The sequence below is a fragment of the Meles meles genome, chromosome 10, assembly GCF_922984935.1.
Source record: "Meles meles chromosome 10, mMelMel3.1 paternal haplotype, whole genome shotgun sequence".
In the NCBI taxonomy this organism is placed as follows: Eukaryota; Metazoa; Chordata; class Mammalia; order Carnivora; family Mustelidae; genus Meles; species Meles meles.
In genome coordinates, this window is record NC_060075.1 from 67361201 (window position 1) to 67627217 (window position 266017).

General features: G+C 39.3%; 2 protein-coding genes across 8 annotated transcripts; one reads left to right on the top strand and one right to left on the bottom strand.

Moving 5' to 3' along the window:
• Positions 1–6481: 6481 nt before the first annotated feature.
• Positions 6482–44607, bottom strand: MIOS (meiosis regulator for oocyte development). Of its 7 annotated transcripts, none has more exons than XM_046021313.1 (12): positions 44400–44606; positions 43209–43317; positions 37000–38341; positions 36572–36670; positions 27941–28195; positions 25581–25750; positions 22884–22949; positions 21916–22074; positions 16269–16421; positions 14865–15069; positions 7984–8113; positions 6482–7145 (listed from the first exon to the last, which is right to left on the bottom strand). In XM_046021313.1, exons 3-12 carry the CDS (start codon positions 38291–38293, stop codon positions 7049–7051), a joined length of 2628 nt encoding a protein of 875 aa, XP_045877269.1. In that variant the 5' UTR covers positions 38294–38341; positions 43209–43317; positions 44400–44606; the 3' UTR covers positions 6482–7048. The 7 variants fall into 7 exon arrangements, with proteins under 7 accessions (XP_045877269.1, XP_045877271.1, XP_045877270.1 ...); XM_046021315.1 differs by having other exon boundaries at positions 43209–43321; XM_046021314.1 differs by lacking the exon at positions 44400–44606 and adding an exon at positions 44043–44367.
• Positions 44608–60913: 16306 nt separating this feature from the next.
• On the top strand, positions 60914–220786 carry COL28A1 (collagen type XXVIII alpha 1 chain). The gene is made up of 36 exons (XM_046020788.1): positions 60914–61038; positions 64163–64323; positions 65476–66032; positions 72107–72127; positions 73842–73898; positions 76376–76429; positions 78275–78316; positions 83140–83166; positions 87258–87302; positions 89901–89945; positions 91045–91098; positions 105748–105816; positions 106961–107029; positions 113096–113164; positions 115555–115623; positions 119189–119257; positions 123077–123145; positions 124480–124548; positions 134930–135001; positions 135740–135808; positions 138716–138787; positions 142064–142132; positions 142785–142853; positions 147300–147368; positions 147590–147658; positions 161716–161784; positions 166148–166216; positions 196683–196751; positions 197311–197391; positions 197483–197518; positions 202668–202704; positions 204327–204881; positions 206637–206794; positions 216792–216987; positions 218403–218575; positions 219917–220786. Exons 2-35 carry the CDS (start codon positions 64200–64202, stop codon positions 218573–218575), a joined length of 3441 nt encoding a protein of 1146 aa, XP_045876744.1. The 5' UTR covers positions 60914–61038; positions 64163–64199; the 3' UTR covers positions 219917–220786.
• Positions 220787–266017: the final 45231 nt, after the last annotated feature.

Below are 266017 nucleotides of genomic sequence, written 5' to 3' on the forward strand. Positions count from 1 at the left end.
TATCTTAGCATTTGCTGAGAGAGTCATGCTCACTTTTCCAAGAGGAATTTCACATATTTCAGAACTCTATCCATCTTTAAAAAAAAAATGGCAATTTGTTCGAAGAGTCCCAACTGACCCTATATTCCATTTTTGAAGACTGGGAGGGAAAGATAAGATTTAAGATGAAAAAATGTATTGCGTTTAAGAGAGACACTTTTCTCACACCTATCAGGTTGCTGAACATTTTGCTCCATTAATTATACATCTTCATCTATTTGGGGAACATTTATTTATCATAAAGATACATATCCCTAGTTTAGCTAACAAATATTAAGTGTACCTGCTTAATACATAAAACAAATTTCCAAACTGATAGAGAAAATAATATATGTAGTACAAGAACTCTGTACCATTCAAATTTTTACTATGAGATAGTTATCAAATTACTTGCTGCTAAAAAGGACAATACTAAAAAGGAGAGTTTCACATTTGACAGTGGAACTTCTTAAACTGTCATCTGCAAAATATGTGGCTGCAATGTGATATAATCTGAATAAGCATGATTTTTGACATTAGCTATTTCCAACTCCAGACTTTCTTGCATATATACCCATGCAATCCCCACCTCACAGCTATGTTTGTATATGTAAATGAAATAAAAAGATATACGTCTAAATAAAAAGATGTAAGACCAACAGAGTTCTTGAGTTCTTACACAAATGTCTTTTCAAGTTTCTGAGACATTAATTTCTTCAAATGTTCCAGACTGCCCTGTCTTTATGACTTCATATTTTAAGAGCCCAACTAGTTAGTTTCCTACATCTGAACTTCCAGCTTTGAAATTATGTCAAAGCCACGTGCTCTTCATAAATTGTACTGAATTACTATTATTGTTGTTACCTCTGAACATCACAAAATTACGTACATTATCAAACTATAAGAACTTAGAAAAGATGCCAAGTGTGTTTCCTTTCTATGTGCGGAAACAGCAGTTACAGTATCCTTGTTTTATTCCTGTTTATAACTTTAATCCTAAAGTTATGTTTTTAGCAAGGCATTTCAGAACTTTGAACTATTAACAGATCAGTAAGAAAATTATGTTTTAAAAAAATGTTATATAGACAAACTCTACTTCATTAAATTATTTCTAATTAGACAACAGTTTTTGAAAGTCCAAAATTGGAAAACTAAGTAAACTTTTTTTTTTCTGTCTTGTAGTAAGAGATATTAAAACGATAGTTTCCAGCAGTGATAAATATTAACCTGAACAGATTTGCATCTGTTGAAAACTATGTTTATGTCTATCTCTTTCATGAGACATACAGCTCCTCCAAGGCAAATTATGGTGTCCATCAATCCTTTGAAATCATAACCTTTCACAATGTCTGGTACACTGAGGCACACAAATTCTTGCTGGTTAGAAGCATGGACAAGCAGGTGGTTCAGAATTATCACTTAAATATAGGTTATTTGTTAAATTACTGGAAATGAGTAAAATGTACTCTACACTGAATTGGACAATCAATAACCAACTAAGTTCTAAACATAGAGGATAGGTTTCCTGCCACAGGCCCAGAGCCAAAACAAAGGAGTTAGGAAATCTCATGAGATAGATCTAGTAGGGAAAATACTGAAATAGTTATTATGTATCACTACCTCAGGGAAATCAGAATTAATTTAAGGGTCTATTTCCCCATGTGCTAAATGGAGGGCAAAATGCACTATTTTCAAATATTATGAGAGAAATTAAGAGAAATGTCCACATCTTATTATTCCTAAATAATTACTATAAAATAGGAAATCTAGAAAAATGCTTTCCAACTAGATTTCAGTGCTAATTTTCCTAATATCTCGTACCAAGTTTTTTTACTTCACAGAATAATTCCCAATATTTGATTGTTCATTATCATAACAAGATACCACAGTATGGGTAACTTTTATAAAAGTCAGTAATGTGCGATATGCACATCCATTTATTTGTACATTAATCATTATTACAGAAAAACTAGGGGATACAGATGTCACTTAAAATCTCACTCTTGAATGATGACCACTGTTAACATATTTGTAAATATTCCAGTGTTCCATGCAAATATGTTTATATGCTATACATAACCTGCTTTTTCCTCCATTCATTAATACATCATGAATCTTCCTTTGTCAATAACAATATCTATACTTTCTGAAGAGTTTGTTAGTATTCCACTGGAAATAACCATTTCTTTACTCTTATTTACTAGTATTTAGGTTTCCAAGTTTTCATTATAAACAATGCTGTGATGAACTACTTCCTAGAAACCTGCATTTTTGTGCACTCATCTGTCTCTCAGAAAATACTCCCAATATTCTGTGTCAAAAGGTGTGAACTTTTTTAAGGCTTTTGATACGTATTGCTCACAAGTCCTCAAGGACTCCGGTACTGATATATACTCTCACAAGTCGTTATTTCAGCAAGCTCCTTTCCAACATCCATGAAAATGCGTATTATTCTTTAATCTACACAGGCAGGTGAACAGTATCCTATTGTTTTAATCAGCATTAGTTACCGATTTAACATTTATTCTAATTGGCCATTTTAATTTATTTTCCCTCTACAATTCCTGATCAATATTATCTATTGGTTGTGACTTTTCTTTATGGATTTGAGAATGCTCTTTATGAGTTAAGGGTATTTGTCATGCATGTTGTACGTCATCAGTTTATTTGCCTTTAATTGTTGATGGCATTTTTGCCACATGAAACTTGAAGGACTTGGAAAAGCAGCAAGGTGTGTCTCCTGCTTTCCTCTTCTGCATTGCTGTGTGTAAAACTAGTGCTAACAAAGGATCCTTGTTTTATTCCTGCCCGTAAATAAGAAGGATTTTACTATTTCTGCACTAGGCACCATGCCAACTGTTTGAGAGTGATAGTGAAATAGGAGCGAGATGATGAAGGAACACTTCCTTTGCATAGTAACTGAATCTAAAAAACAAATTCAAACACCTTTTACATCCAGTGAGCTATTAACATAGTTTTTCTCTTTTGATGTATTAGTACTAAATACAGTAAACCTTACTTTGTCATAGTGGATTTTCTAATATACAGCCCATAAACTAGTACACTGAAGTATAAAATAGTAATTTAAAGTACAGACTGTGAAGTCAGATGACTGGTAGCTCAATCTTTGTTCTGGTATTAACTAGCTATGTAACATAGCACAGTGATGTCATGTCCCTACACCTCGACTGCCTCATGTACAGAATGGGAATGGTAATAGCATACCTGCCCCACAGGGCTACTGTGGGGATCAAATGGGATACTGCGCATGGTACTTGGCACACAATAAGCACCAACAGTAACTATTATTAAACACTGCTGGGCTTGATATTCATTTTACTTATGAATTTACCATGTATATTCCCAAATGAAATCAGTTCTTTGTTTTGGCAATCCATGTTATTTGGTATTCGGTTTACATTAGCTTTTAAGAACTTTTGGGTGGCTTGCTTTCTCTCCAGATACCTGGAAAAATTAGTATTTTATAGAAACTAATATTTTTGTAAAGTGCTGCTTTTTATAATCAGCCAAAAGATCTACAAAATTTTCAGGCAAGAGGGAGAACAAGCAGGTGATGTGATGGGAGAAGTTAGAGGGGTAGACAGGTCAGCTGTACAGGGAGCCCCATCTCTGCTACAGCCATGTGGATCACAAGCACTTAATGTGAGGATGCTGAACTAAAACTAACATATCTCTCCCAACTCTATGATGCCTCTGAGTGATGTTTGACATGTAGAACTAATTTGTGTCCAAGTTGTTTTACTTACAGCTATGCCAAGGGAGAAAAAAACTCACAGGATGCTTCCTTTCTATTATTACTACTACCACTCCAACATTTTAACTGAAATGAACAGCTAGTGTAATGACATTTAAAAAAAGGATTACATAGCAATAATGTTGGATATGTTCTCCTAGAAAAAGTAATGAAATGGATTTAAGAGTTGAGTATGCATACGAAAACCTCAAGTTTTCAAGAGTTACTATTCAACCGTCCAGATGCGCTGAATATTTAATTTTAATCCTTGTGTTCACTCCTCTATCACATCAAACTCCTAAATGGTTGTTTGGAGGATTTCAACATAAAGCAAAAAGTAAGTATTATTCTAAAATTAGGATAAACAAGGTAGTTAAGTCCTACCTCAAAAAAAAAAAAAAAAAAAAGCCATAATTTATCCAGATTTCGGAAAATAAGCTCTTAGGAAATTTTCACTCCTTGGACAAATGTAAATCCTTTAAATTATAAGATATTCAATTAGAAAGTACAGACAGATAAGCACCAACAAAGATTAAGGTAACAACTAATAACCACTACATTACTTATTATGTGATAGGGATATAGTACTTCCTGTTTATTTCATCACTTAACACTTCTTACCACCCTCTGAGGTATTTCTGTACCTTTTAACATCTGAGGAAATTGGAGCCCACAAAGGTCAGATCACTTGGCCACTGTACTGGGGCTAAGATTTAAAATTAAAATTTAAATTTAAACAATTTAAATTTCAAAGCCTATACTTTTAATATGTGCAGTCAAATGAGTAGCTGAAAGTAAATGTGGCCATATAATTACCTTCAGAACTTTATCCCTTCTAACTCTAATACCACTGACAATGGAAAATTACTTTTAAAATATACCATTTTAAAGAATAACCATTCTGGAAAGCATATTAAACTGAAAAAGAGCCTTTAAAATGTTACTTAGATGTCAAATTTGTCATCAAAATAAGTAATAACATTATTTTATTGGATTATTTGTAGAGGAGTCAAAGATAATTTCTAAATTAGACATGCGACTGCAACCCAAATTTATTCAATTTTTTAAAAAGTAATAAAAACACTTTTATCAAACACTTCTGTTGAACATGTTTCGGTAAAACATCTTGAGTTTATAATCCCAAATATCAGACTAGTAATAGAAATGGAAAAATAATTTGAATCTATTTCCATGGTCCACATACACTGAAATGTGAAACAAATAAAACAGACATCTTATAGGACTATTTGGGCTTCAGAGAAAATATCAGGAGGCTAACACACAGGCATAAACAATCTTAAAAATGTCACCCTTTATGAATACAAACAAGTAGATTATATTCTAGACTTTGTTTTTATTATTTCCCAAATTATAAATATTTTAGATATAACCCTATTATAAATATAAATTCAATAATTTTATCAAAACTTTAGCTAAGGAGAAATGAAAATGTATTATGATAGTCTGACGTTATTTAAAGCTGAGTTTTCATATTTAGGACATAGAAAATTTTAAAGGAACACTTTAACTGAAGCAATTTTCAAGGTAAAGATAAAGGTTCTATTTTAGTAAAATGAAGTCAGGAAGATTCACTTAAAAGAAAACTGGAAAAAAGTCCCCTTTATAGCAACCTTTGTTAAAAAAAAAAAATTCTAACTATTCCAAATTCTTTCAACTTAAAAGAAGACTGCCATCTAGGTGAGATGTTTACAGTAGATATGCAATAGATAGATACACAATGTTCTCCCTAAAGAGTGCTTTTTGCATCAGATCTCAGAGTAAAAATAAATTGAATCCACTTTTCCATTTAGGTCACACCACAAACTAATGTAACTGATATTAATTCCACTGAGTAAAACTGCTACACAAAATCTCTTAAAATTATTTAGCTTAAGATATTTCTTTCTCCAAAATCTATACAATAATTTTTATGCTTCCTTTTATTTTATCTATAAATACAACTTCAACTATGAAATTCAGTTCAATACTCTATATATGTCAGGCAGAGAAGCCTACCACAAATCCTTTGTATTTCTCTCCTACTTAGCTGTGAAAAAGGAAAAGAATAAAATTTTTAAACAAAGTTCCTGAATTGGCTCAAATATACTTACTTTTAGAAACTCACATTTAAAGCATAACAACTGTCTCCAAAGTGACCCTGTTCTCCCCAACAGCTCCCAGGTTACCTTCGAAAACAGAGTATTCCATACTATGAGGAAATCTGAGAGTAGGACACACTGACGCAGGTTCGGCTGAATGGTTAGTCCCCTATAATCTTGCATAGGCTTTCAGGAAGATGCTCTGAGATGATGAGTGTAAGATGATAAATTAATGGGGAGAAAGCTTTGAAGACAAATGAAGACACTGGAAAACAAAAGGCTGAAAAACTGAAAATTTTATAGCATGTTCTGCTGAAATGATACATAGTTTTCTCCTCAGAAAAGAAGAAGTATTAAAATACATTCTCCCCAATGGACATTGGGGAGGGGAGGCGAACCATAAGAGACTATGGACTCTGAAAAACAACCTGAGGGTTTTGAAGGGTCAGGGGTGGGAGGTTGGGGGAACAGGTGGTGGGTGATGGGGAGGGCACGTTTTGCATGGAGCACTGGGTGTTGTGCAAAAAGAATGAATACTGTTACGCTGAAAAAATTAATAAAAAGGGGAAAAAAAATTAAAAAAAAAAAATAAAATAAAATACATTCTCAATTTTGGTTTTTCTCAGGAAGACAATAATGATCTGTGCCAAAAGATTTCTCATCTTGAAATGAAAGTGTATGAAGGAAAAGACTCCTTAAGAAATATATACCAACCATACCTTGATGAAATTTATTCCAGTGTGGGGTAGAGCTTCTCCAATTCTAAAGGTAAAAAATTGGTCATTTTATTCTACTTTAAAAGGCATACAGATTTTACTGAAATGATAGCCAATTTCAGCTTAGAAGATACAGGTTCAAGGTCTGTTCTTGGTTATTCCAGAAACTCTGCTTGCATAGTGTTCATAATTTCAACAAGCCCTATAAAACTCTTCCAAAATGAACTTTTCAACCTACTGAACAGAATTCATGCCCACACGCTGATGTTCACTTCAGCAGCATTTGTCTCTGTGAAGCACATCAAAATCACTCAAACATCAAATTGCTGATTTGATAGAATGATTTATTTTCCCATTACAGGAAAGTCATGAGTGACTTGCTCTGAGGTACGTTTTTGAGCTATGAAGGACATCTATTAGAAAGCTCCACACTTGAAGGTTTCTCTTTAGATGATAACATTTTATGGCTGGACAGTCTCTGCAGGTACCAGATTTCCTGTCGTATCCAACTGCATACATTTACAAGTGCATGCAGAAACGGGACACTCTGCATGGTCCCTAAAAAAAATAGGTCAAGTGACAGTTAAAAATCTAAATTAAGCATATACATACACATACATTTACCTATATACCTATCTCTATGCAGAATGCAATGTTCAAAATGGTATTTGGAAAAATACAGGAATTAAAACCCAAAGACAAAAAGCATGAAAAGAATTAAATAAAAAATGACTGACAAACTGAATTGGGGAGAAAGTTACTGAAAAGTGAATTGCTTTACCTTTTAAATACATAACAAGATACCTGATTTATAGTTAGGAAAGTGACAGGGATGTGCTTGGAGTTTTAATTAAAACCAACATCACAAACTGGGCATAAGTTATAGCAACAAGGAGTAAAGGACCACCAGCACTACTTAAAATAGAACTAAATATGGCTTGAGTCTCTATTGCATGAAGTGCTTACTTACTATAGAAGAAGTTTATTTAGATGATAACTGATACAGTTGTTTGATAATATTTAGATGATAACTGATACAGTTGTTTGATAAGTATACTCCATCATTTAATTTCTAATTTCAATTACATACTATGATAGAATATTAGGCTAGTTGTAAAAAAACAAAACTATAAACATATCCTCTCTTCAAATAATGCTATTCAAACATTTAACCCATACATAATATTTAAACTATTTCTTCTATGTAAGTGTTAATTCTATACTTTAAGATTACATAGGATATTTCATGACAGAAATGGTGACACCACCTTTGTTAACTCAAGTGACATCAAAAAAGAAATTTATTCTTTGGCTATATACACCTGAACTATTTAAAAGACCATCTGCTCTACCTCCTCCAACTCCAAGCCTATTAAAGAAGAAATGTACTGATTACCTGAACCAACTAAGCATATGACCAGCATGTCCACCATGCCTGCAATTGTGACACCATGTGAACCAGTTGTTAAATTGAGCTAATTTTTTATCCTTGCTCAAGTCTACTTTTTCATCTGATTTGGATCCTCCTATGGGTTAAAGAAAATTATCTTCATTAACTGTCAAAATATTTTATTCAAAGTTTCTTAAAAGGTATTTCTAAAACTACATCAAAATACAAATCACACATCATACTGAAATAGCAATGTTAATGCCACGATCTAGTTTAGTTTGAAAAACTACTGGATAACAGGAGTTTCCTTACATTTTTAATAGTCAATAAAAAATGGAAAAATCTCAGTTATCAAATCCAGTAAGAAGCAATCTGAATTAATAACCTTGGAAAAACAATCAGTTTAAAATCTTCCCACAGAGAAAATACCACATCCAGTTTATAGCTGAGTTCTACCAAACCCTGAAGGAACAGGTAATTTTCATCTATACAAACTTTTCCAAAAAACATTGGGGAAAATGCTGCAATGCACTTCCTAAGGCTGGCATAACTTGAATAACAAAAGCAGACAAAGATAACATGAGAAAGGCAGATTATAGGCCAATCTTTCTCCTTGAACAGACATAAAAATCCAAAGGAAAACATGAGCAAACAGTATTGTTTAGTAATTTTACTTCTAGGTACATACACTAGAGAAACTTCTATACATGCCAAAAGGATTCATATGCAGAAATGTTCACAACAATATTGTTCGTAACATTAAAAATCTGTAAACAACCGAAGTGTCCACAACCATAGCAGAGTGGAAAAAACCGTGTTACAGTCCTGAATGGAATACCAAATACTGGGGTGCCTGAGTGGCTCAGTCGTTAAGCATCTGCATCTGCCTTTGGCTCAGTTCACGATCCCAGGGTCCTGGGATCAAGTCCCACATTGGACTCCCTGCTCAGTGGGAAGCCTGCTTCTCCCTCTCCCACTCCCCCAGCTTGTGTTCCCTCTCTCCGTGTCTGTCAAATGAATAAATAAATAAAATCTTTTAAAAGGGAGGGATACCAAATACTAATGAAATATGAATAAACTACAGCTACATTCATCAGCATCATTAAAAGAACCCAAAATCAATGTTGAACAAAATAAAGTAAGCCAAAGGATATATTCTGTAAGATTCATTCATATGAAACTTAAAACACAGACAAAACTAAATATGTGATAGAACTATACAGATAATCAAGGAACCAAATAACACACAACTTAGAGCAGTAATTACCTCTGGGAAAGAGGAAAGAGGTAGTAGTAGGCAGGGAATAATGAGAAAAGGCACTGGTACAGTCAATGTTATCTTAACCAGGACAGAGGCTTCATTGATGTTTGATTTATCATAGTACCTGATATATTTTTCCTATCTGTATTACAGTTAACCAAAAAGTTAAAGAAAAATGTATTATTACACATTCATGTTTATATGTGTGTATCTTCACATATATATTTACATAACTTTTAGTGCTCAAAAAATGCTCATTCTATTAATTGTGGCTATCTTAATGTTTTCTTTTGTTCTAAAACAGATCAAATTAAAATATTTTAAGATCATATATAATTAGGGACAGGAATAGAAAAATGAGTTAAGTAAAAATATTAAGTTTAATTAAGCAATTGTATACCTATTAACACATGATGCTGTGTTCAAAATTTTACCTAGACCATTCCTGGTCATAATTTAAGACTACAAAGATAGTCTTACAAACAGTTTTTTTAAAAATACCCATCTGTTTTTGCTAATGATAGTAAAGGATTTATGGGTGATTGAAGATATAATATGTATAGGTGGTTAAGATGTAAATACACTGAAATTCTTACAAAAACTTCATAAAAATGATTCACAATGAAAGGGAAGAGGAAGAAAACAAACAGAAAGAAAATAGACCTTTTAAAGATGAACTATTTTATATTGTATAGAACTCATTAAGTGAGTTTCACTTTGTTTTTTAAACTTCTAACACACGGAAAACAGACTGGATCCAGGACAGTTTACTCCTTATGTTTCTCTGATGAAGCTGAAAATATTAAGGTCTACCTCACTGCCACATGAAAAAGGCTTTTTAAAGACCAAGGAGCTTTAGCAAATGATATATCTGATAGGGAGTTAATAACCAAAATATTATATAAAGAACTTACATAACTCAACACAAGAAAACACACAATCCTATTAAAAAATGGACAGAGAATCTGAGATGTTTTTCTAAAGACATACACACGAAAAGATATACATCACTAATCATCACGAAAATACAAGTCAAAACCATAATGAGATATCACCTGACCCCTGTGAGATGGGTAGAATCAAAAAGATAAGAAACAACACGTGTTGGCAAGGATATGGAGAAAAAGGAACTCTTATGAAGTGTGGGGAATGCAAACAGAGCAGCCACTGTGGAAAACAGTATGAAGGTTCCTCAAGAAATTAAAAACAGAATTACTATATGATTCATTAATTCCAATATTGGGTATTTACTCAGAGAAAATGAAAACACTAACTCAAAAAGGTATATGCACCCCTATGTTTATTGCAGCATTATTTACAATAGCCACGACATGGAAGCAACCTAAGTCTTCATCAATAGACAAATGGATAAGGAAAATGTGGTATACATATACAAGTAATATTACAAAGCCATAAAAAGGATGACATCGTGTCATTTGAGACAACATGAATGGACCTAGAGGGTATCATGCTAAATGAAATTAGTCAGACTAAAAAGGACAAATACCATACAATTCCATACGTAAATGGAATAAAAAAAATAGACAAAAAGCAGATCAGACCCATAAATACAAAGAACAAAGTGATTGATGGTTGGCAGAGGAAAGATGTTGGGGGTTAAGCAAAATGGGTTAAGGGGAGAGGGAAATACAGGCCTCCAATTATGGAATGAGTAAGTAACAAAAAGCAGAGCATAAGGAATACAGTCAATGATACTATAATAGTGATGTAATAGGACAAATGGTAGGTACACTTGTGGTGAAAAAGGCACAGTGTATCAACTTGTCAAATTACTAAGATGTACACCTCAAACTTATGAAACATTGTGTGTCAACTATACTCAAAAAAGATTAAATAGTTTTAACTTTCATTTTTTAAATTTTAGATAGTTTTAACTTTTAAAAGATTCATACTGAATTACAAAGGTAAGTGCTATAGAACAGTTGAAGAAACTAGGGTTTCATGTAGTCATTACCTACTACTATACTACTACTACTATTACTGCTACTACTACTACTACTACTACTACTACAAGTAAGAAGGAAACCAGTACATTATCTAACTCTAAAAAAGGCATCACTCCTTTATATTAAGCTCTATAAGGGCAGGGATTTTTGTCTTTTTTGGTTCACTGTAACATTCCTGGTACTTAGAACAATAGGTGTTAGATACTTGTTGAATAAATAATGTATAAAATGCTAAATCTGTTGGGCGCCTGGGTGGCTCAGTTGGTTAAGCAACTGCCTTCGGCTCAGGTCATGACCCCAGAGTCCTGGGATTGAGTTCCACATCCAGCTCCCTGCTCAGCAGGGAGATTGCTTCTCCCACTGACCTCTCCCCTCTCATGCTCTCTCTCATCCTCTCTCTCTCATAAATAAATAAAATCTTTAAAAAAACAAAAACGAACAAAGATTTAAAATGCTAAATATTTATAACAAACATCATAGTTATAATTATTTATAAATAATTACAAACAATAATTATAAACATTATTTTCAATAGAATTCCAATCTTTAAAGCACAATTGAGTATAAAAATATGCAACCCTCAGTTAAATAAGCTTATGGAAATCCTGGCCATTTGGATCATGAACCATGATGGATGGATGACATCTCTAACTGCAGACAAAGAATCAGGGGGGTTTGTACACCCCAATCTTTAAACTGCTTCAAGCTAGCATTTTATTTCTATTAGGTCCTGTCTTATTTTGGAACTCAGAACCTTCTGATTTTATATATTAAAAAAGAATACATTTATTACAGCTAACCGTTGAAAAATGAGTTTGAACTGTGTGGATCTGCTTGCGTGTGGATTTTCTGCAGTATGGTACTGTAAATATATTTTCTTTTCCTTATGATTTTCTTAACATTTTATTTTTCCTAGCTTACTTTACCATAAGAATACAGTATATAAATACACAAAGTATACAATACATGTTAATCAACTGTTTATGTTATTAGTAAGGCTTCCAGTAAACAGCAAACTAGTAGTAGTTAAATTTTGGAGGAGTCAAGACTTATACCTAGATTTTTGACTATTCAGAGGTTGGTGCCACTAACCCTCATGTTATTCAAGGGTAACTGTATTTCACAATTAACTCAGCTCAGCAATCCTTTAAAGATTATACATTGTTTCCCTAATTTTCCTAGCAAATTTATTTCTTGATTTACTTTCCTAGGCCCTTGTCACACAGATGCACCTGTTAGTTCCCATATACTCTCTGTACTTACATTCACCAATCTCTACCCTAGTTCATGCCTTTCATTCCTGTCCACACCTAGAAAGGCTTCTCTAAAATCTTCACTCCCAAACTTTTTTAAAGGACCTGCTTAAACAGCATCTTCTTTCTGAAGTTTTCCAGATATCCTTCAAAAAGAAGTAATGTTTCCCTCTTTCAAGTTTCCTGCTACTTTTTTTATACAATGTTCCTTATTCACCTCAGGGAGCTAAACATGTTTCAGAATACAGAATGTTTGGGATTTTAGAGAAATAATGAGCAAACACGGCAATTCCAGGAAAGTCTGAGGCAGCATTCTGTAATCAAAGGCCTTAATAGCCTCATGTCAATTCTGAACAGGTTTTTTGTTTGTTTTTGATCATAGGATTTTCAGATCTTTTTAGAGATTTTGGAATGGCAGGTTAAGGGATTCCAGACCACTATTTATTTTCTTAAACATATCATTTCTTATTTTATCCATGCTCATTTTATACTATAAGCTTCACAAGGATCTTTGATTTATCTCAGCATTTCAGTCTTATCTTAATAAGCATTCATATACACAAAAAATTATTACTGAAGCAAATTTCTGAAGCAAATATGAAAAAATGTTAACTTTATAAACCTGAGTATTGAATATTCATTCATTAACAGTCTCTATAACAGAGAGGTTGAAATGCTTTGCTTTTCCTTCAAATTTTAGAAAACTGATTTTCTTTTTTTTAACCTATTTCAAAAATAAAAAAGATTGAAAAGTTAATATCTAGCACAGAAAGAATAGTACTCATGCCACTATAGCTTCCTGGGGCTTATGGTCTGAAAGATGTATTGAATCCAACAATTTTTATGTACCCCAGTTCATATATGACTTATTTATGCAATATTTTGTCTTGTTCTTTTCCTGTAGAGGATTTTTATTCCAAATTATTTTCTATTTACTAGTATCAGGACCATAAAAGTGATCAACAATATATAATATATATATTATATACAATATATAATATATATATAATATATATAACAATATATAAAATACAAATGAAAATCCTTGATTAAAATTTAAATGAAAACTAATATATAAATTTGAAAACATTACAAATTGCCTTTGTTAAAAAAGGGCATCAAACTTGAAAAATAATTATTCAGGTGTAATTATATAATTATATATAATACATAATACAGTATTATATTATAGTGTATAATATATATTATATAACAAATATTCAGGTGTAATTATTCAGGTATCCAATGATACCAGCAAACCTCCTTCACAGATGTTAATATAAAACAAACTATTGATATGAACCAACTGCAGAACAGAATTACAAAATTTCATAATTAAAAAGAATCTCCCTCTAACACCTTATATAAACGAGGGCTAAAGTAACTCAGTGTTACAGACTGAATGTCACAGAGCTAGAACTAATACAATAGGCATTCTCACACCATATCCAGTTCTTGATTATACCAGTATGCTAAATTCTTAAATGTTTTCAATTAAAATTTCTGCCACAGTGTAATTTTCAAGTTAAATAAATAACTATTTCTAGCCACTGGATACATTATATTCAACTATCTACTGTTCTCAGAATTTTTTTTCTATATGTACCATAAGCAGTAAACAATAATCATAATACTTCTAACCATTAAAAAAATACACATATTCACTACATAACTGACAAATATAGCAAAAGCATCACCAAAACTTGAAAGTAAAGGGATGTGATTTCTAGACTTACACTTTCTCTACATATTCACAGGTAGATTTTGAAGATTAAAAAAGAGAATATGGGGGCACCTGGATGGCTCAGATGGCTCAGGATGGCCTTCGGCTCAGGTCATGATCCCGGGGTCCTGGGATCGAGCCCCTCATTTGGCTCTAGCCCCTCATTGGGCTCTCTGCTCAGCAGGGAGCCTGCTTCCCTTCCTCTCTCTCTGCCTGCCTCTCTATCTACTTGTGATCTCTGTCAGTCAAATAAATAAATAAAATCTTAAAAAAAAAAAAAAAGGATATGAAAGTGCTTTGAGAACCAAAAGGTCCTTATGCGTACAAGGTATTTGTTAATAAATGAGGGTGCATTGACTTTTAAACAAAAAATCTGAGGGATCTCCTCTTAGAAAAAGTGGTAAGAAAATAGTGTAGTATAGGATTACTTCATATTTAAGATCTTTTCACAAACTTTAAATGGACTATCATTGTGAGGTTACTTGTGATATCATGAATACAGATTTTACTTTTAATGTATAGATTTTTACAAATTCAGGAAATACAAAATCTCTGAGCCAGCAAAGTGGCTTATTCCTAGAAATAATATAAATCCAACCTTGTAAGTCTTCTATTGACAACATTAAATCAGTTATGTAGAAACAATTTCAGCCCAGAAAATATATTATAGAATTATGTCATACCGGGACAGCTAGAAACAGGTGTTCCCATATTAATGAGGCAAAGTGCACATCGAGGAAGGGGTTTTCGACAGCCAGGGCAACTTGTGACTTTAGATTTTGTTGGTGACCCACTGACACCATACTGACTAAAACCTCTGCCCTGATGAGGCACAGTTGAACAGCTGTAGGAGATCGACTTGCCACAAAAATTGCAACTCACAAACACCTATACAACGAATAAAAGGAGGAGTAAGAATAACGCAAACTTTATAAATAAAATTCAAAGTCTGATCCTAACAAACTATTCTTAAATAATTTTTAAGGTTTACTTTATATTATAAAATAATTTGTTATCTGCTAAATTTGACTAGCTTTCATCTAGGATTTCCACTTAGCAGTGACATTGAGTACTTCTTCTCTGTTACCTTTGTTTAGTTATATCCTTTCTAACACCACTGACATCTGCAGAAAAACTTGGAAACATTAGATAACAACATTTTAGAAATAACAAAGACTTCAGAATTCACATTGGAATATTACAAAATAACCCAGTGTAAGTTCTGATCCAAAGTTCAATGATTATATCTCCTCGACCAAATTTTCTTATAAAGCAAGCATTCATTTCCTAAGACAAAAAGGAGTTAAGGACCCTATAATGTCAAACAGCTAAAATTTTAGAATAATAGTAATATAAAATGTTCATTTTGCTTTTATATTAATTCCTGGGCTCTTAAACACATACAGATTAATAACAAATATTATCATGTAACGCTATTTTACGAAAACTCAGGTTGTTTTAAAATAATCACTAATTCCTCAACTTTCTAAAACAAGAAAACAGCACCATCCAGTGCTCACATTGAGGATATACTCAGTATTTAACGTCCAAATTTAGATACAGTGATCTCATGTTGTGTTTCATGTGATAACTGAGCTCATGTTTTTTAAAATAGTAAAACAATTTCCATATTAAATTAGACAATAGAGAAAAAAAGCCAAATCCTGCCTTATTACACCTAAATAATGCAGAAAAATTTAATATATAAATGGAATTTATAAGACAGTATAATAGTTGGGATTTGGAAAGGGCTTGGAATAAACTAGAAAAGAACTCTAGGATTGATTTAGGTTTGCCGAAGACCCTCTAGGCCTGCTGTTGTTTGCTCTAGCTCAGACTCAAGCACAAGCCACTGAGCTGATCGTTAGGAAGTGGCAGGACCGAAAAAACAAGATGGTCAAGGATGGAGTGACGTCTGGGATAAATAAAGCATTAATAGCTACTCATAACCAAAAGGATGAGCTAATAATAATTTATTAAATTGAGCTCTAAATTTACCCAATATCACATGCTGTGAACACTTCTCTTTGAGCTACATTAAGCATATGTTACAATTTGATTCTCCCCAAAATAATGTACTTACTTACCTGTGCTAAAGGCTTAGAACTGGGATCCAACTTACTCCTATGAATATCAAACTCAGCTCGTTTGTGCCAAAACCTCCAGGCATCTAAAAGATTTCTATAATTCTCAATCCAGTACTGAACTCTTTCATCTTTAAGAACATCTAAAGGAGAACCCTAAAAAAGAAAATATGAGTTAATACAGTTGTCTAAAATTTTTCTGGCTAAGCCACACAAGTCCAAGTAACATATGAGTATGAGTCACACAGAAGAAATAGGCTCCCTTTTTGCCAAAAGCTGATGAGGGTAAAGACAAAATAATGAGGATAAAAAGATAAAATAATGAGGGTAAAGATAAAATAATTGACGGAAACTTCTTTAATTTCTTTAAGCTGGCCTCTACTAATGACATAAGTACGTACTATATACATTATCATTAATCCTGGCCAGGAAAGTGTAATTCTCTATCCCTTATTTAAATTAAGGACCCAAGAGTAAACAATTCACTTTCCTACTTGAATACAACAAAAAGTGATGTGAATACTTTGTCCCCAAAATTAAAACCCCTGCATTCATAAAATCTGGTTACTATTTAATCCAAATGCATACCAAAATTACTTCATCACATTTAAAATAATACTGAACCTCATCCTTTGTATCTAGCATGTACTGTGCATGGAGATGCTCCTTTTGTACACATATTTATCTGAAAGTTAAACCTGTTTATCCTCTCTTTTGCCCTCAATTAAAACATATATTTATTACTTTAAAAATTAAAACAAAAACAAAAGCAAAAAACAACCCCAAAACCAAACCAAAAATCTTCTTTCATTTTTCTATCCCAGGCCATAATGAAAAGCAACAATTTCTTTACCTTAAGCTTACTTTAGATTTCTTCTCAATAAGAACTTCAATTTCTTGCCAGTAAGGCTCTTCCTAGAGGTGTATTTTCCCTGGCAGCTGTGACATTTCACATTTCACCTGCACTTGCTTTGGGTTTTCATAGAATGCTTTTAGCCCTGTCCAAGATATCTTCCTTAAGTTCACATGATAAAGAAAGTAGAGAAAGTCTCAACTCCCAATGATGCCACGGGCATCAATCTGAAGCCCAGTTTTGGGGTACCAGACAGAAAGGTAAAATGTTAGAGAGAACTTAATGTATATCACTTACGGAAAAAGGGAAGAAACCTGTAATAGCTAACAGACAATCTATCTTTAGACATTCTATCAAAACAGAAGGAGCTTATCTTTCCCCTATTAATTAGGTATTCATTTCTGTTATCAGAGGTAAATCCAGCTAAAAGAACATGTGGAAAACTCATAGCTGATAATTTCACCCCTTAAAAAAGTAAACATCCGGGGCGCCTGGGTGGCTCAGTGGTTTAAGCCGCTGCCTTCGGCTCGGGTCATGATCTCAGGGTCCTGGGATCCAGTCCCACGTCCGGCTCTCTGCTCTGAAGGGAGCCTGCTTCCCTCTCACTCTCTCTGCCTGCCTCTCTGCCTACTTGTGATCTCTCTCTGTCAAATAAATAAACAAAATCTTAAAAAAAAAAAAAAAAAAGTAAACATCCTCCTAGTTCTGATAATGACCAACTAGCCAGAACTAAGCACTGAAGTAGAATATAACTCCTAGTTTAAAAAGAAAATTCAGGGTGCCTGGGTGGCTCAGTGGATTAAAGCCTCTGTCTTCGGCTCAGGTCATGATCTCAGGGTCCTGGGATTGAGCCCCGCATTGGGCTCTCTGCTCAATGGGGAGCCTGCTTCCCTTCCTCTCTCTCTCTGCCTACTTGTGATCTCTGTCAAATAAATAAAATCTTTAAAAAATAAAATAAAATAAAAAAGAAAATTCACAGAAAAAGGGAGAAATCTTCATACCCCACTCTTTCTCCTTCCATGGCAGTAAGGATAAACTCAGAAAGAATTTGGACAATTCATATTTGATAAATCTTCTCTAGATCTATATAAATCAATAAACCTAAAATTAAGCTGCAACAAAATCTACAGAGGAAAACAGTTCAGAGATTAAGATTGGAAAGGCTTGGGAAATAACTTGAGCTGCCCATAGATCCACAGTAACAAAACTTTAAGACCAAAGTGAGCAGCAAGTAACTGAACTCCAAAAGCATTAATCAACATTCTTCAGAAAAAGGTAAAAGAACCCAGATCTCTATAATGTACTATACATAACATCCAATATTCAAATGAAAAACTATGAGACACAAGCAGGTAAATATAGTTGAAAGTCAAGGAAAAAAGGCAGTCAACAGAAACTAAGCCTAAAATAGCCCATGTTAGAGTTAGCAGGTAAAATCCTGAATGCAGCTATTGACATATGCTCAATTAGTGTGCACATAGGGATCGGAGTGAAAAATGTAAACTATTAAAAAAAAACAGATTCTAACACTAAATTATACAAGAGCTGAAATTAAGAATGTGCTGAGGGGCACATGGGTGGCTCAGTGGGTTAAAGCCTCTCTCTGCCTTTGGCTCAGGTCATGATCTCAGGGTCCTGGGATTGAGCCCCACATCCAGTTCTCTGCTCAGCAGGGAGCCTGCTTCCCTCTCACTCTCTGCTACCTGTGATCTCTGTCTGTCAAATAAATAAATAAACTCTTAAAAAAAAAAAAAGAATGTGCTGAAAAACTTAACGTCATATGACATAAGAGTCAATGAACAAATCAACAGCATTTAACCAATTTGAAGAAGTGAGGAAAAAAGGATGGAAAGAAAATGAACAAAGCCTCAGATATCTATGAACACTATGAAATGGTTTAATATATACATAATATGAGCCCAAAAAAGAGAAGAGAATGAGATTGAAACAGAAAATACATATATAAAGAAATAATACACCCAAACTTTGCAAAACTAATGAAAAACACTGACTTGCAGATCCAAGAAGCTCTGTGAACCACATACAGGGCAGAAAGACGTACAACTAGGCATTGAGGGTAAACTGCTGAAAATCAAAAGCAGCCGAAGGGAAAATGAAACATTACATAGGGAGACAATAATTATAATAGCTGACTTCTCTCCATAAACAATATAAGGCTATTTGCACTCTGTAGCCACATATCCACAGTTTGATTTAATAGATGCAAACTCATTTCAGTAAGAAAAAAATTATATACTTTATTATAGAATGGGCAGTGGCCTGGTAAGTTGCTAGGTTTATACTGTGGCTCATAGGTCAGGATCTATATTTATTCATAAGAAGGCAGGGTTGGAGGGGGCATTTTACTACGTTTACCCAGTACAGAGCATGCTATTAAGTGTCTGAAAGGAAGGGGATAGGAAAAAGGATACCATGAAAGGATAAGATTAGCTGGAAGGCTATAGGAAATCTCAGGGAAATGTTCTAAATTTTCACCATATTTCTATCAAAAATAAAGAAGGGAACCTTTGACAGAAATCTCTTCTTAACTGCTGGACAGTAAGAACTAAGAGTAAATTGATGAACTGGTTACCCCAATTCAGAAAAAGGGAAAATGAGAGTGAAGAGAATTGTGGTATAACTTGCTTTCTGCACTTCAAGCGAGACTTAGTTCAGATCAGGGAAAGGTAATCTCTTTTGTAGAAGGTAAAGTTTTGTGAACTGGGCAAATTAGAGAGAGGTTCCTCTGCTCTGTTTGAACTTTATATAAGTTTAAAATAACAATTCCCAAAATGAAAGGAAAAACTGGATAACCCGTGCAGGAGGCTGATGGACAGTAAGAGAATGTAGAAGTCTGCTACAGCTCAACTGATAAGGTTGAAGTTAAATGCTTTCTAATCCAAAGCAATCTACACATTTAATGCATTCCCTATCAAAATACCATCAACATTTTTCACAGAGCTAGAACAGACAATCCTAAAATTTGTATGGAACCACAAAAGACTCTTAATAGACAAAACAATTCTGAAAAAGAAAAACAAAACTGGAAGCATTACGATTCTAGATTTCAAACTATATTACAAAGCGATAATCATCAAGACAGTATGGTACTGGCACAAAAACAGACACATAGATCAATGGAACAGAAAAGAAAATCCAAAATTGAACCCACAATTATATGGTCAACTAATCTTCAATAAAGCGGGAAAGAATATCCAATGGGAAAAAGACAATTTCTTTAACAAATCGTGTCTGGATAGCAATATAGAAAAGAATGAAACTGGATAACTTTCTTATACGATACACAAAAAACAATTCAAAATGGATAAAAGACCTAAATGTAAGGCAGGAAACCATCAAAGGAAAACACAGGCAGAAACCTCTGACCTCAGCGACAGCAACTTCTTACCAGACATGTCTCCTGAGGCAAGGGAAACAAAACCAAAAATACACTGGGACTTCATCAAGATAAAAAGTTTCTGCACAGCAAATGAAACAATCAACAAAACTAAAAGGCAGCCTACAGAATGGGAGAAGCTATTTGCAAATGCCTTATCAGATAAAAGGTTGGTATCCAAAATCTACAAAGAACTTAACAAACTCGGGGCACCTCGGTGGCTCAGTGGGTTAAAACCTCTGCCTGTGGCTCAGGTCAGGATCCCAAGGTGCTGGGATCAAGCCCCACATCAGGCTCTCTCTGCTCAGCAGGGAGCCTGCTTCCCTTCTTCTCTCTCTCTCTGCCTAACTGTGATCTCTGTCTGTCAAATAAATAAAATCTTAATTTAAAAAAAAAAGAACTTAACAAACTCGATCCCCAAAAAAACAAATAATCCAGTTAAGAAATAGGCAGAAAACATGAATAGACACTTTTCAAAAAAAAAAAAAAAAAAATCCAAATGGCTAAAAGACCCACGAAAAGATGCTCAACGTCACTCAGCATCACATAAATACAAATCAAAACCACAATGAAATACCATCTCATACTTGTCAGGATGGCTAAAATTAACAGGAGAAATCAGAGGTGTTAGTGAGGATGAGGAGAAAGGGGAACTCTCTTGCACTGCTGGTGGAACACAAACTGATACAACCACTCTGGAGAACAGTATGGAGGTTCCTCTGAAAGTTAAAAATAGAACTACCTTATGATTCAGCAATTGCACTTCTAGGTATTTACCCAAAGAATACAAAAATACAGATTCAAAGGGACACATGCACCCCAATGTCTATAGCAGCAATTCCACAATGGCTCAGCTATGGAAGAGAGCCCAAATGTCCATCGACTGATGAATGAAGATGTGGTCTTTACAATGGAACATTAACTCAACCATCGAAAGAATGAAATTGTGTCACTTGCCATGACAAGGATGTAGCTAGAGAGTGAAATAAGTCAGCCAGAGAAAGACAAATGCCATATGATCTCACTTATATGGGGAATTTATGAAAGAAAACAGATGAACAAGTGGGAATGGAGAAAAGAAAAAAAGGAGAGAGGGAAACAAGCTGTAAGAGACTCTTAAAGGTAGAGAAATGAGGGTTGATGGAGGGAGGTGGGTGGGGGATAGGTATTAAGGAGGGCACTTGTTATGATGAGCACTGGGTGTCGTATGTAAGTGATGAATCACTGAATTCTGCCCTAGAAAACAATATTGCACTGTATGTTAATTACCTAAAATTTAAATTAAAAAAATTAAATTAAATACTTTCTAGAGATCCTAAGGAAGCAAAAGGCATACCCACTCAATGAAGGAAGATGGTTAACCACTGTTTTTCTTTAAGCTGCTGCCACACTGCACTAACCTGCAACATGCAGTAACTTGCTGTTTGGACATCTCCAGTTCTATCGACATAACTCTCCATTAAGTCCACTCCATCTTTAGTAAGGCCTGTAAGCAGTATTCCTTCCAAATTTCCAGCCTCTTTCATTTCATTGGTCAACTTTTCAATATATCTATTTAACTGGAAAATTCAAAGTGATTTTTCTGAAGCAAACTGTTTCACTATATACTCTGTGCTTCAAAATGTATACTTTAGGAATAATTTCATTTTTATAGAAAACATTTTAAAACACAGCCCTTGCAGAAAAGATCTCTTAAGAAGTCTGTATCTATCATAAATTACAATGCAGTATCTGTGATTATTTAAAAATTTTTTTAAAAAGGCATTTATTATGTTTTATTATTCTATAAAATAAGTATAGAGGGTGATTATTTAAAGAGAACTGTCCCTCAGTATTCGCAAAGTTCTTGCTATTAAAAGAATCACAAAATCTGAGATGAATGGGAACTTGAAGATTATCAAAAACAATCACTTCTTGGTAAGGTCTCTGACTTCATCGGACCCCAACCTCTAGCCAAGAGTCCTCAGTGTTCCCCCACACTTCCTCATTATTACAGCACTTAGCACCTTGTATTACTGGTTGTTCCTGGGCATTCCTTTCTCACTATACACACAGAATATGCATTCAATACTTTTACTGAATTAAGAAATGAAGGAATTCTTTTATAGCATTGCAAAGACGTGAGTTCCATGCCTTTATCTATACACCACAAACAGAAATAAACTAAAATATTAAGTCAGGATTCTTAAACAAATAATTCTGGTTATGATACACAAGTCTACAGTACCTTGATCTAACAATTACTTTACTTTTTAAGAAGAATTTAGATATAAATGTTACACATACATATTTGTACATAAAGTTAGTTTCTTAATCAAGTAAGAGGAACTATTAATTACTTCAAATACAAAATTAAATTAGTTTTTACCTGACTATCACTAAGGAATTTACAAGCAAATGCCACTCTGTCACGTACGGCAACTTTATTTTCATACTGAAAAGAAGAGCAAGAAATTACTTGTAGATGCTATGAGTTTTAAATTCTTGCATACTATTTTACATACTTAATACACAATTTTATTTTCAAAAGTATTAGTAACATTATTGTGTATATACTGGCAGAGCCACTGGTTGCCTAAGATGTATCCCTCTAAATGTATCCCTCTAAATGTATCCCTCTAAAAACTCAGTGCTCAGGTTATTCTTGCAAAGTAAAAATCTACATCTTAAATACTGACCAATTCAGTTTAAAAACACTCCAGTTCAGTCTTATGTAACTGCAACATTAAAATATAAGCAGTGATTTATGTATTTATGTATCAACAGATTTAGATGTCATGAAATCCTTCCATCACAGAAATTAATTGTGAGGAAACTGAGAAAATCTTTTCTGGGATGCTAAGTTAATCAGCAAATCTAAGAAATCTGTGAATTATCAGTAAATATACCACTGTGAACATACCAATACAGAATTTGGAAAAACTGTCAACACATATCTCTAAATGGAAAGTTTAAGTCTTAAAATATACCCTTATAGACAAAACTTTTGTGGCCACAGTAAAATACAGTTATATAGGTGGTTTGCAACAAAATTTTCAGAGGTATTGTGATTAAATTTTTGTAGACCTTTCAATATTGTAAAACAGTATTTTGAATTTCTAAGAAATGTAGAAAAGTAATTAATTTTGTGGTAAGTAATCTACAGTCTTAAGGTGGAAAAAAGATCGTATTTCCATTGAAGTCATTCTATGAAATATAGTCTCCCTACTTAGAATGTAAGATCACTTCAGTTAGTAAATATCCTAGCATGTTTTCTCAATTACAAAATATGGTTCTGCCCTTAAGAGGAAACATGTTTGGTACAAATTAGATTTAACTCTTTAGGTTCAGGCAGAGGTGTTACTATTTTGATGGGGAAAGGGTTATAAGTATTAGCTTAGAAAATATTAGCTGTATAGAAAATATTAGAAATAATAGCTGTAAAAATACAGCTCAGAAAACTAAAACCCAAAAAAGTTAACTAGCCAGCTGAAGTAACTAAACTGGAGCAAGGACTCAGACCTTCAAACTTCTGATTTCCCAAATGGGTACTTTTCATTAGATTACTACAACTTAACAATTTTTAACAAAGGATATGTTAATTATAATTATTTACATAACGTATAATTAGATACACTCTCAGGCAGTTTAAAAATATGAACTTCCTACTCAAGGTAAGATATACTTTACCCAATAATCCAAATTTAGATATAAGAAAATGAGGGTATTTATAGTAGGTCATTTAATTTAAAATGCAGAAATTTAATATTTAAAGAATACTTCTCTATCAATTTAAAATTTGAACAATCCACTTCTTTTTCTAGTCTTCGCCATACTTTACTACTTCCTGAAAATAATATTTTATTCCTTCAAAATGCAACACTTAAAGTCTTCCATTTAACAAAAGAGTAATTAACAGTAAAAACAAAAACACAACATACTCTTGGATATTAATTTGAAGCGGTTAGAAAGTTCAATAGTTCATTTACTAAAAGACAAAATAAACAAACTAAGGAATTGTTAAAATGGACACTTAATAACATTTATTAAAATCTTCATTAAGATATCTCAATAAAATACATTTTTTATAAATTCTTAGGGACTGACACTTAAATCCATTATTCAAGCAATGTGTCTTTTATATTAAGTGCTATAATGGCAAACACAAATAAATTTCATGTTAGAAAGCTCTTCTCAGGGGCGCCTGGGTGGCTCAGTTGGTTAAGTGACTGCCTTCAGCTCAGGTCATGATCCCGAGTCCTGGGATCGAGTCCCACATTGGGCTCCCTGCTCCTTGGAAAGTCTGCTTCTCCCTCTGACTTTCTCCCCTCTCATGCTCTCTCTCACTGTCTCTCTCTCAAATAAATAAATAAAATCTTTAAAAAAAAAAAAGAAAGAAAGCTATTCTCAGTGGTAGAAAGAGTTCCAACAATGCAAAGAAAGTTGTAGTACTACAACTTTAAGTTGAAGCTTAAAACCCAGTAACTGAAACTTACATCTCATTTTATTCTTCCTTACCCCACTTTGTGATAAAGAACCTATCTGGTGATGTGCTTACAGGCAGTTAAAGCAGGAGAGATAAAGCAATGAAAGACCAAATGAAAAAAAAAAATGAAATAGTTCACTGTAAGTAGCATGATCATACATCTTCCAAACTGGTACATGTCTGAGAATACAAGTACTAACTTGGACAAAATATATAGTCATTCTGATCATAACTGATCATGTATTTGTTTACTTAACTAAAATCCAAATATTTACTTTTAAAAAATTACAGTTCAATATAAAACTTATGCTTATATAGTTGTAGAATTCTAGAGCTGCTCTTAAGCTAAAGGATAAATCCTATGCTGTTTATATCTGTAAATTATATTGTTCAAACTATTTAAAAAATCAAGTTTATTATCAGCTAACTGTAAAATGACATTCAAGAAGAGCTGCTCAAAAATACTTAAGATACCTTCTTTTAATGCAAAATACATAAAAATATAACAATATTTTATGCAACAGACACTTGAAAATTTTAACAAGGTTAGGTAAAAACTCCTAACTTAAAAGGAGTCTTCTCAAACAGAAATTAGCTTACCAATACTCCATCATAAGATCCTGTCTCACTTGTCAGAAATGCAAACATGACACACAGATATGGGTTATTTAATTGTAGTCGTAGAGTGCTGCACATTTCTCTCCAAAGGGAGTTTTTCTCATCTGTATATCCCGATAAAGCCATTGCCACAACATTGAGATTCAGATCACCTGCACATTAAAAACAGTCAGCTAGTCAAAGTGAGCAAAAGCTCAGCACCTCCTCTTCCAGTTCTAAACCATAAACAAAGATCAGAGGGTGACATTTACCTACAGAAAAATAAGCGCACTAGAATTAAGGGTTTTGATCCAGATTGGAAAATTTGGCAAGGACCACAAGCAAAAATTTCCATTCTTATGAAACTTTTGTCCATATTGCTAACCCTGTGCAAGACAAGCACATCTTTAAATTTTCAAGTTCTCATTCCAGGCAGTTCCTATACAGTGTTACTGTTTAGGGCTTAAATGAAGAGAAGTGAAGCCATACCACCAGAATTACTGTCAGCCTTATTAAGTTCATTTATGTTGACATATTTCAAAGCAACGGCAGTAAATAATACAGTACTCCAGTGCTATAACTTTCAAAATTATTTTGTTTTCCTATTCCTAAGTATATAATGCTCATACTTAAGTATATGTTCTGAAAACCAGTATATCAGCATTCTTTTAATAGTTTAACACTTCTAATTTTTCTAGGAAAAAATTAACTATCAGCATTACCAGAGAATTGTATTTGGACACATTTGCAACTAAGTATTATCAATACTTGTTATTAATAGTTTTTTTTAAAAAAATCAATAGTTTTTAAACATTGGTTCTTAGCAGTTTATATAGTCACTGATAACGTGCTAACCTGACAGCCCTATGGACTGGCTAGCCTCCTAACATAAGTTCACTTCAAGAAAAAACTAATTTCACTTTTAAGTTTTACTCTTTAGTATTTTGTACATTTATTATAACAGTTTTCTTATTCTGTTCCTGGATCCTAATCATTTTCTTTCTTTCCCAAATAAAAACAGCATCTCCCACTTCGTTATTAAATAGCCTTGTTCTTCATTTCTATAAACACAAGGCCCAAGTTGCTTTGTGCTTGCTTCCTCTGCTTATTCTATTAAATTGAACTAAAGTCTGTAAGATTAACAACCACCACCACCACCACAAAACAGTATCTTCCCAATTCCTGCTCAAAACAATTTATGTCCAAGTGGAAGGAACACTGGATTCAGGGAAATCTTCTCTTTAATCCTTAAAGTTATTGAAATCACTGGAAAGATAGTTTTCCCCTACTGATAGTATAGGTGTTCAAATCTAACACTGAATTTTCCAGGTATACATGACAGGGAAGTATCATGTCCCCAGGTCGTAGCAAAATTATAATTAGAAATGGCTTTAAATATCAAACTCTTTTTTCATCACCACGTTATCTTTTATTATATTCTCAAGTGGGGAAGACTTACATTAGAGCAAAAGTGAAAGAAAAAAGGCCATCTGGGCAAAACATTAGCTTTTTCAATTTTTTTACTGCAAGTAAATACATTACAGTTAATTTCATGTTTTTCTGTATGGTACAACAGAAGTGTAATGGTTTCAAAATAAACCAGCAAGTAAGAATTAAGTATTCTGAATACAAGAAATCATTTGCTAGGTGCATTAAAAATCAATAGCTACATACATCTTAGTTATTTTTAAGTGAAATATTCCTGATGAGAAAAAAAAACCAAACCTGAATTTCTGGATTGAATTCATTTGCCTGAGTGTTTTCTTGCAAAAAATGTCAGAGTAAAAACCTTATTACATTTCACTGTTTCTTTCTTTTAAAAAAATATCAAATGGAAACTATGTTTAAATCACCAGACTCAAGTAGAAGCATTTTTGCAGCTCAAAATATGATTTTTATAAAACTCTGTATTAGTCTAACTAAAAGTGTCATTTAGAGTTTCCTAAAAGCCAACCAATAACCATCCAAAAGACGAAGTAAAAATACTCTCAAATATTTGCCATAAGAATGCTTGCAAATTGAAGTAGTCCTATCTTCAAGAAAATATATTTTTAAAAAAATGTGAATGTCTTTTAAAGAAAAAGCATTAAAACAGATGCATTTGAACATTCACTGTAATATTAGATTCAATACAGATTGAATACAATCTAATATTAATACAATATTAGATTCAATACAGAATGGTATTGAAGACACATTTTGTCTTTAGACACATTATTGGGCTAATACTTTAATAGATACAGTTATATGTTCTCTTTCAAAAGAATTTACACAAATATACTGACTAAATATTTGAAAGTTATCAGTGTCTTCTCTTCAAAGAATTCTATGAACTATGATTATCCTTGACTATAACCTAATACCTTTTTCTGAAGACGCCCCTTCATTCAGGATTTGGATAGCTCGTCGAATATCCAAGTTGAACAATGCCACAGCAGCAGCTCTCTCCCACTCCCCTTCTTGCACAAGGGAATTCAAAAATGGCCCTACGTCTACATCCGTTCCTTTCTTTATCCACCCGCAAAGCTGTAAAGCTAAGATTCTCTCTTCATTTAAATTCTGAATATCACTTTGCTTATCCAAACTGTTCCAATTATGTCTGCTGCTTTCCACCATTCCTAAAAAGAGAAGTATTTTTATATCAGTTGCTTTATTATTATTTTTTGAAATATATTTAGAAAATAAGTCCATTTTACACAGATTATCTCAACGTCGTATTTTGGATATGTGACTTCTTAACTACAAATTTATGACAGCATAAACGTAAAATATGCCACAAACAAAACATACTTTACAAGTTGTGAAGTTAAACAGTTCCTTGAGTATCAAAAAGAGCTACAGGAAGAAAGATTAATGTTTGATAGCAATAAGTTTGACTCCCTGCTTCAGAGCACCTCCCTGACCACCAAATCTAAGAGTGCCACTTGTTACTATCTGATGTGAAACCATTTCCTCCATATCTAATGTAAGCTCCCATATTTCATTAATTTTCAGACTTATCTCTTCTCCTGCTAGAACATATGCTCCAAAAGGGCAAGCATCTTGTTTCTATTTGAGAGGTTATCCCCAGTGCTTAAGACCCAACACACTCTCTCTCCATCTTCTGTTTTTTCTTTGTATGCATATATATGAAAAAATGAGATAAATATAAAAGTACTTCAAAAGTTTAAATACTAAAGCTAATACACAATGGCAATGATTTTAAGGTTTCTTCCTCTTCACTAAGTCAGAAGACATTATATTCTCATTCTCTTTGTGTAAGGAATCTAATTCATCCAGCATTAGATTGCAATCAAGGTGGATGATCCTAATGGTACTAAATTTAGGTAAAACATAAATGAAACTTGACTCAATTACAACTCAAATTCTTAAATGTTCTACAAAGTTTTACCATCAAAACTGTCATTGTAGAATTATGCGTTGTTATTTTAACAAAAAGGATTTTCAGAATAACCTAAATTATGAATTAGGCAGCAACAATGTCCAACATTACAAACATCTTTTATTCGGAGTAACTTATAGTAATTCTATGTTTATCTACTTACATGTAATATAGTAAGTATACCTTTATAAATAACTAGATCAATAATAAATAGGTTTTAAGAAATAATTCAACTTGGGCGCCTGGGTGGCTCAGTGGGTTAAATCGCTGCTTTCGGCTCAGGTCATGATCTCAGAGTCCTGGGATCAAGCCCCACATCGGGCTCTCTGCTCAGCAGGGAGCCTGCTTCCCTCTCTCTCTCTCCCTGCCTCTCTGCCTGCTTGTGATCTCTCTCTGTCAAATAAATAAATAAAATCTTCAAAAAAAAAAAAAAGAAATAATTCAACTTGTCTATGGTAGGTAGGATTGTATAATGGGCTCCATGATTCTTGCCCTCTAGTAACCACACCCTTCATAATCCTCTTCCCTTGAGTACAGGTGAAATCTGTGACTTGCTTCTAAATAATACAAGATCGTACAAGTGAAAGCATTTTGGAGATACAACTAAGGTTGTTATTCCATTGACTCTTACTTAATCAAAGGGAAATTATACTGTGTGGACCTGCCATAACCAGGTGACACCTTTAAAAGAGTCTGGAGGAATGAGAGAGTCTCCAGCTGAACTGGAAGTAAAAGCTTTGTTTTGAGATGGCTATGTGGCAAGGAAGCATGCAGCCTCTACGAGGGCAGCCCCTGTAACAGGCAGCAAGGACACTTCTGTCCCACAACTCAAAGAACCGATTCTGTCAACAACCATATGAGTACTCATTTTCATTTTAGCAATGTGAGACCCCGAGCAAAGGATCCAGTGAAGGTAGGCCAAGACTCCAGACCATGGAAATGATAATAAATGCATTAATATAAAACTAATATACTACCCAAAGTTGACTTTAACTATACTCATCTGATCGAGGTATTAAATAAATGAACACAAGCAAAATTGAGAAAGTATTAAAAACTGAATCGGGCACCTAGGTAGCTCAGTCAGTTAAGCATCCAACTCTTGATTTCAGCTCAGGCCACGATCTCAGGGTTGTGAGATCCAGCCTGGTTTGGGCTCCATGCATAGCATGGAGTCTACTTAAGCTTCTTTCTCTCCCTCTGCTCACCGCTCCCCCACATGCATGAGCTCTCTCTCCCTCTCTAAATAAAATCTTTTAAGGGGCACCTGGTGGCTCAGTAGGTTAAAGTCTCCGCTTCCGGCTCAGGTCATGATCCCAGGGTCCTGGGATCGAGCCCCACATCGGGCTCTCTGCTCAGTGGGGAGCCTGCTTCCCTTCCTCTCTCTGCCTGCCTGTCTACTTATAATCTCTGTCTGTCAAAAAAATAAATAAAATCTTTAAAAAAAAAAACAATTGAATAGTTGTCATTTACAAATCAAATATACACATATAAATAATGCAAGACATTATTTCTCTTTTTTTTAAGATTTTTTATCTATTTATTTGTCGAGAGAGAGAGAGAGAGAGAGAACAGGCAGACAGAATGCCAGGCAGAGGCAGAAGCAGGCTCCCTGCTGAGCAAGGAGCCGGATGTGGGACTTGATCTCAGGACGCCAGGATCATGACCTGAGCAAAAGGCAGCCACGCAATCCACTGAGCCACCCAGGCTTCCCAAGACATTATTTCTTAAAGTCCATTTATTCTAAATATATGGGTAGAGTAAAATTAGTACATAACCAAAGTCTAAACTCACCAAACCTAATTCACACTTTCATTTATTTTTTTATTTAAAGATTTTTATTTATTTATTTGACAGAGAGAGAGATCACAAGTAGGCAGAGAGGCAGGCAGAGAAAGAGGGGGAAGCAGGCTCCCTGCTGAGCAGAGAGCCCGATGAGGGGCTCAATCCCAGGACCCTGAGATCGTGACCTGAGCTAAAGGCAGAGGCTTTAACCCACTGAGTCACCCAGAAGCCCCTATTTCACACTTTTAAATAACTTGTTTCATTGTATGATGTTAGGCTACAGCAAAGGCCTACAATATTATTCATGTTAGGACATATTTTAAGCTATATATCACTGCTTTATGAAAAGTTTCAAGATGAGTTATTTGTAAAATTCTGGAAATTTAATAAACAGTTAAATAATTACACTTGAAAGTACTTATTTTTAACCCTACTGTTGGAAACTGTTGCCATTTAGGTCAAGGGCTCGGGAGGAGACTTCTGAAGTTTTCTTTCCTTAAGAGAACCACCTGCCCTTTGAAAAGAGGAAGCAAGTTGCTCTGTTTGCAACCATGAGGAAAGTTAGTCATGACAAATGATTTTTAGCTTATGAAAGTGAAATTTTAAGAACTATTAGAAAATTCTGAATAATGATTAAGTTAAAACATGTATGTTAAAAAATAAATACAACATTACTTTTCTGAATAACAAATTTAAATTTAGATAGAATGTACATATTACATTTCAAGTAGAACAGACTGTCAATGTATCATAAAGTATTTATTTTCATATCTCCCCTATAAATTTTGGATTCAATGCTGAGGACACTAAAAGGTAAAAATAACAATTTTAAACAGCTGAACAAAAAGTAGCATTTTCAAACAATTCCTCTTAATAAGATTCCAGTTTCTTAAGAGTTTTTATTTTACAGAAAGTGTGTCATGGAATAAAGATCAATACCTATGACTCCAAAGAGTTCATTACTAAGAGGGGGAAAATTATCCCCTAAGTGAAATGCCTGGATATTGTGTCATGTATTTTGGTTGTCTAGAGGCCTTCTTACAGCTTGATGACCGTATGACAGGTTAATTAGGGTTATCAAATAAGCAATATGATATTGTGCATTTCTAAGTGTATAGTAATTATTTTTAACATGTGGGAATTTAAAAATACACGAATTTAACTACCTCTGAAAAAAATTAAAATCTACGCATGTTATGCAATACTAAAGTGAAAAACTGTATCCTTTAAATTTGAGATTGCACTACATATAAATAATAGAATTGACATTTTATTGACAGGTTTGAGAGAAACAAGTTCATATGGAAATTAAAGAACATTTTTTTAAAAATTGGTTTCAAATACTACACCAAGCAATGAGACACTATGCTATCTGTAGATATTAATTTGTTGCATTTTTACATACATGTAACAAAGCAGTACAATTATCCAGTGTATATAAGAACATTTTGTTGTTAAAAACATTAAGTCCACCTATTCGGTCTATTAAAGTAGTTCTGAATAGTCAAGTTCTCTAGATAAGAATTTATCCCTGAAGTATAAAAATATTTTCATCATACTGGATGGAAGGCTGACCAACATTTATTATGCAATATTTTGCCATCCTAAAAGGAAAGAACTATACTAACAACATTATGAACACTTTTCCACAAGATTGTACTAGACATTCCCTTAGAGCATGCATTCTCATCCTGGTTTACTTTAATACTTGGTCCACCCAATAAACTAGTGTCTCTGTTCCTTTGCTTCCTTATCTCCAGTGGTTCACACCTCCAAGATTTGATCCACTCCTTTCATAGACATATTCCAAACTGGTCCTCCTTCAAAAGAACCACTTTCTTGGGGCGCCTGGGTGGCTCAGTGGGTTAAGCCGCTGCCTTCGGCTCAGGTCATGATCTCAGGGTCCTGGGATCGAGCCCCGCATCGGGCTCTCTGCTCGGCAGGGAGCCTGCTTCCCTCTCACTCTCTCTGCCTACTTATGATCTCTCTCTGTCAAATAAATAGATAAAATCTTTAAAAAAAAAAAAAAAAAAAAAAAAGAACCACTTTCTTACCACAACCGCATAGCCTTCCAGAAATCTCACTTCTAAGTTTTTCAAACTCACAATCTCTTGGTCCCTCATATTTTTATCTATCAGTCTTCTGTCATTTCTCTCCCAAAGATCAGCAAATGAATCATTCTCTTCCCAGTGTCCTAATTTTCTCAGCCCACTGTCCTTTATTTTATCTCTGGTAAAACAACATTGCCCCACAATCCTCCCATATTTCTCAAGCCAACTCTGGCTCCTCTTCTCAGTGTCTTCTCCCTAATAGCCTTCCTGGTCCTTCTCAATAAGCAAACCCACTACATTGAAAAAGAGGAGCCATCAGGGGGAAGCTCCTCAGCCTCCGTCATTGAACCTTATACAACCTGCATACCTTTCCCCTTCCCCTCTGGCTAGTATGGAGAAACTGTACATCCTCCTATTTAATGCTAGTCTTTTCACCTGTGCTCTGGATCCCATTCTTTCATATTCCTAGGAATTTTGCTCTTCACTACTCCCTTTTTTCTGCATCTCGACCTCTTTGTATGGGCTTCCTCACATCAGCATTTAAGCTTGCTTAAATCAATCCTATGTTAATAACAAAAACAAAGAAACACAAAAACCTTCTTATGACTCCAGATCCACTTGCTGCTTTTACTATATATCCTTTGTCCTCCTTCATTTAGTCAAATTTCTTGGAAGAATTATTTAAAATGGATGACTTTACTTCTTCAACCTACTCTAAACTTCTTGCCTACTGCACATCTCCACCTAACTATCTCAAACTCAACTTTCACCAAAACAAACTTTTTTTCTTCTTAAAAGCCCTCTTCCGGGGCGCCTGGGTGGCTCAGTGGTTTAGGCCACTGCCTTCGGCTCAGGTCATGATCTCAGGGTCCTGGGATCGAGTCCCGCATCGGGCTCTCTGCTCGGCAGGGAGCCTGCTTCCCTCTCACTCTCTCTGCTTGCCTCTGCCTACTTGTGATCTCTCTCTGTCAAATAAATAAATAAAATCTTTAAGAAAAAAAAAAAACCCTCTTCCTATGTTAACCCTACGTAATTAACTGGTACTGGTATTAACCCACTTTCTTAAGCTATATATATGCGTGTGTGCTGTTTTTCACTCTTCCTTCCCCTCCATCTCCTGTATTCAATCTTTACATTTTGTCACACTCTAATTATCCACATTTTTCTAGCTCCTCTGCCACTAACCTTGATAGGAACACTTTCAGGTCTTGCCTAATTACTGCAGCTTTTATTTTAAAAATATTTTATTTATTCATTTGAGACAGAGAAAGATGTTCAAGTGCACAAGCAGGGGGAGAGGGGCAAAGAGAGGAGGAGAAGCAGACTCACCACTGAACGGGGAGTGTAGGGACTAGGGGCTCGATCCCAGGACCCCGAGATCACTACCTGAGCCGAAAGCAGACACTTAACTGACTAAGCAACCCAGGTGCCCTTAATTACTGTGGCTTTATCTGAGGTCCCTGTTTGAGTCTCTCCAATTCATTCCATACCATACCATTACCATTCCAATACCATTCCATTACCATACCATAGAGCAACAGCTCTAAAACACAAATCTAATTCTGTCAATACTCTTCAAAATCTTTCCTTGGTTTCCCTTTGCCACAGGATAAATCTCCCTAAATTCTTACCATGATTTCTAAGTCCTGAGTTACTTACCCGACTGCTTACCTTTCTAGTCTCCATTCTTCCCTCATTTCCTTTCTCACACTCTGTTCCAGCAATACTAAAATGTGCTATGCTCCCTCTCCTCTGGGTTAATTGCATATGCTGCTCCCTGTCTGGACCTTCTTTGCCTTTGTTTTTACCTCCTCCAGGCAACCCTCTCTAATCCTTACACCCAGATTAGGATTCTTCTATACATAATTGTTAGTTCTTCCTCATGGTAAATTGCCTAGTTACTTGTCCATATTCTGAACTAGAATGTAAACCTCCCAAGAACATGGGTAATATCCACCTTCTTCATTCTCTATGAGGGAAGAGACTTAGATTGTTGACAGTTATACCTTATTATTCCAAGGACAATTCTTAGCACATAATAAGCACATAATAAATATTGGTTGAATAAATAAATTTACCTCATATTGTAAGAATTCAATAATGTAACATGGGGAAAGCAACTAGCATGACATCTAATACACAGTATGCACTCAGCATATATTATTTATCACCAAAGTTAAAATTTCACTGTGTGCTACATAATACAGTGAGCAAGATAACTCAATGAGTTGACTATTTGTTGAATCATAAGAGAGACAATTAAAGAAGTATGGCCAGATAAAAAACTGAATGACACGTGTGCCATCTTTGACAGTTATTTCTCTACTTTTCACTTTGGGACTGTAGAGACAAAAGTATCAAAACCAAAACAAGCAAAAAGCTGAAAGTCTAGCAATGAGGAAATCTTTCTAATGTAGTTTTTTAATCTGGGTAAAGACTACTCTTAAGTCAAAACATTCAGTTTCTCTCTACTACAGCAGAAATATATTCTATTTGTCCTCTTGCTTTTCCTCAGAGGCAGTTTGTAGGTTTACCCCTAAAATATATCAAAATACAACAAAAACAATAATACACCTCGGAATAACTGAGAACATAATGTGGCCAGACCTGCTATATAGCAAAAATACTAAAATTTCTATAAATTGTTTAAATTTTTGCAGTGGCAATTTTAAAGTCATGAGCAGACTCATATATAGGGATATTACAGTGTATCTGCCCTTTTACTCACATTAATAAAAATGGAAGTTTCTAATTGGACTCATGTATTTTATTTCTAATAAATTTATTTATAATAAAATTTACTTTTTTGGTGGAGAGCTAGTGAGAAAATACCAAAATGAAATCTATCAAATAGTGTCTACTGTAGCAATGTGGAACAAGGTAATAATGCGAAAGTCCTTTAAATTTTTTAAAAATATTAACAGTTTAATTGAAATACTTAACCTATTCTTATTAAATTAGTATTTTTTACATGTTGTATTATTTGTATAGTATCTACGAAAATCCAATTAAAGACCAAGTTGAATTTATTACTTGAACTGCCACTCTTTGACTAAATATAAACTACTTTTCTAGCAGTTTGACTTGGGCCCAAATTTGATTGCTTTCAAAAGCTAGATACTGAATCCTAGGTTGGGGAAAGGATTATAGTAAAATGCACAATTCCATTTCAATAAAAAACAGTTAAGAATAACTGCTCAGTAAAAAACCAAGTTTGGCTCTTTTGTCATATTTATTCTTAAATAGTTGGTCAATTTCAACCCTGCATTAACTCATACATTCATTTAATCATCAAGGACTCTTTCAGGTAAGGCTCCTTCAGATAAGGTCATACTTCATGACATAGTTACCCAGACCCTGCCATTAAATAGCTAAGTGAAAGCATTTAGGAAGCACAATAAAGAGAGATCTCCTTCAATTATGTCATTTTATTTAGCTTTTATAAAAGCAAAATACTGTGATATAACCCAAACAACCAGGATCCTGTAAATCATCTAATGTAAAACCTCTCAAAGTGGGTCTTCAAAAAAAATAGCAGTGAATAAATGAATAGATTAGAAAGACTGTATCACTTCAATGAATCAAGACTCCCCCTGAAAAAGAATTTTGGATATAAAATACACATTTAACAATTCACTAAAGTATCTAACCAGAAACCTTCCAAAACAACAAAAAAAATTTAGGCACATTTATTCTGAAGTAATTAAATGATGGGGATAAAGGGAGAAAAATAAGAGTACAAAAAGTATACTTTAGAAAATATAGAATTTTCTTACCCAAAGATGATTTTACAATTGATTTAATTCCTGCATAAACCAATGATCCTTTGTTTCCTGGAGATTTCTGATCCATATCTTCTGTATACTGCTTCATAAGTATTTAAATGCATAGGAAATATTAATGATGATGCATAATAACATATTTCAAAGCTAAATTTATTTTGATTTGGAGTGAATTCATAATAGGTATTAGCGAAAGTGAGATGGTCCTACTTTATTGCAGATAAACTTTTCTTCCTTCTACACAATCTGTAAAGCAGTATTTCAAGTTCAACAGTTTTAAATAATTTTACTTTGCAATTTTAGCATTATGTAACTTGCTTTTGCATATAAAACATTCAGAATAAAATTCAGACTGATCTTTCAGCAAACTTTAAGAACAGTTTTACCTGATTCCTCTCATGAAATTCATAATAAAAGGATATAGTGCAGGGTATACCAGAGGGACTTGAGCTGTGGGTCTTCATTTCCAGCTAAAATATGGTTTCTCCACACCTGTTCCGTATCAAGTCCGTACCTGGATAAAGCCCGAAGGCGCATCTTTGTTGCTATATCTTTTTCTAAAGAATTATCATTTTCTTCTTCTGCACATTCATACAAATGACGACCACAAGCCCACATTAAAGATGTAATTGGGCTCCAGGCAAGAGATATCCTTTCAAAAACAGTGAAGTCAGACATTGTTCGGTTGGGAGTTACAACTATCATTCTATTTTGACTTGTTGGATGCCAAGCAAAGGAAGCAATGTAATTATCGCAAGGTTGCACACTTCTTTCAATTATTGTGGGTTCAGTTTCATCTCCAATGGGAGTGGGTGTGTGCTGCATATCATATAATCTAATAATGTTACTATCCCTTGTCAAAGTGGCCAGCAAACCAGTCCTAGTTGGACACCATGCTACTTTTGTTAAGGGCTTTGGTTGCTCAGTCAAAGTCAAAACTGGCTTCTCAAATTTCCTTAGATCCCATATTGCAACCTGACCTTCATAGAAGGAAGCAACACGATCATGGAAGTAGGGGTCTACTGTCACCCCCTGAACAGCTTTTGTATTTACAAACATCTTTTGGCTTGTATTCCGAAGATCAAATATGGCTAAGTTACGATGCATACCAGCAAGGAGAAGTTTCTGGTCTCGTGGAAGCCAACAAAGAGAGAGACAAGCATCATTTTGTCCTAATTCATAAAGAGGTTTTGTTACTAATAATGTTGTTTCAGTTTCACCTGCTGAAAGTCTCACTTTCTCCATGGGAACTATATCAGGAGTATATTTGCTGCAAATATCCCAAATCAGCACTGAAAAATCAGCTCTGTGTTTATCTAGCCCAGCAGCAAGCCAGTTACTATCCAGTGGATTCCACGCAAGGGTATTACATTGTCGTGCATGTTTTGGAACAAATTCTTTTCCTATCAAATCTTTGAATTTTGAGTTATGATCCTGACCAAGACTTGTAAGTACAACTCGACCATTTGCTTGTCCAACTGCTAGAAGACATTCAGGATCATAATTGAGATACCAGGCAACACATTTCATATACGGTGTATCTGAATTTATTGATAGTAATGTAGCCGCAGAGTCTTCAGATAAACGTAAAGATCCAGCTTTGAGTTCTGAATTCACAGTAGATTCCACATGATAAAGGCTCAGTTCAGAGTCACATACAACAAATCTATCAACCTGGTGTGGTGCCCACAATATATCAGGTTTGGTACCGCTCATGTTTATTGACGTGCTCAAAGAGTCCAGTCAGGTCCATTCATTGAAAATCTGTTTAAAAATAAAGTTTTAAAATCTTAACAAAATACAACTGTAAGATGAATAAACTATTCAGAAAATCAGGAAATCCTCTATTTGAGACTCTCTTTCAATGTATTTCTTCTAACTGCTATAAATTCATGACAATATTTATTGATTAAAAAGGGAAAAAGAACTTCCCCCAATAAGATGAGGTGGTTAGATTCTGAGAAATACATTTTGGCCTTACTTCCCATTATCAATTATTTTAATTGCACTCTTATTAGTAATTTCATTAACCTTACAGCTAACAGAACTTCAGTACAGCGAGCAAATTAATAAGCATCATCTCTTTGAAGGCGGTAAAACTTTAAAGGGTTATGAATCATGTTTTTTTGGTGTTTTTTTTTTTTAAGATTTATTTATTTATTTATTTGACAGACAGAGCTAGCACAAGTTGAGGAGTGGCAGGCAGAATGAGCAGCAGACCCTCTGCTGAGCAGGAGCCCAATGTGGGACTCGATCCCAGGATCCTGGGATCATGATTTGAGCTGAAGACAGACACTTAACCAACTGAGCCACGCAGGCGTCCCATGAATCATGTTCTTAAGCAACAGTTTACACCAAAACTATTCAATAGAACTTTCAGCAGTGATAGAAATGTTTTCTGGCTGTACTGTCTAGTAGGGTAGCTACTAGCCACATGTGGCTAACCAAGCACAAGAAATGTAACTAGAACAAATTTTAAATCTTACTTACTTTTCATTTATTTTTAATATAAATAGCCACATGTGGCCACCAAAACAGACAATGAAGATTTAAAGTACAATGCCGCTATTAAAACAGGTCTCTTCCTCAAGTTTCAAGAATAAGCAGCTGCCCTGTATGGCAGAATAAACAATAACATGGACTGAACAGAGTTAACTTCTATTCCTAGCTCTGACACATATTAGCTATACACCACAGAAGGGCCTTTGTGATCAGGGGTCCTTTGTTTTCTCACCTACATAACTGAAGAGTTGGTTTAGAGTACTGCTTCTCAAACTTCATGTACCGCCTATTTTTATTCAATATTTTTATTTAAAGTGACTATTTTTAAAATCAGAAAACTGATCTTAATTTCATCATGAAGTCCATGAATCATAGGTAAGGTATGCTTAATATTTTTTCTAAGACACATTAAAATAAATGTGTAACTATTAGAATGCTTAGAATGTTTTTTAGAAGGTTTTATTTTTTTGTGAGAGAGAGAGAGGTGGGGAGGGGCAGACGGAGAGGGAGAAGCAGGCTCCCCACTGAGCAGGGAGCCCAACATGGTGCTCCATCCCAGGACCCCGGGGATCATGATCTGAGCCAAAGGCAGACACTTAACTTACTGAGCCACCCAGGTGCCCCTAAAATGCTTGATATGTTACTTATATTGGAATTTTTAAAAAATGCTTGATTACGTTTTACCTAAAATCATCCTGTTTACGACCAGTAGTACACACACTGCATTTGGGAAACTGAATTAAGTGATCATTCAAGGCTCTTCCAGTTTTCAATTCTATGAACTTTGATTAATACTGACATGGAATTTTGGAAAGATGATAGTTGTTTAAACACAAACTAAAAATAGCTATGTTAAAAATGGTACTTTTGGGGCACCTGGGTGGCTCTTTTGGTTAAAGTGACTAACTCTTGGTTTTGGCTCAGGCCATGATCTCATGGGTCATGAGATCAAGCCCCTCTTCAGGCTCCACACTCGGGGAGATTCTCTCCCTCTGCCCCTCACCATACTCACACGTGTGCCCATGCACATACTGTCTCTCAAATAAATACATTTTTTTAAAAAATTAAAAGAAATGCTATTTTAAGAGCAAAAGCTACTTAACAAAAATTTAAATGTCTGTTTCTAACCAATTCTGGCTAGAGGTTAAAGTCTGGATTAAAAAAGGAAAAAAGTATTTGGAATCTTCATGGCAATCAGAATCTGTACAGCCATGCTTTCAGTTCTTAAAAGGTGAAGCTATGATTCATTCACCCCCTGATCCCCTATACCAGATGTAGAGCCAGGCACAGACTCTTAATACAGATACACTAAATAAAATCAGCTCAAATATATTTGCTTTACCTCTTGTCCTTGTAAAACTTTCAGTCAGGAATTGTCAGGAATTATCAGTCTAGAATTCAATATACTCATACAATTTTGCAGTCAAATGCTCTACCACTGAACTATAACCCCGACTCATACAATTTTGTTGACTGGGAAAGACCTCTAAGAATTCTTACACTGGTTTATTTCCTTCCTTAAGAGGTCTGATGCACAAGATCATCATTTCTATTACATTTCTACTAGACCCTCAATTTCTTCACTTCTTTGCTGTTGTAAGCTTGCCTTCCCCAAGCCTAGATCAACCCAATTATTTACTCTTCTTTCCTCCACTCAGGCTGCCAAGTCTCACAGCTCTGAGGACTGATTCTGTAAGAAATTAAGATACGCAACATGCTTAGCCTATGGTGTTGATTTAGCAATTCTTTTACTCATCTGTATATTCAGGCCTTTATGAAATTCATCTTTTTGTAATACAACTTGTACATACAGGGACCTTTCTAAAACGCAAAATTAGCCAGGTTATACAATGCCTACTTAAAACCCTCTAATGGTTTCCAAGTGCTCGTAGTAGAGAGTTCCAAATATCCAATATAACCTATAAAATCCTAAATGCTTTGGTCTCTACCAACCGCTTTGGCATCAAGGCACACCATTTTCCTCCCTGCTGTATTCTAGCTACACTGTTCTTCTTTTTGGTTCCTAGAATGTAATCTTCCTCTGCCCCCTTCCATCACCTCTACTTCGCAAATGCTGTTTTCTCTCAATGGAGTATTCCTCCCTCCCTTCCAGGCCATGCTTGACCATCTCTCAACCATCATGGTCTGAAGCTGACATCAAATATCCTCTATCCCCTTCCTGGTCTGTCAGTTTATTTAGATAGTACTCTCAGTGAACAGTATTCCTTCCTTTGAACACCCTGTCTCTTCTACTAAATTATAAAAGCTGTAAGAGCAAGAAAAGTATCTTTGCTTTCCATTTATACCTCCAGTACCCAGCCTAAGGCTAAGCACTTAGTAGATACTTAATAATTATTTATTAAATGCTCCATCTGACATTTCTTACACAGCTCTATCCAAGTTTTACCAATTTCCTCATTATTCCATGCCTTATCCTTCCTAGTAGAGAATGGCTCCAGCCAAGAATGAAGTACCCACTGTCAGGGTTCCAATGATGGGCAAGAGCCCACAGTGAGCCACCCTAACGGAGGATCACTCTAATACCTGTCTTTCATTTATTCTGTAAATATTTACTGAGCATAGTGTATGTGGTAGAAACTGTTCTAAATGCTAAGAACATGGTAGTGAACAGAGAAAAACAAGCCCCCTGGTTGCTATAATCTAAATTGTACCCCCAAATTCATGTTGAAGTCCTAATCCCCAATGTGACAGTATTAAAGACCCTTTAAGGGGGTGATTAGAGTTAAATGAGGTGATGAGGTTAGAGTGCTAATCTGACAGAAATGGTGCCCTTACAAAAAGAGGAAGAGACAATAGAGTTCTCTCCTCACCATGAGAACCCAGTGAGAAGGCAGCTATGTACAAGCCAAGAAAAGAACTTTCACCAGAACCAGACTACACTGGAACCCTGATTTTGGACTTCCAACCCTTGAGAACTGTGAGAAAATAAATTTCTGTTATTTAAGCCACCTACTCTGTGGTCTTTCATTAAGGCAGCCCAAGCAGACTAGTACACTAATCTAATAAAGACTGCATTCTAATGCTGATATTCAATTTTAAAGAGAATTTAAAAATTCATGAATGAGAAGAGGCACCTCATGCAATAGGACATAGCTAAGACAACAAAAAGAAGGAACAGATACTGCCAAGTGAGGGTGCACACTCATGTCTTCACAGAGGAAACCTCCTAAATGGAGGTATCTGGAGATCTGGCCTATCTTATCATCTTATCAAAAGATAAAACACTCAAATAATCACACATTCGATATAGGCCTCCATCCTATTATCACATTCTTTACATGGATGATCTATAAGAAAATTGGTGGTATGTGGAAAAATCCACCATAAAAAAAATAAAGTGTTACTATAGTTTAAAAAAATCTTTGATTTGCATGACTCTCAATGGAGGACTATCAGCATTTCTCCTGATTGTAATTACGTTTGTACAATATTTGTATCACCAGCCACAAAAATCTGATTACGGTAATTCATATAGAATCACAAAACTGGAGAGAGACTGGCATGCCCCTCACATTTCATAAAAGAGTAAAGTGAAGACTAGGTGATTTAGTTCTTATCCAACACCTCCCAACTCCCATCCTAGATTACTGCAGAAAAATCAACTACATGATTTGCAAGGTCCAGTACAAAATGAAACTACAGGGCCCCCTGCCCCCTGTATTTGGGCCTTATATGATGGCATAGGTTGCATAACACAAAGCTGGCCCTGAATAGAGAGGTACATCCATAAACCCCCTTTTAAGAAATGTCTTTCTTTATAGTCCAACACACAATACAGATGGATCTTGGCTCATGAACACAGATGACTAAGAAAATGGTGAAGAGCAAAGAAAACAACCTGGAGTCAGAGGACCTCCAACCACTCACTGGCTAGACTCAACTAAATCTGTTAATACACCACGACTATAAAATAAGAATAAGAACCCACCCTACCTCCATCTCACAAAGTTGTGAAAAACTGAGTTATTCGCATCACACAGCTATTGGTATCACTATGATTTCCTTAAGAAGCCCTGAAGTTAATGTTTTCAAATGCTGGAGACATTGGAAAGTGGGAGGAGTAGGGGTGAAATCTGCAATAATTACAGCTTACATTTTACATCCTCACCTTCAAGTGTAACAAGAGTTCACTTCCCATCAAAGTTCACTTCCCATCCTTCTGAGCAAAGGAAAGCCATGTTGATTCCGTATTCTTCACCAGAATATCTGTGACAGCACTGTCTGACAGAAATACTGTGTTAGCCATGATTTAAAAGTTTCTAGTCGCCACATTGAAAAAGAGATGAAATCAAACAATGTTATTTTATTCAACCGAACATATAAAAAAAATACCCTTTCCACATGTAATCGATGTAAAAAAAAAATATTGAGAATTTTTTTTTCTTTGGTGGCAAGTCTTATAAATTCAATGTGTATTTTACATTTACAGCACATCTCAACCCCGCGGGGCTACTGGGCAGTGAAGATCCATAATACTAAGTATATAAGGTACCTGACTGCTCAACTTTCACATCCTTTTGTTGTTGTCTTCTACTTTTCTATGAGAGTAACAACAGTACTTTAAAGAAATTTTCAGCCTCACCATCTTCAAGGAGAGCCACTGCATAAATTTCCATTAAAATTATAGATATACTTGCCCGCCCCCCCCGTCTCGTGATCTCTGTCAAATAAATAAAATCTTTTCAAAAGATAAAATAAAAATATAGCTATACAAAAGGCCTGCAAATGCAGTCATTTGCTAAGCAATTTAGCAATGCTCGTGGCACACGGGAAAGGCTTTATTCATCCTTACACGGAATTTGCATTGGCCCTACAAAGCAGAAAGCACAGTTAACTCGGTGACAGGCCCTTCAGGAAATATTTAACAGAGTACAGCTAGAGAGCGTGGCTCTTTGCTATTGCTCGAAGTCAGGAACCTGAGGACCACCCCCACGCTCGACACCTGGGTGAGCCTCCCGTGCAACGCCAGTACACCGGGTTCCGCACGAAGTCTCCCGGCGTGTAGCTGCAGCGCGGACCCAGCGCCCCCGAGAGGGTCGGCCCGCAGCTCCAAGGCTCCCTAGCAGGCCCGGCCCGCGGCCCGACGCGGTTGGCCCGCGGCCCGACGCGGTTATCCCGCAGCGCTCAACGCGAATACCCGCGCCACCGCTCTGAGGAAGCCCTCGCGTCGGCCCTCCCCCGGGCCTTTTAACTGGGCTTCCCCGGGCCCCTTACGGCGGCCCACGCACTCCCGAGTCCGCGCATAAGGGCCCTCCGCGTCGGGAATGCTTGGACGCTACCGGAGCCACAACTCACTGACCTGAAGAGGCAGCGCGGCTGTCGCACAGCCACTTCCGGCCTGGTCACCGCCCCTCCCTCCGTGGGAGTCCGCACGCGGGCAAGATGGCGACCGCGGCGGCGGGGCCGGCAACCTGGGCCACCGGGCCGGGACCCAACACCCCAACACCGCACGCCTCCGGGACGCGCAGACGCGTCTCGGCCTTGGAAGAGGAGTTCCCCACCCGTGAGCCCCGCCTTTCGGTCGCCCGGGAGTAGCACCGCCCCGGGGCGGGGCCACTGCCCTGGAGGCCCCGCCTTCCGCCCCAGCGCCCCCGGCACCCCCGGAGGCCCCGCCCCTGCAGCCTGCGGGAGGTATCCCGGGCACGCGCACCTGCGGGAGGTATCCCGGGCAAGGCCCGTCGGAAATGCGTTATCTCTGGCACTGCAGACGCTTTACCTCATTCTATCACTTTAAATTTCCATTAACAATTTATTGCAGGCCATCGATGTAGTAGAAATTCCAAGGGTATGTGGTTCACGATTTATTCATCCTTTGCTCATTCCACAAACACATCTTGAGTGCCTGTTGTGTACCTAGCGCTGGAATTGCTGGAATACTGGGGACACTGGAGTGAACAATAAAGACGCGGTACCGGCAGAAACAGTGATGCCTTGTTGGGACTAATCCAGTGCTCCACCGGAGGGGCGCCCCCTTAGTGTTGGGAGGTCAGGAGTGCTTTCTTGTGAACCCCTAGGCTGACCCAAGAAGGATGAATACGGGATTAGATGGGAAAGGAAACAGAGGAGGAGGCTGGGAGAGAAGAGCCTTCCAAGGCAGAGGAAGATCAAGGACAGGTTGAGGAGGGATTGCATCTCAGAGGGGCAGCTGTGAAGTATGGATGGATGAGCAGGGGAAGTGGGGAGTGATCAAGATGCTCTATCAGAAAGGCATTTGGAAAAGAGGCTGGTGAGTTTGGGTGGACTTTTTCCTAAAGGCAATGGTGCAGTCATGGAAGGTTTTTTAACTAGGCAGGTAGTGTGATTAGTTTTTCAGGAAGAAAAGGGAAGGGCAGGGTAAGTATGCCAATGAGAGGTCATGGTAATCCAATACCATTTGGTATTGGTATGGAGAGTGGGGGGTGGGGGGTGGTGTGTGTGGAGAATATTTAGAAGATGGAATAAACAGAGCTTGACGATTGACTTAAGAGAGTGAAGGAGAAAGATGATTCTAGGGTTCTGGTTCCCATAATTCATTCCACCTTTGGAAAAGTGGAGCCCGAAGAAAGTGCTGTACTGCAGGGAGATACCAGAAGATTCATCACTTCATATACTATCTTCCCCAACTTCTCAATGGTTCAGGCCCTGGCCCGAAATTTCCAGATCAATACAAGTCTCTTCCTTATCTGTTCTACCATATACATAGTCTGTCCTCAGGAGATGACATTGCTTCCTACTTCAAAAAGAATTTAAGTTATTAGGTAGGAATTCCCCAGAGCCTCCTCTTATTTTCTCTTTCCTGTCCCCAACATCATCATTCATTCCCATTCTCACTTTCTTCTACTTGACACAGAGGAAGAGGATGTTTCTATATGTTTCTCATCTTCTGGGACCTTGCAGGGTCTGTGTGTCTTAAACCTCTCTGTTTCTACTTGTTTACCTTCAATGTATGTTCAAGTCACTCTCATTTTCCTTCTCTAAGGAGAAGGCCATGCTGGCTCTCTCTCATCCTCCATCCTCCTATTTTCCCCTGAATTTACTCTTCTCAGGCCTTCATGCCACCTCTTCTCCGAAACTGCTCTTTACTTGCCTGTCATTGTCTTCCCCTTCTCGAATATATGCTCCACATCACCAGTTTTCATTCCATTATACCTCTACCCCTCAATGTTAGCGAGGCACTTGGTGACCCAGTTAGAGAGGACAATTCCTTGAAAGGCCTCCCTTTCAGCTAGGTGTGGCTATATCAAAAAGTGTGAGCAATGAGATATGAACAGAAACGGATCCTGTCCCTTAAAAGAGAAGCTCCTTGTCATCTACTTCCTCTTCCTCCTACCAGCTGTCTGGAAAATGGCAAAAAGAAACATGGAAATGGAGGCCATGTATTATGGGAGACAAAACTGCCCCATCAGTCTAAGCCCCTGTCTAATTCAGAAAGCTGAACTGCCTCCTCCCCTGGATCAACCAACCATAGACTTCTGGGCCATTACACAAGAGAAGATAAACTGTGTTCTTTTAAAAAAATTGCTCTACATTAGGACCTGTTATTACACCTTGGCCTATTCTCTAATACACAGGGACTCTGTTTTATTCTCTACTTAATCTCCGGAACCTAAAACAGTGCATAGCACAGGTATGCGCTCAATAAAAATTTGTTGGATGAATCCTAAAACAATTGTCTTTCTTGACACTCTCCTCCAGTAAATATATTCTCTTCTCCTTCCTTTTTCATCTAAGCTTTTGTGCAAGTGTATTCTTCTCATGGCATCACAAGTTCCTTGCACTCTAGAGTCCCTAGAGCAATAAGTGACACTTCTCAGTCTCCTTGAAATTCCATTCCCCTTCTGCACTAAACAGTGTTCCTTGTTAGTGAACCTAGATTACATAGAAGAGAAGCTCCTTGCCATTCACTTCCTCTTCTCCCTTCCCCCTGTCTGGAAAATGGCAGACAGCATTTTTCTTGTGAGTAACGAGCTTTTAGTATAGAACTGTGGATTTCCTATAGCTCCTGTTGCATGATATGTATTCAAAAATAGTTACTGAGTGGGAGAGTGTATCCTACTTTTTAGAAGATTAAACTGTGTCAAAGAACTTAACACACTGCTCTGAGGTTACACTACTTGTCTTTATCAAACATGCATTTTGTAATGGATGCCAGAGTTGTATAGTTCAGTCTCATGGTTTTTTGTTTTGTTTTGTTTTTAAATTTAAACTTTTGTGTCATTAACAAGATATTGTTCTTTCTAAGTTCCTTCACGTATGTTGTAGTGATCCAGGATATGATGTTTGTTGTGGTTTAAAACCAATAAAGGACAACAGCTGAAGAACTGCTATTTCCTTCTTATTTACTGCTGCCTTTAGCAGTAGCTTAGTTTCTATTAGAACATTCTGTAGAGTCTGACTGGCTGATCCGAACTCCCTTTATTTCCACAAAATCAGTCTGCACAAAATCAGTGTGGACATGAGAGCAAGTTTTGCTTTTAAGCATCAAGGGGAAATTAGGGCCCTGGAAAAATGTTTTATGGCTTAGGTAATCTTTTTACAAAGGTTGAGGTGAGAAGATCTGATATATCTTAAGATAGTGGTCTTCAAAAAGTACTCAAGCATACTTCCAAATTAGTTTTGTAAATCAGTATACTTATTCATAAAATTTTGGGGGAATACATCTAACATTGTCATAATAAATTTACATAGTTCCAAGGATATGATTTTTAATAATTTTAAATACTCAAATTGTAAACAAAGTTATTGCATCACACTTTAAATGTAGTTCTTGAAATTTAGATACTTTAGCAAGAGTTTCTTACAATCATTCATTTAAAATTTTTGTGACTAAGCTATTCTTTAATTGTAGGAAATTTTATGTTATTCTATTTTTCTTCTTGATCTTGTATTTCCACTTTACTTTCTCCCAGAAGTATCTATTTGTTTGATAATAAACAATTACATAGCATTTGCTATTGCCAGATGCTTTACAACATTGGCTCATTTAATACTGTCTCAGGTTGGGTGCCCTGGAAACATATTTCAAGATGGAGATTGAGAGCAGGATACTTATGAGGGAGGGTTGGAATCAACACCAGTGAGAGGAAGGAAGAAGATGCAGGACAGGGCAGAGGGAGGAGCTGAGGTGTGATTCATCACCAACACAGGCCTCAGCCAATCCATGAGAAACTTTGAAACTGGATTGGCCCTCCCGAGTTGTCTTGGGTTGGGATAAGGGATTCAGGACTTCATACTACCCCACTGATGTGGCTAGGTCACTAATGTGACCTGTCCCTCGAAAAACAAGTGGCTTTGAGTGGGGCAGTTTTCTCTGTCAAGACAGTCCCCAAAGATGGCTGCCAGCTACAGGCCATCTGCTGACAACTTTCCCAGCAGCTGAAGGATTAAACCATTCATGACTGAAGGGGGACACTGGGGAGGTACATCATGGACTTCACGTCTTCATCAATTTTATGAGGATGATACTGTTATTTTTCCTCTTTTACAAATGAGAAAATTGAGGCACAGAAGTGTAAAATAAATTGCCCAGATCTTGCTTTTTTTTTTTTTCTTTTTAGAGAGGGAGTGGGGCAGGGGCATAGGGAGGAATGAGGGGACAGGCAAAGAGAGTGGGAGAGAGACTCTCTCTCTCTCTTTTTTTAAAATTTTATTTATTTGCTAGAGAGAGAGAGAGAGAGAGCAAGCAAAGCAGGGGGGGAAGCAGATGGAGGAAGGGGAGGAGCACAATCCAGGCTGAGTAGAGAGCTCAGTGGGGGCCTCAGTCCCAGGATCCCAGGATCCTGAGCCAAAGACAGCTGCTTAACTGACGGAGTCACCAGGTGGCCCAGAGAGAGAGTATCTTAAGCAGGCTCCTCAGCCAACATGGAGTCCGATGCTGGGCTCTGTCTCCCAATCCTGAGATCATGACCTGAGCCAAAATCAAAAGTCGGATTAAGCAACTGCTTAACCTGCTGAACCACCCAGGCGCCCCGCCCAAGAAACCTCTTAAGTGGTGGAGCGAGGTTAGGAGCGCAGACAACATGACCCCGGCATTGTGCTTCTAACTATCGAATGGTAGCCACTTGATGTACTTGTAAGTGTTATTAAAATGATCTTTTAGGGCATCTGGGTGGGTCATTGGGTTAAGCTGCTGCCTTCGGCTCAGGTCATGATCTCAGGGTCCTGGGATCGAGTCCCGCATCGGGCTCTCTGCTCCGCAGGGAGCCTGCTTCCCTCTCTCTCTCTCTCTGCCTGCCTCTCTATCTACTTGTGATCTCTCTCTGTCAAATAAATAAATAAAATATTTTTTTAAAAAATGATCTTTTAAACAGGAGTTGGCGAACTTGTTTTGTGAAGGGCCAGATGGTAAATATTCCCAGCCTTTCAGGTTTTACTGCCTTGATCACCACTCCTCCCTTCTGCTGTTGTATTGCAAAACCAGTCGTCGATAGGACAAACGCAAAGGGATGTGGCTGTGGTACAGGAAAACTTTGTTTCTAGAAACAGGTGGCAGGTAGAATTATTGGCTAAACTCTGTTTTAGAAAAAAGCATTTAAAGATACAGGAAACACTCATGTTTTATGTTATAGGAATAAAATGGTACCAAAAGGAATAAACAATCATAATCCTAACCTTATTTTTCAAAGATGGGAAGGAATAATGGTGATATTTTCTTAGTAGTTTCCTATGTGTGGTAGGTTTAAAAGTGATCATTATTTTCTTCCTTACACTCTATGTTTTCTAAAATAAAAATGTAAAAAAATTTTAATGAGGAAAAAAGCCCAATGAGTATTATTTTAAAGAGTATAGTTGGAGGAATTGGGATGCTTAATTCCGGAATGATAGACAGACACATCATAATCCTGTACCTACAGAGTTAAGGCAGAAATAATAGGGTTTAAGCAGCATCCTAAATGCTTCAGTAACTGGAAACATTCTAGGATGCTAACATTTCCTGTTTTGCTCATTCCTTCTTCACAGGGTCTCTTTCATTTGTGGGTAAGTTGGTGTTATGGATGAATGTGTGTGTTCCCCCCTCCCAAATTAATATGTTGAAATCCTACCATCCTATGTGATGATATGAAGAGCCGGGGCCTCATAACTTATCATGTGATAAGAGCACATGAATGTGACCTCCGCCCTCATGAGTGGCAGTAATGTCCTCAGAAAAGGGACCCCAGAGAGCTCTTGCAACCCTTTCCTGCCATGCATGTGGACATAATGAAGTTGGCGCTCTGAAATCCAGAAGAGGGTCCTCATCAGGACTCCACTGTGCTGGCACCCTGATCTCAGACTTCCAGCCTCCAGAACTACGAGAAATAAATGTCTGTTGTTTACAAGCCGTGCCGTCTATGGTAATTTGTTATAGCAGCCTGAACTGACTACGAACCTTGGCTCATCCTTTCTGATGAGTGCTGAAGAAGTAAATCAGCAGCCATCAAAATACTATCAGATCAGCACTGTTAATTGTAGTGAAACACAGGCTGTCTTGCTGCCTGGTCTCTTCTTCTCCGTGGAGGGGATTTGAAAAAAACACATTTGGGCTTTTGAAACAGACGATGTGGCTAAATTCTGCTAATCTCTCCATTCCCACAGCCATTGCCCCAGTTTCGGTCTTAATTACTGCTCACCCACAGGGCAGTCTCCCAACTGGCCTCTGTTTCCTCCGTTCCTACCTTTTCCCTCTAAACCATCTCCTCTGTGTGACCAGATTGATCTTCCAGGGCGCATCTCAAGTGACCCTCTTAGGTACGACTCTTCCTTGGTTCATGGTCCCTACAGACCAACAATCAAACTCCTCAGCCTGCAGTTAAGATGTCAAAACTGTTAAGTCTTAACAGTCAATGAGAAAGAAAACTTATGTTTTCAATGGATCAAATTAATTTTGGAATTACCTAAACCAGACAAAGCCCAAAGCAATTGTAAAGGCAGGCTTCTCTTGGTAATAAGATGAGAAAAGGATTCCTAGAACCATTGCTGAAACTTAGACAGATATCTAACTATGAAGGTGATACATTCAGTATCGGTGCTATTTTGAGCCAAAGGTCCCAGAAAAACAAAAGCATATCTGATTGGCCCGGTCAATAAGTTGGAAAGTTTCTAAAGTAATGTGCAATATGTGACTACAAAATCTTCACATGGATAATGGATTTGATTCTCATGTTCAAGATCTTGGGCCATCAGCAGTTTATTTGAGAAGCTAAGCCTGACTTTGTTAGTAAGTATAATTGCAACCCCAGGAAGACATTCAAGAGGTAAGAAATCAGAAGCAGAAAGAGAATCAGAGTTAGAATCAGGATAGAAGTGATAAGGAAACAAATTTACTTCCTAAGGTCTAACCCTTTTGGAACTTTTGAATCAGTCAGTTCTACAATTGTACCATGGAGTGTATTTTATCTAAAAACATTTTTTTTTAGATTTTATTTATTTATTTGACAGAGAGATCACAAGTAGGCAGAGAGGCAGGCAGAGAGAGAGGGGGAAGCAGGCTCCCCGCTGAGCAGAGTGCCCTATGCGGGGCTTGATCCCACAGCTCCCGGGTCATGACCCGAGCCAAAGGCCGAGGCTTTCACCCACTGAGCCACCTAGGCGCCCCAACTGAAAAACATTTAAAGGAATCTGCTACTCTAAACTTGAGAAGAAGTATTCAGTTTGCAACAATGTTTATGAGTTTGAGGAAATCTACCTTTTAAAATTAACACATTTTCAAAGTACTCATTGTATAAATGAAGTAAAATATATATTAATGATTTAAAGATTAATGAATTACATACAATGGTGGATATTCCTCTCCATGTAACATGCACAAAACTTTTGGAATATAAAAAAGAAAGTTATCAACATGAGGATATCCTCATTCTGGTCCAATATGTTTTCCCACTTGATCCCTTAACCCATGCACAATAATATACTGAAATAATGTTATTACCTATTATATTGCAATATACTTATATGGTTTGTGAATTCCTGAGGCTGGGATACGTGTTACAGTCATCGTTGTTCTCCTCATTAGTTGTTGAATCAAAGTAAGGAATGCACAATAAAAAATTACACAAATATATGAATGCTTCCGTTCCAACTCAAAATTTCAAATATTATTGTGAGAACAACATTGAAGGAAATGTTTTAAAACACAGGTACTCCTACCATGCACAACTCTTTTCATTTCTCTGTTCCTCGTTCAGGATTTATCCATGCTCCTATAAGATATTTGTTTGAGTAATAAGAGATTAAAAATAGAACTGGCCATGTCTAACAATGGGCCAAAGCCCCACTAGACTGGAACAGGACAATAGGTGATGAATATTCCCATGTTCCAAAGTGAGAAGCTACCATCTGCAGAGCTGGAACAGACTTTGTAGCCTGAAGACCCCAAGAGCTCCTGGAGGGTGTTCTGAACTGAAGTATCTGAGAGGGATTTCTTTGGAGAAATTCGTTTCCAGAGAGTCTTTTTTTTTCCTTTCTTCATTTCTAGAGAATCTTACTCCTAATCGCCTAGGAGAGATCTAAGGGCATGCTGTCCTGAAGAGCTTGATCTGTGCAAATGCGAACAGAGACGTGGGCAGAGAACTTGTTGGTTTGCTGTCTGAGCCGTGCCTGAAAACTTGAAAGGCCAGCTGGTTGTTTGAAGGTCAAGAGGTGAGAGGTGCATGTGTTGGGAAAACCTTCACTCCTGGGGTTTGTCGGGATAAACAATGTCTGGGCATGCCCTGTAGACAGGATGAGGGCCACAAGGGTGAGAGGCAGCACAGCATAGTCAAATAAGAAGATTTTCTGGCAGACTTCACTTGACTGAGCTGAGAGACCCTGGTGGTGTTCCATTGGTAAGAGGCTGGGGTCAGAGAAGGTGGAGTTGGACATCCGCCAGAGAAGAGACGTGGCTGGCTTTAAAAAAAAACATGGGATGAGAGCTCCCCAGGAACGCAGTCTCCAAAGAACGAGGGAGAGCTCCAAGATGGAGAAAGAGATCACTTTAATTCATTCCAAAACCAGAACAAGGCAGTTTACTTAAGTCGTTCTCTCCTGCTGGTCTATCTGGAAGAGTCAGACAACTCTTCATGAGTGTGCAAAAGGCAGAGTGGCCCTTTCCCCACTGTAGGAAATCCCAGCCTGAAGCAAGCCCCAGCTGCGGAGGGGAGAATCTTCAAGCTCACATTCCTGGCTGCTACATGGGAATAGACATTTTGATGGTAGGAAACATATAGTTTTTATGATTAAATGTGAAAAAAGTGATTTTTATGCAGAAGATTGATCCAAAGACTCATGGCACCTGCCTGGGATATCATCCAAGTGGAAAAAAAAAAAATCCTGCCCTCAAAAATCGAAACAAAAGGACAGTGGGAAGTGAAATAAAGTTTTATAATGCGTCCTATGGGGTCCTGTGTTTTCAATGGATTGATGACATTCACATGAAATCAGAATGAGCAAAATATTGTATGTAACTGAAATTTCTAGCCGTTAATAAGTTAATGTGAATAATAAAGTGTAATAATGAATTACAAAAAGGATTTTGCAACTTTATACCAAAATGTTAATTGCACGAACAGTGTGATGTTACACAGGGCTGAAGCCGACAGTTCTGCGGGTTGTGCATTAAAGGCCTGCAGAAGAGTCATCTGCATTGTGATTATTCTAACAGTTGTCAGGCAGTAAGAGCCTTGAGAACAAGGCACTTTTATAATATGGGGTATGATAGTGTATGTTACATGTGTAATACTGTAAGGGAATGACGGTATATGTCAGGAGAAGCATGCATGTATAACATGGTGTATAAATTAAGTAAATGCTCAGACTTAAAATATTATTTTGTGGGGCGCCTGGGTGGCTCAGTGGATTAAGCCGCTGCCTTCGGCTCAGGTCATGATCTCAGGGTCCTGGGATCGAGCCCCGCATCAGGCTCTCTGCTCCACAGGGAGCCTGCTTCCTCCTCTCTCTCTGCCTGCCTCTCTGCCTGCTTGTGATCTCTCTCTCCATCAAATAAATAAGTAGAATCTTTAAAAAAAAAAATATTATTTTGTGATGATGGATGTTGAGACAGGAAACATGGACCAATGGTTATTACACTTTCATCCCCATCATTCAGGATAAATCCAATTCCTCCTCCTATGGGGATGTGTGAATTATGGGAGGAAAGAGATACCAAAAGTTATGCACTTACATAAGTACCATAGAGACATGAAAACAAGGGCATACTTGCTTGTTAAAGAAAATGGAAATATCAGTCAGCATTCCTGTCAGAACTCCAGTCACGTATCAACTGCAACCAGAGACTGAGTAAGGATACAAGGATTTGGCAAAAATAAATGAAAACATTCTGTGAGAATCAACTTGCTATGTGGAATTTATAATACAGAAAATTGTATGTGTTGTTTTATCTGTAAATTGCATACCACACACTCTATCGGCGCATTTGTAATAAACTTATATAAACCTGTGAACACACACACCTTCTTGCAGAGAACCAATTGTTAAATACTCTTCAGCAAACCGCTGGATACTGGGCTTCTTCATTTCCTTCCCTTTCCTAGGCCAGTTAGGTCCTAAGCTCTTTGAATCTGCTTCCTCAGTATTTTTCAGAATTGTTCACTTCTTTCCATCCCCACTGCTGGTACAGGAGAACCTTATCTCTCACTGGTATTTTGCTACATTCGCTAATAGGTCTCTCAGTCTCCAGGCTTGCTTCTCTGCAATTAATTCTCCACACAGCCACAGAGTGATTTTCCTAAAATAAAAACGTGATCACATGACTCCTCTGCTTAAAACTGTTCAGTGGCTCCTTGTTTTTTTTTTTTTCAAGATAAAGTCTACACCCTTTAACATGGCCTCAGAGAATGCCTACTTGTCTTGTGCTCCCTGCATTTCCAGCCTCCATGTCACCGTCTGGACTGGGTACCCTCTTCACAGATCTCTTTTACAGATACTATCGCGTGCTCGCTTCGGCAGCACATATACAGATACTATCGCACTAGATTGTCATTACCTGGTGTTTTTTTGTTTTTGGTTTTTTTTGCCAATATTTTGTCATGAAAAGTTTCAAACATACAAAAAAATTGACAGAATTATAAACTTACTACCTACCAACTAAATTCCACAGCTAACATTTGATCTATAACTGACATATTTGTTTTCTCATATATCTATCCGTCTACCCAGGACTTTACCCATCTTTTTTTATATATATGTGTTTCTTTCTTTTTTTTTTTTAAACAAAAAAAAGGAGTTTTATTTATTTATTTATCTGAGAGAGAGAGAGAGAGATAGCAAGAGAGCATGAGCAGGGAGAAGGGAGAAGCAGGCTTCCTGCTGAGCAGGGCGCCCTACAAAGGGCTGGATGCCAGGACCCCAGGACCATGACCCAAGCTGAAGGCAGACACTTAACCAGCTGAGCCACCCAGGTGTCCCTCATATGATGCATTTCAAAGTAAGCTTCAGGTAACTACACTTTTCTTCCAAACACAACAGCACGGTATCATTAATTAGCGTTTGTCATTTGATTACTTAAAAAATTATTTTTGGTAAAGTCTGCCATTGTCTTTTACTTACTTATCTTTTTCACTGGGCTGAAGTGACTGGATCTCATTTGTTTTCTTTTTTGTTTTGTTTTGTTTTGTTTGTTTCCTCATTTGTTTTCTATCCAATGCCTCACGCATAATAGGAGATATATGTGCATTAATAATGCTTGTTAAATAAATACATTTGAGATTTTATCAGATGTTAGTTTCTTGATTCGTATATAAGAGTAATTTTGCCATACCCTTTGGCTTATCCTCTTATTCCCCTAGCCAGAAAATTTTGTAGAAAGAAATTTACTTTCTACTTGTTCAGAATCATAGGCAGTTAAGAATTTTAAACTGTTAACGATAGTAGACAAGCTCTCACACTGTGTCTTTCCACAAAGATCCACAAGGTGGTGCCAAAATATCTTTTTCAACCAATAGTTCCTGAGGACCCAGGGTCAGTCCTAATTTGTTTACTCGGCATTTCTGAATTTGGTCAATTAACATAACGGAAATTATATAATTAAGTAAAAATTACTTACATTAAAAATTGTATGCATGTAATTTCAGAAGCTATAGTTCTGGATATAAACAATAAATAATGATTATAATAAGTACCTTATATTTGTGTAGAGTTTTATATTATTAAAATATTTTTCATATAGATATGAAAAGATAGAAAAAATATTAATTCACCTCAGGTCTCTTTCACTGTAAACTTTGTCCATGAATAGTTCACTTTTAGTAAAGAATTTGTAAAAGGGCAGAAGAAACAAACTATTGCCCAGGAGAAACTATATAATTTAGATGTAACTCAAAAAGCAGATGACTCTCTTACCTCAATTAGGGACAATGTTGTATAAACCAGAGTTGTAATGGGTTGATATAATGTGGGATAATAAGTTACTTAATGTTCTTAAAAACATTTTAGTTCCAGAAATTTGATAGTTATTTTAAAAATTTCCTTTTTTGGATATTCTTATTAAATCTCAAATGGACTGACTAGAACATTCAAATGGGTGTTGAGTTTCTGAAACTTATTCACACAGATGATGATATCTTCTTATATTACCGGCTATATTTTGATCAGTTATCAATAATATGCACCATCGGCCACAGATATCTGTGTAATAATCCCCAGCTACCCAGGCAAACCAATTCAAACCTGGAGGAGAAATTTCTTCAACTCAGGGTTCTAGCAATTGGTGTGCATTGCCTTTGATGGCCCAGGCATTACAGTGAGATGTGAGACCCTTGACGTGTAGGAATTTAGCCCGTGATAATCTTCCTGAGCCATTTGCCCCTAAAGTAAATCCATTTTTTTCAAGCATAAATTGTTGGCCATAGACCAGCCTCCTTTTTCTCTTGATGTGCCACAAGCCCAGATGATGTAAAGGCCAAGAATCCTCTGGGGGCTTCAGGGTTAAGGAAAGATGCCCAGCTGCCTCACGAAGATAAAATTTATTCCCTCAGAGACTCACGGCCCGGCCTTTGGGTGGGCCTCAACACTGGCCTTCTAGTTTTTCATCTGCGAAATGGGAAGGATCAAATGAAAGTATTGTCTAAGTTTTTTTTTTTTTTTTCAGTTCTGAGATTCCATTCTTTGCCCCCGATATAAGAAAAGCTTAAATACCATCTGGTGGGGAAATCAATTCACCCAAATACAGTACAACACTTTCTAATACCTGAAAGTAAATTCAACTGAATGAAAAATAGAAAATATTTTCCCTATTAAAACAAGAGTTTGGTCAAGGCTCACATAGATCCAACCTTTCCTTTCTGGAGGACTCTGCATGAAAAGGTTAAGACTGCCCTATCCACTAACTAAAAGGAATAATTTTAAATAGAAAAAGTCTGAGCATTCAAATTTCTTTGAAGAAATGTTTTAGTGATCCTAAGATCGGTACAGTGAGCTGTCACCGTGGTGCAGGCCACTGTGTGTTGCATTTGGGATACGATTATTCAAGCTGGGGACCAAACGACAAACAATGAAGCAAGACAGGCAGTAAACAATAGAAACACAAGTGAGTAGAGGGAAGTGGAAGAATCAGCTCAATCAGAATTTGGCTAGCGGAGGTGCCCTGTAGTCACGCTGCTTCAGACTGAAGCAACGCCACAGTGCCTACCTTTTATGACCAATGATGATTTTCACTCCCTCTTGTCTTTGAATGTTTTCAGTCCTTCCCTTAGTTGATAAATAGGGCCAAATCCATTTTGGCGCTCTTCTCATTTTCTGATGAATGACGAGAGAGAAGGTCCAAGTCATCCTTTTGGAGCCAAGAAGGGTGGTAAATATAGAACTTTGGAGCTTTGGGGAAGATGTTAGAAATTCTTTTCAAAAAAATCTACTATATTAAGATTTTGTACTGAAAAAATATGTAAGGGGACTTTTTTTTCAAGATTTTATTTATTTATTTGACACAGAGAGAGAGATCACAAGCAGGCAGAGAGGCAGGCAGAGGGGGTGGAGGAAGCAGGCTCCCCGCTGAGTAGAGAGCCCAATGCGGGGCTTGATCCCAAGACCCTGAGATCATGACCTGAGCCAAAGGCAGAGGCTTAACCCACTGAGCCACCCAGGTGCCCCAAAGGGGACTTTTAATGACAGATATTTTCCAAGTTGGGTAAAAAAGGTCTTTGACTTCTTTCACAGTTGATAATGTTCTTTTCTACTCGGGTTGGCAGTGAGAAAGGAGGCCAAAATTGGGAGGGGAGTGTGAAACATTGCCTTCTACCTTGGTCTTAATCCAGGTGTATAACTTCCATTCAAGTTCGAGCTGATATGTTACTAGCATTTTAGTATTAAATGCTAGTATTTTTATAGTATTATTCCTATAGTATAGAAATTATTTAGTATTTCTATACTAGTATTTAGTATTTCTATAACCTCATGCAGATAAAACCTTGTGGTATATACAAATCATCCCAGACTTAGATTCCTTTTAAATGTCTCTAGACCCCCAAATACCTTCACTATTGAAATGAAGATTTTGGCACTGGTACCAAAACAAATAAAGCCAACATAGACTCTACTATGGTAGAGTAAAATTTTTGAAAAAGTCGAAAAACAGATTTCTTGTCTAGCGGTGCTTTGGAAGAGAGCAACCTAATGTATCACGGTTCTCAAGTGATTGATGAATACTAAAAAATTACTTTGAATAATCACTCATTCATAAATATCTATTGAGTGCTCCCTCTAGGCCATTACAATAATAATAGAAAAATAGTGTGCTTCTTTCTTCTATAAAGACCGTGCTACAGCCAGCACTGTGTACTGCAAGTAATAGAAACATTAGAGATATTAAGGTAGATATTGTCGAGGGTGTATAAAAGAAGTAGGGCCCCTATAAGCAATAATAAAGACTTAGTGAAAACTCTAAGCAAAAAAACAAGACTTTGCTACAGAACAACTGTCAGAGGGCATGGACTCCAAGTTGACTTTTCTAGCCATCACTGTTCTCCATGCACTCTAATTCGGACTGTGTATGTCCAGCTGCACACTAATTCAAGACCATCCATTAGGATTAAGACTGCAGTCTTCACCCGTGGCATCCTGTTTCTCTGGGGGCAAAGCAAATTGCCTTATATAAATGGAGAGGACACAAGATTTTCTTTGGAGTCATCTATCCAATCAACTTAGTGCTGATGGCCACATCTGGGAATGAAAGGCAGCAAACCTGTGTTCGGGTTACTCTGTTTGATTTTGGGGGATGGAGGGACAGGGATGAACAGGCAGGACTCCAACCTGTCCCTGACTTCAGTCAGAACAGTTCTGAAGCAAGAGGGCTTTAGTCCCTATCTACTCGAGAAGTTATGTTTGCTGCTTATAGGTATATTATTCTGCAAGTAGGTTCTCTACCCCAGAAAAAAGGGAGGCGACCTTCTGAAAAAAATGCCACTTCCTTGTCCCCTGAGTCTCATCTCATAAAAGTGACAAGCGTGCTGACATCCACAGACTATTTAAAGTATATTTGTGGTTGCATCCTGGGAAATTCCATTTGTCCTTCTGCACGGTGCCCCCTGTTTCTTCTGTTACCAAAGCCTCACAAAATTTTTTCAGTTCTTCAAAAACTGCTTTGTGGTGCAGAGACAATGAAAACACGAACATTCACACGGGTGTGTAATTTAATGATGCAGTAGTTGGTATAAGTGAGGCTCTGGGGTCAGCTACATCTGAGTTGAGATATCATTCGGGCATTCTCTAGCACTGGTAAGACAACCTCTGCCCCCAACGTCCTCATCCTCAAATGTGTAAAAAACATGTAAACGTGTAAAAATGTGTAAAAAAGTGTAAATGTGTAAAACCGTATAAACGTGTAAAAACACGTCAGCGCGTAAAATCTCCACATGTGCTGTCCCTCAGCGGTGGCTCCGTGGCAGGGGTAAGTGCTGCAAGGTGTATGAAGCGCATAGCACAGGGCCCTGAACCTGGTAAAGTGTTCGTGAAAGGAAAGCTATTATTGTTACAATAAGCAGATCTGTAAACCTCAAAACACCTTTCTAAGAAAGCTAGCTGATTTGAAATTATTGGGACGTGAATATTTATATTGCCATCTCTGGTCATCGTGATACTCTCTATCTCTGTGGCAGTTTGTTGAGAAGCCTGTCTGTAAATTGTCTAGGAGTCGAGTGGCTTCTTGGCAGTAGGTTTTGCACTTAAAATGCGTTGTAACCACAAGGTAAAAACCAGGAAAAAAGAGAATGGACCCACTTGAGTAACTTACCTTTTCTGGGACAGAGTGCTCAGAATATTGACCACTGTAAACCTAGCTCTTGTGTTTCGGTTTGGATGGATGTCGACCGCTAATTAAATTTACTCCCGCATTTCATAAATGGGAAGCTGAGGTCCCCATATGAGAGGCAGAACCAGGACAAAATTCAGATCACTTTTCCACTGAAGATTATATTGACATTGTATTATGAAAATTTTCAAAAATCACAGATGTAGAAAAGCTACTGTAATGAACGTCTCTCTACTCTTCATTCAGCTTCAATAATTGTCGATCCACTGCCTCTCCTGAAAAGCCAGTTTTGGGTCTGAGTGTGTTGTCACTTACGCTGCCTGAGAGAACTGTTCAGAACCAATAACACACAGAGCACACCCCGGGCAGAGAAAGTAGAAACAGAAGGAGGACATGGTATGAGAAACAGCAGGCTGTCCCTAAATGCCTAAAATGTAGAAAATCTTCTCAAGTGATTTTTGTTAACAGTCTGGAGAACACAGGCTTGTTCTGAGAGGACACTGTTCCTTTAAATTACTTACTGATCCCACCCAGATCTTGTACCCTGGCCAAATGCCTGACCACTCTTGCTTTAACTTAGGCTAATAAACACGAATAAAAGATTGCAAAACTTCCAAGACCAAAGACAATTTTTATTCCCACAGAACAGAACAATATCAAATAGCCAACTCCATCCCCAACTATGGTCCTTGCTGTTGGCATTTGCTTAATCAGTCTTTAATTCCTGTTTGACAAACATTATAAGGTAAGACATAACTGTTTTATTTTAATCACTTGAAATCAGATGGGACCATCTAGGCACTGTGGAAGACTAAGGAGTTTGCCTATTTATTATGTGAAGAAAGCTTATCAAAATTTTCTATCCTCTGCCATGATTTTAAATTAATTATTAGAAAAATAAAAATAATTGTTAAAATGTCAACATTTAAAATTTATTTCAAAGTTTAAAATTGATTTTTAATTTGCAGTCTACTACCTAGCATTGCAATGATGTTAATACCTTTTGGGACCTCTTTTTCTTAACTTGGAACATATTTTTATAACTCAGTATTAGTTACAGAATATTTTATAATTCAGCTGGTTTGACCATTTGAATAAAGTCTTCTCTTGGTATTTTATCTTTCTGTGCAAAAAAGGAGCTGCAAACACTCTGGATACAATTGGCAAACTGTGCTGAAAGTATTCATTTTTGAAATATCACAAAATATAAGGTCTCTTGGATTTATTGATTCTGATATTTATCCAAAATAAATTTTAGGCAAAGAAGGCAAATGTATAGCATTTGGCTAAAGATAATCATTGTTTCTGCATTTATAAAATACAAATTATAGTGAACATACAGGTTAATGTTTCTTTTATTTAGTTAATGGTATTTCACCCCTGAAACCTATTTTGCTTGGATATGGTATTTAAATGAGAGAAAAATAAAAATTATTTTTAAAAATGAGACAGAATAAAACATGGCAAAAATGGTTAGAAATGGGTGTACTCTTAAGATGCCAAAGTAATAAAAAAGAGAGATTTTGGAAGGCAGTGGCACTAAAAAACCAAAGGTAGAAGTGTGTGCTCTGGTTAATGTCAGTAAAGAGAAGGGACTAGCAAGACTGCTTTGGGAGTGCTGGATAAAAAATACCAGCGCAAACAGTAATGAAATATGAGACATACTGATGAGTGGTAAGGAGTAAGTGTGATAGTGAACATTGGATATACAAAGCTTCAGGTAAGCATTCATGATTATATCCCCCCCCAAAAAACCTTAGGAGCCAGTGCTTAGTTTTAGGAAAGACAAGTGTTTATTTTTAAAATTTCTTATAAAGGTTTTGTTTTGTTTTTTGTTTTTAAAGATTTTATTTATTTATTTGACAGACAGATGACAAGCAGGCAGAGAGGCAGGCAGAGAGAGAGGGGGAAGCAGGTTCCCTGCTGAGCAGAGGGCCCGATGCGGGGCTGGATCCCAGGACGCTGGGATCATGACCTGAACCGAAGGCAGAGGCTTTAACCCACTGAGCCACCCAGGCGCTCCAACAAGTGTTTATTTAAAGACAGCATTTCTAAAGCCCAAAATGTGGCCTACAAATGAGGGGAATGTGGTTTTCTGCTCAGGATCCTGCAGGAGAATCACCTTCTTTAGATTTTTGAAGAGTTGATCATGGGGCTTGTAAAATCTCTCATATTTTCAATGAAATTAAATTCTCAGCGTCTTATTTCCAGAACTGCTGAGACACTTTTTGTAGTATGGGCTCAACAGAAGAGATAGGTTATATGTAATATCAGGGACACGGTGGTATTCCGCCTGCCTCCCCTCACCTCCCAACCCCGAGAATGCTATATAGCAGCTGTGTTTTGCTACATAGCCTTATTCTTACACTAGTCTTCAGAGTTAAAAGTGTACGTCCTTCTGTATTCTCTTCGGTTAACAAGGAATTACTTTGGGAAGGGATGTCCTTGATGCATTTTATTTGCTCAGCAAACACCTCGTTCTTTTGTAACACCCGGGTGTCATCATGTCTTAGCACACCTGGTCTGAAGAACAGTTGACATTGGTCAATTGCCCTTGATGCCCTTGCCTTGCCCAGAGGTGCTTGGCCCTACTGATACAGAGTCAGCTTCATAAATTTCCTGCTAGACGATGTCAGCTGAGGAGCAGATGACGGCGTGGAGCCATCCTTTGGTTCATCCTCAACCCAACAGATTTGATTCCTTTTTGGTTTTCTCCATCTGGCATGTATGAAAGGAGCCAGTCATCCATTCCCTTTCTTACTGCCTGTGCATATATTTCTACCCCCTACTTGAGCCTGGAAAAATCATGCTCATGATTTCCCAGTTCCCATTCCCTGAAGGCAAAGTGAAGGAAAATGTGATTTCCTTTTCCAGAACTTTTGAAGTCAGTATGGTTTAAGAAAGAAAGCATTTCCAAACCATGCAGAACATTGGTTCAGAAAAAGCTTTCTTGTTCCTTCTCAAGTATACTCGGCTAGCCCCACATGATTCTTCTCTTGCCAGGGAGGCCCGTGGGTTTAAAAGTCATTTAGTGTAGAGCTGGGCATATTGAGACATGAAAATGGCTGTAGATTTTAAGACAGGATTAGATTTTTCATTGTTAATCTACCCAGAAAGATAGTTTCACAGGAATGGTCAGAGGAAGTGCTTCCTGATTTCAAGTCTTATTTCTGTCCATCAGTTTTTCACTAGAAGAACAGTGTTGCTGAGCAAATCTATTATTTTTGCTCTCATACTCTCTTGATTCACTGGATATGTATGCAGCCATAGTCCAGCTTGGATCTCGGTTGTAGATGAAGTTTCCAAGTAAGAGTACAAAAAAGAAATGGTGTTCTATGGGAATTGGAAGGACGATTTCATTTTTGACTTGGCTTTTGAGCTAACTGAAGTTGTGCATGTATTATTAAGACTGAAATGATGGTGGTTCTCTACTATCCTGTAAAAATATTGAGATTATCAGGAATTAGTTACAATGAAACAACCAAGTAGCAATCTGATATCACCTTGAAGAATGTGACAATGTGGAAACAGACCCTGTATTTGAGCCATTGTCATCATACAGAGTAGGACTGAAGTGTTTTTAAATGGTTTTCCCTACTCTCTGCTCCCCGTAATAAAATGGGAAATTCAGATCACTTGGATGTAATTCTTTGACTATATAGAAACATTCACTAATAAATGTTTGGTTGTGGTACCATGATTTACTTGGATTTGAATCTTTTAAAATCTCGATATAGATTTTTTCTGTAAATATGAATGAAAATCCTTTGCTCCTGTCACAAGCCAGGTTTCAATTCTGCTGGCTTAAAATTAGAAATAGCAAACACTGTATTTTATGGAAGTATTTACAACTGATTTTTCTATTAAAGGTGTTACAAGACAGATGACTTTCCACCATCTACCATAATGTGGAACAGAAATTTTGTCTTCTATCTCCTGCTTTTGCTGGCTTTTATGAGTCAAACAATGTATGGACAAAGAAAGAAAGGATCAAAGTCCAACTCACTTGCAAGGAAAAATAACCTCCAGGGTAAAAAAAAAAAAAATTTGGTTTTGTTTTTAATAATTAGTTTTAGCTTGTTAAAACACTAATATGAATTTTTCCAAATAGCAGTTGATGTAAATAACAAACCACATATATAAACATATATGTATCATCCTATTTTAATATACCTATATTATGATAATAATGTACCCCCTATACTTATAGAGCGTACTTACAAAAACATCAGGTGTTTCAGAGCCCTCGTACATTTATTATCTCATTTGAGACTCACAGTAGCTTTTTAAAACGGGAATGACAGAGACCGCCACTGTCATAGACACAGAAATTGAGGCCCAGAGACGTTAAGCGGTGCATCCAAGGCCATTGGCAAATTAACTAGTAAGAGCTAGAATTCAAACTTAAGTTCTCTGCTTTTGTGTTTCTTTCTCCCTCATTGCTACAATGTGATGTGTATAGTCATTTTCTCCCTTGATTTTAAAAGAACCTACAAACAAACAAAAAAAAACACCCACCCAAAACAAGATAGGACCTCACCAATGTGACACAGAACCCAAGAATCAGGCAGAGCATTATTTACTTCTAGAAACTTTGCCCAATATTTGTTGAATTTTGGGGGTGCCTGGGTGACTCAATTGGTTAAGTGTCTGACCCTTGATTTTGGTTCAGGTCATGATCTCAGGGTCGTGAGACTGGGCCCCATGCTGTAAGATCAAGCCCCATGTCTGGCTTCAGGTTCAGTGTGGAATCTGCTTGAGATTCTCTCTCTCCCTCTGCCTCTACCCCTTCCCCCCACATCTCTCTCTCTCTAAATAAATTAAATTTTGAAAGTATATATTTGTTGAATTTTTAAACAATTGGAAATTATTCAAAATAGAATTTTGCTTATTTGTTTGCTTCTGACTTGCATGGTTTTACAAGAGGCAAAGAATTTATAGATTTGGAAAGAGATTTAGTACTTTACAACTTAAGCCCTACCTGCAAAATGCCTCTTTTTCACTCCCCTCTCCTGTCAAAACAAAACAAAACAAAACCAAAAAACCCCAAACCCCAAAACCCCCCAAAACAAAAAAACAACAGCAAACACATACACATCACACTACCCCAGGGCTTTCCTGATGCTAAGTCATTTCATGAGGAGGAACAAATATTTTGCCTAACTTCTTTGTTCTATTTCAGACTCCACTTGCTTCATAGATGTTGTCTTCATTGTGGACAGCTCTGAAAGTTCTAAAATTATTCTCTTTGATAAACAGAAAGATTTTGTGGCTAGCTTGAGTGATGAGGTTTTCCAGTTGACCCCGGTTGGTGCCTTGAAATACGACATCAAACTGGCAGCGCTTCAGTTTAGCAGCTCTGTCCAAATCGATCCACCTTTTTCTTCTTGGAAGGATCTGCAGACATTCAAACAGAAGGTCAAGTCTATGAATTTCATTGGGCAAGGCACCTTCTCTTACTATGCCATCTCCAATGCCACTGGGCTACTTAAGAGAGAAGGGCGTAAAGATGGTGTGAAGGTGGCTTTGCTGATGACCGATGGCATTGACCATCCAAAGAATCCAGATGTTCAGAGTCTTTCTGAAGATGCCAGAACTGCAGGAATATTATTTATCACGATTGGACTTTCTGCTGTAGTCAATGAAGCCAAACTTCGTTTGATATCTGGGGATTCATCCCGTGAACCCATTCCACTGTTAAGTGATCCAACCCTTGTAGATAAAATTCGAGATCGCCTGGTAGGTACCAAATGAATTGGTTATATGTATATATTCCTGATCATAATATTGATACCTTAATTACAAATTCCGTAAGGATAGATACTGGGTCAGAAGGATGAAGGAAAAAGAATCCACCTGGGAAATAGGTAGGAGAATCTTTCCAAAGTCTCTCTTCACTTCCTTGATAGTTTAAACCAGATAAACTGGGAAAGTACAAGGCTCATGCTCTGGAATTGCATTCCTAACTTCATTGCTAGCCAATGCTGAGGATTTTGGAAGAATTACTTTCCAGTCGTACACTTCAGGCTCCTGTTTATACATCCTGGGATCATGAACACTGCTGACTTATATTCAATTTGTGGTCAACTTGTGGTCTGCTATATTTGTACTAAGTTGGTTTTTTTCCCATTTAACATCTGCAGAAATATTTTGACTTGATGTCTTATACTGCTATATTATTCTACTCAAGCAAAGTTCATAGACTTCCAATTTTTTTTTATTATGTCCTTGTTCTTAGGTGTTAGCAAGCCCACCCATTAAAATCACCTGCGACTTGCAGTCGCCCAATGCTTTCTCCCTGCAGATCAATGAGTACCATTTGATTGGTCTGATTAGTCGTGTCAATGCTTTTCTTTGTTGATCAGCTGTGTGTGAGATATTTTCCTTTCTGCTTGGGAAAACACAAGGCAAAGCCATCAAAATAAAATCCCTCTTCACAGCGTTTCTCAAGAAAACTCTTGGAGAAAAAGTGGTTAATTTGTTGCGTGTTAAAAATTGATTCTTTAAGAAAATATTTTTTTTTCCTTAGAAGAGAGCAGGGCAAATTTGCCCTTTATGGACTGAACATTTCATGTGGCTGTTTTCTATAGGCTGCAAAAAACCCTCAGCCTTGTTTTAGAGATGGTTTTGGCCCTTTTGTCCCTTCCCACAATCCTTTTCCTAACATTATTCTTTTAACTTACAAGTCAATATAAACTATAAGATAATAACTAATAAGTTATTATTATAACTGTTGTTTTCAGCATAAGACATTGACTTTTTAAAAAAGTCTAAATAATAGTTACCACAACTTGAATGCTCTGTGTATTGGGCATTTTTCTAAGCACTTTACAGATTTTATTTTATTCAATGTTTACAACAATCTTATGATGTAGGTAATATTTTCCTCATTTTAGAGGTGAAAATGTAAGAACAGGCAAAGGCCCTGGGGTCTTCCTGCTTAATCCTGTGAAGTTATATTGGAAGGGGGAAATAGTCACTGTGTTTTAAGGTTTTCTCAGCCAGAGCTGCCTTGAAACACTTAAGCAACAACTTTCTTCCAAAGTTCTATTGTTTTTAGCCTCATTGGGGGTAGATAGGGAGAGCTCTGCCCAGGCTTGAAATGAAGAATTCAGCCCCCTGGGGACATAGAATGAAGGTTCATCCTGAGCATCTCTCTCTCTCTCCCTCTCTCTCTTTTTTTTTTTTAAGACTTTATTTATTTATTTGACAGGAGAGCGACAGCTAGAGAGGGAACACAAGCAGGGGGAATGGGAGAGGGAGAAGCAGGCTTCACACCAAGTAGGGAGCCCGATGCGGGCCTCGATCCCAGAACTCTGGGATCATGACCCGAGCTGAAGGCAGATGCTTAATGACTGAGCCACCCAGGTATCCCCTGAACATCACTTTTGCATAGAAGGGAAATGTGCAGGGGTGCCTGGTTACCTGCCTACCGCGGCCTATGCCGCAATTTAAGCAGTCCTGACCACTGAACCCAAAACAGAAGATTCCAGATGTGTAGGAGAGAACCTTGGAGTTGAAATAAGGAGTTGCCAGTTGCTGACTGTGGAAGATACAGGACAGGCAGCTCCTTGTTTGGCCAGTGGTGTAGGCTGAGGAGGTTCCTACTGCTTCCCGACACATCCTCTTCACAGAGAGCTCCTGCCCAACCCAGAACACAGGATCTTGGCAGTACACATGAAGCAGGACTATTTGTTCGTTTCTGAGGAAACCAGAGAATGACCAAGTGTCCCCACGACCCTGCTCTTCCTTAGCATCCTGTGATTTCAGCTTGTTTGTTCAGATGGAAGCTCTATGAACAAGCCACTTCTTAGGAGAGCCTGATTTCTAAACACTTTCAACATCCAAAGGGCTTATTAGCCCTTCAGAGAACAATATACTGTTTCAATGTTTCAAATCGTCTCTGTGTAGGAGACAGAACTTGATTCCTGATCAGGCCATTGGAAAAATTCCTCATCTCGTCTATTTCTAGTATATCTTTAGGTGAATTGCTAAACTTTTCATTTTGAAATAATTATGTAGTTGACTTTTAACAATAAGTTCATTAGGTATAATTTAAGGACAAAACTGCATCTTCTTAAGGTACGCAGTTCTCTGAGTTTTGATAGACATATACATTCATGAACCCACCAACACGGGTGGGATACGGAACCTGTCCATCACCTGCAAACTTCTTCATGCCTCTGTCTTTGCACGACATCCTTCCCTGGCCTCTTAGCTCCTGATCTGATTTTGGCCACTTCAGATTAGTATACACATTCTAGGCCTGTATACAAATAAGCTTATGCAGTGTGTACTCTGTTTCTGTTGCTTCTTACTCCCGGCATAATGATTTTTGGAATTCAGCTGGGCTGTTTTTTGCATCAGCAGTTTATTTTTTGTTGTTGTGGAGTAGACTTTAGTAGAATTTTAATGGACATGAGTGCCTGCAATGAATAGATCTTGCGGGATCCAAGACAAATCAAGAAATCATTCCCAGCTCCTTGGCATCTCTAGGAAAAAGGATCATGTAAGAACCCCATGAAAACACTTCAGTTCTGAATAGCCTCAGAGAGACTTGATGACTCCACACTGAAGAGGATATAGACAATGTTTTAATACTATGTTATTATGATTTCCATAACACTATTGAAACCAAAGAAACAGTTTCAACCCAATGTCCCTATATGTTAGGTGGTCTTTTAGAGGAGATTTTATGGAAGCTATGTGGCTACTACACTAAGCTGCAAATATCTTTTTGTCAAAGAGTTTGTCATCCTTACCTGTTAAATTCTTTATTCTCATCCCATTTGCTATTGTACCAATGACTTTGACACCTTCCTTATGTTTCCTCTGTCCCTTTCTCATAGCATCGACCTCATACTCATTCACAAAATCGGCAGTTCCACTCTAGCCTTCTGCTTTAACATATACACCATATATGTGTATATGTTAAACATATACACCATATATGTGTATATGTTAAACATATACACCATATATGTGTATATGTTAAACATATACACCATAAAACTCTTCCTCCATTAATAACATGCACCTTCTTTCGCTTTGGGGAGGTCTTGTCTATTTGTCCTTTCCATTTAGATTGTGGTATCCACCTAGGTCCTCACTGAACGTGCCCTTCCCTATGCCTTTGACCATGTTCTCCCAGCTGCCCTCCACATAACCTGCCTCTCTGCTTAAGTGAAAGCACTCCCTTCATCCCAAGGTGTCTGACTCTGTCCACCCGGGCCCTTTTTGTCCATTCTTTTTAAATATCGCTCCTCACTGCTTCCTTTGTCTTCCTGCTCACACTGACCTTTGCGATTTTTTCCCTCATAAACTTTGATATATAGAACTGCATTCCATCAATGAGTTGGTCCTTTGCATTCTGCTCTCGGAAACTATCCAGAAACCCCACCTATTTCAAGAAAATGTCTTGTTACCAACCTCCCCACCCAGTCTGGGATCTCCTTCCCACGCTGCTTGCTGTGTGCTGTTTTCTGTCACCGGGGCTTATAGACTATAAGTGCCCTTAGGGATAGAGCTCTGTTTTTTGTTTGAAACAATCTTATCTATTGTGAGTCTTGGGTCCATTTTTGTTTCCATAGGAATACAAATTCCAGCAAACACAAAATCAAATGAGTTCCAAAATTAGTTAGTTATGTTGTTATGTTTTAAAGCCCCATGACGCATGTTTTTAAAGAGTTAATATGGCAAAGCCGAAATTAAATTTTCAAAAGAAAGGCTGAAAAAAGTATCAAATTATACATCAGGCAAAATAGCTAAATTCATGAGTTTAAAAATTGATATTGGATAATAGAAAAATGTTTATTATAAAAGGTTGTAAGGTAACAAAACTTTGGATTTTTATTTCAGCAGTTTTTTTCAAATATTACAATTTGACTTGAATTATTAGTTGTTTATTGTCTCTCGAACTCTTTTCAAATTCCTTTCTCTCTCTCTCCCTCCTAGAGAAACTAAATGTGTTTAAAATATTTTAAAAATTTGGATCATATTCTATATATCCATCTGCAACTAGCTTTTTCACTCAGTATCTTTGGAAAATTTTTTGTGTTGAAATATGTAGATCCAATGCATTCACCAGAACCACTGAATAATATTTCATTTATTGATCCATTCTAATATTGATGGATATTATTTCCAAATTCCAAAATTATTTCCAAATTTTCACTATTAAAAATAATGAATGCTGAAATATACAGGATCCTCAAGAATTTCCCTAAGACTTGTCTTCAAGGAATGTCAGAATAACAGGTGGGAGCAAGAACATGTCTTGAGCAGCCTAGAAGTAAAGCAAACACATCTTCAGGTTTCTAGGCACGGCCAAATGTTCTGGAGAGAGTAAATGACATTTTATACCCAAACTGTCAGTATATCTGAATTCCCACTTCTTCCCATGACCTGCTAGTTCATAAAGATACAAGTATCTCAACTGCTTTCTGCTGGGTTTACATTGGCTGAAACTTTTAAATCACTGGGGTGGGGAGTAGCTGGGAGGGATGGGAGAAAAGGGCCAGAGATAAGACTCTGAATTTTGTGGATAGGCTCTGTAGCCAGAGTTTTACAACTCCTGAGACCACATAGTCAAACTTTCTTGTTTTTCATGTACGTGGAAAATGACCTTCATGGATTATGGGACTTGCCCGAAGCCACACATCTAGGTAACAGTGGACACAGGATGAAAACCCTGGATGACACTTAATTCCCAGACTAATTTTTCCTCCCATTGCATCACAAGGACGGCTTAAAGCATTTTGTTAAATCTTCTTTCTGTATTATTAGTTTGTATGGAAATAAAGGTAAAGTAAAAATAAAACTAAAGGGATGTGAGGTCCTCCCTAAGGTACAATTCTGACTTATCTTTAACTTCCTCATTACAACTTTCATTCTTAGTATCTTGCAACAAATATTCTAGTGCTTTTCCCTCCCACTTTTATCATATGCAAATGAACCCTTCGGATTCCATCATAAGGCATCAATCTGATCCACAGGTTTTACGTTATGGACGCAATAATTCTATCTGTAAGCCTAGGTTAATTTCTTTCCTATGTTTGGCTTCAGACACAGCCCTCAGGACACTTGTCAGAAAATGCCCCACTAAGCTGAGATAGGGTAGGGAGGCTGGCATGTTAGATAAAAACCAGATTGTGAGTTTCTAATTTAAAGGAGTTTTGAAAAAAAAATTCTGCTTAATTCATTTCTGTGTAAGTATAAAGTAGCACTTGATCTTGGTTAGGTGGTTCAGCCAAGTGTATGACCTTGGGCAAGTCAGAGCCCTGCAGACCCTCATTTCCCTAGGGCAAGATGAGAGGTTGGACCTAATTGACTTCAAAGCTTTATTGATATTTCATAAAATGATCACTCTAAAATTAATGTTTTAATGCTGAAAAACAAATGCATGCATGTATAGAGATGGAAAAGCAAAAGAAGAGAAAACACAATTTTGTATCCTGGCTAAGTCTTTGCAAGTAAAAGTAAGAAATTTTTATTATGGCTGATTAAGCTGATAGCCAAATTATGGAGTTTAGAGAGCTGATAGATAGAAAGATAGAACATAGGATGCAACAGGATGAAATTCCTAGAAAACAGAATAATTTTTAATGTCAGTGCCCTTCATGTCTCTTATTATATGGCTCAGAGTGTTCCTTGGGTGCTTGGCAGGTAGGCGCTATTGCTTTTACAAGGTTAAAAAGCTGAATTGCTATCCTTCTTGGAAATTGCATATCCCATAGGGAATAACTAAGACTAATAAGAAGCTGGAAGCAGAACTATAAATCGAGTTAATGTTTTACTCTTTTTTTCTCTCCTAGGATATCTTATTTGAAGAGAAGGTAAGCACCACATGCTTTGATTACTATGAATTAACTCTCAAAGTCTGCATAATCAAATCAGCATTATAATTCACATTAGAGGATAAGGTTTGTCTACATAGAAATGCTTAATTCCTTTAAAAATGAACCACTCTATTCTGAGGCAGCCATCTGATTTCTTTATGTTGCTATGTCTACTACAGGTTTCAAAATCTGGAAAAAGTAGGAAATATTTTAATACGATTTCAAAGAGTAATTTTAGAAATCATTGATAACCAAATAGCATAGTTGTTTTGTTTTTTCAAGATTTTATATTTAAGTGACCTCTACACCCAAGCAGGGCTCTAACTCACAACTCCGAGATCAAGAGCTGCACGCTCCACTGACTGAGTCAGCCAGGCACCCCGCAGAAGGCGTAGTTTCTGCTTATTTTGATATGACTTCCTTTGTTCTAAGCATGTCTCTGACACCAGCTCCTGATAGGGGTCCTCCACTTCGGGAGGTGTGCCTGGGTTTGGCCAGGATCCCTGGCCAAGAGAGACAGCTCAGAGTCTCTCACTGCTGCCTGGTGATCGATTTGAAGCTCATTCTCCTTGTCAGTGGCAAGCAAACCAAGTAGCAGAGGAAGCTGGCCAGTATCTGCTGGATGATGCTTAGCACAATAGATGACCAGCAGGTTACCAAGGACTTCTATACTGGACTTGTGTTTCTTAAAACAGAGTTTGGAACATGTGAACGTTGTTGGATCAGCTGCTGATTAAACACCAGGAAATTCACAAGGAGTATTGCATAAAATAATAGGAGACAACCAAACCCTGCAGAGCACCATGCTTCCTCGAATGGTCAGATGCAACATTACTTTATGTATCATTGAGACAGGAAAGGATACTGCCAATTAAACTATGATATAGCACCTTCTTATAAGTGACAATTCTTGATTTTATACTTATGGTAAGAGTCCCTTTCGGTTTATTTAGATATAGATTGTTAAACCCTCTATCACTTCTGTGAATACATATACGGGACAACTAGGCAAACTAAATTGGTCATTTCTAAAACGTCTTCGCATTCAGAGTCTGAATCTTCTGAATCACTTTTTGGCTCTGATGCCCTTCCTCCCTCCCCCTCTCCAGGCCACCAATATTGGCTTCTTGGCCATCAAAAACACTGGTGCTACAGCTTTTCTTGAGTGTGCTCCAGGAGTATCTCTGGAGTTTTCTTCCATTTCATTCTGTGAGTTTTGAAGTACATGGGCAGAAAATAACAACTTCATTATGATCAGGCCTGATTCAAAAAAAAGACTCATTCTTGATTTTAGACATGTTAAAATAAGGACAAATATATGTCCTGGAATTGATAAGATGTGGTGTGTCACAATGTTTTCCTTTAGGATTGAAGGAGTAGTTGATATTCATATATTATTGAGCTTTGATGTGCCATACAGAAGAAAAAAAGCAGAAGTTCCCCAAATCCACTGAAAATAGTTATTTTCTTTTTTCACTGGCAACTAGATGTCATACATATATTTTCGATGGGAGGTCTATTTTATCTAACCATGGCAATGTTGACTAGCTTAGATCTGAGGTAGCCTAGAAGAATTGAAAAGGGAGAACAAAATCTCCGTAATTTGAAGGTAAAATTTTGTCAAGGGAGTGTTCTATCTAGTTACGTACTGAATAAGATCTGAAATGCTGCATTTTGTTGTGTGTTAATATTGATTTCATTCTTCATGCAGTGCGAACACAAGATTTGTGAATGTGAGAAGGGGGATCCAGGCGACCCAGGGCCTCCTGTGAGTACACTTCCACTTTGAATGGAGGATCAAGTCAGGAACCCTAGTCACGATTGTTCTACTTGCCTTGGAAATGCCAGGGCTGGTTTGCGCAGCTCAAAGCAGTCGTGTGCAAACAGCAGCAAACAGGGAAATACTGTTTCTTTCTTTTATTCCTAAAGGGATACACTCTGTCCTTAGAAATAAGCCTGGGATTTTGCTGACTGAACAGAGGGCAGATTTGGTTTAAAATGATGAAATTGTTCTCACAAAGGATGTTCCAGCATCCCTTCTGATGTGACAATTGGGGCCAGAATTTCTCAACGCTGGAGCGAAAATATAGGAAAAGAGATCATACAAACCCTCGGTGCTGTAGGGAAAGCTTTAGCCTACTCCACCTAGAAACCAGTGACACAGACCTCCTCGCTGGAAGTGTGTGTGTCTTCACGTGTCTCCAAGAACAACACCAGGCGGCCTCTCGGGGAGGAAGCTGGTGAGAAAGCTTTGGGGATTAGAGTGAATTCTGTAAAATGGAACTTGGCAACTAAAGGTTAAAGGCAGGATTTATTATGAGGACTCAACTCTTGATAAAATAATCCCAAAAGAAGTGCTTCCTTTATATTCTGGTCTAACATCTGGGAGGGGCCATGTATGCACCGGGAAGGTATTTGCAACAGCATTGCCATGACTGGAGATACTGTGTATTTCTCTAACACATATCATCAAAGGTATCCATGCTGCTTAGTCAGTATTTCGTTTACTTATGTAGTTTCAAACCCTATAGGTCAAAAGCCCAGTGGATATATTTCTCAAAAATTGTGGATACAGTTTTTGAACAAATGCTTGTATTTGGGCACAGGGAGAAATGTACTGTGAATTTCTTAGACAATGCCACATTTTCTCTTGAGACTCAGGTCCAAAGACTATACTTTTCAAATCATTCTACCAATTAGGGCATTAGAAAGTGGGGATTTTGTCTTTTTTTTCTTTTTCCTAAAATGTTAAGTTAGATACATTACAGGACAGTCTGGCAGCCAGTTGAAGCTGATTTTGGCTAAATTAAAGTTTTAACGTTCCCTTCTTATAAAGTCTTAGTTTATATTTCTTACACCAAGAAATTGCTGGGCGGGAAGGTTTACTTGGGATATTCAATTGTGTTTTAGGATGAACAGTAAGAAAATTCACAGTTGCTGAGTTAATCTGACAATTTCAGTCACTCAGTATTGTTTGAGATTAGCTTAGCACTTTCTAAAAAGTAATATATATATTTTAAAGATTTTATATATTTATTTGCGAGAGAGAGAGAGAGCACAGGAGTGGGGAAGAGGGGTAGCAGGAGAAGGAAAGCAGGCTCCCTGCTTAGCAGGGAGCATAATATGGAGCTCCATCCCAGGATCCTGGGATCATGACCAGAGCTGGAGGCAAACACTTAACTAACTGAGCCACCTGGGCACACCAAACGTAACATTTTTTTTTTTTAAGATTTCATTTATTTATACTAGAGAGAGGCAGAGGGAGAGCCCAAGCATGGGGAGGGACTGAGGGAAAGAGAGAATCTCAAGCAGATGCCCCACTGAATAAGGAACCCAACACGGGGCTCAATCCCAGGACCCGGAGGTGATGACCTCAGCTGAAATCAAGATTCGGTTGCTTAACCAACTGAGTCACCCAGGCATCCTGCCATATATATTTTTAAACCGAAGTATAGTGGACACACAGTTATATTAGTTTCAGGTGTTCAACATACTGACTATACAAGTTTATATGTTATGCTGTGTTCCCCCTGAGTGGAGCTACCCTCTGTCACCGAGCAGTGCGATTACGATACCATTGACTCTATTCCCTATGCTGCACCATACCATGTTTGAACTGGGATAGACATAAAACTAGCATTTACTGGGGCGCCTGGGTGGCTCAGTGGGTTAAAGCTTCTGCCTTCGGCTCAGGTCATGATCCCAGGGTCCTGGGATCCAGCCCCGCATCGGGCTCTCTGCTCAGCGGGGAGCCTGCTTCCCTTCCGCTCTCTCTGCCTGCCTCTCTGCCTACTTGTGATCTCTGTCTGTCAAACAAATAAATAAAAATCTTTAATAAAAAAACAAAAAACAAAACAAAACAAAAAAACCTAACATTTACTGAGTGTCCCTAAAACCAGTTCTTAGAAAAGCCAAGTTTCTAGGGTCTGAGAGTAGGAAAACATAACACCTTTCTGGAACAGGACTGGAACACTCTCTTCTCTCATCTTTGAAATGATCCCTTGGATATCAGGCAAAGACAGTATCCTCTTTTGCACAAATCTGGAGAATTTGACCTGTTCAAGACAGTGCAGTCTTCCTGGTGTGTAGTAAAGGAGAGAATACAGTTGATTCTCTGCTTGGCAGGTTAAGTCTGTTTACAGTCTTCACTCCTTTTATGGGATGAAGCTGATCAGAAATTATTGTAATGTGTAAAAATCCAGTAGGATGTGAACTCAATATAATCTTTTTTCCCTTTGCCTTCAGGGTACGCATGGAAACCCAGGTATCAAAGGTGAGCGAGGACCAAAAGGAAACCCGGTAAATGAATAAACAGCTTTCTTTTTAAACAACTGTATATCTTTCTAGATTTATTTAAAGAACAAAAATGAAGAAAACAAAGAGCACTTCAGTATATGTCAATGCCAAAAATATGATGACTTCTGTGAAGATTACAGGATGCTTATTTCCTGTATTTTCTAATTGCGTTGTTTTAGCTTGTAAATCCTAAGTAATATATGATCATTTTAGTCAATAAGTCTAGGAAACCTAGGAATACTGAACAAATTGCAATCATACTTACATAGGTAGCATTGGCTCAAATTAATTACTACAATGTTCCATGAATTACTAATACATAGTTCATATCAGATTGACAATGACACTTAATGTTTATTATGGATCCATTTTATGGAAAGCTGACCATTTCCATTTTATGGAAAACTACCAGACCATCTTCAGGCATTTTCCCAAATCTTTTCTTTGTGTACCCATAAAAAGAAACTAGATTAATTCTAAAAAATCAGATGATATTTCAGATGATGATCTTCCAAGTTCAAGAGTGACTAAAAGAATCATAGGGGAGGGAGATAACTATTTGAAATTTTATGGTGGAATTCTATGTAATGAAAAATAATAATTAAATAAAGAGGAAAACAGAAATAGCTGCATCAAATACAATGGACATTGGGTTAATTTATACAGTATATAAAGGCTTTATAAAATGGATAAGAAAATATCAAGCCGCTAATAATCAGTTGGTCAAAGGACCCAAACAATTTTCAAGAGAGGAAATAAAACCAGTAAATAAAGAAATAGAAAAACATTTAATTTCACTAGATAATTACTGAAATTTAGATAAGGACAATGAGGCACCCTTCAATACTAATTATTCACACTTTAGAAACTTTGTAGTCCAGGGTTGTTGGGTGGTTTTTTGCATGGGGAGGGGAGCAGTTTTCTAGTTCACATAGTTTGGGGTTTTTTGTGTATGTGTATGCTTCCGATTTTTTAAAAAAAATGACTTTTTGGTAGCAGTTAACACAACAATAACATGAAAGTAATAACCAGTGAGAGCAATGAGGTGGTGAAACTGGTTTGCTCTTCATTGCAAAGGTAACTTGGTGCAAATATTATGGAAAGCAAATAGACATTACATAAGAAGTATTCAAATATTCAAATTTTAACCCAATAGCTTCTCCTCTGAAACTGTGCTTAGGGAGGTAATGAAAAACAGAATAAGTTAGAGGCATGAAAGTATTTTAGATGCATGAAAGCCAATTGCTTGCTTGTCAAAGAAAAGGAATATGATGCATCCTTAGGTGTCCTTACAATACAAACATACACAATCCTACCCACTCATTATTTAGGTCCGAACTGATGCCATCATGTCTTCTTTTTTGTTTTGTTAAATACCTGCTTTAAATCTATGTTTACATTTCATTTATTTAGCTTGCAGTTTTGGGCCACATAATATATTTTCCTAAGTCTCGCTGAAATCAAGCAATTACTCTTAAGAACATTTCGGAAAACATTCCAAAACCCCTTGGAGGAAAGCCAAAATGGCTGGCTCCGATGGGGTAGAAGGCTGTATTTGAGAACAAAGGCTGTGTTGTTAAACTGGGATGCAAAACTTGTCCTAAGCTGAGCAAATATACCTGGATCATGTACCCTATGCATCCGACTTCGCTCCAAAGGGCAAAGGCTATCTGAGCTGCTATTTTCTTCTCTAGATGGCATGGTGAAATGTCAATGGTAAAGGCCAAAGATTTTTTTCTCCATGGGGTTAACCTGTTAATTTGGGAATTCTGAATTATGCATTTTATTGAACAGTCACTGTGCAAGCCGTGGAATTGTGACTGAGTTTCATTTGTTTGTTTATCACAGGGTGATGCTCAAAAAGGGGAACCAGGAGAAAGAGGCCCGGGGGTATGTATACAACTGGAATTTCTTCCCAAGGAAGTAATCCAAGATGCTAGGATTCTGTAATTGATCATTGTGACCCCTATAGCATGAGTGCTAAAAAGATTTCTATGTATGTGTGCTCTCAGTGGCTCAGACAGGCAATCAGACAAATGGGATCTTAGAACTGGAGATGTGGGGAGAGAATGCTCTGTGCAACAGGAGTGAGGACGGACCAGGTAGTCAACCACAGGACGTTCTCTGATGCTTAAGTGAGATTTGTGGGAGACTTAAATAAGAAAAATATCTTGCTTTGTGTCTTGTGGGTTTTTTTTCCAGTAAAGAATGATTTAAAAATTCTGTGAGCACAGAATTATATAATCTAAACTATGCTTCTGTAAATTGGATCTACAGAACCCCCCCAAAGTTATCATTCTAGCTGATTTATTATTCCTAAAATTAGAAGATGTTAGAGATTGTCTGAGAAATAGTCACAGTAAATTCTTCTTTTGCATTTTTCTGGGCAGTTTCAGTAAGGCAGCAAAGAGCAGGGAAGCATGCACGGTGAATAAAAAAAAAAGGGCCATGTCACATTGTTCCTCCTGGCTGTCCCCTTGGTGAAAGCCCAGGGGTTGGGTCCAGAGGTTTTAAAAACTGATCTCTTGGTCTCTTGGTGGTTTTTTTTTTTTTTTTTAAGATTTTATTTATTTGAGAGAGAGACAGTGAGAGAGAGCATGAGAGGGGAGAAAGTCAGAGGGAGAAGCAGACTCTCCAAGGAGCAGGGAGCCCGAGGCAGGACTCAATCCCAGGACTCTGGGATCATGACCTGAGCTGAAGGCAGTCGCTTAACCAACTGAGCCACCCAAGCGCCCCTCTCTTGGTGTTTTTAATCAACTTTATGAACAATGGAAATTCATTCAGAAATGTTAGCTATTCATTTAGGAAATATTTCCTATTTCCTAAATGAAGCATTATTATTTATTAAAATAAAATTAAGACAAAACACTTATATTTTTCAAAAAAGTTTACTATGGGAGAGATTAAGATATTTAAAACAGCTACAATATTGGTTGCCAGAAGGGAGGTGGGTGGGGGTAGGCAAAATGAGTGAAGGGGAGTGAGAGGTATAGGCATCCAGTTATGGAATGAGTAAGTCACTAGGATAAAATGTACAGCAGACAAACCATAAGAGACTCTTAATGTCACAAAACAAACTGAGGGTTGCCGGTGGGAGAGGGTAAGGGAGAGGGTAATGGGGTTATGGACATCGGGGAGGGTATGTGCGATGGTGAGTGCTGTGAAGTGTGTAAACCTGGTGATTCACAGACCTGTACCCCTGGGGCTAATAATACACTATATGTTAACAAATAGAATTTTGAAAACTTGTATGTGCTATCATGAACGTTTTTGATGAGTCTGGTGGCGATATTATTGAATGTGCTTCTAAAAATAGTATTGTATAATAAAATCTGTTAAAATTGGGGAAAAAAAGGTACAGCATAGGGACTATAGTCAATGGTATCATAATAGGGCTGTGTGGAGACAGATTATAGCTACACTTGTGGCGAGCAGAACATCATGTAGAGAGAAATTGAATCACTATGTTTATACCTGAAACAAAGGTAAGATTGTGTATCAAGTATACCTTAATTAAAAAAATAGCTCCGTTATGAGGCAGAATGTAAAAATATTATAAATATTGCATGCACAAATTATTATGGGCACTCAGAGGATAGTGAAACCAAGGTAGATTTTATAGGATGACTCCTGGAGAGTGAAGGATCGTGACAGGCAAGGACAGAACAGAAGGGTGGAAGGCGACAGGCATTGCAGCTAGAGGGTGCCATGAGCAGCGACCTGGGGGAAGGCGATGTGTTGGAAAACGGTGAGGGGGGATGCCTGAAGACGAGTGTTGCCAGAAACAGTTGAAGGTCAAAGTGGGTGCTCCATGGTTGCTCTGCTAGGTGAGCGATTTATATGAGATGAAGCTCAGAACCCAAGAGCCATGTACTCAGAAGATTAATCTGCCATGACTCTAAAGCAGAAATTGAAGGGGGAATAAGCAGAAGAAAGGAGCACTTAGAAGGTTTTCTGTTATCATCCATATAAGAACAGGGACCCTGGCTAAGGCTGCTCTGGACACTGTGAAAGTCTCTAGCCATATGTGCTCACTGAACGGCTAGCCTGAATGGGGGTGTGCTGTAGGAGTAAAATACACAATGAATTTTGATGACTTAGTGCCAAAGAAAATGTAAAATATTTCTGTAATAACTTTTATACTGGTCATATGTTGAAATGTATTTCAGACCTATGGGAGTCTGTAAAAAATATTATTATTGCTATTGTTGTTATTATTATTATTATTTTAGAAAGAGCGCATATGCATGCGAGAGTGGGGGGAGGGCAGGGGCAGAGGGAGAGAGGGAATCTTAAGCAGGCTCCATGCCCAGCACAGAGCCAGACGCGGGCTCAATCTCACAACTCTGAGATTGTGACCTGAGCGGAAATCAGGAGTCAGACGCTTAACCTGCTGAACTACCTAGGGGGACCCTCAGTAAAATATATTGTTAAAAATTTGTTTCCACCTGTTCATTGTTGCTTTTTTAATGTGGCTATTAGGGAATTAAATTACATACGAGGCTCACATTCTATTGGACAGAATTGGGCACAATGATGATAGAACAGAAAAGAAGAGACCGTTGTAAGAACCATGAAAAGGCTTTGGGGACTGACTCTGATTCCTATCGTCAGCAAACATTTATTGAGCACGTGCTATATGCTCAGTCCTCTGCTTCACTCCTGCGGATATAGGAGTGAGCAAAACGGTTCCTATTTCATACAGTCTTCTAGCAGGGGGAGCAATAAACATGCGAACAAATGAGATTTCGTCAGTGAGATATGTTCTGGAAACATAAAACAAGGTCATGAGAGTGTTCTAGGCCGAGAGAGCAGTAGGTACAAAGACTCTTGAGTGGGAATAAGCCTAGTGGCCTGGAGAAATGGAAAGAAAGCCAGGACTTGGCAGAGTGGTGGTAGACAGGTTATGAAGAAAGGCAGGGGTGGGTTACGGAGAGTCCTGCTGACTGACGGGTAGGGAGAATGGATTTAAAACTAAATGCAGTGAAAGCTGGTGGAGAATTTTAACTGGTTGGATTAGAGGAATGCAAGGAGCAGGTAGAGAGAAAAGATAATTATAAACATTTGATTCTGTGTGATTTGAAATACGATGGTACCATTAATAGAAACAGGAAAGTCAGAAGAAAATTTGGCAGACTGATGAGTTCAGTTTTGGATATTTTAAATTTGAATGGTTTAAAACTAGTAATTAAGATGTCCTGAAAGGAAGGAAGGAAGGAAGCTGATAGCCAGCAAACAATAAATTGAGATTTCAGAAAGAAAAACGGGGGAGGGGGGAAGAGGATGCTATAAAAATTAAGGTTTCTAGGCACCCGAAGTCTATATTCTTTTTCAAGTTTTAAACTTGTCTCTATTTATTTAAAATGTTTAAAACATGAAAAAAAAGTAAAGTTTCTATTCATAAACTATGTTGTCTCCTTCCTACATACAGTCTTAACTCTTTAACATAAAATAATGACAGGATTTTAGTATGGTTGTGTGCCATCAGGGGTGGGGTTCCTGAAGCCGGAAGTCTAGCATTTCGTGGTTGCTGTGAACGTAAGTTGTCTTCATAAAGAACCCCAATTTGGCTGTCTATAATGTGGCCTTTAATTTTAAGCCCAGGATGAAAACTCAAACCCTTTCTGCTAATAAATATTTCCAAGATGAATTAAATTACAGTGTAACAATATTTTTGCCTGTAGTTCTATTTTTATGTCCCCTTTCTCAGTGACCGCTCATTTGGAGAGACGTGTTATTTCCCTCCCCAAGGTTTTCCTTTTTTGTCTTTTGTAAGAAAAGTCATACAAAACAGAATTCTCTAGTCTGACACATGTAACTGCGATAATAGCTTGTTTATCCCGTTGGTTTCTGCAGCTCACTTAAACTACATCTTACAATTCTATTTTCATACCTAAAAGCTATTGTTGTGGGAAAAAGACACGAAACCCTATTTGGAAAAGGCTTGCTGTTGCTGAAAGTTGGTAATTTTGCAGTTCACTTAATATTCAGTAGCGTGTTACTTAGAGGGCTCTTGGGCAGGGACACAATGCAGGAGGCTGTGCGGGATTCCCCGGAGTGACACAGAAGAGGAGCAGAGGCACCGGCCCTGTAGTTAGTGGGAGATAAAATATAGGAACTTAAAGGTCACTGTCTCATTAGCGTTGATAAAGGAACCATTTATTTCATTGATGCTCTATATTCCAGGCCAAATTTGAAAGGAGGACCATAATGGATATAAATATTTATATACATTGGAAAGGCCATTATCTTAGCTCGTTTTCAAGGCCCATTTCTCCAACAGCCTCTGTGGAACATTCTCAGCTGGGATGGTTCCTAGTTTAAAAGTCAATACAACAACAACAACAACAACAACAACAAGTCAATACAACAGTTCTGAAAGGAGCATTATGGGTTGTCCCTTCCGCAACAAGTTTCAGTGTCTAGTCTCTCCTTCAGCTGTGGGCCCAAGGGTAAGGAACCAGGTTTGAAAAAAATATGTGGAACTGAGAATAGAATGTAATTAAGGGAAAAGTAGGTTCTTTTCTTCTCGCTTGTCAGTGCACATTCCCTAAGCTCAAAGAGAAGTAACATCGCTTAACATTTCCGTATGTGGTCTTAGTTTCCTTGACTTAAAAATGTGCTTTGTTATACTTCGTAAATGAAAAATATCAAATACTCCCTCCAACAATGTCTTCTAACATATTTTACTCTTTCTTTCTTTTTTCAACTAGGGAATTCCTGGGTACAAGGGTGAGAAGGTAAGTTGGTAACAACCAATACGGAGACCAGGATTTCAGAAAGAAAAAGAAACCTAACTATATTTATGTACTTAATAAAAGTTGTTTTCCTTTATTTTTGTAAGTCTGGATTCCCTAAGTCCTAGATGTACTCTTAACTCTGTTAATACAAAATAATAGTAGAACTTAAGGTACAGGACATGTTGTAGGGGTGAAAGTCCCCTAAGATTCTTGGGATCAGGGTCCAGCCTCTTTCAGCTCTGCAAACATGAGAACCCCAATGTAACAGGCATGCAACACAGATATCCAGACTCCAAGTTTCTACATACACACGGATGCAGCAACATGATGGTTGGGTTTCTTTCATGCTGCCTCACCTCCTACAACACCTAGACACCGGCCCCTCTCACAGAATCAAGAAGATTTATCCTGGTGAAGAAATTAGGAACTGCTTATTTCATACAGTCAGACATCTGGGTAGAGCTGGGTAGGGGTCTTGTAGGCCAGGGGTGTAAATTTGACAAACAAACAGAAGTTATGGGCTGATAGGTTATTTTAGGATTCTTTGCCAACTACAGGTTTGGAAACTGGAGGGGGAGCTCCAGAACCTTTGAGTGTGTTCAATGGCTCATTCATAGGTTCATGCTACTGCTCTGTTAGCAGATTGTCTATCTCAAAGCAGAGTGTGCCTCTCTCATTCAGTCTGTCTACAACCTCAGACCTGGGCCAGAGATCTCGCTCTGGGTCTTCTCCGGCCCGAAACCCCATTGGAGCCAGGAAGTTATAGGGCAAGAGGCTTGTGCCCCCTTGAACCTAGATCGCACGTTAGGTAACCAAGACCTCCGAAGTCCCTGCAAAATGGCCTGGGCCTGCTTTGAAGGCAGATACAAACTTCTTTCCTCTGTCCATCTTTTTCCTGGGCCTGAGGGGAAACAAAATGCAAGTTGTTTGTTGAGGCTGGAGGGGGCCCTGGTGGGAGCTTTGTTTTACTGCTGCCTGGGGCACCTTCGTGTGCATCGTCCCACCTGTGGTGGAAGGAACCAGAAGTGGGGCGGAGTCAAGTGTGGGCAGGGCTGTAGGCTGTGGGCATGGGGCTCTACTTGCACATGGACCTCTGAAGAATATCAAAACTCTTTCATTTTGTATTCCTTTTGAAGGTATATTTGTTGAAAGGGAAGTTAGAACATTAGTAGTTTACTAGCTTCATATATAGCTTTCAACAGTTTTAATACAGGGTATATAAGCCTCCCCTGCACTCTTGCCCTGGGCCCTGCATATATTAGAGGGGAGTCTACATACAGGCAAATGAATACATCCCAGTCACTGGACAGGTTAAGTGCCTGTTTCTTCATCTGCATAGAACTGGATTAATGTAGGCTTCCTTAGTTTACAGGGTGGTTGGAGAATCAAATGGAATTATGGATGTGACAATGTATTATAAACTCTTTTTTGGTCTATAAATGTAAGGTACTATTACGAAGAGTCAGGGAACAAATGTTAATACAGGAGAGTCAAGAATGTTTCAGGACCGTAAAATTGTCCTATATACAGTTGGAGAAAATTATCCAGGCCCTCCCATCTTGATTTATAATGTGAGCTACCCACAAATACTATATAAATTTACACACACACACACACACACACACACACACTCATGTATATTTGTATATATGAAAAAACTCATTTAACCTTCTGGGAAATTACAGAATCACTGGTGGAGTTCTCATTTGGAAAATATAAGCTGTCAGAGTAAAGTGATCCCGAACCATTGACATTCAAACCAGAATTTGACCAGGAACAGCAGCATCAGAAATCAGAGGCTGGAAACAGAGCTAATCTGTTCATAGCTTTCTGAAGCACTTGCTCTCTGAAACTGTGTAATTGTGGCCATTCCACAGGGATTACTGAGCCTACCAAAAAAGAAAACGCCTTTGCAGAGGCAAATAACATGAGTACAATATTTTCATTGATGGAAGTCTGCCCCCAAAGCAAATGCTGGTCCTCAGGACCCTATAGCTAACAAATCTGTCTGGACAAATGGAATGTGAATCCAGGCCAAAAGAATTTTGAGTGTATTTATGGTACTTTTCTGTTTTATATTTTGGTGCTTGACTCATTTTATTCCCACCCAACATTATTAAATTAATTGCTTTCTAATGGATTCTTCAAGAGTGATTTTCCATTTGCATTCAGAAATAAATGTTCAACTTGTTCTAAGTGAAAGCTCAGGTTTTCCTGGGTAGATTGACTCAGTTTGATATGTCAAGAGAACAGATTGCTTTTGAACAGAGGCATAGCTGGATCGAGGAATTGCATCTCCTTCTTTCCTGCTCCTGATGCCAGCAACACCCCATGTAGTACCCTAGGCTAGTGGAAAGTAACTTGCAGACCATAGCAGGGTGGTTGATGAACATGGACCTGGGAATCTAACAGACTCAAGCCTGTGGTCATGGGCAAGCTATTTAATCTCTCCGAACATCCCTTGCCTCTCTCTCTTTCTCTCTAATCTAAAATAATCTGTTATGGGGATTAGCAGTAATGTAAAGGCTTTGGATTTTGGACCCCTGATTGGTGGTTACAATTGTTATTTCCCTTCATTAGAGCAGTGCTATTCCAAGAGTGGTCTGCCCATGTGTTATTGGTCTGTGAACTGCTTGCTGGTATTTTGTGATGAGATAAAGCTTGCATCAGAATAGAAATCCACTGTATCACTAAATACACTGTTCAGCTGACATTCATTTTTCACCGTGTGAATCCTTTAATGGATGCAGGGCACTGATGTTCACTGAGCCCAAGCTTCTTATGTCACGGTGCGGTGGGACTTTGCGTAGCGTGCCTTACGGCTTGTGCACTATACAGCAGCGGCAGAAAGACAGTAGTGAGGGCACTAGACTAGGAGTCACTGGCTGGCATGTACATGTAAGGAACTCATTTAACCTCTCCAGCTGAGTTGCCAGAGCTTCAAGATAAGAATTGCTTTTAGGCAACATGGTCAGTGATATTGAAATAGTGTCGGATGGTTACAGATAGTCACTACACAGGGGTGAGCACTGTGTCATATATAGAGAAGTTGAATCACCGTGATGTACACCTGAAACCAATGTAACCCTGTGTGTCAGTTATGCTCAAATAAAAGAAAAATTTAAAAGGAATTGCTTTGAGGTTCAGAAAAAAAATATGAAAGCAGTTGAACATTCTAACTTCAGTTGTTTTTCTAATTGCCTTTTCTACCTTTTAGTTCTAATTACTCAAAGTCTTAGAAGTCTGATACAATGGATTGCTATTCAGAGGTCCCAATTCTCATTCTACATGAGCAAGTTACTTAACTTTTGGAATCACCAATTCTCAGTCTGTAAACTTGGGCTAATAATAGCCACGTCAGACAGTTGATGGCAGCTTAACCAGGATAAGGTCTGCAAAATAACAGTGATCATAAACTGCAAAGCATAATTTAAATGTTAGTTCTTTTTTCCATTGCTATTCCAGGAAAGGCAGGACTAGAGAGTGAGATGATGGGAAGTAACAGGGTGCTTGCCACGCTGCCCGTCCCCTCTTGTTAATTCCTCATGGCTCCTTTTCTCACCAACCCATGGCATGGTCTCAGGACCTTGCTCTTACTACTAACTTACTACTAACTACTAACTAACTAAAGTTGGTACTCAGGATGGAGTATCATGTTGTGGGAAAAAAACAAGGACTGTGAGTCTGAGCTGCTTAATAGAGGGAAGTCATCTTGTTGAGCCTAAGTTTTCTCATCTCCAAAACAAAAGTGTAAACTGATCTCATTGAGCTGTGATATGGGCTCAATTAAATCACACCCGCAAAGAGCATATGTTAGATGCTCAGTAAACCTTAGTTTCTGTCCTTTTAATTTCATCCACCTCTCAACCATGTTAAGCCTCACTAGGTGGTGTCACGGATTTGATTCTGTCGAGTTAAGGATGACTCCTGGGTAAAACTTTTCACAGGGCAATGCCCAAACAACCCACAATTGAGGATAAACATGTGTATGACCCAGCAAAGTGCTTATGTCACAAGAAATCTTTTTAAAAAATCCTAACCCCGAATGACTGCAAATGTCCTCTTATTTATTTCATTTATTTATTTTTCAGGGGGAAAGTGGACAATGTGGCAAACCAGGAATAAAAGGCGACAAAGTAAGGAACATGTTTTTAAAATGCTAACAACTGTGATCCCTTTGGGTCTTAGTTTCCGTAAGAGGAAATTCCTGGGATTCATTACCTTGCTCTCACTATTGGAGGTGGAAAGTCATTGGCTCCATTTTCAAATCTGTAAAATGTGAAGCAGAAAACAAAGCCATACCTAACTTTCGCTAAGGGAGCCCCCACATGCCTTTCCTATGGACCTTTAAGACCTTGCCTTGTGGCCCCCTAACCTTTGAGGCCAGACCTACAGAATGTTATGGGGAAAAGAATAATTTAACCTGCAAAGTCAACTCAAGTTCCAATCTGGTCGAAGTGGAATTGTTTTTCAGATGTAAACACCAACAGCAAGCACTTTTCAAAACAGAGAGAAGAACTCTATGGGATAATTTAATGAAATAATTATAAATAATGTGGCAGAACTAGGTAGAGACAGGGGTTTGAAATTTTGAAATTGCAGCAAGCCACAAGCAATTGAAATGGTATTTACCTTTCGCTAAAAAATGAATATGAATAAAGTATTTAAACTGGAGACAACATTGAATATGGTAAGCAGTTCCTTAATGGACCAGAAATATACAGAGAGCACTTTGAAATGTAATGACAAAGGATCCAAAAATGTACAGAGTAAAAATAATTTTCATTATAGTTAAGAACTATGAACAGCATGATACCAAGACACTCAACTCTTTCAATATCTGTATCTTAATTACGGGAGAGAGACAAGGGGAAAAAAATATGGGCAAAAGGTGAAAAGCAGAGAATAAGGTAATGACACCAGCCTATGTAACTAACCATTTTAAATAGCCTTGAGACTTTGTGAACGCTTTTAAAGTACTATGGAGTTAAAGGCCAGATGGATCTGAAAAATGCAGCCTTGGTCATTATCTCTGGGCAAAATGAAACTGTAGTAATGAATAGATTCTGCCCGGAGGGTAATGGAAAATGGGAGACAGACACGGACTTGAAAGTATAAAAGGAGGGACACAGAAGAACAAAAATGAGAGTGAAACAGTCACTGTGAAAACTATTTGAAATGAAAATGGCTGAAAAAGAGTTAATATCATATTTCGTTGACTAAGATGTCAGGGATTGTTAAATGCCCTATTATTTTCTGTGCCAAAAAGAAAGAAAAAGTGCTTTCAATTATAAACAGAAGATGGAATTGATGGTAAGACACATCTTAGTGTCAGAGATGTAAAAATCTGGAAAAAAAAAGGGGGGGGGCATGACTAGCGTCAGGGAAATAGTGTCCTTGACATGAGGAGTTCATATAAGTTCATAAGTCCAAGATGCAAAGAACTTGAAGAGACACAAGCAAAGGAATATAAATGGTTAGTAAATGAAAACAAAATCCAAATATATTATCCATCAAATCAATGAAATTAACACATGAAAACGTTATTTCACACATCAAGTTAACCAACGCGGAGACAATACATAATACTCAGCACTGATGGGGAGTGTGTAAGGTGAAGGTGTACGCTCTGTACTCAGGGAGTAAGAATGGAAATCTGGAAATCTGAACAAACTCTATGGAGGGAAGTTTTGCTTTATCTTTCCATCTGTGGTGCGAGACATAAGAGAGAGTGAGAGAGTCTTGAAAGTGCTCATTGTCCCTGTCTCTGTCATCCTCTTCCAGAACATCATCTTTAGGAATCCATCAGAAGAGGGACATGACTTATATACAAAGATGTTCATTATAATATTATTTAAAATAGTAATCATCTAAAACAATTTTAATGTCAATACTAGGGAAATGAGTAAGTAAAGTGTGATAGATTCATATTCTTGAATATTATTCCATTACGTTTTTAATGAAATGGAAAAATATTTTTGATACAGTGGAAGACCAGAGAAGAATGACACAAAGTTGCATATGCCCTTCAATCAAATTATTTAAAGAAACATAATCATTGCATATATGGCCTAAAATGTTAATGGCAGTTGCTTCTGTGTGATTTTTCCTCCCCTGTTTCTTTGCTTTTTTCTGTAATTGCTAAGGTTCATCTGTTATGAACAGGTTATATTTTGGTGAGAAAGAAAAAAAAAGTGAGAAAAGAGAAACTAGACTGTACTATATTCTCATAAAACTACATTTTAAAGGGTTTCCTAGTTATGGAACATATTGAAATACTTTCCATTAAAAGAGGATTGAGTATAAACACTGTTCTGTTAAGTTGCATGTCTTGAAGATGGGCAGAAGAGTGATCTTATGGGGAAACTCACTACACTGTTAGTTGAACTGACTTTGCCTTGTTGGAAAGAAACAATATTCCACTAAGTGTACTGCTTTCTAAAGAATCTTAAGAAATAAATTCTTTACTCTGATCAAATTTTCAATATACAGGTGAAGGACTTACATCTAAAATTGTGTTTTCATGGAGTTTACTAAAGGGAAACTTGACCTCAAGTTGGCTTATTAATTAGGATCATTTTGTTAACAATGCATCTGCATCTGTTGGCTTTGCTGTTTGGTTAATCTGGGAAGATTGGCCATTACAGAGAACACATTCCCTTCTCCTCCACCTAAAATCATTGCAGTTTGATGATGGATATTTAGAGCAACTTGCCATTCATTTTATTCCACAGGGAGCCTTAGGACCACATGGACCAAAGGGACCCAGAGGACTTCAGGTAAGTCTGTGTCTGATTAGATTAGATTAAAATAATAGGATTAGAATCACCAGGGAAGCTCTTAAAACCCACTGTGCCCTTTTGCTGTCTCTGATAATTCAATCAGAATGTCTAGGGTTTGAAGCCAGGCATCAGTAGTTTTAAAGATTCCCAGGTGATTCCAATGTGCAGGAAAGTTTGGCGGTCACTGCCCTAATGTTGTGAATAACCAATTCAGGCTCTCCAAAGATAGGAGATATCTCCAAAGATAGCAGATGAGTTTACTTAGTAGAGGGATAAAAGTTTCAAAATTTAGGTCTAGGAATACTGATAAATCCAGAGCAATTAAAAACAGGATGTAACTATTTTTGCCTTGCTGCTGTAATATAGTTGGAAGAACTATGCATTTTATCTACATTACAGTATTTGTACTGTTCCATCATTATAAGTACTTAATGCTTGCTAGCATGGAATAATTATTTAAGGCATTTATTTAAGTTAAACATATTCCAAGGATTTCGAAAAATAATTTAGATCAGGGTTTTTTCCCGCCCCCACCCCCAGTCTGGGGAGTGGCCTGCTCTAAAGTTTTGGTGGGGGGAGAGTATGTGTTAATTGCAGTATTTCAAAAAGTCTACTAAAAATTATAACTTGACCCCAAATTTTCTAGACAGCATCTAGTTAACCATCAACTCCTTTGCTTTGGCCTAGAATTGTCTTGGGGCAGGGCAGTAACTCTGGTTATCACGGGGTCATTAGAAACTCCAACTTTCAGTTATAAACTGAATTTTTATTTATATTAAACATAAATATTTATAAAAATATTTTTTAAAGTGTTCATTCAAAATTTTTTGAAAATAGTGTCCAGTAAGGTTGGCAACACAGAAAGCAAACACCTTGTGAATAAATGTTTGCTCTGAGCTTAAGTACTATTTTAGAAACAACCTATAAGACATGAGCAATTTTATCTCATTCCACTTCCCGGTGACATGCAACCCCAAGGTAACCAGATTTATAGTCTGACTTCTAACTTCAGCATTTCTAGGGACCCTAATGAACAATTCCTTCCTGGTTGGCTTTTTGTATACAGAACTAATTCTTGGTTTTCACCTTGGAGCAGGGCATTAGTGGACCTCCAGGGGATCCAGGCCCAAAGGGATTTCAAGGCAATAAGGTAATCATACCCTTTGATTAAAGACAGGCAGAGTTCCTTTCCCCTAGTGAGCTATAGTGGTGTGTGTTTTTATTAAGCAGAAAGTAGTGGGCTCTTTGAGGATGTATCTTTGGCAACTAGAATGACCTGTAGATGTAGACACAGAATTGGGTTCAAGTACATGCAGAAAGTCAGTGGCATAGATTGATCTATTATTATGTTACTCAAAGGTGCATTTATTAAATACAAGCCATTATTAAGAATCTTTGAGGTATTTCCTTCTTACTCCTGCTTTTTAGTCATTTTATGGTTCACTAGAAACTGAAAAGCAGTAACAAATAACCAGTTCAAATCACTGTTTTTCCCCATACGTGATGTCTACTCAATATATAGTTCATAAAAGAAGGAAATTTGCAGGGTCATGCCGACAAAAATCAAGCTTTTAGAAATCTTTACAGGAGTGTATCCTCAACCGTCAGTACCAGGCTTGTATGTCATTCCACAGATAAGCAGGCGAGATAGCAGAAGGGGTTGAGGAAGAGCCAAATAGAACCCAAAGATGGTATGGCTGGGATGTTTAACAGATCTAGTTATAAGGCTCTGTTTTTTAATGAGGATGGCCATTAATTTGCTGAAAACAAGCTTTTTAGTACCTTTTAAACTCTTCTCAGTGCTCAATAAATTTCATGGATATAGTAAATATCCAATAGTGTTGTTAGTGACCAGAGATCTGTGGAATTTGTGGCAGCAAGAACAGCAGAAGGTGCCCTCCCCAGTGGACACTAGATAGAGCCAGTCTTTTAAGGGGACTGTCAGATCGAAGCTGTGGAGAGCAGTTGGGCTACGTGAGTGTTCTTTTTCCAGAGAGAGGAAAGAGAGTGACAAGGATAGCATTTTTAATGAGATAACGACAATGTGTGATTTCCCAGGCCACTTTTAATTGGCAAATTAAAATAGAATGAGCTTCTCAGTGGGAGTGTGCTTAAGCTTCATCTGGGGAAACTGCCTTTTCCAGTCCTTGCCTATGATTAATTCTCTCTGGGGAAAAGAAATGTATGTCTTGAATACTGAATAGAAGTTTTTATAAAATTGCTTTGGCTGTGGGTAAGATTCTGAAACAAGAAAAAAATATTTTGACAATCAACACTTACTTCTAGGATTCTTTAGTTACCTAAGATGAAAATTTTCATGTTTGTGAAAAAGAGGTTTAAAATCAGGGATCGGGGTGGAGTTTGCAACAGTGACAGAATTATAGAATGTTTGAGGCACCAGGGATGTTTGAGACCATCCTGGCCCCAAAGTTTTCATTTTGGGAAATGAGAACTGAATTCTGGAAATCATGTGGCTGGCCTGAGGCAGAGGCACAACTGGGCTCATCAGCTTTGGAGATCTCCGGTGGAGGACTGGGAGCAGGGCAGGTAGCTATGGGAGGTGGTTAGTAGCAGTCCATCAAAAGGTGCCATCATTTGCTTCCTTCTATTCATGTTCCATACTATTACTATTTAGGTGTTTCTTTTAACATAAACTTACTTACTAACTTATTTATTTTTAAGATTTTATTTGAGAGTGAGAGCGAGAGAGATAGCATATAGGGAGAAGGAGAATTAGACTCCTTGCTGAGCAGAGAGCCCAATCTGATGCTCAATCCCAGGGATCATGACCTGAGCTGAAGGCAGACACTTAACCGACTGAGTCTTCCAGGCACCCCACATACACTTATTTAAGCAAAATTTAGCTTTTAATTCCAACAGTGCATTAAGTCTTAGAATAAATATAGTTGAGTGTTTAGGGGAAGTTACAATTATCTGAGGTGATAACATTTCATGCTTGAAAATTTCATGCTTTCACATCATCCTAAGTATTTGAATCCTTTTTATGAATTTTCCAAGGTCTTCTTAAAAATTTTTTTTTAAAAATTGCGGTTAAGGGGGCACTAGGATGTCTCAGGTGGTTAAGTGTCCGACTCTTGGTTTCAGCTCAGGTCATGATCTCAGGGTCATGAGATTGAGCCCCAGTAGGGCTCCATGCTCAACCTGGAGTCTGCTTGGGATTCTTTTCCTCTGCCCCTCTCCCTGTTCTGTCTCTCAAATAAAATAAATAAATACTATCTTGAAAAAATAAAAACAAATAAATTGTGGTAAAGGATACATAATATAAAATTACCACTTGGGTTTTAATCACACAATTCACTGCCAGGTGAATGCACAAATCTCATTGTCAATTGAAAAGATGTCCATATCTAGATGTCCAAATCTAGAAAACATCTAAATGTGAATGCACAAAGCTCGTTGTCAATTGAAAAGATGGCTTTATCCAGAAAATCTTCATTTGCTGGGAGCAAATGAAGTGGGAATGGCTTTTTCTTTTTCCTTTTAGTAATATTTCTGGTTTAAGGTCACAAATTAAGTAGTCTCTTGACACATACTTTAAGACTATTACTAATTTCTACCTTTCTTTGGATCTGTCAATCAGAGATGCATGCTGCATTGATCATTAATTTTTTTAAAGATTTTATTTATTTGACAAACAGAGATCACAAATAGGCAGAGAGGCAGGCAGAGAGAGAGAGGAGGAAGCAGGTTCCCTGCTGAGCAGAGAGCCCAATGTGGGACTTGATCCCAGGACCCTAAGATCATGACCTGAGCCGAAGGCAGAGGCTTAAACCACTGAGCCACCCAGGCGCCTGATCATTAATTTTTTAAAAAAATTATACGTTTATTAGTGTATTATCTTAAAAGTCAGAATTCAGGGAATGATTTCATCTTGTGTCTCAGAATGTACTTCTACATCTTGAAGACTTAATATATTCTTTTTTCCCTCAATCTGGAAATAATGTTATGTTTATAATGACATTTCTTTTTATGCATTACCATCTAATTATAAAATGTTTTTAAGAAATTGCTATTGTAGGGGCGCCTGGGTGGCTCAGTGGGTTAAAGCCTCTGCCTTCGGCTCAGGTCATGATCTCAGGGTCCTGGGATCGAGCCCCGCATCGGGCTCTCTGCTCGGCAGGGAGCCTGCTTCTTACTCTCTCTTTGCCTGCCTTTCTGCCTACTTGTGATCTTTGTCTGTCAAATAAATAAATAAAATCTTTAAAAAAAAAAGAAACTGCTATTGTAAATTGTGCAAAAACTCTCTAAAACCTAGTAATTCTGCATTTTCTAGTGGGCACGGGAGGATTATTTATTTTGAAACTTCTATAATAATCAGTAGCATTTATTATATAATTACTATGTATAGATAAATAGTTCTAAATACTTACTTAACATAATACCACCTTTTGAAGCATGATCTAGTCTTATCCCCATGATACAGATTAGGCTACTCAAGGAAAGAGAGGTTAAGCAATGGGTTCTAATCTATATAGCTGATAAGGTATAGAGCCAGGATTCAAACCCAGCCAGTCTGCTCTTAACCACCATATTATATTTATCTTCTTAGGAATATTGCTGCATCTCCTGAGTATTTGACCTGAGATAAATGCATTTCTTTTGGACAGTATGGAAATTGCTTCTGCCCCCTTTCTCTTGTACTCTGGCTGGAAACAACAGTCTGTTGAGAGGTGCATTTCTATTTGGTTATAATGTTCATCTGAAAATGCAGGAAGAGAAGGATGGGAATTGCATGGGAAAAAGAAACCAGTAATGTGCCTTTCAAATATTTTGTTTCTTAGGAAACTTTTGAACAGAAAACCTTTAGACTTGTAACATTTGCAAAGATTCCATAAGAGTTTCTAGATGGGGCCTATGTCTTTGAATTTATGACTGGTTTCTCTCATGAGCTACAGCCCTATTCTATTGCTCTAGTAGTTGGGTTTTCTTCATCAAAGCGTTTGCAGAAAGGTGGTCAAAGAACAAAAGGAAGAAATAGCGTGTGATAAATCCAGGAAAAATGTGATGCTGGCCCAGTTTCACAAATCATTTCTGTCATTAATATTTTCCACATGTAAAGTAGCGCCTATTTTGCCCTGAATGACCTTGTTGTCCTAGAAACAAAACATAGATGTTTCTCAGAATGATGCTGTGGCTCTCAGGCCACTTCAGCCTCCCCCATAGAAGAAGGTCATGCAGTGGCACTCATAAGAAGACCATTCCATCAGCCTCTAAAATCAATTAGCATAATAATCACACAAGGGCCTTATCCCTAGGACCAAACGGAAAATGCAGTAACTCTGGAGAGAGCACAGTGCTCTTTCTGAGGAAAAAAATGAGTACCTAAGGACACTACCACCCACTTCCAAGGCTATTGTGATGGTTCAGTTGCAATCCCATTTGGTCCTAGAATGGGCCCTCTCATACCGAAAAGAAATGGCTCAAGATTGGTAGGGCTTTCAAATCACAGAGAACAAGTTACAAAATTAGTTTTGTACAAGTAAACACAGTAGAATGCTGGGTGTGCCCAACCCATATTAGGTAATTTTTGCCATTTCTTGATGTCTTTCTGAGGTTATTTTGGAAGGGTATTTCCTTCTCAGATCTTATGCAAATTGGCTCTTTCCAAGACCCTCTTTGTGCTCCTGGGAAGAGGGCCTGCTCACTGTAGCATGAGCAGAAAATAGCTTCTGACATGTTGGAGTATTCTAGTACTAGAGCTTTAGTGCTAGAGCCAAAAAGCACTAGGAAATATCCCTGATAGGCTTTCCCAAGTCAAAGTACCACACGTTAATCCTCCAACAATTAGAAAGTCCATGATATTATATTCTGTATTAACTCATCTTAATGAATGAATTACCTTGCTTCTCATAACCTTTTACATTGTTTTACTCCAGGACATTTATATATTTCTGCAGGGCTTTTATCCCCTAAGATTTTTCTTCTTGTACTACAAGCAAGTATGAGAAACTCAGAGTCCTTTTATGTATGAGACTTTGTCTTAACTCACTTTTGCTTCTGAGGTGACCAAAAAAACAAAACAAAACAAAACAAAAAAACAACCAAACAGACAAAAACAACAACAACAAAAATGAACAAACAAACAACCCAACAAAGTAGTAGCACCAGTCTTGTCCGGTTTAATAAATAGATATAGTGAGGGTAAATAATCTCCAGTGAATCAAGAATTGATCCATCCATCCAAAATGAACAAAGGACCTCATATCCATGAATAAATGGGATCTATGTTTCAAGAGGAGTGCGGGCACATCAGTTAGACCAATCCATGGCTCTGCACCACACCATGATTCTTGGAACCCTATTCCTCCTTCTCCAACTCTGTCAAGGTTTCACCTAATTTCTTGAGGTTTCCAAGCACAGTATGTGTTTTTCAGGTAGCTGGTATTCTTCTGGAGAAGTTTAATAAATAAAAACTAAATGTACAAATCCTAAAATTAAAACTGTAAACATAGTAAACACCTCTACACAACATCCTGTTTTCTTCAAAATGCCCCATGAAAAGAAGTCAATTTTAAAAAGAGGGCTGGAAAAAAAATAAAAATAAGAGGGCTGGTTGTCAACCTTTATAATAGCTACTGGGAGAGCCCATGCACATATTTTTGATAGCTGGTAGTTTCCTGTTAGTTTCTATGCATTATTCCTTTAAACATTGCTAGCCTTCTTTCAGATAGGAACCATTGACAGGAGAATTGGACAAATAAATGCAGGTCCTTCACTGTTTAAAAAACAAAATCCAAGGCAGAAATTCCAGTGACAATGGGGTCGGGAGCACCACTGTCACATCTGAAAGAAAAAATTATTATATGCAGCAAAGAAGTATTTGCCGAATGGATGAATGAATGAGTATTTAAATGGAATGACCTGTCAACAGTAACCTACTGTAGAGAAGTCAAAGAGGCAAACTCCTAAAAGAGTCATTTAGTTTGTCACCTTGAAATTATTGGGAATCTTTAAGGGAGCGGTTTTGATAAGAGAGCTTGGGGAGGTGACAAAGGAGAAGGATACAATAGCTAGGAATTCTGACTGTTTTCCCAAGATATTGGGATAATAAAGGGACACAGAAAAGTGTTGACATACCCATTAAAACCTTCTTGCATTTAATAATCGAATGTTTTCTTATACTTCCACTTTTTTTTTTTGACTGACAGAGATCACAAGTAGGCAGAGAGGCAGGCAGAGAGAGAGAGAGAGGGGGAAGCAGGCTCCCCACTGAGCAGAGAGCCCGACACGGGGGCTTGATCCCAGGACCCTGAGATCATGACCGGAGCCGAAGGCAGAGGCTTTAACCCACTGAGCCCCTATACTTCGCCCCTATACTTCGACTTTTTAAAAAAGGTTTTATTTATTTATTTGAGTTAGAGAGAGAGATAGAGACAGAGACAGAGAGAGCTCAAGAGGGTAGAGGGGCAGGCAGAGGGAAAAACAGATTCCTCACTGAGTAGGGAGCCCAACAACACAAGGCTCAATCCCAGGACCCTGAGATCATGGCCTGAGGCAAAGGCAGGTACTTCACCAACTGAGCCACCTAGGTGCCCCTATACTTTCACTTTTTTTTAAAGAGAGGCAAGAAGACTTGGGACTTATTATTTATTTATTTTTACAGTTTCAGATATACAACTTAGAGTCTCATGTTTTCTATAACATCACTATTTTTGCTGGAACAGAATTATCGTTAATGAAGATTTAGTAGTTTTAAAAATACATTCTTGTTTTGTTCATTGTTTAAATACTAGATTCGACTCAACATTAGTTTTGCAACTTTAGAAGGTCAACTCACTAAATGTACCCAATATTTCAGTTATGGTTTGGAAATAGTTCAACACTACAGATATGAACAACTATGAAGAATTTTAAACTTTCTCCTCAAATAAGCACGCTGTGTAGTTTTATTTCAGCTCTCACACAATTCAAAAATCTAACAATCTCCTGACATCATAGATGTCGCTTTCAACCATAAAAAAAAAAATCATGATTTGAAATAGGATAGAATTCCTTTTAACTTGATGGGATGCAAACCAAGTGAAACATACATAGGAATCAACAATTCCTAGTATAGAGTAATTAATCAAAGAGAAAAACTTGAAAGTTATGGATCTCTTCACAGAATGACTATTTTTTGCTTCACTAAAGCATTTTAAGTCTGAGTACTTGAACGTGTCAGCTTTTCCAATTGTCTCAAACCAATGATGGGCCTTCTGGTTCCCCGGGCAGCTAACAACTTTGAACAAGGTTGTGACTGCTCAGTATTGATACCCTTGTAAAGGGAAGAGTCCCTTTACAATTTTAATTATACATATCTGTTGAATGGAGATTGGAGCCAAGCTGCCAAACTATGTGAATGTTTTCTCTTCGGAGATGTCAAAGTGTAAATGCTATTTCTGTCCTGGGCCTAATTAAAGGGAAAAAAATCATTAGTAATCCAGCGATTGTTGTTGTGGAAAGGGCTTTGACCTACATGCACATCTGCCCACCAGGACTCTAAATGAGCTTATTAACTCATTTGACATGAGAAAACTGATAGTGACAACTTGAACTGGCTGCCAGAACATGTGGGATGTCAGCCAATGGCTTCAAGGCAGATGATTTTCATTCCCAAATCTCTGATGCATATGGTTCTCAGCAGGAGGGGTACACCGCTGTGTGTGTGCATGCACGTGCACAGAGACCACCAAGGTAAAGACTCTGATGGATCAAGAAGCCCCAAATGCTGCTAACGTAAAGGTGCTGAGTCTAACCCTCATGCCCAGTCAAGCTGGGCACTAACGTGGAACTGAATCAGTTACTGCAGGGTCTTCAGAGGGATGTCAGAATTAAAAAAAAAAATCACATGAATGTCCCAAATTCAAGTAAATTGCAGAAGCATCGCAACAGGGAATATAAAGTTTATTCCAAGGGTAAGGCTTTTTTATTGCGATAAAAGTCCAAGGAGTATCCACCAGAGCTGAGATTCTTAAAAATTCTTCTAATGGGCTGCTAAGCAGTCCTTCCTTTTAGGGACAACGACACACATTTCCTTAGATTTTGTTATATGTGAAGTATGACTTTCCTAATAGGTTGACCATATGAATATCATTTTTATGGGTTGATCACGGTTGAATGTTATCAACTTCATGTGGTTTAACCTAATAGCAATCAAGAAAATGAGTTGAGTTATTAAAATCTGGTATAATAATACAATTTTCATTACATTTTCACCTAGTTCCAGCTAGGACTGTATCTTGGCCATGCTCGAATCATTCCACAACCATCCTTCAAATCTTATTTTAAGCAGCATGCTCATCCATTATTTTCCTCCATTTGGAAAGTATGAGAATATTTGTCACAAGACTTAAAATATTAAAGTTGGTGCTACACTTATTTGGGAGGAATAAAAAAAGAAATTGCTAAAGTGTCTTTCTAATGTTAAGACCCCAAAGTGTGATTACATTGTTCATAATTGCATTATTCAAGAAGAGGTAAATTCTGTCCTCAAAAAATTCAGAGTCTTGGACAACCATTCATTATTTGTTATCTAAGGGCAAGGAAAGATGTTGACTTTGGTTAGAGCTGATGCCAGGAATAAGGCATGTTGTGTTCTCCTAGCTGATTTCCCATAGAGTGTAACCTTAGGAATTTGTTATTCCTTCAGCTGAAAAGAAAATGTTTAATTTTATTTGGGTAAGTTTGTAGGAGACACTGTGTGTAATAGGTACTTGATATCACTATGTAATTTATATATAGCTACTTTTGATTGAAAACCTAACTAAATCAGAGGGAACTCCAAGGAGCATCTCCAGATTTCCAACCCCCTCAGCCGAGACCTGTTTTGTTTCCGGTTTCCTCCAGCAGCTAGCATGGTACCAGCTCCCATGCTGCCGCTCAGTAAGTGTTTGCTGCCTGAATGGTGGAGGGAATGTTATCAGTTAGCTAAGTATTGACAGTGCAAAACTGAGCAGTCACATGACATCCTCCCAAAAATCTCGGGGGAGTTGTAATTATAATGAATACTTAGAAAAAGAGGAAAATGGTGCTATCAATACCTCTAGGATAGGAATTTCACCTGATCAGAGAGGCCCTCTCTGAAGCTGTGCTGCTTAAATAAGATTTGAAGGATGAGCAAGGGTTGACCAGGAAAAAAGAGAGGTAAGAACACCTAGCATGTGCTATTACCCTATGGCAGAAGGGAGTCTGGCAAGTACAGGGAACAGAACAAAGGTTAATGCTGCTAGGGTAGTGAGTGAAGAAGCAACTAGTTACAGAAGGGATGGGAAAGCCCATGGGACCACACCATGCAGGGGCTCACAAGTCTTATAAAGAGCTCTGTCTTTCCCCCAGGAGCAAAGGGAAGGTCCTTGAATGGTTTCACTTGGGTTAAAGATAAAACTAAAGTTAAGGGTTGCCTGGGTAGCTCAGTCATTTAAGTGTCTGTCTTTGGCTCAGGTATGACCTCAGGGTCCAGGGATTGAGCCCTGCATCAGGAATAAAAAAAAAAAAGTTGCTTAAGTGTCTTTCTAATGTTAAGACCCCAAATTGTGATTACATTGTTCATAACTGTATTATTCAAGAAGAGGTAAATTCTGTCCCTGCTCAGCAGCGGAGGCTGCTTCTCCCTCTCCCCACTGCTCAGGCTCTGTCTCTCTCTCTCATATAAATAAATAAAATATTTGTAAAAAATTTTTAAAAAACTAAAATTAAAAGATTGCATTGGCAGCAATGGGAGGAATAAATTAAAGTGTGCTATGACGGATGCATGTAGGGTACTAAAGACTTTGTTATAGTCTGAACAAGAGGTGATCTTACTTGGAGGTAGACTAAAGAGGCATGTTAGAGGATTAAAGAGGTAGATGGATTTGAGAGAGATTTAGAAGACATATGGAAAAGCGGTGGCGATGCATTACACATGGTGGGTAAGGGAGTGAGAGGTGTCAAGAATGACTCCTTCTGGCTTGACTCATGGATGGATTGTGCTCTTCACTGAGACAGAGAATGCTGGAAGATGATCAGGTCTGTGAGGGGAAGAGTAGGAGTTTGTCTTTGGAAATGATGAGTTCCTTTTGAAATTCTCTTTCCTGCCTTCTATCACACTATTTTTGGAGTTCCCATTTCTTTTTCTCAGCCACTGTCTTCCTCAACTCCCCACAAGACATTTCTGTGGTCTTCCACTCCCACCCCACTTAATTGTTGGTACTCTCCATGGTTCTGACCTGAGCCTCCGGCCTCCTCAAACCCTATTTAATACAGTAGCCACATGTGGTTACTGAGTCCTTGAAATTTGGCTAGTCTAAATGGAAATGTGCTATAATTGTTAAATACACATAGGATTTCAAAGACACGTATTAATTGATAAATAAAATCACTAATAAGATTTTTATATTGATTATATGCTGAAATGATAATATTTTGGATGTATTGAGTTAAATAAAATATGTTATTACTTCCTTAATGTGGATATTAGAAAATTTAAAATTACATATGTGGCTCATTGTATATTTCTATTGCTACTTTAGACAGTGACCCTATTGTTGCCTTATTTTTGTCCATTTGAGCCCACAGAACTGCTTATTGTCCCCAGAACTTTTCACATCATTTTATGCCTCATACTCTTTCCTTTTCCTGAACTTCTGTTCCTCTTCTTTTCTACCAGATTAGATATGATTCCTACTTTTTTTTTGTTCAGAGCAAATATCTCCTCTACTATACGAAAATTTTCAATTCCTTAAGGTAGAATTAAACATTTGTGCCTCATAGTCTTATATTCTCTCTTAATATCTTTATTATAGCTAATTCACATGCTTGTATTTACTTCTATATTGATTTGTCTTTCCAGCCAGATTGTAAATGTCTACAAGGTGCAGGTGTAATCTGATTTATGTCAATAATTATGTAACTGGGTACTCAGTACCAGGGTGGTGCTCAATGAAAGTCTGGTGAATAACAATTGAATCTATACATATTAAACAGCTATCATGTGATTAGTTATGACTTAGATGTTTTATAGACAATATCTCACATCCTCTCAGCAGCCCTGCAAGATAGATATAATTATCCTCATTTTGCATATGGGTATCTTGCAGAACTCAAACTGTTAGTAAATTATAGAGCCAGGATTCAACTAGATTGAATGGAAAAAAAGCCATTTTTCCCCCTGTGACTCCATGCATGGTGAAAAATGGATTAAAAAGTGATGATTATATCCCACATCATAAAATAAGGAAACAAACCCATTTCCTAAGATTATTAGAAGACTGAGTGACATAATATACACAAAGTGTCAGGGCAATGCTTGGAAATATTAGGTTTTATTAAACAATGGCTTCCTTCAATGTTAAGGCCCAAAACACAAGCATCCTTAATTTCTGAGGAAATGGTGGTTTTCCTAACCTCCTCAATATCCCTACCTATGCTTACACTCATATAGAGGTCATGAGAAACAAACCCCCTCCAGGGCTATCCACTTTAACTCAGTCCTCTTTGGATATGCTTCTGATGGTTAAAGAAAGTGAAGTAGAAAAATAACAAGTAACACTGGGGCCATTCAACCTCTCTCTGTGTGTTTGTACTTACTGGTGAAGGTTGGGGTATGAATAATAGGCAATGTGGTCTTGGTGAACGTCTAGAAAATCATTGTGAGTAGAGTGTTATTCTTCTCTTCCTGTTCTGTCTTACCAAGTGATGGTATATTATAATTCCTTTATAATCTGGGGAATCTTTGTAGGAAAGAGAAGGGAGAAGTATGAACGGGATAAAGATTAATTGTAGGCCAATACTGGTCTATAGGTCTTATGCTGAGATGCTAAGCTCTTGAGAAAGAAATTTAAATAACTGAAAGGTGAAGATATGTTGCTACTGAGCTGTGCTGAGGTAGGGAAAGTGATCCCTCTATAACCCTTAGATCCCTATACCTTCTCCAAAAAAGCAGTATTGAAAAATTGCTCCATGGCTATTGGTGCTTGACCAAAGGTAAAGGAAGCTCATGGGCTTAAGAGCAAGAGAGTTGCTTCTCCTACTCATTTTGATGATTAACATATTTCAAGTTAACAAAAGAACCAGTTCCTTATCCATATTTAGAGGAAAACTTCTCACCAACCTGTGCTCTTGTTTGTTTTAGATCAAGCATACAGAAAAGTACTAAGTAGGGCAGAGCTTCCACTACTTAAAAAACTCAAACTCTCCTCCAAATATATACTATGTATATATAATATAATATAACACTTAAAAGCCTCTGATCCATTACAGAACCAAACTAATATAAAAGGGACAGGGAATGAATACAATAAGAAACTTAAGGCCTTATGTTATTATTATTTTAATGGTGTGTTTTATCTCTTAAACTAGTCCTTTGAGGTTAGGGGTGATGTTGTAAACTTCTTTATATTTACTTCATTACTGGTCACAGAGTAAGTGCTTGGTGTTCCTTGAGCGATGGAAACAGTCACCCACACGCAATATAACTGACAAGACTGTGGCACAGGAAATTATAAGGAAAAGTTTCTTTGAAGTGAAAATTTGGAATCTAAATTAGGAAACTAAATATTCTCTAGCACTTAAATTTTGTGATCAAGAAAACAGCTTCACATTTAGGAGAATCTTTATGTCTGATATTATTTGTGGAGAAAGTCCATGGCCAAGAACATGTGAAAATGAAGAATGGCAACTATCTGGCTGCTCCAGAAAATTTAACATACATAGGCAAATAAGTACAACTTTGAATTTTAAAAAGAAAATTCAAGTTGAATTATCTACCAGATTGACTTATACTTAAAAGAATGAACTGAAGGTAACTTAGATCCAATTCCCCCAAGTGCCAAGGTGTCCTAAACTCATAATCAACTGATTTTGAGACAGGTTTTCTCTGTTATAATTTTGAGCCTGGGCATATCTTTTGGGGAGCTGATTTGACTCTGACCCTTCTCTTTCCCCTTTGCAACTGAATAAAGTCCGCAGACTTCCTTAAAGTAATGCCCCTACCATATCAATAGGACATTATTAAGAGTCCTCTTCAAAATCACAAGCCTCCAGGAAAACTGAGGCTTTAACCTTGGTGAAAATTCTTTTGTTCCCCTCAATCTGGAGAAGGTTTGTCTCAACTTCTTATCTCATTTTACTGTTGATTAATATAAGGATGAAGAGAAAGAGAAATCTGTAAGTTGGATGAAAATTTAAATAGAAGGATTCATTAACTCAAACAAGAGAGTATTCAGAAATCTTCCTTCACATAAATTAGAGGTATGTGTGTACATAAAACACTAGAAGGAAATGCACCAGAAATTAGTAGTAGTTATAGACAGATAATTTAAAATTTTCTCAGTGTGCATGTTTTTCAATATATGGCAAGTTTTCTGTAATGAAGGTGTATTATTTTGGTAAACAGAAAAAAAAAAAAAAAAAAAGAAACTGTAGGGCGCCTGGGTGGCTCAGTGGGTTAAGCCGCTGCCTTCGGCTCAGGTCATGATCTCAGGGTCCTGGGATCGAGCCCCACATTGGGCTCTCTGCTCAGCAGGGAGCCTGCTTCCCTCTCTCTCTCTCTCTGCCTGCTTCTCTGCCAACTTGTGATCTCTCTCTGCCAAATAAATAAATAAAAAATCTTAAAAAAAAAAAAAAGAAAGAAACTGTAATCAATAGTCACTCTCCTTTCCCCTATCAACATGCCACATGACTGGAAATTTGAGAAACCTGCCATGTACCTGTGGGTGATAATGAGGTGTGAGTTTGGGCAGGCCACATAACCTCTCTGGGACTCAGGTTCCTCACCTGTGAAATGTAAAAGTTTGAGTACTTCCGTCTCATTTAGTTCTGTGATGCTTGAATTCTAGGATGGGCCTGCCACATAGCAGACTATTAATTGAAAATGCTTCTGGCTTCTCGTAACTGACATCTTCATTAATTGTGGCTAACACCATAAGAATTCTTGTTGTTTAGTAAACAGAAGGTTTGAAGGTTGGTAGCTCAATGGGGTTTTGTTTGATCAAGTTCAGTGAGGTTTTCCGGAGCTAGGACACTTCAAAATGTTTTTCTGCATAGTCCTCTAGTCCTCTTCAATGGCTGGCAGTCATCTGAGAAACTGTTATCTCGTGGTTACAAGATAGCTATCATATCTCTGACTAGCAAAGAAGAGGCAGAGGTAAAACTTTCTCTTTGCACTGAACAACGTCCTCATATCTCATTTGTTGGAACTGAGCCACAAGGCCAAACAGAGGCAAAGGAAAGGAGATTCTAGACTTGCATTGAACCAATTATCATTCATCCTACAGCCCTGAGTGTAAAGACTACCTTTCTATTGATGTGAACAACTCAGGTTTCTAATAGCAGGAAAAGAAAGAGGAGAGGGGATGGTCATTGGGTAGGAAACAAAGGTGTCTGTCAGAAGCACATAATAAAGACCTGTTGAGCAAACAAGTGAGGGCTGCAGGATTCCAAAACTTTTGTTTTTGTGGGCTTCTTTCTCCATAAAACAATGTTAAAAATTATATATCACAACTGAGTTGGGAGAAAGACAAATTTGATCCAGACTGGATTCATTGTTACATATTCATTATTTTTTTTATTTTTTATTCTGATTTTAAACATCAATATGGAAACATTTTCATGGACCCTAGATATTGTGCCCACTGTGTGCAGTGGTTAATTCAATCCTGGGTCTATATTGTCCTTCCAGCTGGATTGTAAGCAATTTGAGGGCAGTGACAATATCCTAGATTTCACTGTTGCCCTCAGAGCTCCTACCGCATCACTATACATCTAAGAGCTGTTGAACAAATACTGTTGAGTTGACCTAATGCATAACTGTTTCTTCCTCCAGGGTGAACCAGGTCCCCCTGGTCCTTATGGTCCTCCAGGAGCTCCTGGTGTTGGACAGCAAGGAATTAAGGTAACAATTCTTGTATTTTTCCCCATTGATGAGTACTGAATTTATTGCAGGGGTTGGGGAAGCTGTGATGTGAACTCTGCTCAGCTTTGCCCTCTAGAGACAAGGATGCTGCCTGTAGAAGGTATTTACAGTCTGGGTGGTTGGCTTGGACACTGGGGCAGTTACCACAAGAATAATCAATGTATTTTTTTTATTTGATGGAAATGAAAAATTTGTCTTGCCTTCAAATACCCACCCTCTCGCCAACGTACATCTAGTTCTGTTGAGTTTTCATGGAATTTAAATGTTAAATTTAAATGCAAAATGCAAATGCAAAAGTGATATGGGGATGTGAAATATCTTAACATAAGAAATATCACCTGTTCATGTTAAAGAATCAGAGAGGGGACAGAAACCAGAAGGACATAACGCTGAATAGGTAGGTGTTGATAGAAAGGTTTGTAGGGAACTAGAAAGTACTATGACACCCAACCCCCTGGAGTCCTCTGGGTGCATCATGCAGGATGTCACAGGGTGTAAGTGCTTACTTTAAATGGCTTTTCTACGCCATTGGGACAGTAAGACTTTGGTGCAGGACTAAGACAGAGAGCAGTACAAAAAAGGCTATTCTGGTATCATCAAGTATCACCATGGATAGCGTTGAAACAATAAGCATGCTGAGACTCCAGGGAAGGTGGAGTAGTATAGGCAGAGCAATTGGGCAAAGATTCTGAAGGAGATCAAGGGTGAAAGGGAACTGAAAAGAGGGGTAAAATGGAACAGGGTAGGGACAAGGAGACGTGGCAATCCAGGATGGTGGTAAGAGGAGCAGGGAGTAGCACAAGCTTTGTTAGCTTGGTCCTCTCAGTGAACTCAAAGGAATCTAATGCAGTCCAGCCTGCCAATTGCTACACACACAATAGTTTCTGAAAGCTAAAATTGGTGTATTGCCCTTACACAAGAAGGAATGATGAGCATTTTAGAGTAATTTGTTCACTTAAATTCAAGCTATTTCTCCTCCTCCAGAATGTTTTTTTTTAATCTTTATGAATGTGAAAAGCTTATTTTGGAATATATCTTTGTTGAAATTTCCAGAGTATCTTGTGCTATGTATATTCTTTATCTAAAAAACTCAAACTTTCATTTGATTATTTCTTTCTCTTAGGGGGAAAGAGGTCAGGAAGGAAGAACAGGGGCTCCAGGACCGATTGGCGTTGGAGAGCCAGGCCAGCCAGTAAGTGGCAAGAAACTCTAGATGGAATAAAAAGGACAAATATAGTTCTTATGTGCCCTTTGTGCTTAGAATAAATGGTTAAATTAAGCCCATGTTGCATCTTTTGGGATAACAAAAGACAATAATTATGCAAGGGCCAGATCCGAGTGTTATTTTTCATAACGCTTGAGATAGAACCCCCCCACACACATGATATGTACAACTGGCTGTCTCTTACTGAAATCTCTTACAAGATTAATCAGCTTGTCCAAGAAGAAAAGAGAACTCATGTGTCAAAATCTCCTGGGGGGTAGGAGAACTGGATTTAGGCCTAAAGTCTATACTTTGTACCGACTTTCCTGGAGCCATGAGAAAATCATTGAGAATAAGGACGTTGCTCATTACCTAGCTTATGAGTATACTCTCAAGCTAGGACTGATGAAGGTAGACAGGTAATAACTGTGTTATTTGCAGCTTCTAGCCTATGTAGCTGTGAAGTTTACTATTTTTGCACAAGAGAATAAAAGTGCTTCTATCAAAAGAGATCTGGAGAAGAAATGAATAAAACATGACTATCCTAGTATAGAAATGCTCTTGACTTTTCAAGTAATCATTATTCTCCCAGAAAAGAACAGTAAGTTACTCACTGAGATACATATAAAAACAACTGGATTGGATCAGAAGAATTAATATTGTTAAAATGTCCATACTACCTGAAACAATCTATCAAAATTCCAATGGCATTTTTCATGGAAACAGAACAAACAACCTTAAAATTTGTATAGAACCACAAAAGATCTTGAATACCCAAAGCAACCTTGAGAAAGAGGAACAAAGGTGGAGGCGTCTTACATCCTGTTTCTAAATATACTAAAAGCTATAGCAATCAGAAGAGTATTGTATTGGCACAAAAACAGACACAGACCAATGGAATAGAGAGCCCAGAAGTAAACTCATACATGTATTTTCCATTAATTTACAACAAAGAAGCCAAGAATATACAATGGGGAAAGGAGAGTCTTACTTTAATAAATGGTATTAAACTGGACCACTATCTTATACCATATACAAAAATTAACTCAAAATAGATTTGAGTCTTGAATGTAAGACCTGAAACTATAAAATTCTTAAAAGAAAACTTAAGCAGTAAGCTCCTTGATATAGGTCTTAGCAATGATGTTTTAAATACCTAAAGTAAAAGGAATAAAATAAAAAATGAACAAGTTTGGACTACATCAAACTGAAAAGCTTCTGCACATCAAAGAAAACCCTCAGTAAGATAGAAAGAAAATCTACTGAATGGAAGAAAATATTTTCAAATCATATATCTTATAATATCCAAACTATATAAAGAACTCATACAACTCAGTAACAACAACAACAACAAAATTCAATTAAAAATCGGGCAGAAGACTCAAATAGATATTTTGCAAAGGTGTACAGATGACTAACAGGTACATGAAAAAATGCTCAATATCATTAGTTACCAGGAAAATGCAAATCAAAATCAAAATGAGGTATCACTTCATACCTGTTAGAATGGCTATCATCAAAAATACAAGAATAACAAGTGTTGTTGAGGATGTGAAGAAGAGGGACCCCTCATGCATGTTGGTGGAAATGTAATTTGTATAGCTACTGTGGAAAACAATATGGAGGTTCTTCAAAAACTAAAAATAGAATTGCTATATGATCCAGCCATTCCACTTTTGGGTATTTATTCAAAGAAAATAAAAGCACTAACTTGAAAACATTTATGTACTCCCATGTTCATTGCTATTCATAAGAGCCAATATAGGGAATCAGACTAAATGTTCATTGATGGATAAGTGGATAAAGAATTTGAGAGAGAGAGAGAGATATTTTTGACAGATATATATAACATATATATAATATATATAATTATGTATATATACACATTATATATATAATGTATATACATACATAAAATGATATCTATATCCAATAGTATTCAATTATATATATTATATAAATGTGAAATTACTTAAATGTGAAATGTAAAACTATAAAACTTTTGAATAAAACATAAGAGAATATCTTTGGGACCTGCAGCTTGGTGTATTTCTTGGACATATTCTGAAAAACATGATCCAAAAAAGAAAAAAGTTGATTAGTTGGACTCTTGGAAAGTGGGAAATGTTTGTTCTATGACTCTGTTAAAAGGTTGAAAAGACAACCTACCGACCAGGAAAAAGTATTTGCAAACCACATATCTGATGAAGGATTTATATTGAGATTGTATAAATAGTGCTCAAAAGTCAATATTTTAAAAATCTGATTAGAAAGCACATATGTATTATACATATGTGTGTATTTTTATACACACATGTATATATACATATATCTACATGTATGTATATATGGTTATTGAACTTTTAAAAAGAAGATATTATTTATTTATTTGAGAGAGAGAGAGAGAGCACGTGTGTACAAGGTGGGACAAGCAGACTCCCTGCTGAGTGCTGAGCCCACTGGGGGGCCAATGCAGCCCATGTGGGGCTTGATATGGCCCATGCAGGGCTGGATCCCAGGATTCTGAGATCATAACCTGAGCTGAAGTCAGATGCTTAACCAACAAAGCCACCCACGTTATTGAACTTTTAACAGACGTCTTCTTAGCTAACAAGCTTGAGATATCATCTGTATTGGCACCTAATCCTAAGAATAATGCACTGACCATAGACTTTTTTAGAGAGAGAGCGAGAGAGCAAGCATGTGCACTGGGGTAGTGTGGTACAGAGGGAGAGAATCTTAAGCAGGCTCTATGCCCAGCACAGAGCCTAGGTTTATGAGCTTTATCTTAGCTTTAAATCTCTCCTTACTTTCCATGGAGTGAGCCAAAATCCTTGTTCCTGGTTCTCCCTCTTAGATTTTCTTGATGTATTTCCACCATACAACCACACTCTTCCACCCAGGGCAGCCCCAAGCATCAGCTTCTATGTGTACCCCAGGTGACTGACTGACTTTCTTTCTTTCTTTCTTTCTTTCATTTATTTTTGGGCCTCCAGTATGCCTTTAAAATTCATGTTAATGAAAAATTTGTATTACTCTCCTTTTTGTTTGTAGCTAGAGAGTTTTCACAATACTGCCAGTACATGGAGTTCTTGTTTGTTTACTCTCCAAGCCACAATTATACAACTCAGAGTGACACTGTGATGCCTGTGGTTTAATTGGGAACTGAAATCATAACAAAGGTGGGGCAGATCGCAAGTAATGTATGAAAATGTTTTGCACCAAATTGTCATAATAAAAACCCGACATTGCAAGTTTTTAATTACTTAGAAGTAACATAAAGAGGGGTGCCTGGGGGGCTCAGTGGGTTAAGCTTCTGCCTTTGGCTCAGGTCATGATCCCAGGGTCCTGGGATCGAGCCCCACATCGGGCTGTCTGCTCTGCAGGGAGCTTGCTTCCCCCACCCCCTCTGCCTGCCTCTCTGCCTACTTGTGATTGCTCTCTGTCCAATAAATAAATAAAATCTTAAAAAAAAAAAAAGTAAAATAAAGACTTACTTTGGGACTGAAAAAAGTTCTGCTGAAAGTTCTTTTTGTTTGTTTGAATGATTTCAAGTGGTTCCCAGGTTTTTGTTTTTGTTTTTGTTTTTTTTAATTAGAGGCATTCCTGAGTAGTCAGATAAGTCTGCCATAATTATGACTGCTTCTCACGACTTTTGAAAAGGACACCATGCGTTTTTTATGGAAGCATTTCTGTCTTTTAAAAAGAATCCCTCAGTATCCACCCCAAGTACCTGCTCTTTCTCATCTTCCCTTCTGTTCAGCTGGAAAATATGAGAATGTACCGATGATGTGGGACATTACTCCTACAGTTAATAGTAATTAAACCTTGATTCACTGCTTTTTTTTTTTTTAATGGCTTTAAGTGATTGCTCATGAGCATTAGTTCTCTGTTCTCAACAGTGTGAAACACACAGCTCCTTCAAGCCATCATTGTCTTCTTTCTCAACTTGGCTGGTCGACTCTACAAATGCAGGGATGGAGGGAGAGTTTGGTGTTGATGCTGTGCAGCGGCCCATTCTCCATGTTGCCATATTGCCTCCCGTAAACCATTCACTCTGAGGCTACCCTATTCATAAACATGCCCTGAAAGGACATTCTTGGCAATCAAAAGATTCAAGTAAAATAATTTTGACAGTGATAGCCAATATTTATTGAGTGTTCAGTATGTAAGAGCTTTAAGTCTCTCTGATGTACACCTCGTATTAACACCTGTGCTTGAGGTAGGTGCTACTGTTACCACGATTATCATGAGGATGCTGAATTTTAGAGAGATTTAATTCTTTGTTGGAGATCACGCTGCTAACACACAGCAGAGCTGGGACTTGAACCCTGGTCCATATGACACCATAATAATATGCTTTTAATTACCATGAAAGACTGTAAGCTCTGTGAGACAAAGGAGCAGGTCTATCTGCCATTCCTAGAACTTAGCACAGTGCCTTGCACTCACTAGGCATTTGCTGAATGAATGGGAAAAAAAAATTGAGTGAACTGGAAAAAGACTTCTTCGCATTTAATGTAAATTGTGTTATTTTCATTCGTTTTATCATTGGGAAAGAGGAATAATTTGTCAGTTTTTTTTTTTGTTAAATTACATGGTGTTAACTAGGCACTTGTCTTTTTAGTTTGCAATCTAGTTTTCCTGCTTATGTTTATTTTTCCGCTAGTTAATCGCTCTAACATTAGAGCAAGCTGTCATGGATATTAGTGCTTTGATGAAGGTCTTGGGTTGTTAAAAGCTACGTTTCCCATCAGCATAGCAATTTAAATGGAATTAAATGTCAGCTTTTTCCTTTAATTAAAGTTTTTATGAAATGGGTAATGTATAAATACTAAAGAAGACTGTCTTTAAAATATATAATATTTAGGGAAAGGCAAAAAAATTAACATGGGATACAATTAGCTTTCTTGTTTACAGATCTAAAACTATGATCAGTCACTGATTAACAAATGTTGCATCCTACATCTGCTACAAGCCTTCCTGAGAAATCACCTCTCAGATTACCCTGGATTATTGCATATTGAGCCTCAGATCGTTTATAGTGTCTGCTGTGTGCTGGCTTTGGCGTTTCTGGGCAACTCAGTAGACTTTATATCATCTTAGGTTCACTTCCCTGCCAAGCAAACCCTAAATATCTTTTTAGATCCCTCAGAGGAAAAGCTCCAGTTTGTGCTGCTAAGATTCTTGTTAGTTTGTTTATTTATTTATTTATTTATTTTGCTTTGTGACCTTCTGGCCAAGAATAAAGAGAGCGATAATTTGTAGCCTTTTTAAAATTCCTACTTCAATTGAATATCTTGCTGTTGTCTTTTATTTTTCAACTAGTATGTTTCCTGTCTGTCCACTTCAAAGCCCAAGACTTTTTTTTTCTTTCCTTCTGTGGGAAGCTGTCACCTTCCTGAGTGCCCTTCTGAGCAAGTTACCTGAACGTCTTAATTTGAATCACTGAGATCGAAAACCGTGCTGCCCCCGAATGATGCTATCAAGATTACCATTTGCACATAAACCTCCAGCGGAGTCCAGCAGTCCTTGAAAGAATTCAAGTTTGAATACAAATGTATCAGGATAGAAATTAAAGATGTGTAAACAGAATTCAGTGCTTTCAAGCAGCTGTGCACTGATTTCTTCACAGAGCTCCCCTGATACTTTTCAATTATTTAATCACCCTGCATCCTTGTCCAGACCACACAGCCTTAGATTTTTAGACTTTCCTCAGAGGATTTATCTCCTAATCCTTATTCTGAAGCATCACTTAATTCCCATTTTCCTCTAATTTGAGGACACCGGAATAGAACATCTTGTGCTAATTAAGTGGGATGAGCTATGCAACGGGAATATTATTCTCCACCACTCTATGATTCTACTAATCAGTGTGGAGTTTACTAGAAGGATTCCCACTAATAACTTAAGTAGGACTATATCACCACATCCAGTGTGAACCAAAATATAACCACTTCTCTCTCCCTTCCTTCTCCCTTCTCTCACACCCCCCCCCCCCCCCATTCTCTCTTTCTCTCTCTTTTCCTGCTCCTCATTCCCTCTTCTACACAGGGTCCTCGTGGTCCTGAGGGAACACCAGGAGAGAGGGGCTTACCAGGAGAAGGATTTCCAGGGCCAAAGGTAACAATACCTTCTGTACTATGAAAAAAATGCTTTGCCTTGCATGGTCATGATTTCCAACTTTAAAAAAATGTGTCCTAGCCAATTATCACAAGTAAGTATTTTCTTGACCATCTTCACCCCATTAAATAAAGGAATATGTATATTTCCCTTAATATGAAACTATAGTGAAATTTTCAGTTATAAATAACTATTTGGCAGACTTTCACCTCATATAATTATGGTGTACGAAAGGAGAAAGCTCTCTTATTTTGTAGTCCTTAAACCATAGTGATAAGTAGTGTCTTCATGTCCAGAAGAGAAGTTATGGAGCATAACAATGCCAGAAGTTTCTTCACCGCTTTGTTTTGTGAAACACAGATAAGAAACTAATAAACCAGTTTGTAATCATATTGTCATTAGTATAATAAGAAAGAAATACAGGTGGGAGGACAGAACAGGAATTACGTTGTTATCATAATGGGCAAAATGCTGTGAGAAACATACCTTTTACCCAGCAATTGAGGATTTAAATGTTTCTCCTACTTCCCATGTATAATTCTGGGCATTCAAGTTCCTCTGGACCAGGTTGGCAAACTTGTTCTGTAAAGGGCCAGATGATAAATATTTTAGGCCATGTGAGCAGTGTGGTATCTGTCAGGGTTGTACTTTGCTGACCTATGGTCTAGGCTGGTTCCCCACATCTACCAAAGACCACACAGGAAGTGATTTTCCAAGACACTTTGGGCAGCATCAACAACATTTCAGAGTAAGCAAGAATACATTTTGCGGTCCTTTTCCCTTCTTTTCTAAATTCTTTCTCCCAAACACACATGCATGTGAACACACACACTGCCCTGAGAGGCACATGCTGTTTTCTAAGTGTCTAAGAACTTCTACTTCAGCCGTTTGGTCAGGTCACTAAGATCTGGCCTTCTCCCACCATCCTCATGCTCTAAATTATCATCTCATTCTTATCCTCTTCAGCCATGATCCATATAGAATATGGATTCTGTGAGAAACCTGAATCTCGATTACAGGGAGATCAATTAGTTAAAACCTAATTTATACTAAGCTGTGAATGACTACGGGCTTGGAGTTTAAAAGAGGCCCTTGTTAACTGAATAACTTTAATTTGTCATCATCAAAGGGAATAATCTGTAGGATAAAGGGGACAGTATAAATGCCCTGACCTAACTAGAGTATCACTATCAGAAGACAGGGCAGCAGTTAGTGCTACATTTCAGTAAGTTTTTTAATACATAATTTCTTGAGGGTTTTTTTTTTTTGTGTGTGTGTGTGTGTCATATAATAAATTTTTGTTTATGTGTAGTCAAAACAACCTGGGAAATTCAAATAGCCAAGGTTATTTCTCTTTATAACCTGTGAGGATTTTTAACATAAATAAGTAAATGAGAAGTGAATAAGTGAAAGACTAAGAAGCAGACTGAGGGCGAGTCTTGGTGACAGGTTCAACTGTGCATCATAATGACACAGTCTCCCTCATAATAACCCACAGCACTGCACCGTCCTGCATCTTGTCACAGAAAGAATCCATTATATTCAGTGTTACTTTAGGGTCGACTTATGTGATTATACTCTGTGGTAATTATCAGAAGAACCCATTAGTCACAATACTTCATTCCCCATTCCGGAAGGGTCAATGGGCATTTTCTCTATGTGCTATTTGAGGTTACTTTCCAACGATGTAGAGCTGAAGTGAATAAGTTATGAATAAAGAGGTACTTAAAGGTATATTTTCCATTTTCCTAGGTTTCTTGCAAGTGTTCTCTGATTTTACTCTAGGTTTAAATAAACTCATGAAATGACTGCTATTCCTAATTAATTATATGGTTTATTTTTCACACAAATGCACAAAATGTCATGACTTCATTGAGATTACATTACAACCAGAGCTATTCACCTAGGTCGTGTGACTTAAGGGAACATCCTAGAAGATTTTCTATGAATTGTTTTAAAACCAAATTTTCAAAGAACATTTACAAAGTATGATATAAAACATTGAGTAACTCAGTATTAGCAAGTATTAGTTCATATGCTAATATGAGAGAAAGTTTTCATTCTGTGATGAATCTAGGGAATTAGGGAAATGGAGGATTATTCAGTTTGTTTTACAATATGATTAGTTAGGTCCCCCATTTCCAGATATTTCTCTCAGGAATGGAGCTCTTTTCCAATTTTAGTGATGCTATGTATGTATTCTGTTTGGACAGATGCTTTCCTGTCTAGGAGTATTAAAACTAGATATTTTTTACAAGTTACAAATGTTTGGGTCAGCTAGAATTATCCATTTGTAATGAGCAGTGAATTTGGATGCTTTTGATGCTTCAGCTATTTTTTTAAATCCTGACTTTTATTAATATACTCATATTTCTCCCACACGCTTTCAGGGTGAAAAAGGCTCTGAAGGACCAATTGGCCCACAAGGATTACAAGGCCTGTCAATCAAAGGGGACAAGGTACCGCATATAGAGTATACAATAGGAAAGATGCCAATAAAATTATTTATGTCCATTGTTCTTTATGAATTTACATTTATGGACTGTATTCAGACCAATGACCATATCACAAAGGTATCCAGTTAATTATAAATCAAGTATATGCAAGGTATATTATTATGTAGGATGAATTATGATCGAAAATATTCCTTCATGTTTACTTACAGTAATGTCTCACTTATTTGGGTTTTTGACTTCCAGTAAAACTATCTTCAGCTAAGCAGCTTTAAAGTCGAACAATAGCAAAACAGACCTCTTCTTAGTAAAGAAAGTAGTTTTTTAAAATGTATTGGCTTGACCCCATTACAGAACGTGTATGTCCATCCTTAGATATTTGCTCAAAAGATATTACCTTAAAATGGGACTGAAATAGGAGGACTTATTCAAGAAAGCTAGCACTGATGCCCTCTAACAAGCACCAAAAGGGATCCACCTATAGTTGAACAAAGTTAGATTTATAGATTCATTGCTGTGAGGGAGACCACATGCTATGGGGAACCCATCACTACCCAGTAAGAAGATGAAAGATTTTTTTTTAATAGGATTTGGGCTTTTGTTAGGTGATTTGGGGACATGTCTAAGAAGGTAGGGGTTGAGTTTGGATTGGATGCTGTTAGACCTCCTATCCATTTGGAGTCATTTATATGTTAATCTCTAAGCATATCATCACATTATATTATATTAGAATAATGATTTATATTCATGATTATAGGTGTTGTATATCGATTTTGAACTACTTTTTTTCTTTTATTTACTGGAAGCTGTCTCTCTTAGATGTCTATATTTAAATAGCAGAAATACTGGTAAATAATGAATTATACAAATTTTAGTAGTAATGTAGTTCTTGATTCAAACAGTACAGCTCCAGCTCAGAAATACCCTAAAAATACATAAGAATTTCTTTCTTCCTTTGGAGCAGTGAGGACTGAGTCCAACAGATCTATAGTTTTATGAGTTTAGTCAATTAACTTTTTCAAGTGTTATTGTCATGGCGTTTTAGTTTTTACACCTGGAGCTTATGCAAAGAAAATACATTGAAATATCGGACATTATCACATAGTAATCACAAGGCTTTCATTTGCTACTCCCTCACCAAATCCTTACCCTTCCCTCTCTCTTCCTTTCCTATTCTTTTCTATATAATATTGGATTTAAGCACTTTGGTATACTTCAAGTGATAAGATAAGGGCTCTCAAAATATGTAATTAGTAAAACACAAAGAAGCGGCTTTGATACAGATATTAAATGTATATAATAATGCACAAAAGAGGATCCTTCTTATGTGTGCATTGAATATTTGCAGAATAGTGGTTATGAGTGGGTTCTGGAGTCAGAGAGAGTGCACTTGAATCTTGCCCTTGTCATCTAATGGTCGTGTGATATAAGGTACTTAACCTCATCTGGAAGACAGGGATGCCTACTTTCAGAGGGTTCTTGTGAGGACTGAGCGAGATAAAGCATGAAAAACTTAGCACAGGGCCTGCCATGTGACATACAATCCAATTCTGAATCAGAATAATCCAGCTCTGAACTAGAACTTGAGTCCAGTACATTTTTCCTTCTAAGATATTTATTTAGACTGGGGATTGACACATATTTCCTTCTAAGATATTTATTTAGACTGGGGGTTGACACAAAGTAAAACACTAAGAAGCATATTTCAGGGCATGTCTTAATGATGGGATCAGTTTGCTTGCTCGTTCGTTCGTTCCTTCCTTCTTTCCTTCCTTCCTTCCTTCCTTTCTCTCTCTCTCTTTCTCTCTTTTTTTTCTTTCTCTCTCTCTCTCTTCCTTTCTTTCTTTCTTTCCTTCTTTCTTTCTCTCTCTCCCACTCTCTTTTCCCCAGGTTCCATGCTAAGTGGAGAGCACAATTCAGGGCTTAAACTCACGATCCTGAGATCAAGACACGAGTTGAGATTAAGACTCGGATGCTTAACAGACTGAGCCGCCCAGGCTCCTCTAATATTATGTGAAGTATGATCTAATGATATGGTTGTGTTCATAAAAACATTTATTTAGCCCAGGCATTGGCAAACCATGGGGCTGGCTGTTAATCTTAGAAATAGTGTTTTTATTATTTATTTATTTTTTTAAAGATTTTGTTATTTATTTGACAGAGATCACAAGTAGGCAGAGAGGCAGGCAGAGGAGGGAGGGAAGGGAGCAGTCTCCCCGCTGAGCAGAAAGCCAGACGTGGGGCTTGATCCCAGAACCCTGGGATCATGACCTGAGCCGAAGGCAGAGGCTTAACCCGCTGAGCCACCCAGGGGCCCCCAAAATAGTGTTTTTAGAATGCAGGCACATCTGTGCATTTAGAAATTGTCTGTGGTTGCTTTTGCTAGACCAAAGCAGCGTTCATGACTTATGATAGAGACCTTAGTATGGCCCTCAAGAATAAAATGTTTACTGTCCAGCTGTTTAAGAACAAGTCCATGGATCCTGAAGGAGCCTAAATACAACCGACATTTAAATGTCTGGGATGCTTGGTTAGCTCAGTTGGTAGACCACATGACTCTTAATCGCAGGGCTGTGAGTTCAAACCCCATGTTGGGCATGAAAATTTCTTCAAAATATAAAAATTAAAACACGCATCTCTTTGTCTCTTTGCTGTTCTGAGATGTGCTAGGTGTCGTTCTCGCACTGAATGTTAGATCTGCTTAAAGTGCTTTTCCTCTGTGATTCTACCTGGTTCTTTCCCTCTCCTCAGGGAGGCCATCCCTGTCCAGCTTATTTATGCAAAACTAGCTTTCTCCACTTCCCCTGGTTTATTGTTCTCCTTAGCACTTATCCTTATTCAACATAATACTTATTTTATCTATTTATCTTGTTTACTATCTTCTGATTTTTTCCTATTAAAATGTAAGCTCTGCGAGAAGAGAGATTTTTGGCTGTTTAGGTCACTGTTGTTTCCCCAGCATTTGGAAGATTTCCTGGCACATAATGGGCACTCGTAATTATTTGTTGAAAAACACAAAGAATGAATGAATGATAGTGTTCTTTATACCGATAACTCTCACTTTGTTTCCCAAATTTACATGGAACGAAAAGGTGAGATTCTTTAATTCTGTTGCATTTACCTTAGATAATTTCTTAATTTTTAAACTGTATTTTAGCAAGATGTGGAGGGGAAAAGGTCTTCAGAAAATAGTCACACATCACATTTCTCTCTCCAAATCCTGACTTTCTTGGACCCTATGAATATTAGACTTTTAAATATTTCTACTATAATCCTAACAGGAAGTGTTTGTGTCATTATAACAACCATTTGGGAATTTTTGGTTCTTGTGAGAAAAATGATTGATAAATATAAACTGGTCCAAATATTCACCAATTAAGACTACACAGTGAAAATATCATTCACTCTTTTGGCAAACTTGAACTACAAACTGTAAAGAAATAGAGCTTTCTAACTTTTTATGTTGAACCCTTTTATGGTATAGATAGATTTTAATTCAGCATAATTCAAGATTAGCAAAATATGGAAGAACGAGGTTTATTGTTATAATTCTGATTTATTTTCTATACAGGGGGATTTGGGACCTGTGGGACCCCAGGGGCCAATGGGCATCCCTGGAATCGGAAGTCAAGGGGAACAGGTAATCAGAGCTTTCTCTCTTTCCATTCGGTACAGAGCACTCTGACCCAGTCCTGGTGTTCACTGAAAGCCAGTCCTGCAGACACCTATGAGTATATTTGATAGTCAAAGTGCAATGGGAAATACAACCAAAAGTGAATGTAGGGAAAGAAAAGATGATTCTGTGAGGTTTTATTTTTTAGAACTTCCAAAGATTAAAAAAATAAAATGTGTGTTTCTTGGGGCCCTGACTTTTAACATTCATGCCTAATTAATAGGATAAGAGTTTGAGAGTGATTTTATATTTTTAGGTTTCCTTAGGAGCAGTGGTTTATGTATCTGTTGGTTTGTGTCTTTTCCCCTTAAGGCTTGGCGAATGATTAAATCTCACTCTCTTCCAATGGCAGGGAGTAGTATTTCCCACCCCCTAGCCATGGACCAATCTAAAAAAAGTATTAAACTTAAAACAAGGACCAGAATCAGAGGTAACTATTGAACTTAAAGGGCACTGTTACTGAACGGAAGCAAATCAGAGATAAGGTTTATCAACCACAATTGGCCTCTCTTGGTCAGAAAGAAGGAAAGCTCTCTGAGGATATCTCTACACTCATGGCTCCAACTGCTTTCAAAATCTTCTGATCATAACTTTTGGAAAAGGGCAATTTTGTTAGATCTAAATAATATAAAGGTAATGTAACAGTACTATCTACCTACAGAATCTCGTTATATCGAAGTGATGAACAAATCCAAATTTATGCTGACTGTCCTCCTACATAGAAAGTAGACAGTAGATAAAGATAGTAGACTAAGATTTATGATTAAGGTGTGAATTATTCTGTTGCCTAGAGAATGAATAGTGCTTCCTTTATCTAGGGCAGTGGGAAAAGAAGATAAAAGAGAGAGAGAGAGAGAGAGAGAGATAATTCCAAGTCTCATTGTTGACATTAACTCTGAGTTTATTTCTAACCATCTTGAAATTAATTAGTGTTGTTGTTGTTAATCCAAGCAACAGCAAAGTTGGATATTTCTCCTTTTTCTATTGCCTTTCTCTTGATAGAGATCCTAGTGGTAATACATTAGGAGGATTAAGATGCAGGAAAAGCCAAGATAAGTCTGTATATAACTGTTTAGATAATAATTAAGAGCTGGATATTTTGATTATGCAAGGATTGTGATTTGAGTATAGCACCAGGCAGTATCAGACTTTGCAGTTTGCTTGCTGGTTTCAGCCAGGCTTACTTTCTGATCCTGGAAGTGGCTGGACAGTCCTGGGTCTTGTGGTCCTGGTGCTGAGTCACCACTATAGGGCTGAAAATGAGGTTCAAAGAAAGCCAAATCTTTCCAGATGGCCTGCAAATTCTGGACCTCCCACCTGCAACTTCCTGTTGCCTTTAACGCTGGTTCTTGGTGGGGGTTGCTGTTCTTCAGCTTTAAAAAAAAAAAAAATCTCTTTGACTTCTTTTGTTTTCTTACCTCTTTCTCTCCAAATTTCCAGGAGAAAATAATTTTTAAGGTAGACGTGACCATATGGAGCTGACCCCTGCTGGATAGGAGATTGAATAGAATGCATCATTTCTAAACTACACTGAACAAGAAAGGAATTTGTTTGCCCTTTTAAGACAAATGATTTAATTCCTACTTAAATGTAACCTCTGTTTATATAGTTATTCCTTTTTCTTCTTATCCTTAATTTGACATGTTTACCCATTGAATTACTGTTGCTATTAGATCTTCCTAATTCTCTTACAGAAATGATTTCCCCCACTCATCTGTTTTGGGGGAGCTCCTGTTTTCAGGAACATGTTGTTAATATGCCCCAAGGGCCTGCAGATTTTCATGAAATGTTTGGAGGCTTGACCACTTCAACTCTGTTATAAATTGGAGTGAAAATACAAATAACCACATTTACATGTGTGAAACATATATGCATGGATCTCTGAATTTTTTTGGTTCCTTGTTGTGTATCATGTTACTTACAGATGATTGTAAAAGATTTTTTCTAATAACATTATGATTCCTTCTCATAATAACCTTAGCTTTAGTAAACTATTTAGACTGCTTCATCTTCATTAACCAGAGAAAATGATATTTATAATTAAAAACTAAACAAACAGTTGTATCTTCCAGCTGGAAGAAAGGGGATACCACTTGTAATAAAATAATCACGTATCTGTCACCATTATGTACACAATCATGGCTTGTGGGGTGTGAGCAAAACAAAATTTTAGTCTTTCCTCATCAACTCTTTAAATATTCTTTCAGTGGGGAAAGTTTTTTTCTTTTTCTTCCTGCAGGAAGAAAATACCAATGAGTTACAAACCTTTCCTATCACTTTTAGGAAATAAAAAGCTAGAGTGTCACCTCTAAGTTGTAACTCACGTTTCAATTGTATAATAAAAATTATCTAATCAATATATTAACTTTCCTTTACATCTTCATTTATCTGGTATGACCTATAGGGAGAACCTGCGGTCCATGGGAAGGAATGTGCTTCTCATCCCTGTCAGGCTGAATCAAGGATGAGAGTAGAGGGGGAGGCCACAGAGGTTCTTTCTTGGCTTATCTGTTGTCACATGGCTTTGGATCCTCTAGTGTTGACAGACGTTTGACAGTGAGTTTCCTTGTGGGGTTCCTGCATTGCTCCTGTGACTGCCACTCTTGGGACATGGATGATGGACTCTCTTCCTCCAGCCGTTTCTCCCCATCAGCCTCTGTTTTTCTGGTGGTCTATTCTATACCGATTCTCTCTATTGGAATTCCCCTGCTCCTCCAGGTCCTCTCGGACAGGATTCCAAACGGTTCCAGGCCAACCCTGTCTCTCACCTAGAGTATATCTAGTCCACAGAAAAAAACTTGCATGGCCTTTGCCCTGACCAACCTTGGATAGATGGGCTGATCCAACCCCAGCCCTCTCTTGGCCATCACCATCCATTTTAGCTTTCGCAGATGCGAGTCAGATACAGGTCCCTTGTGTTACCAAGGCAGAAATAAAGCCAACAAGTGGTTTCACTGAAGCTCTTTCTAGAATGCAGTTAAGAGAGAAGCAACCCAAACCCCTCCCACTTTCTTCAAAGAAAACACTTCATAAGATTACCTTCTCCAAAGAAGAACTTATTAATGCTATCTCCTTCCCCTTTTTATACCCACAATGTGGGAATCTGGTGTTTGGACATTCTTCAGTTCGGTGTCTACAGACTATTGCTTCTTAAAGCCTAAGATCAAACCTTTGATTTAATATCCTGATATATTGTGATTGAGACAGCTAGACTATAGGTTTGCCTGCATGGGACTGAAAGTGTGACATAGGTTAACGAGAAGGAATTTTGTCTGATTTGGGACTCCAAGCTGGCATGGTGAACAGGGTCTTCAGAGGTTCCGTCTTCATTCTTGGGTGTCTGTCCTTCTCAGGGTGTTTTCCTCACCCACATGATCCTGAATAGCCATTGCATCTTCACTTTAGCCACTGGAGAAGGGGAATAGGGGAGGGGAAGACATGCATCTTCCTTTATCATGAATCAGCAATTGCACACATCACTTCCATTTGTATCCCACTGGCCCGAATCCAGTCTATTTGGCAACGCCTAGCTGCACCAGGAACTGGGAAACATGGTCATTATTCTAGGCAGCCACGCAGGTGCGCTAAATTCTCTTACTACGGAAGAAGGGGAGAATGCATATTATGGTTCCACTAGCAGCCTCTGCTATGCCACTCAACAAATACCGAGTATGACTAATGTACGTTGGGATGTGAACTCCATTTTCACTTTAAAGGGTCTGAAACCACTTTTATCCAAATTTCTTAATTTCACTAATGCTATTTTCTAAACATTTTATTTTAAAGGGAATCCAGGGTCCTATGGGTCCACCTGGTCCACAAGGACCTCCAGGACAAGGTTCGCCTGGTTCCAAGGTAAATTTCTGAATGGGAGTAGAGTTTAATATATCTACAGTCTAGTTGCTATTTCCTGGTCAGTAGCTAGTGCATTGGGAAAGCAGCAGATGAAATGAACTTAAAAATCAAATTTCTACTAAATGCAAATGGTACTAATATTTCTGGTGGTTTAGTTAATGTGGTATATACTCTTTATACTTTTAGAAGCATTTATTTAGAAAATCTTAATTTATTGTTTTCTTTATTACTTTGTTTCAAGAGATCCTCTTCTCGCAGTAGAAGCTACCTGTGGGCTGGCTAATCCATTCTCACCAACAGTCCCACAGTAGGCACACCTCCTGACACATTTAATTAAAGAGATGGAGTCAGAAATAAAGAAAAATCTTCTCTGAATGTGGGAATCATTTTATGTCCTAAATTAACACTGTTATTTATCCCTTAGGGAGAGGCATGGCCCTTCTTATTTAACAAACTGTCCTTAATGCTGCTTCAAATGATCACTAACCATGTTAAATCAATATTGCTCTGACAGTAGTCACCTTCCAGCATACTCCTTAGGGATAGCCATGTAAGAAGCAGCTCAGCAGCAGAAAGTTACTGTCCTTGAGGTTTTTGCATTGGGCTCATCATTGGAAGCTCAGGTTTTTCTCTCTGCTTATGACAGTGCTCTTGATTTGCAGTCATTCTGGCTTCTCATGTGTCAATTTCAGTTGTTGTGGGATATAACTGCCTATCTTCCAGGTGCCCTACACCTTTTGAGTATGCTACCTAGCCTATATATAACTTTTTAGATTTTATTTATTTATTTGAGAGAGAGAGAAAGAGTGAAGTGGGGGGAGAAAGCACAGGTTGGGGGAGGGGCAGAGAGAGAGGGAGAAACAGTCTTCCCACTGAACAAGGATCCTGACATGGGGCTCGATCCCAGGACCCTGAGATCATGGGATCATGAGTTGAAGGCAGACTCTTAACTGACTGAGCCACCCAGGTGCCTCTACCTAGCTTGTATTTTAAGCCAGACCATTATCTATTCCAAATTTGGTAAAACTCCATCCACCTGAAAAGATGTTAGGCAAATACATATATTTGAATTATAGACAAACATATACTGAAATAGTATACATTAAAATAGGTTTACATGTTTTATATTACTATATATCATGAGTATTAATATCGATAATTAACATCTATCTATTATGTATATATTTGAACACATATATATGAATTGAGCACATAAAGCTTGGTTTTGTCTTATTTTGTTGATACAAGAGAGTGCTTAGCTCTTAAGGCAGGAATGTGTTATTTTTATTTTGCTGCTATAATGACATACTCTTTAAATACTCTTTCCTCACTAGGGAGAAGTAGGCCAGACAGGAGCTACAGGTCCTAGAGGACCAGTGGGAGTTGGAGTACAAGGCCCAAAGGTGAGCTGATGATACCGATCAGAAACAGATAACTTATGTTATATTATGTAAAGTTTCATTGGTATCCAAATTTAATACAGGTCATGCATGTGTCATCTGTTATTTCATCAGAGAAGAATATTTATTCAGAAAAGGGTTTGATGCTCTGTGTAACTCTTATTGTTTAAGAAGAACCAAAAATCTTAGTTTATTTTGAGGACTGCTACTGGATTTTATCCTATATTTATTAGTATCAAAGGCCCTCTTTTGGCAGAGAGCAATTCTTTAAGAACATTCTTGTCTGCATATTATAAAACAGAGCACCTAGCACAGTAGAATTTCAGCAAACAGTGCTTCCCTTGTCTTGTTTTGCGGTGGGCTCACGTTACAGGTCTCCGCTCAAAAGCTACCTACTCAGAAAGTTGTTCCCTAAACCTAAAGTATGTCTCCCCCATTCCCACGATGCAGTGATTTTCTATCTCAGCATGCTGTTGACTTTGCTTTTCCGCCTCACCTCAACTGGCATGTTTCCTGCAATACTTTCCGTCTTACTAATCACTCAAGAAATGCAGTGCCCAACATTGGAGCCACCAGCCACTTGTGGTTATTGAATGCCGGGAACGTGACAAGGGTGAAGTGAGATGCGTGGTTAGCGTGAAACACACACTTGATTACAGAGCTCGACACAAAGAAGGTGAACTACATCCCGAGTACATTTGCAGATTGGTTACATACTGAAATGACATCATTTCAGATATACTGAGGTAAGTAAAATACATTAGTAGGATTATTTTCACCTGTGTCTTTTAACAGGTGTGGCTGTTAATGAAGAATAGACATGTTGCATGTGCATAAATACATAATTACAAATGTGCTAATATAAATGACAAACACTAATATAAATAGTAATAATAGCTGCCACTATTGGTTTTCATGTGCCATGCAATATGCTAGCTATGACATATACGTCATCGTACATATATGCAGTGTACACACACACATATGTGGTCACATGTGTGCCGATTTCAGAGAAACAACATAAGATAGTAAGGCTCAGCAGTTAGACTACCTAATCCTAAATCCCAGTTTTGCCATTAACTAGATGTGCAATTGTAAGCTTCTCTGACTTTAGAAAACGAAATATTTCAAACATACTCAACAGCATAGAGGAAAATACAAAGACCCCCATGTATTCCACAAGCCAGCTCTATAAAATGTTGACATTTTGCCATGTGCATTCTAGCTATTTTTCTAAGAAGCATTACAGATATAGCTAGAGGCTCTGCCTCTGCTCCTCTCTCCCATGACCCTGCGCTCCCTCACCAGACATAATTATTACCATGACTTGGGTATTTATCATTCTTTTGAAGTTTTTATAATTTTCCCATGTATGTTTTTATCCATAAGCTACATATAGCTTTTGTGTGTTCTTGAGCTTTACATAATGCATCATTCTGCCTTATATTTATATTCAGCCTCATGTCTTGTTTTCATATACCTTTTTTTAAAAGATTTTATTTATTTATTTGAGAGAGAAAGTGAGAGAGGGAGAGAGAGTATGAGAAAGGAGAGGGTCAGAGGGAGAAGCAGACTCCCCACTGAGCAGGGAGCCTGATGCGGGACTTGATCCTGGGACTCTAGGATCATGACTTGAGCTGAAGGCAGTTGCTTAACCAACTGAGCCACCCATGTGCCCTTCACATATCTTTAATTCATTCATTTTCATTGCTCTATGGTAGTCTATTGTATAAAAATAAGTCATTTAAAATTTATCCAGTTTCCTATCGATGGATGTTTAAATTGCTTCCCATTTTTTGCCTTTGCCAACAATGCTGCCATAAACATTCTATGAGTTTCCTTTTGTGTAAGTCAGACTACAAGTTTCTCTCACTAGTTGGTGATAGATGCTACAAATAGAATTGGAAGATCATAGGGTATGGGCAAGTTTCCAATTTTGATACCATGAAAATCCTGTCCAAAGTGGGCAATAGGTAAAATGGTTCTGCCCATCCATCCTCCTTCTAACACTATGTGAAAATGTTCCTTTCTCAACCTTCTTGCCAACATGCAGCATGTACAATACATCTCATTATTTTAATTTCTATTTCCTGGTAACTGAACAGTTTTTGGATGCTTAATAGACTTTTAGCTTTTCTCTTTTGCAAATTCCTGTAAATATTCATTTTTTAAAAAGATTATATTTATTTATTTGAAACAGAGAGCGAGATCACAGTAGGCAGAGAGACAGGCAGAGAGAGAGGGGGAAGCAGGCTCCCTGCTGAGTAGAGAGCCTGAAGTGGGGCTCAATCCCAGGATCCTGGGATCATGACCTGAGCAGAAGGTGGAGGCTTAACCCACTGAGCCACCCACATGCCCCAATATTCATTTTTTTGAGGTTTGGTGTTCCTTTCTTATAAAAGTTCTTTCTATATCTGGGTATTAATCCTTTGTTACTTGGGTTGCAGATATCTCCTGGGCTATGGCTTATCTTTTTTACTTAGGGTACCTTTTACTATACAAAAGTTATAAGTTCTGATGTATTTCTGTCCCATTATGGTCTGAGCTTTTAAAATATTATTTAGAAACATTTCTTGGCTCCAAAGTCATAAAGATGCTCATGTATTTTCTTCTTAAAATTTGGGGTTTTTGCTTTTTAATGTTTAGGTCTTTAGTCCACTTAGCATTTCTTTTTTGCATTTGGTATAACATAGCAACCTTTTTTTACTTTTTTTACTTTTTATTTTTTTTTATTATTTTTTTTATTTTTTTTTATTATTTATTTTTTTTATTTTTATAAAATACTTTTATATAATATATATATAAATATATAAATATATAAATATATATATATTTATATATATTATATATATATTTATATATATATATTTATATATATATATAAATATATAAAAATACTTTTATAAAATACTTTTTATTATTTATTTTATCACTTTTACTTTTTTTACTTTTTATAATTTAAAATATTATTTAGAAACATTTCTTGGCTCCAAAGTCATAAAGATGCTCATGTATTTTCTTCTTAAAATTTGGGGTTTTTGCTTTTTAATGTTTAGGTCTTTAGTCCACTTAGCATTTCTTTTTTGCATTTGGTATAACATAGCAACCTTTTTTTACCCAGATGGACAACCAGGTGTCCCTGCGCGGGTTACTGAATAGTCCATCTTTGCCACACTGTTGTAGGTCAAGCTTCTCCATGTGTGAGGATCCATGCCTGAGCTCTCTATTTGGCTCCATTTTCTATTCTTGTCTTTCAGTGCTATGATTTCTCTGTCTTGATTATGATAATTTGTAATAAGTTTTATCATCAATAGGGAAAGATACTTTCAATTTCTTTCCTGGTTACTACTGATTCTAACATACTGCTTTTACGATTGACTTGTCAAATCTGATGGAATATCCTATTGGGATATACTCTTGGGATTGCATTGAATCTTTAGATTAAATATTGAGTCTTTCAAACCACAGCATAAAACCAATTTTTCAGGAAAATATTTATCATTTTATCCACAAAGATCTTCTAGTTTTTCAGTTAAATTGGAGAAATTTTTTGCAATTGTCAGTTGCTTCTTTTTCTACGTCTTTTAATTAGCTATTGCAGGTCTGTTAGGGGAAGTATTTTGTTCATGGTGGGGTTTTGCTTTGTTTTGGTATATTGATTTTTATATTCAGGTAGCTGATAATATGTCTTATTATTTATAATTGTTTGTAAAGTCTAGCTTTTTTATTCCCTGTGTACATAGTTGTATTGTATGAAAATAAAAAACTGTTCTTTTTTTAGTTCTTTTTCTTATTTGTTTTTAAAAATTTTACAGTGCTAGGATCTCCAGGGCAACGCTTGAAAGAAGTGACTTCAAAGGAAGTGTTTCTGAAATTTCACTTTTTAAAAAAAAATATTTTATTTATTTACTTGAGAGAGTGAGAGAGAGAGCACATTCAGAGAGGAGGGGCAGGGACAAGTAGATTGTCCGCTGAGCAGGGAGCCTGAAGTGGTGCTCGATCCCAGGACCCCAAGATCATGACCTGAGCTGAAGGCAGATGCTTAACCAAATGAGCCACCCAGGTGCTCCTAAAATTTCACTTTTAAGTGTAACATTTGCTGTAGGTTTTTGCTAGACAACCTCTATTAGGTTAAGATAATTACCTACTGTTTCAATTGGACCAAAAGTTTCTTATTAATTATAAATGAGTATTGGATTTTATCTGATTCTGCTCCACTAAGATAATTGTTTTATGTTTCTCTTCTAACCTGTTCATAATGGCATATTACATTTCCAGAATTTTTAGTTGTTGAACCTTCCTGGCATTCTTGAGATAAACCCAACTGATCATGATATATAACTTTTTTATGATAGCAACTTAATCGACTAATCTTTTATTCAGGATTTTTGTATCCATTTTAAATAATTTTATTTATTATGTGATTGACATACAATAAAAGCACATGGCTAAAGTGTACACTTTGATAAAACATATATGTGTATATATGTTCTTGAAAAACCAAAACCAAATCATTAAAGTATCCATCATCTCCCCCACAGCAAATTATTATGTGTCCCTTTGTAATACCATCCTTCCATCTCTCCCTAACTTCTATTGATCTGCTTTGCAATCTCTGGTAACTATTGGTCTGCTTTATGTCGTTATAGATTCATTTGTATTTCCTAGAATTTTATGTGAATGGAATAATATGCCAAATAATCTTTTTTTCTCCTGTCTTCTCTTTTACTCAGCAAAATTACTTTGAGGCCCATGTTTAACATTTAGGAATAGCTTCTTTGTTAATGTTCTTTTTATTGCTGAATAGTATTCCACTATAGGAACATTTGTTCATCCATTTCTTTTTTTTTTTTTTTAAATATTTTATTTATTTATTTGACAGAGAGAGATCACAAGTAAATAGAGAGGCAGGCAGAGAGAGAGAGAGAGAGAGGGAAGCAGGCTCCCTGCCGAGCAGAGAGCCCGATGCGGGGCTCGATCCCAGGACCCTGAGATCATGACCTGAGCCGAAGGCAGCGGCTTAACCCACTGAGCCACCCAGGCGCCCCTGTTCATCCATTTCTATGTTGAGGGAAATTTGGGTGTTTCCAGCTTTGGGATATTATAAAGCTATTTTGAATAATTATGTACATGTCTTTGTATGGACATAAGTTTTCATTTTGGGGGGTAAGTGCCTAGAAGTGAAATGGCTGGGTCATATGGTAGGTATCTATTTAGCTTTTCAAGAAATTGCCAAATTCGTTTCCAAAACACTCTTTATTTTGTCTGTATTTTCATTGGGTATGGAATTCTGGGTTGATGGCTGTTTTCATTTTGTTTTTTCTCTTTCTTTTGTTTTTCCTGTTTCTTTTAGTATATTTGATATGTTGTTCACTTTCTTCTCACTTGCATTGTTTCTGATGAGAAATCCATTAGAATCTGCACATTCATTTCTCTACATGTTTCTGTCTGGCTACCTTTGAGATTTTCTCTGTATGACTAGTTTTAAGCCATGTAATTATAATGTGCCTTACTTTTGTTTTCTTCATACTTCTTGTGCTCAGGGTTCATTGATTTTCTTGGATCTATGGGTTATTGATTTCATCAAATTTAGAAATATTAGGCCATTGTTTCTTGAAATATTTCCCACTCTCTGCCTTCACCCAGACAATGCCATGTTCTTTAAATTTGGCTGCTTCACTGATATTCTGCTCATTCTTTTTTGGTCTCTTTTCTCTCTGTCTCATTTTAAATTGTTTTTATTGCTGTGTTTTTTCAGTTCATTATTCTGCTATGATGTCTAATTTTCTTTTAATTTTATCCAGGGTATGGTTTATCTCATACTTTGCAGTTTTAAACTCTAGAAGTTCAATTCATATCTTTCTATAACTTCATGTCTCTATTTAATATATCTCAACTTTCCTCTGGTTTCTTGAACATATGGAACATATGAATGCAGTACAATAACATTTAGGGTTCTTTTCTACAATTCTTTCACCTGCAATTTTCTTGGTAATTTTTTTTCCAGTTTCATTGAATTGCTGATAATTTTTGGCAAGATGCCAAATTTGTGGATTTTACCTTTTGGGGGGTTAAACATTTTTGTATTGCTACACATAACTTTGTATTTCTTTACATGTCTTTGTTCCTGGATTTTTTTTTTTTTTTAAAGATTTTATTTATTTATTTGACAGATAGAGATCACAAGTAGGGAGAGAGGCAGGCAGAGAGAGGAGGAGGAAGCAGGCTCCCTGCCAAGCAGAGAGCCCGATGCGGGGCTCGATCCCAGGACCCTGGGATCATGACCTGAGTGAAAGGCAGAGGCTTTAACCCACTGAGCCACCCAGGCGCCCCTGTTCCTGGATTCTTTTAAGTCACTTGAAAACAGTTTGCACCTCTTGGTCTTGCTTTTAATCTTCCTTAGGTAAGAGCATTTGGTCTTGGTTTCATTTTTCTTGACTACTGAAGCAAGACATTTCTTAGAACTCTAACCTATACCCTCAGAATTGTGAGATTATCTTGCTTGTCACTGGAAGCAGGCAGTATTTTTGGCCTGTTGCCAGTTGGTTGTTTTCTGGGTATTGGGTAGTTTCTTTGCACTGTGCTAAACAGTATTTACTTGACTACATGAGGGGATACTCATCAGAGCTTCACCATTCTGTGTACCTTCTTCATATCAGGTAATCTAGTCCATGAATTTTTGATACCTGGCTTACCTAGACTCCTACCTTTGTCTCCTTAAACTGGAGAGATTTCTGAACTTTCCCTGGGTTCTCTCTCCCTGCACCATGGCCTGGAAACTCTACCCAGTCAGTAAATTAGGGAAATTACAGTATTTATCTGATTTGTTTCCCTGTCCCCAGATATTATTATCCTTCATTACTTGGTATCTAGTGTCTTGAAAGATATTGTTTCATGTATTTTGTTTGGTTTTTAGGTGTGTGAGGGAAGAAATCGATTTGGTCCCCATTCCTCCACTTGACTAGGAACTTACATGATACCTACATTCATGGGTAGTCTGAACTACAATTTAGTTTCCTTGTCCTACTATTGTATGACTTTAATTGAAGTTTTATTAACCTCATGAAATAAATTGGGTAGACTTCCATCTTTTACTGTTTTTTGGAACAATTTGTATGATAGGGAATACCTGTTCTTCAAAGAATAAAGAATTTGTAAGGCGTGCCTGTAGAACCAGCATAGCCTGTGATCTTGGAAGGAGAGGAAATTAGAGACTTTCGATTGCTGATTCAGTTTTTTAATGCTTCTGGTTTATTTAGCTTGCCCATTTCTCCTTATGTCATTTAAGTAATTCACATTTTTCTTAAAAGATTATTATTAATGTTCTCCAATTGAAATTGCCACAGAAATTTTCTACGATTTAAAAAAAATCTTTACTATGTATATACTTATATTTCCCTTTAATTCTTAATAACATTTATCTGGGACTTTTCTCTTTTAGTGTTAGTAATTCCTGTTAGAGGTTTATTTATTAATGTTTTAAAGATACTACCCTTTAATTTTGTTACTTTTCTTATTTTCAATTTTCAAATTTATTACTGTCTGCTCTCATCTTTACCATATCCCTCTACTTATTTTTAGGTTTACTGTTCTTTTTATCTTCACTAGTTTTTCTCTCTTTTGTTTAGTTGAGTTTAGGTGAAATGACTTTCACTTGTCTTTAATATTTTTGGTCTTAATAAATATCGTAAGGATACTCTGGCACTGTTAGAAAGTAGCACATGTCATTTCTGAACATTTTACAGGGCATATTCTTAGACACAAATGAACTTGAAAGCAAGTAGCATGACTGAGTATCAGATTTGACATTGCACTTCTATGTTAATTTCTTGGGGTTGCTGTAACAAAGAACCATATACTGTGGTGCAACACAATAGAAATTCGTTATGTCACAATTCCAGAGGAAGTGGAGAATCAAATGTTTGCAGAGTCATGTTTTCTCTAAAACCTGTAGGGAAGAATCCTTCCTTGCCTCTTCCTAGCTTCTGGTGCTGGCTCCTCGTGCTTGGCATTCTGTGGCTTGTAGCCACTCTTCTGCCGTCATGTGGAGTCCCCCACTCCATGTGTCTGCCTTTACATGGCTTTTGCTTCTTCTTCTTCTTTTGTAACAAATGCATTTTTTTTAAAGATTTATTTATTCAACAGAGAGAGAAAGCACAATTATGGGGAGCAGCAGGCAGAGGGAAAGGGAAAGGGAGAAGCAGACTCCCCCATTTGGGGTTGATCCCAGAGCTCTGGGATCATGATCGGCATTGACGGCAGATACTTAACTGACTGAGCCACCCAGGTGCCCCAATGTTTGCTGCCACTGCTGCCGCTGCTGCTGCTTCTTCTTCTTTAAAGATTTTATTGATTTATTTGACAGAGGGAGAGAGATTACAAGTAGGCAGAGCAGCAGGCAGAGAGAGAGGGGGAAGCAGGCTCTCCGCTGAGCAGAGAGCCCGATGCAGGGCTCAATCCCAGGACCCTAAGATCATGACCTATGTCGAAGGCAGAGGCTTAACCCACTTAGCTTAACCCACCCAAGCGCTCCTGTTTGCTTCTTTTTATAAGGACAACAGTCGTGTTGAATTAGAGCCTACTCTCATCATCTCATCTTGGTTATGTTTACAAAAACCCTATTTCCCAAATGAGGTCACAGTCACAGGTACCACGGGTTAGAACTTCAATATCCCATTTTGAGGTTTCAGTTCAACCCGAAAGAACATAATCAAAAACTGAGATCCAAATAGATTAAGTAACTTGCCTAAGGTCAAAGAGTTTAACTACTACTAGCTACTACTCAGATTTCTCCACTAATAGGCTTGTCCAAATACCATAAGATACACTCCATTGGCAAGTACCTCAAAATGGTGGTGCATAAGTATAAATTTAAATCACAATAAATATGATACTTACAGATAAATATGAATTTCTGGGAAATAAAATCTTTGCTTAGGAAGCAACCTCTTCCACCTCAGCGCAGCAACTTCTTCCTAGGAACATCGCCAAAGGCAAGGGAAGCAAGAGCAAAAATGAACTTTTGGGACTTCATCAAGATCAAAAGTTTTTGCACAGCAAAGGAAACAGTTAACAAAACCAAAAGACAACTGACAGAATGGGGAAGATATTTGCAAACGTCATATCAGATAAAAGGCTAGTATCCAAAATCTATAAAAAGCTCAACACCCTGGGGCGCCTGGGTGGCTCAGTGGTTAAGCCGCTGCCTTCGGCTCAGGTCATGATCTCAGGGTCCTGGGATCTAGCCCCGCATCGGGCTCTCTGCTCAGCAGGGAGCCTGCTTCCTTCCCCTCTCTCTGCCTGCCTCTCTGCCTACTTGTGACCTCTCTCTCTGTCAAATAAATAAATAAATAAATCTTTAAAAAAAAAAAAAAAAAAGCTCAACACCCAATCAAGAAATGGGCAGAGGACATGGACAGACATTTCTGCAGAGAAGACATCCAGATGGCCAACAGACACATAAAAAAATGCTCCACATCACTCGGCATCAGGGAAATACAAATCAAAACCGCAATGAGATACCACCTCACACCAGTCAGAATGGCTAAAATTAACAAGTCAGGAAATGACAGATGCTGCCGAGGATGCGGAGAAAGGGGAACACTCCTACACTGTTGGTGAGAATGCAAGCTGGTGCAACCACTCTGGAAAACAGCATGGAGGTTCCTCAAAAAGTTGAAAACAGAGCTACCCTATGACCCAGCAATCACACTACTGTATTTACTACTGAATTTAGGTATTTACCCTAAAGATACAAACGTGGTGCTCCAAAGGGACACGTGCACCTGAATGTTTATAGCAGCAATGTCCACAATAGCCAAACTATGGAAAGAACCTAGATGTCCACCAACAGATGAATGGATAAAAAGATGTGGTATATATATAGATATATATATCTATATATCTATTTATCTATCTATATATATATATATATACATACACACACAATGGAATACTATGCAGTCATCAAAAGAAATGAAATCTTGCCATTCTCAACGATGTGGATGGAACTAGAGGGTATTATGCTTAGCAAAATAAGTCAATCAGAGAAAGACAACTATCATATGATCTCCCTGATATGAGGAAGTGGAGATGCAATGTGGGGGGCTTGGGGGTAGGAAAAGAATAAATGAAACAAGATGGGATTGGGAGGGAGACAAATCATCAGAGACTCTTAATCTCACAAAACAAACTGAGGGTTACTGGAGGTAGGGGGTTCTGGAGAGGGTGGTGGGGTTATGGACATTGGGGAGGATATGTGCTATGGTGAGTGCTGTGAAGTGTGTAAACCCGGCGATTCACAGACCTGTACCCCTGGGGCTAAAAATACATTATAGGTTTATAAAAAAATTAAATTAAAAAAAAATCTTTGCTTACCCACCAGGGGGAGCCAGGCTCCATAGGGCTCCCAGGACAACCAGGAGTACCCGGAGAGGATGGAGCTGCAGGGAAGAAGGTAACACTTGTTTTTTATGTTACTAGAGTAAAAACTGTGGAACCTCACTGATAACTTGGTCCCACAGGATTTCAAATTAGACCATCCAGGACAAACTTAGTCATTTTAAGCAAACATCTCACAACTATAAGTTTCCTTTTTCACTTATTTTAGAGAGAAAGAGTACCAGTTTAATGGCTGAATAGTGTCTCATGCTCTCTGCTTTCTCTCTGGCATTTCAACCATGGCATTCTCCAGTGACCTAGTCCCTTTGGGATTCCTAGAAAGCACTTTTTTGAAACCTTGAGAAAAACACTTTTTCCCCTCCAAAAAGTGAGTCTGTAAATCCATTCAGGAAGTAATTATAATGATTTTTTGAAGTATTATGAGTAGACATTTGAAATACTCAATTTTTCAAGATAAGTAGAGAAAAACAGCAGATGGAAAGGCTGAAGGTCTTTCTCTCTCTCTCTCTCTCTTTTTTTTAACCAAACCATCAAATGTGAATTACGAGCCAAAGGAAAGTGAGCTTATCCTTTGAAAATTGGCTGAGAAATTGGACTTTTTCCTATTTCAGCTGCTCTGGGCTCAACTAGATTTTGACATGAATTTATTAAAGTTGGTTAACTCCAAAATTAATTTTAAGACATTATTCTGGAGGGGCTCAGCAGAGAATCCACTGGCCATAAAAGGAGACAGGTGGGCTTGTACAAACTGTCCATGGAGGGTTCACTCACACATCAGTGTCATTTCCTTTAGGGAGAAGCAGGTCTTCCAGGAACGAGAGGCCCAGAAGGACCACCTGGAAAAGGACATCCTGGCCCCAAGGTATGGAACTGACAAGGTGTTGGGGAAAGCAGACTGCCCAAGAGACAGTTTAGGAGAAATTTGATTGTTATTCCTGCTATGTCTAATATGTTTACTTTTGGCTTAAAATTATGGCTCCAGCTTGTGCATTTTCAGAAGACAGCAAATATGTATTATTCATTTTTATTTTCCTAAGATCTATCATAAAATCCATCATAAGACCCGGTGACTAGGAAGAGTTCAACACAGGTTTTCTCAATAAATGGTCAGACTGACATTTTAAAACACATAGAAAAGAAGCCTTGAGATATATCCTTGAGACTTGAAAGTCCATACATTTTCTTCAAATATTTATAGTATCTCACACAGTAATAAGAAATATCACCTTATCAAAGGGAGGTTTCATTTTCACAACTTGGCATACATTTATCTTACACGTCGTAGAAATACTGGTTGAATAAGATCTTTATAAAGATGAGAATATCCAAATTCATTAATAGATCACTAGTGACATAACCTACGGCCTCTAAGATACCAGATGTTCCTGCAGTTTTCATGTACAGTCATCAATGTCCATATACAGATTCTGCAGAATTATATATGAGCAAAGTAAAAATAAAATCTGCATACTTATTAGAGTTGTATTTATAATTGCATTCAAATGATCATTGAAAGCTTAAGAAGTCTACATCTTGTGCAAATATTGAGTCCTTAACCTTAAATATGAGAATTTGACATTTAAATATATTTGCAGAATTTCAAACCTTTTATTGATTTATCAGACCATGAGATCTCCCTCTCTGTTTTCTTTGTGAACGTGGACAAAGAATACCTTTTTTATGTCCACCAAAAATACTTTTAGAAATGCGTGTCTATTAACATTCAGGAGAACTGATATTTTCTAGAATATACTTTTGGAAACCAGACCCTTTGGAGGTAATCATTGAAGCTGGAAGAATGAATGATGTCTCTGGGAAAGAGAGCTGAGGTTTGAATCCCACATTGTACAGTAGTTGGAGAAAAAAATATTCAGAAGAGCACGAAGATAAGCAGAATAGTTACCATGTTAGGGAAACGAAGGTGAGAGGGTTTCAAGAGGAAAGCACTCGGTGTTGTCAGATGCTACCGGCAGAGCAAGGAGAGTGCGCTGGAAAGAGAGGGCACTGGATGGGTAGCTCTGAGGGGATTTGTGACTTGTGGAGAAGAGTGATAGGAAGACGTTATGTGGCCCAGGTATGCTACAGTTCAGCGCAGGCACTTTATTACCTTTAATTGGGTTTCTACTGTTGTCTTCTGGGTTATTTAGGTCAGTGAATTAAGTGTGGGAGTGAATGGAGGAAAATAATGAGTTGTGGTTAGATTTTGCTTCTGCTGGCAAATGATAATGATACGATAAGTTAAGGATACAATAGCATTCGAGTGTTGTTGTTGTTGTTGTTGTTTTATCACCTGTGTCACTGCTCTTCATTAGTTTGGACCTTGGGGAGTTAATTACAATGTGTAGGTAGGAGTTCACCTCTTCTTCTCGAGGGAGTGTCTGCTTTTGCTGATGAGCTTGGGAACATGTCAGAAATGTGAATTCTTGGAACTCAATGCAGACCTACTAAATCAGAAACTGTGGATGTGGGGCTCAGCGATCTGTGGGCTAACAAGCCCTCCACATGATTCTGAAGCACGCTTAAGTTTGAAAATAGTAGTAAAGTCGTTTATGTCATAAAGGTTTCAGTGGCCTCAACAGCAAACCTCCAAATGTTATTCCTTCCTTGAGCCACATTTGGATATGCTACCTTTTAGCTGAGCCCTGAATTAAGGATAGTTTTGTAATGCTGTGAGGGCCCTGCTGGAATGTAAGAAAATTCCTTCAGGGAAGTACTAGCTCACACAACCAGGCTGAGGAACAGCCAGGGGGCAGTTTCTAACTGAGCTCCAGGTTAATGCCCATGCATCTTTCTACCAATAGAATTATTGATCTCATTTGGGAGACCAAGCTAGATTCCTTATTGAGGAAGAAATGGGGCTGGATTTGAAAAATCTGGGTTTCTTGGTGGTAACATATAACTAGCTCTTTCATGCTTCCCTTACTTGTCGCCATCTTTACAACCTATACATGTATAATTAAATTTTTTTTTCTTATTCAAGTATCATTAACGCAGTCTTATTAATTTCGGGGGTACAATATAGCGATTCAACAACTTGACACATTTCTCAGTGCTCAAGATACATGTACTCTTCATGTCTTTCACCGAGTTCACCCATCCAGCCACCCACCTCCCCTCTGGCAAATGCCCGTTTGTTCTCTCTCTTGGAAAATATCTCTTTTTATGTCTTAAAACTCAAGCAGCATTAAAGCTGAAAAAGCACAGGTAGCTAGCTGTCTTCTCTGAAACTGCGAATGTCTCAGAAGCATGTGTTAATAAACCAATGCTGCAAAAGAACTGGGAATTCCAATCCAAGTCCTCAACGAGAGATACTGAACTTAGATTTAAAAAACAAACAAACAAACAAACAAACAAAAAAACCATGAGGGCACCTGCGTGGCTCAGTGGGTTAAAGCCTCTGCCTTTGGCTCAGGTCATCATCCCAGGGTCCTGAGATCAAGCCCCTGATAGTGTTCTCTGCTCACGGGGAGCCTGCTTGCCCCCTCTCTCTGCCTGCCTCTCTGCCTACTTGTGATGTCTGCCTGTCAAATAAATAAATAAAATCTTAAAAAAAAAACCCATCAAATCATATTCAATAAGTGGTAAAGACTGAACAATTCTGAAGTCATCCAGTCTGCTCAAGAACATTGACAAATCCTGTATAGCTGAGCTGGACTTGGGACACAAGGCTTGGAAATCAGTGTGAGTTGAGAACATGGTCCTGATAGCATTGCTGTAAGAACAAGGAGGGCTTGTTCATACAACTGTATTTTTATCATTACTTTGTCAGGGTGATGAAGGAAAGAAGGGGAGCAAAGGAAATCAAGGACAGAGGGGATTTCCAGGGCCTGAAGGGCCAAAGGTATGTTTCTTATATTCTCATTTATGCTTTGGGGAGATTGTAATTGCATCTGGTTTTAATAGAACATTAGCTTCCCACCACAAATTGGACTCCCCAGTTCCTTCTCAACAAATCCAAATGAAAAAAAGGCTTTAGAAAACATAGTATTTTGGGCTAAACAGGCTGGAATAAAGAGCCCATAAAATATGTGATCTTCACTGAAGCATTTATGATACATAGAGACCTTCTGTATGTCCATTCTTTCAAGTGGCCACCAAATATTCAGAAGTTGGGATAAAGTTAGGATGGTACCCGAGGTACCGATTTTCTTCTATCTTGTTTTGCGAAATAACAACACGGTTCCAGACTGAGAGGCAAGGTGGGCAGGGAATTCTGAAGGGCAGAGCTTCAGAATGCAAGAGAGTAGGATTCTTCTGTTCTACCTGGAACCTTTTGGGACCAGCCACTTCAGTCATGGAAAGCAATAACAGTGCTGTTTCCCAGGATGGCTGTAAAGGCCGAAAGAGTTAATAAAGCACTGAGCACTGTTCCTGGCACATAGCAAGTGTTTGGTACATGGAGCTATTCAGAGAGGGAAAAAAAAAATCATTATTGTGCAGTGGAAAGTAGGGGATCTATGACCTGATAAACTGACCAGGACCAGACGCTGTGGATGAGGTAAAGGAAATTGCAAGACAGGGAATCGGGTGTGTGTCCTGAATTAGCCGAAGAGAATATTGAGGTCATCTGGATGTGCCAGGAAGCAGAAATTGCAAAACTAAGAGAGTTCAGGCTTTCTGGGAAGATGCTAACTGTAAGGAGACATGGAGTATGTTGAAGGACCAGACTATTAAAGAAACAAACAAATGTACAAAAAAAGTACGGGCAAGATAAGAGCAGGTAGAAAACAAATCACACCCCCTCCCCTCCGTCCACAAGCCATTAAGCTTCAGTGTCTGTCAGTATCACCTGAGAGTTTGTTACAAATCGGTATTCTTGGCGCCATGCCCAGACAGTGGGATTTTAGAAAGTGGGTGGGTCCTAGAAATCTACGTTTCTTAAATAAGTGTCCCATGCTACAGGTAATTCAAGGAGCACAAGATGAGGAATGTCATTATATAAGGAAAGTGTTATATCAGTATTAATAACAATGGTTGGTTATTCCTTATATTTCACTCTCTTCTTCAAAGAGTATTTTCCTGTATTTTGAAATAAAGCTTTTTTGATGAAGGACTACCATATTTTAAAGCATAGTCACAATTTAATATAGGGTCTTTAAAAGAATTACATACTATCGATATATATAATTTCATATATTTTTTTTAAAGATTTTATTTATTTATTTGACAGAGAGAGATCATAAGTAGGCAGAGAGGCAGGCAGAGAGAGTAAGAGGGAAGCAGGCTCCCTGCCGAGCAGAGAGTCCGATATGGGACTCGATCCCAGGACCTTGAGATCATGACCTGAGCCGAAGGCAGCGGCTTAAACCACTGAGCCACCCAGGCGCCCTATAATTTCATATTTTTAAAAAGTAGTTGACTTTAAAAAAATAAGAGTAGAATAGATGAAATCTAGAAGCATAATTTTGGTTAACCTGGTTTAATGAGAGTTTTAACAGGTTGATGTTTTATTCCTTTGCCATAGGGTGGAATTGGGTGGTTATCTGTTGCCAGAATCCTGGCTGTGTCATGTGCCAGTGCCTTATAGGTTTGGAATTAAAGATTTTGGCACGTATGTGTGTGGCAGGAGCTGAGTCCCGGTGGGCTGGGGTGCTCAGCCTGTGGGTTGTGTGCTCAACACAGTGGGAGGCTTCAGCTGTGAAGGCGACTGTGGTCCAGGGCAAGAGTCATTAGCGGAGAGTCTGATTGATGGAGTCCCTCTCAGAGGAAACAGGGGGCCAAGTGAGCAGCTCCCACCACAGAGGATAGTTCAGCCTCTAAAGCAAGGGGAAGGCACATTTCTTGGAAAGGCACAGATAATATTTCAGGCCTTGTGGCCAAAGGGCCAAATTGAGGGTATTATGTAGTCACTTAAATAACAATGATTTAAAAATGGGAAAATTGGGGCACCTGGCTGGCTCAGTTGGTAGAGTACGTGACTCTGGATCTTGAGGTCATGAGTTTAAGCTTCACGCTGGTGTGGAGCCTACTTAAAAAACAAAACAAAATATGAAAACCATTTTTAGCCCAAGGCTGTGTGAAACCTGGCAGCGGGCCATATTCAGTCTGAAGGTGGCACTTTGTCACACCTGTCCTACAACAGTAGTTTCCAAACAGATTGATAACAAATCCCTAACTAGTCAAAATAAATTTGACCACACTCCAATATAGGTTTATTCTTTAATTGTAGTTTTAACTCATAAACTATAATAATATGCTGTGAAATTTACATAAATAGTTGAAAATTTAGAAGAGATAAAAATTTATAATGAAGCCCTAATATTTTCTTCTAGTATCCCAAATGGGTCATTTTGAACACCTGGTAGGGTGTATGTATCCTTTTTTAATGACAGTTGCTTTGGATACTGTCTTTAAGTGAGATAATTATACCTATATCAGAAAACTCATAGAACTCATATTCCTGGGCCCAGCCCCTAGTCTATTGAATTAAAATCTCTGGTGCTGAGACCTGACCCTATATTTTATCAAACTCCTCTGATGATTTGAGGATCACTGATCTAGAACCAAATGGGACAGAGATATTGTTTGAGTCTTTCTTGAGACTCAGTATTGAGACACCAAAAAAAAAAAAGATATTTTTAAATTTGAAATTCCATTGTTTTTACCATAAACTCCCTAGTTCTAAAAAAGTGATATGAGCTAAGATACAACGGAAGACTGATATACCATGGGCTATAAAATAAAATAACAAAGGAAATGGTTAGAAGGAACTACAGGAAACATTATTTACTTATACCAAGTATACCCAAGAACTTATGTTGAAGAAAACTTGTGATTGAGGAAACATTTCCCTCTGAGTTTCCTGACATGCAATACAAAAGGGAAGCATCATGAATTGCATAATTTTTATTAACTAATAAAAGAATGCACAAGGGATAAAAATTTCCTAATATTCAGAAACTAATTAAGTGCATTTATTAAAGGCCCTGAAATGTTCATCATCAAAAACTTTAGCAGTGGTTTAGCAAAAATGTTCAAATATTTTCACATTGGTCTGCGAAAGCGGTCGTAATATTTTAAAATGCTGGAAATACATTTCTACGTTTTTCCTAATATAATTCCTATATATGGTTTCTTTGCTTGTAATGTAATGAGTATTTTGCTCTTTTCTTTTAAGGGTGAACCAGGAATTATGGGCCCTTTTGGGATGCCTGGAGCATCAATCCCTGGACCACCTGGGCCAAAGGTATGCATTTTGGGGAGTGAGTGAGTGAATGAATGAATGATTGATTGATTGAGTTATAACTTGGATCTTTGGCAGTTGGCGTGGGGAAAAATTCATGATATCAGTAAACTAGAATTTTAGTTTTGGAAGAACCCTGAGATACTATCTGGTTCAACCCTGACATTTCACAAGTAAACAAACTAAAGGCTAGCAGGAAATTGAAGATTAGAAACCAGGTTTCTTTCTCCTGGTCTTGAAGTTGTCACTTCCCCATGAGCTACCTCTACCAAATTCTAGACCCTAATACAGGTAAAAATTTATTGTGCTTATTCAGAAGAATCCAGTAGGATTAATAATCAAGAGAGTCTGGCAGAAAAGAAAACCACTCAGATTTAAGAGCTTTCCTGGGTATTTGTATAGTCTAAATATGTGAGTCTAGATAGCATTTATTTCAGTGGCCTTTCTATAAACAGCTGTCACAGTTCTCACTGACAGGTTTTATTTGCTTGGGATTTGAAATCCCCCTCAAACATATTAGAAGAAGTTACTACCTCAAGATCTGAGACTGATAGATTAAGCCCTTTATAAATTGGCTCACTCTTTTGTGTTTTATGCTATTATGGCTTCTCCCACCATTTAAAGCCTGAAACTGAACTTTATTTGAAATGTGCAGGGAGATAGAGGAGGACCGGGGATGCCTGGCTTTAAAGGAGAACCAGGAATTGCTGTTCGAGGACCAAAGGTAGGTTTTATTTGTGTTCCTTTTTCCCCTCTATAAGAGAGAAGGGAGGGGCACCTGGGTGGCTCAGTGGTCAGGGCCTATGCCTTAGGCTCAGGTAGTGATATCAGGGTCCTGGGATCGAGCCCCAAATCGGGCTCCCTGCTTGGCAGGGAGCCTGCTTCCCTCTTTCTCTCTGCCTGTCTCTCTGCCTACTTGTGATCTTTGTCTGTCAAATAAATAAATAAAATCTTTTTAAAAATATATAAAAAAAAGAGAGAGAAAGGAAAGGGGGAATTAATGCACAGAAAATTGATAGTTGCGACTTTTCTCCTGACTCCACAATGATGGACTCTAATATAAAAGTACACTATCATTGTTTTTAAAAATCAAGCCATCAGATGATCCACTTTTTGTGACTGTGGAGGGATGATAGCTCCTATGGTTAGATTTTAGATGACTAAACATTTGTTTGAAAATGCTTCTTTTATAATGTCTGTGAAGTAAGAGATTATATGACCTGTAGCTTCCTTTTTACATATTAATGGCCTAGGTATCTCTTTCATAAAACATTGTCCAAGAAGTTCATGTTTGGGAGCTTTACTGAATTAAATTTCTCTGCTTTGTTTTCCATCTTTCAGAGTTATTTTAAATGAAAATGCAAATAATCATAGGAGATGACAGTTTTAAGTAATCATATCTATTTTCCATGGCAACAAAGCACCATTTCCCTGCTCACACAAAACTCAGCATGACAGCAAAATTTAACATTCCAAATGTCACAAACACATCCCATCCCTGTTTATGAGAACGGGCTCAGGGGCTCCGTAATCCGCACTGTATCGAATTAGTAGCATGTTTTTAATGTGGTTTTGAAACTGGCTTTCTTTCTATCAGATTGGCTCTTCTGGATAAAAAGGATCCAGCACTAACATCAGGGATTTTCAAAACTTCAGAAAAGAAAACTTAGAGCCCTCTTTGAAATATAATGTGAAATTAAAAAATGGAGGGAAGACCCTGACCTCCATTGTTCCTAATCACTTTTTTAAAAATTTTTATTTTTTTTAAATTTCTTTTCAGGGTTCCTGAATTCATTGTTTATGCACCACACCCAGTGCTCCATGCAATACAAGCCCTCCATAATACCCATCACCAGGCTCACCCAACCTCCTACCCCCTGCCCCTCCAAAACCCTCAGATTGTTTTTCAGAATCCATAGTCTCTCATGGTTCATCTCCCCCTCCAATTTTCCCCAACTCACTTCTCCTCTCCATCTCCCCATGTCCTCCATGTTATTCCTAATACTCCACAAGTAAGTGAAACCATATGATACTTGACTCTCTCTGCTTAACTTATTCCTAATCACTTTAACAGTTGTCCTTGCTAGAGTGACAGTTTACTGGCTTACTAGGGACACAGAAGGTTCTGGGATGTGGGGTTTTCAAGCTAAAAAAGAGCCAGTCCAGGGCAAACTAGAACAAGATGGTCATCCCACTCCCCTGACCCTGAGGCACATGGCAACCCAAGCTATGTACAAGGCAAGGAGAAAATTCCGAATTTCCTCATGCTAAAACTATAGATATGGCCTCGGTCAAGAATGTTTGGATGGCAATTTTCATATATTTTGATAACTTCCTGAATCTGTGTATTCCTAGTTCCATGATTTAAAGCTACTTCTCTCTACTTATACTTTTCTTTACAATAAAAATAAAATCCAGTTAAATGTGCGGCCTAGATTTAAAAGATCCCCACCCCTTTTTTTTACTGATCATTATTGGCATTGTTGGTAATATATTTAATTGATGTGTTCCAACTCCTTACTCCACAAGTTTTCTAATCCCTTGGCCTCTAACGATACTCCTTCTGTCATTCTCCCTAGTGCACTACTTTTTAAGCTTTTGAAAAGTTAAATGTCTGATGGAAGTCTTGGCACATAATTCAGTTTTACATATGACTTCAGGGAGCTCCTAGGTCCTCCCCTAAAGTCTGTTATGAAACACCAGATTAAGATTTCTACCTTAATTTCTGTGAATGAGAGAGACGCTTCAAATCACTCTGCAGGACATTTTCTTGAATCCAGTCCATCAAGGCCAAGTGATAAAAATTCTCCCTATAAAAATATTATGAGGAGTCCAAACAAAAATCTGAGACAGAGCAGTGCCCCTCTCCCTGCCCCCAATATTTCCTATGAACATGAGAAGTGACAAGCTAACTGAAATTTTTACAGGACGCAGGACATGGATCTCTAGGAAAAAAAATGTTTAGTTGTAAACTATAAATGTTTTAACATTTTTTTGCTCCCAACGTGGGTGCCAGCGGATAAACAGTAACAGCTGCTGATAATCTGTTATAGTCTTGAAATTTAGGAATAAAAACTGAAAATGAATTTTGATTCTGGCTTTCTTTTCCTTCCAACCTCACCAGGGAGCAGTTCCTGCTTTGTTTGGTTGTGGGCCTGTTCCTTGTGTGAGCATAGAAAGAAAGGGGCATCTTATTTGGGGACATGTCCATATGGAATGTTTAGGGCTTTAATCTGAAATATGGTTGGAATAGCACAAGAAATCCTTCTGAGATGTGATTGGTTAGTTTGCTGTGGCTAAGGATATGCCAAAATTCACCGCTCCCAAAGAACTTTTTTTGCTCTCCATCACTTAACCGGAAGGGATCATCCTGTGTTTTTGTTGATGATAAACCGTCCATTAAGTTTTTATAAGTGGTCTCGTGTTTTCTAAAGATCATTCTTAAGAAGGTTCATCACATAAAACCAGTCTCAGATTTAATAGGAAAAAAGCAGCTATCGTATTCCTGGTTTTCTAAATAAACTTAACTTTTTTTTTGCTCAAGGAGTATGCAGGTTTCCTCACCACCTCCCCCCTGCCCCTGGTAGGCATTCATTCCTAGAAGTAGAGCTAGGAACAACTTTGGGGAGTTGGGTTTGGGGCTGCATTTGGCTTGGAATACTGGCAGTGTGATCAGAATGTGAGCTCCTTGCATATAAGGAAAGCATGGAGAGTTCTGCTACTTTTTCCAAAGCACAGGCCTGCAAATGATCAGTTTCTTCCCAACCATAAATATTTAGAAATATGAACATCCTTAAATCAAAATAATTTATATGTGTTGACAAGGGCTATTAGGAGAGCTATCACAGTAACAGAACAGAATGGGATACAGAAAGAATTACATGTTTTAAATATAGTGTAATAGATTTATATTTTCTAAACCGGAGGGTCTTCCTCTCTCTCCATTTTACTTTAGTCAGAAATTTCTTTGATCTCTGGGGCACCTGGGTGACTTGGTCAGTTAAGTGACCGAGCCTTGGTTTCTGCTCAGGTCATGATCTCAGGGCCATGAGATGGAGCCCCAAGTTGGGCTCTGAGCTCCGCAGGGAGTCTGATTGAGATTCTCCCTCCCTTCCTCTTTAACCCTCCCCACTTTGCCCCCAAATGCACTCTCAAAAAAAAAAAAAAAAAAGCCTTTGATTTCCATCTGAAGGAGAGTTACACATCTCAGAAAATTCCGTTATTCAAAAGGCAGTAATCATGCTTCTCAATCCTCTGTATAGGAGGCCAATTGTAGCTACTATAGTTTTTGATGCTAAAGGTTATCATGTAAAGCAATATTTAGGACTTCTTTCTAGGTCTCAAGATATGAATCATAAACTGTGTGTCCTATATATTTATAACTTATTTTAAAAAATAATCTGTTTTAAATTTTCATATGGGCTTATTTATTCCCTGTGTGATTCAGGCCCCATTGGAGAGGAAATTAGATGTAACATAACAATAGGTAGTGTATTATTATCTTATTTGACATTCAAAATTTTACACTTGAAGATTTTGCTACGTATTCTTTCCTTCTCTTCTTCTCACACTATACATATTAAAAGTTCTCATTTTAATACTTGTCTACAATTTATGATATGAAAAAATGTAATTTTATTTTATTTTATTGTTTTTAAAGATTTTATTTATTTATTTGAAAGACAGAGATCACAGGTAGGCAGAGAGACAGGCAGAGAGAGAGAAGGAAGCAGGCTCCCTGCCGAGCAGAGAGCTCGATGCGGGGCTCGATCCCAGGATCCTGGGATCATGACCTGAGCCGAAGGCAGAGGCTTTAACCAACTGGGCCACCTAGGCGCCCCAGAAAAAAAATGAAATTTTAAAAATTAAAATATCACTGATCAGTCATTTTAATTCCTATGAATATGTTTCCTATAGAGGATTTTTAAGGTTCACATATATTCCCTGTATTCATTCCACGCTTCCCATCAAACACAAGTAGGTAAGACTTATGAAGAGATACTTAAAACAAGTTGCCATATGTGGTAGACTTCCCTTCTAAAATTTTAAAAATCATTCCTTTGCACTTATCAAGCGCACATTTGCCATAGAGAGTTGGTATTGTGCTTAAGTTTTGCCAGACGTTTCATCATTTAGTCTTGTGATGTCACTCAGTATTGAATTTACGCAGGGGGCCCAAGGACCTCAAGGACCAGTGGGTGCTCCAGGACTCAAAGGGGATGGCTATCCTGGCGTGGCTGTAAGTGTGGACATCACTGCAATTTCCCTCATTCCCTCCCTCTTTCCCTCCCTCCCTCCCTTTCTTTCTTTCTTTCTTTCTTTCTTCCCTCCCACACTCCTTTCTCCATCCCTTCCTTCCTTCCTTCCTTCCTTCCTTCCTTCCTTCCTTCCTTCCTTCCTTCTTGATAAATACTGCACATGACAAGGATGCTCACTCTCTTTCTTATTATATCATCTCAGGGACCTCGGGGACTACCAGGACCCCCTGGGCCCATGGGCTTGCGTGGAGTGGGAGACACCGGAGCAAAGGTAAGATTTTAAAGTAGGTCACATAGTAGCTTCTAAGAAAATGTTTTATAGGTAAGTGACTTTGGTAATGGTGAACTTTTTTTTATCAGACATCATAGAGGAGCGGTGGCATCTAAAGAATTGATAGTTATTTATCTTCACCTATGGACTTCCTGGGGGAATTTACACTAATTGGAACATGGATTAATTTTGTGGACTTTCTCCTTCTTCTCTGGTAGCAACTCTCGGGTTCCTTTGATGCTTTGTTTTCTGTACCAAAGGCAGAGTTACATCCAGACCCCTCCTTCTCCTTTAGACATCTCTTCCCTGAGGTGATCTCATCCAGCCCCATGGTTTTAACCACTACTCATGTGCTGATGCCTTTCAGATTTCCGTCTTTCCCCCTAAGCTCTGGTTGTACACATCTAGTTTCTCACCATATAACTTCTCTTGGATTTCTCACAGACATCTCTAACCTAAGGCCCAAAATTTAATTTAATTTTGATTTTCACCTTATAAACCTATAAATGGCACCACCCACCTCATTCATGCCTAAGCCAGGAGACCTGAGTCATTTTTCCCCTTCCTTTTCCTCTCCCTCCATGTCTAGTCTTTTGGTAAATGTTGTCAGTTCTCTTTTCAAAATATATTTTGATTCTAGCTGCTTTTCTCCTTCTGCTTCACCAGGGAAGACCACCATCATCACTTGTCTGGGTCATTAAAATAACCTCTTTATGGGCCTTCCCTCTTCTACCTCGGCCCTTCTGTTACCTGCCAGGCAGAGCTGTCTTTTAAAACCATGAACCCAGATCATAACACTTTCCTTCTCAAAAAACACTCTGATGGATTCTCTGTGCACTTCAAACAAGATCATACCACTTCCTATGGCCTATGTGTCCCTTCACAACCTGATTGTAGCTCCTACCCCCTTCTCCTTTTTGCCTTCTGTGGGCTACACTGGCCCACCCTATCTCAGCTCATTCTTGTGTCTGGGTCTTGGCTCTGTCAAGATGGCTCATTCTTTCGGCCACAGCTCAAATCTCGCCTAACCTGAGCCTGATCACCTAAACAAAGGACAATTGTCTCTCCCTTCACTCATCACTCTCACATGCCCCTGTGTATGTCCTCCACAGCAAAACCACTTTTTCAAACCATCTTGCTTATTTACTGTTCTGTGTGTCCCACCAGAGTGTATGTGTTCCTGAAGGTAGGCTCTTTGTCTTGATCCCTGCCAAATTCCTGGCACCAGAAGTAGCCGTGCCACCCAGTAGGGGCTGTATAACATGTTGAGTGAATGGAAAGTGAGCGAATGATCAGTATTACCCTAAAGGGAAAATATGTCTGTAGAAACATATCTACTTAGTTTTTCAAGTGCTTCTGGGTCATTAGAGAGAGATGTTCTGATTGCTCAATGTCAGCTTCTTGTTTTGATTTTTTGGTCTCTGCCCAAGCCTGTGGGAGAGACATCACCTTGCCGATGCTTCTGTACAGTGAGGCAGGGGCCCTTTTGCCTTCTCCTTGGGACAATGAAAGGTGGGAGACCCATGGCACTAAATATTGTCTGTAAAGGACAGCTTGACTCCTCTGTCTCTGTTAGTGTAATCACGAGAGCCCAGGGAGAGGCTGTGTCTGAAAGTACTGTGTAAACTGTATGTAAACTATACAGAGGGGCACACATGAGATACTTTTATTGAGGTCTGGCTTGGTCTGACTCAGAACTGAATCCAATCCTCTAAATACCTTGACAGTGTCAATAAACCATACTGAAGGTATGGAGATAAAGAAGCATACTTGGGTATGGTAGTATTCTTTTTTTTTCCCCTTAAAGCATAGTCATCTGTCAAATGTTAAAATTTAAAAATTGGAAGACATTTCAATATGTAAACTTTGCTGTTTTCTGCTCTGAGCGCAGCATGGGTAAAAACTTTTGTTATTATATAAATTGTTATGTAAATATTCCTTTAGTGAGGAAAGTAGAAACTTATTTAATATATGGCATGAAATAAAATGTATTAAACAAATTAAATTAAATACATTAAATGTATATTGGAATGTGTTTGTATTCTAATGGAAACATGATCATTTATACTTCCACTGAATAGGTTATTATATTTTAGATAATATACATAGTATATATCTATGATATGTATCTATATAGATATATAGATAGTCAATATCTATATATTTAGATAAGTATACATAGTATATACATATAAATTATACTATTACGTTACTGCTTTACATTTAGCAATGATTATAAAGGCAGGCAATTATACACAGATAGAAAACATTTTTTAAAAATTTGTTTCTTGTGAATATTCTATTATGTCAGGTCATTTAACATATAAACGAAAATGTTTAGTAAATGATTTCATATACTGGTTTTCTCTGAAAGTCCCCTATATTCACTATCATGTACATTTCAGGCGGAGGGAAGTCAAGAAAAAGCTTGTTCCTTCAAAATTTTTTGTTGCCTATTTTACTTTTTGAAACAACCAACATGTTGCCATAGATGTGTATTAAGGGAGACTCATTATCTCTGTTGGCCCACAGGGAAGGCTAAAGGGAGGCAGCATCGGACAGCTCATTCCTAGCTGAGGGGAGGAGAGAATATTGGCTAGGATCTGCCTCCCTCCTCCCCCAGCCCACTCTCAGCTGCCTTTCCTTTTTCTCTTTGACCTCATCCTGTGGCTGCTGAGAAAATGTTTTATCCTGGAAATCGTGCAAGCTGGTCTTAGAATTAAAGAACTTGGATCACAAACTTGGAAATAAAGGAAATCCTAAAAGCAAACACCAGCTTTTAAATAATTTTCAATATCATCTCTCGTCTTTGGTAGAGGCCTTAAAGTCTTTATGTCGTCTTTTTCTCTAAAGAAAACTTTTTGAAACACACACACACACACACACACACATACAAGTAAAGAAAGACAGATATTTGGAAAAGTTTAATTCCAAGTAACTTTGTTCTTCTGGCTTGGTAAAGTGGAGTTGAGACCCTCAAAGTACCTAAAGGTGTCAATGGTAGTGAAAGCTGTGGTCTCAAATGTGTGCAAAATTTACCTCCTTTCATTCTGACTTAAAATACCAGAGAAATTGTAAGTATGTGGGAGTGTGTCTCTGTGTGTGTATAATTGTATAGAGATATATATCAGATATGTTTTTCATTTAAACTCTGCGTAGTCACCTTAAAATTCTGGCCTTAAAGTGCATTAACTTACAAAACAAATGTGTTTTGAAACGAGGAAACCATTAAGGTTGACAATTTGTGGTTAGTTTTGGTGCTATTTAGTTAAGGGCACATGTGTTTAGCATATGACACAGACATTAGAATCAAAGCTTCTATGTTTCAAAACCTATCAGAAGCAGTCCCTGACATCTTGCATGCTTGTGGTGCTCTCTGGCTTTTTTCCAAGTGGAAGAATTCCATATGACATCAATGGTTATAGTACTGCTATATACAGTTACCTTTAATTGCATCTGAATTTTGACAAGGGCTTCTGAAAGACTTCTAAAATTCTTATAAAAGCTACATTTCTAAGTAGATAGGAGATACAGTTTTAAAATCTGCTTTTGATGGGGCGCCTGGGTGGCTCAGTGGGTTAAAGTCTCTGCCTTCAGCTCAGGTCATGATTTCAGGGTCCTGGGATCGAGACCCGTATTGGGCTCTCTGCTCAACAGGGAGCCTGCTTCCCTTTCTCTCTCTCTGCCTGCTTCTCTCTCTACTTGTGATCTCTGTCTGTCAAATAAATAAATAAATAAATAAATAAATAAATAAATAAATAAAATCTTTTAAAAAAATAAAATCTGCTTTTGAAACATGCCTGGAAGAGAAACTGACAACTTATTTTCTTGCTGAATGGGAAGCGCTCACCTAGCGCCTAGTTCCCTGGATCTAGACTTGTTTGTTGATGGGGAAGGCAATCTCAAGCATCTTATTTCGTACTGCCTGTACTTTTTCACTGAACCCCTACAGACAAAAAAGATGCTTTGTGATTTGGGGGCCATCATTATGTGACCCTCACCTGCCTTTGAGAAGATCACTTGACTCTTTGCTCCTGTATTTTCACCTGCAAAGGCTCAAGAGGTACATGTGACCCAGGGGCTGAACCACTGATATCTCTGAGTGTGAGAGTTTACCCTCGGCCTCCTAGAAGAGACATGCAAGGAGTGGCTCTCCTGAGCTCCGTAAGGACAGGTGCATCCTGCCACGTACCTCTCTCAGCCCTTTTAACCCCCGTCAGTGTGCTAGTTCATCAGAGAAGAAGCCATTTCTTTCCTAAAACTTTGGAGAAGGTGAGCTGGGGCCAGTAAAGACAGTAAGCACAGAGAGAGGGGCTCTAACCTGCCTGTTAGGGCCCTCAAGGGGCCTCTTCACCATCAAGTGGTTGGAATAAAATCTGCAGACCGGAACCATATGTTGGGTTGTGGCTATTATTATTGTATACTATGTCAATAGACATTATATACTACCTAAGTATTTCCAGGATTTCATTGCATTTTAAACTACTCCCTTGTTTTATAGGTAAGGAGATAAGGAAGCAGAAAGGCTGAACACCTTGCCCCTTTACAAGAGAAACAGTGTTGATACTATATTGTGTTCATGTGTAAGAGGGAGACTATGAATATGGATGAATGAATGCAAATGAAATGAATGAAAAAATCAGAGCAGAGAGACTGACTTGCCCTGATCTGCAGATGCTTCATTTTCAAAGCTATCTTCTAGATATCTCAGCATACAGTGAGATTGTTTTTCCTTTTCAGCCAGCCAACCTTTCCCATCGTCCAAACTTAAATTACGTAAACATTAATGAGAGGCACAAACCCAAACCCAGAAGAGTTAAACATTTTTTAAAAGCTTTAAATATTTGCGTATTGTAAATACATGCTTTATTTGACAAAATTGGTCCATAGTCATAAATTAAAATGCAAGGCTCTGTGAAATTCCACTGAGTGTCATTATTCTAAAAATGTTCCCAGCATTTGAATTGCCCCTCTGTTCTCTGCAATGGCTCACATATGTGCACACCACCAACAGGCCATGGCAGAACAGAGGAGCGATTCACACAGAGCTGCATTAGGAATTTGTGAATTCCATTGGTGGACATGGACTGGACAAGAAACTCCATTTTGAACAGTCTCTGACAAGGAGGGCTGGCCTCGGATACAGACTTCATGACAGTGACGTTAAGTATCTGTGACTACAAGTTGGAGTGGGAGAAACCCACCTCCCATAACGGGACTGCAAAATTGTGACAGGCAAGATAATCAGCTCAATACCAGGACTAATTAGAGCCAGAGCCATATCAAGTTGAAATGCCGAGCAACTTGACCTTTAGATTTCAGAAAAGGTCACATTCAAGACCAGGAAAACTTAACTAGGTGACTTTTCAAGGTTATTCCCCAATTCAGTTCCATGCATGTCCTTTAAAATCAGAGCCGTATTTGGTCTGTGTTGTGACCTTCAAGGCTGCTTTCATCTCTCCTTGCTGTATCTGCATTTCTCTCCCCAGCAGTACATACATAACACCTCTCCCTTCAGCCCTGGAGACACACAATAAATCCTCCTAGCATTGGCCACCCATCAACACATTTTTATTTTCAGTCATTCAGACTAGAGGAGCTCTCCCTCTGTGGGAAACTATATTGAATATCATTACAAGAGAGCCTTCTCCTCTCTCTGTCATTAGGAACAATATCAGTATTTCTATTTTCAAGATTCCCAATGTAGCTAAGTAAGAAAGACTCTCTACTTCTCCAATGAGATTCTCAGCACCTTGACACAGGAGAATCTTTTGTTCATCTTTGATGAGTTGATTTTGAGAAAAGAAACAATCAACAAATTGTTGTCTCCTCCTCTTCCAACCGCCCCCCCCCCCAACCATCCTAAAGCAAGTTTCTAAATTATCATGGACTTTGAGACGCTGAAGCTTGGGGGTGAATATTAAAGCTCTAGGAGAGAATTAGTTGGAAGAATGGAAATTATTTAAAATATTTTGAAAACACACTGGGAAAATACACTAAAGCAAATGTTATCATGATCTGAGTGCTTATTTTCTAGCACCTTCTTCATTATTTTCACATCTTCCTGATAATTGGGCTGGTAACTGTTCCTGTCTCCCTTTTCACATTAAAGGGTGTTGGTGAGAAGTGACTGTCAACAACCCATACGCATTCTCAGTATCAAGTTGTCTATTCAGGAGCTTACAAAAAGCTAAATTTCCATGGCCATCCTGGCAGGTACAGCAGAGTTACCAGACCAGTGCCTAAGTTCATTACAGAATCCATTCCAGAGCGGTGCTTATGTTTGCAGTAACTGGAGCCTTTGTAGTTAGATCTTAATTTTATTTAGAAGCCAGAAATGATGGCGCTTGGGTGGCTTAGTTGGTTAAGTGACTGCCTTCATCTCAGGTCATCATCCTGGAGTCCTGGGATCGAGTCCTACCTACATCAGGCTCCCCGCTCAGTGGGAAGTCTCCTTCTCCCTCTGACCCTCCCCCTTCTCATGTTCTCTCTCTCATTCTTTGTCTCTCAAATAAATAGATAAAATCTTATAAAATACAAAGCCAGAAAGGAAGAAACATGAGGCAGTTGTTAATCATCACTTCGACTTATGACTTATTTTGAAACTCAGTCATTCCCTGGTTTCATCATTTGGTAGAATCTTGAGTACTATTCCTGGGAAAATTTTTTAGCAGCTCATTCTTTTCATAGTGAATTCAGTTTGCTTTTCATTGTCCCCCTAGTAGAAAAGCATGAAATCCCTTTTAGAACAACTGTAACCTGCTTCCACAGTCGTCCCAAAGAGTGACAGGGACCTAACAGGCATAGACCAAGGGTGAAGCAGGGATTAGAGCCTGTCTACGCATGAGGTGGGGGTGGGGGAAGGCAGTCTCATTGGGCTGCTTTGTCTTGAAGAGCACTATCTTCTCAAACATTGTATTTAAATCTTATAAAATCCAGAAGGTATAATAGATTGTTTCCTTTTCACTGCTCTAAGAGGACCTCTGTTACTTACTAGTTGTGTGACCTCAGCAAGTTACTTACTCTCCCTGGGACTTAGCCTCCTCCTCTGTGGTCTGGATAATGATGCCCACCTCACAAGCTTATTCTGAGAAATTAATGGAAGAATGTCTAAAAATGTCAAAAAAAATTTGAACGAATTCTAACACACTGATGTCATAGTAGTCATCACAGTGTGCCTTACTCTGCCAAGTCAAGAATATTGCAGTATGGATACAGAAAGAAAATAAGAATTGGTATAGGTAGAAGATCTGGAAAGAGATTAAGTAAAGACATTGGGGTAAACCACAAAACTGAGCAGTGGCAATGATGGGGAGAGGGAGAGGCTAGCCTTAGACAGCTGGGCACTGTACATGTGGTGAGGTCCTCTCAGGGATGTGGTTATGAGGATGCTTTCTTTGCTCTCCTTGAGAGAGTGTGACCAACTGAATGGAGGAAAAGGACTTTCACGGCCACAGACCCATGGTCTTTGCATTAAATAGTAGCTGGAAGAAAGTCTATGGAGACTTTAGCATTTTGCCTCCAGCTCTCATCAACACCAAGAAGGGAGGTGGGACCTGGATTCTGACCTGGGTTTAGATTGCTGCTGGCTGCACAGTTTCTAGGAAATCATGTATCCTTATCTGGATGTCTCAGTTTCCTTTCTATAAAATGAAGTAAACTGATGTTGGGATAATGAATGAAAAGTACCTGCCACATAATACATTTAATAAATGTTAATTATTATTTATTTTATTAATTATTGTAATTTTAATGTTACCAAAGCAAAGGTTTACCAATGAGAAAAAAAGAATGAATGTGATAGTGCGTTTGGTTTCTTTTCCTTTCTATTAAAAAGTGAAGTTTACAGTATTAATGGTTCCCAGGGCCATCATAAGATTATGTATAATTTTTAAAGGTGTTGAAATCAACCACTCTGCAAGGTTATGGTCTAGGGAAAACTTTCACTGAATCATTTGTTAAATTCACATGTACAAGTACTACAGGGAGTTAGTTCTAAAGTTGTCCATTTCCTGTGAAAAGGGAAGGAATATCTCAAGTCTAGAATTCCTTTTGTGGGCCAAGAGGAAGTTCTGGGCGATCTAAATAGTTTTGTTTGTTTGTTTGTTTGCTTTGTGGATGGTAGGGGTAGGACTTAGGCTATGTGGTCTTACAAAATTGGTAGATATAGTCAAAAAGGGCAACTCCAGAATTAGCTTTCAGGGCTGTTTATTATCTCCTGATGTAAGGGCTCCCTCTGCAGGCTCTAGTAACTCTCAGCTCCTGCATGGGAAGCTAAGTCCAGCTGTGCAAGTGCCTGTCGTAATTCCTTTTATTTGCGATTGTCATGCCATCCACTGACAATAGAATCACACGTCTGAAAGTGTCATGGTGAACGTCTTTCGTAGGTACCACTGGTGCTGCATTGTGGCAGACCGGGTGCTATCAAATGGTGACGTGAGTCCGGAACATGGTCCTCTTGTAGGCCCTCACTGGGTGTTGTGGCCTTCTACGGACACACGGCCAAAGGAACCAAAGACAGAATACATCTTCAAGACCGCACCATAGTAGGGAGACACTGTTTCTGCGGATTCCCATAGCTCATTAAGTACTTGATATTCCCATCTATTAAAATGTATGGTACATGGGGCGCCTGAGTGGCTCAGTGGGTTAAGCCTCTGCCTTCAGCTCAAGTCATGATCCCAGGGTCCTGGGATCGAGCCTGGCATGGGGCTGTCTGCTCAGCAGGAAGCCTGCTTCCCTCTCTCTCTCTGTCTGCCTCTCTGCCTACTTGTGATCTCTGTCTATCAAATAAATAAAATCTTTATTTAAAAAAAAAAGTATGGTACAGAAACACCCAGGGACAACCCTAAATCATGTTACAGACCAACTGTAACGTCTGCAGAGTATGTTAAGCTAAGGCTTGATTTAAAGTCTTTAAAGCATATATCAGATTCTATTTACCTAGGTCAAAAGATCATAAAAAATTATTTGGATAGATAAAACACAGCTATATGTCAACAATTATATGGATAAAGATGGACAGCTTATTTGAGGGAAACACTGTAGCATCATAGATGATGTGAGAAACATGCTATCAAAGTTCATTGGCCAAGGTTCAAGGACAGAAAGGGCAGTAAGGAGTCCACAAGGTCTGCACTCAGCCTTCAGACACTCCTACATGATGAGAGTCAGGGAAACTGAGTAAGAGAGAGAATGAATATCACTAATAAACGTGGACAAGGCTGGCTTAAAGTACACTCACTCGCAACTTAGTTCAACTATTTTTCCCACTTGCTTCCCACCTGGGCTGCGTGTGTGTCTGTGTGTGTGTGTGTGTGTGTGTGTCTGTATGTGTGTTTGCATGACTGATACTAATAGAGAACGAAGTTTTAACTAAAATCTTCACAAGAAAAATATCATGAATCATAGAGTGCTGAATTCTTTCTTAAGAGAAATATTACTCAATAAAAAAATCTCCTACCCTGTCTCCATATTCTAAATTTTTAAAAGGTATGTAACATTTGGGACATAACCAAGAATGCATGAAAGATATGTAAATTCTAATGATACTGAATCCACCTGTGTGCTTTCATCCTTTGCCCATCTTTCTATCTCTAAAATCTTGTATTCTTCTCCTTATTAATGGTGAACATCATAGCAGCCTTTCCTCACCTTTACTGGTGAGGTTTTTATTGGATATCATTCATGGATCTAAAAAAAATACTGTTCTAAACATTTTATTATGAAGACTATTAACTGTATGTAGAAGTAGAAAGGCTAGTAAAATGAACTCCCATTTGCCCGTCACACTTGAGCTAATATCAGTGTGTGGTCAATCCTGTTCTACCATCCTCTTCCCCTTCTTCCACTGCATTCCTCCAAAGCAAATCCCAGACATCTCCCATATAAAGGTCTAGCATTTATCTCTCAAATATAAAAGCTCTTTTAAAAAAAAACATAACCGCGGGGGTGCCTTGGTGGCTCAGTTGGTTAAGTGGTTGCCTTCGGCTCAGGTCATGATCCCAGGGTCCTGGGATCCAGCCCCACATCAGGCTTCCTGCATAGCAGAGAGCCTGCTTCTCTTTCTACCGCTGCCTGCTGCTCTGCTTACTTGTGCTCTCTCTCTGTCAAATAAATAAATAAAATCTTTTTAAAAAAATAAATAAAAATAAAAAAACATAACTGCAATACCATTAGCAAACTTAAAAAACATTAGTAATTCCTTAGTATCATCAAATATCCGGGGTTCAGATTTACCAGCTTGTCTTACAAATTTGTTATAGTTGGTTTGTCTGAATTGGGATCCAAATGATGTCCACACGTTGCATTCAATCGAGATGCTTCTTAAATCTCTTTTAAGCAACAGTTAGTCATCCTTTGTTTTTCCCTTGTGCTTTCCATGTGGATAAGCTCCTTGTCCTTGAGGGTCTTGTCGATGCTATTCCTATGGTGTTGACTGTTAGGGCCAATTTAATGTTAAAACCTGTTTAACTATTAGGGCCTACTTAGCCAGAGCAACTCCATATTGCCTAGGTAGCTATATTGTTGTTTACATCCACGGACTTCATTCCGGGAATAAATGCCCCAGTAGTTCCTGGTATGGTTCCGGGTATCGATTCCGGGAGTAAACGCCTTAACAATAGAAGTCATGTACTTTGGGTCTGCAGTTATGCCCTATAAAACCAGCCTGTGAGATCGGGAGGGGGTCACTCTCTTCACAGGAGGCCCTGGGAGGTCAGTCTGACTTCTAATGCTTGGCATAGAATAAGGCTTTGTATAACTTTCACTTTGTCTCAGTCTCGTTCCTTTGATAACAGTCCCCAACATTGACATGTTTCTACGTCCTGTGGTTGTCAGGTTTAGAGACTTGCTCGGATACAGATCCTAATTTTCTTAGCAGAAGGCTTTCCAGGTGGGGTTGTGGACTCCCCACTGTGCCATATCCGCCATATCCGGTTGGGGCCCTGTGCTTCCAACCTCACCAGTGAGGGCCCAAGGTGAATAGCAACACAAGAGGGAGCCATTGTATCTGAGGTGGGGTTCACAGTAACCAGGCAAAAAATTTCTTTAGGTAAAACATCAAATGGTTCTCGGTAGAATCAATTGAACTATGTTTACCTGCGTTCTGTTTGGCTAGTGGGCATCAAAATGCAGCAAGTGTGTGAATCTGTCAGGGATAACTGGAGACTCTCCCCCAGTGAACTTAAGCTCCCTCTGAAGCTACATATCTTGAGTAAAGAGACTCAAGAAAGGAGAGACAACAGAAATGTATGTACAGGACACGTCATGTTCTCTACTTGGAGCTCTTGATGATAAGTGATCATTTCAGCTGGAAGAAACTTGGGGTCACTCAAAGTTGGGAATCAGAAGGAGAGAGGTGTTAGGGAGATAATTAGTACCTGTGGTCACAAAAGCGGCTATAGACTATGAAGAAGAGATGGAGACAGGTGACCAGAATCATAAAAGTGGCTTGCGGGCACAAGGGAAATAGGTAACTATGAAATTAGAGATTAGAAGCATTAAGATGGCAATGAAGTTTACATCTTTTCCTTTCTTTTAAGGCCTTGTTTTCTCTTTAGGATTTATAAGTAGAAAGCAAAGTTAAATGAGGATGGGCTGTTGTGCTAGATAAACAATTTTGTCATTTCTTATAATCCATGATTTTGCACTGTTGCAATCTAGAAGCTATTTAGCTCCTAAAAGAACATGGATGAAACAGGACCTCAGGCAAAGAGCTTGGGAGATTACCTTCAAAGCCTGGCTGGCTTTGGCTTCTTTCTTCTTCTTCTTTTTTTTCTTTATAATTTTGTTGAGACATATTTTATATATCCTAGAACTCACACACACCAAGTATATGTTTCAATGATTCTTAAAGGAAATTTAGCAAGTTGTAGGCCTTACTATAAATCAGTTTTAGAACATTTTCATCCCCCCAGTAAAATGCCTTGTGCCCATTTACAGTTAATTTTGTCCTAGTTCCTGTTCCTCGTCCCAGGCAATCATGGATTTACTTTCTGTTTCTATAGATTTGCCTTTTCTGGACATTTCATACAAATGGAATAAAACACGTGGTCTCATAGATCAGGCTTCTTCCACTGAGAATAATGTTTTTGAGGTTCGTGCATGTTGTAGCTTGCAGCTGTGGTCCATTCCTTTTTATTGCAGAATATATCACCTTTTATAGTTGATAGGCATTTAGGTTGTTTCTAAATAGCTAAATATGTTTTTAGCTATTATGAATAATTCTGCTAAGAGCATTCATATGTAAGTCTTTGTGTGGACATGTTTTCATTACCCTTGGGTACAGGAGTGAAATTACTCATATACGGTAAATCGATGTTGAACTTTTTTTTTTAAAGATTTTTATTTATTGGACAGACAGAGATCACAAGTAGGCAGAGAGGCAGGCAGAGAGAGAGAGGAGGGGAAGCAGGCTCCCTGCCGAGCAGAGAGCCCGATGTGGGGCCTTGATCCCAGGACCCTAGGATCATGACCTGAGCCAAAGGCAGAGGCTTTAACCCACTGAGCCACTCAGGCACCCGATGTTGAACTTTTTAAGGAATTGCCAAACTGTTTTCCAAAGCGGCTGTACCAGCAACTTGTGAGTGTTCCTCCTTCTCCACGTCCTCCTAGTTCTGTTTTTCAATAGCTGTGCAACTTTAGACTTACTTTAGTTTTCTCTTTAATAAAACAGCTGGGGTGGGGGGCCTGAGTGGCTTAGTCCATTGAGTGTCTGACTCTTGGTTTCAGCTTAGGTCATGATCTTAGGGTTCTGGGATCGAGCCCCACATTGGGTTCTGTTCTCAGCCTGGAGTCTGCTTGAGATTCTCTCTTCCCTCTGCCCCTCCCACTCCTGCTCTCTTTCTTTCTCTAAAACAAATAAATAAATCCTTAAAACAACAACAACACACAGCTGGGGTGAGGCATTAATATTTCCCAAGTGCCTCCTTAGCTAGATAGGCACAATGGCACAAAAGAGGGAGCCATTTTATCTGGGGTGGGCTTCACAGGACCCAGGCAAAGAAGACAATTATTTCTAGTAAAACATTGAATGGTTCTGGGTAAAATCTATTGAACTGTGTTTACACATAGTTCAATAGATTTGTATATTGTGTATAATGTGGTCATGATACAATAGATTGTGTGTCTCTATCACAGTCTCTAGACATTGTGATCGAGACACTCATATTCTTTGTCTTACTTCCCTGTCATCCTCAGGAAACCTAAGTGTGATTTTGTGTATGTCTGATGAATGTACTGAGGTTCAGAAACGTTAGATGAGTTTGTCATCGCTGTAACACGGGGTTGTCATGAGTACTGAATTACATCCAGTAACCTGTACAAACATGCGGGTCAGAGTGCTGGGTACCCAGAAGGTGGCTAATGAAGAGATTTTAATTTCTATACTTCTTCCTGTGGTTCATATCTCACACAGATCCAACCACAGGGCCTGAGCTACCCTAATCAGGCCCCACCACTCTTCTGGGCTAGTTGCCTGTTCTAAAAGGCTTTAGGGAATCTGCAAAGCTTGTATAGAACTTATCCTGTAACCACAACTGCTTCTTGGGCAGAAATATCTCAAAGCTCATCCTTGACCCCTAGTAGCATAATTTTTGTTGCATAAAACACTAAAAGCAACTAGTTCAGGATGGGGTTACAGCTTTCAATGGTTTCTTTTTATTCTCCTCTCTTCTTTCTGGCGGCACTTCTCCAAATTCCAGGGAAGGGAGTTATGAAAAAGTACCTTTGAGGTTGTCAAAAGTTAACTAACTTGATTGCTTTGAAATGGACCCATATCAGTTGGCTGGAAGGTTACTTAAGTGGCAATAAGAAATGAAAACAAAAGGTAATAACACTCCCTTTGTCAAGTAGAGGAAAGTGATCTGCGAGAAAAGGGCTCAATATCTTAGTCAAATTCAAGGATTTGGGTTTTAAAATTTATTTTTATATGTGAAAGTTTGTACAAAATATTTTTAACATGAAATATAACATTCTATATAAACTATACAACATAAAGGTTTTTTTCTTGTTGTTTGTTTCAGATCAGTAACTTGTCATTCATTGTGTCTTTTCAGGGAGAGCCTGGTGTCAGAGGCCCCCCAGGCCCCTCTGGGCCTCGGGGCATAGGAACTCAAGGGCCAAAGGTGAGTCTTTAAGTGTGCTCTGCGTGAAGTTCAGGTACCATCTGTGCCAAACGAGTGAACATTAACTTCATAGCACATGTTTATTTTAGTGTTGACTTATTTTTTCTGGAGTGCTGATGAGAAGTCTTATTTTCTCATATTACGTAGCTTTCAGGAAAATAGACTGTTTGAGTGTGTAAAGCCATTTACTTCCCCAAAAGAAATTAGAAAGTGTCTCTTAAGAAAGTGGTTGCAGGGGCGCCTGGGTGGCTCAGTGGGTTAAAGCCTCTGCCTTCGGCTCAGGTCACGGTCCCAGGGTCCTGGGATCGAGCCCCACATCGGGCTCTCTGCTCAGCGGGGAGCCTGCTTCCTCCTCTCTCTCTCTGACTGCCTCTCTACTTACTTGTGATCTCTGTCGGTCAAATAAATAAATAAAATATTTAAAAAAAAAAAAGTGGTTGCAAAACGCTCAAAATATTTCCAGGTTTCTTAGACATCGTGCCATCATTAAGGAGGACATTTTCCCTCTAGTCAGAGGGGCCTCAGCCGGCCCTTTAACAGAATGCCTGCTAATCTGCCTGTTGTGTCAATTACGCATAGTCCACTCTGTCAGGGCTGCAGGGCCAGGGTCTAGATTTACTGTCCCCATGGAAAGTGAGAGAAACTTCCTCAGGCTCCCTTTGCTCTCCTTTCTGTTTCCCTTTCTTTTGTTGTCTCCAGTCTGGTGGTTATTCATCCTTTCCTTCTCATAATCCAGTGTTTTTCAATGAGGGAGACCTTGTCCTCCCTGGTTTGCCCGAGGGGGACATTTGGCGATGTCTGGAATCATTTCTGGGTGTCACAGCAGGGGGAGGAGTGCTGCTGGCATCTAGTGGGAAGGGGCCAGGGATGCTGCTAAACATCCTAGAGTGCACAGGACAGCCCCCAGCTCAACGTGGGAATAGCGCAGATGTCGAAGAGCTGTGTTAACTCTTGATTCACGCATTCAACAAATACATCTTTGATTTGTTCAGAAACTAAAATGAACAGGTATCAGGCATGTTCATAGGGAAAACACGTCAATGAGCCACTCGTTACAAATTCAAATTTCAAATACCAATGTTCGTGACCAGAATGCACAGAAGTGAATTACAGCCCCACATCAGAGAGGACAGGGCAAAGGCCTTATGAATCAAAGATTTTGCTGAGGATCCCAGAATTACCAATATTCTTAGTTTACCTTTTTTTCCCACCAACTTCATTTTGGCAGTTGGTTTCTTTTTATTCCTGACTTTCTGGATCACTTTACATGGATAAAGATGCTCCCAAGATGTTCGTAGTTGCTATCACTGGGTGGTGGAAAGAAGGGTCTATTTTTTCTTTGTTGTTGTCCTCTTTATTTCTGTTTTTAATTTTTTTTCCAATGACCAGGTGTTCCTCTCACAATTAGAAAAAAATAAAGTTTTTTTCTGTAGTGGAAAGAAAAAAAAGGCTCACTTATATAGTAACATCTACGAATCCAGCATTTCTCAAAGCTTGTTCCATCAAATGTTAATTAGCAAACTTCTCAAATAAAAAAAGTTAAGCTAATCTCTCTATTGTGGGACTTCTTAGAGGCTTTAATATATTTCTGTGGGCATACTTGGAGACATTGTAGGTTAAGGTCAAAACTACCATAATAAAGAGAGTCCAATGAATTTTTGATTTCGCAGTGCATATAAAAGTTATGTTACCATTATATTTTAGTCTATTAAGGGTGCAATAGCATTATGTCTTTAAAAAACCCCAATGGTTATACCTTCATTAAAAATGCTTTATTGCTAAAAATGCTAACCATCATCCGAGCTTTCAGCAAGTTGTCATCTTTTTGCCGATGGAGGGTCTTGCCTCCATGTTGATGGCTGCTCACTGATGAAGAGTGTGGTTGTTGGAGGTCGGGGTGGTTGCGGCAATTTCTGAAAATAAGACCACAAGGAAGTTTGCCACCTTGCTTGACTTTTCCTTTCACAAATGATTTCTTTGTGGCATGCGTTTGACAGCATTTTACCCAGAATAAAACTTCTTTCAAAATTGGAGTCGTTTCTCCCAAACCCTGCCACTGCTTTATCAACTAAGTGTATGTAATTCTAAATCCTTTGTTATCCTTTCAGTGAATCTTCACATTTCTTACAAAATGTATTTCTTAAGTAAGAACTTTAAAGTCAGATTTACTCCTTGATCCACGGGCTGCAGAATGGATTCTGGCTTAGCAGCCATGGAAACGTTAATCTCATCGTCCTCCTCCACCAAGAACTCTTGAGCGACTAGATGCGCTGTCGATATTTTGGAAGCAATCTTCTGAGCAGCAGGTCTCCACAGTGGGCTTAAAATATTCAGCAAACGATATTGTAAACAGATGTGCTATCATCAGGCTTTGTTGTTCATTTATAAGCATAGACAGAGTAGACCTAGCATACTTTTTAAGGACCCCGGGGTTTATGAAATGGTAAATGGGCACAGGCTTCAACTTAAGTCACCAGCTGCATCAGCCCCTAACAAGATGGTCAGCCTGTCCTTCGAAGCTTTGAAGACAGCCACTGACCTCTTCCTAGCTATCAAAGTCCTAGACGGCATCTTCTTCCAATCCAAGGCCATTTCATCTACACGGAAAGTCTGTTGTTTAGCGCAGTCGCCGTCACTTACTCTCTGAGCTTGACCTTCCGTTCACCTTGCTGCAGCTTCAGAAGCCCCTGCCGTTCACCTTGTACTTTCACATTACAGAGAGGACTTCCTTCCTCCTTAACGAAACTCTGCTAGCTTCCAACCTTCTTCTGCAGCTTCCTCACCTCTCCATCCTCCAGAAAATTAAGAGAGTGGGGGCCTTGCTCTGGATTAGGCTTTGTCTTAAGGAGAAGTTATGGCTGGTTTGATCTGCCCAGACCACTAGAACGATTTCCATGTCAGCAGGGAGTCTGTTCTGCTTCCTCAAACTTCATGAGCTCACTGGAGGAACACTTTTCATTTCCTTCAAGAACTTTTCCTTTGCATTCACAATTTTGCTAAATGTTCAGAGCAAGAGGCCTACCTTTGGGCCTATCTTGGCTTTTGACATGCCTTCCTCATTAAGCTTAATCACTTTTAATTAATTAATTAATTTTTTAAAAGATTTTTATTTATTTATTTGACAGACAGGGATCACAAGGAGGCAGAGAGAGAAAGGAGGAAGCAGGCTTCCTGCTGAGCAGAGATTCCTGATGCAGGGCTCGATCCCAGGACCCTGAGATCATGGCCCGGGCCAAAGGCAGAGGCTTTAACCCACTGAGCCACCCAGGCACCCCTCTAGCTTTTAATTTAAAGTGAGAGATGTGTGACTCTTCCTTCCGCTTGAACACTTAGAGGACACTGTAGGGTTATTAAATGGTCTTATTTCAGTATTATTGTGTCTCAGGGTGTAGGGAGGCCTGAGGGGAAGGAGAGAGATAGGCGAACACAATGGAACATATGGGAATAGCTGGTGAAACAATCAGAACAGTACTACATTTGTCGTTAACTTAGATATCTTAAATGGGTACAGTTCGTGGTGCCATAAAACAATTACAATAGTACCATCAAAGATCACTGATCAGAGATCACCATAAGCAATATAATAACAACGAAAAAGTCTGAAATATTGTGAGAATTACCAAAATGTGACAAGGGGACAGAAAGTGAGCAAATGCTATTGGAAAAATAGCACGGCTAGACTTGCCTGACACAGCGTGGCCACAAACCTTCAGTCTGTAAAAAGGCAGTATGTGGGGAGCCAAATAGGGAAGCACCAGGAAACAAGGTAGGCCTGTATGCACTTGGGGTCTCCAAGGAGAGGCACACACATGGTATAGAACACTTTCCAGTCTCATTTGACCACAGAAGTCTTTCCTCAAGAAGCATGGAGTTCACTGATGTTGTAGAAAACACATACTGGGAAATGAGGTACTTTTGCTTCATTGACCTATTTTCCTATCCACTGAATCTTTAACTGCAACCTCAGGGAATAGCACTCCATGTGGAAATGGAGAAACACAGGAGAGGCTATGCGGAATCATGTGTGAGCGGTCTTCACGGCCCTAGTGTTCTCGGGGTTGGTGGTAGGGCAGCTAGAGGAACCCAAGGAGACAAGGATACTGGACCAATGCTTCTGCTTAGGCCAAGCAGCTCGGCCTTGCCTTTTTACTTGAATTTGGATTATGCATAAGATTTTTGCAAGGGTTCTGTGGCTTAAAATTGGGGGGAAAACACTGTTTTATATAAGATGATATAGCTTCATGAGGCATGTGGATGTAGGTCCTGAGCTGACCAAAGTAAGAAGGAAGCCAAGAGCAGTAATACATTGTTTCTTCCTAAATCTTCTCATACTTCTCTTCAATCTCTCTTCATCTCCCAACAGGGAGACATCGGGCAGAAAGGCTTGCCTGGCCCTCCTGGTGCCCCTGGCTATGGATCTCAAGGAATTAAAGTAAGTAGATGTGATCGCTTGAGTTACGTTTCAGTTCACGAAAATGAGAGAAGAGGGTGTGGATAATATCAAACGTGGCTACTATGAAATGAATTTAATATGAGCTTAGCAGTTAAAATTGCCTCCAGTACTTAGAGACACAATCCAGAAGTGTAAAAATGCTCTAAGTGCATTCGTTTCACGAACATGAGACATTACCTAAATTGCTTGGTGAGACATTTAGAGCTTACAGTGGGTTTGTCGTCCTTGCTGGTCTCTGAGCAGAGTGGAGAACATATGCCCAGCTGTGTGTTCGCTCCCTGTCTCTGTCTCCATCTCTCCTCTTCCTGGCTGGTATCTTCCATTCTTAGCTCAGGGCTTCCTAGTCTTAGCTCGCAGCGGAACCGCCTGGGGAGCACTATGAATAATACAGATGACCTAACCCAGAAAAATGGGATTTGAATCTCCAGCGCTAGTGCTTGAACACTGTGGGTGTTCCATACGGGTGAAAACCCCCAGGTGATTCTCCTGCACATCCAGGGTGAGAACTCTGGCTCTGTGTCTGTGTCATTGGAATTCACAGCTCCCTGGGTTCCTCACTCTTCCTGTCTCAACAGCCATAAGGCCATCCAGCAGTAAGGGACCGCCAGGGTGGCCCAGATCTCTATAGACAAAATATGGCATCTGGAGGCTCCTATGCAACCTCAAACAATATCCTCTTCTACATTTCCTGTGTTGATTTATTGATTTTTAATTTTTATTTCTTACTGGTTCATTCTCCTTCTATTTTCTCCCAAATAAACTTCTATTGTTTTTTTTACCATGCGTAAGCTTTGAAACGGAGTAATTTATTTGCTAGATAATTGATATTGACTCTTAAAAAGTGGAAACATTCACAATCAGTTCTTTTTCAAATAGAATGTCTTAGGAAGTAGGAGACAGTAGGAGCTTGAGATAATAATTGTGAAAAATCCTGTGTTGAAAATAAATCACCTGTTCCTGCATACAGAGTGAGCTTAATCAAGAGCAAAAGTCACGGAATCTGTGTTAGATCTTTCCCTCTACCACACAGAGTCTAGGGCTTCCGCGGCTGGTCTTCTGAACAACAGCTGCCCATCTGTGGGGCTGAGGATCAAGGGAATGCCTGACAGTTAGCATGTTGCTGATGCACCAGCTCTGGAAAATACAGCAAAAAAACTGCTTCCTTGTAAACAACATCACTCTCATGCTTAGTCTTAAAATTCTACAGTTAAAAGATGGTAACGTTCTATAGATGCCTTTGCATGAGTCTGTGGAGGCAATGAACCTGTGCTTGGCCACCGGTCTTTTCACCATTAGCTCAACTCTCACGTGCTGGTAGTTCCTTATCATAACTGTTCAATCCAGTGCCACGTTGTCCTTTCTATTATCGGGGGGAAATCTTCCTTATTCCACAAGCAGCACCGTGGGTGCCCTTAATCCTCACCAACTCTGACTCTGCTGCCCTTCCTTCCTTACCACTTATCCTCTTTTTATGATCCTCCCTGCCCCCAGGGTATGCTATGTTCAATGTCTGTCTTGAGGGAGCTTCTGGGGTGAAGCCTACCATGACAGGGAGAGGGCCAAAATTAAAACTGTCACATATCCAGGGCGAGCAGAAGTGAGATCATCTTTTCTTCCACTGAGGGCTGTGCCCGGATCCTACTTGGCAGGGAGCCCTGACCAAGGTGTCTCATAAAACCTCTCTAGACATATTGGATCACTTGGCATTTTGTCAGAGGGCAACCTATTTTACTCAAGACTGCCACCTCATTTTCTTGACCCTGGGTCATACCACTGCTGTAAAAGGGAGAGAACTGAAAGGTCTAGTTGTTGGTGTTCCTATGAGTCATTTTAAGTCTAAGTGATGAGGGAAATGTCATTTCTTATGTCTATTTGTTGACCTATTTCCCACCTCTTTCTAAACCCATTTGAATTAGTAAAACACTTCTATTGGTATGTCGGTTGCTAAGTCTCTGATGGAAGGCCTTGTTGCTGTTGACCTTTAACACCGGGTTCTGATCCATGCCCTGTCTCTCATGCTGTCCCAGCCCTGGGGAAAATAAGGGCTTGGGCTACAATCACAGAAGTGCTTTGTTCCAGCACTTGCCTAACTTTGCTGCTCAAATATTGTGTCTTCAGGCTGTCACTCATCAACCGACCAACCAACCAACAGCCAATACTGGTTGAGCACCGTCTATGTCAGGAAAATAGCCTAAATGCAATATAAAATGGTGAATGAAGAGACATGAATTTAGTCATGGCATTTATAGACTATAGGATAATCCTACTCTGAGCTCAGAGAGTATGGAGGGGAGGCACACAGAATAAATTGGGCTTACAGTAGGCCAAAATCACGAGTGTAGTCTGAATCCCAAGAGCAACTGAAAGTCAGGGAAGGATGACATGCTCAGACAGGTATTAGAAAAGACTCACTCTGTCTACCATCTGTGGAATGGGTGTGCATGACTGCAAGGAATGTGGGTGCTGCTCTTCCCATGACCCCATGTATTCTCCTGATTCTCCAAGCAGAAGAGGGGGACCTTCTGGGAACCCTCTCTTCCCACCTCTCCTGAAGCTCTGGGACCATACATGGGAAACAAGAGGACATGATGCGCCCACTCTCCTTGGGCACCAGGGCAGTCTCCTGCAGTTTCTCTGCAGTCCCCACTGTCACTCGACAGGCTCTGCACTACAGAGAAGCTCTGGCTCCTTCAGGGACTTCAGTGCTTCCTTTCAACTACTGATGTCTGTTGATCAAATGGATGACTATGGGACTATGGCTCCTTGGCCTTGGTCTTTCAGGTTCATGGCATAGGCCAGGAGGTGATTTGATGCCACCATCCTGTCCCACTGTGAACATTGACCATTCCGCTAAATATGGACTAGAGATCTGCCGGGAATCCTCCATGTGAAGTCAGGAGGGAGAATGGGCTGGGGTCTCAAGGGATTCCTTGTTCTGTCAACGAGCCCTTCTAGGAGCCAGGTATGATATAATGAGAGGGTGGGCTGGTTTCCCTCTCTCCAGCTTTGTTGAAGTCAGTCTGGTATCCTGCTCAGCCCTGACATTGCTGTGGTGCATCTTCTCAGAGGATCAAAAGATGGTTATACAAATAAGATTCCTGGTTGCGCTCCTTGACTTCAGGGGTTTCTGAGGTAGATTTGTGGATTGGGCTCTACTATAACTCCCTACCCATAAACTGTTTATTTATTTAAAAAACATGCTTCCATGCCTCTGGCTTCCGTTCTACATTTAGGCCTGAACATGACCAATCCAGCCCTGGCTAAAGGAACTCTCCCTGTAGTCAGGCTGGGCAAGCGGATGGGCTAATGGTTATTTAGGACACGCCAGTGTGAGAAGTAGCCTCAGTGACATGCTGGGAGGATCTGGTGAATGTTATCTGGCAGAAATCCCAGTATCTCCAAAGTGGATAAATAGTGATGATTAGAGTGGTCACATGGTGTCACAGTAAAGGATTAACCTCTAAAATGACTGGAACCCAGGAATGGAGGGAAACTCAATCCGGATGACCTCTCCCCTCTATATGGTGATCTCAAGGCATGATGGAAAGAAAATGAGCTTTAGAGCCTCACAGACCTTGGACTGAATCTTGCTAGTTGTGTAAGCTTGGCTGAAGCCTTGAACTTCAGCTTTTGCATCTTTAAAATGGAGATAAGACAGACTATTTGACAAGACACTGTGAAGATAGAATTGTACAAAGTGCCCAATACGCGGTATGGAGTACACAACCAGAGTGGAGCTACGGAGTCAACAGATTTGAATCATGGCTTCCTGAGTACTATAACCTGGCCTCAGTTTTCATATCTGAGTTATGGGGATAATAATAGTACTATTACCTAAAGTTGTCACGAGAAAGAAATGAAATTAAATGAGACTGTATGTGTAACACCTTAACACGGGGCTCGGCACATGGTTCTGTATGCAGTAAATGTTTGTATTATTCACATTATTGTTCCTTCCTGCTTCCGTCCATTTCCACTAGTCCCTCTTGTATTTTCCAGGATGATGGCCCAGCATCCTGGCATACAAATGATTTATGCTCTAAGAACATGAAATACTGGTTGCATGACTTAGTGTAGGCCTGGCTTTAGTACTAAATAAACCCCAAAATGAATAATGGCTCAAAAACAGTAGAGGTTTTTGCTCACTTAACGGGACAATGTAGGTGTTCCTTTTGGTGGGCAATTTTCCTTCATGTAGAATTTCAGAGAATTTCACCCTCCATTTATGTTTCCTTCTTGTGCTGGACCCCTTTACCACTTAGACCCAGAAGGCAGACAGGGAGCGCATGAAAAGAGGCACACCTGCTTCTCCAAAGTCTTGATCGGGTATTGACAACATGTTACCTCTGTTCCATCTGACTGGCTGGAACCAGCGTCATGGAAAGGCCGTCCAGCTGTGTGCCCAGGAAGAAGAACCAGAGGTCTGGTGAAGAGCTGGCATTAATGCCACACATAATTTAATGTTTCTAGGAAGGGTGGCAACTTTAAAAGTATTTGTTGTTCTGAAGCATATTGCTGCTTCCAGAAGTGAACAGAAGACAAGAGTGGTCTCCATGGCAACTTCCAGAATGCTTCATCACTGTCCTGAAGCTGTGGGGGTACTGTTACCCGGGTTTCCAAAGACTGGGTTCAGCTTCATCATTCCTTTCATCCTAACTTCCAAAGAAAACCGTAGAGCCTTGATATCGTCTTACTTATTTCACGCAGCCTCAGGAGCACCAAAGAATGATTTAGAAATTTGTCTTGAGAAGACAGACTGAGTACCAGCCACAGAGCTGGAGGAGGCTGGGGGTTTTCGGGACCAGGAAAGGAACAGAGAAAGCTCATTCATGTCTGTGACAAAGCCAAGGCGAGAGGACAAGGGCCATCTGGAAGCTGGTAGCAGAGCCGTGGTTCCAAAGTTGGGAGAGATGGTTCCATCAGAGGAGGGAGGCAGAGGTGCATGGAGAGCTGATATGAGGAATAAAGAAGAGCCAGCAGTATAAGGGAGGGGTGGGAGCCTTTGGTGATTATCCAGGATATAATAACATCTGAAATTCAGCTTGGGTATGGTGGTGGCTGAGTTAGCCCAGCTTGCAGGACCCAGCGTGGGGACAGCCAGAAAGGAAATGGCTTCTTCCTCCAAAGCTCTCTGATTAGAAATTTAGGGTACAACCCAGAACTTTGTAAGATTCTTCCTTCCATGTTTAGGGTTAATGTCCTTTCTTAGGTACGTTTTTTTGTTTGTTTCGGCTGCATCAAAGTAACTGTGGTTCTCTGAACTCCCAGAGCCATTAACTGCAGCAAGTACTTTCTCCACCTTCTGAGATCCCTTCACCAGAAAGGCTAAAGCTTGAAAGAATGTGAGTGTACTGTGGTGGAAGTCTCACACAACCTGGCAGCCTCCGGGGGGCTCCTACCTATACCCAATCACTTTGAAAGTGTTTCCAAAATCCATTTGACTAGATTTTTGGTTAGAGTGGACCTATTATTGCATAGAAAATTGCCTCCACTCAAAGGCCAAATAGAAATGATCTGTTGAAAGAAAATTGACTTAAGGAGAAAAAAAATGAGACCTAATAAAAGTCAGGGGTAGATTCAATACACACCAAAGTTGCAAATATCTGCAGAAAGGTTAAGAGGTATTGACATTTAGTCTTCCAAACTCTTATGTGTGTGACAGTGTTAATACTACAGAAAGAGCAGTAGGCTTGGGTGGCTCAGTTGGTTAAGCACCTGCCTTCATTCAGCTCAGGTCATGATCCTAGGGTCATGGTCCGAGGGTCATGTTCCGCCGGAAGCCTGCCTGCCTCTCCCTCTGCCTTCTGCTCCCCCTGCTTGTGCTCTTTCTCTCTCTCTCTGATAAATAAACAAACAAACAAATAAATAAAATCTTTATGGAGAAAGATTATATTCCATGTATTATGCACAGAGATGTTAAGTAACATATCCAATGTCACTCACCCCGGCTCCTCATGGGCCTCTCTGAGGTAATTGCGTGAGGTGTAATAATCAAGTCGGGGTAGGTGTCCGAAGGAGGAAAATGACTGGTTGGACTGGGGGTTTTAAAGGGATGGGGGTAGGAGGTTGGGGGAACCAGGTGGTGGGTAATAGGGAGGGCACGTGTTGCATGGAGCACTGGGTGTTGTGCAAAAACAATGAATACTGTTACGCTGAAAAAATAAATTAATTAAAAAAAATGACTGGTTGGAGACTTTCAGAAATGTCATTCAAAATTTTTATTTGCATCTTGAAATTAAAAGTTGGCCCTTCAAGATGGAAGACAGAGGTGGTGAGGTTTCTTGTTCTGATAATCTAAAATTTTTTAAAAGCGAGAGGGATTACAAAGAATTTCTTTCCCCCTGAGAACAGTTCTGTCAGAAGCCGGGGATTGGATTTAGTGAACTTCTGAGATCAGTGGCCAGGCCTCCGACTGGGAATTCCAGCAGGCTCTGACCTGGCAGGGTGGCTGCCTGGGAGGCTCTAATGACCCACGCTGCCCCGCACACAGTCAGAGGCTGATGGAGTCCCACCCAGCTGGCTCATTGGGTGGGAGGATGTACTCTTCCCTTCTGCAAATCTCTGTGACAAATCAGTGAGGGCCAACTGGTATGTAAGTTAAACTGTCTTTATGGTTTTATAAACATCTAAAGGACTTCACAAATACTGACTTTTTATTATCAGCAACTTTGCTTGTCTAGGTGTAGATAGGACTATCTCATTTTAAATATAAGATGTAACAGGAAATGAGGCGATTACCTGTTCAAGACGGGAAAAGTTCTAACAAAGCCAAGAGTACAGTTGGCGGCTCAAACAGATAGGCAATAAAGTCAGCCCCAAATAATCTTCATTTCATCTGAAGAGCAGTTCTTCCATCAGCGATTCTTCAAAACTGCTCACATCAGAATGGTGGGAATCTATGTTCCTTTCTAAAAATCTCTTCCCCTTTTTAAGATTTACTCATTTTTAACTGTTGTATTCTCCCTTTACTTTTTTGGAATCTACTCATTTTTGTCGCTCATTTTCAGTACTTGCTTTTGAAAAATACTCACTTTTACCTTAGAAAATACCCTTATTAACTTTTCTGATTCCTACAATAATTTCAAACACTAATTCCATCTCCTGTAACCTATCATTATTTCTTCTCAGACTGAAACCACTCTCCTTCTGCCTGATGTGGATTCTTCAGAATCTCCTTTGGTTAAGGAGCCGCTAGAGCAACCTCTCCATTCTTTTTGCCTGAAACTAACTTGCTTTCTTTATCGATTTCTTTATTTAAAGATTTATTTATTTATTTGAGAGAGAGGGTGTGGTAGGGAGGGGCAAGAGGTAGGGGGAGAGAGAGAATGTCAAGCAGACTCCATACTGAGCTCAGACCCCAAAACAGGGCTCCATCCCACAACACTGAGATCAGGACCTGAGCCGATATCAAGAGTCAGACGCTTAACCAACTGAGCCCCCCAGGTGCCCCAAATCTATATTTATTTTTCCTTAATCTTTTCTTAAAAGATACTTTTCTGCCTATAGAATTCTAGGTACACAGCACTTCCTCTCAGTGCAGGGAAGATTTTCCCATCAGTTGGTCCCCATTGTTGCTCTTGAGAAGTTACCTGTCATTCTAACTATTCCTTTGATGATAATTTGTCCCTGTGTCTGTGACTTCTAATGCTTTCTCTTTTTATTTGGTGTTATCCAGTTTCACTACGATGTATCTAGTTGTAGATTCTTCATTATGTATCTTGCTTAATCTTAATTTGTTAGAATTTTTAATTTTGTGGACTAGTTTTTTTTTTTTAATCATTTCTGGGAAGCTCTCATCTTCCCATTCTTAATCATTAATCATTCTATAACATTATCCCTTTTTATTGTTTTCATAGCACTATCACTATCTGAAAATATTTGTGGGTTTTTGTTTTTTTTTTTGGTTTATTATCTGTCTTCTTTTGGTTAAAAAAATTTATTTTTTGAGAGCAGGGACTTTGTTTCTTTCATCTGTGTCTAATTTCCCAGCATCTAGCAGAGTGTCTGGCATATAGGAGGCACTTAGTAAATATTTGTTTAATGAATGAACAAAGTAATAAATAGTTGAATGGACGTATGAAGGTTATATGGTGGATGACGGTAAAGTTCCACCTGTAATCATACTGTTGACCCACAAAGTGACTCATTTATATATATTTTAATTCAATAAACAATTACTAAATTCCATTATTAAGAGAACTCTAAACTTGTGAAATGACAAATTCTTTTTAAAATCCTAGTGTTTAACAGTGAGAGTACCTTATACTTACAGGTTGGTATACTTGATTGCCCTAACAGAAGTTTACTTGAAATTCTGTATTTGGCTTTCTTGAAAATACATCTTTGTGACCAGATTATCTATTACTACAGTACAGCAGGATCACAGGGAATGCTATCAAAGTAAAAAGTACTCGTTTGATACAAAGGAAGCTGAGGTGTTGTATCTGGTGGTTTTTCTGTATGCTCAGTAGGTTCTGCCTAGTGGGTAATCAGAGTATATATTCAGTAAGTCTTGATTGATCTGATCTAGGTTCTACTTTAAAGACTCTGACTAATACATTAAGGAGGTAAAGAGGAGGAAATTTAATTCATCATTACCTGTCACCAGACCACACAATCTTGGCAATATCATTACATTTCCCATGGTCCTCTTTTTTTTTTTTAAGATTTTATTTATTTATTTGACAGACAGAGATCACAAGTAGGCAGAGAGGCAGGCAGAGAGAGGGGGAAGCAGGGTCCCTGCTGAGCAGAGAGCCTGATGCGTGGCTCAATCCCGGGACCCTGGGATCATGATCTGAGCTGAAGGCAGAGGCCTTAACCCACTGAGCCACCCAGGCACCCCTCCCATGATCCTCTTAAGATAATAATCAAGTCAGAAATAAACAAGGGACCCAGTGCTATCCAGTTGTTACATTTTCACAACTTTACCAGGAAATAATTTTTACCAGCAAGTTTTAGCCTTGAAAATGGACAGATTTTCCTATGAGCTCATAGTCACAGAGATGACATTTCAAGAATACTAATACATTCATTATCAATTCCTATTAATCAATATAAGGACAGTGAGCTTTTTTGGAAAACTATTTATTGGGCATATGCAATTATGCCTTTAAATAGTAGCTCTTACATTGCAAAGAAGAAAATAGATTTTTAAGTTATTAGAATACTGGCCTTCTGAAAATTCTCCAGTTGGTGTCTGTCGGTTTTGAAAAGTGAAATCTGATGAGTCAGTAGTTCCCGCTGTGATTATTATGCCAATTTTAGAAAGAAATCTTCCAGAGACCTCAGTCTGGCCTTTCCTCTTAAAATACCTTGCTGAGGTAATTTTGTGAAGTCAACACGTTTGCTGTGTTTTCCCGCTCCACAGAAAATATATACTACACATATGCTTAAATAATAGTGCACACACACTCTCTGCCAGGATTGTGAGATGAGTAACACTAACATGTTCTTCAAATTTTATTTTGCATCTAAGTTTTAAAATCAGATGTTCTTTCTGCTCAAACTTAAGGATATTAACTCCAATATTTAGTCCTAGCTAGTTATACAAAATTTTATTTTCGCAGTTCATTCAATAAAAATCTATTAAGCATATCTAAATATGCCAGACTCTGTTTTAGGTGGTTGGGGTATATCATGAGCAAAAGAGACAAAGATTCTTGGCTCATGGAAATTGCATTCTATTGCCAATAAATACAATAAATAAGTTATATAGTATGTTTGAAGATGAAACTGACATGGCAAAGAAAAGGAGAGCAGGGTAAGTGGGATGTGATGAAGTTTTAAGTGGGATGAAGGTAACATTTGAACAAAGATCTGAAGGAGGTGAGGGAGAGGCTCTTGAGGATTTCTGAGGAAAGAGCATCCCAAGCAAAGAGAAAAGCTTGTGCAAAGGCCCTGGTCTTGTGGGAAGGTGCCAGGCAGGTTCAAAAGAAGAGTGAAAGGACCTGTGTGGCTAGAGGTGAGGTCAGGAAGGTAACAACAGGAGGGCTGGAGTGGGGCCAATTCATATCTAGCCAGGTAGGCCCTTGTAAAGACTTTGGCTTTTTTTTTTAATACTTTATTTGTTTACTTATTTTGACAGAGAGAGATCACAAGTAGGCAGAGAGGCAGGCAGAGAGAGAGAGAGGAGGAAGCAGGCTCCCTGCCGAACAGAGAGCCCGATGTGGGGCTCGATCCCAGGACCCTAGGATCATGACCTGAGCTGAAGGCAGAGACTTTAACCCACTGAGCCACCCAGGTGCCCCAAGACTTTGACTTTTATTCAGAGTCTTGTGGGGAGTTGTTTCTGGGTTCCAGCCAACACTGTGATTTGGTCTGACTTATTTTGTAAAAGAATGACTGTGACTGGTAGGCTGAGAATAGACTGTCTGAGGACCAAGACTGAACTAGGGAGGCTATTTAGGAATCCAGGCAATTACAAATGATATTTGAAAATCTGAGTTTTATAATCTAGTTCACATAAATTTAACTTCCTTGGAAAGGATTTATATCTAGTTGCCTGTATCTGAAAGCAGAAACATGTGACAAGAAACATTCTGGCACAATTGATGCCACACACGTAAATCAGGCTGCACGTCTACCAACTGAGTTTAAGCTACTGAACCAAGCTGAACTGTATTTTATATCTGGACTGTGTGCAAATATAAGGAATCTTAACCCTAGAGACGTGTTTTCATTACACTTCTGGAGAAAACAAAGGTGGAATTTTTGCCTTTGACTTTCTCCCTTCCCTTTTTTTCTTTCTCCTCAGTCTATGATAACCATCTGCTGAAAACTTGAGTGGTGAAATTATGAGGTTTAGGTCATGGATGTGACAGAAATCCCACTTGTTACCTGACTTCCCTGCCAAATTCCAGTAAAAGAGGGTTCTGTCTTCTATTGGCTATTAGAAAACATTCTAGAATATATTTCTTAATAAACAAAACGTTCATCCATAGTAAAGATCTATAATTTTTTCTATAAAGATTCTATAATTTTACTATATATATACTATTTTACTATATATATAATTTTACTATAAAGAATTTCTATCAAGATTCTATAATTTTACTATTTTAAAAGATTTTATTTGAGGTCAAAAAAGAGAGAGAGAGCAAGTGCACGCACAAGCACGGGGAAGGGCAGAGAGAGAGAGAGAAGCAGACTGTCCACTGAGCAGGGAGCCACATGCAGGGCTCCATCCCAGGACCCTGGGATCATGACCTGAACTGAAGGCAGACATTTAACCAACTGAGCCACCCAGGCACCCCCGTTCTATAATTTTAAAAACCTTCGCATAATTATATATCAAGAAAATAAATCTAAAGAGTTTTTATTGTATACCCAAAGACATAGCTTCAAAAGTTAGAAAGACTAAGTAATAATAAGTTAGCAAGACTATATAATCTGGGCATCCAATCTTAAGTCTTCTCAACCCCTCAGTTCTGAAAGTCTTTCAGTTCCTGTGTACCCTGGCCCAGGTGCTTCTGTGTATGCTCTCTCTCTTCCTGGAGAGATCCCTTTCACTCCCTACTTAAAGAAGCTCATGCTTTTTTTTTTTTATTAATGTTGAAAGTATACAGCATAATGACTTTACCTACATACATGATTACCGCAATTACCGTAGTTAAAATCCGTATCTCATATAGATAAAAAATTCAAAGTAAATGAAAAAGACATAAAAGATTTTCCCTTGTGATGAGAATGCTAAGGATTTACTCTCTTAACACCTTTCAGATATATCACAAAGTAGTATTAACTGTGATAATGTTGTACATTTTATCCCTAATTCTTATTTCTCTTACAGCTGGATCTTTATACCTTTTGACCACATTTATTCACTCTCCCTACCTTTACTCCTTGCCTCTGGTAACCACAAATCTGCTTTCTTTTTCCATGAGTTTTTTTCTTCTATTTTTTTTGAAGGTTCCATATAAAATGAAAAAAAAAAAAAAAAAACCCACAGTATTTGTTTTTCTCTTTCTGAATTTTTCACTTAGCACAGTGCCCTCCAAGTCCATCACTGTTGTCACAAATGGCAGGATTTCCTTTTTATGGCTGATTAATATTCCCATGAACATAACACAACTTCCTTATTCATTTATCAGTTGGTGGGCATTCAGGTTTTCTGTCTTGCCTGTTAAAAATAATGCCTCCATAAACATGGAGTGCAGATATCTCTTTGACATTTTGTGTTCTACGAATATGTTCCTAGAAGTGGAATTTCTGGATCATGTAATTGTATTTTTTAATTTTTAAAGGAAACTCCATACTGGTTTTCACAGTGGCTGTACCAGTCTGCAATCCTACCGACAATGGATGAGGTGTCCCTTTGCTCTAGTTTCTTGCCAGGATTTGTTATCACTTGTCTTTTTGATGATAGCTTTCTAACCAATGTGAGGTGATATCTTATTGTGGTTTTATTCGCATTTCCCTGATAAGCACTGAGTAATGTATAGAATTGCTGAATCCTTATATTGTATACCTGAAACTAATAGAACACTGTATGTTAACTATATTGGAATTAAAATTAAGAACTGAGTAAAAAAAATTGCCATTGACTAAACAATAATAAATAACTCTGAAAATGTATTGATTTTCAGAGGTAAAGAAATGATCAACAAGATGCAAGGACATACTACAGAACTAAAAAAAATTGCAAACCATACCTTTGATAAGTGGTTAATATCATAAATATAGAAAGAATTTATACAATTCAATAGCAAAGAAAAAAACAAATAATGGAATTAAACAATAAGCAAAAGTCCTGAATGGACATTTTCCCAAAGAACATATATCAACAGCTAGCGGGTAGAGGAAAAGGTGCTGGACATTACTAACCATCAGGGAAAGAGGCTCATTCTTATTCCCATTTCAAGGTTCATATTAGGTAGCACTTCTCCCAGAAGCCTTCCCTTACACACCAAAAAGAGCTCATTCCTTCTGAGCCATAGAATAAATGTATTTATAATTTACCACTTCTCATTGTATGAGATAAAGGCATTGCAACCAGACTTGACAAGAAACAGCAAAATATCCTCAGGGTTAACTCTATTTACTTTGTTGATGATATCATACACTGGAAATAAATCTTTTTTTTTTTTTTTTTTTAGATTTTATTTTATTTGTCAGAGAGAGAGAGCACAAGTAGGCAGAGTGGCAGGCAGAGGTAGAGGGAGAAGCGGGCTCCCCACTGAGCAAGGAGCCCAATGGGGACTCGATTCCAGGATCCTGACCTGAGCCAAAGGCAGTCACTTAACTGACTGAGCCAGCCAGGTCCCAGGCATCCCTGGAAGTAAAACATAGTAATGTCAGCCAATGTGGAAAACAAACAGTTCTCCAGATTATCCAGCTGTATTGGTAGTAGATTCTAAAGTATGAATGAAAGGAACAGAGGGCTCAGGGCAATATGTCTCCCACTGGGGGAATCTCTTTACCACCTGTTTTTGCTTATTTTGTCAAGAACACTTTTTTGGGGCCATGTCCTTTGTCCTTCTTCACTCTGCATTCCTAGCCCATGACATTTCATTCTCCATGTTTAAAAGTGGAGTAGGAAGCACCTGAGTGGCTTAGTCGGTTAAATGACCAACTCTTGATTTTGGCTTGGGTCACGATCTCGGTTCCTGGGATCAAGCCCCCCTTTGGGCATCATGCTCAGTGGACAACTGCTTGATGATTCTCTCCCACTCTCCCTCACCCTGCTTGCGCACTCTCTAAAATAAATAAATAAGTGTTAAAAAAATAAGTGGGATAGAAGCTTAGGCAGTGGGTAGGAGGAGTTGGGCATTCTTAATTAGGGATTTGTAATAAGAATCCAGGCCTGGCACACTCAATGAGCATCAGTGACAGAATGACCACACTACGGTGGGTCATGAACAAGATTATATTTGCATAGCGGAGCAACCTGATATAAGTCATGTTTTAAAAGGATGTTTCCAGCAGCATGTGGCAAGTAGACTGTGGGGGTACAAAGACAAAGAATTGAGATAGGAAGATATCGCCAAAATGCACGTGAGGGATGGTGATGGTTCAGCCGAACATGGTAATGGTAGAAATGGGAAGGGGTGCTTGGATTCTTGCCTGGTTGTAGGGTATAAGATAAAGGGGTCAAGGATGACTAAGATTTTTGACCTGAGCCACTGAAACAATAGGCTTGCCATTTTCTGAGTTGGGAGAGACGATAAGAAAATGGGGATGACTAAGTATGGAGAAAATCAATTCACATAATCTAAAATTTAAATTTGAACATGTGAAGCTGAATCTTTAGTGGAGCTGTTAGATAGTTATCTGGGGATAGAAATCTAGAGTTCAGAGGAGAGATCATCAACACAGGTGATATACATTTGGTTTAACAATCTATTGATAGTGAAGTCTTGAGCATGGATGGGAACATGTGGGGAGTGAATGTAAAGAGATAGAGAAGAAAAGAGATCCAAGGAGTGGGCATGGGCCCAAGAGCCCTTGGCGGTTTGTATGATGAAGAGGACACAGCAAAGGAGACTGAGAAGTAGTAGGCAGAGAACCAAGAGGAAGTGGGTCCGGGAAGCCAAGTGAGGAAGTATCTCAAGGAGCACATGATCATCTAGTTTCAATGCTGCTGATTGTTTGAGAGATGAAAAGTGGTCATTAGATTTGACAACACGGAAGTCATTAGTAACCTTGACAAGAGCCATGTGTACGTACACGCACGCGTGCACACACACACCCCGTACTCATAGAGTAAAACATGGAAAAAATCTTAACAATTGATGAGTTGGGGTGAAGGGAATATGGGATATCTTTGTATTATTATTGTAATTTTTCTGTAGTTTGAATTCAAATAAAAAACATAAAAATGAGACAATGGTTAAGAGTAAAGGAAGACAGAGCACATCAGCAAGACTTTGAAAATAATGTCCCTAGAGATGGAGTAGTAGAGTGATATGTGTGATTAAGGAAGTTTCTTTTTAAAGAATTATTTATTTATTTGAGAGAGAAGGGGCACTGAGGTGGCTCAGTCTGTAAAGCATCTGCCTTCAGCTCAGTTCATGATCTCAGGGTCCCGGGATTGAGTCCTGGCATCAGGCTCCCTGTTCAGTGGGGTGTCTGCTTCTCTCCCTCCCTCTGCCTGCCCCACCTCCTGCTTGTGCACTTTCTCTCTCTGACAAATAAAATAAATAAATATTTATTTGAGCGGGGAGGAGAAGAAGAAGAGAGAGAGAAAAACCTAAGCAGACTCTGCTCACATGGGGCTGGATCTCAGGACCCTGAGATGATGACCTGAGCTGAAACCAGGAGTTGGACACTTAATGACTGTGCCACTCAGGCGTCCTAAGGAAGTTTTTCTTAAAGATGGGAGAGATTGTATGTATGTATGTACATACATTGCATGCTGATGGGAAAGATGTAGTGAACAGGGCAATATTCATGATGCCAAAGAGAAAGCAGGTGCTAGAGGCATGCCTGTGATTTTTTAAAGTAGAAGAGGCTTCTACTGACTCCTCCCCCATCTCAAACAAGAATCTATTCTACAACATTCTAGAGGGCATCTGGCCATTCACACTCTGCTTGGACACTCCAAGGATAGAAGCTTTGTACCTCTCTTATATGTTTCCCAGTGGCCCTGTAGCAAATTCAAGAAGCTTTGTTACTTTTTTTTTTTTTGATGTATTATTTTATTATTTTTTTTCCATTTTATTTTTTCAGCGTAACAGTATTCATTCTTTTTGCACAACACCCAGTGCTCCATGCAAAACGTGCCCTCCCCATTACCCACCACCTGTTCCCCCAACCTCCCACCCCTGACCCTTCAAAACCCTCCATAAATGACTCTTAATCTCACAAAACAAACTGGGGGTTGCTGGGGGGAGGTGGGATTGGGAGAGGGGGAGGGGGCTATGGACATTGGGGAGGGGAGGTGAACCATAAGAGACTATGGACTCTGAAAAACAACCTGAGGGTTTTGAAGGGTCAGGGGTGGGAGGTTGGGGCTTTGTTACTTTTTAAAAAAGAAAATAATGCAGACTGTATCTTTTTAAAATTAATGTAATTTTCTTTATTTTACATAAAAATACACTTGGATATCTTTGCCCTTCATTTTTTGAAAAAAAATTCATTATTTTCAGCTATTGTTTTAATTTTTGATTGTGGTAAGAATACTTAGCATGAGATCCACCTACTTAACAAATTTCTGTGTGCACGGTACGGTATTGTTAACTGTAGGCATTATGTTGTGCAGCCCATCTTTAGAACTTACTCATCTTGCATAACTGAGACTTTTACGTCCATCAAAGGACAGCGCATTCTCAGCCTCGTCCTCGCCCCTGGCAACTACCATTCTACTCTGCGTGACTTGGACCATTGGGTCAGCTCATATTGTGCAATCATGCAGTGACCAGCTTATTTCACTCAGCACTCCCCTGCTCACTGTGGCACTATTCACAGTAGCCAAGATATGGGAACGATGTAAATGCCCATCGAGGCACAAATGGATGGAGAAGATGTGGTATATGCACACAATAGAGCATTTTTCAGTCTCCCCAGAAGAAGGAAATTCTGCCGTATGCGGCCACATGAATCAGCCTGCAGGACATTATGAGAAGTGAAATAAAGCTTACCCTACTTTTACTCAAAGAATTTATGGGTCTCTAAATACTATTTCTTCAATCCCCATAGCCCATCCAGAAAGAGACTCATAGAAGAGCTCACCTGTTGTGAATCCTTCGGTGAAAGATATTCTCTGAGAGGGTGATTAGTTGTTAGTCCTTGTTGTGCTTTTAATTCCTGGTAGAGGAAATCAGTTTCTAGAATGCCACTTGTCTCTCACTAGCTATAATCCTTTTCACAGGTAGTAAAACTAGGAGGATGACACAGAGGTGTAAGTCCTGTAATTCACTTCTCAAACACAAGCATTTAAAAGCAGAATTTCTATTATGGCCTTCTGATGTCTGTGTTGCCTCCAGCATTCCTCCATGGGAGCAAGAGTGATGGTAGGACCTGGGTGGCTGGGGCCCTGGGCTGGAGGGGTCTTAACGTAGCAGGCATTCTGCTTACAGTGACTTGGGCATCCCTGGTGTGGCCGCAGGAGACCGTGGGATAAAGTGTGGGGCCCATTCACCTTTTGGTCTGTTCTTCGATGCACCACACAAATTAACAGTTGTCACCAAACCTACTGATAGGAAATATAATACATTGGGCCCAAGGACACACCTGGTTGAATGTCACATCGGTATCTTCTTTTTGATATAATTAAACATATCACATATAGTCTGAACAAATTTCCCTTTCCCCAGAATCATACAGTGATGATATAAAGTAAACAGCATCTTTACCAGCCTTCACACCTAAAAGTGTGGCAGTCTAGACACATTCCTTGTGACAGCTGGAGCTGCGACCTTCTGCTTATGTGTAAGGCTGCCTACTGTACTTTTTTTTTTAAAAAAGATTTTATTTATCCATTTGATGAGAGAGAGAGAGAGACAGAAGGAGAGAGAGAGAGCACAAGCAGGGGGAACAACAGGGAGGAGGGAGAAGCAGGCTCCCACTGAGCAGGGAGCCTGATGCAGGGCTCAGTCCCAGGACCCTGGGGGTCATGACCTGCACTGAAGGCAGATGCTTAACCAACTGAGCCACCCAGGTGCCCCCCTACTCTACTTTTCTATTCATGTCAAGTACGTACCAGACTCTCACCATGCATTTCTACTTGATGTTTCTTTTTATTTTTTAGAAAAGATTTTACTTATTTATTTGAGAGAGAGCATGAGTGGTGGGGAAGGGCAGAGGGAGAGGGAGAAACAGGCTCCCTGCTGAGCAGAGAGCCCCATGTGGGACGCCATCCCAGGACTCTGGGAACATGACCTGAGTCGAAGGCAGACACCCAGTGGACGGAACCACGTAGGTGCCCCTCCACTTGGTGTTTCTAAAGTCCATGAACACTGAGGCTAGTTAACTCTAATTAGAATCTTCCCTTTGGCGACACACCCAAGGATCACGGCTTGTACATTTTGGTATATTTGGAATTTTAAGGTTCATACCTCATGAGTATTGTTTGGCTTTTTATGGTCCCTATCCCAGGGGACTTCAACAAGGGGGTAGCACTGGCTTTAGAAGGAGGTAGTTACCTGTTCATGTGAGATGATAGGATACTGGGGTGGTCTGGGACCCAGCACTGGTTCAAAAACATTGACTGAATATTTTCTACGTGCCAGGCATTGGGCTTGATCTTAGGATGAATTGACGCCCAGCATCTAATAGACGGCCAGAGTGCAGTGGAGAACGAGGAACTAGATCTTTAAGGATTAAAGTTAAGATGACAGGAAGCCTACAGAGGAATGAAAGTGGAAAAACGCGCAGGGCCAGACTGTGAAGGGTTGTGAGCACTAAGCTAAAGGGCTTCAGCTGGGGCCTGTCAGTGACTCCCAGAGAGTGGCCCCGCCAGCTCTAGCAGCATCGCCCAGGAAGCTCTTGAAAATGCAAGTTCTTGGGCCCCACCTAGACCTAATGAATCAGTAACTCTCAGGGTGAAGATCAGTAAACCTTTTTTTCACATGCTCTACAGATATTTTTGATAGATACCAAAGTTTAAGAACCATTGCTGATGATAGAAAACCCTGAAAGTGTTTATTTTAAAAACCCAGTGTTACAGTGATATAATTCACACACCATACTAGTCACCTGTTTAAAGTATACGAGTCAATAATGTTTAGTGTTTTCACAGGTTTGTGCAACTATCAACACCACCTAATTTCAGGACCCCCAAAAGAAACCCCTTATCCCGTAATAGTCACCCACCCTGGCAACCATGAATCTACTTTCTGTCTCCGTGGACTTGCCAATTTAGGACGTTTCCTATAAAGAGAATCGCACAACATGTAGATTCTTTTTTTTTTTTTAAGGTTTGTTATTTATTTATTTGACAGATAGAGATCACAAGTAGGGAGAGAGGCAGGCAGAGAGAGAGAGAGGAGGAAGCAGGCTCTCTGCTTGGCAGGGGCTCGATCCCAGGACCCTGAGATCATGACCTGAGCGAAAGGCAGAGGCTTTAACCCATGAGCCACCCAGGCGCCCCCAACATGTAGTTTCTTGACTGGCATTTTCTCCCTTAGCATTGTTGTCAAGGGTCATCCATGCCGATGGGGATGAAGGAGGCACGTGTGACGGGCACTGGGTGTTGTATGTAAATACTGAATCATGAAATCCTACACCCAAAGCTAATATTACACTGTAGGTTAACTAACTGGACGTTAAATAAAAACTTAAATAAAAAGGGGTCCATCCATGTTGCATTAGAACTTCCTTTGTATGGTCAAATAATATTCCATTGCGGAGTTATACCACATTTGTTTATCCATCTGTCCACTGATGGTTGTTTCTACTTTTTGGCTTTCATTCATACTGCTGTTACGAACATCCATGTGTAAGTTTTGTGTGGACACATGTTTTATTTGTCTCGGGTATATACCTTGCCCTTTTTAAGGACAGGGGTGACTTGGTCAGCTGAGGGTTTCAGTATATGACAGCTTGGGACAGTGCTTCTCATCCCCCTGCCTCCACACCATTCCCATGTCCAGAACACCAACCATCATCAACTGTACTCATGATTCCCCTTTTAAGTAGTGGTGTGGGGGTAAGAGGTGGGCTGTACAGTTTGAAATACTCTCTTCCTTGCAAGCTAGCATCTCTTTCTCTTGTCCCACAATTAAGAATCTTTGTTAGAGATGGATAGAAGCTGAAGAAAAGACATGAATTAAACTATTATAAAAATTTAGCCCAGGGGCGCCTGGGTGGCTCAGTGGGTTAAGCCGCTGCCTTCGGCTCAGGTCATGATCTCAGGGTCCTGGGATCGAGTCCCACATCGGGCTCTCTGCTCCGCGGGGAGCCTGCTTCCCTCTCTCTCTCTCTGCCTGCCTCTCTGCCTACTTGTGATCTCCTGTCTCTCGCTGTCAAATAAATAAATAAAAATAAAAAAAAAAAAAAATCTTTAAAAATTTAGCCCACAGGGGAGGTGAATCAGAACCAGGGCAAATTTAGAAGGGATGGACTTGTTGATTCTGAACCATTATCCTTAGTATCTCATAATCTTCTTCTGCCAGTCTCCAACTACACTGCAGGAGCAAAGTAATATATACCTTTGGTGTGAAATGTTATATTTCTCTTTTTTAAAGATTTTATTTATTTGAGAGAGAGAGAGTACAAGTATGGAGGAGGGTCAGAAGGAGAGAGAGAAGCAGACTCCCTGCTGAGCAGGCAGCTCAATGTGGGGCTCGATCCCAGGACCCTGAGATCATGACCCGAGCCAAAGGCAGGTGTTCAACCAACTGAGCCACCCAGGTGTCCTGAAATATTATTTTTCAACATTGATCATCTGCTGAAGGGAGAAAAGCTACAGAAAAGCACAGCTTCTCAAACTTTTTCTGCAAAACACAAAACCACCCTGAGCACAGCTCATGGCCCCCCCATTTTAACAACATTTTCACTTTGTGACACTTGAAATACAAATGATTTCTGAGACAAATTATTTTTTGGTAATTTCATGCAAAATGACACGTGTTGTGGTCTGATCTGCTAAAAGTGGAAGTAATGAGAACATTGGTGTCTATGTTAGTTTCCTGTGGCTGTTGTAGCAAATTATCATACTCTTGGTTTAATACAACACAAGTGTATTCATTTGTAGCTCTGGAGCCCAGAGGTCTAAAATGAAGCTCATGGGGCAAAAATCAAAATGTTGACAGGGAGGCTAGGAGATAATAAAAAAAAAAAAAATTTTTTTTTAATTTTATTTATTTGTCAGAGAGAAGGAGAGAGAGAGAGAGCACACAGGCAGGCAGAGGTGGAGAGAGAAGCAAGGCTCCCTGCCGAGCAAGGAGACCATGCGGGACTCGATCCCAGGACCCTGGGATCATGACCCGAGCCGAAGGCAGCAGCTTAACCCACTGAGCCACCCAGGCGTCCCGGGAGGCTAGGAGATAATCTATTGCCTTGCCCATCCAGTGTCTAGAACCACACTACTGTGTTCTTTGGCTCATGGCTCCTTCCTCTGTCTGCCAAGCATGTTTTCTCTCCACTCTGCTCTTTTCTGTTTCTCTCACATGACCTTCTTCTCTTCTGTCTACCAAGTCTCCCTTTGCCTCCCTCCTGTAAGGATATCTATGATTGCATTTAGAGCCTAGGACCTGTATAATCTAGCATTATCTCCCCCTGGAGATCCTTAACTTAATCCCATCTGGTCAAACTTTTTTTTTTTCCTTTCCCTATATGACATTCTCAGGTTCTGGGCATTAGGACTTGCATATCTTTGGGGACAATTATGCAACTGGACCCAGTACCAAATCAGCAGAAAGGAGGCTTTGCCCTTCTCATGACTTCTGGATCAGTTCTTGTGTGTTAATGAACCGATTTATGGAAAAGAGAATCATACTTGGAAAAGCATACGCTTCATGGCATCCTTTCACTGGGCAGATTTGAACACTTGGTCCACTGTGCTAGGAGGCCCTGAAGCAGGAAGGCCCCAGTCCTGCTGCTGTAGCAGCTGCCGTGGCCATACAGCTCAGCCTCTCCTGTTGTCCCCACACCTGGGCAACTCTGCCCAAATGGCCAGGATGCAGCTCCGGAAGCCAGGTCAGCCATCTTGCTTCCAAGCGCCTCCTTCAACTGCCCCACATCTCTTCCAGCACTTCCACACATCTCTGTTTTGTTCTCTCTTTTCCATATTGATCCCCAAATGCTGCTCATGGAATTGGCCTTATATTAACCTAAAAGGCACCTATTCTGTGTGTGTGTCGGGTGGGGGTAGGGGGTTGTGAACCTAAACAAGACAGAATTTAGTGTGCATAGTGTCTAGACAACTTCTACCAAAAAGGTGGCCAACTCCCACATCCACGCCATCTTGCTCAGTTTGATAAGCAGAGCCCTAAAATCGGTACCCCAGGAGGTATAAAGATGAATAAGATGAAGTACCTCTACTTTGAGAGTTTCAGGACAGAAAGATGTACACACCCAAACCTGTGAGGTGACGTATGGCACACGAGAGGTGTGGGCTGATGTGGGGCTATTACTTGTGGATGGAGTGAGCGTGTGTCAGGCAAGACTCCTTGGATGTGTTTGGTGGGCTAGAACTGGCCCACAGATGGGATGAGGGTGTTTGGGGAAGATACAGAAGTTCAGAACACAAAGAAAATCCCAAGTCTGCGAGCTGGGAGATGAGTCAGAGAGGAAAAGGCAGAAAGCAGAGCAGGCTTGCCTAACTAGAATTTCCCTATTTGATGGATTTGGTTCTGAAATGGCTAGCAGGTGGAAAGCAGATACAAAGTTGGGCCCAGAGCATAGAGACTGGGGTGAGACTGGGGATTAGGGAAATGGAGATTATCCTCAGAGGGTCACCCCTGATGCATGGATGGGAACGATATTAAAGGAGATAATACCAAAACCAAAGTAAGGACCATGGCAGACATCTACCTTGAGGGTACAGAGGGCACCGACAGAGACACTGGAGAAGTAAAAAAAAAAAAAAAAAAAAATAGGCTGACAACGGCAGGAGGGAAACCAGGAGCCTGCACTGTGCAGGTGGCCAGCCAAGGGAGCATTCCAGAGTCCCCTGTCTCTAGCAAAGGCAACTGCCATAAAGGCGATCTTGTCTCTTTGCCTCTACTCTTTGTGCAGCAAGCATATCCCCAGGTCACACAAGATTGCCATGAAACGTGGCAGGCTTTGCAGAGGGCTATTTGGACAGGAAAAGTAAACATGTACAACTGAGTTGAGCTCGCAAAGCCTCTTGAAGCCACGATGTTCTTGGCACTGTGACCTATCAATGTATTTAGTTCTAACATTTATACTAAGAACAACCTTATTATTGGAAAACAGGACCAGATTCTGCAGTCAGACAGCAGATCAGAACAGCAGGCCCATGTGTCTGGGAAGCAATCACTGTCCAGTTAAGTGGCTTTTCCATTGCTGAGATGATCTGTAAATCTTCACATGCTCATTGTTCAACCATGTTGACATCTGCTAGCAGATATAGGCCAAAAAAATGGAAGCAGAGACTAAAAGTTTAAGGAAAATGATTGGGGAGGGGGGGAATGGGGAATAGGCCCAACTTGAGCACATTTGGCCACGACTGTGGTGACTAGAGGAAGACATTTAGATTTTTCCGATTCTTTCTGGTGACTATCTCATCTCCGAAGATGAGAAGTTGGTAGGAGTTACTTGCTTCCTCCTAGGAAGGCTTGCTCTCAAGTGTCCTGTTTTACTTGAAGCAAATTTCAGACCAAAGTCTGCCAAATGTTCAGCTACTCATTAACAAGAAGGCACAAAAACATGCACTAAATCATGGTCCAAGTTCCAATGTTCTGGGTTTTTCTTAATGGACATTGATAAGCGCTTTGCCTAAAATGATTTCTCTGGGACAAAGACAACCATATTCTTGTGATTGGACCAACTGACCTTTTAGACCAGTGAAGGGACTTTTCATTATGGGATGAGGGGAGGAGGCACCTGTTCTGAATGAGTTCTAGAATTAGGGTGCTCTACTAAAGGTACACAGCTGACTCTTATACCCTCTTCATGCAAGGGGTGAAGTACCAGCATGACATTTCTAGCTATGACAGGTCTCGAATACCTCTTGTGTTGCCAAGGATAAGGTGTTCCCGTCATCCTTCTGGAGCGAATTCAGATGGCAAGAGTTGAAGCATAGGTCTTTGAAGTATGGACCACTGATCATGGTATTTCAGATGTTACCTCAGCATCCCCAGAATATAAACTAAATTGCATATACACATCTTCCAGTTTACTTCTAAACTAAATCATATGAAGGTAAACTACAGAAAATAAAACAATTATCTTAGTTTTTACATGTATAGGGTAGAAGCCAATGTGGTAGATGGAATAATTCCTCCAAAGATGTTCATGTCCCAAACCCCAGAGCCCATGAATATTGCCTTCTATGGCTGAAGAAACTCTGCAGATGTGATTAAATTAAACACTTGAAGATGGGGACATTATCCTGAATTCCCTGGGTGGGCCCTGAGGGTGATCACAAACATCCTTCTAAGGGGGGGGGCGGGGGCAGAAGGAGAAGAGACTATAGAAGAGGTGATGTTATGGTGGAAACAGGGATGGAGTGGAAGAAAATGATGGAAGGGGTCACAAGCCAACAAATACAGGTGACTCCTAGAAGCTGAAAATTCAAAGAAACAGATGCTCCCTTTGGAGGCTCCAGGGAAAACCAGCCCTGCCCATACCTTGACTTTAGTCCAGTGAAACAAATTTTGTACTTCTGATTTCCAAAACAGTAAGAGAACAAATTTATGTTGTTTTAAGCCAATAAATTTTTGGTCCTCCATTACAGTGGCAATGGGAAACGAATATAGCCCTCAGTATTAATGTCAGCAGCATTTTGGTCCAGCTCATGGAAGTTTCCATTGGAGCCATTCTGAAAAACCTTGGCATATATGGCTGATGCTTCTTAGGTATTAAAAAAGACTCTGTGTTACAGGCCATGGAGAGGAGGAAAGGAACAAAGGGTGCAGGTTTCAAACCATTTTTAGGAACAGACTCAAAATCTGTCCCTGCATCTGTAAAAAGTAAACCATTTCTCCACCTCTCACTGGGCACAATGGGACTAGATCACCATGGGAATGAAAATCAAGTATAATGAAGCCACGTTGTTCCACTTCAGCCCATTAGGACCGTATCCTGGCCAGGTACCAAGTGAGCCTGGGCTGCACTCCAGCAGAAGGCTCGCCCACTAACACATACCTTACGCGTTGATTCTACTCCCAGCTGAATGGGCTGCTTTACTGAACGAGTATTAATTACTCAGCTCTAGCCATGTTAGAGAAGGCTAATATGTCAAATATGCGACATTAAATTAGAGGAATTCAATTCCACAAAGGAAAGGATTTTAAGAAACTGAAGGCTCCTGATTTTCAGGCTAGAGATGGAAAAACTGCCTGGCTTCTACAGAACTGAGGGAAGAAAATCAGCAGAGCCTTCGAGATCAAGAGAGTCCATACTCTCTCTTTGGAGAGAATTATTGTTGAAAGCATCAGTGTGAAATCAAATATAATCTGAGGAGTTGGGGAAGGTTTGCAAAAGCCTTGATTTTATCATTTACATACTTGCCCCCTGGTTATTCTAGCAATTTCCTTAAAGCATGTCTAGCTCTCTCATTACCTGGCTCAGTCCTTCACACAAGAGCACACCATCAAAGACAGTTGCTAGTTTTAACAGGAGAATGTGACTATACGGATTCAGGAGGAAGGGGATAGGTCCCAATGCCAGACCATTGCATTGTTCTAGGGGTCTCTGGGTAAGCACCTTCCATCTACATGGACAATTATATGTACTCCGTACACCACGAGCAAAATGCCATTTTCCTTCCAAAGTGAATTGGCTGTGTCCGTGAAACCTAAGAAAAGAATTCCTTTCAATACAAAATGGTTCCTGGATTTGAGGCCAAATACTTAGATAACGATTCAGGCAGGTAACCGTGTCTTGCTGACTCTGCCATTTACCCACTAAGTCAACATCTTAATATAGCACCGGCTTCTTTCTTCGAGTTGCTTTTCATTTGAAGGCCTGCTTCAGTAATCTTGTACTCCCTACCTTCAAAATTTATCAACATTTGTATTCTCTTACATGACACCATAAAATTATCAACATCAGTAAATTATCATTGCTATACTACTGTTTACTCTGTAGACCCTATTCATTTTGCCAAACATTCTATTGATTCTTTGTGCTTTTTAAAATACTTATTTTATTCTTTAGTCAAAGATTATTTACATACAGCAAAATTCACCCTTTTAAGTGTACAGTGTTACGAGTTCCAGCAAACAAATAGGAGGCCTCTACTGGTCTGGGCTAAAGAAGTTTTCCTGACCCTCCCCCAGTAGTGGGACATCTCTAATGGTCTGGGATCCAGCCTGCAAGTTTATTCTGTTTCCTTTCCCCAGCTCCCATGGGTTGCCTTTGCCCTAAAGGTGACAGTGGTCGCTATACCTCTCTAGCAGCTTAAGATTTTTGTCATACAGGAGGCTTTGTGCCTTTCGCTGGGGTCCACCGCGTCCCTCCCTGGGGCCTGAACCATTAGGGAAGCTTTGGGACTCACCTTGTCCCCACTCTTTCTTATGAGCACTGGTGAGGTCCCCAAAGGGTCTGTGAGTGGGTATAAAATCCCCTGTGTCTGAAGCTTCCAGGGGTCCTGTCCTCTCCCACGAGCCCACATTCAGCCTTTAGCAACTGATCAAGAATTTTAGCTGAATTCTTCCAGATTGTGTGACATTGGTGTTTCCAGCATGTAAGTGCCGATGTCGTGTCTCTCCTTAGAGGATCCTCTGTTTCCTTAGATTTTGAATCACTGGATTCAAAATTGGATTGCCCCACAGCTCTGTGACGCGCTCAAAAAAAAAAGCTGGACTTCCCTAGATTGTTTGGCATTTTTTGTTGTGGATTTAAGAGTGAAAGCAGCCTTTTCTATTTTCCACACCCTAAAGGGAGGGGAGAAGTTCACTTTAGAGTTTTGTATCATCATGAATCATGAATTTGATTTCTTTCCTTACTGTACCTGAATTATCTGGAAAATGAAAATGATCACATCTGTAGCAGGATGGATCTAAGGGGGAGATAGAGTGGTGGAGAAGCTGGGCTTGAAATGTGGATTTAATTATACCTTCAGATAGACACGTTCTTTCCTGTAGCAGCTTCTGATCCAGGCTGAAATAATTGCGTCTCATCTTCCTGAGACTTGTAAGGAAGAGTATGACGGGCTAGCATTCGGCTCTGCCAAATTAAGGGGTTTGCTCGCTATTAGCCAGGTAGCACACTCTGAAAGTTAGAGGAAGACTCCCAAGTATTTTGAAGGGAAGCTGACAACTAAAAAGGAAAAAAAGAAAAGCTTTTGTATAGGAAAACACAGCTGCCTGGAATAGCTAAGTGTGGAACAATTACACAGAAAATGTCTATAATGTCAACTGGTGCCAAATAAATTCCTGACCCTGGAGATGATCCTAACATGCCCAGTGGCTACTTGGAGGTTTTCCCCTCAGGGCATAGCAGTGAAACCGCAGTAGCTTTTAAGTTCGCTAGGAAATTGTGTAATTTCTTAAAGGAAGCTAGTCACAAACATTTATTGGACATCCATGTTAGCCGTTGCAGGGCTTGTAAAAGAGATAATTATTCTGAATAATTGTCAGAAAGGTGTCAAGTTCTTTCTGGACCCACTTTGTCTGAGGGTGTGGTTCTCAGGGACCATTCCCCATCACACCCCAGGCCCAGCTGTGGTTTGCCCCGCAGATGGGTCCTGTGGGCGGGGACAAAGCCAGTTATACAGCCGCTGCTAGTGCTCTCTCCTGAACCTTTAATCCCCTTCCACTTGGCTTTGAAACCTCCTGACACCACCCCACCCCTCAAGCTCAGGTCCCAGGCATCTCAAGGATCTCCCTGACAACCTCGCACCGCCTTTCAACCAGGTACCTGGTCCAATAAAGATGTCCTACTTTGCCTCTGTAAACAAAACAAAACAAAAACCTGAGAAAATGAATTTATGCCAAAATGTCATTTACAGACACATCTTTCTTAAGAGGATACCTTTCTTATAACTTTTGGTTTTTATTTTCTTTTTGATTAGAACAGAGAATGGCTGATTTTCAGGCAGGTGTCTCACCACCGTCCTCCATACAACTCTGGGAGCTGACCACCCAGTCTGTATGTAGACAGACCCCTCTAGCCTTTCTTTTCTTTTCTTTTTTTTTTTTTTTAAAGATTTTATTTATTTATTTGACAGACAGAGATTACAAGTAGGCAGAGAGGCAGGCAGAGAGAGAGGAGGAAGCAGGCTCTCTGATGAGCAGAGAGCCCGACGCGGGGCTCGATCCCAGGGCCCTGGGATCATGACCTGAGCTGAAGGCAGTGGCTCTAACCCACTGAGCCACCCAGGCGCCCCTAGCCTTTATTTTCTTGATGAGGCTGCATATCCACTCTCAGAGCATGGTTTTCAGCGAGTATAATGGGGTTGGTCTGTGTTCCACATATTCTTGTCTATTTCTCTTCACACCCATGTTAGCTGGGCCATCTTTGGAAACAGAACAGGTTTTTGTCTCCTCTCCATCCTCCTGCTTGAACCTCTAGCTTGCACAAGCTGCAGGTTGACGTACCATCTCTGGCATATTCCACAGGCACCAATCCCTATCCAGGGTTCTGGGGTTCTCTGTACCACCGTGTTTCCTGGTGGGAAAAAACTGTTCTCTCTTGACTGTGAACTGAATAGGTAAGACCAGTGATCCCTGCCTATCTCCCATTACCACTTTTTTGGCAGTGAGTCTCCTCAGATGGGCCTGAGACATCCATGCACAATGCCGCAGAAACCCTCACCGTGGGCCCACTATGCCATGGCACTGTGCCCGCCTCAAGAGTCACCAAGGTGAAAAAGATTGTCTGCAAATGAATTTTCTGCAATCTGATCTTCGTAGGAAACTTGGTCTGAGTCGAATTGAGGAGGCAAAACCGTCACCCCATACCTGCCTTCCATTTAGAAGTACAACATGGCAGAGATGGAAAGGACCTAAAAGTTCAGCCGAGTCAGCCTACTGATAGGGGCTAGTATGGGTCCAGCAAGAGCTGAACACTTCATTTCAACAAGAGTCTCCAATTATATTCATCCTATGTTGTACCCATCTGTGTAAGATTTGTTTTAAGGAAAATGTTCCCCCCTAGGGAGGTATGCAAGTGTGCAAAGATATGTAACAGTCTTCATTGAAGCATTATTTGTAATTGGGAAATACTGGAAACAACCTAAATGTCCATCACTAGGATCATGAATAAATTATTGTCTAGTTATTTAATAGCGTACTGTACAGCAGAGAAAATTGACAAACTAGAACTGTGTATACGTACCCAGATCTACTTCAAATAGATAATGCTGGGATTTCAAATACAAGTTGGATGCAGAGATATATCACTTACTTGAAGTTTAAACTATTAAATATTGTCCATGATCTTAGATTTTATATATATGTAGTTAAAACATAAAAACATAGATATGGGGAGTGATGCATGTCAATTTCAGAAAGAGATTTCCCCTTCTTAGGGGTTTCAGGGGTATCTGCACCATTTCATTTTAAAATATGGTGGTATATAAGTGAGTGTTTGCCTTTTTTAGTATATATTTTATGTGTCTGAAATATTTCATCATAATACTTTGAAAAAGAAAGGGTTTTGTTGATTTTTTTTTAAAGTTTGAAAGCCAGTAAGCTAGGAAGGAGGGCTGAGGAATGCTGATACTCAAAGTACAGTGGTCTCTAAGCAAGCCTCTGTAACTCCCTCAAGACTCCCTTCTAAATCCCATCCTCCCATCTGGAATAGTGGTTCTTAAGCCCTAGCAGGCCTATGGCAAAATGAATATTTTACCTCAATCCCCATCCTGGATTCTCATTTCAGTGTCTGAGGTTTTCATTAAGCATACCAGTGAATCTAGTAGATGTGGTCAGGGTCCCTTTGAGAAAGATGTTCAAGGTAAGCAAATGAAGTCTCAGCAGCTCATGGTCCCACAAACCTTTGTCACAGACTTATTGCTAACAATGACTTCGAGTTAAGTAGCATCAGAACTATGACTTTGTATACCCAACAGGGATTATTTCTGTTTCAAGCTCAACATGGTTTGGGGGGTTGGGGAGCAGGAGAAAAAGTCAAGGTACAGGAGGGAGCAGTTAAAAATAATGCAATGGGGGCGCCTGGGTGGCTCAGTGGTTTAAGCTGCTGCCTTCAGCTCAGGTCATGATCTCGGGGTCCTGGAATCGAGTCCCGCGTCGGGCTCTCTGCTTGGCGGGGAGCCTGCTTCCTCCTCTCTCTCTCTCTCTCTCTCTGCCTGCCTCTCTCCCTACTTGTGATCTCTATCTGTCAAATAAATAAATAAAATCTTTAAAAAAAAATAATGCAATGAAAAATATTTTTTATTTTCTGAATTAGGGAATTACTAAATCAATAGATTCATGGTACCAATTATCAGGGCTGGAACTAACAGTATATGGTAATTATATAAACAGCTCCTTGGCATTCATTGGGGAGAGATGCTGTTATATCCTCTTTTCCTCCATTATTAAGACAACACATGCTTTTAGCATATCAAAAAATATAGAAAAATGTAGAGGAGATTATAAAAATCACCATTAATATCAAAACTGAAATAAAAGCTGGTTGTCATTTGTGAACTGGTTGACATAATGTTCATAGTTTGCAAATTGGCCAAGGTGGGAGTAATGATACCACAGAAATAGGCAAATGCTGTAAATCAGCTCCTTCACTTCTACCCCAAACTCAGAAGTTCAACTTTTACTAGCAAAGCATCTAGCCCATCTGACATATACATTTCCCCCAAAATTTAGATAAGGCTGCAGTGTAGTTTTGGAACCACAAGTATATATCTGACTCAAAGAATTTTCTGAGTTATCTTGGGAAATTAATGGGCTGACCCCTTTTTTGTATTGTGTAGGGGGAGCAAGGACCTCAAGGCTTTCCAGGGCCAAAGGGCATGACAGGCCGTGGCCTCCCTGGCCAGAAGGTAATCTATTTTAGGACCTTAGAAAAATGCTTGGGTTTACATTTTCAATAGCTTTTTGTGAGATTTGGAAGAGCTCTCATACAGGTCATTCATCCTTATGGCTCTCGGAGGAAAAAATCCATTTAGAAGCAAATCCTTATGGATTTCCTTTCCTAACTAGAAACATGCTTACTTTATAAATCTTGTTTTCTTCATCCTTGAAAGCCAGCTGCTAAAGGAATGAATCCTTACAACATACCATGTAGAAGACACCAGAGAACTCTGCTATAAAATTTTATAATAGTGGAACTTCCTGAAAGCAGTGAGCTGTTCTTATCATATCTCAAGGTCTCCTCACCTTGAGATCTCTGGTTCGTCATGAATTAGATTATGGTAACGGGCGGGGGGGGGGGGGGTAGTAAATATAATGCCCGCTGGTTTTTTCCCTGTAGTATATTTGTATCAACCAGGACCACAGGTCTTCAAAAGAAACCACTGGCAAATGAACTAAATTTTAGAGTTTTTCTTCTTTGGCCTCAATATTTACATTCTGAACTTCTCTTTTCACTATATTCTAAAGGGAGAACATGGAGAACAGGGCGCTATGGGAAAGAAAGGCGATAAAGGGGAAATCGGGGAGCCCGGATCTCCAGGAAGACAGGCAAGGAGTGATTTTTTAAAGTCTTACTGTAATTTTTATACAATAACTAGCTCCAACCTATATTCACTGTTATTCTTCTTCCATTAAGTAGGGGTTACAAGGACCAAAGGGAGACGTAGGACTTACGGTGAGTATCCATCCTAGAGGGTAATTGAGGGTTGGTGCTTGCAAAATTACTACATTCATGTTTTAGCTTCAGAACTATGAATTCTTTGACACAGTTCCAGGTGCTATATAATGAAAGCACAGCTATAAGCCCAGCGTTGACTTAGATGCAAGAGATAATTGATCTGAACCCGAGGGAAGAGGCACGCCAGGCAGCCTTCACTCAGCCCAGTGGTGGGGTGTGACTACTCCCCTCTGACCCCTGGTAGACAGGGTAACAAGGAGGTGAGCTGTTTAACAAATGACTTCTAATTTACATGATCTTCCACATTTTCAAATGGGGAGAGGGTTCTGTTTCCTGGAACTAGCTCCTTTAGGAAGTGACTCTGAGAACAGCCATCACAAAATGGAGATTAATGTACTAATTTGCTTATTCAACAAAACTTGTGAGGCATCGGCAAACTTTTCCCTATGTTCCCTACACCACTGCAAATAAAGAGCTGACTCTACAAAGCCTTACAGGGTGGGAAAGTTCTAAAATTTCCATAGCAAAGTCTATTTCTTCCTTTCTTGCTGGAAGGCACTACATTTCCTGGAGTGGAGAAGCAATAGGAACCTTCTCGCTTTTCCCCCTTTTGATTTTTCAGTGGGTCATGGTCTGGGGATGCTGATCCTATGTGCTGTGCTAAGCACATCCAGGCATAAGGGGTGGGAGTTCAGGTAGTGAAGGTAAGACACAAGAGCTGGGCATATAACAAACAGAACACACACTTTTTTTTATGTCCTGTTTGCCTTTTCGTCTTTGTTCTTCCTCACCACAAGTCAGATACTTCCAGATGCCTGTGGCATATGAAATAGCTACATACACATTAATTCCTCCTCCAGAGTACCAGGGAGAGTGTCTGTAAAATGCTCAGAGAAGAAATCCCGTAGGTTTATACCCTCCCTCCTACCCAGCGTGTGGAGAGGGCCTGGCTTCTTCCATCCATTGATTTGTTCACTCAGTTCGCCAACATTTTTTGGGTGCATATTCTGGGTCAGGCTCTGAGACAGACAGGGAAGCAGTAGAGATTAAGAGACTGTGTCTGTGGACTTAAGGATCTCACAGCCCATTAGAAAGAAAGACAAACTAAGGATGTTCACCCATCATTTGATAAATGCTATGACAGGAGTTAGATATATGGACCCAGAACAGACAAAATGACGTATGATGATGTTTGGGGCCAAGTTAGGTTTTATCGCTTGAGCAAAAGATTTTTAACCCAGAGGCAGAGATCTTAGAAATGAGGGTGTCATTCTGCTGACCTAGGCTTTCTAGATTCTAGAAGAGGGACTAGCAGGGCAGGACGAGTGAAGGAAGAGCAAATTTGCCTTCAATGAGAATCTAGTCTGTGACTGGTTCTGTGTTTGGCTCCTTCACCTCATACCACCCTTACTTAGTACTGCTGGGTGCCTGAGGGATCAAGTTTTAGAGCACCCACAGGGGACCCTTAGTGCTTCTTCTGCCTCACCCCTTCTCCTGGGTGAGGAGTCCTCAGGGCCAGGGAGACTGGGCATCCTGAGCACATGCCTACTCTATTCTACACGCTGGATACACAGGATCCCCACATTGCCTGCGTGCATACTTGGGTCCCCCCAGAAGGTGGGCAAGGGGCAGCTGTTTTCAGGGAATCTGGGCAGAGCTCAGAGGTGAGGACTGTTCACCCCACGAATGATGGCCCAGTCCTCGCGCAGTGTAGCAATGGTAGGGACAGGGTGCCGTGAGAAGAGGACAGGCTGGAGGCCATAGCCCTCTGTTGCCCAAGACTCCATGCTAATGCACGTCATAGCTCCATGAGATAGGTACTACAATCTCTGCTTCCATTGAAGACATGCTAAATCAGAAAAGTTTGAGCAATACGCCTGAAGTCACCTTGCTAGCAAGTAGCAGAGCCCTTGTAGCCAGAGTTGGCTTGTCTGGGACCAAATCCTATCTACTCCCCCATGAATGCTGTTCTTAGAAGGCCTCTTTCCTCTCCCCACCCACATTCTCTCCCTGGTCAAATATATCTCCAAACGGCTGTCAGTTGTAGATTCATTCCAGACTAGCGAACTACTCTTTTCGCAAATACCACTGAGAGTTCAGTGTCACAGTAATTCATGCCAAACTGCTTCCAAAAGCCTGTTCCTCCACCTGTCCCTTACATGTTGGCGTTTCTCAGCCTCTGCCCTCAGTCTTCTTACTCCTGGTCTTCCAACTCTGAGGCAGGGACAGCCGCGAAAGGGGGGATGTACAGTTTGAAAAGGCTAATTTAATATCATAGCAAAGATGTATGGAGAATGAAAACATAACGTCTTTATGTCATAAACACGGGAAGGAATATGTTTAACCAGTGGAGGTGCAGGGACACACAGGTTTCCAAAGACTGAGAAGCTCTGCTCTAGGCAATCTCATCTGCCACCGCTATTTCCGCAGCTGTCTGTAGGCTGGCCTTCCTGACGTGCACCTCCAGTCCGCACTGCTCTCTTGAGCACCAAACCCGACGTCTTACTGCCTACTGACATCCCTAGCTGGATGTCCCATCGATGCATCAGACGCAGCGACACCCAAGCAGAGCCTAGTGATCTTCATCAGCTCCCGCCCTGCCCCCACTCCCTTCTGGTGTCACTTTCCCCCCTGAACTATTTAGAAACCTCAAACCCCTCCATTGCCATGATCATCATTTTAAAATAAAAGTGTGATCAGATCTCTTCTGGGCTTAGGGACTATGCCTCTTCTCACCACCCAGGATAAAGTTCACACTCTTCAACATGACACAAAGACCTTCTCAAGTTCATCTGTCTTCCACATTTCCTGTCATTCTCTCTGCCACGTACCCTGTGTCCTAAGTTTTTTCAAGTACTGTAAGGCACAGTGTTTGTGTACTTTGTGCCCTGCCTGGAATGCTCCTCCCTTTCCCGCTCTGTCCTCCCCAACCCGCTCATAATCCACCTTCCCGGACCACGGCCCCACTCTCAGGCTCCCGCACCTGGAATTCCCAGAAGACCAGTGTGGTTCCTTGGCGCGGATCCAGTAGTATAGCCCTGACAAAAGTATTTATTTGTCTACTGCTTACTAGACTATGATTCTTCTGATAGGTATAAATTTGATGCCTTCATCATTGGCAAAAATAGCCAAAGTAGTCATTGAGCAATCTGAGAGGGAAAAATAAAACTATTTTAGTCAAGTAAAAGCAAAGAAGAGGAGGAAAAGATTGATACATGTGAGTACTTAAAGCGTTTTAGACCTGGTTAGACCATAAAAGCACATTAAAAAGAATTTAAATACAACTTTGATATATAAATTATTCTTAACAAGTCAATGAAAGATAAACATCTTAACAGAAAAAAATGACAAAGGACATACAAAGAATTTGCACAAGAGGATACAACTTGGAAATGTACATGTGAAATAAAATGTAGCCTCACTAAGAATTACGTAAGTATAATTTAAAACAATGTGATATCTTGTTCTATCAAATGGCAAAGATTATATAATAATAATAACCAGCATTGTGTGTCTAAAATAAAAGAGGTTTTCTTATACACTGCTGTTAGAGGTGTCAGTTACAACCTTTCTGAAGGTCACTTTGGCAATACTGCATCAAGAACCTTAAAACAGCCATGCATCTGACTTCAGTAATCAAGTTTTTCAGAATACTGAATCATATGGGAAATTCATTATGATACAGGGTTAAGTGAAAAACTATAACCATAAACTTGGTGTCTAGTATTTTCTCCTTTCTAAAAACATAATGTAAATATATGAATATATACATTTTCTCTTTCTAGACACATCCTAGTTTCTGATTTATTAAATACCTCTCTAAATGTGGAAAACGTGACAAGGTGCTCCCCCCCAAAAGATGAGGGTTGACTTCCTCCTTTTATATAATTGTATTGTTTTGAGAGTTCTTTTTATTTTTATTTAATTTTTAAAAGATTTTATTTACTTATTAGAGAGAGAGAGAGGATGCATGAGAGAGAGAGAGAGAGAGAGGAGAGGCAAAGGGAGAGGAAGAAGGAAACTCCTCACTGAGCAAGGAGCCCAATGCGGGACTTGATCCCATAACCCTGGGATCATGACCTGAGCTGAAGGCAGACGCTTAACCAATTAAGCCAGGCACCCTGAGAGAGTCCTCTTTAAGTAGCCACTTGGAATCAGTGGCTTTTTCTCAGCTTACAAAAAATACAATTTAATTAAAATGTCCTGAGTATTTTCTGTATATGCTTCTGTTAAGGCACATCACCAGCAACGGCCACTTTACCCTAATTCTATCATTACGGATATTTTTTCTTTAAAACTTTACTTTTGCAACTGCTAGCTTTTATCTTCTTAGATCTTCTTTAGTTTTGCCTCCTTCCTGTTGAGATTTTTCTGGGCTTCTACTAAGTTCATCATTCCGGTCAGCTTCCTGTCTTCGGCAAATACAGAATTCAGTTTTCCAACGTCCCATCCCGGTTATTTGTGAACGGGCTGCTCAGGGCAGGGGCATTGGCACATTGGCTTCCTCTGCCCACCTCATCCCCGGGTCTCTGCTAGAGCTGATGACAGCAGGACCAGGGAGGAGCATTCAGGAGCACCGGGGCATCTCGGGGAAGTGCTGAAGTGAGAGTATTAGGAACCTGGGGAGGGGACTTGCAAAACTAGACGTAGGTAGAGAAAAGGAGGGAATACAGCCCTGAATGAAATCTCCTTTGGCCCTGGTACCTGTCTTGGTTGCTCAGCGCATGTGGGTTAAATTGTGTTAATGTGGGTTAAGCTAATGGCATGTATTGCCCACACTTCTGTACGTAGTACTTTATGGAGTTGGACCCTATCCTAAGAGTTTTGTGTGCGTAGCCTCATTTGGCCTGCACCCCTGCCCTGACACACAGATACTATTAGATCATCTAATGCCAAGGTCACACAGCTGAGAGATGCTGGAACTACAGTTTGAACCCTGGAAGTCCGAGCTCTGACATTTCATAACTCAAACATATTTCGGTTATGATACATTCTAGCCACCTTTTAACCTCTGTGCCTTTTATTTTCCTCAGCCGAAGAATAAAAGCAAATGGCTCCACCCTGACTGTAATAAGACATAGCTTTTGTAATGATAGGAAAAAATATTACGGTCATATAAATAATACATTTTCCTTTTGTCCTCCAGAGAGAAGAAATTATCAAAATTATTTTTGAAATATGTGGTAAGATTTGACCGTCAAGAAAAGAACCATCGCTTCAAAATACCACAGCCACTGTGTTCTGTGTTGGTCGAGATAAATGCGGTCACCCAGAGATACATGGGAGAGCGCTCATGAGAAAGTCTGAAGCTCGTTTGGAAAGTCAATGGGAAACTGAAAGATGTGGAGAGAGGGGTTGTGGGAATCCTGATTTTAAGAAAAGAAGTCCTCTTCCCAGGGTGGTTAGGAGGAGTGAAGACACAAGTCCTGGAGTCTGTGGGCAGCCAGGCCTTTTGTGAGCACAGAGCTCATTTGTATTCAGTGACATTTACCTGAGCTTGGGAAGGAAAAAAACAACAAAGGCAATATGACCACAGGGGCCTAACTGGCATTTGAATCCAGCCTGGCTGGTGATTATAATGTCTGTGTTTCTCCTGAAAGAAGAAGTCTTTCTGAATTGAGTTTTGAGCACAATTTCTAGAGTGCATTTCAAAGAAAGGAAGACACAGCCAGGAGGTCATTGGGCTTCATAGTTCTATCTAAATGCTTTTGTGGCTAAATCCGCTAGACTTAAAATAGAGCTAGCAGAAAGGGGAAAAAAGAGATTAGCCCAAAGGCAAGAGATTAATAGAATAATGGCGATAAGAGAACCATGGCAGATATGTCACTGTTCTTCCATACAGGGAACCCCTGAACTGGCTTGTCCCCCAAAAGACCTCTGGACTTCAAGAACCGATCTGGGACTCTGCACAGTGACAGGCCAGTTTAGATGTGGCTTCTGAGTTCTGGAAGCCTGGTGAAAATAGCACAAAGTTTCCTCAAGATTTTTTCAGGGAGGGCCTTTGGGCAACATGAAGATAACAATAAAGCCATGGAGCCTGGATAAGTCTTATTTCCTGGTAGCTTGAATGATTGCTTTGAATGGTAAACCTTAAACAGAAGTTGTTTATTAACCAGCATTCTGAGCTCATTCTCCTGAAGAGATGTCATAGTATGGAGGGACTGCTGGCCTCACTGAGCCACCTTCATCATTGTTGTGAGCAACTGGGCACACAAACTAGAGTTTGGGGCAGCTGTATAGTATATTCTTCTGTATAGTTATGGGCCCTCATCCTTTCCCCACAATTAACCATTTCCAATCCATCACTTTACCCCATGGTCATTCTAATGAGCAAATATCAATTTTCACATAAGGATATGTAGAAGACTAGAAGGTTAGCTTTCAGATTCAGATTAAATACAAATGCTGGAAGGATAAAGAGCAAATGGAGGCTAGGGTTATCTTTTGGGGACAGGGAGAGCCATGGACTCAGGAAGGCACACATAGGGATGCTGACCCTTCTAAAAATATATTTTTCCTAATCTGAGAAATTGGCACATAGTTGTTTGTTATTTTATCCTCTACAGTGTTTTGGTGGGTTTGTGCGTGTGTGTGGGGGGGGTATTTTTGCAATATATTGTTTTTTAAAAAGTCAGATATAGAAACCAGAAGGGGGGTAGCTGTTAGCTATTAACACTCCCAGAAAGGGAAGGTAACAATTCAGGTCTCTGGTGGTTTGCTGCCCCTCTCACACCAATTTAACACCAATCTATGACGCTCTGATTTTCATTCATGCAATGTTTCTGTCTCAACATTCATCTTTCAGGGTGTGGACCCAAATGCAAAGAGACTCCTCTAGAACTACTGTTTGTGATTGACAGCTCCGAAAGCGTGGGGCCAGAGAACTTTGAGATCATCAAAAGTCTTGTGAAGACTCTGTCTGACCAGGTTGCTCTGGACCTCGCTACGGCCCGCATCGGCATAATCAACTACAGCCATAAGGTCGAGAAGGTGGCTCGTCTGACTGAGTTCTCCAACAAGGATGACTTCAAGCTGGCTGTGGACAACATGCAGTACCTGGGGGAAGGCACCTACACCGCCTTAGCCCTCCACGAGGCCAACCACATGTTTGAAGCCGCAAGGCCAGGTGTGAAGAAGGTGGCCTTGGTCATCACTGATGGGCAGACTGATACCCGAGATGAAAAGAATCTGACTGAAGTGGTGAAGAAAGCCAGTGACATCAATGTGGAAATATTTGTGATTGGGGTAGTGAAGAGAAATGATCCCAACTTTGAAATGTTCCACAAAGAAATGAATCTCATCGCTACCGACCCAGATAGCGAGCACGTTTATCTGTTTGATGACTTCATTACCCTGCAAGGTAAGACTCAGAAAGGAATTTATGTTGTTCTTCCAAGAACTGCCTCACTGGATTATTTGGCCAAAAATAGAAATTGGGAAGAGGCTAATGAGGCTTATGGCAACACTAAATTGAACACATAAACTCCAGAAGGCAAAAAATGTTCAGCATGTATCCAGTTTAAAGAGTACAATCTCTTGTATTTATTCATTTGCAATAAGTGCTGAGTTGGCCTTGGAGCTGATTAACCGGGCCATCTGTGGTTGAGGACATGGTTAAAAAGAAAGTGTAGGATCTAGGGTATTGCTAAGCCTAGTTAAAGTTCAAAAAGTGACCTAACCTGCATAAGAGGTGCAGGAAGCCAGCAGCAAGGCAGAAAATAACCATGGAATCAAAGTGCATTAAGAAGTACATAATGAGGGGCGCCTGGGTGGCTCAGTGGGTTAAGCCGCTGCCTTCGGCTCAGGTCATGATCCCGGGGTTCTGGGATCGAGCCCCGCATCGGGCTCTCTGCTCAGCAGGGAGCCTGCTTCCTCCTCTCTCTCTGCCTGCCTCTCTGCCTACTTGTGAACTCTGTCTGTCAAATAAATAAATAAATAAATAAATCTTTAAAAAAAAAAAAAGAAGAAGTACATAATGAATGGAAAAAAGTTATGGTAATCTAAAGAGAGGAGAAACACAGGTAATAGGGATTATTCTGTTCCCATCTCTGTTCTATTCTCTATTAGCTGCTCTTACAAAATATGAGGCTAATGAAGAGTAAACAGGTTGACATTGGGAGTTTATCTTACAGTTCCACATTGTGAATATTCATCTACAGTCAGTACTAACCTTCCCTTTGCTACTTTGCCCTGTCATATGAGCTGATGTTTCCCAGGGAGGCATTCTAAGACACTGACTCCTCTGTAATTGAAGTGTGTTCAGTATCGCTTCCCAGTGAAACACATTCCAATTCTTTGGCAACTGAGAACTCATTCTGGCAGGGGCCACATCCAGCGAGCTTGGGAAGTAGGTGAAATGTATGCTTCACGTGTTGGCAGGCTTCCATTTGGCTCCATCTTTCCTTGTCCATCCCTCCGGGAGTGGGGGCTGACGTGGCCTAGCACAGCTTCTCCTTACCCTCATGCTGCTCCCCGCCTACCCAGGCTGGCTGCCAGCCCCTCTGGCCTGAACAGTAGTATGCCCCACCCAGAACCTTCTCACTTGCCATTTCCCTTTTCTCCAAGCCTTTCTAATCTGGGGTTTCGTTTGCTGAACACACCCTGCAGGATGACTGGTAGACTTATCAGACACACCCTATGTCACTGGGCTGTTACCGTGTTGCAATGGCCAGAAATATTACACATTTCAGAGACATTATACTTTAATAATTAAAGAGCTTTATCATCTTAACCAAAGGAGTTAGTAATTCATTCCAGCTAATGAGGGTTATATTTTTGAACTGGTTGGCCTTTGGCTCCCTCTGGAACCAGAGGCAAAGACCCATTATTCTCCTCTTGGGTGGGACCTGCCCCTTCCATGGAGTAGTTCAGTTAATGGACACTTTGGATAACAAGGATTTAAGTAGTTCTTTTGCCTCCATAGGCTGTTGTACATTATTAAATTCAATTGAATTATTTTAGATGGCCTCTTCTAGATGATCCCCAAAACGCTTTAAAACTTAGTTCACTGAGCAGTTGACCTCAAGTGATGGGAAAATGCTTAAGAAGAACATGGAAGATCTCTTTAAACAGGTTTTGCCCCTACTATTCTCCTTTTCTATTTTTCTTTTAAAAGACACCCTGAAGAAAAAATTGTTTAAAAAAACGTGTGAGGATTTTGATTCCTACCTCATTCAAGTTTTGGGTTCACCGGCACTTCAACCTGGATTTGGGATATCAGGGGGAAAACTTGATGAATCCACTTCAGAGCCTCAGAAAGAGATTTCGGAGTCTGTAAGTAGCTGTCTTGTTTAATTTGTGAGCTTAAAATTTGTATTCTGTCTAACATCAAAGACCATCTTGGCCTGCCCTGTCAAGAACAAACTGAGAAGAGTGTATTTTCAAGTCCTGACTATAAATAGTGGTGTTTGTGTCTTCACATTTCTAGTTCTGAAATAGTATTGGGCTAGTGAGCACAAATATGAGACTTTTCAATATTTCCATATTTTATAATTATTTATTGAACATTGCAAATAATATTTTTTATAGTATGCCCCGGCTACCACCGAACAAATCACGTACACTAAAATGGATTAACACGACACTGTTTGAATCACTCCCTTGGCCACATTCTACAGATCCTTTCCTACTAGGTCACAACTCCCCCTCATCCATCTGGGTCGATGCTCCCTACTTCGCACCCTCTCAAGTTTCTGCAAAGTGTGCACATGCTCAACCTGCCACTTTCCATGTTCCGAGCCATGGTCTTGCTCATTTAGCTTCCACCTCCTGTGCTCAGAGTGGAGACCGGGTGGGAGGCTCTGCATATGCATATGGTACAAGGTAGATTGCTCCATTTCAGAGCTCCTCAAGCACACGTGCGTGAGGAAACTACCTCCCAAAGGCATCGAGACGAATGTGACTGTCCCCATAGCAAGCTTCTGGGCACCGACCTCAGGTCAAGGGCAACAAGTATTAGGTTCTTTCAGGTGAAACTTGGAAAACTTCCCGTAATTCCTGGGAAGGGAATGCTGTGGTCTCTTCCCCACCAAGTTACAACCCAAGTAGGTCTAGACTAATCTCTACCATGCATATGGAAATCCTCTGGCAAGCAGGCACACAAGGAGTCATGGCCTTATTCTGTAAGCTCAGTGAAGTTCCTGTGCTGTCCTTTTATGAAAGAACATGAAAGATTCCTTATGAGCAAGAGCAATAATATTCTAGCATCAGGATTCAATTAACTGTCTAGTTCGACTAAGGCCCTGAGAAACCTCCAGATGGGTAGTTGGATGCAGGACCTCTCAGGCATTGGGCCTAGGTTGCCATTCCTAAGGGAATAGACTGTAGGACTCACTGGATTTTGATATTCTGTCCAAAAGAAGGTAATAAAGTATTATTTTTATTTGATTAAATACTGACTAATTCCAGTTAGAGCAACAGAGTGGCCCTGGATTATAGATTGAAATTCACATATACATTCACACCACATGGTCTATATCATGGGTCAGCAAACTCTTTCTGGAAAGGGACATGTACTACATTTTCTTTCTTTCTTCTTTCTTTGGCAGGGGGGTGGGGGGGTTTGCAGGTCATTTCATCTCTGTTGCAATTACTCAGCTCTGCCTTTGAAGTACAAAAGCAGCCACAACCAACACTTACCTGAACAAACATGGCTACATTCAGATACAACTTGTTTCTAAAAACAAATGAAAGCTTGGATTTGGCCCATGGGTCTGCCAATCCTGGTCCTCACTGAGCATTTAAAAGTAATTACAGACAATGAAGTACACAGTTTATTTCCTCCTGAGTATGGAGTGCTCCTGGGTCCTTGCCTGCTTATGTGACTTATCCCTCTGTCCCTCTCCTATTTGACCCGTCACTTCCTGAAGATTTCCTAGACAAGAGCAGACTCAGGTTCCATCCAACAAGTATCACTTCGACTCTGAACTCTCCCTATAATCAGTGCGTTCCATACTGTGTATTGACCATTGACTGGTATACTAGGGGGTAGTTCTTAGGACACAGTCCCCGTCCAGGAGAAGTCCACGGCCTCTCAGGAAGATGGATGCACACAAGGATTATTAAGAACTTTAACAGAGCGGTGGACGAAGCACGAGAGATGTTGCAATTAATTTCAGAGTCGAGGAAGTCTTTCCAGAAGAGGTGGCATTGAGCTGAATTTTAAGAATAAGTAGGAGTTTCTCATGACAAAAATAAGGAGAAGGGTATTTCCAGCAGAAGGAACATGTAGGCAAAGGGGGATTCCAAAAGGGGTGGCATTTCAAGGCATTAAGAAAAGTTCAGTCTCACTGGAGCCTAAGGTGTGTGTGGCAGGGTGGTGAGCGTTACGGCTGCACGGACAGTCTGCGGACTAACTATACATGCTTCCCAGGCCGCGTGAAGGGGCTCGAACTGTAGGCCCGGCAGCTGGGAGGAAGCAGAGGAGTGTCTAAAGCGAGGGTCATATGGTCATATTTGGTTTGTGGGAGGTTTGTGCCCTAACCCTGTAGTAGGGCAAAGAATAAATAGGAGAAAGGCAGGAGACTGGGGCTGAGCTGTGAGGTCTTGCAATAGTCTGGGTAGTCAAAAGCAGGTGTGGACTGGAAGCCACTTCCGGGGTAGAATGAACAGGATTTCCTGACGGGATGGGTTGGAGGTTAGGGAGAGGTTAGCTAGCCGGGTTTCTAACTCAGATTTGGAGTGAACTGAAACACCATCTGCTGAGATGGAGATTAGAGGAGGCAGGGAGGCATTATTTTGAAGGAAAATAATGAGTTTGGTTTATACCAGGTAAAGTGAGGGTGCCAGGGACCTCCATGGCGCTCATGACACAGCATGAGGAGAAGCCTTGTCTCTGGTATCATGACACATGAAGCTAGATAGCGCCGGGAGACAAGCGATGTTAACAGATTATGACAGATGGCGCATTCTAGGTGCTTTGGAGGGGAGGGCATAAGAAAACTACATCCAAAATTGTTTGGATTTAGAACACCAAGAGCCACATAGAGAGAAACTGAGCTCCCTCTAGGTCTCCTCGGGTGCCTCTGAGATAGCAAAGATTACAACAGACTTGAGCTTCCTGGATAACCCTCATCTCTGGAACTTCTCACCCCGGCTCTCTCTGCAGAAGCACCAAGGCAAGACTGAATTTTAAACAGCGAGTGTTCCTGACAGATTTTAGTCTGAACAAACATATATGCACTGATAGTCACAGTTATCTCTGTCATATGTATGACAGAGTGTCCACAATGTAGACACACAAATACAAAAACATACTTACATACACACCTTTATCTAGAAGTATGATTATAGTCTCCAAACACATTAAGTGAATCTCTCCAAACTTTTCAATTCTCAGTTTTTCCCCAAGCCCACCCTAGGTAGTACTGTAAAACAAATCATCTCAGAAGTCCTAGGAGTCCTATTTCCCTTACTGTGTCTCCCTTTCCTTTCTCTGTTGCCTCTGTCACTCCTTATGGCATCTAGCGCTGGCCTTCCTTCTTCGTCATCTTTCTACGAAATCTGTTCTTAGAGAAAAATCTAGTTATTTATACTTTTGTGTGAAATCTAAGTCAATGGGTTTCTACCTCCAAGGACTTACATATTAAGCATTTTAGCTTATCGTGGATGAGCTTGAGGTTCACTAAACATCTGTGCATGGGTATGTTGGGAAATACAGAGAGCAGACAGATTTCCCAACTTCTACTAAATTCATAACTCCTACTAAATTCATAACCCCCTCCTCTATTACTCTTTCAGTCCAGTCTTGGGAAGCTAAACATGCACATCCATTCTACTCTGTTCTTCTCCTGAAATCTCAGGACCAGTAGTACTTGCTTTGGGATTTGTAACATTCTACCTTGTTACTAATTTATGTACATACCTCAACTCTCCTACTGGATTTGAATTCCTTGAGAACATGATCTGTGTCTAATTAAATTGGTATCCCACTCATGACTTAAAATATGTTTCATCTTTCACACCGTAGATGCTCAGTAAATACTTAGTGGCCCAAGGAGTCCTATACCAAATGTTAGGCTAAAAGAGAAAATGTTCCTCAGTGAAAGGCATAAATTATACTGTTTTAAAAAAAATCCTTCTCTTTCTGGATTTAGCCAGTTAGGTTAAGATTTCTAAGATATAAATGGGAGTGGGACAATAGAATCAAGTAAACACCATTTAGTCAGACTAATTGGTTATATCCATTAACGGTCCATTAAGCAAATAAACATATCAATTTCCTACTTGAAATAACTTTTTGTCATTCTAAATACATTAATAAAGTCATGGCAGCACACAGGTGGTTTGTTCACTGGAACTTGTTTCTTATAACAATATTCTAGATTTCTCTTTCCAGTTGAAAGAATAGGAAAGAAAGAGGCCCTGTCTACCTTTTCCATAAAGCTTCTTTTTGTATTATGAAAATTTGTTCCTTGATTGCAAGCAACTTAGATAATTGGCCTCAGAGACATATTCCTCTTGGTGGAAAGGAGGTTGTGGGATTTCTGTGCAGTGATTCTACAACAAGCCAGTGAAGGGGAGAGTAAAGTGAGTATGGGACGGGTCCCTGTGGGTAGCTCTGCACCAGGTGGAGAAGGTGGTGGAAGAAGTGGGAAGTTGTGAATCTTCTCCTCGCCTGTATTATTATCAGGACACGTAGGCCAATGCTCACTTCCATGGAGGAAATGTACACCTTATTGATGTAAATGACAGGAAACGAACACAGCGGGCTGACTGCTGGCGTCCCACCCTCTCTATGTCCCCCTTCTCATTTAGTAAGACCCTATCCCTGGTCCCCATGCCACCTGCCTCATTTCTCCCCTCCTGTCATTATCATATTGCTGCTGCAAGGTCTTTATCTTATTTTCACTCTTGCTGGCTCTCCCATGTCTCACCTTTCTTTCCCTGCAGTATTTACTCATTCTTACTTCACCCCGAGATCGGTCTAGAGAAGGCCACTTCTGAAATGGGTTCCGCTGGCAAGGTTTTAAAAAATGAGAGCCCTGGACAAGTTCTGACTTGATACTGGAACTGGATGTGTCCCTTGCGTCCCTTCATCCTAAAATATGACCATAGGCTCTATCCTCGGTTCTGTTGTGGTAACTTTTAGTCTCCTGCCTGTGCTCTGAGGCCCATTCTCTTCTGCCTCTTCCAAAACTCGGACCTTGCTTCATTGTCGTGCCAATATTTCCTTTCCTGCCAATATTTCTGACTCCTTCCCTATAGCTAGTAAATAAGCTTCAGATTCTCCCATCTAAAAAGATCCTTTAACCCTCTCTTAGTTCATGTCCCTCTTGTTACTATCCTTTCTCTATCTTTTTATAATAAAACAATTCCATAGGCCAGTCTCTGCAGTCTCCGCCTCTTTGTCAAACACACACACACACACACACACACCACACACATTTTCCTTTCTTCCCCCTCAACTTTCTCAGTTCCCTTCACTTGGGAAAACCTCCAACATCAGGCTACTTCCTCTGATATGTCACTGAAACTCTGCTGGAAGAATGACCAACAATACCCTAATTGCCACATCCTTATTGCTGTCCCCTTATTTTCTCTTTTGCATCAAACACCATGTCACTCCTTTCTTTGGTTTTGAGAGTCTTCTTTCTCTTTGTTCCCCTCCCAACCACCTTAGCATTCTTTCTCATTTGTTTCTGGGGTTTCACTTTCTCTGTTTACTCCTTAAATATTAAACTCTTTACTTTTCTAAGATTGGCCCTTAGCCTTCTTCTCTTCCTTATGTTAACAACTCTCCAATCTGCCTCCCTAGTCCAGACTTTTCTCCTGGACCCCAGATTCACATTTTTGATCATGCAGATCTTATTCTGAGTGTTTTGCAGGCATTCAACATGAAATATGTTCACAATGTAACTTCTCCTGACCGTCTTCCGTAGAGGTAGAGTCCCACCAGGCACCTGGCAAGAAACCTGGAACACGTCTGTAGTTCTATTGTTATTTTATCTTCCACACTTGTTGGTATTGTCGTCTTTGGTCTGTTTTTATCATCTCTATATCCGTGCCATCAACTCTTTTCTCCTCATCCATCCTCTACTGAGACTGAGGTCTGATCATTTCTTGTCTATATTAATAATATGGTCTCAAAACTCTTGTCCTATTTCACTCTTCTACAAGCTTTCCTGTTTATTCATTTCTTGTCGATAGCATCATTTCATTTCATTTATTTTTTTACTCTTAAAAATAACCTCATTGAATTATTTCTCCTATATATAATTCCATTTTGGCTGAATTACCTTTAAAAAACCTGTATATAATACAATGGCATATATTTTAACTAGGTATTAAGCCTCCATGACAGTACATTAGGAAAAATAACAAAAACATTTGAGTACATCCGTATTTTCTCCTAATATCCTGTTCAAGTAAAATTCTATGCGTTGTCCAGTCATACTATACTCATTCTTAAAGGAAATATCCTATTCGCATTTGTTCACTCACTCTCGCTGGGATAAAGTTCAAGTACGTGTTTGTGTGTCTTCAGTCTGATCCTCCTCCCCCTTCTCTTCTCTTCAGAGGCAGTGACTGTGGTGTGCGTTCTGCCTGTCAAGTTTGAGACTGCTTAGATCCCACTTTTAGAGACAGAAGTCATGTTAGGGTCTAGTTTTTTATTTTAAAACGATGACATAAAACCTAAAGGAATGGAATAATCAATCCAAATTCCCCTCTTACAAGCCATACAAGACTCTTAATCTCAGGAAATAAACTGAGGGTTGCTGGAGGTGGGGGGGGGGAAGGGATGGGGTGGCTGGAGGGTGGACATTGGGGCGGGTATGTGTTGTGGTGAGTGCTGTGAATTGTGTAAGACTGCTGAATCACAGACCTGTGATGTTAATAAAATGTATTTAAAAAGTAATAATAAATAAATGACACAGCCATACTGTGCAACTACTAAAAAAAACAAAATAAAAAAACAAAGCCCCCTCTTTCCTTCTCTCTCCCTCTAGCCCTGTCTGAATTTATCTAGTGGCTACTATTTGCTGGTTTATGCTATAAAGATTTTTAGAAAGAAGACAGAAAGGAAGGAAAAAAAGGATAGAGATGAAAATGGAAAATGTGACACAGTTTAACTTCTTTTATCAGGGAGGTGATAGTTAACATGTGTGAAACTGGAAATGATAGACAAATAGTGTTAGAGTAAAGGCTAACTTCTCTATGATTGGAGGCCAAGCAGAGGAGCCTTAGGACATGCTGTGCACTAACTGGAAGGAGAGCATAAGTACTGACTGGGTTACAGGGCAAAGTCTTGCCCTGGGGGGATGGTAACTTTGAGGGCCAGAGGGAGAGGGCCTGAGGAAGAATAAAGAGGAAGAAATGAAAGGTCATCACCTGGGGTGCCACGAGGTTGTTCATGTGTGTAGGAGACAGACTGTGGATGGCCTTTGTACCACCGTTGAAGAGTTTCTCACCTATCAAACTAGTAACTATCTCTTTGCATTCAAAATAGCTAATAAATAGTGGTCCTTTAAGAAAAGACATTTAACTGGTGAGAGTGGAAATTGTAAGATTTTTCTGGAGAAGACTATGTTTACAGAAGCCTCGAATATGTGTGTTCCTCAGTCCAGCCATCAGCACAGTGGTTTCCAACAGGAAAAAAAGAGCAAAGAAATTGAATGTTTAAAATGAATGTTGTTGTATATTTAAATATAGTTATGTAATTACATGGTATTTTATGGTCACAGTAAAATATATGGAACCATAATATAATAAATTAAAAAAAAATAAAAACCCAACACTACAGCATATTTTTCATTTTAAAAAATGCACATAGGAAACAAATTGAGGTAAAATGGATGAAGTTGAATAACAACAATGATTATTTCTGGGAGATGGGATCCCTTGTGATTTTTATTTTCTTCTTGTTGCTTGTCCAAATTTTCTAAATTCCCTTCAATGAATGTTTTTGTAATAAGAAAATTATAAAAATGGCAAATCATGGTAATTATACCTTTGTTAAATAATCTGAGATCTCATGTAACCAAAAGATAAAATTGTTCTCCTTTATGAAAAAAAAAAAATATTTTCACTTGTGCTAAAACCTGAGGGAGCAGTAGTAGTCAAAATTCTCAAATGCCATGATTGAGAAAGCAAACACACACTCCTAAACTTACGAGAGGTCAAGAATAGCTTATGAGGCCTTAAGGCTTGAACAAGGCAATTTTTTTTTAAGGTTTTATTTTTTTATTTAGAGAGATCACAAGTGGGCAGAGAGGCAGGCAGAGAGAGGGGGAGCAGGCTCCCTGCCAAGCAGGGAGGCCAATGTGGGGTTCAATCCCAGGACCCTGAGATCCTGACCTGAGCTGAAGGCAGAGGCTTTAACCCACTGAGCCACTCAGGGGCCCCAAGGTAATGGTTTTAAGGCCAAAGTAATTCCTTGAAGAAATCACTTCAAGGTACACTTCCTCAAAGGAATCTTCTCACCTGACAGGGTACCTAAATTGTCTGTCTGTCTGGTACACTTCCTCAAAGGAATCTTCTCACCTGACAGGGTACCTAAATTGTAGCCTCATAGCTGTTGGCTTTTTTATGTTTGATAAACTACTCCTAGTCAAGCTTTTAACTTATTTTTTCCTTAACAAAATATGTGCAAGCAAATGAAACAACACCAAAAAAACTGTATTTCTTTCTTGAAACAGGCATTTCTCAAATTTCACCACTAGCTTACCAATGATTCGGGGCAAGTTCTTCAATCATTCGGAGCTTTAGATTCCCCTATAGGAAATGAAGTACTCACAAAACTTTCCTTTAGCCTTCAACTTCTTTTGTTCAATGATGATTACAAAAGCTCACATTCAAATCGATATACGTACACACAAGATCATTCTCAAAGAAAGAAGAAAGCCAAGTGGCCCAGTTTTACCTCCATTTGTCCCAAAAGTTGAGTTTTGGGGCTAGTGAAAAGTCAGAACTGTATTTAAATTGAGTGCCTTTTCTCTCAGGCTGATGACCAGACTAGTACCAACAGAAATGTTTACTTTTATTTACCTGGTAGTACTTTAATCATTGTAAAGATCTGCACACGTGAGTGACAGAATTGATTAGCCCTTCCTCATGCATGCACATGTGTGTGTGTGGAGAGAATCAAAAGCACCGTAGCTTAGCAGATCCCAGAAATAATCATTGTTGATATTCAAGTGTAGTTTTACCTCAATTTGTTTCCTATGTGCATTTTTTTTAAATGAAAAATATGCTGTAGTATTGGGGTTTTTATTTATTTTTTTAATTTAATATATTATGGTTCCATATATTTTACTAGGACCATAAAATACCATGGTGACAGCTGGCTCTGGTCACAGGATGATAGGATGATAGGAACTACAGGCAAGAAGGCATCAAAAATGACTTTACATAGTTCACAGATTTGCCTATTTAAATAATTAAACAAAAAGGAAAAAAAAAAGAGGGTCTTGAAAGGATAAATCATCATCCTGTGCCAAGACCAAGATAAGCGACTGATTCCATTCCCTGTAGCTGGAGGCCAAGGGAAAAAAGGTAAAAGAACTTAATTGGTCCCCGAAAAGATTGACCTTGCCCCTGGCAATGGTAGATAAAAATAACTGACAGGACCTTTTTTTTTTTTTTGAAGCAAAATACCTTTTTTTCCTTGTCTCATTATGTATCATAAATTTTGATAAAACGTGGAGACTTGAGTCCAGAAAACTTGCTTTTGAAATTATATCCCTTTGTTCCTTAGCTAACACACATTTCTAGAACTTCTTAGGAGCCAAGCATCCTGCACCATTGACATTTGCTGGAGTCCAGATAGTAGAATGAGATGAAAAGTGATTGCTACTGTTTTTATTTCAGCTGTCTCTGCTGCCCCCATTCCCAAGCTCAAAATCAACTGAGAGTTTGTTGTAGATATTTTGGAATATATTGTTAATTTCTCTAGTGTTAATAAATGGAGAAGGAAAGGCTATTTTTAAAAAAGGGTCAAAGAAGCTAATAGTTATTTCCCCTTCCTCATGCCAGTAACTATGAAAAAAAGATTACTCCTGAGCTCATACTTCTCATGCCCTGCATGTGGATCTCTCTGAAAGGCTCAGCACAAAAGCATCGGTGTGAGGCAGTGTGAGGGTCCATAACTTGGGTACTCGGCAATGCATGACATAGAAGAGGGGCGTCATTTCCTGAGCTTTGATTGAAATAACATTGGAGATTTGGGGAGAAGAAGCACTGCTGAATTTTTCCTTAAATGTTCCCCAAAGCAAACTACCTTTTCTGACTTGATATCACCAGAAACAAAATGTGATTTTTTTTTCCCCCATAGGTCTCTGGAGCCCAGGACAAAGAGAACGAGTCTCCAGAGCCTATCTGGGCTGAGAGCCAGACCACCAGTCCTTCACCTGAGGCCACTACCACCAAGGGGCCATTGCCTGATCTCCCTGAGAATAGGGCAGAGGGTCTGGAAACCGGAATTCCAAGCCCCATCTTGGACTTCCAGCCAGAAAAGTTGGTGCACAAAGGTAAGAGACACCTGCCAATCAGCTGCTGTGTGTCTACAATGTCAAGGCCCTGAAAGGGTGGGCTCTTAACTCTCGTTCAGAAGGAACATGTTTTGACTCTAGAGGGAGGACAAAAGACACTTTTCATTTTATTATATGTCAAATTAAAACACTGGCTATAGAACAAATTTGGTCAATAAAAAATTTTAAAGTTCTTATAATGTTCATTGTTTTTTAAAATGTAAATGCCTTTAGAGAGGCTTGTGTTCTCATGTCCCATAGCCTACCACTCCCTGTTGTCTTACACGTGGCCTTGACACATACAAACATTTGAATTTTTGACCTCTAGATTGTGGAAGAGAAAAAAGCTAGAATCTAGATTCCTGCTCCTCAACATATCTTCTGTGGAGTTACTATCTATAGAAATTAATCATTACACAAAGAGTGTCTGAAAGACATGCCAGAGAGACAAGATCCTTGCCCAAAAGAAGCTCAGAGATTAGCTTGACAAGTTATACAATATACATTATTTAGTTATTATTTTTAAGAGTGGAGATAGTGAAAGTCTACTCTTTCCCATTTGGTCTAAGGAGTCTTCAGAGGAGAAGTGGGCTTGAAGGTTAGTTTTAGAAAATAAAGGAATTGAGATCTGCTCCCTGTCTGGGGAAGCGATTCTGGGAGATGGAGAGAGGGCTTGTTTTGTTTGAGAAATGAAGCTTGCAGCACACAAACTGTCTCACAGAACACAAGTCTCAAGCAGCAAGTACCTATTTGGTGTTTGTGGCTTTTTTCATCTTGGAATCACTTCTTCCGGTAAGGAATACTAATCAAAGCACAAGGAGTACCACGAAACAAAAAGGGATTTAATGAATGGCTTTATTATTGTACTTCTCCTTTTTGTTATTTTTCTTTACAGTGGAAGTGTTTCTTAGATTTATTCATAAATAGACATTAAAAGCTCATGTTTTTGTTGTCCTATAGAAACTACTCTTTTTAAAGAATTTTTTTTTTTTTTAATTTAGAGGGAGAGTGGGGAGAGTGACAGAGGGAGAGGGAGAGAGAGAATCTGAAGCTGGCTCCCCACTGAGCATAGAGCCCAACACGGGGCTTCATCTCACACCCTGAGATCATGACCTGAGCTGAAATCAAGAGTTGGACCCTTAACCGAATGAGTCACTCAGGCACCCCAAGAACTCCACTTTTAATAAGGTTTCATGAAGATCAAAAACTTATGTTTTCAAAGGAGCACTTAATGGTGACGTGGCAGGTGGTGGAGGAAGTATTTTAGCTAGCAGGGAACCTGTTTTAACTTGGAACCACATTTTCTTACTTGGCGCATTAGGGTGCATGGGGAATAAACTTCATGAAACTCTCACTTTTCATCTTTTCAGGGAAAGAGAAACCTATAATAACACACTATCCTTTTCTCACTCTAGATCCTAGATGCTTGGAAGCCCTGAAGCCAGGTAACTGTGGCGAATACGTGGTTCGGTGGTATTATGACAAACAGGTCAACTCCTGTGCCCGCTTTTGGTTCAGTGGCTGTAATGGCTCAGGAAATAGATTCAACAGTGAACACGAATGTCAAGAAATCTGCGTTCAAGGATGAGTAAGTGAACCAACCCCTAATAAGTCAAGGCTGCATCTCCATCAGCAAACCTAGAAAGAACCTCTATAATTTCAACATATCCACCCAATACAAATAAAACCCCACATTTGAGTCTATACCGAGTACTTATAATTTATAAGCATAGTTGCATCCTTATAACTACCCTAGGATATAGGTAGTAATTATTGTTATCGGCAAAGAAGCTGAGGTTCTGAGAAGTTCAGGGACTTCTGAACAGTTACCCACCTAAAAAGGGGCATAACAGGGGGATTTGAGTCGGGGATGTGTAATCTTAATGCACAAGGTCTAGCTACATCACAGCCTGTGATGTGGTTCTGATGGCCATTAATTCTTATTTGATGCATTATGTTGAATTAAACTCTTGTCCTGTCCCAACCTCCTCATCTCCGCCAACCTCCAGTCCCTCTCACTGGCCTTAGGCCCCACCCCCTTATAGCCCTGCCTGTAGCAAAGGAGATGGTAGGGAAGCATTTGAGTTTGGGAATTAGAAGGGATGGGAGCATATCTGTGCATAGCAGGTGGCGAGATAAGAAAGACATCCTACTTGGAGGAATCCCAGCACGATGGTGACTCTGGGAGATGAGAGGCACTGGAATAGGAGTGAGGTAGGTGCTGAGGGTGGTTAGATTTTTGCCCTGCTAGCTGTGAAAGGGATAGAGAAACCAATCTGAACGAAAATTACTTAACTCAAATTTATTAACAATTATTACTCCCCGATCCTCCAACATGTTTGGTAACAAAGGCTTTGTTGTGTTTGAACTCCATATGAAAAACAAAACTTGTAATTTAGACATAGGAATTCTTTCCACCCTTCCTTTAAAATATGTAAGTGAGACTTTCAATGTTAGGGGGCAGAATGAGAAGGCACTTGATAGCCAGGCATTCCTTGAAGCCCACATCCACTCTTAAACAGGGTATTTTTTAAAAAATATTTTATTTATTTATTTGACAGAGAGAGAGAGATAGATCTCAAGTAGGCAGAGAGGCAGGCAGAGAGAAAGGGGGGAGCAGGCTCCCTGCCAAGCAGATAGCCCAATGCGGGGCTCAATCCCAGGACCCTGAGATCATGACCTGAGCTGAAGGTAGAGGCTTAACCCACTGAGCCACCCAGGTGCCCTAAACAGGGTATTTTAAAGACAAGACTTCCACCGGAGAATGAGCCACCATATTGAAATACAATCCAACAGTGTAACAGAGAATGGGCTCTGTCACTTTATAACAATTATGGGACATCGAGCCAGGAAAGATCATTAGCTCTGAGCTGTGCTGAGATAGCATTTGTGTATATGTCATCTTCAACACACTTTTTTCTTCTTTCAGGCCTATGACCCTCATTCAAGTTTGACAGTACAAAACAGGGCACTGAAGGAGGAGGGGGCTGGAAGAACAGCCATCTGAACAAACCAATTTTGTGTGGCTTAATTAAGATTCTATTAGATAGTATTTGGTACCACAAAAGAATATATGCAACATACTTGTGAGTTACCAAAATGATAATAAAACTAAACATCAGTGAATATATCGCAGTGACAGTGAACCAAACACAATCAATTCTGTTGAAGTTTCCTGTGTGGACTTTTCCAATCCTAGCTCCCTGTTTACTGCCAGGGATAACCCTTCTTGAATTGTGTGTTTACCATTTCACTTTGCTATTGGGTTTTTATATATAATTTGACATGGAAAATTACATATATCTCTATGTTGCTCTCCACAATACATAGTTTTGCTTATTTTAGACCTTTGTAAAAATGGGGTCATATTCTAGTCTTCTGCAACTTGCTATTATCATTCAATGTTATCATTAATCCATGTGTTCTACCATATCTAAATGTATTCCTAAATAACTTACATCATTTAACTTTTTTTGAACTTTAGAAAATTTGTTTCGTGAAATTCTTTGCAACTTGGTGTGTCATTACATTATAATTCACACGTCCATTTACTTTCAAAGTTGTATCATATTCGAGTGACTATATCACAACATATTTAACCATTTCCTTGTCTATGATTAAATTGTTTCTTATTTAATTTCCCGCCCCCCCCCCCCCCGGTCCATCAGTGTTGCTGTAAATGCTCTTAGATAGATTTGGGTGCATGTATACTAGTGTTTGTCCAGAATATATACCCTAAGATGGAATTTTAGGGTTGCAGGGCATATAAGCATTCAAAACTAGTATATTATACCAATTTTTTCCCAGACTGTTTAAACCAGTTCATTTCAAAGTCCCACCAGATGTATAAAAGAGTTTCCATTATTTGATATTCTTGTCAACACTTAGTATTGTCAGACTTCTTCATTTTGCTAATAGTGGGTATAAAATGGTATTTTATTTTAACCTGACTTTCTCTGGAGGCATCTTAGCATATTTGTTTACTATCTATACTAAGGCTTCTGTGAAGTGTCTATTGGTATTTGGAGAAGATTTTTCTTTTTTTTTTAAGATTTTATTTATTTATTTGACAGACAGAGATCACAAATAGACAGAGAGTCAGGCAGAGAGAGAGAGGGGAAAGCAGACCTCATACTGAGCAGAGAGGCCCATGTGGGGCTTGATCCCAGGACCCTGAGATCATGACCTGAGCCGAAGGCAGAGGCTTAACCCACTGAGCCACCCAGGCACCCCTGGAGAAGATTTTTCTATTGGATTGTTTGTCTTTTTCTTATTGAATTTCTGGTGTTCCTTATAGATTTCTGAAATTGAATTCCTTGTTTATTATTTGTGTCCTCCTATCTTTGGGATTGGTCTTTTTATCTTACCTTTTTTTTTTTGTCTGAAAGAGCAGAAGTTCTCAATTTTAATGCAGTCAAATTTACCCATCTTTTCTCTTGGGGTTAGCACACTTTTTTTCTTGTTTATGCTGCTCAGCCTCTTAAGCCCCTTTGTTGGGTAGGAAACTCCCCCAGGACAGAAGAAACTCCTCTGGGTACTGGGTATATGCCTCTGGATTACCATCTGCATGCAATAATTCCTTACGATCCTATTAGCACTGTGGTTATTTTAGGTGGTGTTTATTCCTTCATCTTTTTTAGCTGTCCTCAGCATGAAAGTGGCTCTGAGCCATCCTGAGCTCCTGGATGGCCATTAACATATTTCTTTGTTGTGGGATGGAGGGTTTTGGGTATATTCTTTATTTCCTGGAAGCTCAGCAGTGCATTAAAAGGCATGTATTAGGGCACCTGGGTGGCTCAATGGGTTAAACCTCTGCCTTCAACTCAGGTCATGAACTCAGGGTCCTGGGATAGAGCCCCGCATGGGCCTCTCTGCTCAGCGGGGAGCCTGCTTCCACCCTCTCAATCTCTGCCTACCTCTCTGCCTACTTGTGATTTCTCTCTGTCAAATAAATAAATAAAATTAAAAAACAAAAGGCAGGTATTAGTCACTATATGGGTGTTGGAAAGTAGAAAGACCCTTTAGAATGTCCAGCCTGCTCTTTTGTCAGAAGCAGAAGTATTTACATTCCTTCTCCAAGCACTTCACAACTTCGCCCAGTTAGAAAATTGATACGCAAACATGTTGTAATGTTGACTTGGGTGTTTATCCCATTGCCTGAAATGTCTTTCTCCCCTTTCATGACTGACCAACTTCTATCACTTCAAGGACAATTGGCAGGTCTCCTTTGCACTCCTTGCTCATCTTTAATCAGCTGGGCTACACTCAATATTGAGTGCCCAAAGCCCTTGACTTACACCTCCATTCTGACCTTCCTCCTGACTGCAGTCTGATCTGCCTTGCACTTAGAGCACCTGCATTAATTTGCTTTTGCTGCTCTTACAGATTACCACACATGTGGTCACATAATCATCACAAATGTATTATCCTATAGTTCCACAGGTTAGAAGCCCAATGGGCTAAAATCATGGTATCAGTGGGGCTGAGTTTCTTCTGGAGGATCTAGGGAAGAATCTCTTTCCTTATTTTTTCCAATTTCTAGAGATTACCCATAATCCTTGGCTGGTGGCCCCTTCCTCTGTTTTCAAAGCTAACAACAGCAGGTTGAATTCTTCTCATGCTGCTCTCTCTCTGGATCTCTGAGTACAGCTGGGAAAGTTCTCTGCTTTAAGGACTCAAGTGATTAGAATGGGTCCCCCTGGATGACCCAAGATATTTTCCCCTTCTCGAGGTCCTTAACCTTAACCACATTTACAAAGCCCCTTTTGTCATGTAAAGCAATAGTCACAGGTTCTGGGGATCAGGGAAAAGGCATGGTTGGGGTCATTATTCCATGGACCATAGCACCTATATCCTTTACTGTTTTTCTGAGCTTAAGAGCAATGCAGGCCTTGTTTATCTCTGTGTTCCTAGCTCCTGGTGCATAGGAAGAACTCAATACATTTGAAAAAAATATTAGAATTCACTTTATAAAAGTCATTACAGAAATAATTAACTACTAGGGATAAAGGGGATCAAAAAATACCAAAAGAGAATTAGATGGGTGTCTGGGTGTCTCAGTTGGTTAAATGTCCTGACTCTTGATTTCAGTTCAGGTCAGGCTCTCAGGGTCGTCAGATCAAGCTCTGAGTCAGGTTCCATACCTTAAGATTCTCTCTCCCTCTCCCTCTGCCCCCAACCACTGGACACATGCTCTCTCTCTCTCTTAAAAAAAAAAAAAAAAAAGAAAAGAAAAATACAGATGTGCTAGTTTTCACCTTTCTCCATCATCCCAGGCTCAAGGACATGCTCAAAATTAGAGGACAGAATGATGAAAGAGCCATGGAAATAGGGCAAGCTACTGAAAGCAGCTAGAATGAAAAAGGACATATCGACTATTTTAAGATAATAACACAACCATTCTCAAAGGTTCCACAAGGTCAGAGTAAGAGTCATTAGGACAGAAGCCACAGAAGACACCCAGGTCAAGTTGCATCAGTGGGAGTCAGTGTTGTCTAAAGAATGGGCTGCCTCGGAAGGAGATAATTGTCCTACCAGAAATGTTCAGCCACGACTGCTCAGGCACTTAGGGTAATTGTCTAAAGTATATAAGCAATTGAGGAGACACAAAACTAGAAGACTCTAAGGATCCTTGGCAATCTTGAGAGCCTGATTAAAGCAGGATTTCAAATTTCCTAAATTTCAGCGTCTGATGTGACTTTAGTTTAAATGAATTTTTCAAAGATATTAATTTATATAAAATGATAAAAAATAATGAATGCTTCTGGAAATCAAATCAGTTCCACATTTTAAAAAAAACCCAAATGCCATAAATATGTGTGTGAAATGTTTTGGGACTATTCTTATTCTGATGATCACAAACACACACACAATATTCTGAAACATCTTATTTTAGTGACATTTTGCAAAAAGGTACAGGAGGGGGGAAAATCTTGCACACCAAGAGCATTAATCTACCTTTTCATTGCTATTCCCAACAAGACATTGAATTATAGTTTTGCAGAGAAAAAAGGCATAAATAGTTGAACATCTAAAAATCCCAAATCAGACAGTAGACTTTCTCCTAAAATTGGCATAATCTAGATGTCCCTTCACTTCTCAGCCAGAACTGCCAAGCAGAATCACCTGTGGGTGCCCAGCCTCCTCCTCAATAAAGCCTAGCATCTTGGGGTACCTGGGTGGCTCAGTCATTAAGCACTCCGCTCGTGGTTTCAGCTTGGGTCATGATCTCAGGGTCCTGAGATCCAGCCCCTCATCAACTTGTGCAAAGTCTGCTTGTCCCTCTCCCTCCCTCTCTGAGCCTCTCCATTTGCTCCTTTCCCTCTGCCCCTCCCCTCCTCTCTCAATAAATAAATAAAATCTTTAAATAAAGCTGGGCATCTCTTCATGTTTATTGGCCATCTTCTTTGAATTACCAATCTCTATCATTTTCCTATTTTTTTCCTTTTTTATTCTTTTTGACTTATTACAGCTTTGAAAATTCTCTTACAGGTTGCATATAGGTTACATACACAGGCGACTCTTTTTCTCTCATTGTATTATTTACTTTTTGTTTAGGATGAACACTGAGACTAAAATTGCCAGTCATCAAAAACTTAATTAGGGCATTTCTTGCAGTTAGCAAAGGTGAGGTTTCAAATGAATGAGAATGACAGAAATGATCTAACATATTTCAACATTTTGGTAGTATTTTTTTTTGTTGTTGTTAAAATTCTTGAACAGCATAGTTCTTAATAAAATACTAAAAATTTCTTTATGTCTTAATTTAAAATGAAGACTTTTTAAGATACACGTATATAGCCTATGAGCTTTTCATTTGAGAATGGAGAAACAGAATGTCCTATATTATCTCCATCCCTACTGACTTCCTAACTAGCTAAAATGAGAATGTAAATCATCATTTTTTCCCCCAGAATTCTCAGATCCTTAAATTCAGCCTCTTGGATCCTTAGCTAGACAGCACTCTCTCTGACTTTATCCTTTGTTTTGCTGATCATGGGAGGAGGTCCTGAACCTCAAAATGGATGAGAGAGTGATACTTTTCACTCATTGATATATCATGCTTCTCTAATTCTCATTTTTATTTATTTGGGAGGGGGCAGAGGGAGAGAGCATCCTAAGCCACCCGGGCACCCCTAGCACATCCCCATTCTAAATATTCTATCGCCGTGGAATATGACAAACCTAAGACGACTATCATGTCAAGAGGAAACATGGGAAATGTCCTTCTTCCTTGGAAGCAAAAAGAAACAAGAGTTACCTTGTAGGAATTCTAAATAGCAAATAGGACTTTAGATTGCGAAGACAGAAAAATTAAAGACTTCTTCCCCTTTTTCTCTTTGCAATAGACCAACCAGAGGCTATTATTTTCACCATCCTTCAGATTTGCCCTTAAACTCCATACTCAGTTTCTTGACATCATTTTTAAAAACTGAAGGAATTTTCCAGTTATTTGCTCCTTAGCATATGAGTTGGTGCTACCTTAAATTGATCATTTGGCTGTTTTCCCTATCCTGCATTTTAATGAAGAATGCTATGGTTTTATCCGTATCTGCAGCTTGGTTAGAATTTTTCTAAATTGATTCTACTCTGCATATTTGTTGCTCAAACTTATTTTCAGTTGTTTAAAACAAACCTCCGATGGGAAAAAAACAAAAACCCAACTGCTGCCTTTATGTGATTATCTCCTCTCTAGTCTTCCAAGAAATAAGTATTGGAATTTGTATAGATTTTTTCTGTGGTATATGACATACTTTACTATTAAAAAAAATAGTGACAAAAAAAGTGACAAATGCAGCAAAATGGACTATAATTGTGCCTATACCAATGTTAGAATGATACTCAAATTTGTTCCCATATAGAAAGTTAGAAGCCAAGTCTATTAAATTTACTTCTTAGGACCCTCCACCTTCACCACAAACCAGGAATCCCTCTACTCTGTGTCTCTGTGAATGTTGCAATCACACAGTCAGTGACCTTGTCTGGCCTCTGAGAAACATCCCAGCTCTTTCTTCTCCCATACTCCCCAGATCCAATTGGCCATGCATGTGGCACATCTTCCTCCTTGCTCTCTTCACCATGAGTCTGTCATTGCTTCCACGCTGGCCTCCCTCCTTTCCCTCATCTCCGGTCTTTGCCCACCCAGTACTATGGAGTCCCGGACTCCCTGGGACTCATTCTCCTCCTTCAAATGCCTTAGCGGCCCTCCACCTTCTTCAAGACACACAGCAAACATCTCAGCATGGTGTTCAAAGGCCCTCAGGACGTTTCTGTTGTTTACATTTTTCGCTTATTTCCCTCTAGGTCCTTCTACATGTTCAATTCAGCTACACTCAAACATTTGCTTCGTTTTGAGAACACCATCTACTTCCCTGTGGAGTTTCCCCTTCTTCACTGCCTCCCTGACTGCCTTCCTCTCCCCCTTCATCACGTAGCATTATGGAATTCATCTCATATCAGTAGATAAAGAGCTACTTTATTTTCAAGAACTTCACAGCTGCTCATTTTATTTAATCAATCCATCTTTGCTGAGCCTTTAAATATTCCCAATCTTTTATTATTATGACCAAAACCTCATTGAATATCCTTGTATACAGTATTAGTTTTTGTGTGAGTATGTCCATAGAATAGATTCACAGAGCAAAATTGTAAGGAAAATTATAAGGACAAAGAGAATGTACTTTTGATAAGTATGTCAAAGCGCCCTCCTTCAAGACTGTGCCAATCTATATTCCTCTGACATATATGAGTGTGCCTGCTTTTTCATCTCCTTGCCATCATCAAGTGCTAGCCATTATTTGATTTTTACTCATCTGATGGCTAAAACTGGAACCTCACTTTTGTTTTAATCTGTATTTCTCTTTCATTTTGGGGGGACTGTTGTTCCCAACTGCAGCACCCTGTGCCCACAAGAATATGTATAGAGAACAATAGCAAAGGAAAGCAAAACTCAACATCATTTTCTATACTTTGAGCCAAGTGCCAGGGCTGAATTCTCTGCCAAGAATGGCTGGACCATGTGGCATCATTTGGCCCTAGGTTAGCTCATCCTAAACAGTTTGTAACCAAGTGCCATCTAGCATATTTTTTATGCTAGTAAGTAAGCAGAGAAAGACATTCATTCAATCATTCATTCATTCATTCACTCAACAGCTACTTCTATGTACCAGGAACCATCTTTGCATTTACGATGCTTATTTTCCAGGGGAAGAGAGAGAAAAGAGTCACATAAATGCTAAATTGAACCTAATCTGTGAAATACTATGATGTGCTCAGTACAAGTGCTAGGACACTTGGTAATTACAGTAAGAGAGAGCAAGTCTTCAATGCTAGGGAAGATTATAATTGTTCACAACTATTCTTTCTTTCCTTATCAATGCCATGCTTCCTGTGGGTAGGTCTACTTTCCCATACATTTAACTTTGGATTTTGGTATTGACTTGCTTTGGTCTACGGAATGTGTACAGATGTGAGGTAGGCCAGGACTGAGCAAAAGCTTTAAATGTGTTGCATGCTTTGGCCTTGGATCTCTTGCTCTGGACCTTCACCAAGGAAATATCATGTCTTCACCTTGGGTTCTGGAATAGCAAGATGCATAGAACTGAAATGAGTCCAGACAACCCAGTTGGACGAAGCAAAGCTAGCTGAGCCCAGCAGAGCTGGAGCCAACTGCAGCCCTCATGTCATGTAAGCAAAAAAGAAATGTTTGCTGTCATCAGCTATTTAGATTTTGGACTGTTACAACTGTAACAGTGGACAAATACAAATTCCTATTGCCAGGCTTGTCCTCACATGTGTGTGTATGGAAGGCTGTAGCTTCTGACCCGGCTGACCTGAGTGAGAATAGTGAATGTGTAGGAGATGGCAGGGTCTCTTTCCTTGTAGGAAGAGGTTCTGACATGCCTGCTGTTGCAGCTTCTTGGAAGAAGAAAGAAAAAGAGAGGGACACTTTTGCTTCCAACCAAGATGAAGTAACAGTTTTATCCTTATTTACAGATTTATCCTTATTCCTCCCACAACAACCAAAACCAGACAATATATAGGAAACAAGAGTTTGCAGAACACTGTAAATCAGTCAAGGAAGAGCAGTGGTCCCCATAGGCAGGAAAGAAAATGAAGTGAGTCATGCGACTGCCACAGCCTACTGTTCTAAGATCATTTCCAAGCCACAGTGCAAAGAAGATGAACAAAAGTGAAACTGGCAGACTCCCTGGTTGAGCGAATGAGCTGAGTCCAGGTAGGACAAGATGACTAGAATTCTGAGGAGAATTCTCCTAGAATTCTGAGGAGAAGTTCACAGAGTGAGAACTTGGAAAATATATGGATGGGTCCACTTGAGTATTCAGCTAGGTAATAATGACTGCAGAGGAAGAAGCTACCTAAAGCTGGAAACAAAACCAATGGAAGGATCTGAGGCAGAAATGCCAGGTGCTAATGCTGGGCCAGGAACAGGGCCTGTCACTCACACCAGCCACACTGGAAAACCTCAAGGTTCACAATATATTGGGCAGAGTACACCTTCTGAGTCATAAAATAAGTGCCATTAAACTTAAAAGAACCCAGATCATATAAAGTACATTCTTTTATCACAATGAATTATAATGATTATAAATTATAATCCAGTAACAAAAATATATTTTGAAAAAAATCTCAAATTTGAGATATCTCAAAATATTTCCAAACCGCATAAAACACATCTAGATCCATAGGCCAAAAAAGAAAAGGAAGAGGAAATTAGAAAGTGTTTTGAATTGAATGAAAAAATATACAATGTATCATAATTTGTGGGATGCTACTAAAACAGTGCTTAAGGGGAAATTCATAGCACTAAATGATCACCAGAAAAAAATCTCAAATGAATGACTTAAATATCCAACTTAAGAAAATAGAAAGGAAGAATAAATTAAACCTAAAATAAGTAGAAGAAAGGAAATAATAAAGACCAGAATGGAAACTAATGAAAGAGAAAGCAGAAAATAAATTGGTATATACATATTATAAGACTTATACAATTCTATAATTTAAATAGATGAAGTTTACTGTATGTCAATTACACCTCAATAAAGCTGTTAAGTATTTTTACAGTGTCTTGTAGGGAGAAAGAGAGAATAAAGGAAATGACCCTTCTGCAGCCTGAGTGTGAGAGAGAGAACTTTCCAGCATCTAGAAATTCCTATGTACCTGGCGTTTTAATATTTTAATAAACATTGCCCTTGTATAGAGGTAAATGTAGCTACTTTGGTGACCTGTGATCAATCAAGTTTACTTCCCCTATTCTGTTTTTATTTGAGAGAGAGAGAGAGAGAAAGAGAATGTGGAAGGGGAAGAGTGAGAGGGAGAATCCCACGCAGGCTCCACGCTCAGTGTGAGCCTGACGCCACACTCCATCTCAAAACCTTGAGTTCATGATTCAAGCCAAAATCAAGAGTCAGGATGCTTAACTGACTGAGGCACCCAGGCAACCTGCACATTCCTTATTTTTTTTTTCATTTTATTTATTTTTTCAGTGTAACAGTATTCATTCTTTTTGCACAACACCCAGTGCTCCATGCAAAACATGCCCTCCCCATTACCCACCACCTGTTCCCCCAACCTCCCACCCCTGACCCTTCAAAACCCTCAGGTTGCCCCAACCTCCCACCCCTGACCCTTCAAAACCCTCAGGTTGTTTTTCAGAGTACATAGTCTCTTATGGTTCGCCTCCCCTCCCCAATGTCCATTCCTTATTTTTAAGGGGAGAAGCCAAGGGTTTGAGAGGAGGGTAGAGATCTTAACCTCCGTGTATACTACTTAATACATAAATGACCTGGCATAGTTCCCATGACAACTCAAGTCCTTCAGAACCCCACTTTACTCCTGTTGTCCCCATCTCTGTTAACAGCATCACCATGTCACCAATCTTGCACATTTATTTTCAATTCTTACTTTCCTTTCACATTCCATAAATCATCGAGTCCTCCCAATCAGACCTCAGAAATTTCTCTCAAATCTGCCCCCTTTTCTAAGTGCTAACTTCTGTTATCTTTAAGTGTTCTCTTTACTGTTTTTAGTTGCCATGTCAATTAACACTTCATAGAATCATCAGAAATATTCTAAGATAGAAATCAGATAATTTTCAAAGTACTACTCCCCATTACCTACATGATGAGGTCCAACCTTATAAACCTTGAATTCCCTTCACAATCCAGTCTTCATGCTCTTCCATCATTCCCTCCCACCTTCTGCCCCAGCCATTCTGCTTAATAATCTCAAGCATACTAGGTAGGGTTTGTTCTCAGTATTGACTTTGTGCCTTCATACCTACTGTTTCCTCTATCTCTTCTCTGCATGGCACACTCCTACATATCCTATAAGACTTAGTTTAAACATTATATCTGATGAAGTCTTCCTCAACTTCTCATAAAAATGGTCCCCTTTTTTTGACCTCCAAATAAAATGATTACTAACTGTAACCTGGGGACTTGGATTTCCACAGTGGTTTGGGCCGGGAGCTGTCACAGAAATGCTAGCATAAGAAGGAACTAAAAGGAAGAAAGAGGGACTAAAGAGGTCAGAGTTTGCAGTACTGCCTTTCTTGGAATCAATTAGAGACAAAGACTATTTTTAGAAATATAGCAATAAAAATTGAATTTTTTTTTCTTAGAATAGACATTAGAAGAGGAAAGATCTATGTTATGGGCATTTAGAAACTTGCACTTACTAACTCCACCCACCTGAAAAAGAAATAATTTACTTTCTGACAGAGGGACATGTGTCATTCCAATGGAGACTATAAAGAGGCATTTTATATGGGACTGATCCACCAGGAACAAGAAGGAGAGTGGCCATTTCCTTCCACTGGCCAGTGTGGCCAAATTCTAATTGAAAGCCCATGTACATGCTTGTCTGTTAGTGTGAATATTAGAATTGATTTTAATAAATATCCATCACTGTGAAAAAAGCAACACAGTGTAAGAAGTGGAAGTCAGGAGACAAGTATCTTAATTCATCTCTGTGCCTGATTTATCTGTTTGATGAAGGAAAAAAAAAACATATATTTTAAGATAATGAAGCTTTGAAATTTAGCTCTATAGATAATATTTATATTTCCAGTATCAAAAGGCTCTGGCAAATGATTTTTAAGTAGAGTGTTGGCACAAAGAGGTGGAAAGTTTTTCCGTGATATGTTCATTATCTGCACTTTCCTAGAACTGTTAGTTCCCAATGAATGACAGTCCCTCACAAAATTCTTTTCCAGTACAAATCCTACCCTTCCTCTGGTCCTTCTGTTTTACATAAAGCTTAAGTGAGTTTCCAAAATAAATGCATTTTCCATTATTTTATTTTGAGTAAAGCCTCCCAAATTAATTACTACAGGATATTGAATGATGTAGTTTGATTTCCTGAGGCATAAAATATAACATAGTCATGAGCACATTAAAAGTCTTGAGTAGGTTTCCAGTACTTTCTGTACCCTTTCTTTAGTTTCCACTTCCTATAATGGGAAATCTTTGGGTTTTTTTCCAATTCAAACAACATTGTACAGCCTTTGATAGGAAGAGCTTTTTTATTCTCTAGATTCTCATCATTTTAGAAAGAATCCAAGTCTTTCCAGGAGAGTTCCTTAGTAAATATATGTTCTTTTTTAAAAAAATCAAAAAATATTTGAACCTTTCTAAAATTAGAGAATTTTATTCCTGGTAATAGTAAGGGCTACTCTGGTTGGACAAATTTGCTTGCTGGAAATAATGAAATTGTTTAAAAGAGTAGAAGAAATTTCTTGAAAGATTACACTGCTAATGAGATATTGAGGGATACCAAAGCTAAAATCTAAGCAGAAATTAGAAATGTTAGTAAAACACTGGAGGTGGTTTTGCCATATAACACTTATTTCACAATATCATAAGCCTTAGCTTTGGTAGATTCTGAGAATGAAAGGGACAATATTTTTAGATCTGGAACACATGAGATAGAGAATTTAATAGAAAGGGGATAATTACTGTAAGGGGATATGAAGAAGATTTAAAGGTGATGAAAATATTCTATATTTGAAGATAAAGTAGTAATCTCAAATTAGGCCAAAAAAACCCTCAAAAGACAAAAAACACACACAGTAACTTAGCCAATAAACCAATCTCTACTGGGATAAATACAAAGAAAAACACTCAGCCACAACAGAGTCAAACTGATGAAAGCCAAAAATGGCAGGAAAATCTTGAAAGCAATAGGAGAAAAATGTCACATTACATACAGAACAACAATATGATTAATAACCAACTTCTCCACAAAAATAATGGAGGTCGGAAGACATTGTCACAACATTTTCAAAATGCTAAAATATCTGTCCATATAGATATGATAGAAACAATCTACAAGATTAAAGATGTACCTAATTTCAACAAGCCAAGAAAAAATTCAGTTTTCTTATATTAAATATGCCACTTCTTAACCACCTATAATGTAGTTAAATTTGGTGAGCAAAATAGCAGGGTGATTCTCATGTGGTTTTTAAATAATGTACTTTAAAATATTTTTTTATTAGAAACAAAATTATAAAAGAAGTAACAGTTCTGTGAAAGAAAATGAGTGCATGCGATCTTCAGGCAGGATTATAAGGAAGTGTAGAACCCTAAGATACACTTCTCAAGTAACAGCAATGTTTGAGAGCTGGAAATCAAAGAGAATCCTGCTGAGGATAACCAGAAGGAGAGGCCCAAGAGTCACAAGTGAGATGTCTAAGCAGAAAAGACAAAGCAGGAGAGACACTGATAATAACTGCCTTTAAAAAGTTGGTAAGATTTACATCAACTATCCACTATATTTAGCAATAAGACAGTCATGGACATCTTGGCAAAAATATCCACAGGAGAGTGAACGTTAGGGTTGAAGTAAGACTGGGGTGCCTAAAGAAGAGAATGGGAAGGAAGCGAGACAGGAAAGGTAGTTCGGTGGGAATTCAGAGGAAAAAGACTAGATGGCAATTGAAAGGGGACACAGGCTGTATCAGTTAGCTACTGCTTTGTAACAAATAGCCCTAAAACTCAGTATCTTAAAACAAGGATTTATTATCACCTCTAGGTCTATAAGTGAATTGGATGGTTCTTCTGGCCAGGCCTGGTTAAACCCACTCATGCATCTGGGGTCAGCTAAGGGCTGACAGATCTAGAATGGTCTTACTCACAGTTTAGAAAGTTGGTTTTCTGTTATCTGGGGTAGAGGAGGAGGTTTTCTATATCCAGGAAGTGTGCCTGGACCACGTTTCAGAACTCAGCATGCTAGCTCACATGGTGATGGCAGAGTTCTAAGACAGAGCATGAGCCTGCAAGATCTCTTGAGGCCTAGTCATGAATTGGCACTCCATTCTGCCACATTGGACTATCCAAAGTGAGTCACAAAATCAACCAAGATTCAAGATACAGGGAAAGAGATCTACTTCTTGATAAGAGGAGTTGCAAAGTTCCATTACAAAGCTCACTGGTAGGGATTTTCCACATGAAAATGAAAGTCACTTAGGTCAACTTGAGGTGGAGGGTAGGTACCAATAACAGGGGTACAGCTTATGGGGACGGCGAGACTGTGAGAGAATGAGTCCTGAAAGCCCTTTGGTAGATGTGGGGACAAAGTCCCACCTTCCAGAAGGCCTTAAGAGAGATCAGATACAAAGTAATGGGGAAACTCTGGTCCCTCTGGAGGTTCAGACTGCCTTGCATATGAGGACCCAGGGGAGAGACCCTGAACTCAGGATTTTTAGATGGGAGGCTTTGTGAGGCTTGGAGGAATGACAGGTCTGTGAGATGGTTGTGATGCCCATGGAAGGGGTGGGGGAGGGGGAGCATGCTTTACTCCTTGAGCTGAATTAGATTATAACATTACCGCTCACTTTATACCTTTCCCATCGGCACATGGCAATAGAAAGCAGTGAGTAAATACTGAAACACCGGGAAAATAAATATTCCTCTCCGTGGTTGTCGAATCATATGTTTTGAATCCTAGTCTATAGATTTACTTTTCTAGTGCCTTATTACTATGGTTCCCATATTGGTCAAACCAAAACCTGAGACTCTCAGGCTGGCAACAGACAGAAATGCAAAACAGGACAGTCCTGAACCTTTGTTCAGATTCATAATAAAAATAATAGCATATAGGAAGTGAACGTATATCATGAGCCAAATTCTTCTCTAAACCTGTATTAATGTATTTAATTATCATAACAATCTGTTTTTTCAAATTGACTTTTAGGTGTTCTGTATTTTGATTGGAGTCATCCTTATGTTTTGCACAAATCTTTTTCTTCTCTACTGTGGTAGAGAAGGTAGAGAATAGGGTACCTATTCTCTCTCTTAATAGTGTCTTCTATCCTGTTTGTAACACTTTTCCTGTTCTGCTTAAGAAATCTTTGCTTAAAAAAAATAAAGATGTTCTCCTATTATTATAAAAATTTTAACCCACTTGAAATTGACTTTGAGACATAGTGTAAAGTAGAGACCAAGCTTCCTCCCCATATTTCTACCCGGTTAACTGAGCCCCATTTAATGAAGTGATGATCTCTTCTGCAGTGCCCCCTTTGTCATCTGGTGAGCAGACCTGGGTGAAAGGATTGTTTATTCTGTTCCGTTGCTTTATTTGTTGTTGTGAGGTTACCTTAACCTAATTTTACAGATGAGGAAATGTATGCACAGGAAGGTGAAGTAACATTAGACCCTAGGTCATATTACTCAGTAAGTCCACCCTGTGAATCATATTCTGTTCCGTTGCTTTATTTGTTGTTGTGAGGTTACCTTAACCTAATTTTACAGATGAGGAAATGTATGCACAGGAAGGTGAAGTAACATTAGACCCTAGGTCATATTACTCAGTAAGTCCACCTATGAATCATATTATACGTGCACTGTATGTCCCTCAATTGATTCTTCAAAGACTACTCCCCCGCCTTGGTAACTGGTATTAGGAATTAATGGAAAGTTCAAGTCAGAGACGTGGGTTTGCAAAACCATTCCAACGTTCATTACAGTTGAACTCTGAAATGTTTTTACATCTGTAAAATGAGAACATGATACCTATTGAGCAAGTTTGGACAAAACCCAAATCACACCATGGATAATCTAGCACACAGTTACTAGTTTCCTAGTCTCTTGACAATAAAGCCTAAACCCAAAGAAATTTATAGATGAGTTTTCTGGCATTCTATGTTCCCAGCAATTTTGGTGTGTTTCATTGGTTAGTGTTTGGTTTGCTTTGGAGGTTGTCCCTACAGCTAAATAGGGGGGTGCCAATACTTCAAGGCAAAGAAAGACAGAGAAGAGGGACACAGCTGAGAAAGGCAACGGGCAGTTTGGCCAGACACCATCATGGCCAGTCATGCCTCTACTTTCATTCCACTTCCCAAGTTTTAGTTATCTTGAGATACATTGAAAAATACACGGAAAAGTAGCAACTTACCTAAGGCATTCATATTAGATCAACCTGGGATTAGGATGGTACTTTGTTCTTCAGCTCATACTGATGGGAGCCGGAGCTGCTGGGAGGGAATCGCAATTTCTGGAGCAGTTTTTAAAGGAGATTTCTACCTCCCACGAAAACGGGTCCTTCTACAAAATATTTCTTCTCCCCTTTCCCGCTTCTAACCTTCTTACCTTTTCTCATTCTACTTTCTCCCATCTCAGTATCTCCCACTTCATCTTTATCTCCTTCGTACAGTTTAGACCTACCTGATAGGATAACCCTGTGCCATTTCCCTGAAGCCTAATGAGATGCTGCTCCCTCCTGCACCAGCATCAAGAGCATTTGGGATGAATTAATCACAGACCAGTGAGAGGTACTCACATAGCAACCTTTAGTCCTGCTGGGTGCGGCTGCTGAAGAATCTCGATGCGTAAGATTGTTCACAGTGCTTCAGATATTTGCAGAACAAATGTATTTTAAATTTACCTTGAAACTGCACCTAGTGGTGCCCAGCCTACCCCGCTAGACGAGGTAGGGATATGTCTGCTCCAGGTCCTGTCTGGGGCCCAGACTCACCTCCGTCCCCTGTGAACAGGTGTCTCAAGCTGCCATACACTAGCATTAGCAGACATCTGCATCCCACTAAGACTCCTTGTTCTGATTCAAAGCTCCTGAAGCATCTCCCTAATTATGATTCCCCTGAGATGGGCCCATGGGGAGAAATGGAACTGAATGTGCATTTATTTGCCCAGTATAGAATATGACATGTCTTAATTTCAGTAATTTTTTTTAATGATGTGAGCTAATGCAATTCCTCTGAAGAGCTGGGATAACAAAATGTAGACAAAAAACAAAAATGCAACAACAGAAATAGCACAATGTATTGGCCCTGGAATCACATGTCAAATGGATGGTTAATGTGCACAAGTCATCTAAATGGAATAATCAACATTTAATTCCATAATGTGTAAAGAATGTGTGAAAATCATTTAGGAAAAAACCAGAGCATAAGTCTTATACTAACCATTTTTCCCCCTACTTGCAGAATCTGAGGCTGTTCTGTAGCTTTATTAAATGCTATATGCCTCAGGCTCTGCTTTTAATAATTCCATTTTCCCTGGAATTCTCATATGGAGCCGTTCTAGGATCTAATAGTACACTGGCATTTTAAGCACACGACGAGGAGGACTGAGAAGCTTTGGCTCTGTTTGCTTCCCCCCAAAACCTCAGAAAGCAATTATAGACATGTCTGGCACCATCTAAAACCCAGAGCCTTCCACACTTTGAGCAGAATGCAGAATTTCTTAACCTTTGTGTTGTGGCCACAGACCATAAATAGGATGTGTACCTCGGAGCAACGAAAAATATGAAAAGAGAAATGGAAGGGATGATAGCTTTCTTCAATCTCTTGGAGGGGTCTACAACACAGAGCTAGGGAAACAAAGGTGCCATCTGTGGTCTAGACCTGACATCTCTGAAAGGTTCTGGTCTCCATCCATGAGCCCATATGCCCCTTCAGCCTCTCTGTCCCTGCCCTCCCAGTGATGTCAGTGAGGCCAACGGAAGCCTGCCCAAACCACTCTCAGGTGCTCATAGTTCCAGGATGTGTTTGCTAGCATGCCAGTCTCTAGAACACTTCCTTGTTGGCAGTGGCTCTGGGTAGAGCCTGGAGAATAAAGGCTCATTCAATATCTGGGCTTATTTAACTCCCTACTGGCTCTGAGCTGCATCATCAAAATCCCAGTGCCCCTGTGGGGAAAGGAAATTTGCCTCGGACTCAGTGACCTAGGCCTGTACATCATCCCCTCTAGCCCCAGACATGGCCTCATTGACTCCACATGTCCTTCTACAGCTTATTTCAAAATTTGGAGTTTAATTACAGTCACAAAAAGAGAAATATTATTTTATTCCACTTAGATGATGGAGTGGTCAAAATCTTAAAGACAGAAGGGAGCTGAGACTGAGAGAAGGGAGGAGGCTGGATAGGGAAGGGGACTGGGGGAAAGGAGACTGGAGAGTTATTTCTTGAGACTGAGTTTCAGATTTACAAGATGAAAAGAGTCCCTGGCGTGGATGCGAAATATGAGTGAACCATATAGTTTGAAAAGGTGTTCCGTGTATTTTAACACAATCAAAAAGAAATTGAGCTTAATTAACATAAAGTTGGGAGTGAAAATTAAAGTTGCAAGTGGTAGTGAAGAGAAACTGGCACCAAGGTAATGTCCTTTCTTCAGACAACAAGTTCTACTGAGAGAATAAATTTATTTAGTTGAATGTGTCCTAGAGAAATGAGAAATGAATGAGTTTACAAAACTTTTTGGGTCACATGCCCTCAAACTCAGCTCCAGGGGAAATCCAATTTTGAACCATTATACAGGGAGGAGGCATGAGAGAAGACCAACAGGACTTAGATATGCGAGTACCACCAACATGTGAATGTACTTATTAAACTCTTCCTTCCTCTTCTACCCTTGGGTAACTCAGAGCAGCAAGTAGCTAGCTGGCAATAGTCTGTACACTCTTCTCTTCTCAGACTATAACTCCTGAGAGTTGTAAATCACGCTTTTTCTTCCATGTATCCTGAGCACTCGTGTATGATAATTATGGCGGCTGTGAACAAAATTTGAAGTAGGATTCAGTAGAAAGAAGCAACAAAAGACCTGAAAAAAATTTTTCCTTCTAAAATTAAAAAAAAAAAGGCACCAACATAAGAACTATTCATTATTTGTGAACTATCTTAAATAATGAAAGAAATTAGTGAACTTTTAAAAAATAACTGCAAGGGGCCCAAATCCTTTCTTCTGCTTTCATGTGTGTGATGGTTAATTTGTGTGTGTCGGTTTAGCTTGGCTTTGGAGCTCAGATATTTGGTCAAACACCAATCTAGGTGTTGTTGTGAAAAGTTCTTTTTTTTTTAAAGATGTGATTAATATTTAATTAATTAAATCCATACACTTTAAGGGAAACATTACTCTCTAGAATGTGGGTGAGCCTCATCTAATCAGTTGAAGGTCTTAAGAGAAAAGACTTAGGTCACCTGAGGAAGAAAGAATTTACCTCCAGACTTGAGCTGCAACGCCTCCCTGGGCTATATGGTCCACCTTGCAAATTTTGAATTTACCAGCCCCCACAATCAGTGAGCCAATTCTTTTTTTTTTTTATGTTTTTTTTTTTAATTTTTTAAAACTTTTTAATTTTTTTATAAACATATAATGTATTTTTATCCCCAGGGGTACAGGTCTGCAGTGAGCCAATTCTTAAAAATAAATCTTTCTATGTATATACCCCCTATTGGTTCTGTTTCTCTGAAGGACCCTAATATAAGATGAACCTTTTGCAAACATCATAGGGAAGTGACAATGAATGTGTTGGTGCTACTCTTGAACTGTTGAGACTGGAAGAACAAGTTCTAAGGGGAATCATGGGAGGCACCTGGACATTTAATCTCCTTAATGGAGTACACATGAAAATCCTTCTAATATGATGGTGCTGGGTCTCATTTTCAGCCACTGACCTTCTCTTAGGGAGAAGGTCAAATGTGCACCACACTTAGTAACTGACTGATTAGCTAGAAAGGCAAAAGTGGCATTTAATCAGAGAGGCATGTCCAAACAAGGAGCAATGTCCTTTTCCCCCCGACAGCCTAGATTCAGTCAATAATTAAATTCTTACTGAATGTGGACTATATTTAGAGTACTGAATTTGGTGTTGCTGTGTCTGAAAAAGAAGTAAAAGATCTTGCACTCTCCTTGAGCCTATGTACTAAAGGAGTAAGTTTAAGCCCACATGTAGACAGCAAGTCAATTACAATAATATTTCAGAAAACTGTCATTAGTAGGGAATATCAGGTGCTACCCTAAAGAAATTTTTGTATAATGTAAACTTTTCCATCCAATACCAAATTTTATTCTAACTTTTAAAAAAAACGGAGGTTTTTGTTGAGTGTGTATATGACCCATTATTAAGGAAATCTGAAAAGGTTTCTCTATCAGTTAAACACCTTATTTTTAACTCCAAGACTGATTTAATTTCATCATTTGAGAAATATGAGTTCCAGATGAACCAGGTCTAGACTTTTCTTCTTAAGACTTATATCTTAGCTTATATAAAATTCATGTTTCTTATCATAATAGAAGTTTATCATCTACTGGATACTGAGTCCCCAGCCTTCATTTTATAAATGCCAGACTCAGTTGCTGAAGGTGAAATGATTTGCTCAGTCACTCAGCTAGTTATTTTAGCCAGTTATATGGTACGCTTACTACTACTCAAAGCCAGTTCTTCTAACTCCAAGAAATGTGTTCGATTGTTGGAACTGCCCCAGGTTGTCCCTCAGGGCACTTAGAAATGGGGTAAGTTAGGTGGGAGTCGTCCTTCACACAGCCCAATCCCAAAGGCTGGCCCAGCTCAGGGTGCAGGCCATTGTGGAGCTCGGTAAGGCCTCAGAGTCTGATAGTGAAGAAACAGTCATTTCCAGCCTCTCTGGCTCTGGGTCTTCTTAGGTTACAGGTATTCAGAAGGGCGAGATCAGCTAAGAGTCAGACCTGTGGGTTTAATTGACTTTCGGCAACCCAATTACCATAACAAACTCAACCTCTTTTCTGCACAGGGTAAATAGGAAATGCGTGTGAGAAATATGAGTCAGACAGGAGTAGCTGCTTGCAAAACTGCCTGTGGGCTGGTAATAGAGTGTCACTTAAAGCTCAGGCAAAATTAAAGAGCTGTGAGAGGAGCTCGCAAACCAAGTATCTCCAAATTTTAAATCCACACTTGATCAAACTTTTATCTGTTTTCCCCACAATCTCAGTTGAGATCCACAAAGGCCCTTGTCCAGTCCTCTGTGCTCTGGAAGCGGACTGTAAACTTCAGAGGAGCCTGGGGCAAGTTTTATTAGGCTTTATACGCATTTCCATGCATGATGCTATAAATATTGTTAACAATTACCACTGGCTATTATCTATAAAGTATTAAATCTCTCCTGTAAGTTGCAAAACACAATTTCTTCTAAAACAGCAGTAACTCCAGACCCCTGAGGAATTAGCCTCCAGGCACACCCTGCCGGATCAGGGAGGGACACTGATACATCTCAGTAGGGAACTCAAAGATTCTGGTGGGCATTAACACAGTTGGTGAGCACAGGCAAGGGTGGCCCTGGAAGCATTTCCCACCCCACCCCCACCCCCTCAGGATATAGAATGAGGGTCAAAACCCTGCTCTGTGTGGACATAGGTTGGATATTCCCTGAGAAAGCATGTCCTAGAAGAAACAGGGGGTTCCGTGGAACAGACCAGATTGAGTCCCATCTGTCACACTTGTTACCAGTGTTTCTGTCTGAATGGGACATATCTTTTTTTTTTTTTTTTTAAGATTTTACTTATTTATTTGATACAGAGGGAGAAAGAGAGCACAGGCAGGGGGAGGAGCAGAGGGAGACGGAGAAGCAGGCTCCTCGCTGAGCAGAAAGCCTGATGTGGGGCTCCATCCCAGGACACCAGGACCATGACTCAAGTTGAAGGCAGATGCTGAATCGACTAAGCCACCCAGGGGCCCCTGAATGGGGCTAATCTTCAAGTGAGTGCAGCACCATTGGCCCTGATCAGCTCATTGCTCTGGGCACTATCTGGCCACTGGGGCTCAGTCTGCCTCCAGGGCAGCCCCTCCTACAGAGGTCAGCCCAGCCTTCTGTCCTCATGAGACAGAACCCAGGTGTCCTTGACCTCAGCCCAGTGTTCTTTCCATGCAGCCTCAATGCACCATGCTGTCACCATTCCCTCAGTGACCCAAACGAGAAGGGAATGCCACAACTCCTAGCATACAAATGCATTTGTTCAACAACACACATGTATAATACCCATGTTCTTCTGGCAAAAGACACTGGGGTTTCTTCAATGAATCTGGATCTTTTAAAATGTTATTTATTTCCCATGCCATTCTAGTCCTATTTCCCTCAGGTCCCCTCCAGTGATAAAGGCATGAACTTATGTGTTCCTCAACACTTCTGAGAAAAACAGACAAACGCCAAACCCCCCGAATGACACCCTTGGAATTGCTGCTTCCTCTTGCATCCCATGGGAAAGAGCTAACCTCTCAGAGTCATAACTTCCCTTCTGACCCCACATATGGGGAGAGATCGATCATGTGATGGCTTGGTTCCTAGCCTCATAGAGAGCAGGAGAGTCATGCCTGCTTTGGCTAAATGTTTCTTTTTCATCAGACTTAGACTCTTTCAAGTCTCAAGGAGGGAGCCGGCTGGTATAATTTAGGTGACAGTATCCAGAGGGAGAGGAGGCAGGTATGCAGGAAGCCCAGCATGTGCTCCCATCCCAGCACTCCTGAGACCCAGATGATCAGAAAGCCAGAGGGAGAACAGCAACTTAATCACTTACGATACAGTGGGTGTGCAAGTGATTCCAAGGTGGTAGTCTCTACTCACCTATTTCAATAGATGTCTGAGTAATGTTTTGTGTTGAAGTTGAAAGTATAAGGCAATTAGTGGTATTTGAAAAATGATGGTGAAGACATTAGGCTGCTTTCACAAGCCATGGGTTCTTACAGATTCTTTTTACACGTGTGAGATAAAGGTCACAGCTTAGATCAAGTTAGGATGCCTGCCATGGGAATTTTAGAACACCAGGGCCAGCTGTGAGTGTAATTTGTCAGAAGACATACACGGGCGCCTGTGAACAAATTCCTGGGGGGTGGAGGGTTTCAGCAGGACAGAGGATTCAACCAGGTAGCACACAGGCCTCTCTCGTGCAGAACTTGCAGGGAGGGGGAGGAGCGGTGGTGGTGGGGGAGGTCAGGTAAACAGATGGGGCTACCTGGAGTTTCCAGAATGGCAAAGAAGTGGAAGAACAAACCAGGTCAGGGGTCAGGTGGAAAAGCCAAAGGTGAAAAGCTGAGAACACCATCCACCAATGGTCCTTATCAAGGACAACAGGTACAGAGAGTCTAGGGTTAGAATTCTACTAGATAAGATTGAGAGCAGGATGGGACTAGACAAAGAGATCATATGGCTGCCCATGTAACTCTGGAGTAGTGGTTGTTAGCAGGAAGGTAGAAACTGGCTTGGTTGGAAACACTCAAAGAACCAGATACAGGACAGCTCAACAGCAGAACACTGAAACATCTGTTCTATGTGGCAGCTGATAATGACCTCCAAATGCCCTCTGACCTGATTTTTTTTTTCCCTGTACACTCCAGCCAAGTGGAACTTCCCTAATCCTGAGGCAACGTTTCCAGCACTCCCTGTCCATGAATAGTTTCTGCTGCAGCAGGACCACAAGTGGTAGCAAAACTAGAAGGGAAAATACAGATGTACAGATGACTGCAGAAGTTGATAGGTGATCAGGAAACAATGATGAGGATGTGGCCACGATCCCCCCAGCCCCAAAGACACAATAGCTACTAAGGAAAACCAAACAAAACTGAAAAGAACCAGGGACTGTATTCAGATGGCAATGAAAAACATGCATGCGGGCCTGAGCACAGACACTCAGGTACCACAGCCCTGTGAAGGCCCAGTGGGACCTCCTTGCAGTCGCACAATCCTGGGACACCCCCTCCCCTCCAGCTCCAGCACACAATATACTTGACCCTTGAACCCTGTGGAGGTTAGGGACACTGACCCTTGGCACCATCAAAAAAAATCTATATCTGACTTTTGTTTCCCTTGAAACTTTACTAACAGTTTACTATTGACCAGAAGCCATAGGAGAACATAAACAGTCCATTAATCCATATTTTATGTGTCACAGGTATTATATACAATATTTCTTATGATAAAGTAAGGTAGAGAAAAGAGTTATTAAGAAAATCCGAAGGCACAGGCTTTGGGAAGATGGCAGAGGAGTAGCAGACTGAAATGACATCAGATCCCAGAAGTTCAGCTAGATAGGTATCAAACCATTCCAAACACCTACAAACTCAACAGGAGATAGAAGAGAAGAAGAGCAGCAATTCTAAGAACAGAAAATTGACCACTTTCTGAAAGGTAGGATGTGCAGAGAAGTGAATCCAAAGTGACAGGAAGATAGACTGTGGGGGGAGGGGCCAGCTCCTGTCAAGCAGTGGAGGAGTGGAGCACAAAATCAGAAATTTTAGAAGTCTGCTCCACTGAGGAACATTGCCCCAGGGGATAAGCGGGCGTGGAACCCTCATGGGGACAGTGTGGTCTCTGGTCCCTCAGGGTCACAGAATGATTGGGGGTGTCTGAGTGTGGCAGAGCTGCCAGGCATCAGAGCAGGGAAGCCAACTACAGAGACAGAGCTGAGGAATGAGCTTCCAGATCGAGGTTACCTTAAACTGTGATCCAAGGCACAGTCAGGTCACTGCTCTTTGAGCAGGGACCCCACCAGTGGCAGATCCAGGGAGACTCACCTTCCTCCTCTGGAAGGAGCAGTGCAGCAGGAATCTGCTGGGTTTCAAGAATCCAAATGGGGCTGTGTGCCAGAAATAGAAACACTCGGTCACAGGCTGGGTGAGCTCGGAGTTGTGGCTGGAGACCAGGGAGATGGGAGGGATTGACTGCTTATGTCTGAGGGCACTGAGGAGTAGGACCTCAAGCTCTCAGCTCCTCCAGGCCAGAGATTGGGAGGCCGCCATTTTCATTCCCGTCCTCCAAAGCAGTACAGAAAGCATTCAGGAAACAAAAGCTTCAAGAGCAAAAGCAGATTACTTAACCTGGCCCCTGGCAAGGGTGGTGCAATTCCACCTCGGGCAAAGACATTTGAGAATCACCACAGGGCCCTCCTGCAGAAGATCAGCAAGAACATCCAGCCAGGACCAAGCTAACCCATCAAGGAGAACAGCAGAACTCCAGAGCTAGGGGAGAGCAATGCACAGAATTCATGGCTTTTTTCCCATGAACCTTTAGTCTTGCAAAGTGAAATTTTTTTTTAATATTATTTTTTTCTTATTCTATTTGTTTAACTTTCCCTCTTTCCTCTTTTAATGTTTTTAAACTAGTTTATCTTAATACCTTTCTTAAAAAATCTTTTTAAACCTTCATTGTTATAGTCATATTTTATCCCTTCATTGTATTTAACTTTGTTTTTTGTATACATACAGGGTTTTTTTTTTTTTTTTAAAGACTTTGGGATACAATTTCTACTAATAGATCAAAATATACCCTAATCTAGCACATGGCTTTGTTCTAGTCTCCAGCCTGAGCACATTCCCTCCTCTTTTTTTTTGCTTTTTCCAACTAATTTATCAATTCCTTTTTTAGAATTTCTTTTTACTTTGCATCTTTACAGTTATATTCCATCCCTTCATCTTGTTTACCCTTATTTTTGTATTTGTATGTTTTTCTTTCTTTAAAATTTTGGGAGGTAGCTTCTTCCAGGAGACCAAAATACACCCAAAATCAAGTGGGAGGCTCGGTTCTATTCACCAATCTAATATATCATATATATAGATATATCTATGTGTGTGTGTGTGTGTGTGTGTGTGTGTGTGTGTGTTTCTTTTTTCCCCCTTTCTTCTTGCCCTAGTTTTGGATCTCTTCTGATTTGGTTAGCATACATTTTTCTGTGGTCTTTGTCACCCTTTCAGTATTTTATTCTCTCGTTCATATATTCTTATCTAGATAAAATGACATATATTGTTATCTAGATAAAAGCTTACTACACAAACAAAAAAAAGAACAAGAGGCAGAACCAATGGCTAGGGACCTAATCAATACAGACATTTGTAATATGTCAATACTAAAGTTCAGAATGACCATTCCTAGAGATATGTTAGCCAGGCTCGAAAAAGGCATGGAAGATATTAGAGAAACCCTTTCTGGAGAAAGAAAATTTCTTTCTGGAGAAATAAAAGAACTAAAATCTAACCAAGTTGAAATAAAAGAAGCTATTAATGAGGTGCACTAAAAAATGGAGGCTTTTACTGTTAGGATAAATGAGTCAGAAGAGAGAATTAGTGAAATAGAAGACCAAATGGCGGAGAATAAAGAAGCTGAGCAAAAGAGAGACAAACAACTACTGGATCATGAGGGGAGAATTCAAGAGATAAGTGATACCATAAGACAAAACAATATTAGAATAAGTGGGATTCCAGAAGAAGAAGAAAGAGGGAGAGGGGCAGAAGGTATATTGGAGTGAGTTATAGTAGAGAACTTCCCTAATATAGCAAAGGGAACAAGCATCAAAATCCAGGAAACACAGAGAACGCCCCCTCAAAATCAATGAAATTAGGTCCACACCCTGTCATCTAATAGTAAAACTTACAAGTTTTAGTAACAAAGAGAAAATCCTGAAAGCATCTCACGACAAGAAGTCTATAACATACAATGGTAGAAACATTAGATTGGTAGCAGACTTATCCAGAGACCTAGCAGGCCAGAAAGAACTGGCATGATACATTTAGAGCACTAAATGAGAAAAATATGCAGTCAAGAATACTACATCGGTGATATATCAGTGATATAGAATACTATATCAGTGATAGCTAGGCTATCATTGAAAATGATAGCAAATTGATTTTGATTTTGAAAATGACTACAAACACCAAACCAACCCTACAGGAAATATTGAAAGTGGTCCTCTAAGCAAAGAGAAAGCCTAAAAGTAGTAGACCAGAAAGGAACAGAGACAATATACAGTGACACTCGCCTTACAGGCAATACAATGGCACTAATTTCATATCTTTCAATAGTTACTCAGAATGTAAATGGGCTGAATTCCCCAATCAAAAAACACAGGGTATCAGAATGGATAAAAAACAAAAACTTATCTATATGCTGTCTATAAGAAATTCATTTTAGACCCAAAGACACCTCCAGATTTAAAGTGAGGGGGTGGAAAACAATATACCATGCTAATGGACATCAAAAGAAAGCTGGGGTGGCAAACCTTATATCAGATAAATTAAATTAGATTTTAAGTCAAAGACTATAATAAGAAATGAGGAAAGACACTATACCATACTTAAAGGGTCTGTTCAACAAGAAGATTTAACAATTTTATTTTATTTTATTTTTAAAGATTTTATTTATTTATTTGACAGACAGAGATCACAAGTAGGCAGAGAGGCAGGCAGAGAGAGAGAGGAGGAAGCAGGCTCCCCACTGAGCAGAGAGCCTGATGTGGGACTCGATCCAAGGACCCTGAGATCATGACTTGAGCTTAAGGCAGAGGCTTTAACACACTGAGCCACCCAGGCACCCCAGATTTAACAATTTTAAATATCTATGCCCCTAACATGGGAGCAGCCAACTATATAAATGATTTCATAACAAAATTAAAGAAACGCATTGACAATAATACAATAATAGTAAGGGACTTTAACACCCCCTAATGAAATGGACAGATCATCCAAGCAAAAGTTCAACAAGGAAATAAAGGCCTTAAATGACACACTGGGCTAGATGGACATCACAGATATATTCAGAACATTCCATCCCAAAGCAACAGAATACACATTCTTCTCTAGTGCACATGGAACATTCTCCAGAATAGACCACATCGCCGGTCACAAATCAGGTCTCAATTGGTACTAAAAGACTGGGATCATTCCCTGCATATTTTCAGACCACAATACTCTGAAGCTAGAACTCAATCACAAGAGAAAAGTTGGAAAGAACTCAAATGCATTGAGGCTAAAGAGCGTCCTACTAAAGAATGAATGGGTCAACCAGGAAATTAAAGAAGAATTGAAAAAATTCATGGAAACAAATGAAAATGAAAACACAACTGTTCAAAATCTGTGGGACACAGCAAAGTCAGTCCTGAGAGGAAAGTATACAGCAATAAAAGCCTTTTTCAAGAAACAAAAAAGGTCTCAAGTACACAACCTAACCCTACACCTAAAGGAGCTGCAGAAAGAACAGCAAAGGAAGCCTAAACCCAGCAGGAGAAGAGAAATAATAAAGATTAGAGCAGAAATCAATGAAATAGAAACCAAAAAAACAATAGAACAAATCAATGAAACTAGGAGCTGTTTCTTTGAAAGAATTAATAAGATTGATAAACCCCTGGCCAGACTTATCAAAAAGAAAAGAGAAAGGACCCAAATAAATAAAATCATGAATGAAAGAGGAGAGATCACAACCAACACCAAAGAAAATAAACAATTATAAGAACATATTAGGAGCAACTATACGCCAGCAAATTTGACAATCTGGAAGAAATGGATGCATTCCTAGAAATGTATAAACTACCAAAACTGAACTGAGAAGAAATACACAACCTGAACAGACCCATAACCAATAAGGATATTGAAATAATTATCAAAACCTACCAACAAGAGCCCAGGGCCAGACAGCTTCCCAGGGGAATTCTACCAAATATTTAAAGAAGAATTAATACCTATTCTCCTGAAACTGTTTGCAAAAATAGAAATGGAAGGAAAACTTCCAAACTCATTTTATGAGGCCAGCATTACCAAAACCAGACAAAGACCCCCACCAAAAAGAATTACAGACCAATATCCTTGATGAACACAGATACAAAAGTTCTCACCAAAATACTAGCCAATTGGATCCAATAGTACATTAAAAGAATTATTCTCCACAACAAAGTGGGATTTATTCCTGGGCTGCAAGGTTGGTTCAACATCTGCAAATCAATCAATGTGATACAATACATTAATAAAAGAAAGAACAAGAACGATATGATACTTTCACTAGATGCTGAAAAAGCATTTGACAAAGTACAGTATCCTTTCTTGATCAAAACTCTTCAAAGTGTAGGGATGGAGTGTACATACCTCAATATCATCAACGCCATCTATGAAAAATCCACAGTGTATACTGAGAGCTTTTGCCCTAAGGTCAGGGACACGGAAGAAATGTCCACTATCACCACTGCTATTCAACATAGTACTAGAAGTCCTAGCCCCAGCAATCAGACAACGAAAAGAAATAAAGGCATCTGAATTGGCAAAGAAGAAGTCAAACTTTCACTCTTTGCAGATGATATGATACCTTATGTGGAAAACCCAAAAAACTCTACTCCAAAACTGCTATAATTCATATAGGAATTCATAAAGTGTCGGGATATAAAATCAATGCACAGAAATCAGTTGCATTTCTAACACCAACAGCAAGACAGAAGAAAGAGAAATTAAGGAATCAATCCCATTTATAATTGTACTCAAAACCATAAGATACCTAGGAATAAACCTAACCAAAGAGGCAAAGGTACTCAGAAGACTATAAAGTACTCATGAAAGAAAAAAGACACAAAGAAATGGAAAAACCTTCCATGCTCATGGATTAGAAGAACAAATATTGTGAAAATATCTATACTACCTAAAGCAATCCACACATTTAATGCAATCCTTATCAAAATACCATCAACTTTTTTCAAAGAAATGGAACATAAAATCCTAAAATTTATATGGAACCAGAAAAGACCTCGAATAGCCAGAGGAATGTTGAAAAAGAAAGCCAAAGTTGGTGGCATCACAATTCTGTACTTCAAGCTCTATTACAAAGCTGTAATCATCAAGACAGTATGGTACTGCACAAAAACAGACACACAGACCAGTGGAACAGAATAGAGAGTCCAGAAATGGACTCTCAACTCTATGGTCAACTAATCTTTGACAAAGCAGGAAAGAATGTCCAATGGAAAAAAGAGAGTCTCTTCAACAAATGGCGTTGAGAAAATTGGACAGCCACATACAGAAGAATGAAACTGGGCCATTTCCTTACACCATGCACAAAAATAGACTCAAAATAGATGAAAGACCTCAATGTGAGTCAGGAATCCATCAAAATCCTTGAGAAGAACACAGGCAAGAACCTCTGTGACCTTGGCTTCAGCAACTTCTTGCTGTACATGCCTCCAAAGGCGAGGGAAACAAAGACAAAAATGAATTATTGGGACTTCATCAAGATCAAAAGCTTTTGCACAGCAAAGGAAACAGTTAACAAAACCAAAAGACAACTGGCAGAATGGGAGAAGATATTTGCAAATGATGTATCAGATAAAGGGCTAGTATCTAAAATCTAGAAAGAACTTAGCAAACTCAATACCCAAAGAACAAATAATCCAATCAAGAAATGGGCAGAAGACATGAACAGACATTTCTGCAAAGAAGACAGCCAGATGGCCAACATACATGAAAAAGTGCTCCATATCACTTGGCATCAGGGAAATACAAATCAAAACCACAATGCGATAGCATCTCATACCAGTCAGAATGACTAAAATTAACAAGTCAGGAAAGGACAAATGCTGGCGAGGATGCGGAGAAAGGGGAACCCTCCTACACTGTTGGTGGGAATGCAAGCTGGTGCAGCCACTCTGGAAAACAGCATGGAGGTTCCTCAGAAAGTTGAAAATAGAACTACCCTATGACCCAGATATCCCACTCCTGGGTATTTACCCTAAAGATACAAATGTAGTGATCCAAAGAGGCATGTGCACCTGAATGTTGATAGCAGCAATGTCCACAATAGCCCAACTATGGAAAGCACCTAAATGTCCATCAGCAGATGAATGGATAATGAAGATGTGGTATATATATACGATGGAATACTATGCAACCATCAAAAGAAATGAAATCTTACCATTTGAACTAGAGGGTACTGTGCTGAAAGAAATAAGTCATTCTGAGAAGACAATTATCATATGATCTCCCTGATATGAGGAATTTGAGAGGCAGAGTTGGGTGTTTGGGGGATAGGGAAGGAAAAAATGAAACAAGATGGGATCGGGAGGGAGAAAAACCATAAGAGACTCTTAATCTCACAAAACAAACTGAGGGGTTGTTGGGGGGTAAGGGGGTAGGGAGAGGGTGGTTGAGTTATGGACATCGGGGAGGGTATGTGCTATGGTGAGTGCTGTGAAGTGTGTAAGCCTGACAATTCACAGACCTGTACCCTGGGGCAAATAATACATTGTATGTTAATTAAAATAATTAATTAAAAAAAAAAAAAGAAAATCCAAAGACAGAGAAGATATGTGTGCAGTACTGTGTTGTATTTATGGAAACATCCTCATAGAAGGGGACCAGCGCAGTTCAAACCTGCATGGTTCGGGGTACACTCTCCCTCGGCTGCCCCTGGGATTTTGGCTCATAGACATGACATGGAGCTACCCTCCCACCACAAATCACTCAGCAGTTTCTCTCGACCTACACTACAGAGTCCAGCAGACTTGGGCTCCTGCCCCCCTACCTGGGCCATTCCCAACTCTTCCTGGTCACTTCCTGGCACTGCAGCCACATGGACCCCCTTCCTGGGCCCCCGCAAACAAGATTCATCCCTGTCGCAGACCCTCTGTGCAGGCTGCCCCACCAAGGGAAAGTCCTCTCATCAGTTCTTTGGGTGGCCCCTTCAGCCTCCATCTCTGGCCTGTATTCACCCTCCCCCACTGAGTCCGTATTACATTCGCCCACCTTCCCACAAAGTCTGTTTACTTTCTATGATCTCTTCTGAGGGTGTGCGCCTTGCATGTCGGCTCACGATATCGCCAGAACCCAGTGTGGGGTCTTGTGCATAACCGGTACTCAGATAAATTTGTGTACGTGAATGGATAAATGGAAGAATTCTCAGGAGGTGGGGGACAGGATGGGAAGAGGACCAGCATGTCTCTGCTTTGTTCAAGGGATTCTGAGCCATCACCCCTTCATTCTTCATTCCCTCAGGCCATCCCTCCTTCACCTCTCCCTCAACCCCAACCCTTGACTAGACACCCTTTTCCTTGTATCTGAGATGATCGAGTTACCCAGAGGTCACAGACAGCCACGCAGTCTCGGAGCACACATGGAGCAGTTCCGGCGTGCTGGGTGAGAGAGGGTGGCAAGTGCTCTCTGACCCAAAAATGTCTCTTCTATCTGCTTGCCATGTTGTCTTTTTTTTTTTAATTGAAATGTAATTGACATCACATTGTCTGAAATCCTTCCATTAGCATCACATTCCCACCTTTCACCTTTTAGCTAAGACACTGCCTCCTGAGTCCTCCTTTTTCCAAATGAGAATGGCTCCAGGCAGGGCAACACAAAAAGTTGTCACCACCTCCTTACCATTTATGTCACAGAACTTTGTCTAGAGCTGCCCATTCCGCCTGCTCCCGCTTGGGAATGAAGCAGAGTCAGGTGGCTCTCCTTTGCCTGATTTAAAAGAAACAAACAAAACAGTCCCAAGAGACCTCCACTTCTGCCCTAACAACAAGCCTGATAAACACGGTACAAAATGATTGTTTACAAAGAAAACATTTGAAGCAAGTGGAGAATGGACTCCAACTGAAGCCCAGGAAAGCCCAGCACCAGCCTAACCACAGTTCAGACTGATGGGCCCCCCATCATGGGGAGGCCCCCTCGAAAGCAGTTAACCGGCTGTGAGAGTGTAGCCTCCTCGAACTTCTCCTGGAGGCCTCCTCCTCCACAAGGGTAAGAAGGACAGCACTGGACCAGATAATAGCCCTGAACCTGCCCAACCTGCCTCACAAGGTCATTATGAAGATAGACTATGATAAAGGCTGTAATCTGTCCTGAGTTGTACAAATGTAAGCAGTGACATTGACTTGAGCAGCTCTGCCCCCCTGGGCTGTTCCTTCCTCTCTCAAATTACTTTGAAGCATTTCCAACAAGAAAACAACAACAACACACAAAACCTCGACCCAGATGGACACCACTCTTATAATCAGCACGCGGTAGGCTGGCCCTTTAGGTTTGTGACCATCAGTGTTTGTGTGTGGATTTGAAAATCACTCTTTGAAAGAGGTAACACTTTTCCCCCTCCTGCTCCTGGGCTTCTCATTTCTCCTTCACCCCACCCCCGCCACCCTCTCCCATTCTCTTCTCTCTGGTGGGTTCCAGAGTCAGCCCCACTGACCTGAAGAAGCATCAGTCTTGAGCATGAATCCAGTTCCCATGTAGGCCAACCTCCGGGCACCTCCCCATGCCCTGGGGCACTGGGCTTCTGCCAGCACCTCTAGGAGTTCTTACTGCCGTCTTCAGCAAAACCAGGCTTGTGTGAACCAGCCAGCCCTTCCACACAGGTTTTTTCAGTCTGTGATACAAACTAGCCCTTAAAGTGCATAAAGCCTAGCTTTCATTTATGCCTGAAGTTTTTTACTCTTGGCTTTTCTTGCTTTATCAGGGCTTGGTTTTGAAGCCACTAAAAAACACTAAGCTTTCTTTTGTAGTGAAGCTCTGTGAGAGTTTATTTTATTTTATTTTTTGTAGCCCGTGGATTCTCTCCCACAGCCTTGATGAAATCTGAGTCCTGGAGGTGGACGGCCTTCATGGTTCCTTTAAGCAGCATCACCTGCACAGATCACTGATGGGAAACAGTTAACTCTGGATTAAAAAATACAAAGTCATAAAACGAGGGCAGGAACTGGCTCCTCTAACGTGCCCATTTTACAGATGAGGAAGGTGAAGTGTGAAGATTGCTCCAGTGATCTGCCCATGTGCTCGCCGATATAGAAGACTGGCAGAGATGGTTCTAGAACCATGACCTGTGCCCCTGGCCCCGTGTTGTTTCCACTGTGGGAGGTGACAGGCTGCTTCTGCTGGGAGGGCCAAGGTGACTTCTACGCAACTAGCATATCACTCTGGATTAAGTTCAGTTGTCAAATAACAGAAAATAAGTGCAAGACAGTACATCTATATATTTCAAAAAAAGAAAAGCAAAAGGAAAAAAGTCCAAAATTGGTGTGGAGGCTCCATAATGTCCTTAGACAAACTGGGGCTCTGTCCAGCTCCTCTGTCCACCTTCTTCAGAATGTGTTCATAGTCCTTTTGCTGTCAGGATGGCTGCCAGCTTTCCAGCCATCATACGAATGCTTCAGGCAGGAAGAGAGGGGGCAACAAAGGGAAACTGATGCTCATGCTAATGGAGCACAGTCGGAGAAAGGCAGGAAGGGGCAAGGGCTGAGCCTGCTCCCCATCGCCCCCCCAAGATGAAAGTACCCTGAAAAGGCAAAAGAAGAAAAAGATCCCATCCTGTTATTCTATATGACCCTGAAAGGAGCCTTCCACACTTTCCCACGTGAACAACTATCTGGGAGGTAGATAAGCATCTGGACAAAAACCTGACTGAGTTAAAACAGCCCTCCAACAAGCCTGTAGAACCCCCTAGACTTAGAAACTCCAATGGCAACCCTCTTGGGTCCCCTCCCCCTTTAGGAGCTTTGTACCGTCGCTCAGTGAGCTTTGCTTAGCTGCCCTTCAGTCTTCATCTGGTCTCCCTCTTCATTCTTCCCAGAGATGTGACCAAACATCACAGGCACTAAAGGATGAGAAATCCTGCAACAATGTTGGCTGAGTTAGTCCACTTTAAAGGACTCTCCAAAAACGTCCGTTCCATGCCTTCTGTTTACCCTTAATTGACTAGTCCTGTGCCATATGTCTATTTCTAGCTTCAGATGAGGTAGACAAATTATGACCTTGGATAAAACTGGGGTTCTGTGAGTAAGGAAGGGGAAACCATCTTTAAGAGGCAACTAGCAGTCTCCCTGAACTGGGACAGTTGGCTTTAGGTGCCAGAAGGGATCAATCTAATTCTATCACCTGGGAAGAAATGTGGAGGAAGGAACCAAAGCCAGTAGAAAACCTCCAGGCCTTGTTTTACTTAATCTCTTGGCAGCCTTTCAAACACTTGATCACTCACTCCTTGTTAAGCCCCTATTTTTCCTTTGTTTCCAGGAAATCACGTTTCCTCCTCTGACACTGGCCATTTCTTCTTGGTGTCCTTGGCTGGATCTTTTCCCTTCCTGACCTCTGATACTGGAGACACCCAGGGCTCAGACCTTAGATGGCTTCTCCATCTAGTCTTCTCCTTGGAGGTCTCTTCCAGCCCCTGATTATATTCTCTTGATATGCCAAAGACTCCCTGATTCTTATTTCTAACCCTATCCTCGACCTTCTAGTCTCATCTTTCTGGTGGCCTGAAATCTCCACTTAGATGCTAGTAGGCTTCTCTATACTAATAGGCCCAAAGCCAAATTGTGTATTCAGCTCCCCAAACTGATGTCTTCCCCAGTGTTCTCCACCTCTGTAACAACACCATTTACGTGTGCATGCCGAAATCTCAGAGTCACACTTTTGCCCCAATGCCAGACCTTCAAAGTCCATCCAGAATCTGACCAACTCTCACCAAGTTCAGTCTGCATTCCTGGTCCAAGATCCTATCCCATCATCTCTGGCCAGGTCTATGCAATTGCTGCTCAACTGGTCTCCTTGTGTGATGGTTAATTTTATGTGTCGTCTTGACTGAGCTATGGGGCCCAGGTATTTGGTTAAACATTTTTCTAGGTTTGTCTGTGAGTAATTCTGGATGAGATTTATATTTAAATCATAAACAGAATACAGCACATTTTTCTCCACAGTGTGGGTGGGCCTCATCCAATCCACTGGAGGCCAGAATAGAAAAAAAGAGTCTGAACAAGTGAGAGTTCACGCTCTCTGCCTGACTGCCACTGAGCAGGTCTTTTGTCTTCTCTTGACCGTGGACTTGGACTTGGGGCTTCCGGCCTGAGACTATGGATTGGGGGCTTCTCAACTTCCATAACTGTGTGTGAGCCAAGTCCTTAGTAAATACATAAATGAATAAATAAGAAAATTACAAATAAATAAATAAATTCTATTTTTTCTGTTTCTCTGAAGAACCAGACTAACACACCTTGCTTCCATCCTGCCTCCTCTGTAGTCTGTTCTAAACACAGCAGCCAGAGTGAGACTTGCTAAATAACAAAAATTCAACTGAGTAAATTTTAAAGATCTAACTGGCTTTATTAATTGATTCATATTTCGAGCAGCACCTCACCTAGCAAGGAGAGGGGAGCTCCATCAAGCTGCAGGAAAGGGAGAGGTGTTTAAAGGTGGAAAGGAAGTGGGAAAAAGGAAATGATTAGCAAGGAGTCCACTGTTTTAGGTATGGTTGTCCTCCTATGGGGGATGGAAGGGGTCCAGCAGGAAACTTCCTAGTGCTGAGCAGGAAATCCCCAGGTTGACTGGTTAGATGTTTCATTCCTGAGAAACTGAAACTGGAGTTAAGATTTGGGATTAAGTCTTGGTTTACTGACTTGGGGCGTAACCTAAGTGACACCGTTTTGGGCCTATGGTTTTCCTCTTAACAGCCTTAATGTCAATCAGGTTATGCCCTTTTGTTCAATAGTAGCCAATGGCTTATGAGATCTTCATTATCCTCTCTAACCGTATCTTGGTTCTTTCCCTCACTACTACTTCTCCAGCCTCACTTGTCCTGATTGCTGTTTCTTATACACACCAAGCATATTCCTGCTGAAAAGTGTTTGCACCTGCTCCAATATGTTTCTGCTCTGTGTTTATGCATCTCTGCTCTGATATGTTTCTTCCACCTGCTGGTCTGATTCTTATGCTTCATCCTCTTACTTTGCCTCATTTTATTTTCATAACATCTATCACTACCTAATAATATGGCACATATTGATTTACTTACTTGGTATTTCTTTTCTTTCTTCCTCCCTCCCTTCTCCCTCCCTGCCTTCCTTTCTCTTCCTTCCTCCCTCCTCTCCTCTTTCTTTTCCTTCCTTCCTTCCTTTCTTTTCTTTCTTTCTTTCTTTCCTTCCCTCTCTCTCTTTTTCTCTTTCCTTCTTTCCTTCTCTTTTCCATGAGAATGTATGCTATGTGTAAGTAGCAATTTGGGTTTGTTCAACACTACTTTATCCCAGTGCCTTGTTACACAGTAGGTTGTAATGAATGGAATATTTGTGTCCCCCACCCCTCCAAGGTCATATGCTGAAGCCATAATGTCTAATGTAATGAATGGTTAGGAGGTAGAATCTTCAGTATTACAAGGGTGGAGCTCCCATGAGTGGGATTAGTGCTCCTATAAAAGGGAGAGACCCAGAGCTGTCTCTCATCCTTCCTGCCATCCACGGATACAAGAAGAAAGCTGTCTGTGAACCAGGAAGAAGGCTTTTCTCAGAACCCAACCCTGTTAGCACTCTGATCTTAGACTCCTACTCTCTAGAACTGTGAGAAATAAATGTTTATTCTTTAAGCCATCCAGGCTCTGGCAATTTGTTATAACAGCCTAAACTCACTAAGACCTAGGCACTTGATGAAGATTCCTGGAATGAGTGAGTGAGTTTATACTAGGAAAAAAAAAAACGGTTCAGGAGACACTAATCATAATATGGCTTTTGAGTCTTTCTTAGGGAGACTTATCTAGGGCTTTAGAACATCATTCTTTAACCTACACAGAAATCCCCAAAAGACAGGTGAATCAAGTAGACAAAAACCTAGGAATCCTCTGATGAAAGATATAATGTGCCCTATTTACATTAATACTAATTCCTCCCATCTTATAATAAGCACTGCTGCCTTTCGACAATATAATCCCTAAGCTGCAGGTGCTGGAAATTCTGGAAAGTAGAATGCAAAGGTGTTGCTTTATCCTTCCAGTAGCATTGAAAGCATAACCCAAGTATAAGCCCAAGAAACTTGAGAGAGGGTTATGTTCAAATCCACTGAGGCTGTTGCTGATCTTCAATTTTAGGAACTGACTGGGTTCCTAACGTCAAACTCTCTCTAGCAGAAGGGATAAGGATACCACTGGGCTTCTGATCAAGCTGCTTCTTGAATGGAGATTTAGGGTAATTGTAAGAACGGTACATGTGTAGGGTAGGAGTCGATCTTCATGTGGCAATTAGCCTGATGTGGCATGTGCAGAGCCAGCAGCCAGATCGTCATCATTCTAGAAAGGTCAATAAACCACAGGAAGTCAGGATCTGAATCACAGTGAAAAGCATACCCAAGCATGAGCAGAAAAGTGCTAGGGGAAAAAAAACAGTCACAAAAGATTCATTGTTGTCAGAGAAATAACGAGTGCTCTCTCTTAAAGCCTAGTTCACATTTCTCAAAATGGCATTTATAAACATGAGAAGAAAGTACTAGAAGAAATAATAAATGACTCTTTTTTTTTTTTTACTATTATCTTAGGGTGAGGAATGCTCTTCTTAGAAAGACACAAATCCCAGAATCTACAAAGGAAAATAATGACAAGATAATTATGTAAAAAATACTGTAAGAAGAGAACTTGTTAAAAGGTATAACAAAGGTGGAGGAGTCAAGATGGCGGAGAAGGAGCAGGCTGAGACTACATCAGGTAGCAGGAGATCAGCTCAATAGCTTATCTAAATATTGCAAACACCTACAAATCCAACGGGAGATCGAAGAGAAGAAGAACAGCAATTCTAGAAACAGAAAATCAACCACTTTCTGAAAGGTAGGACTGGCGGAGAAGTGAATCTAAAACGATGGGAAGATAGACCGCGGGGGAGGGGCCAGTTCCCGGCAAGCGGCAGAGAAACGGAGAACAAAATCAGGACTTTTAAAAATCTGTTCCACTGAGGGACATTGCTCCAGAGGCTGAACCGGGGTGAAGCCCACGCGGGGTCAGCGTGGCCTCAGGTCCCGCAGGGTCACAGAAGGATCAGGGGTGTCGGAGTGTCACAGAGCTCGCAGGTATTAGAACAGAGAAGCCGGCTACGGAGACAGAGCTGAGGACTGAATTCTCACCTCGGGGTTACCTTGAACTGGTCGCGGGCTGTGAGCTCGGAGCGCGGCTAGAGGCTGGGGATACGGGAGTGACTGGGTGCTGTCCTCTGGGGGCGCACTGAGGAGTGGGGCCCCGGGCTCTCGGCTCCTCCGGGCTGGAGACTAGGAGGCCGCCATCTTCATTCCCATCCTCCGGAACTCTACGGAAAGCGTTCAGGGAACAGAAGCTCCCAAAAGCGAACCCGAGTGGATTACTTAGTCCGGCCCCCGGTAAGGGCGGTGCAATTCCGCCTCGGGCAAAGACACTTGAGAGTCACTACAACAGGCCCCTCCCCCAGAAGAGCAACAAAATATCCAGCCAGGACGAAGTTCATCTATCAAGGAAAGCAGGTTCAATTCCTAAAACAGCAGCAGAATTCCAGAGGAGGAGATAGCAAAGCATGGAACTCATGGCTTTCTCCCCATGATTCTTTAATCTTGCGGTTAATTCAACTTTTTTTTTCTTTTTTCAATTTTTTTTCTTTCTTTTTTCTTCTTCTGCTAAATTTTTTAAAACTTTTACCCTTTTCTTTTTTAACGTTTTTTGACTAGTTTATCTAAATATATATATTTTTTCTTTCTTTTTTATATTTTTCTTCGTTTTATTTTTTAAATTTTTTCTTTTTTTTTTTCCTGAACCTCTTTTTATCCCCTTTCTCCCCCCCCCCATTTGGGGTCTCTTCTGATTTGGTTACAGCGCATTTTTCTGGGGTCTTTGCCACCCTTTTAGTATTTTATTTGATCCTTCATATCCTCTTATCTGGACAAAATGACAAGGCGGAAAAAATCACCACAAACAAAAGAACAAGAGGCAGTACTGAAGGCTAGGGACCTAATCAACACAGACATTGGTAATATGTCAGATCAAGAGTTCAGAATGACGATTCTGAACGTTCTAGCCGGGCTCGAAAAAGGCATGCAAGATATTAGAGAAACCCTCTCTGGAGATATAAAAGCCCTTTCTGGAGAAATTAAAGAACTAAAATCTAACCAAGTTGAAATCAAAAAAGCTATTAATGAGGTGCAATAAAAAATGGAGGCTCTCACTGCTAGGATCAATGAGGCAGAAGAAAGAATTAGTGATATAGAAGACCAAATGACAGAGAATAAAGAAGCCAAGCAAAAGAGGGACAAACAGCTACTGGACCACGAGGGGAGAATTCAAGAGATAAGTGACACCATAAGATGAAACAACATTAGAATAATTGGGATTCCAGGAGAAGAAGAAAAAGAAAGGGGAGCAGAAGGTCTATTGGAGAGAATTATTGGAGAGAATTTCCCTAATATGGCAAAGGGAACAAGCATCAAAATCCAGGAGATGCAGAGAACCCCCCTCAAAGTCAACAAGAATAGGTCCACACCCCGTCACCTAATAGTAAAATTTACAAGTCTTAGTGACAAAGAGAAAATCCTGAAAGCAGCCCGGGAAAAGAAGTCTGTAACATACAATGGTAAAAATATTAGATTGGCAGCAGACTTATCCACAGAGACCTGGCAGGCCAGAAAGAGCTGGCATGATATATTCAGAGCACTAAAGGAGAAAAACATGCAGCCAAGAATACTCTATCCAGCTAGGCTATCATTGAAAATAGAAGGAGAGATAAAAAGCTTCCAGGACAAACAAAAACTGAAAGAATTTGCAAACACCAAACCAGCTCTACAGGAAATATTGAAAGGGGTCCTCTAAGCAAAGAGAGAGCCTAAAAGTAGTAGATCAGAAAGGTACAGAGATAATATACAGTAACAGTCACCTTACAGGCTAATAATGGCACTAAATTCATATCTCTCAATAGTTACCCTGAATGTTAATGGGCTAAATGCCCCAATCAAAAGACACAGGGTATCAGAATGGATAAAAGGTATAACACAAATCACAAACTGGGAAAAAAACTTTTGTCCACCCTATGACCAAACATGAATTTCCTTAGTGTATAATGGATACATACTAATTAATTAATGGGTAAAGAGAACAGCCCGTAGAAAAACAGACCAAGGACAAAAAATTAAACCTAATACACCATAATTATTTTTAATGAGCAAGCTCAACTCTCAGGTGTATAAACAAAATATAATTTTTATTTTTCCAACAGCTGTGAATTATACTTTCTTGATCACCTCCCCCTTGCCTTGTCTGCCACCCTACCTGTTCATAGTTGGGCCAACTTAGCAATATCTATATATATATAGATAATATATCTATATCTATATCTATATATCTATAGATATATAGATTATATAGATATAATATCTATATCTATATATCTATATCTATATATCTATAGATATATATAGATATATATATTTATTTTTGCAATATCTCAATTTAAATCCACAACTTCTCTGGCATTAAAACAAACTCATTGTTCTTATATATTTGGTCATGTTCATTTAACAAACTTCAGTCTCCTATGCAATGAAAATCTTGAGTGTCCTGCTCAACCTGCCCCTCCCCCTTGGGGGCAGGCTGAGTGGAGGCTGGGAAGGGAGGAGGGTGTGACCTGTTCTCTCCCACACCCTGCTCCCAGACTTCTGCTCTGTGACTGGATGGAGGCAGACAGGAATGCTGCTGCCCAGGGCAGGGTTGTCCCTTCCTCTGGATAGCTACTGCCTACCACTGATTGGCTTTGTTTCCATAAAAGGGAAAGATGACTAGAGCTGGACCTCAAGGAGACAATCATTTAATTCTTCTAAGGAGACCCCTGTCAGGGGCCTCCTCTAAGAGTCAGGGCTCTGGGAGGTCCAGAGAAGGCCTGATCTCTTTCTCACGTACACACCCTCACATCACCCTTGAACGAGGACTTTGCCTGCCTCCATTTTAACCTCAGGCTTTCTAGTTGGGTTCTCTCTATCTTGTCTCTCAGCTCTGGAGGACCTACCTGTGTAATGTCACCTGGTTGGAAGAGAAACTACCCCCTCAAGTAGTAAGGACTGCCCTGAGCCTATGTGATTGACTCCAAGACAGTGATGGCTTTGATGTTCACCACTCACCTGCAGGGACCCACTGGCCTTTGTCACATATTTTCCTTATATAAATCTCAAAGTATTTTCCTCACTCGGGAGGCAATCTTTGAGATGTTAGTTCACCATCTTTCCAGTGTGGGCCTCACCGAACAAAATTCCTTTCTTGTTTTACCACCACTGCTGCATTCTGTCAGCAGCAATTGGCCAATCCTGGTCTGTTTGGGTCCCCAGGAGCTACGTGCTCTTGAAGCCCTGTGCCCCAGTGACAGCCTCGGGGACAATCGGTCCACCTCAACTGCCCTTCCTGATAAGGCTTCCTATGCTGCACCTTCTTCCTCCTGTTCCAAAGGAACTTTCATAGAGATGGGATGATAGAAAATCCTACCCACTCTGGTGAGGATCTTTTTAGTAAATTTTTATTTTGAAATTTAGTTTTTGAAAGCTTGAAATCAAGAACAAAATGTATTAACTATTCATTAGCAGTCAGGAAATGTCATAGGTAATGTTCTGGAAAGGAGCTCTCCATTCTCCCATGCATCCTTCCTGTCAAGTATGGCTGGGCCACTCCCTACTCCAAAAGAAAAAAACAAAACCAAAAAACCAAACCTAAAATGAAACTTTTTTTTTTAGTTGACCGGTCAATAGTCTTGAAAACAATTCTCTGATTGTAACCTTCTTCCTTTCCTTACCTCTATCAGAAATTTTTATAGTAAGACCCCTACCATACTCCCAAAGCCTCAAGCTTTCCATTTGTATCTAGAGAAGAATATACCTGTACATTGACATAAACCTTCAAAAAGTTTATGGGAAATCTCATCTCTGGATTAAAACTGTATTAATTTAGTTTTCCTTCTGAGTCCTTATGAAGCTAACCTGGCAATAAAGTCAAGCTTGGCCCTTCTCTTTACTTCCATCCTGCTCCTAGGCTGTAGTCTTTTTAATGCTTCTGTCTCTCTCCCTATGATGGCCTTGCTCCCACTCCTCAAGCCCTAATCACCTCAACAGATAAAATCTTCTCAGACAATCCTAAGAAGTCCCCAAGCTTCCATAGGCCTCTGTTTTCCATGCTTCTTCCTGCCCCTTTGGAGGCACTGACCACAGAGTCTGTTAGGAGAGGGATGGAGATGGAGAAGATAAGAACAAAGAAAAGGGTGGATTAAATAACAATTCACCCAAATATAACAAGACTCCAACCAAGATGGTAAAAAGGACCCCATTTATTTATTTATTTTTAAAGATTTTATTTATTTGACATACACAGAGAGAGATCACAAGTAGGCAGAGAAACAGGCAGAGAGATGGGGGGAAGAAGTCTCCCCACTGAGCAGAGAGCCCGACATAGGTCTCAATCCCAGGACCCTGGGATCATGACCTGAGCCAAAAGCAGAGGCTTAACCTACTGAGCCACCCAGGTACCCCAGAAGGACCCCATTTTAAATAACCTTTACTTCTGAGGTCTGTGACTAAAACCACTAATGTATCTACTTTGAAGCTTTCTCTTTGGTTGGATGCACAGGCATTTAATAGTGAAATAATTAGATATGGGTAGATTGTCTAAGTGCAGAGTTAGTGGAGTTTAAATATTTCTTTTACATTCTCTCTTCAGCTTGCCTGACTAGCTGCCATTCTTGGCTCAGGACAGTACTTTTTTATGAATAAGCAAGTTATAGCATCATCTATTTGTGTGATCTAAGGAGTTCAAAAGTTTCACCCCAAAGAAAAAACATGATCTACCATCATTGCTGTTTGAAATTCTGCTAGTTAACGATCTATTTCTTTGTAATAAGCAATGTCTCTAGGAGAGCTAAAGTGTCCTTTAAAAGTGCTGTTATTAACCTTGGGAAAGAGCACACTTTTATGTGATGTGATTTTATCTGATTACTCTTAATTTGAAAGGAACAGCTAATACCCTAACTCCACTAGCACCCTGGGAAATATAGATAGTGATTATTGGGAAGACGGTGTGTAACTAATATGTCCCATCTTGACGTGCCTGAGGTTATAAAATAGGTCCACTTTTTTTTTTAAGGTACTCATAACTCGAAGACATAGAATCTTCATCCCTTAGATTCTAGAAATTTCTTCCTTTTTTTTTTTTCCAGCCTTGATCCCAGAAATTAGAGCCCTCCAGGTGACTTAGGGTGAAAATGTTACATGAGTAAAAAATTTTGGATTTGTTACTAGGACCTGACTCTAACCTATTCTTTTTTTTTTTTCTCCCAAGTTTCCCTCCCTAAAGGAAGTTTTGGAAATCATTGAGGAATGCTTACATGGTCCCCATACTCTGACTGTTGCTTGCCACCTTTGCTGTACCCTGTACCAAGGTTACCTCTTGATATCTTGTAAGTTCTGCCTTTGTGGGTTACTGCTTCTCCTTCTCTTGTTCTTCACCATTTTTCTTCATTCCCCTTTGTTAGCTCTCCATGATACAGCTAAAAACAGGATGAAGGTTTCAAAAAATTTACAGAAGATGGAGGACAACAGTAAAGAATTACTGTCCAAAAAGAAAACTTAAAACTGTATGTGGTCTATTGCTCCTATAGTGTGAGACCATATGGCTCCACAAGGAGTTTCCTCCTAGTGACTGTCTCTTTCCTCAGCTTCCTCCAATGTTAAAGTAGCAATTTTATGTTCCACCAACAGAAGGGCCATACAGCACGTCCAAACACTGCTAGACACCACCATCAACAAAAAATCATCTCCAGAAGTTCAGCTCTGCCCTTCTTTAAACTTTTCAGCATCTCATATCTTAGATGAGATAGACAAATGTGCAGAAAGATACAAATTACCCAATCTGACACAAAAAGAAACAAAATCTGGGGTCACCTCTGTGGCTCAGTGGATTAAACCTCTGCCTTCAGCTCAGGTCATGATCTCAGGGTCTTGGGATCAAGCCCTACATCAGGCTCTCTGCTCAGCAGGGAACCTGTTTCCCCCCTCTCCCTCTGCCTCTCTGCCTACTTGTAATCTCTTTCTCTGTCAAATAAATAAATAAAATCTTAAAAAAAACTGAATAGACCTGTAACTAGCAAAAAAATCAAACCAAACCAAAACAAAACAAAAGAAACCCCAAAAGTTAAATTAACAAAAATGTTTTCCACAAAGAAACGTGTAGGCCCATTTGGGCTATACTGGTGAATTCTATTAAATATTTAAGGGAGAAATAATATCAACACCAACAAACTCTTAGAAAATAGGCAAGGACAGAACAATTCTCAATTCATGTTATCAGGTAAGTATTAGCCTGATACCAAAGCCAAGTTAAAGGTATCACAAGAAAAGAAAACGAGGCTCACAAACACACATGAAAAAATCTTTAATAAAATATGAACGAAACAAAGGAAAATATAAAAAATAATATGCTATGAATAAGTGAGGTGTATCCCAGAATGCAAGGTTGGTTTAACACTCAAAAATCAATTAATGTAATATACTATGTAGATAGAAGAAAAGAGAGAAAACAAGATCATCACAATGAAGTGGAAAAATCACTTGACAAATTCCAATACTCATTCATGACTAAAATCTTTTAACACACAAAGAATAGAAAAAAAACCTCCTTAATCTGATAAAGGGCTTCTATAAAAACCTACAATTAACAGCATTCTTGATGTGAAAGGTTGAACGTTTTTCCCCTAAGATTAGGAAGACAAAGACATCCACTGCAACCACATGTGGCAGTTAATTTTATGTCAACTTGACTGGGTCACAAGGTGTCAAAATTAAACATTATTTTGGGGTGTGTCTGTGGGGGTCTTTCCAGAAGAGATCAACATTTGAATTGGTGGACTCAATAAAGTATATTGTGTGTCCCTCCCCCCAAGGTCGGTGGGCATAATCCAATCTGTTGAGCGCCTGAATAGAACAAAAAGTGGAGGAAGTGAGGCATCATTCATTTCTTGTCTACCTGCTTGAGCTGGGACATAGGTCTTCTCCTGCCCTGGAGTTGGGATTTACATCATCAATTCCTCTGGTTTTCAGGCCTTTGGACTCAGGAATGACATTCGTGGCTTTCCCAGGTCTTCAGTTTACAGATGGCAGATCATAGGACTTTTCAGCCTCCATAATCATGGGAAGCAATTCTTTATAATAAATCATCTAATTATATTTATATCCCTTTTATCTATATATCTTCTATCTATATGTCTTCTCTCTACACATATCTAAATGTATGGCAAGGAGGCAAGAAAACTAATGTAAAGAGCATATATATTGGAAGGTAAAAGCATACAGATTGGAAAAAAAGAGGTATTTGCAGATGACATGATCTTTTGTGTAGAAAGCCACAAAGAACTCATAAAATCCATTAGATCTATTAAGTGAGCTTAGCAATGTCATAGGACTACAAGATTCATACACAAAAAACAATTATTTCTATTTACTAGTAACCAACAATCTGAAAATGAAATTAAGAAAACAAGAATACTCATAATGGCATCAAAAAGAATAAAATTGTTAGGAATCTTAACCAAAGATTGTTCTTAACAAAAGAAATGGAAGACCTAAGGAAAACAAAACATATTTAAAAACTTTATAAGATCTATATAAATGGGAAGATATATCATGCTCATGGAATAGAAGATTCCATATTATGAGGATTGCAATTCTCCTTAAATTGATCTATACATTCAACACAATCTCCATCAAAATCCCAGCAAGTTTTTTTTCCTTTCCTTCTATCTTTCTTTTTTTTTTTTTTTGATAAATTGACAAGCTGATTCTAAACTGTGTATTTAAATGCAAAGGCACTAGAATAGCCAAATATTTTTTTTGTAAAAGGAACAAATTTCAAACTCAATGTAAAGCTACAGTCATCAAGGCAATGTGGTATTGGTGAAAGTATGGGCATATTAGGAATATAATAGAGAGTTCAGAAATGAGGCCACACATTTATGGTAAATTAATAATTGGCAAAGGTGTCATGGCAACTCCATGTTGAAAAGATAATATTTTTATCTCTCTGTACTGAACAATGGGATATACATATACAAAAAAATACCAAACAGGACCAAGAAAGAGCCATACCTGAGACCTTTACCACACGCACTATACATAAAAATTAACTAAATATGAATTATAGACCTAAATGTAAGAGCCAGAACCAATGAACTCCTGGAAAATAATGGGAAAAACCTACATTATCCTGGGATAGACGAGGGTTTCTTAG

Bases quoted from the DNA above. Each gene is read 5' to 3' on its own strand.
- MIOS (XM_046021313.1), bottom strand. From the start codon at position 38,293: ATGAGCGGTACCAAACCTGATATATTGTGGGCACCACACCAGGTTGAT. The intron at 22,950-25,580 runs GTAAGCTAATTT...TCTTCTTTTCAG, and splicing joins GATCTTATGATGGAGTATTG to TATGAAAATAAAGTTGCCGT. The intron at 8,114-14,864 runs GTATGACATAAT...TTTAACCCATAG, and splicing joins ACCTGTTTCTAGCTGTCCCG to GAGGATCCAAATCAGATGAA.
- COL28A1 (XM_046020788.1), top strand. From the start codon at position 64,200: ATGTGGAACAGAAATTTTGTCTTCTATCTCCTGCTTTTGCTGGCTTTT. The intron at 72,128-73,841 runs GTAAGCACCACA...TTCTTCATGCAG, and splicing joins ATATCTTATTTGAAGAGAAG to TGCGAACACAAGATTTGTGA. The intron at 124,549-134,929 runs GTGAGCTGATGA...CTTACCCACCAG, and splicing joins TTGGAGTACAAGGCCCAAAG to GGGGAGCCAGGCTCCATAGG.